General features: G+C 51.3%; 87 protein-coding genes across 87 annotated transcripts; 43 read left to right on the top strand and 44 right to left on the bottom strand.

Annotated features, from left to right (window-relative positions):
* Positions 1-9,407: 9,407 nt before the first annotated feature.
* Positions 9,408-10,913, bottom strand: Z517_03856 (uncharacterized protein; the record flags this gene model as incomplete). Its single annotated transcript, XM_013432960.1, has 4 exons — positions 9,408-10,367; positions 10,414-10,536; positions 10,582-10,717; positions 10,765-10,913. 4 exons carry the CDS (start codon positions 10,911-10,913, stop codon positions 9,408-9,410), a joined length of 1,368 nt encoding a protein of 455 aa, XP_013288414.1.
* A 1,266-nt stretch (positions 10,914-12,179) lies between these two features.
* Positions 12,180-14,473, top strand: Z517_03855 (uncharacterized protein; the record flags this gene model as incomplete). The annotated part of the gene is made up of 3 exons (XM_013432959.1): positions 12,180-12,287; positions 12,334-12,864; positions 12,926-14,473. 3 exons carry the CDS (start codon positions 12,180-12,182, stop codon positions 14,471-14,473), a joined length of 2,187 nt encoding a protein of 728 aa, XP_013288413.1.
* A 2,052-nt stretch (positions 14,474-16,525) lies between these two features.
* On the bottom strand, positions 16,526-17,278 carry Z517_03854 (uncharacterized protein; the record flags this gene model as incomplete). The annotated part of the gene is made up of 1 exon (XM_013432958.1): positions 16,526-17,278. The coding sequence occupies one exon, from the start codon at positions 17,276-17,278 to the stop codon at positions 16,526-16,528; it is 753 nt and encodes a 250-aa protein (XP_013288412.1).
* A 591-nt stretch (positions 17,279-17,869) lies between these two features.
* Z517_03853 (uncharacterized protein) lies at positions 17,870-20,948 on the top strand (the record flags this gene model as incomplete). Its single annotated transcript, XM_013432957.1, has 2 exons — positions 17,870-18,065; positions 18,121-20,948. The coding sequence occupies 2 exons, from the start codon at positions 17,870-17,872 to the stop codon at positions 20,946-20,948; spliced, it is 3,024 nt and encodes a 1,007-aa protein (XP_013288411.1).
* A 419-nt stretch (positions 20,949-21,367) lies between these two features.
* Z517_03852 (tRNA (guanine-N(7)-)-methyltransferase) lies at positions 21,368-22,367 on the top strand (the record flags this gene model as incomplete). Its single annotated transcript, XM_013432956.1, has 3 exons — positions 21,368-21,540; positions 21,592-21,773; positions 21,832-22,367. 3 exons carry the CDS (start codon positions 21,368-21,370, stop codon positions 22,365-22,367), a joined length of 891 nt encoding a protein of 296 aa, XP_013288410.1.
* Positions 22,368-22,481: 114 nt separating this feature from the next.
* On the bottom strand, positions 22,482-24,215 carry Z517_03851 (uncharacterized protein; the record flags this gene model as incomplete). The annotated part of the gene is made up of 3 exons (XM_013432955.1): positions 22,482-22,769; positions 22,818-23,153; positions 23,211-24,215. 3 exons carry the CDS (start codon positions 24,213-24,215, stop codon positions 22,482-22,484), a joined length of 1,629 nt encoding a protein of 542 aa, XP_013288409.1.
* Positions 24,216-25,363: 1,148 nt separating this feature from the next.
* Positions 25,364-25,915, top strand: Z517_03850 (uncharacterized protein; the record flags this gene model as incomplete). The annotated part of the gene is made up of 1 exon (XM_013432954.1): positions 25,364-25,915. The coding sequence occupies one exon, from the start codon at positions 25,364-25,366 to the stop codon at positions 25,913-25,915; it is 552 nt and encodes a 183-aa protein (XP_013288408.1).
* Positions 25,916-26,742: 827 nt separating this feature from the next.
* Positions 26,743-28,219, top strand: Z517_03849 (uncharacterized protein; the record flags this gene model as incomplete). Its single annotated transcript, XM_013432953.1, has 2 exons — positions 26,743-26,961; positions 27,026-28,219. The coding sequence occupies 2 exons, from the start codon at positions 26,743-26,745 to the stop codon at positions 28,217-28,219; spliced, it is 1,413 nt and encodes a 470-aa protein (XP_013288407.1).
* A 444-nt stretch (positions 28,220-28,663) lies between these two features.
* On the top strand, positions 28,664-29,635 carry Z517_03848 (uncharacterized protein; the record flags this gene model as incomplete). The annotated part of the gene is made up of 1 exon (XM_013432952.1): positions 28,664-29,635. One exon carries the CDS (start codon positions 28,664-28,666, stop codon positions 29,633-29,635), a length of 972 nt encoding a protein of 323 aa, XP_013288406.1.
* A 1,166-nt stretch (positions 29,636-30,801) lies between these two features.
* Z517_03847 (uncharacterized protein) lies at positions 30,802-34,275 on the bottom strand (the record flags this gene model as incomplete). Its single annotated transcript, XM_013432951.1, has 1 exon — positions 30,802-34,275. The coding sequence occupies one exon, from the start codon at positions 34,273-34,275 to the stop codon at positions 30,802-30,804; it is 3,474 nt and encodes a 1,157-aa protein (XP_013288405.1).
* A 2,145-nt stretch (positions 34,276-36,420) lies between these two features.
* Z517_03846 (uncharacterized protein) lies at positions 36,421-38,672 on the bottom strand (the record flags this gene model as incomplete). Its single annotated transcript, XM_013432950.1, has 3 exons — positions 36,421-37,823; positions 37,897-38,520; positions 38,570-38,672. The coding sequence occupies 3 exons, from the start codon at positions 38,670-38,672 to the stop codon at positions 36,421-36,423; spliced, it is 2,130 nt and encodes a 709-aa protein (XP_013288404.1).
* A 2,096-nt stretch (positions 38,673-40,768) lies between these two features.
* On the bottom strand, positions 40,769-43,477 carry Z517_03845 (uncharacterized protein; the record flags this gene model as incomplete). The annotated part of the gene is made up of 2 exons (XM_013432949.1): positions 40,769-43,176; positions 43,231-43,477. The coding sequence occupies 2 exons, from the start codon at positions 43,475-43,477 to the stop codon at positions 40,769-40,771; spliced, it is 2,655 nt and encodes an 884-aa protein (XP_013288403.1).
* A 539-nt stretch (positions 43,478-44,016) lies between these two features.
* On the top strand, positions 44,017-46,988 carry Z517_03844 (uncharacterized protein; the record flags this gene model as incomplete). Its single annotated transcript, XM_013432948.1, has 4 exons — positions 44,017-45,378; positions 45,426-45,597; positions 45,643-46,002; positions 46,048-46,988. 4 exons carry the CDS (start codon positions 44,017-44,019, stop codon positions 46,986-46,988), a joined length of 2,835 nt encoding a protein of 944 aa, XP_013288402.1.
* Positions 46,989-47,202: 214 nt separating this feature from the next.
* Positions 47,203-50,216, bottom strand: Z517_03843 (uncharacterized protein; the record flags this gene model as incomplete). The annotated part of the gene is made up of 4 exons (XM_013432947.1): positions 47,203-47,997; positions 48,049-48,195; positions 48,246-48,854; positions 50,136-50,216. 4 exons carry the CDS (start codon positions 50,214-50,216, stop codon positions 47,203-47,205), a joined length of 1,632 nt encoding a protein of 543 aa, XP_013288401.1.
* A 1,453-nt stretch (positions 50,217-51,669) lies between these two features.
* On the bottom strand, positions 51,670-52,146 carry Z517_03842 (uncharacterized protein; the record flags this gene model as incomplete). The annotated part of the gene is made up of 1 exon (XM_013432946.1): positions 51,670-52,146. The coding sequence occupies one exon, from the start codon at positions 52,144-52,146 to the stop codon at positions 51,670-51,672; it is 477 nt and encodes a 158-aa protein (XP_013288400.1).
* Positions 52,147-52,414: 268 nt separating this feature from the next.
* Z517_03841 (uncharacterized protein) lies at positions 52,415-53,553 on the bottom strand (the record flags this gene model as incomplete). The annotated part of the gene is made up of 3 exons (XM_013432945.1): positions 52,415-52,707; positions 52,755-53,256; positions 53,332-53,553. 3 exons carry the CDS (start codon positions 53,551-53,553, stop codon positions 52,415-52,417), a joined length of 1,017 nt encoding a protein of 338 aa, XP_013288399.1.
* Positions 53,554-53,946: 393 nt separating this feature from the next.
* Positions 53,947-55,512, top strand: Z517_03840 (uncharacterized protein; the record flags this gene model as incomplete). The annotated part of the gene is made up of 4 exons (XM_013432944.1): positions 53,947-54,868; positions 54,925-55,094; positions 55,146-55,367; positions 55,423-55,512. The coding sequence occupies 4 exons, from the start codon at positions 53,947-53,949 to the stop codon at positions 55,510-55,512; spliced, it is 1,404 nt and encodes a 467-aa protein (XP_013288398.1).
* A 1,066-nt stretch (positions 55,513-56,578) lies between these two features.
* On the top strand, positions 56,579-57,852 carry Z517_03839 (uncharacterized protein; the record flags this gene model as incomplete). The annotated part of the gene is made up of 2 exons (XM_013432943.1): positions 56,579-56,747; positions 56,798-57,852. The coding sequence occupies 2 exons, from the start codon at positions 56,579-56,581 to the stop codon at positions 57,850-57,852; spliced, it is 1,224 nt and encodes a 407-aa protein (XP_013288397.1).
* Positions 57,853-58,749: 897 nt separating this feature from the next.
* On the bottom strand, positions 58,750-59,824 carry Z517_03838 (uncharacterized protein; the record flags this gene model as incomplete). Its single annotated transcript, XM_013432942.1, has 2 exons — positions 58,750-59,294; positions 59,353-59,824. The coding sequence occupies 2 exons, from the start codon at positions 59,822-59,824 to the stop codon at positions 58,750-58,752; spliced, it is 1,017 nt and encodes a 338-aa protein (XP_013288396.1).
* Positions 59,825-61,385: 1,561 nt separating this feature from the next.
* On the bottom strand, positions 61,386-62,993 carry Z517_03837 (uncharacterized protein; the record flags this gene model as incomplete). The annotated part of the gene is made up of 1 exon (XM_013432941.1): positions 61,386-62,993. One exon carries the CDS (start codon positions 62,991-62,993, stop codon positions 61,386-61,388), a length of 1,608 nt encoding a protein of 535 aa, XP_013288395.1.
* Positions 62,994-64,375: 1,382 nt separating this feature from the next.
* Z517_03836 (gamma-glutamyltransferase) lies at positions 64,376-66,140 on the bottom strand (the record flags this gene model as incomplete). The annotated part of the gene is made up of 2 exons (XM_013432940.1): positions 64,376-65,663; positions 65,701-66,140. 2 exons carry the CDS (start codon positions 66,138-66,140, stop codon positions 64,376-64,378), a joined length of 1,728 nt encoding a protein of 575 aa, XP_013288394.1.
* A 753-nt stretch (positions 66,141-66,893) lies between these two features.
* Positions 66,894-68,716, bottom strand: Z517_03835 (uncharacterized protein; the record flags this gene model as incomplete). Its single annotated transcript, XM_013432939.1, has 3 exons — positions 66,894-67,320; positions 67,379-67,892; positions 67,978-68,716. 3 exons carry the CDS (start codon positions 68,714-68,716, stop codon positions 66,894-66,896), a joined length of 1,680 nt encoding a protein of 559 aa, XP_013288393.1.
* A 2,882-nt stretch (positions 68,717-71,598) lies between these two features.
* Positions 71,599-74,268, top strand: Z517_03834 (uncharacterized protein; the record flags this gene model as incomplete). The annotated part of the gene is made up of 1 exon (XM_013432938.1): positions 71,599-74,268. The coding sequence occupies one exon, from the start codon at positions 71,599-71,601 to the stop codon at positions 74,266-74,268; it is 2,670 nt and encodes an 889-aa protein (XP_013288392.1).
* An 818-nt stretch (positions 74,269-75,086) lies between these two features.
* Positions 75,087-75,792, top strand: Z517_03833 (uncharacterized protein; the record flags this gene model as incomplete). Its single annotated transcript, XM_013432937.1, has 3 exons — positions 75,087-75,309; positions 75,399-75,445; positions 75,565-75,792. The coding sequence occupies 3 exons, from the start codon at positions 75,087-75,089 to the stop codon at positions 75,790-75,792; spliced, it is 498 nt and encodes a 165-aa protein (XP_013288391.1).
* Positions 75,793-76,100: 308 nt separating this feature from the next.
* Z517_03832 (methionine-tRNA ligase) lies at positions 76,101-78,043 on the top strand (the record flags this gene model as incomplete). Its single annotated transcript, XM_013432936.1, has 3 exons — positions 76,101-76,320; positions 76,372-77,678; positions 77,735-78,043. 3 exons carry the CDS (start codon positions 76,101-76,103, stop codon positions 78,041-78,043), a joined length of 1,836 nt encoding a protein of 611 aa, XP_013288390.1.
* A 1,412-nt stretch (positions 78,044-79,455) lies between these two features.
* Z517_03831 (uncharacterized protein) lies at positions 79,456-81,705 on the bottom strand (the record flags this gene model as incomplete). Its single annotated transcript, XM_013432935.1, has 1 exon — positions 79,456-81,705. One exon carries the CDS (start codon positions 81,703-81,705, stop codon positions 79,456-79,458), a length of 2,250 nt encoding a protein of 749 aa, XP_013288389.1.
* An 856-nt stretch (positions 81,706-82,561) lies between these two features.
* Z517_03830 (uncharacterized protein) lies at positions 82,562-86,599 on the top strand (the record flags this gene model as incomplete). Its single annotated transcript, XM_013432934.1, has 2 exons — positions 82,562-84,153; positions 84,205-86,599. 2 exons carry the CDS (start codon positions 82,562-82,564, stop codon positions 86,597-86,599), a joined length of 3,987 nt encoding a protein of 1,328 aa, XP_013288388.1.
* A 1,151-nt stretch (positions 86,600-87,750) lies between these two features.
* On the top strand, positions 87,751-88,508 carry Z517_03829 (peptidyl-prolyl cis-trans isomerase B; the record flags this gene model as incomplete). The annotated part of the gene is made up of 3 exons (XM_013432933.1): positions 87,751-87,939; positions 88,009-88,274; positions 88,337-88,508. 3 exons carry the CDS (start codon positions 87,751-87,753, stop codon positions 88,506-88,508), a joined length of 627 nt encoding a protein of 208 aa, XP_013288387.1.
* An 89-nt stretch (positions 88,509-88,597) lies between these two features.
* Z517_03828 (uncharacterized protein) lies at positions 88,598-88,855 on the top strand (the record flags this gene model as incomplete). Its single annotated transcript, XM_013432932.1, has 1 exon — positions 88,598-88,855. One exon carries the CDS (start codon positions 88,598-88,600, stop codon positions 88,853-88,855), a length of 258 nt encoding a protein of 85 aa, XP_013288386.1.
* An 806-nt stretch (positions 88,856-89,661) lies between these two features.
* Positions 89,662-91,935, top strand: Z517_03827 (ATP-dependent RNA helicase ded1; the record flags this gene model as incomplete). Its single annotated transcript, XM_013432931.1, has 4 exons — positions 89,662-89,885; positions 89,937-91,273; positions 91,360-91,764; positions 91,817-91,935. 4 exons carry the CDS (start codon positions 89,662-89,664, stop codon positions 91,933-91,935), a joined length of 2,085 nt encoding a protein of 694 aa, XP_013288385.1.
* A 1,789-nt stretch (positions 91,936-93,724) lies between these two features.
* On the top strand, positions 93,725-95,237 carry Z517_03826 (uncharacterized protein; the record flags this gene model as incomplete). The annotated part of the gene is made up of 5 exons (XM_013432930.1): positions 93,725-93,868; positions 93,940-94,023; positions 94,106-94,194; positions 94,310-94,460; positions 94,545-95,237. The coding sequence occupies 5 exons, from the start codon at positions 93,725-93,727 to the stop codon at positions 95,235-95,237; spliced, it is 1,161 nt and encodes a 386-aa protein (XP_013288384.1).
* A 1,193-nt stretch (positions 95,238-96,430) lies between these two features.
* Positions 96,431-96,979, top strand: Z517_03825 (uncharacterized protein; the record flags this gene model as incomplete). The annotated part of the gene is made up of 1 exon (XM_013432929.1): positions 96,431-96,979. One exon carries the CDS (start codon positions 96,431-96,433, stop codon positions 96,977-96,979), a length of 549 nt encoding a protein of 182 aa, XP_013288383.1.
* Positions 96,980-97,103: 124 nt separating this feature from the next.
* On the bottom strand, positions 97,104-97,769 carry Z517_03824 (uncharacterized protein; the record flags this gene model as incomplete). Its single annotated transcript, XM_013432928.1, has 1 exon — positions 97,104-97,769. The coding sequence occupies one exon, from the start codon at positions 97,767-97,769 to the stop codon at positions 97,104-97,106; it is 666 nt and encodes a 221-aa protein (XP_013288382.1).
* Positions 97,770-98,544: 775 nt separating this feature from the next.
* Z517_03823 (branched-chain amino acid aminotransferase) lies at positions 98,545-99,792 on the top strand (the record flags this gene model as incomplete). The annotated part of the gene is made up of 2 exons (XM_013432927.1): positions 98,545-98,581; positions 98,690-99,792. 2 exons carry the CDS (start codon positions 98,545-98,547, stop codon positions 99,790-99,792), a joined length of 1,140 nt encoding a protein of 379 aa, XP_013288381.1.
* A 371-nt stretch (positions 99,793-100,163) lies between these two features.
* Z517_03822 (uncharacterized protein) lies at positions 100,164-101,462 on the bottom strand (the record flags this gene model as incomplete). The annotated part of the gene is made up of 1 exon (XM_013432926.1): positions 100,164-101,462. The coding sequence occupies one exon, from the start codon at positions 101,460-101,462 to the stop codon at positions 100,164-100,166; it is 1,299 nt and encodes a 432-aa protein (XP_013288380.1).
* Positions 101,463-102,170: 708 nt separating this feature from the next.
* On the top strand, positions 102,171-102,720 carry Z517_03821 (uncharacterized protein; the record flags this gene model as incomplete). Its single annotated transcript, XM_013432925.1, has 2 exons — positions 102,171-102,505; positions 102,558-102,720. The coding sequence occupies 2 exons, from the start codon at positions 102,171-102,173 to the stop codon at positions 102,718-102,720; spliced, it is 498 nt and encodes a 165-aa protein (XP_013288379.1).
* Positions 102,721-102,871: 151 nt separating this feature from the next.
* Positions 102,872-103,599, bottom strand: Z517_03820 (uncharacterized protein; the record flags this gene model as incomplete). The annotated part of the gene is made up of 2 exons (XM_013432924.1): positions 102,872-103,357; positions 103,417-103,599. The coding sequence occupies 2 exons, from the start codon at positions 103,597-103,599 to the stop codon at positions 102,872-102,874; spliced, it is 669 nt and encodes a 222-aa protein (XP_013288378.1).
* A 975-nt stretch (positions 103,600-104,574) lies between these two features.
* Z517_03819 (uncharacterized protein) lies at positions 104,575-105,321 on the bottom strand (the record flags this gene model as incomplete). The annotated part of the gene is made up of 2 exons (XM_013432923.1): positions 104,575-105,183; positions 105,274-105,321. The coding sequence occupies 2 exons, from the start codon at positions 105,319-105,321 to the stop codon at positions 104,575-104,577; spliced, it is 657 nt and encodes a 218-aa protein (XP_013288377.1).
* A 620-nt stretch (positions 105,322-105,941) lies between these two features.
* Z517_03818 (60S ribosomal protein L11) lies at positions 105,942-106,527 on the top strand (the record flags this gene model as incomplete). Its single annotated transcript, XM_013432922.1, has 2 exons — positions 105,942-106,092; positions 106,151-106,527. 2 exons carry the CDS (start codon positions 105,942-105,944, stop codon positions 106,525-106,527), a joined length of 528 nt encoding a protein of 175 aa, XP_013288376.1.
* An 861-nt stretch (positions 106,528-107,388) lies between these two features.
* Positions 107,389-108,932, bottom strand: Z517_03817 (uncharacterized protein; the record flags this gene model as incomplete). Its single annotated transcript, XM_013432921.1, has 2 exons — positions 107,389-108,738; positions 108,792-108,932. 2 exons carry the CDS (start codon positions 108,930-108,932, stop codon positions 107,389-107,391), a joined length of 1,491 nt encoding a protein of 496 aa, XP_013288375.1.
* A 1,145-nt stretch (positions 108,933-110,077) lies between these two features.
* Positions 110,078-111,460, top strand: Z517_03816 (uncharacterized protein; the record flags this gene model as incomplete). The annotated part of the gene is made up of 2 exons (XM_013432920.1): positions 110,078-110,164; positions 110,216-111,460. 2 exons carry the CDS (start codon positions 110,078-110,080, stop codon positions 111,458-111,460), a joined length of 1,332 nt encoding a protein of 443 aa, XP_013288374.1.
* Positions 111,461-111,997: 537 nt separating this feature from the next.
* Positions 111,998-114,401, bottom strand: Z517_03815 (eukaryotic translation initiation factor 3 subunit B; the record flags this gene model as incomplete). The annotated part of the gene is made up of 4 exons (XM_013432919.1): positions 111,998-112,417; positions 112,490-114,035; positions 114,085-114,230; positions 114,279-114,401. The coding sequence occupies 4 exons, from the start codon at positions 114,399-114,401 to the stop codon at positions 111,998-112,000; spliced, it is 2,235 nt and encodes a 744-aa protein (XP_013288373.1).
* Positions 114,402-114,930: 529 nt separating this feature from the next.
* Z517_03814 (uncharacterized protein) lies at positions 114,931-115,955 on the top strand (the record flags this gene model as incomplete). Its single annotated transcript, XM_013432918.1, has 5 exons — positions 114,931-114,937; positions 114,987-115,123; positions 115,175-115,618; positions 115,669-115,722; positions 115,770-115,955. The coding sequence occupies 5 exons, from the start codon at positions 114,931-114,933 to the stop codon at positions 115,953-115,955; spliced, it is 828 nt and encodes a 275-aa protein (XP_013288372.1).
* Positions 115,956-116,744: 789 nt separating this feature from the next.
* Z517_03813 (uncharacterized protein) lies at positions 116,745-119,270 on the top strand (the record flags this gene model as incomplete). The annotated part of the gene is made up of 2 exons (XM_013432917.1): positions 116,745-117,248; positions 117,300-119,270. 2 exons carry the CDS (start codon positions 116,745-116,747, stop codon positions 119,268-119,270), a joined length of 2,475 nt encoding a protein of 824 aa, XP_013288371.1.
* Positions 119,271-119,705: 435 nt separating this feature from the next.
* Z517_03812 (uncharacterized protein) lies at positions 119,706-122,326 on the bottom strand (the record flags this gene model as incomplete). The annotated part of the gene is made up of 5 exons (XM_013432916.1): positions 119,706-120,665; positions 120,711-120,779; positions 120,835-120,861; positions 120,917-121,786; positions 121,856-122,326. The coding sequence occupies 5 exons, from the start codon at positions 122,324-122,326 to the stop codon at positions 119,706-119,708; spliced, it is 2,397 nt and encodes a 798-aa protein (XP_013288370.1).
* Positions 122,327-123,856: 1,530 nt separating this feature from the next.
* Z517_03811 (uncharacterized protein) lies at positions 123,857-125,857 on the top strand (the record flags this gene model as incomplete). The annotated part of the gene is made up of 7 exons (XM_013432915.1): positions 123,857-124,006; positions 124,057-124,318; positions 124,426-124,521; positions 124,571-124,806; positions 124,842-125,181; positions 125,254-125,472; positions 125,616-125,857. The coding sequence occupies 7 exons, from the start codon at positions 123,857-123,859 to the stop codon at positions 125,855-125,857; spliced, it is 1,545 nt and encodes a 514-aa protein (XP_013288369.1).
* A 1,011-nt stretch (positions 125,858-126,868) lies between these two features.
* On the bottom strand, positions 126,869-127,424 carry Z517_03810 (uncharacterized protein; the record flags this gene model as incomplete). Its single annotated transcript, XM_013432914.1, has 2 exons — positions 126,869-127,315; positions 127,380-127,424. 2 exons carry the CDS (start codon positions 127,422-127,424, stop codon positions 126,869-126,871), a joined length of 492 nt encoding a protein of 163 aa, XP_013288368.1.
* A 1,526-nt stretch (positions 127,425-128,950) lies between these two features.
* Z517_03809 (uncharacterized protein) lies at positions 128,951-134,782 on the bottom strand (the record flags this gene model as incomplete). Its single annotated transcript, XM_013432913.1, has 1 exon — positions 128,951-134,782. One exon carries the CDS (start codon positions 134,780-134,782, stop codon positions 128,951-128,953), a length of 5,832 nt encoding a protein of 1,943 aa, XP_013288367.1.
* A 1,738-nt stretch (positions 134,783-136,520) lies between these two features.
* Z517_03808 (uncharacterized protein) lies at positions 136,521-139,947 on the top strand (the record flags this gene model as incomplete). The annotated part of the gene is made up of 2 exons (XM_013432912.1): positions 136,521-136,910; positions 136,969-139,947. 2 exons carry the CDS (start codon positions 136,521-136,523, stop codon positions 139,945-139,947), a joined length of 3,369 nt encoding a protein of 1,122 aa, XP_013288366.1.
* A 1,556-nt stretch (positions 139,948-141,503) lies between these two features.
* On the top strand, positions 141,504-143,750 carry Z517_03807 (uncharacterized protein; the record flags this gene model as incomplete). Its single annotated transcript, XM_013432911.1, has 1 exon — positions 141,504-143,750. One exon carries the CDS (start codon positions 141,504-141,506, stop codon positions 143,748-143,750), a length of 2,247 nt encoding a protein of 748 aa, XP_013288365.1.
* A 1,039-nt stretch (positions 143,751-144,789) lies between these two features.
* Positions 144,790-146,522, bottom strand: Z517_03806 (uncharacterized protein; the record flags this gene model as incomplete). The annotated part of the gene is made up of 2 exons (XM_013432910.1): positions 144,790-144,968; positions 145,160-146,522. The coding sequence occupies 2 exons, from the start codon at positions 146,520-146,522 to the stop codon at positions 144,790-144,792; spliced, it is 1,542 nt and encodes a 513-aa protein (XP_013288364.1).
* Positions 146,523-148,146: 1,624 nt separating this feature from the next.
* Z517_03805 (uncharacterized protein) lies at positions 148,147-149,037 on the top strand (the record flags this gene model as incomplete). The annotated part of the gene is made up of 1 exon (XM_013432909.1): positions 148,147-149,037. The coding sequence occupies one exon, from the start codon at positions 148,147-148,149 to the stop codon at positions 149,035-149,037; it is 891 nt and encodes a 296-aa protein (XP_013288363.1).
* Positions 149,038-149,331: 294 nt separating this feature from the next.
* On the bottom strand, positions 149,332-150,162 carry Z517_03804 (uncharacterized protein; the record flags this gene model as incomplete). The annotated part of the gene is made up of 1 exon (XM_013432908.1): positions 149,332-150,162. The coding sequence occupies one exon, from the start codon at positions 150,160-150,162 to the stop codon at positions 149,332-149,334; it is 831 nt and encodes a 276-aa protein (XP_013288362.1).
* Positions 150,163-151,626: 1,464 nt separating this feature from the next.
* Z517_03803 (uncharacterized protein) lies at positions 151,627-152,720 on the top strand (the record flags this gene model as incomplete). The annotated part of the gene is made up of 2 exons (XM_013432907.1): positions 151,627-151,660; positions 151,729-152,720. 2 exons carry the CDS (start codon positions 151,627-151,629, stop codon positions 152,718-152,720), a joined length of 1,026 nt encoding a protein of 341 aa, XP_013288361.1.
* Positions 152,721-152,975: 255 nt separating this feature from the next.
* Z517_03802 (uncharacterized protein) lies at positions 152,976-155,855 on the bottom strand (the record flags this gene model as incomplete). The annotated part of the gene is made up of 2 exons (XM_013432906.1): positions 152,976-155,692; positions 155,747-155,855. 2 exons carry the CDS (start codon positions 155,853-155,855, stop codon positions 152,976-152,978), a joined length of 2,826 nt encoding a protein of 941 aa, XP_013288360.1.
* A 436-nt stretch (positions 155,856-156,291) lies between these two features.
* On the bottom strand, positions 156,292-157,897 carry Z517_03801 (uncharacterized protein; the record flags this gene model as incomplete). The annotated part of the gene is made up of 4 exons (XM_013432905.1): positions 156,292-156,350; positions 156,444-157,471; positions 157,523-157,602; positions 157,670-157,897. 4 exons carry the CDS (start codon positions 157,895-157,897, stop codon positions 156,292-156,294), a joined length of 1,395 nt encoding a protein of 464 aa, XP_013288359.1.
* Positions 157,898-161,539: 3,642 nt separating this feature from the next.
* Z517_03800 (uncharacterized protein) lies at positions 161,540-162,089 on the bottom strand (the record flags this gene model as incomplete). The annotated part of the gene is made up of 3 exons (XM_013432904.1): positions 161,540-161,706; positions 161,765-161,971; positions 162,041-162,089. The coding sequence occupies 3 exons, from the start codon at positions 162,087-162,089 to the stop codon at positions 161,540-161,542; spliced, it is 423 nt and encodes a 140-aa protein (XP_013288358.1).
* Positions 162,090-164,329: 2,240 nt separating this feature from the next.
* Z517_03799 (glycogen debranching enzyme) lies at positions 164,330-171,204 on the top strand (the record flags this gene model as incomplete). Its single annotated transcript, XM_013432903.1, has 4 exons — positions 164,330-168,928; positions 169,854-169,911; positions 170,027-170,929; positions 171,011-171,204. The coding sequence occupies 4 exons, from the start codon at positions 164,330-164,332 to the stop codon at positions 171,202-171,204; spliced, it is 5,754 nt and encodes a 1,917-aa protein (XP_013288357.1).
* A 1,964-nt stretch (positions 171,205-173,168) lies between these two features.
* Z517_03798 (uncharacterized protein) lies at positions 173,169-174,033 on the bottom strand (the record flags this gene model as incomplete). The annotated part of the gene is made up of 2 exons (XM_013432902.1): positions 173,169-173,894; positions 173,968-174,033. 2 exons carry the CDS (start codon positions 174,031-174,033, stop codon positions 173,169-173,171), a joined length of 792 nt encoding a protein of 263 aa, XP_013288356.1.
* Positions 174,034-174,723: 690 nt separating this feature from the next.
* Z517_03797 (uncharacterized protein) lies at positions 174,724-176,283 on the bottom strand (the record flags this gene model as incomplete). Its single annotated transcript, XM_013432901.1, has 1 exon — positions 174,724-176,283. One exon carries the CDS (start codon positions 176,281-176,283, stop codon positions 174,724-174,726), a length of 1,560 nt encoding a protein of 519 aa, XP_013288355.1.
* Positions 176,284-176,999: 716 nt separating this feature from the next.
* Z517_03796 (uncharacterized protein) lies at positions 177,000-178,996 on the bottom strand (the record flags this gene model as incomplete). The annotated part of the gene is made up of 3 exons (XM_013432900.1): positions 177,000-178,180; positions 178,238-178,466; positions 178,520-178,996. The coding sequence occupies 3 exons, from the start codon at positions 178,994-178,996 to the stop codon at positions 177,000-177,002; spliced, it is 1,887 nt and encodes a 628-aa protein (XP_013288354.1).
* A 1,207-nt stretch (positions 178,997-180,203) lies between these two features.
* Positions 180,204-181,355, top strand: Z517_03795 (uncharacterized protein; the record flags this gene model as incomplete). Its single annotated transcript, XM_013432899.1, has 1 exon — positions 180,204-181,355. One exon carries the CDS (start codon positions 180,204-180,206, stop codon positions 181,353-181,355), a length of 1,152 nt encoding a protein of 383 aa, XP_013288353.1.
* Positions 181,356-181,740: 385 nt separating this feature from the next.
* Z517_03794 (uncharacterized protein) lies at positions 181,741-183,294 on the top strand (the record flags this gene model as incomplete). The annotated part of the gene is made up of 1 exon (XM_013432898.1): positions 181,741-183,294. The coding sequence occupies one exon, from the start codon at positions 181,741-181,743 to the stop codon at positions 183,292-183,294; it is 1,554 nt and encodes a 517-aa protein (XP_013288352.1).
* A 1,349-nt stretch (positions 183,295-184,643) lies between these two features.
* Z517_03793 (uncharacterized protein) lies at positions 184,644-185,441 on the bottom strand (the record flags this gene model as incomplete). The annotated part of the gene is made up of 3 exons (XM_013432897.1): positions 184,644-185,033; positions 185,096-185,340; positions 185,399-185,441. The coding sequence occupies 3 exons, from the start codon at positions 185,439-185,441 to the stop codon at positions 184,644-184,646; spliced, it is 678 nt and encodes a 225-aa protein (XP_013288351.1).
* A 1,007-nt stretch (positions 185,442-186,448) lies between these two features.
* On the bottom strand, positions 186,449-187,237 carry Z517_03792 (uncharacterized protein; the record flags this gene model as incomplete). The annotated part of the gene is made up of 1 exon (XM_013432896.1): positions 186,449-187,237. The coding sequence occupies one exon, from the start codon at positions 187,235-187,237 to the stop codon at positions 186,449-186,451; it is 789 nt and encodes a 262-aa protein (XP_013288350.1).
* A 669-nt stretch (positions 187,238-187,906) lies between these two features.
* Positions 187,907-188,974, bottom strand: Z517_03791 (uncharacterized protein; the record flags this gene model as incomplete). Its single annotated transcript, XM_013432895.1, has 2 exons — positions 187,907-188,059; positions 188,117-188,974. The coding sequence occupies 2 exons, from the start codon at positions 188,972-188,974 to the stop codon at positions 187,907-187,909; spliced, it is 1,011 nt and encodes a 336-aa protein (XP_013288349.1).
* Positions 188,975-189,520: 546 nt separating this feature from the next.
* Positions 189,521-191,221, top strand: Z517_03790 (uncharacterized protein; the record flags this gene model as incomplete). Its single annotated transcript, XM_013432894.1, has 4 exons — positions 189,521-189,981; positions 190,038-190,399; positions 190,449-190,824; positions 190,885-191,221. The coding sequence occupies 4 exons, from the start codon at positions 189,521-189,523 to the stop codon at positions 191,219-191,221; spliced, it is 1,536 nt and encodes a 511-aa protein (XP_013288348.1).
* Positions 191,222-191,691: 470 nt separating this feature from the next.
* Z517_03789 (uncharacterized protein) lies at positions 191,692-193,488 on the bottom strand (the record flags this gene model as incomplete). The annotated part of the gene is made up of 1 exon (XM_013432893.1): positions 191,692-193,488. One exon carries the CDS (start codon positions 193,486-193,488, stop codon positions 191,692-191,694), a length of 1,797 nt encoding a protein of 598 aa, XP_013288347.1.
* Positions 193,489-194,472: 984 nt separating this feature from the next.
* Positions 194,473-195,811, top strand: Z517_03788 (uncharacterized protein; the record flags this gene model as incomplete). Its single annotated transcript, XM_013432892.1, has 2 exons — positions 194,473-194,555; positions 194,602-195,811. 2 exons carry the CDS (start codon positions 194,473-194,475, stop codon positions 195,809-195,811), a joined length of 1,293 nt encoding a protein of 430 aa, XP_013288346.1.
* Positions 195,812-196,259: 448 nt separating this feature from the next.
* Z517_03787 (uncharacterized protein) lies at positions 196,260-197,927 on the top strand (the record flags this gene model as incomplete). Its single annotated transcript, XM_013432891.1, has 1 exon — positions 196,260-197,927. The coding sequence occupies one exon, from the start codon at positions 196,260-196,262 to the stop codon at positions 197,925-197,927; it is 1,668 nt and encodes a 555-aa protein (XP_013288345.1).
* A 654-nt stretch (positions 197,928-198,581) lies between these two features.
* Positions 198,582-199,638, top strand: Z517_03786 (uncharacterized protein; the record flags this gene model as incomplete). The annotated part of the gene is made up of 3 exons (XM_013432890.1): positions 198,582-198,676; positions 198,744-199,438; positions 199,502-199,638. 3 exons carry the CDS (start codon positions 198,582-198,584, stop codon positions 199,636-199,638), a joined length of 927 nt encoding a protein of 308 aa, XP_013288344.1.
* Positions 199,639-200,398: 760 nt separating this feature from the next.
* On the bottom strand, positions 200,399-201,732 carry Z517_03785 (uncharacterized protein; the record flags this gene model as incomplete). Its single annotated transcript, XM_013432889.1, has 4 exons — positions 200,399-201,260; positions 201,358-201,527; positions 201,609-201,649; positions 201,708-201,732. The coding sequence occupies 4 exons, from the start codon at positions 201,730-201,732 to the stop codon at positions 200,399-200,401; spliced, it is 1,098 nt and encodes a 365-aa protein (XP_013288343.1).
* Positions 201,733-202,100: 368 nt separating this feature from the next.
* On the bottom strand, positions 202,101-204,114 carry Z517_03784 (uncharacterized protein; the record flags this gene model as incomplete). The annotated part of the gene is made up of 3 exons (XM_013432888.1): positions 202,101-203,862; positions 203,914-204,006; positions 204,062-204,114. 3 exons carry the CDS (start codon positions 204,112-204,114, stop codon positions 202,101-202,103), a joined length of 1,908 nt encoding a protein of 635 aa, XP_013288342.1.
* A 1,523-nt stretch (positions 204,115-205,637) lies between these two features.
* On the top strand, positions 205,638-206,900 carry Z517_03783 (uncharacterized protein; the record flags this gene model as incomplete). The annotated part of the gene is made up of 1 exon (XM_013432887.1): positions 205,638-206,900. One exon carries the CDS (start codon positions 205,638-205,640, stop codon positions 206,898-206,900), a length of 1,263 nt encoding a protein of 420 aa, XP_013288341.1.
* Positions 206,901-207,774: 874 nt separating this feature from the next.
* Z517_03782 (uncharacterized protein) lies at positions 207,775-208,851 on the top strand (the record flags this gene model as incomplete). Its single annotated transcript, XM_013432886.1, has 1 exon — positions 207,775-208,851. The coding sequence occupies one exon, from the start codon at positions 207,775-207,777 to the stop codon at positions 208,849-208,851; it is 1,077 nt and encodes a 358-aa protein (XP_013288340.1).
* Positions 208,852-209,923: 1,072 nt separating this feature from the next.
* Positions 209,924-211,589, top strand: Z517_03781 (uncharacterized protein; the record flags this gene model as incomplete). Its single annotated transcript, XM_013432885.1, has 2 exons — positions 209,924-211,247; positions 211,447-211,589. 2 exons carry the CDS (start codon positions 209,924-209,926, stop codon positions 211,587-211,589), a joined length of 1,467 nt encoding a protein of 488 aa, XP_013288339.1.
* Positions 211,590-212,335: 746 nt separating this feature from the next.
* On the bottom strand, positions 212,336-212,749 carry Z517_03780 (uncharacterized protein; the record flags this gene model as incomplete). The annotated part of the gene is made up of 3 exons (XM_013432884.1): positions 212,336-212,480; positions 212,604-212,686; positions 212,744-212,749. The coding sequence occupies 3 exons, from the start codon at positions 212,747-212,749 to the stop codon at positions 212,336-212,338; spliced, it is 234 nt and encodes a 77-aa protein (XP_013288338.1).
* Positions 212,750-213,662: 913 nt separating this feature from the next.
* Positions 213,663-215,566, top strand: Z517_03779 (pyruvate kinase; the record flags this gene model as incomplete). Its single annotated transcript, XM_013432883.1, has 7 exons — positions 213,663-213,780; positions 213,848-213,892; positions 213,952-213,998; positions 214,048-214,128; positions 214,180-214,301; positions 214,351-215,184; positions 215,239-215,566. The coding sequence occupies 7 exons, from the start codon at positions 213,663-213,665 to the stop codon at positions 215,564-215,566; spliced, it is 1,575 nt and encodes a 524-aa protein (XP_013288337.1).
* Positions 215,567-216,684: 1,118 nt separating this feature from the next.
* Positions 216,685-219,667, top strand: Z517_03778 (uncharacterized protein; the record flags this gene model as incomplete). Its single annotated transcript, XM_013432882.1, has 3 exons — positions 216,685-216,912; positions 216,975-218,412; positions 218,463-219,667. The coding sequence occupies 3 exons, from the start codon at positions 216,685-216,687 to the stop codon at positions 219,665-219,667; spliced, it is 2,871 nt and encodes a 956-aa protein (XP_013288336.1).
* An 895-nt stretch (positions 219,668-220,562) lies between these two features.
* Z517_03777 (uncharacterized protein) lies at positions 220,563-222,830 on the bottom strand (the record flags this gene model as incomplete). The annotated part of the gene is made up of 1 exon (XM_013432881.1): positions 220,563-222,830. One exon carries the CDS (start codon positions 222,828-222,830, stop codon positions 220,563-220,565), a length of 2,268 nt encoding a protein of 755 aa, XP_013288335.1.
* Positions 222,831-224,043: 1,213 nt separating this feature from the next.
* Z517_03776 (uncharacterized protein) lies at positions 224,044-226,202 on the top strand (the record flags this gene model as incomplete). Its single annotated transcript, XM_013432880.1, has 5 exons — positions 224,044-224,412; positions 224,479-225,395; positions 225,460-225,705; positions 225,822-226,035; positions 226,125-226,202. 5 exons carry the CDS (start codon positions 224,044-224,046, stop codon positions 226,200-226,202), a joined length of 1,824 nt encoding a protein of 607 aa, XP_013288334.1.
* Positions 226,203-227,304: 1,102 nt separating this feature from the next.
* On the bottom strand, positions 227,305-228,870 carry Z517_03775 (uncharacterized protein; the record flags this gene model as incomplete). Its single annotated transcript, XM_013432879.1, has 5 exons — positions 227,305-228,016; positions 228,111-228,175; positions 228,232-228,373; positions 228,555-228,637; positions 228,763-228,870. 5 exons carry the CDS (start codon positions 228,868-228,870, stop codon positions 227,305-227,307), a joined length of 1,110 nt encoding a protein of 369 aa, XP_013288333.1.
* Positions 228,871-229,568: 698 nt separating this feature from the next.
* Positions 229,569-232,121, bottom strand: Z517_03774 (uncharacterized protein; the record flags this gene model as incomplete). Its single annotated transcript, XM_013432878.1, has 6 exons — positions 229,569-230,058; positions 230,384-230,512; positions 230,596-230,754; positions 230,812-230,941; positions 231,008-231,762; positions 231,832-232,121. The coding sequence occupies 6 exons, from the start codon at positions 232,119-232,121 to the stop codon at positions 229,569-229,571; spliced, it is 1,953 nt and encodes a 650-aa protein (XP_013288332.1).
* Positions 232,122-232,701: 580 nt separating this feature from the next.
* On the bottom strand, positions 232,702-234,933 carry Z517_03773 (uncharacterized protein; the record flags this gene model as incomplete). The annotated part of the gene is made up of 1 exon (XM_013432877.1): positions 232,702-234,933. One exon carries the CDS (start codon positions 234,931-234,933, stop codon positions 232,702-232,704), a length of 2,232 nt encoding a protein of 743 aa, XP_013288331.1.
* Positions 234,934-235,846: 913 nt separating this feature from the next.
* Positions 235,847-237,486, bottom strand: Z517_03772 (uncharacterized protein; the record flags this gene model as incomplete). The annotated part of the gene is made up of 4 exons (XM_013432876.1): positions 235,847-235,995; positions 236,051-237,154; positions 237,210-237,273; positions 237,331-237,486. 4 exons carry the CDS (start codon positions 237,484-237,486, stop codon positions 235,847-235,849), a joined length of 1,473 nt encoding a protein of 490 aa, XP_013288330.1.
* Positions 237,487-237,784: 298 nt separating this feature from the next.
* Positions 237,785-238,645, bottom strand: Z517_03771 (uncharacterized protein; the record flags this gene model as incomplete). Its single annotated transcript, XM_013432875.1, has 1 exon — positions 237,785-238,645. One exon carries the CDS (start codon positions 238,643-238,645, stop codon positions 237,785-237,787), a length of 861 nt encoding a protein of 286 aa, XP_013288329.1.
* A 1,743-nt stretch (positions 238,646-240,388) lies between these two features.
* Positions 240,389-241,435, top strand: Z517_03770 (uncharacterized protein; the record flags this gene model as incomplete). Its single annotated transcript, XM_013432874.1, has 1 exon — positions 240,389-241,435. The coding sequence occupies one exon, from the start codon at positions 240,389-240,391 to the stop codon at positions 241,433-241,435; it is 1,047 nt and encodes a 348-aa protein (XP_013288328.1).
* Positions 241,436-243,236: the final 1,801 nt, after the last annotated feature.

Below are 243,236 nucleotides of genomic sequence, written 5' to 3'. Positions count from 1 at the left end.
ACGGTAAATAGTGCTCTATCTAGGCCGTTTAGTCCGGTATGTCTACGCGCCACCTCTTTTTCCTTCATGGAAAGCATTGACGGTAAATAGTGCTCCATCCAGGCCGTTTGGTCCGGTGTGTCTACGAAAGCATTGACGGTACCTTTTCAGCGTCTCTTAGCCTGGCGGACTCTCCTCTGAGTACCTTTTCAGCGTCTCTTAGCCCCGCGAACTCTCGTCTGAGTACCTTTTCAGCGTCTCTTAGCCTCGCGAACTCTCGTCTGAGTACCTTTTCAGCGTCTCTTAGCCTCGCGAACTCTCGCCTGAGTACCTTTTCAGCGTCTCTTAGCCTCGCGAACTCTCGTCTGAGTACCTTTTCAGCGTCTCTTAGCCTCGCGAATTCTCGTAGCGCCTTTACTTTTAAGGTCGCGGTAATGTCGAACTTGATTTTACGGAGAGTATGATATTTCTTCTCTGTGGATACTAAGGTAGATGTAAAATGGATCCGTTAACTAAGATAACGGTTGGATCCATTCTATATCTACCTTAGTATTTAACCCTAGGGCTTAATATTCGAGTATGATCTCCTGGAATACTTCGTATGTGAACCGGCTCGAATGAATCTTCTTTCGAATCTCGTTTAGTTTTCGAAGGTTATACGTTACCCCTGCTTCTTTTTAGCGATCTTATTGTTATTGACTGCCTACTTCTTCATGGCGTAGTAGTGTTTAGGCTTATCTAGTTTCGATACCTTATAATGAAAGGGCTGTAGCCTTCGGTCCCCCGGTTTAAGGTATATACCCTCGAATATACTATACGGGATTTCATGGAGGCGCGTAACCGTTATCGACGTATAGATCGCTCTCTACGCTAATACCATTAACTCGCCTATATTACGGAAAGGGAGGTTCGGGGCGACGTTATAGGCTCTGAGTAACGCCTTAGCGTAGCGAGTCTGAGGTTCCTATACCCCTCCTCTTAAGCGTAAGGGCCTAAGCCCTAAGTAACGCCTCAGCGTAGCGAGTCTGAGGTTCCTACACCTCCTCCTCTTGAGCGCGAGGGTATGGGCTCTAAGTAACGCCTTAGCGTAGCGAGTCTAAGGTTCCTACACCTCCTCCTCTTGAGCGCGAGGGCCTAGGTAAGTATTTCGACGAGCGATAGTGATAGGGACACCCGGGGATTTCCTAGTGTATGTGATAGAGGTATCTAAATCTCTTTAGACGGTTTAATAATGGGCGCGTAAATGCGAAAATAGGTGTCGACTTAGTTTTCTCGGAGGGCGAGGAAGTTACGGCATGTTAATTTTTACTGGTATACTTTCTCTCCGTACGGCTATAGCTACGTCTATTCGCGCTGTTCGGTTTTCTCTTTTAGGTAGGTTTCTTAGGTATCTCGTTAAGGTTAGGGAGGGTAGTAAGTTCTCCTAATCTTTTTTATTAGTTTATCTAAGTATTAAAGTTAAGTATAGTTACCGTATATATCTCGGTATGTACTTAGTATAGTATTGATATTGTAGGTTTAGTATCGCGGAGCGTTCATTATTCGAATACCTAGATATCCTGCGTTTACCTATATACTCATTCATTTTGTTAAAGAGATTAGGGTGTAGAATGGATCCATTCTATAGCTAGGGTTGATAATGCTGTATAATATATCGAGTCCGCTGTTCGAATGTAGATCGAGTACGGGAGGGTGCGTGGTAAATGAAATGGGGAGCTACCTAGAGCGCGCTTAGAGGGGGTTACGCTGTAAATAAACTAATGGGTGAATTATCACGCTGTAAGCGGACTAATGGATGAATTGTCACGCTGTAAGCGAACCAATGGGTGAATTATCACGCTGTAAGCGGACCAATAGATGAATTGTCACGCTGTAAGCGAACCAATGGATGAATTGTCACGCTGGCTAGACTAGGCTACTTTAGTATTTAGTGCAGATAATGCTTGGCGGTATACGCTTCAACGCCTCGAGATAGGGTATTTTCAGACTTCGATATCTTAATAACGCGACTAGCTATAGAGATAGGGAGACCTACGTTAGATAGAGGAAGAAAAATAATATATAAATACCTATAATAAAAGAAAAATATCTAACGGAGAACGTTAACCTTAAGGAGTAGAAGAAGGATAGATTTTCCCGATCCTCGACTCGTCTTTTCCGACTAAGAGTCCTAACCATTATATTTCGAAAAAACCGAGGTAAAGGTCCTTCGTACTACGGGTAACGGTAGTAAGTAGCTATATTTAATTTTTTCGAGCTAAAGCGCTCGAGGCTAGGTATATAGGTTAGAGTAGACTTAGATTACATTTTTTGAGGGACGCCTATACGAAATTTTATAAAGGTAAAGGTACTTCTAAATTCCCGACTTAAGGGTCGAAAACTCCGACTAAAGAGTCGAAAAATGGAATGAGCTCCGAAAAAAAAGACTACTCCTTAGAAAAAAGAGACTATACCCTTAAAAAAAACGAGGCTTCTTAAGTCTCGTTAAAGTTAAGTTTAACGAGACCTAGTAACCCTCGAAAAAAACGAGGCTAGCCTCGTACGGTCGGGGGTGGAGTTCTAAGTCCCTACGTGATAAAACCTTAAATCGGTCTATAACTAAGTATATAACGCTATATAGTTTCCGCTCTAATTTCACGACCCTTACTTCGATTACTCTATAAATTAAGGTATAGATAGAACTAGAGTTTCTCTATCGATCGAGCGTAAAAAATGAACTTCGAAAATTTCTAGTTCGCGAGATATACTATGTTTTTCTTTCTATCGTTAAACTCGAGTAGGGTTACGACTATAATAGTAAAACTAGACTAAGGAGCTAGAAAATAAGAGTATATACTAGTATAATACGACTAGCGGATCGTAAAAACCGAAAAAACGAGCGAATTTCACGATGGGTACTAAGAGTTATTTAACTTTCTATTTCCTTAGTACCCATCGTATAAAAAATCTTAGTATCTTTCGATAGGTACCATCGAGTAGGGTAGTAGTAATATAGGAAGACTATCGAATAATACTATAGAAGAAAACTATCGAGGAAGGATGTCGAGGAAGGTAGTTAAGGAAGGTAGTCGAGGAAGGGTATCGAGGAAGGATATTAGATATCATTTAAGGCTATCGATAGCCTTAAATAGAAGATAGTCGAAGAAACTATCGAGGATAGATATAAAATAGTATTTGATCTTATAAATCGCCTTATATAGTCCCCTTACTAATACTAATACTATATCTTCTACTTTTAAATATCTACTTTAGTAAGGTCTAGTAACTCTTTTATAATATAGTATATTAGTTCAAGAAGGGTATAAGTTTTACGATAAGCGATATATAGCTATAAGAGGGAGGAAGGAGGTATTCGATTCGGCGGTATATATAGTTAATACGGGATAGATAGGTCGATTACCGTACGGGTTATTTCGTTAGGAGGCATCGTAAATAGAACGAGTAGAATGAATAGTACTACCCCGAGCTCGATACTACCTAACGAGACGATAGAGACCTCTTTCTCTCTCGATGGATATCCCCTCCCTCCGGTAGGGGGGGTTCCTCCCGTATCGTTTGATGTCGGGATAGCTAATAGAACTGGGCGCAGCGAATCGCGACCGCCATCGCGTTACTTATATTCTCCCCCTAGATCTAGAGGTAGTACTACTTACCGAGCTATTATTAATAGGCCGGGATATCACGGTACCGCCCGTAAAATCCCGTCAACTAGATCTCCTAGAACGTTACCGGACTCACTATCATCGATAAGAGAAGCGGCGCTATTACCCCTGGCTATGGATACGCCTTCTTAATATCCTCGCCCGTCGCGTAGAGTGCCTAACTGACCTAGCATCGGTAACAGCTATACGTCTCCGCCCGGAACCGGACGCCGTCCCGAAATCGCTCTACCGATGACCTGAGGTACGGCGCCGGCCTCGATGGACAGTCCCGCGTACCGTACGGCGACTATCGCACCCCGCCGCCGTTAAGCCAGTACTACGTATACCCGATCGCCATCTCGGAGAGCGATTATTCGAGCGATTACCGCTCGACCTCCTCGTATCGGGTACGCTCCCGGATCGCTAGCGCGCCTTCGCTATAACGGTTATACCGCGCCTAATCGGCGTCGTCCGTATATAACCTCGCGAGATCGCTTCCGTCGAGATATACGCTAAGAACCCGCCGGCGACACCCGGTACTAATAATATAGCGGAGCATCACTCCGTACTCGATACCGAGCTCACCGGGGGGGTGCCGGAGCGGGAGCTCGGCCGCCTACTTAGTAACTAAGATAATCGAGTCTACTATCTCTCCCGCGCGCCCTCTACGGCTACTCTCTTAGGTAAAGTTAACGACGCTCTACGGGACGTCTACGTGGAGAATGAATACGATGCCGGCGATGTCGATACCGGTACCGAGGGCGGACGTCGCTACGATGATGTCCCTATACTAGAGCTATCGCTATATCCGCTCCTCGCGATCCGGCACCCGGAAGTGGTAGTAGAGATACTGAAGTTCCTCCGCGAGCCGTTTATACTGGATGATCGATTTAGAGTATACTACCCCCTTCTACTTTTACGCCATTAAATGTCTCTACCGCCGTACGTAGATCGCTACCGCCGCGTCGATAATGGTCCCCGCTCGATATATCTATACGTAGTAGCGGTATCGGGGTCGAATAGTAGATGTACGAATAACGCGAGTAGTCTAGACCGCTATACTGTTTTCTAGCTTAACGATGCGCCGGGGCGGTAATGTCGCCGTCAGTAAGTAAATCGGATATAATAGCTTACGAACCCGCCGAACCGCGTTAAGTTTCTTCCGCTAGTAGCTGTCGGTAAACGTAGTGTAGTACTCGTCTACGAAAATACGTCGAAGGAGCCCATACTCGACGAGTATCCGAGCCTAGTTTATAAAGTCCCCTCGCTCGACTATATCGGTACTAACTACGATAACGCGGGCGGGATTAGTCTCCTCCGCCTTCTACTCGAAGTAATTAAGCTAGGCTTATCGGAAACGCGCTACGACGTTATCGATTAGTATACGAAATGGCGCGATAAAGATCGTGACTCCGTTACGTTCGAGTACGACGGGGAGTATAGCGAGGAGTGTCTTCCTACCCCCCGTAGGGAGTATAATAGTAACGGGAGTCTCCCCCTATAAGATAGCTAAAACTCCTTCTTCCTACTCCCGCGAGGTGAATTAGATAGGGCCATCCCCGAGAAGACGGTATATAGCCCGGTCGATGGCCGTAGAGTCAGGTATAGAATCGGTTAATATTATAGTCGAAGTACCGTCGACGGTGTCGAATAACGCTCGCTATCGTAGTAACGGCGCGGAGACTTCCTATAAATCACGTATAGGTCGCTTAAGTCGCCCGTAGCGGGGAAGAGCGACGGCGGGGGGGCGAGAGAGACCGTAGCGGTCGGGAACTAAATCGCGGGCGTGACTGGCGAGCCCTAAGAATTAATGCTAACCTTCGCTAAGCGGTCGAAATGTCTCGATGGAACGGACGGTTAAATACTTTATAATGTCGGATGGCACCCCGTAGCGGCTCGCGCCTATAGTCTCGCTACGCCCGCTCTATAGCTCGAGTCCGTCCTCGTACTCTTACTCGGGCTCTTCGATCTCGCTAAGGTTATCTTTATAATCGGCCGCGAACTTAGGTTCTACTATTATACGCCCGATACTAATTACTATATAGCGAAAGTTAAGTATATTAAATCGATATCCGAGCCCGAGTGCCGTCTCTCGCTTAATGATTCGAGTAAGTTACTTAGTCTCCTACGGTCTCTACTCGCCGTACTAGAGATAGTCGCTAATCTCTTAGTTCTAGGTCCTTTTCAATACGTATTCTTGAAATGGCTAGATATAGACGAGATAGATAACTATTAGCTATCTAATCCGCTACGGTAAGAATCGGGGGATGACCTTCGGTATATCGAAGAGCGCCTAGGACTTATAGTACCGTATGATAATAAAGATACTCCCGTCGGCGATGTAGATATTACGATCCTAGAGTGCCCCGTTACGAAAACGAAGCGATAAAATCTCGGATCTACGTCTAACTTACCTATATGTCGAATGTATACTAAACAACAGTCGCTCGAGAAAGACGACGGTATCGGATAGATATGTACGTACTTGACGGAGCTTCTACGCGCCGGTACGACGCTGGAGAGACCGTTTACCTTTTAATGCGAGCATCCGTATCATTATGTATTCTCGGCCGCCGGTAAATCCATTACGCTCCCGAGTTAAGAACGATATCCCGCGCCGTATAAATGTTAAGTTATCTTTAATGGTATCGAGATTAATCGTAAATCGCTACTAACGATCTCGAACCTATATAAGCTTTTCCTAGAGTAGTATCTTAGCCCGCTTAATATTCTCCCGGACTATAGCGCGGAATACCGTTATCGTGATAGCGAGCCCGTAGAAAAATATAGTCTACTTATCCTTAGACTAGATGATACTACCGGCGTTACTAGTATTTAATGCGATATATTTACCGTACGCGAGTAAGTTAATTAGTTCGCTTATAGGTATCCCGGTACCGTCCGCTAGATAATACGTACGCTACCGAAGAAACCTCTATCGTAATATAGGCTACTTAAGTTACTTAACTCGACCGCAGCCGGGAAATAAGATCTCCGCCCTAAGTATACGAACGTCCTATATTAAACCGGTAATTATATATAAGAAGTCTACCGCCTAGCGAAGACGTCGGTTCTCCTCGTCGATACTTAATACTACCGTAAAATGAATAAGCCCGCTCTTAAACTTTTCCCCGCCGACCTCTTAGAAAATAAAACTAGTAATAAGCCCTTATATAGCCTTAATCCTAGTATCGTCTAAAATTTCCTTATTAGAAGATATATAAGTATAGCATTTTTCAACCCAGTCTCGTTATCGATCATCCTATAGAAATAACTCTCGTACGTCCTTTATTAGATTAACCTCTATAGTAGCGGTAGCGGTTATTATATTACTCTCCCGAATCGAAGTCGATAGGGTATCTATATCGTTAAAGTCGTTACGATTATAGTCGTCGTCGTCGTCGTCGTTATAATTATCATTAGTATCCGTTAATTCGTTATCGTTATAACTATTATGATCCTAGGGATCTCGGTTTATTAATCGAAATGTCGAAGTATAGTTAGGAATACGATATAACGCTATACCGTCTCCGATATCCTTCTCGCTCTTAACCCTAAACTACTAGTATACTTTATCGGCCTTCTAGATACGGAAAATATAGTATACGAAACGGCGAAAGTAGTTCTAATAACGATCCTCGCTCTCGGGGTTTTAGAGCCGCCTAAATGGCCGTAGAGAAATCGTAGTAGCTTATTTACTACGGAGCTATCGTCGTAGCTCCTAGTCGAGCGTATCGATACCGCTAGTAGCCTAACGGGCGAAGAGATTAAATACCTATACTACCTCGATAAGAAAGCTTTCGTCGCGGTCGAGAAGCCGAGTCGCGTAGGCGAGATACTTTAAGTTACGCCCTTAAAAGTATTATACCTACTAGGTACGACTATACTACCCGGTTCGGTCTTACTTAAGTAAGTCCTTATCTATCTCTTATATATAAGCCTCGTACTCGTCGTCTATAGCCTAGGCATCGGCTAGAAGCTCCTTTAGCCTCCCCTCCGCCTATCGTAATGGTAGTAGCGTCCCGGGTTAGGGGACTTAACTAGTAGCCGGTCTACTAGCGCGGTCTATAGACTTACGAGTAGTCCGTACGCTAGAAGCGCTATAGGAGTATATAGCGACCGGGGTATTATCGGGTACGCGGACTTTAAAGTATTAACGTTTACCTTCGGCGGTAAACTACGTTTACGCGAAGATATAGGTCTAAAACGTCGGCTACTATAAAGCTCGCTAAAGATACTGCTCCCGGGTATACCGCTCGATACTCTTAATATACGCGCTAATAAAATGATATCCGGACTACTAATAGCGAAGTGCGGATACGGGTAGAGCTAGTCCGGGGATGGGAGCGGAGTATACTAGGGGAGTACGAACGCCGCTCTACGAGACGACTATCTAGTACCGATGCCGGTAGCTAATCTACTTCCGTTATAGTAGTAGAATCTCTTCGTACTCTACGCGAAGATACCGTTTAACGTTAGTAACGGCGTAGCCGTAGCGGATGTAGATAAAGATAAGATATATCTTATTAAAGAGAATAAAGTCTTCGACTACTACGGGCGCCTCAGCCATTGTACGTAGTAGTAGCGGTACCGTAGAGTCGTAATAAGATGACGATATATAGTACGTACGAACGGTATACCGCTATATTACAGCTATACCCTTAATCTCGCTAAACTAGCTAACTACATACTATATTCGTCTAGCTAACGAGCTTAGGGTTAGGCCCTAACCTAATTAGCCTACTTAGTATCTAAACGCGTACACTACCTAGTAGGAGAGAGCTTACCCTAATAACTTTACCGTTCTACTACGCGATATACTACTACTATATAATATACGCCGATCGATCGGCCGCGACGAGATAAGTATATTAGTACCGATTTTACTTCTATTACCGCGATGGCGGAATTAGTAAGTCGAAAGAATATAGCGACGGAATATAGCGATACCTTAGTACGACCGCGCCGCCGGATTAGCTAGCCTTACCCAGCCTCGCGAGGAATCCTACGACGTTCCCGGGTCCTCTCGGATAGGGCTAGTTAAGTATAGTAGGACGTTAACGCTTTAATAGTTAATAGTAAGTAATAATAATATCTCCTTTACGCTTTATACTAACTCTAGATAAATAATAAGGATAGTATTAATAAGTAGTTAAGGAGAGGGAAGGTAGAAAAGAGAGGGAGAAGAAGGTAAGAAGGAGAACTAAAGTTAATTTATAAAGCCTAATTATTCTATCTTCTAGAGGACGCTTTAGCTAAATCTTCCGGACTATCGTCTCGTAGTCTAAGAGATAGTACTTAACCTATAAGAGGTCTATCCTCTAGAGGACGCTTTAGCTAGAACTCTTAGACGGTATCTTATAGTCCGAGAGATTAGACTTAACCTATAAGAGGTCTATCCCCTAGGGGACGCTTTAGCTAGAGCTCTTAGATAGTATCTATCCTCTAGGGGACGCTTTAGCTAGAACTCTTAGATAGTATCTCGTAGTCCGAGAGATAGGACTTACCCTAAGAGGTCTATCCCCTAGGGGACGCTTCTTATCGTAGTAAGTAAGCTACTACGGACCGGAGGTTCCCTCCTATCCGGTTATTTCGGGGAAATTTCTGGCCCTAACCTGACATCCCTAGGCCGTTTTTTCCCTATAGTATTATCGTTTGTACACTTACGTAGTCCCACCTACACTTCCCTCCTGAATTAGGTAGGGAGTGTATAGCTCCTTAGGTGATTGTCTGTGATAGTAGCTCTAACACTATATTGGCATAATGTCCGCAGTCTTCATTTGTTCCTTACTTCTCCAGAGCCTTTTCCTTAAGGTAACTGTCGAAATTAAGTACCGACTTCCCGAGAACCAGCGCGCTTTCCGCACAGTCCTCTTGAGACGTCCATTCCTTTGGAGAGTGGCTGATACCATCTTTAGCCCGGGCAAATACCATGGCAGTTGGACATAGTAATGTTGTCATCGTTGAGTCATGGCCTGTTCCAGTTCGAGAAGCAATGCCCTTGTCACCGCACGCAAGTCTGACGCAATCAATTGCTTCAGGCCAGAAGTTGCCGGGCAAGAGATGCACGGTTCGATCGGTTTCAACTTCGAGCCCGTGCAGGGAAGCAATACTTTTCACCCGTTCCATGATGGACGTTCCCATGGCTTCCAATCCCTCAGCTTCTTTATGCATCAAGCAAAATGTGATCTTCGTCTTCGACTGGATGTTACAAGCTCCCCATGGACGGCTATGAATGCCAGTCACGGTACTGGCACCATTCTTTTCATATGCGAGCTTTTCCAGCTCACAAATGAGTTTGGCTGCACCGGTCAGAGCGTCTCGCCTACCATACATGGGGTAGGTATTGGCATGGCCATTTTCTCCGTGGAAGACGACATCGTACCAAGTCATTCCCTGCCAACCTTCAACCCATCCAACAGGCTTACCCGCCTTCTCCAGGTCTGTGGACTGTTCGCAGTGGATTTCAAAGTGCGCTGAGATGGGGAACTCTTGGAATGTATTTGGTCCATCACCGATGTAACCAATCTTCTTCAATTCGCTGCCCATGGTCAATTCCGATGCGTCGTTCGAGGCTGCTGCATGGGCTTGTTCCACAGTGGAGCGACCGGCATAGACGATAGATGATCCAAGCAAAGGAAAGAATCGTGCTCCTTCTTCGTTCGTCCAGTTGATGAGAACTATCGGAGCTCTGGTCTTGATACCCTGCTCCTTGAAGCTTCGAATAACTTCCAAGGCTCCGAGAACCTGATAGATGTTAGAGACTCGGAGTAGATGGACTGGGATGTCTTACTCCAAGAGGACCATCAAATCTTCCACCCGTTGCGACTGTGTCCAAATGACTTCCCATAGCGATAGGGGGGATGCTGTTGTCCTCTCCATCGAAAACCCCGAATTGAGTACCGGTAGCATTGACCTGATTTCTGTAAGCCAAACCCATTTCGAAATCATGAACACTAACTTTGTAATCGGCTCCAAGTTCAATAAGTTGATCTTTGAACCAGTCGCGGACCTTCTTGTCATTCTCATCCGCACAAAGTCGAGTAACACCGCCCGGAGAGGGTGCACTCCACTGAGCGGTGTAGTGAATGTCGCGCCTGGTAGCTGTGTCAGTCAGGTTCCTTTTGCATCTCTTCTATCTTACCATAATCGATCGCTGTTGACGGAGAGCTTGTCTGCCAGAGGGGAAGGTTTGACGGTCGCATATAGGCGAGAGCCAGTCAGGGTCAATGAAGAAACCTTCTTGATAGTATAAGCTCTACGGAGTGAGTAGGTGATTGTATGGCTGAACATCTTGGATGAAGTAGGGCTGCGAAGGCGAGCTGAGAGTGACAATCGGCCAGAGTGTCCTTGCGACTAGACAAGTTCACTGTCCTTTATTTCAGACAATAGGCAGCTCTATAGCCGACCTTACATTCCTGGATGCCTTCAGACCTATTCAGTCGCGTATAACTTACTTCAATCTGTTGGCCTTATCTCTCTTATCGTTCAATCCCCACGATAGAGCTCCACAAGAGCCCCAGCTTAGGTGTTTCAGGCCCTCCTGCTCAAAGAAGGAATCACTCGGAGCTGGGCGCTACTACGGTGAGCTAGATTTCCTAGAGGTGGAAAGTGAGAAGCCAATAGACATGCCTTATCCGTTTTCATAAGAGGGTCTGATGGAGCAGGGGGCTCGCGTATATCCGTTACCTTTCTGGGCTGTATAATAGGCTTTCGGAAGATCTGCAAAATATGTAGGCGTAGTATCCAATGATGGCTGATGATCTGCGCGCCATAGGCCTGACCTAATCTCAACAGGTGGATTTAGGTTCAAGTTTAGCCACTTAGGGTTAAGGTCATTTACCTCCACTTGATTACACCTTGTTCCCCATGTAAGAAACATCTCAGGCAACGAAACAACATAGCGCGATATGACTTCTCTCCGAGTGGATCTCATAGCCTGCATCATCCTAGAATCTGGATCTAGTAACGGCCATTGGCTATTCATTATGGGAGCTCGTGGTGCCCTACCCGTTCAGCAATCCGGAATGATCAGCGGCCTCAATATCTTTACAATTTTCCTATGAGAACATTTGCACCATAATCAGTCTCGCTATCGAAGAGATAACGCCTGCTCGGTGTCAGCTACCATATTGACGAACAACTGAGTCAGCCGTACTACAATCTACTTAGCTCTCAAGGGATCAGCAGGGCATTCAGTAGGGCACATGAAGAAGACGTTCTCATTCTCTTCAAAGATGTTTCCAACAGACATGATAAGGCACCATCAATCTGATTTTACGTCCCCCATGCGGAGATAAGTGTCAAAGGCTTTCACCTTTGTGCCACCCGCGGCCTGATAGCATCATGGAGTAGCACCTGAGACTGATATCCTCTTTCAAGCCAGCGAATTATCAGGGAGTTACTTATCATTGTCGAGGCTCCATACTATTGTTATTCCAGGAACTATTTTCGTCATGTGATTATGTATCAGAATGCTCCATATAAGTCTTCTTCGACTTGATTCATTGCATTTTGAAATCAAACCTCGTCCAGACTGACTACTCAGTATCTATCACTATGTCCAGCGCTATCCAACCCATCCTTCCGCAAAGTGCCGGATATGGAGTCGTCATCGGAATTGGATTCTTCTTTGCCTTCGTTATGGCAGGTGTCTCATACCTTCAGGTACGTAAAACAGTTTTGACGCTGATCTTATACTAAGTATCTGCAGAACCGGTACACCAAATATTCCACCAAGATGAGCGAAGAATTCAACACAGCCAGTCGAAGTGTCAAACCTGGACTCATTGCCAGTGGAGTAGTTTCCGCTTGGACCTGGGCGGCCACATTACTTCAGTCCAGTACTGTCACCTACGAATATGGGGTCTCTGGCCCTTTCTGGTATGCAGCAGGGGCAACAGTGCAAATCTTCATGTTTTCGGTACTCGCATGCAAGTTGAAACAAAACGCGCCACGTTGTCACACATTCCTGGAGATTATATACTATCGATACGGAAAGCTTACCCATATAATCTTCATCTGTTTTGCATTGATGACCAACATCCTTGTGGCATCACAATTACTGTTGGGAGGAAGTGCAGTTGTCACTTCCTTGACAGGAATGAATGTCTATGCAGCTGTCTTTCTCATTCCTCTTGGAGTATGTGTGTATGTTGTCCTCGGTGGACTTCGAGCAACATTCCTTTGCGACTATTCTCATACAATCATTGTTATGGTCGTCATCTTATACTTTATGTTCAGCGTGAGTCCCCCCCCCCCCCCTCCTTTAGCAGACTCTAGATCAAGCTGACGAGGATTGGTAGGTATATACTTCTAATGATCTGATCGGCTCGCCTGGGAAGATGTATGACCTGCTCGTTCATGCAGGAAACGTACGACCCGTTGCAGGAAACCAGAATGGATCATATCTCACCCTGAAATCAAACTATGGCTTGATATTCGGAGTTATACAGCTCTGCTCCGGCATGGGTACAGTTTTTCTCGATCAAGGCTACTGGCAAAGGGCTATCGCCAGCCGTCCAACTACCGCGGTCCGAGGCTACATCATGGGTGGTTTCGCTTGGTATGCAATTCCGTTTGGGTTTGCCACGACTCTTGGTCTTGCTGCAGTGGCTCTCACGGACAACCCAGCCTATCCTACCTATCCACACAAGATGACTTCATCTCAGATATCGTCTGGACTGTCCGCTCCCTTCGGCGCTGCAGCTTTACTCGGGAAGCACGGTGCTGTTGGTCTGCTTATCACACTGTTCATGGCCGTAACATCCTCATCATCCTCGGAACTGATTGCCACATCATCAATTCTGACGTTTGATGTCTACAAGGTGTATATCAAGCCGAATGCCACCCCCAAAGATCTCATCTTCGTGTCGCATGTGATGATCTGCTTCTTTGGCCTGGTCATGGCAGCATTTGCCTGTATCTGGAACGCTATTGGCATCGACCTTGGATGGCTTTTCCTTGTCATGGGACTGCTCATTGGCGGTGCAGTCTTCCCTGCTGCATTTGCCGTGACATGGAAAGGCCAAACTCGCGCTGGAGCCATCGCTGGCGCTCTTTGCGGTCTTACAGCTGGACTGACTGCGTGGCTGGTTGAAGCAAAAGTCCATTATGGAGAGCTCAGCGTTGCTAGTACTGGAGGCTCATATCCGACCCTTGCAGGCAACATGGCAGGAGTCCTCACCGGCCTCATTGTTACATGTGTAGTATCCTGGGTCAAACCGGATGATTTTGACTGGGCAATCACACGTGATATCAATGCCAAAACATCTCTGTATGGCAATGTCGTACCGGCACAAAACGTCCAAGACATGATGACTGATGATGCTGCAACTGGAATCCCTGAAACGAAAACAAGTGAAGCACCAAAGGACGAGCCGTCAAATCCAAATCACAACGCCGAACTTCCGACTGTCATTGACGAAGAGAAAGAAGAAGCCGAAGATGCTGCATTCCTTGACAACCCGAAATCACTCCAACGCACTTACTATATGGCTCTGATACTCGCTACAGTTCTTTCAGTCAGCATGGACTTCATCATTCCGATTCCGATGTTCTTGAGTCATTACATCTACACTAAAGGGTTCTTTACATTCTATGTCGCTGTCAGCTTCATCTGGGTGTTTTGTGCCCTTGGGATCTGTGGAGTTCTACCCATATGGGAGACTCGAACATTCTGGCGTGAGTTCTTCGTTGAGATATCCAGTCGAAGGAAGACGGTTGATGGCGTGGTCGCTGGCGAATCCAAGCATTCTCGATCTTCAGAGAATGCCATAGGAGGTCAAGGACCAATGGAACAAAAGGAGATAAGGTCGGACGTCAAAGGACTAAGTCCAGAGGACTCTGCATGAGTTAACGAACAGAACCATGCACCCAGGGGGAAACAGAATTCTGTCCCCACTATTAGGGTATTCTGCCCGGATTTCCTGCTTCACTGGGGACGGAATTCTGAAGGCCCCTGGGTGCCACGCTGGATCACAATTAGTGATGTAAATTCAAGGAGTTGATAGAAGTTGAAATCCTCCATTGTCATGATGTAAAGAATTGAAGCTGGTAGATCTGCTCTGCAAAATTCTTCAATGGTTGACCGCGCCTTCACTCGACCACTCTAGTGCTTCTCTCTTCCTCGCTCTCTTTGAAATCTTATCTTCGTTTCGGACTTTTTTCCGATTCTGTGTTGATCTCTCGTCAGTTTAAGGAGCATGTACTGTATATCTCTCATCAATAGAATAGCTTTAGTTACCCTTTCAGCTTAGCTGCCGGGCGTCATAAATTGTGTGTGTGTGTGTGTGTGTGTGTGTATTTCTCCCTATGCTGTATAATGTATTTAACAGCTAGCTAAGTTTTTCTAATCCCTCCGAGGCCATGAAGAATAACACCCGAACAAGGATTGTATTTGCGTAACAAACGGCGCATCTCGGGAAACTTATTCTCTCCAGTAACGACTTGTACAGCTTCGGAAACGGCTAAGAGGTTGAGCCCGGTAACCGAGAACACTAGGGTGTTATGATCAATACCTGCACATAGTACTAGAGAATCACCAGTAACTCGAGTAGGAAGTAATATAGCAGCGCTACCAACTGGTGAGTTATTGTGTAAAGCAGCCACTCCGCTCGGGAGAAGACTGGGTCCGGCTTTTCTCGCCTATCATTCACCATAACGGTCGATATCTACTTAGTACGAGCATAGGTAATGGAGTTATGTACGACCTTCCCCGCAAAAGGTGGAAAGTGGTACTCCGTACTGCTTAACTAGAAAGCCCGCTGTTACGTCTTTCACCACATTAATACAACCCATTGGGCCCAATAGGACAAGGTTAAAAGATTAAAAGACAGAGCAGTTCACTAATATTAGCATCGCCATACACCAGGGAGTCATACATCTTCTACACATTGATGCACTCTTAATTATATAAGCACATGGTGAGCTTAGGCTTTTGACCATGACAGATTAATTCTACTGGTAGGCTGTAGCGGTTACCATGTATTGTTGAGTACGGTACAAGGCGGTCCGACAGTAAGCGATGATACTAATGGAGGGGCATCTATCAGCTAATATAAAAACAGTCAGACTCGAGAATTGAACCCCCCCTCAAATCAAACTTCACTTCACCCTTGGTCACGTCCACTGCACATTATTGACCCATCTATCTCAGAGGCCATTACTTCTTGTCTCAGGACTACACCTCACTTCTCAGAAGCTACACTATGTCTCACTCAGGTTGTCCCAAATGTGGAGCGTCAATATCTTCGGGGAGCAAGACTTGTGGATCTTGTGGAGCGGTACGTCTTCCTTCTGCTCTTTCTTCCCTGTCTCTCTTTTTATGCCACCATTCTGTTACGGAAGTTTTGCCACACCTAGCGGGATGTGTAGGATGCTAGCTTTTCTGTCCCTTGACTTTTCCCTGGGTTAGAGACACTCGGGCGGGTGGAAATAGTCTCGAGAACGTTGCTGCAAGAAGGACTGGCGCTAGAAAGGCAGCCATCGCCTCATAATCTGCTTGATATGGATAGATCAAAGTCAGTCGTCCATCTTTAGCAGAGGGCGCATGGTCATCGAAATTTCAGCAGTGAAGGAAAGACATTTGCTAACGAAACTGCTTGCATTTGGTAGAGTTGCCCACGTTGAAGAAGTGGTACAACGTGACGTTATATCAAGGACGCTAGGATCGGAGCCAAATCAATATTTAGGAGAGATCTGAGGAGGTTACGATCAGAGGATCAATAATCAGCCACGGTTGAAGGGGTTTATGGGGTCGCGCAAAGAGCTGGACTCGTCTACTTCCAGAAGTCGATCTTTTATGCTACAACCTCACACAGCTCAGTACCCATGCTTGCTGAAATATTCTCACGCGGTTTTTTGTGTGACAACCGGACCAGTCGATCGGCAGATCACGATGCCTATCACTCTGGAATGACCTTTTCAAAAAATGCCAGCATATCTCTCAACTCGGCCGAACTAGTGGAATGTCCCATGCCCTGGTATAAATGCTCCTCGACATTGTCCTTACCAACCCATTTGACCAGTTCTTCCTTACCTTGCACGAAGAATTTTGAAGGGACCAACATGTCCATTGTCCCGTGGACGTAAAACCATTTTTTGTTGTCCTTGTTGTCATTTTCGTCCTTGTTCTTTCGCTCATTTCTCAGCTCCGCTATTCGGTCCCGTAGGGGCAAATACCCAGACAAGCAGAGCATTCCGGCGACTTTGTCCTTGAGTCTTCCCGTCAAACCCCAGACCAGGCTCACTGCGCAACCCTGACTGAATCCACCGACGACAATCCTCTCTGGAGGTGTGCCACCCTTGATCTCTTGCTCGACAAGTCGGTCAATCATATCCACGCTCTTCATAATTCCAGCCTCGTCGTCTAGGGCATCCTCCACGTCTTCATGGCCGGGGACGCGAGGCTTCAGCGCATTGGGCAGGGCTTTGGGGATGTACCATGCTCGAGCCATGGCTTCGTGGTTGTGCGGCGCATTCGGAAGGACCCATTTCAAGTACTGCATCTTGTTGTAGAACTGAAACTGTTGGGCAAGACCCAATGGGAGGCCTTCGGCGTCGTCCCCATAACCGTGGAGAAAGATGAACGTTGCAGGACGGGCGGTAGAAGTAGAGTCGGCTGTAGGTGGGACAATGTATGGTGGTTTCTCAGACATGATGGTGTTTGTCTCCCACTATCGTTTCATGACCTGCTGTAGACAAAGCTTCCTCTAGTTATCAGGATCGAGACAGAGACAGGGCCTCTAAGGTAGTGAAAGGGGATGGAGGAAAGGATACCAATTCCTTCGCGGTAGGATTTTCAGCTACAGCGGCCTCCAATGAGGGAATCGAGTGGATCGTATCCCATGATGAAGACAGGCCTCACGATGGCAAAGCATGCGGCCCAGAAACTCCAAGAACTCAAGCAAGCAAAGAAGATCCATAATGTCGGACAAACGCAGTGCCATTTGGGATCAGGTCCGAAGTACCGTCTCCGTAAACCAGTAGCACTGCGCGGGGAGCCGGCGGGATGGAATTAATGATCCCCTTCCCTTTCGAGGTGGATTTGCCTGAGTTCGCAAACGGAGCTTGAAAAACTCGCCGTAGGAGACATTCTGTATTCTGTGGAGTGTTCAGTGCAATAGCGCAATCTTCACACAAGGATGTGGGGGGGAACTTTTGACAATTTCAAGTAGCCTTCGGTATTTCGAGCTCGCACCCTTCCTTCGCCCTTCATTTCTAGCGTTCGCGGACACGAGGCAGCCGAGATGAAAAGTCTCAAGCGAAGCCTCGCCGCCGATCCAAATGCTGGCAATATTTCCAGCAAAGTCTTTATTCGGTCGACCAAGAGCGGTCGAGTCCAGAAAGTCGTGAGAGAACAGTATCTGAGAACAGACATTCCCTGTTCGTCGCAATTGTGTACTGATTGCGCTTCCACCGCCGCGCCCAACGCCAATGGAGTTGGTATGTGCTCATCTTCCTACATGATACAACCTTCATGTACTGACAGGAACATCAGTCCCCAAGTTTGTCCTATCGAAGCGACCCACCGGCACCAAAACCTTTACCCGCGGCCACTACCTGGTTCCCGATACCAATGTCTTGCTCAGCGCAATGGACCTCCTTGAAGCACCAGCTCACTTTCACGACGTCATTGTATTGCAGACGGTTCTGGAAGAGTTGAAGAATAGGAGTCTTCCTCTTTACAACAGGTTGATGGCGTTGGTCCAAAGTGATGACAAACGTTTCTATCTTTTCTTCAACGAGTTCCGTCTGGAGACCGCGATACGACGTGAGAGTGGCGAGTCTATCAATGACCGGAACGATCGTGCTGTGAGAAGAGCGGCGCAATGGTACACTGACCATCTATCGAAAGTGACCAAGAAAGCCCCAACAATCGTCGTCCTCACCAATGATCAGGAGAATAGAAGAAAGGCACAAGCAGGGAATGTGACAGCCCTATCACTCCGGGAATATGTCGAGGGTTTAGATGATGCCGATCGATTACTCGACATGGTTAGCCAAGGTGCCGATGCTCAAGAAGTCCGTGCTGCCCAGGGGCAGCTCTTCTATCCAGAGTATTACTCCATGTCAAGGACGATGACAGGAATCAAGGCTGGAACTTTACATCAAGGGGTCTTCAATGTTTCTCCTTACAACTACTTGGAAGGAACAGTGAAAGTCCCCGCATTTGACAAGCCATTACTGGTTCTTGGAAGGGAGAGCAGTAATCGATCTATATCTGGCGATGTCGTCGTGGTTGAGATTCTGCCAAAATACCAATGGAAAGCCCCTTCGACTCAAATCCTTGACGAGGAAACGATCAATGAAAATGACAATCCGGACGACGAGGAACAAGAGGAGACCGTGGTTACGGAGAATGAGAGACGTGCCCTCCAGGAAGAGGTTCGCCGTGCACACATTGCTGGTGCAGAGACAAAGGCTCAACCAACCTGTAAAGTAGTCGGAGTTGTCAAAAGAAATTGGAGACAGCTGGTTGGAACCATCGACACGGCGTCTGGTGGCACATCTGGAAACAGACAGACCACCGTCTTTTTGATTCCAATGGACAAGCGCATTCCTAAAATTCGAATTCGAACACGTCAGGTCGATGAGTTGATAGGCAAGCGGATTCTTGCAACGATTGATTCATGGGATCGAGACAGCAGGTATCCAATTGGGCACTATATTCGCTCCCTCGGAGAACTAGAGACCAAGGATGCCGAGACTGAGGCGTTGCTTCTCGAGTATGACGTCCAGTACCGACCATTTCCAAAGACGGTTTTGGACTGTCTGCCTACAGAGGGCCACTCCTGGAAGGTCCCGTCTGCTTTGTCAGATCCCGGCTGGCAGGGTCGTCAAGATCTCCGACATCTATTTGTGTGCTCGATCGACCCTCCTGGATGTCAGGACATCGATGACGCCCTCCATGCAAGAAAGCTTTCGAATGGAAACTTTGAAGTGGGCGTTCATATTGCAGATGTTTCCCATTTTGTCAAACCTAATAATGCGATGGACGCTGAGGCTTCCGCTCGGGGTACAACCGTCTACCTGGTCGATAAGAGGATTGATATGTTGCCTATGTTGCTCGGGACGGATCTGTGCTCTCTGAAACCCCATGTGGAAAGATACGCATTCTCCACCATATGGGAGATCACACCAGATGCCGAGGTGGTAACATCTTCATTCACCAAATCTGTGATTTTGTCCAAGGAGGGCTTCTCCTATGAACAAGCTCAGAAACGCATTGACGACCCAAGTGCAACGGATGAGCTGACCCAAGGCATGCGGGTCTTGTTGTCGCTCTCCCAAAAGCTTCGTCAGAAGAGGATGGACGCTGGAGCGTTGAACCTGTCCAGCCCTGAAGTCAGAATTGAAGCAGACAGCGAATCTTCGGATTCTCTTGCCGATGTGAAGGCCAAGGCGAGTTTGGCCACTAACTCTCTGGTCGAAGAATTTATGCTTCTTGCCAACATCACGGTTGCAAGGAAGATCCAGTCGGTCTTCCCTCAAACTGCTTTGCTGCGACGACATGCGATACCCCCAGCCTCGAATTTTTCAGACCTCAGTGAGCAGTTGAAGAAGATGCGTGGGTTTGAACTGGACGTGTCGAGTTCAAGGGCACTTGCAGATTCATTGGATCTTTGTGTTGATCCTAAGCATCCATTCTTCAACACCTTGATTCGAATCATGGCCACACGATGCATGACGTCGGCTGAATACTTCTGCAGCGGATCACACGCAGAACCCGAATACCGACATTATGGTCTCGCTAGTGAGATCTACACCCATTTTACAAGCCCCATTCGCCGGTATGCTGATCTGCTTGTCCACCGTCAGTTGGCGTATGCAATTGGATATGATGGCCAAGGAAGCGAAGTCGTCGACTTTGACCTTCGAAACAAGGGCAAGTTGGAGCGAGTCTGTCAGAATCTCAATTTCCGCCATCGAAATGCTCAACTAGCAGGCCGCGCCAGTATCGAGTACTACGTCGGGCAGGCACTCAAAGCACGAGCTGAGAAATCACCAAAAGCTGCCATCGATGTCGACGGGTATGTGATGCGAGTGTTTGAAAACGGTATGGTGGTCTTCGTGCCGCAATTCGGCATCGAAGGACTAGTTCGACTTGAGGATTTCCACTTGAATTCCGCCGAGGCCTCCAAACGTGAAAGTAAGTTTGACGGAGACTCGTACCGGCTCACGGTCTTCGAGAAGGGCCACGAACAAGATGGGGTCACAGTTGAGCTGTTTCAGCAACTAAAGGTTCGGGTGAGCTCGGAAGAGAGGAGTGGTGCAAGAGACAAGGGAAAGAGAAGAGTCCGAATGGTGGTTCTACCGGCGAGATGAGAAGTAAGATAGGTACCTCCGCACCCGCCTTTGAGCGGCGGCAGGGTGCATGTTGCTCCTTATCGCCTCGATAACTTAACTATTCAGTAGCAGAATAACCATAGCACCACTGGTCGCGGGAAACTGGTTCACGTTGTGCCTTTCTTGACCAACGTGATCTGCTATGCCTGAGCCATTGACAGACCAAACAATAAGAAAAATAAGAATACTATTACTCTACCTTTTAGCATCCAGTATCACATCCCTTGTGTGTGAACCACTTCTACGAGTATCAAAAATGAAAAATGGATGGGGCATTGCCAAGCCTTTGACTAATTGACCTCCCCATGTATTTGCAGCAGATCTTCAACACTCGACCATGAGACTGTTGTTCTGTCATCGCTAACACGGAGATTGTGTCTCATTGCCATTGACAAATCATGACAGGTCCCGCGAACAAACGGCAGAAACGCGAAGATTACAAGAGAGCCCAAGAAAGCTTGCGGGCTAGAAGCGATAGCGCTACAGGGAGCGGCAAGATCGAACTGCCCAAGAAAAAGTTCTATCGACAGCGCGCGCACGCAAATCCCTTTTCGGACCATGCCTTGACATAGTAAGTGCCTGGTCTCGCTTGACTGGGTCGCAAGACTGATTTTCTTTCAAGTCCTACCAGTCCTGCCGATATGGACTGGACTCGCCATTACCCTGCTTTCGCAATCGGCCAGACGCCAGATGGCAAACACGGCAGCGCGATGACCAGGAAAGTGGAGGTTGCGGATATCGGCTGCGGATTCGGTGGGCTTCTGGTAGCTTTGGCACCTTTGTTACAAGAGACCTTGATGCTTGGTCCGCACTCTCCATGTCTTGAATTCCGTCTATTTTGCTCATTGAGAAAACTCACTAGGCATGGAGTTGCGGAGTCAAGTCACCGACTACGTAGTCGACCGAATAGCTGCCCTACGCGCTCAGAACCAGCCTCTGTCCGGCACAAGTGACGGCAGAGTTGGACTCTACCAGAATATTTCGGCTCTTCGCACAAACACCATGAAGTTTCTTCCAAACTACTTCCACAGCGCCCAGCTGTCCAAGATATTCCTCTGCTTCCCAGATCCGCACTTCAAACAGCGGAAGCACAAGGCTCGGATTGTTTCTGCTCAGCTCAACGCCGAGTACGCGTTCGTCACAAAGCCCGGTGGTCTAGTGTATACCATTACGGATGTTGAAGAGCTTCATCACTGGATGGTCAAGCACTTTGATGGTGAGGAGGCCGGTGATGCAAGGGACTTGTGGAAGAGAGTATCGCAGGATGATCTGGACGCAGACCCTTGCGTCAAGATCATGAGCGAAGAAACGGAAGAATCTAAGAAAGTCACGAGGAATGGTGGAAGGAAGTTCGTCGCTGTGTTCCAAAGGAAGGAAGACCCGGAATGGCCAGAGTGATTCTCGACATCAGAATCAGTCTCGGACAATGCTACAAGGTCTTGACGGTTACTTTGTGACCACGAACCAATGAAATTGTCTAGACTGTGCTGAAAGAAAAAAACAAAATCAAGGTTACGGCACCACCTTCTTATCCTGCTCTCCGGACAACGTATCGTCACTGGCTCTGGCTTGGTTACTCTCTTCTGGAGCCATGCCCACAATCTCCCCAGCCTTCAGAGCATCAAGGTCAATCTGTGGACCCGAGTAGTTCTTTCTGCCATCAACGAACCATTGGATGGTGGAAACAATCAGGACAATGGCAAAAGCTGCTATGCAGTAATTCATGTTGCTTCCGGTCACAGGCAACTCTGGTGGGAACATGAAAAGGACGGTCGTGAGTATCACATAGGCAATTCCAACCTGTCATGTCGTTAGAGATTAGGACCGTTGAATTCTCGACAAGCTTACCAAGTTGCACGTCCAGCCGAGCCAAGTTGGCAGTACAAACGGACGAGATGCCGGCAGCATTTTTCGACCCTGGAGACAATTGATTGCAGGTGGGATGGCATAAGTGACTCCCAAAGCCACCACTGAAGCGGATACAATGGCGTTAAAAGCACTGCTTGATCCAAGAAATATGCAGCCGAATATAATGACCAAAATGAGAGTCAACCATAGCGCATTCAGGGGGACTTGAAGTCTTCCGTGCACTCTGGCGAAGAAGCGCGAGGCCGGCAATCCCCCATCTCTAGCGAAGGCGTACACCATTCGGCTGCTGGTCGTCATGATGCTCACTGCGGCAAACTTGGCCGAATGTTAGCCATTTCAATGACGTTGACGGATTGATTCTGATGCACTTACCAGCAAGCATACGAGGGGAAACATCAATAGACAGACCGATCCGGCTTTATTCGAAGTTGCATCGTAGAATATTTGCAACATCGGCCCCGCCGAAGAGCTGATAACGTCGTCCACGTTTTTGGAGACGAATAAAAGAACGCTCAGGTAAATGAAGCCGGTCAAAACGCCAATCAATACACAGCCAATCATGATCCGAGGACCCAGCACAGTAGGATTTCCCACCTCTTCTATGCAGTGAGCGACTGCGTCAAATCCTGTCAATCCCAGACCACCTTGTAAGAGACCTAACAGCCAAGCGAGGCCATTCGGCCAACCCGTTTCATTGATGAATGTTCGGTACACGAAGTCTCCACCCTGGTAATTTGGAGATGAGCATGCAAGGATCGTGATGGAAATCACCACCCAGCCTGTAATGGACCAGATCAAGGCAGCCTTGTTGACGAGGGGAAGTAGTCGCGTTATGAACGCATTCACCATGAAGGCGAAAACATTATATCCAATGTAGATCAAGAACTGGTGCCAACGGTGCGGCTCATAAGACGGCGTCGTGAGCGAAATGATGCCAAGGATGAGCTGACTTCCCAACAGTCCGGCGGTGGCTGTTAAAGCCACCCAACCTGCCGTATTGATCCAACCGGTGATCCAGGAGAGCAAAGGAACCCAGCGCTTCCAGCTGATGACAGCGACCCAATGGTACTGACCTCCCGCAGTAGGGTACGCTGATAGAAATTCAGCCAGAGAGGCGGCGAGGCATAAATTACAAATGCCGGCAACAACAAGGCCCCAGATGACAGAGTCGGGGCCTCCACTAGGCAGAGCCAGCGACATACTTGCACCCAAGGCTGTCCATGAGTTGAGGATGGCAAAAGCCAGTCCCAACATGGACAGAAAGGAGAAATTGCGTTGCAATTCCTGCTTCACACCCATTCCCGCCAGCATGGCAGCATCTTCTTGGATACTGGTCCTCCTCCGCGGAGTCCTTGACTGTCGACGTACATCAGCCATGGTGATTGTGGTGCAAGTGTTTCGAGGTGGAGGTTGGTGGTGTTGAAGAGACCCGAAAGGTGGAGGAGCGGGCGGCGCGAGGGGATTTTGAGTAGAGCAGGAGGAGGAGGTCGAAGGGCGTGCATGATTTCAATCAACTCATAAGCATGTACGTCAGCGCCGGCGACCTAATCAGCGAGTTCCAGTTCTCGACGCACCAGGAAAACGATCAGGGTCTTCGCCCATCCACCACGCAGACAAGCTAAAAAGGCTGGGGAACGGACATGATCGACCTTTGACTAGAAAGAGAAACTCGAAGCATTGAGTGGAGGATAGATGGTCCGCACAAACCAGGAGATAGTGGATCGTAAGAGTAGCATCGTGGCATCATAGCTCTGAGCCGCAGTGGTGGGAGGCTAGTAGTAGATATGAAGTAAAAGAAACCGACGAGGACCGGTAGCGCCAGGAGGGCAAAAAGCTTGACTCCAGCAAGCCCTTAGCCAAGTTCAACCCCAGATTCGCCTCCAAGCGCCACTGATGTCACGCCCTGTACTCGGTAGGGATTGCCACTGCCTAAAACAATAAGCCCGTCCGCGCCTTCACTTATCCAACAAGCCAACCCTGACCTTCACCTGCGACAAGAAGGAACAGCTTAATCATTTCCCTTGGAAGGAGGAGTAGAAGCTGATAGGCAGTCTCGGCGGTCAAAGGCCCAAGAGCCCCCAAGGCGCAGTCAGACATGGGTCGACGTTATCGGATTATTCACTCAGCCTTATCACCAGCCAGCCAACGTCAGCCTCGTTATTCGCTACTGCCCCCTGATCTCCGTCCACCACTTGGGAAGAACATGGAGACAGGATAGATGTAGGACCGTGTCTCTCGCATATCCGCGTCTCCTCGTCCGTTGACTGTAATCTCATGGCCATAAAGAAACCTGAACAAAGATGCAGATTGTTTTATCATGAAGCAAAGGAGCGATTCTAAAATTGACTCGTGCCAACAAAGGGACCCAAGATGGGAATTCATTGTCCAAGGTATGTTGTGCCCAGTCTCCCGAAAGTACAAGAAATCCATCTTGGTCGGGAGACGATTACATATGATGCCCATCAAGATTATCTTCCCACCTGTATTCCGGACATTGCTTTCTTGTTGGTCGATGCCACCACAGCATGTGCGAAATACACACCATCTACCGCCTTTGCGGACATGCCAAAATCAAAACCATCGTGCAATGCACAGACATGGTGGACAAAATTTTGGCCAGCAATGTGACTACCAACATCCATCAAATTTGTGATAACCATATCAACGACAACTTGCATATGTTTCCTGACATTTGCCAAAAATGCAAATCGACCGGGGTCATTGGGGACTTTATGGAGCATCCAGGTGTCAAGCTTGAAGTTGTGAGGGCTTGGGTTCAGGGCAAGCGAAATCACTCGACGCTCGACCAGGATACCGAAGCATCCGCCGGCCCCGATGAGACCGACAGATCGCAAACCAACCAAGACATTGTTTGCAAGGATAACGGCAGCATTCCAACCACAGGTACTACTGCTATGTCAGATACGTCGACCATGAGAAGTCGAGCTTCAAGTTCAACCACGAATGAATCAGCACCAGATGTGACTCAAATCAAGTTGCGGGTGGCAGCCTTGAGGGCGAGAACGGAGCGCTTCCTCATCGAGATGCGAGGCCAGAACCCTCCAACCCTGGGCTAGTTGTTGCATGAGTTGTCTGTGTTGAATTTGTGTTGAAGATCTGAAATGTTCGAATTCGGTGAGCACAATACCATTGATTTACTATTCCGTCGTCAAATAATAGTGGCTTTCGCAACAAATAAAAAAAAGGCGGAGAGACTCGCGATGATAGCATGTCGAAAACGGCAGCATCGACAAGTGGGATGATGAATAAAACAGCATGTCCGAGACATTAGAGGGCAGGAACAATCCACGGAATGTAGTTGGGATGTTCTCAAGGGGTAGGCTGTACGAGAGGTCTGGAGAGAGCTGGGCTGACCGAGGGCCGAAGAGGTTTCAAAATACCATGGCAATTGCCTATATTTCACAAGATATATGATTGTAGATCCTGAACTACAGGCTAATATTGTTTGTGGTGCATTGCGACGGAGATAAATTCGTACGCCGGCAGCACGCGTTAGTCGTAGAGCTTCGCTCCGAGTATTCAGAGGTATCGTACCTTTGCGTACCTATCAATGTCCGGCACGGCTTGGTACGGAGTAGTCAAGTGTTGGCTGTCAACCAAGCTTCCACGGCACCCTTGACCGGAAAAGCTTGTAGTTCGACCAGCGGCTCTAGAGGGCGAAACAGGGAATCGGTTGGTTCAATGTCGTCATTGAAGCAGGGGCGCCACTAACGCCTTTGATCCCATCAGATTTGCTCCATATATCAACAAGCATCACCTGGCCAGTTCTCCTTCGATAGGCATCATATCACTTCTCTAACGGTGTAGAGCTGCAAGTCCAACAGACCAGCTGTGTCCCTGAATTCGTTGGCTCACCCTTTGAATCCTCTCGAACAGCACCGCGATGGTCGGCAAACGAACTCTTAATACAACTAAGAACAAACCAGATGACCATCGGAGAAAGGCGGACCTGGAATGTGGCCACAATAATAGACGTTTCTCTGGTTTCAAAGATGCTGTCGATTATGTTTTGGATCGCCGAACCACAGCTGTCTTGAAGGAGCAGTTGCGGGAAGGCGTAGATAGAGGGGCGTTCGAGAAGGCCAGAAAAAGTGACGAAGAGGTGAGTAAGCAGGCTACGTGCCCATCACAAGGTTTTGCGAGGTTAACACAGATCGGCCGTCCAGTTGAAAAAAGTCAAAAACAAAAAGGTCCGCAAATTCTACGAAAAACAAAATGCTACCTTGAATGACTGGGCCGAGGTGGACACGATAGTGCTGGCGATGGCTGACGAGGTGATGGAGAGCATGAACACCGACGCCGATCACGACGGGATCCGAGAAAGGGAAGGCAGACTGCAGCATGTCGAGGAGCATATCGACTACCTTTTGCCGGATGACGTGCGGAAGAGAAGGCAAAAGGCCGATCGAAACGCCCGGTGGGCTATCAACATTAATGTCATCGCCAATATTATTCTCCTCGTTGCCAAGGGCATAGCCGCGCTCAAGTCCTCATCTCTGTCGTTGATTGCCTCCCTCGTTGACTCGGCGCTGGATCTGCTGTGCACAGCCATTGTATGGACGACAAACAAACTGGTGTCTTGGAGGTTGTCAGCACTTACGAGGAAGTTCCCGGTCGGTCGGCGGAGGCTGGAGCCCATTGGCATCCTGGTATTTTCCATCATCATGGTTATCTCGTTCCTTCAAATTCTGCAAGAGTCTGTTGAGAAATTGCTCCCACATGGTAACCACGACATTGCCACATTACCCGCACTGGCGATCGCTTCTATGGCGGGGACCATTGGGATCAAAGGCCTGATTGGTCTGGGATGTATGAGGATCAAGACCACCCAGGTGCAGGCGCTGGCACAGGATTGTAAGACAGATGTGTATTTTAATACGCTTTCGTTGCTCTTCCCTTTGATCGGCAAACAGGCGGGCATCTGGTGGTTGGATCCGCTCGGTGCAGCACTGCTTTCCTTGTACATCATTTACGACTGGGCAGACACTTGCGTCGAAAATGTCAGCAGACTTTGTGGCCTTGCAGTGGACGAGACGCTGCAGAAGAAGTTAATCTATCTGGCCTACCGCTTCAGGAACGTGGTGTCCGGATTCAAGTCAGTGATTGCGTACCACGCTGGAGATGGTGTGTGGGCAGAGTTCGATATTTTGTTGGACGAGAGCACACCATTGAGGCGCACGCACGACATTGCCGAGACTTTGCAGTACTGTTGTGAGGCACTGACTGAGGTTGATAGAGCTTTTGTGACCACAGACTGTAAGTGTTCCATGAGACTAGGTCTACCCATGGCTGATAGCGACCAGATTCTGCGCAAAACCCTGGTGGACATTCTCAGGATTTGGTATAACTCGGACGAATAGAGCAAGACCTGGGTATTGTACTAAAGGGGGGATTGATCCGCCGCAAGACTTGTTGCTAGATAAGTGACGGGCGTTTCATAGTGGTTGCTTCGCGCTGGTGAGAATAGGACCTTTCGAAGAAGCATATAAATCTTTGAACCTTGGGGTGAATATATTGCGTTCAGACTTCGAAGACAAACCCCGAATTGAAACCAGGGGTTGTGTTTGATATTGATGCGAGAAACCAGAACCATGATGTGGACATGCTTGACATGCTGACATGGTCGTAAACAACTGTGGGGGAATTACATAACACCTGACTTGACACCCCAATTCTTCCCCTCGCCACTAGGAAACCATCAACAACAACCTCTGAGTTGCACGAGGTAATTTAGGTATTTTACCAGTGTCCTCAATCGATTCGTCGACAAACTCCTTTACAAATCACAACCTCCAGTGCCGAAAATGCCTCCCGCGAAGGTGTCCCGTGTCTCCAGCGACGGAGGCGTCAAGAAAACCACTCCTGTGAAATCCAAGCCGAAAGCGCCCGTCCCAACCCGACCCCGGAAGAGTGAAGCATCGAGATCACAATATTGTGAGAAAGAGGAAACACGCCGCAGCTATGATTATGGAATGTACGCCTCTGCGATGGACCGATCAGACTGTGCCCCTGGAAAGAAGAGCACCTCCGCCGCATCTAAGGAAAAGAAAGGCGAACAGGTCGACGAGAAGCGATTGCGCAGATATAGAAGCAAGCCCCCGGCTTCCTTCCTCGTGAAGCTCGAGCGAGCCCAGAACCAACGCATGATTGTGCTCGGTCGCAATCGAGAGGGGAGAGCAGGGGTTCCGTCGGAAGATATCGACATAGTCGGTTCGACCGGCAACATCTACACCGTCACCGTCAGCCACCTGCCCGCCTGCACCTGTCCTGACTCGCTAAAAGGCAACGAATGCAAACACAAGGTCTATGCTCTAAACACCGTCCTTAAGGCGCCTCTGCATCTCCAGTACCAGCTCGCCTTGCTGACATCAGAGTTGGAAGAAATCTTTGCCCATGCGCCTCCAATTCCTACCGATCTTTGTCGGAACGCGAAGGGCAACCGCAAGCCTACTGATGGAGAGTGTCCGATCTGCTACATGGAACTCGACGAGGGACACAACGAGCTGGTCTGGTGTAAGGCGCAATGTGGGCACAACATACACAAATCATGTTTTGATCAGTGGGTCAAATGTCAAGCGGGAAAGGGTGTCCGTTGCGTCTACTGTCGGACACCCTGGGAGGTGGACATCTCGGACGTTAATGCCATCAAAAGGACTGGCGAATATACCGAAGACGGCTACGTCAATGTTGCTACCCACTTTGACATGTCCACCGCCAGAGAATACTCGAGCTATTACCAGCCTTGGGTGCGAAGCAGATTTGGGCAATGGCGGTGACCGGTTCCTCCTGCGATACACTGTCAAGCTGCCAGCCTAGTTGCTTGACTACCGTGAGGTGGATAGAGTTACTTCCCAAAATACTGATCTGGCCCCAAAGCCGAACCTCAACCCAACCGAGTGTTCGCGAAGGATACAAATTGTTGTGATATGTTTTTCGGTCTTCTCTCCACTAACTTGCACAGGGAACAGATATCCGCGGAATCCCCTGGCCTTGGAGTGATGTACAGTCCATAAACAGGGGTAAAAATATATCTCATGTGACTGATTTGGTCACTCGGCGACTAGCCCATTGGGGTTGCACAAGGGAAAGGGGGGGCGGTTGCGAGGTCTCGATGGCAAGGCTTTGCCATCGAGTAAAACTTTTTGCGATTGCATCCATCCCCGGGGTCTTGGACCTCTCAGATGGCTGAAGAACGACCATCAAGCCACTGTTGTCCGGTGGAGGGGTCACGGGGATGGCGTCCTTCCCCATCTGGGATCCGATCACTGCTCATATACATACATCACTTACCGCTTATATACCCTTGTACCATCATTTCATACTGAGAGTGCTATTGCCCTGTAGCACGAGGACAATGGTAGAGGGAGGCTATGATCCCACACTATGCGAACCACTACACCAAAGGTGATACTGCTGTACATAGCAGGCAATAGTCAAAATAAGGTGGTGTTGTGGTGATACATGCACAAGGGGTTATTTGCTGTCTGTCCTCTCTGACCGTGGAAAAGGACCACCAGTCAAAGGATACATTACTGTATAGAAGAAACAAAGCCCAGCTTTCCATAATACGTACATTTCGCGCCCGAGCTGACGAATTATAAGGCCTGGCTTCAAGAAAGAACGACGCATGTGATATGATACGCCCTCATTAAGCGAACAAATACCAGGATTCGGCGACCCACCACCGAGCCCAAACACTGACAAATATCCAGTGGAGCAAAAGGCAAGGAAGTATCATCACCCTCACGGCCCCAAATCCGACACCTCGCATGCGAAACCAACATTCCACGCTAGCAAGCAACATAGTAAAAACAAGAACAAAAGACCGACAACCGGTGGGGTATCATAAGTTCATGACAATCCTGGGAGGTATGAAACACAAATCATAATAACGTCGTTTCTGGAGCTCGGGCTCTGTGTCGAGCTTCAGGGAGGTCTTTGATCAACTAGACACCGACACCGACTTTTCTTTGGTGCCTAGGTGTGCCCATGTAAAGAAGTCGAACCTTTCCCTGTCTTTTCCCGTCCCGGTCTCGGGATTCGGACTTCTGCTGGATTCTCTAGGCTCCAGGATTAATGAACGTCGGTAGTGAAGCTGAAAACTTTTGTCCCCTGCGGACCTGACTCGAATAAGTTGGTCTTGCATCCATGTCTGGAGCTCGGAGACTTCAGCCAAGCGATAAGGAATTTGGAACTTTTGCAACTCAGATATGATTTTCGCCGTCTTCATATGCTTGTCCAGATTAATGACTGAGGCTTCACCACTATCTGTCGACAGTGGCCTTGTAGAGGGGTTGGCTGAGTCAACCATGGTAAGGTCTGTCAAGTAAACACCGATGAAAGGGAGACAGGGTGGGAGTTGGGATTGTATACGCTGACGTAGAACAGCATAGTTTCGTGCGACATCGACAATCTTGCACATCTCGTCGAAAATTGTTTTCGTCTTTTGAGGTACGCATTCCCACGTCTTCTTCATTCTTTTGATGTTGGTCGAATCCAAGGCGCAGACGATCGCCATGACAGTGTCAAAGTTGCGCAGGTCCAAGCATTTGTTCGCAATCTTCACCCACTGTTTGACAATGGCGGCTCGCTTTTTGGGTTCTTCGAGTTGGAGAACGGAATCGGAGACGAGATTTGAGATGTCGGTGGACAGAGTCGACATGGCGCGCACATTAACGGCGAGAGAACTGCTGCGTTTGGTCCATTCCGTCCCAAGAAGCTCTTCAGGAAGAATTGAGCAAAAGATTTTGGAAGTCTTTAACGTGATCTGACGTGCAAGTTCAAGGGGGTCAAAATCGAGGATGGAAACTGATGGGCCGCCCATTTTCCAAGCTCTCAGCGCAGTGAGTTGGCTCTTGGAGATGACGGGATTCGGCAAAGGGGTGCTCGGGTCAACATAGGCTGCTGTGGATGTGCTGGTCTTTCCTATGGCGGACAGTACTCTCGGGACGATCGGCGCATGACTGGTGGCAACTTTTTCTGCCAGTTCGAGGATTCTCTTGCCGGCCATTGGCAACACACCAACAAGTGATTGCCTTGCAAAGCCGACAATGACCGGGAGGGCAGTGTCATCACAATCATGTCGCCAGTGAGACTCCATCCACCCTTTGAAGACATTATATACGCGGAGTCGGACAGGGCTTGCGATGCGCAAGTTGTCACCCACGTATTCGAAGCGATAGATTAGGGCACGAGCAAAGGCGACTGGAGTCGCAAACAAGCGGAAAGTGAGATAGATGGTGGTTACAAAAGACACATCTGGAGCCGAGTCGGGGGCGGTTAGCCTCTCCACCAAGGCATTCAGCGTGCCGCCGACAATTATGCCTTCTCGATTAAAGACAAGCTCCTGGGAATAGGTGTGAACGAGAATTTCAGCTTCAGCATCTTCTTCATCGTCAAGAGACTCGCGGCCGCCAGCGTCATGTGATGGCCTCGAAACAGGCACCTTTAGCGGGTGACCAGGATCTTCCTGGACCGAGGTGACCCGAGTCGACGCTGAGGATAGGTTGCTGGGATTTGACCGTCGTTCAATGCGTTCGAAGCTACTGTCACTGCTTGTACTTCCTCCAACTGCGCCGAGGCCGGATTTGCGATGGTGTCTGACATCTGTGGACCGGTTGGAGACTGGGGAGCTTGCAGAGGTCTTCTGATGAGTCAAAGAGGAGGATGGCAGTGGTGAGGAACGAATGATCTCTGCCACCACATCGTCTTTCGGTGTAGGAGGAACGCTACCGGAGGCGGAGGAAGGAGATTCAGCCGTAGCCAGGGAGAGAGGAGGAGTTAAGAGGCCTTGATTGATGACGATGCGAGGGCGCTCCTCTAATCTATCTGCGGCTTTGGCTGTGGCCGATGTCACCGCAGAAGAAGTTGTTAGACGGTTCGAGGGTTGGGGTTCGAAGGTTGCTGGCTCTGGTGTGCTGGAGCCACCCGAATTTCGTCCCAAGAGGTAGCTCAAATTCTCGATCTCAAAATCTCCTATTTCTTCCAGCGTCGCTTTGGTTCTGGTGACACAGCGGCCGGCCGCACTGACGCAGGCTGTGGCGGCCTGTACCAGACTGTGTGCCTCGTCAGGCGAATAAATCAGATCGTCGTCCATTGAACGAATGGGCTTGAAAACCTGACGAGCAGCATGGACCAGTTCCGTGATCGCGTCGTACATGGAATCTTTAGCTTGAACTAGAGGTCGAGAGGTACTGTAGTCGCGGTCAATGACCGTCTCGACAACCGCAAACAACTGTCGACAGGCTCGAACAGCGTTTTGAGTGGTTAGCAACAGCTCAGAGGATGACCGGGATTGCATGTGAGAGCCCAGAAACGAGGCCAGAACAGTCAAGAATTCGTCATAGGAGCGATTGAGGAATTCGGATATGAGGTTGGAATTCTTTTGGCTCGTGCCACGAGTGTAAGACATGCGATGTGTGATGGATGAGTGTCGGCGCATATGGTTGGGATGATTACCTGTGGAACTGCGGCTGCTATGCTTTGACAATACAGGTGTGCCTGAAGGTTTCATTTTGGCAGATGATGAGGCTTGACGTCGGACAGGAACTTGTGATTTGGTCGAGTGCTGGGATTGCATAACTGCGACAGATTCCGAGGAAGAGTCGGGTGGGCTTGTGGCAGCCCCTGGTGACGCATCGGCTTGCTCGGTCCAGACGTCGTAAAACAAGACCGCACGAGTGACAATTCGGAACGCTTTTAAGAGCATGTCATCCAGCCGGATATCGAGGGTATCCTTGCTGGCGGCATGGCCCACGACTACTTGCTGCAGTTCCTTTGCGGCACGCACAAGCAGAGCGAGATCAGAGAGAAGGTTTTTACGCGTCCGGCGGATGGCATCGTGCTTTTTGACCAGGGAACAGTCTCGGGTTAGACAACTGGAGCGTTCCAGCAAGGCGCGAACGCCCGCGACAAGACCTCTCATATAGTCCTGGTTGCGGAAAAGACCTAGGTTTGAATCGCTCGCGCAGCGCACAAGATCCCAGAATTCGGTCAAAGCCTTGAGAAGAGGTCGCATCGCCGCATAGTCGTACCCCTCACAATAGTTTGTCGGTAGCCACCCGCGGGCTCCTGTCTCCAGCAGTGTACCATCCGCCCAGCCATTGATATGCACCGAGTGTACTAGAATGATATCCCCAGCACTGAGCGGTAGTGTAACAGTGGTGGAGGAGTGGGGAGAGGACGGCTGGAAAGGATAAAGAGCTCGTAAGTAGTTGTGGAATCTCGCACGGGACGTCATATCGTCGAGGGATTCTATAGAGCTCGGTCGGGGATTCGTGGTGATCAGCCCCGTGTCTTCCATTTTTCGAGAGGGGCCACGGTTTCCTTCTTCGTCGTCGTCATCGTCATCGTCGTCACTATTCTTGCGAATCCGTAGCGGCGCGACATAGATAGCAGAAGGTTGAGGCTCGCGCATTTTGTTGCAAGGTCTGTCAAAGGTCGCGGATCACATGGTCCAGTATCGAAGCACCTGCGCCTCACAAAAGGCCATTTCTCTCACAATCAGCAGTAGGCGGACCAGGGAACCAACAGGATGAGGAGACGGCCGAGGAGGCAAAGAGATAACAGGTTCGAATGATGTGTCCAAGGGGAGGCAAAGGGGGGGAACGAGTAAAAGGCGTCAAGACGAGACGAGGGGGGGTTCCAATTCGTCTGCAAGGGCCAGGAGGTGGCAGCTGTGCGTCACAACAAGTACTTGTACACAGCAGGGGTGCTAGAAATCAAACGACGAGGCAATGGATCAGCTTCGTGGTGGACAACAACAAAGAGAGATTGGGTAAAGAATGAACTGGATGTACTCGTTATGGAGCACCAAATCGATAAACTCTGTGGAGGACTGACCGACAATGAAAGGGTTTGTTGATGCTGGAAGGAAGTCACTGGAGCAAGGCAGACGAACTGGGTATCTGCACATACCTGATAGGTGCCCCGTACTCCGTGCTTCCCCTTCCCTTCAAGCCTAGGTAATCGTACTTGTACCGAGTCGACATCCACCTAACGGGCCGCTAAAAGACGCAGGAAAAAAAACCACCCCAAGTACGCCGGCACGCCACCAAACCACTGTGAAAAACCTCCCAGACTTTTTGTTCTGGGGTCCCACCTTTATCATCTGGGCCAAGTGCATTCTAGGCCTCTGGAGTGCTTCGACCCTTGTTTACGTATAAATTATAACTCGTTGCATGGCATCAGCATGACTCTGCTATCAAAACCGAGGCCTTACCTACTCGTCCTCGTATCTTTTCAAGGTCACAAAAACGCAAAATACTCAGATCTTCGGCCCCACGTAATCTTGCCTGTGCGCTTTCATAACCAATCTCAGAAGCCAATCTGAGTGACTTGGGCCCCCTCAATTCCCCCCAAGCCCTCCAGCCAGCCGCAGCGCCAATCGAGCAGAACCTTTGAGCGGTTGCGCCGTGGGCCGAAGGGGCTAGAGGTTTTTATCCTACCCAGATTCGTGAAAGCTGGCGGGTCGATGATCTTCTCTGGCTGGCTCTCTACCTGGGAAATGTGTCAGAGCTATACCGAGTACGCTGCTACGACGGCTGGGATAGATGCTCGGAAAATGACTTTCAGAACCCAGAATAATATCAAACTCGCTGGGTTACAGACTTGCCAGCAGCATTCTGAATAACAGGAAGTTAGAAATTACGAGGTAGTTGCCAAACGACGGTTGCTCCGTAAGCCGGGTAGACAGTTTGAAGGCTCGTGTGGTCTCTTCACCATGGTCCTTTTCTGTCTATCGTAGAACTTCGACTCGACTGATAGCGTCTGTGATGGGATAAATCCTAGGTTGGGGAAATGCAAGCAGCGCTAACATGGAATAAGGACGCCGAAAATGGGGGATCGTTGCATCCTCTCACTGTACCTCGTAGCGCTTCACCTATCGGCCTGGTGAGCCGTGCCCCGCCTTCTCATCATGAGCAAACAATTCTCGTTATTTTACGGTCCGTTGAGGGGTACTACTCAAGCGACGGATTCCCTAACCGGTTTGTTTTGGCACTCATCAAGGTTCTGTTTGGGCGGGACGCCAGACGCTTGTGACACGCCCGCACGCCTTAATCGTTCAATAAAGCCAAAATCTTGCTGGCCATGGTGCTTGTCAAGCGACTCAACACGGCGAGTCTTATGGGTCATCCAATTTGGTCTGCCGCAGCTCAAAGTCGACCAAAGGCTTTTTCTCGAGAGATCGGATCGCAGTCACTCTCAAGACATCAGCACCAGAAGATAAACCCCAAACGTGCTTGTTTGCGCAGTCCGCTTGTGTACGTGTACTTGGGATCCCTGACTGCATAACAGAGTGGCAGTGACTGGCTACTAAAAGTTGCGGGTAAACCCAACCTAAGGCCGATATTTGTGCCTGCGAATGGTATTACATAACGCCTTCCGATCCGCTGCCTCGAGTCCTGGGTTCATGTACTCGGTACTCGGTACTCGTACCTCATACCTCATACCTCATCCCCATAATGCCAGTAAACCCTTCCCAAACGAAAACCCCCATCTCGCAGTGTGAAAAAAAAGAGCGCGCCACTTCCGCACCAACTGCAACCTACCAAACCATCATCTAGTGTGGAAGTGGATCGATGACCTGAGCCGGCGGCGCCCGAAGTATCTGATTTGTTCTCAATGACTCGCGAACCAGCACTCCCGGTTCGACCGTGGCACCTTCATCAATCTTGACGCCTGGATAGATGATGGCTTTGGCGCCGATAATGACCCCGGCTGCAATGAGCACATCGTTTGCGATCCAGAGACCCTTGGTGCCCTTGCGATTGACGAGATCCTTGTTGTGGTCGCTGGTCAAGATGGTGACGCCGGGCCCGATGATGGTGCGAGGCCCGATCTCAATCGCACCAGCATCGTCAAAGTTACAACCCTTGCCAACGTAGACATCGTCGTGAATTCGGAGGTTATAGCCATAGGTGCAAGTGAAAGGCGTCTCGATCTTAACCCCAATCCCAAGATAGCCTTTGCCGTGAAACTGTGAAGGAAATCGATGCGTCGTATCCTGGCTAGGATCGAGCACCTTCATCAACAGATTGCGGACCTCCTGCTCCCCTATCCCGCTATCTAGTTGGCACGCCGCGTTATAGCGCTGCAGGGCCCGCTCACAACGTTGACGCTCATAGACCAATGTCGGGTCCATGTGGATATAGTTGACCGACCTCAACATCTTGGATTTCTCCACGTCTTCTTGGCCGGATACCTTGAAGCTGGTGCTGGAGGATGTCATTCGAGTATGACTCGGAACGCTAGCATGAGCTGGTGGAGGGCCCGGTGGAGGAGGGCCATATGTATGCCCATACGACGCTGGCTGTTGTGGCTGGTGCCACTGTAACTGCTGTTGAGGCGGGCCCGCTGGCGGTTGATGAGCGACGCTAGGACCTACAGGCTGGGGCGCTGCATGTTGAGGAACAAAGTGCTGTTGATGGTGTGGTCCCAGCGGAGCTTGGTTCGAAGGCGCGGGCGGCGGCGGTGGCGGCGGTGCGGGAGGGGCATGTGATGGAGGGTATCCGGCACTTTGAGGTGGCACGCGCGACATTTCTCGCGGGTTTGCACTTGGATGTAATTCTGATCGACTCAAATCCGACAGTGGAGGGAGATGCTCTGAGGTATAAGAACTTTGACCTTGCGCGGGCGGCCAGGGGTTATGCTGGTTGGGACGAAGTGGTCGGGTCGCTGGCTCATTGCGTTGTGGACTCAGCTCATACGTCGCGGGGTGTTGTCCTTCACTACCACCGACCGTACTTGGTCGCGACTGAACACTGTCCTGACGTTTGAGAGGATTGCTCGTGCCGGGAGTTTCCATGTGAGGTCCCTGATAAGGTGATGCTTCAGACACGTCACCAGGACCATCCCTGGACTGTAATGGAATCGGGCCTCTATTGAGTGTGGGCTTGGGCGGATTCGCCCGCCTGTTCAGGTTGTAGCCTTTACAGCTGAAACCACCTCGAAGACAGTTGTTACCTGGAAAAAGGACAAAGTGTTAGTGGGCGGAGAGAAAAATGAAATTCCACGTTCAAGAAATGACCAGGCTCACAATATGGCTGGCCTTCATCACATTTCTTCTTCCGTTGTCGGCACGTCATGCATCCGGTCTTTGTTCTGTTGGAGAAATTACGTTTCCTTTTTGGCGCGACCGTTGATGCGCCCGTTGCTGACTCGGGATGACCATACTGGTCGTGATTAAGTTGGCCATTGGGTCGAGGTTGATAGTCCGAGCCCCAATGTGAGGGCTGTGCCTCCGTTCCATTGGCTTCTTGCTGTAACGTTTCCCCGTGATGCGACTCGGAGGTGCTGGGCCGACGGCCATTGACGGAGCTGGCAGGTTGTGCACGCTTCTCTGCATGCCACGTATGACCATTCTGGTTTGCATCATTCTGAAAGTATGCAGATGTGGCATTGTGATCAGCACTTCCTAGGACACGCAATGCCCGGTTGGCCATGTGTTGTGGTTCAGGGCCCTCCCGGGGGCTATACTCATACCGCCGCCGTTCAAGATAAGGCTCGTCGTCACCAGACCCGGACCGCTTCCGCCTATGGCCCGCGCGTTCCTGGCTATGCGGGGGTGGATACGTGCCGCTCGAACTTCTAGGTACAGGCTCGTCCCTGAGAAGGTGGTCTGGTGGAGATGAGTGTCGACTATCTAGCGAGGCATCGCTTTCTGGGTTACGGTCAATATGGACAGATGCTTGAAGGGCATGATGACAGACCGTTGCTCGAGGCGCGATTGACTGCCACAAACCCCCGTGAACTGGCATCTGGGCTTGACGCCACGTCATTCTCGGAAGCATTCTGGCTCGCAGGAGGAGCCATCGTCACGAGTCAAACACTGGGCTTGATGTCTTCAGAAAAGCGAGTCGGCCGGTCCCAGCGTTACCGTGGTCTATAAGTTTTCCTGGAAGGACTTAGTCTCCTTTTGCGTGCCGACTCCTGAACACAGTCGAGACAAGAGCCTCAAAAAGGGATGTGTGAATCCAGGGAACGTGGGCGCTTGCCCTGGGAGGACCCCCTTTCGGGTGGGATAAGGAGAATGACTTTTCGAAAGAGCGGATTCGCCAGCAGGAATTTTGACACTCCTGAAATGAGCGAGATAGCAGCGAGACGCGCGGCGAGAAGAGACCTGAACGGAGTGTGGGCGCTTATGATCTGTCACAACCTGAGGGAAGGTAAGCGCCCAGGACGCTCACAAACCGGACACCAGGAGAATCACGCGCTTAATCGTAGTTCTGAATATTGCAAAGGCGAGAATTGTGAAAAGAGAAGCGACACGGGAGATCCTCAGGTCGAAAAGGAGGAAGGTCGAGTGAGAACAGCCAGCTCTGAGGAAGCTCCCTGTATAGAATAATGTTGGTATTGAAATGTTTGCTTGGGAGTTTGTCGATTTGCAGGTAAGCGGCAGCCGCGAGAAGCGCACGTGGAGCCGGGAACAGTGACAAAACACGATGATTTGGCTGCGGGATAGCTTTGGCTGTGCGTAGTAAGCGGAGGGAGCCGCCCTTCGTCGTAGTAGCAAGATTTGGAGGTCCTGCGGCAGAGCAGAAGAGGACGGAGGCAGTCAATCGTGCAAAAAGCTCTGAAAAGTGTCCCCAAAGCCCCAACTTAAAGCTGTCTGCAAGGAGGAGAAGAAGGGGAAGAGGGCGAAGAGGCCTAAGCACATCCTTCCCACTTTTTGCAATTGATGCTTGACAGCTGCGTGAGGAACGAGAGACACAGGACGCAGGAGGACGAAGGTGGGCGAGGCAGCAGCGTGTTTGGTCGGGGAGACTTCCACAACGCTAGACAAGGGGCTTCGAAATCCACCGGGCGCTTGGAAAAGGCGCTTGCCGGCTGCCACCCAGCTCACCTAGCTACCGCATCGTTCTTGCAGCTGCCCTTCTGCACGCTGACTGGCCACCCAGAGAATTGCTGTCGCCTTTAGCGTTTCCAAGGGGCCGCGGGCCACCGGAAAAGCAGGCGGCAGTTGTCTGAGAAAGGATCTTCGTGCGGTGTGTTGAGACAGGGTGAGCACTGAGCAGAGTTCATTTTTATTCCCCGTCAGCAAACAATCGTGTCCAATCTTCATCATGAATCACCACCCCCAAATGACCGCCCTCTGAAGCAAAGCACTCTGGTGAGCTTTATTTCCCCTTCCCCTCCACCGTCCTTCAAGTGAGTGTGGACACGAGTCACCTGGCTGACCAAGTATGCAGCCGTGTGCTTCGAGTGCATTATGGGCCGTCCTCTCCGGTGCCCTTTTCCTCACCCTCTGTCTCCGTCCCCCGCTCTTTCTCGTATCGACCCCAGCGCAGTCCTCGTGATTGACAGTCCTTTGTGCCGTTTCAAGAACGGGGCTAGCACGACATTTTGCCTCCCTGGTCCGAAGGCTGCCCGCCCGTCACAGCTGCATGGTTCCAAATGCGAAGCAAGGGCTGACCTTGAATCATCAAGGGCCAAAAGGGGCCTGGAGCTTTGAGCTTGGATGCATGTGATGGAGGTCCGTCGAGGGCAACGATTGGACGCTTGATCTCAAATCTGAGCTCGAGTGACGCCCGCCAGCAAAGCCGCTCGTCAAAAATGCCGCCTCAACCAACATCCTCCGGGGCCCCCCTACTTGTACACAGTCACCTTGGATCCCGCCTGCATTGTTCTCCTATTGGCCACGGCAGTGTGACGACGGATCATGCATGCGTCTTGACCTCCTTGCATTTGCGTTTCTGGCGGGATTGTTTCCAAAGTCACTCCGCGCTTGCGTTTGGCCTAGCCGACTCAGCCGCTCGTCACTTGGGCCGCCAGTTGCGACGGAGTGGAGAAAAATACTGCCTCTGACACAAAAGACAAGTGGGTAGGTGAGACAGCTGGCTGCAGACGGCCAATTACAGATGCGAACATGCTCATAATCTGTACGTAATGATTTCTACCGTCCAAGACGCCTACTTGACCCAACCTCTCCAGGCGTCGCCAAATCCAAGCGCGACGGTGCTGGGATCTGCATCCATGCCGAAGCCACAAAAATCTCCACCAAGTTCTGCCAGGATTGTTAACGTGGGCCGGCCGTGAGCACATTGGAAAGGTAAGGTGCACTGAGATAGTCTCTGCACAAGTTCGTGGCATTGCCTCTTGTCCAAATGATCGTTGAACATGACCGCAGTGCGGCAGGATCGAGACTTGAGCATCTCGATCATGCCTTTCGGGCAGTCCGCAAGGTTGGACCACCAACAAGGCTCGTCTGATTGTGGAGGACGGGGCAGCGGACTACAACGCCGCGCACGGCCTAACCAGATCTCGCTTCTCATGATGTCAGCCAAAAGCTTCGGGTCGGCGCGACAACGCTCAATAATGAGGGTCGGCAGAACAGTCACCTCCACTGTCCAGGAACGATGGCTGGGCGGATGTCGTGCCGTATGAGACCTCGTGCTTTCAGCAATGTGATATATCACACTCCATCGCCGAAAAAATCCCTTGTGATCTTCCAAAAGTCGCGCTTCCGTTTCGTCAACCTCGAAGACCAATGGTTTAGCAAGATTTGTGGAGATGCGCTTGCACAAGTCTTCACACAGCTTTTCAAATTTAATTCTTTCGTCAGCCGCATGCTGGTCAATAAGAACGAGGAGTCTCCGCTGTTTCCTCCCGGCAAAATATGGGTCGCCGGTATCTCGAACAGCGAGAATGGCAAGGATAAACTTTCGATCAACCTGCTGGACAATACTGGCGCTTGACAAAGAACCTTTCGTGACGATCCGTGAGTCTAGAACAGTATTGTCCTGTCCTCTGGCAACGATCACTTTTCCAGACAACCCCGGACCCCGTTCGGATATGATGCAGGCAATCGGAGCGTCAGATTGGTGACGATAGCCTGCCGGCAGATAGTGCCGTAAATTGACGAGAGGCTTCGCGCTGTCATTGTTACCAGGGAGTTCTGGGCCTTGTATTCGCGTTAAACTCCCGCGGTTTCGATATGAAAGTGCTGCGTCTCCATCTGCCGGAGGTATTACAGCACCTGTCCGAGGGTGGACATAAGTGGCCTGACCACCGCGCCAGCTGATCCAAGGAACACCATCGAAAGTTTCGTCAAAACCTTCGAAATCACTTTGGGTCTCGCGGGTTGCGTCCTCAGGGTCCGACTCTTTGCGACTAGGGTCAACAGATAAGCGACCTTCTTTGGTGACCTCCAGAGATGAACAAGAGTGATCATCTGAATTTCTCAAGCCCAAGCCATAGCGGAAATCCTCTGGTGAGGGACGAGCACTCTTGACGCGACGCCAGTGACTTAGATACCTAGCCTCAGTTGCAAGTTTCGAGGGTTTGTTGGCAGGTTCTCCAACCAGTTGTTGGCAAGGGCCAATTCCACGGTTATGTCGACGACGCACCCTTTTCGATGCATTGCGTTCGGCACAGGCTGAAAATCCATGCATATTTAGAAAATTAGAGATTAACGATTCGATCGCTCTTGTCAAATGATCAAGGACGGGGAGCATATCCGACATAGGCTGGCCCAAGGCGAGGTTGGTCGACAATTCCCGAGTTCTCGGCTCAATTTGAATGTAGAACATAGGCCATTTATCCACGGGCTTTGGCAGCTTGTTGGTTTCACCAGATCTGTCAACGGAATCTTGGTCTTCGATTGCCATGCCCTTCGCATTGTGGTGAAAGTCCTGGGAGCCGAAGGTCGACTCCTGGTAAAGCCGATCAATACCATCAAATACACATTTGATTCCGCCCTCTCTTTGAATTGGAGACTTTCCAATGGAAATGTACTGAGCTGACTTATTTGGCGATCGTTCGACAGAGATGGCAGCACGAATACGGAAATGCTTCGTGCGAGCGGATGCTGAGCGCCATTTTGTGATGTCGACAGAATTCACCAGCCTGGCCTGAAATAGTATTGATACTGTCGACTCTAGTGAGAATTGCCCTTCCCTCAAGTCCGGTGAACGGAAATGAACACTATGTTGTCTTGCGCCTTTGGTGGAGAATCGCACTTCGATCGCACGAGACTGTGCAAGCAGGTATCCAGCGAGCATTTCCTTCACCCGGTTGAATGCTTTTTCTGTCTCGGTCGAGGAAGCATAGAGCTGTGACAGGTGTTTGGCGCGGGCTGGCATATCGCTGAAAAGATCGTGGACAGTAATGGCCGTGCCTTTCCGCATCATACCAACATCTTGTTTGTCGAGCCGTAACTGGCGACATACAGCATTCCCACGATACAAGATCAACCGATTCGCAAAGACTTCCGATCGATGCTCGGAGGCTATCGATAACAGAGACAGGTGCGACAGGTTTGACAAGAAGCGGCCATAACAACCGTATGTCGGAGGCGAATAATCCAGTTTTGAAGAACCTAAAGCACCACAGTCAGATTCTTGATCGGGATGGATATTGAGCTATCACATACAGTGAAGTCTGGCCAACTGGCCTTGCTCTGAAAATTCCACCTCTTGAATCCCGATCCCGTTATCACATATCCAAATGTAGCCTTTCGAGAATTCCACTTCAATCACCACCGACGAGGCATCGGCGTCCAAAGCATTTCTGAACAGCCCCTCGATGACATGCTCGGAGGATGTGATATCGGAAGATGATGAGACTTTTGTAGAAATATCAGCAGGGAGAAGACTGATTCGTGGGCAACCTTCAGCCATTACTGGTAGCTGGTGGTCGAAAGATCGGAGTGCCTGGTGGTGCGACACATGAAAAGCTGGACTTCATGGAGGTTGCCACTGCGCGAGGTACAAGCGGAAAAAATGGGTCACCGGGAGCAACATCTCCTCCAGAGCGCCTGCGCTTCTAGCTGAGGAGCGTCACAAACAGTGCAGACTCCATCGGTTGAGAAAGGTCAATGGTGGTGGTCATCACATTGCCGGTCCACGATGTGAGACTGCGCAGGCTTCGGAATGTTTGCAATGTTTGCACTGTATGACGAGTTTGCAGAATTCAGCAATTAGTGCACCAAAATGGATCTAACCACCACAAGTCAGTAGCATTCACCCCATATTCCTTTTACGTGTTCTCAACTACAGGGCCACAGAGTATAGTAGCTGAGTCTACCAGGGTTTTAGGGCTATGTGTAACCTTAAAACCAGGATATCAACGAGAATATTCGCCCTTACCAAAGGAAGAAAAGTGGCCCAGAGCAAAAATCCCAGCCCAAGATTCTAGAGCACAAGGCTCCCACAATAACATGACGGTCTCGAAGTGGCTCACTCTGACTCGTCAATGCCTGCTTCGTCGAATCTCTGTGCAAGACTTCGGCAACTTGCTGCGGAACCATGACGGTGAAATCGATGGCAAGCGATTATTTGGGGCCCTGGTTGAATGTCGGGAATCTTTCTGCCAGCCAGGAGATCCTCTCGTCTCACTTTATATCGACTACATTGCAACCGCTGGAGTTATCGTCATATCCGACGCACTGGTTATCCTCACAAAACGTTGGAATGCAACAAGGTCCCCAGCCACACAAGGTGCACTTGCATGCTACAATGACACCCTGCAAGATTTGACCATGGTGATTGTCTCCCCAAAGTTCAAGACCGGGGCAGCTGAAGCACGCCTAGCTCTACAGATCTCGTCAAGATGGCTTTCTACTTTGGCACGACAAGCATCACGAGGAGATTCTGAGCCACCAGGAATGGAGCTCAGCAGCACCATCGAATTGCTCGCCTTCCTCATGGCATCTATGACCGCAACTGACGCTGGACTCGAATCTTTATCCATTGCCAAGAGCCTGGAGCAAAAGGAGAAATACGTGGCTGTCGACAACTTACGCACTCTAGTGAAACAGGCCTTTGAGCTCTGCTTGCCATTATATTCTACGCTCTCTTCTCAGCTCATGGAGCGGATAAACACAGTCTTGAAACATATTAACCTCCTGGATGATGGCTCGGCGCAGCCTGGCAATGCCCCTGCCCCTGCTTCCGAGATTCAAGCGCTTCAATTTCAAGTCTCTATCGCAGATAGCCAGTTGGTGGCTTCCAAAGCTGGCACAATGCTTTACCTAGAAAGTCTTCTCTTTGCAGGCTCAACTATCGACGATGGAGGGACAGTGCATTGGCTTTCAGCGCGCCATCAGAATGATTACCAGTCAATGTTCATCGACGTCTTTACGTCCTCCTTTTCCATTCTCAAAGCCCAGACCATTACTCCTGGCAGAACTTTATGCATGCAGCAGTGTCAGATTTTCATTCAGAACAAACTTCCAGCACTTCTGTCAATGATATCAGCCTCTTCATTCAACAGTTTCAATACCGAACGAGCCATGACCGACTCATGGCATCAAGTGGTGTCTTTACTTTCGTCACAAGACCTTATTTTGACGGGCGCTAGGCTGCTGCACGTCTGTACTTTGCATCACTTGCTCCCGGCACAAACCGCAGTACAGCTCGTTGGAAACGAGGATACTTTGAAAGGACTGAGCAAGGGCTTGTATGCTAAGGATGACCTCGTGGCACAAGTCCACGCAAATCCTACGAGAGGACCCAAACTTGTTGAGGAATTGACCCGCAGCGATGGAAGTGCAGGCTTCATCAGTCAAGCGGTTGTTGAGGTCTGTAAGCCGTCTTATTGAGGAGAAGTTCCCCTAACAACTCCTAGATCGTGCATAATTACTGTCAAAACAAGGAAACACAATGTCTCAAAGATCTCGCCAATGCTATACTTCGGAGACCTACTACGATCAATTGCATTGCTCTATTCGTTCGTCCTGACTATTTTCTCGGACCACTTTGTGGGCTCTTGGACGAGTGGCGATGGGATGAAATACATGGTAAGTAACAAACCCCCGAGATAGTTGCCCGCTAACTGAAGAAAGGAGAGGCACAACCGGTGTACGATGATTTTGGGGCCATCTTTCTTCTGATTTTGGTAAGCAGGGAGCGACTAGGGTTGTCAAACTCAAGCTTGGGTATACGAAAGAAGGATGGATTCCTAGCTCGATATCTAGAGCATGAGCATAACGAAGAGAGCCTAGAGAACCTCTCTGAAGAAAGGAAACTGCATTTGGGAAATTGGATCAACGCTCTTTACTTGGCTGAAGGCCTCAGCGATGAACTGTTCACAAACTGCAGTCCCCACGACTTCTACCTCTTGATTCCCACTCTCCTCCGACAATCGATGACGGCTCACCAGCAGGGAAAGCTAACTCATGACTCTTTACAAGCCGGCTTGGATTGTAAGTACCAACCAGTGTCAGGGCGACCCAGCTCACAAAATCCAGATCTCCTTGAGCCTTTCTTGCTCCCTTCCCTGATATCGGCGATGGATTGGGTCGCAGAGGTTTTCCAGCATGAGCGCATGGTTGCTGGAAAGGTGTTGGAAGCTCTAATCAAACCACCAGGGTCGTTGGAGTCTCGGGATATCCACCACACTATATTGACATTGTGTGCGCCGAGGCTGAAGTTGCGCCTGAAGACTATTGGAGCACAAGATAGCGACGTCGACTCCATTCTCAAGACCCTGGACCAGTGTCCGGACTTTTCGTTCGTCTCGGAGCGAGAACGAGAGACACCGAATCCAGGGACCCTCAACATTATACAACATTGCCTGGCAAATCTAATTACTTCCACAACTGCCTTGGACATTGGGGAGGCCCCTCCTTTTGAGGACATTTCTGCCCTCGTGAGCCGAGCCGTGGAAGTTCACGGACCCCAGACGACCCTGCGGGCAATCGTTGGGGTGCTTCTACAACTGAGCGACAGTCACGTATTCCTTTATGCTCTTGATGCACTCACAACCGCAGTTTGTATGGCTGGAAACGGGCTTCGCGACGCCTTGCGCTTACAATACCACGACCTGGGGAATCTCTTGAAGAGCGGGGAAACTCTCGCTGCTGAAGGGGTGGTCCGTCTATATCGGCAAGTTGAAACATACACGAATCTTCTTGCTGTGCCGGACATGGGCTTAGACTCGTTCAACTTTTCCCAGCAACTTACAAATATGGATACGGCCGACCCCAATCTCGACGCTGCTACTGCGGTGTCGGGCGGAATGGACCTGCAGACAGATCAGGGCCAAGCTGACGGAATTGATCAGGTACTGGATGAAGTCGCCGCGATGGGAAACCTAGACTCCAACGATGCAGACATGAGCTTTGATGCTCTCTATGACCTTCAGGGAAATGATATGGATCTCAATGACTTGGATTTGGACATGTTCTGAATGACCCTCAGCTGCAGACATGTGAAACTTGAGTTTCTATCTTGCTGTTACGGCTGAAATGTGGAGACATCTGATCTCTTCAAGATGCAATTGGTCACGGGCTTGGCGCAAGGAGCAAATGTGGGAAGAAAATTTGTATTGAACCGTTCTACACAGTCCAGCATGTTTGAGCATCGACTTTTATTCCCAGTTCAAGGCTGAGAAGATCCATTTTTCAGTATACACTAAACTCCGCCCGAACGCGCTGCAGAGCTAAAAACATGGCCTCTTTCTGCCCTGGCCCAAGGCATCTCAAAGTGATCAGATAAGACAAAGGTGCTTGCACTTGTAACGCGCTGGGGATGTCAATGCCGCGCTGCTCAGTAGACGCCCCGTCACTGACCACTGCAGTCGGGGTATTACGGGCCAGGCCGTTTCTGTCCACGTCTCCAAAGGCAAAAGCCAGGGTGCCAAGAAAGTCGCCGATTGTCTCCTGTATCACCTTGGTGTGGGTGGTGACCAATTCAGAGATGTCTTCCGCCAAATTTCCATCGTCGTAACGTGGATGGTTGCTCCCAAGACTACCGATGGCGTCGAGTAGAGCTGCGTGCAGACAGATCTTTGCGACAAAATACCGGTTCCAGTGGAAGAAAGCCTCCCATGACCCGAAGCAGTGCAGCCTGAAGAGAGTTCCCGTTGTCCACGGTGTGCGAGGAAGGTATCGGTGCGGTGTGTCGATCAACACCTTTCGAGGAAGCCAGTCGAAAATGTCGCACCATCCGCTGACCTTGTCCTCGAGTCTGGCTGCAGCTCTCAAGTAGGAGCTCACAGTTTGGAATTTATTGACAGACGCATTCTGTGGCATCAGCAGGAAATTCTTGATACGGGCTCGCAGTTTGGAGACACCGTGGAAAAAGCTCCTCAGTCTCAAGGATGCCGTTGGAATTGTGGAAGTGGCCTGGGGTAATTGTGATTCCAGCATCAGATATTCTGGTGACGGCTCCTCGCTGGCGAACAGAGGCTTCCAATGCTGAAACAAGTCAGCGCTCAGCATCCCCAAGCTCTTTCCAGGCGCCCATACCATGGCCGAAAGAAGAGTGTGATATAGGTGACGACCCTCGGGGCGGCTAAACTGTTCATCACCGCGTAAACGCAGAAGCATTAGAGTCCCGTCGACGTGCGTTTGATGGGCCGAGCCTCCGTGTGGTCCATTGACACTAGCCAGAAGCTGCTCAATGTTAGAAAGATCGACAAGGGGGATGGGCTGAGCAACCCTACCTCTCTGATGCCGAGCAACCAAACTGCGACCAGAGTCTCGTCCTTTAAACATTGTTCAGGATCTGCTAGGGCAGCAGTCACGCTAGATACTGCCCGCGCATACTCGGCTTCGATGATAGAGTGCATGTCGACAGTCGGTGATCGGTTGGCCAGATTAATTGCGGCAACTGATCGCATGGCCGCATATAGATAAGAATCTCGCCCTGAGCTGGAGAGTATTTTGGGCAGGAACGTGAATGCATGGTTCCCATATAGCACCCGAGAGTTGGCATCAAGTTGTGTGAGGGAGTAACAAACTGCCTGTTCAGTCACATCGCCGGACAGACTGTTCACGGGGCGTAGTCTCTGAGTTGCGCGAGAAAATGAGTGGATGATCGAGTCACTGTTCGCAGAATCGCTGTCGTCGCCCTCGGTCGAAGTGGAGCTGGCACGATAACGCGCTATTTGTGTGAGGTTCTCGGATGACGACGATTTCAGGCTTGGGCTGTCTCCTGGTTTGGAGGATACAAAGACAGCGGTTCGAATAAAGCCATAGCCTGGTTCTCGATATCCGGGACAGGGTTTCTTAAGTCGGGCACAGTTGCGGCATCCGGGGCGTCCTTCGTCGCACTAGAACGATCATCAGTCAGCACAAGGAAGGTTTTTCCAGAAACCCGGGGCGCGGCGTGGCCGACCTTGACCCTCCGTTTGCGACACAGAAAACACCCTGTGCTTGGACGACCAATGTTGCCCATCCGGAATGGCGGGAGGGAGAACCCGTGAATGAGAGGATGATTTGGGGAATGTGGGCTGCGAGGTTGGTTTTACGATGCGAGATGCATGTTCCACTACCAGGTTGGTGCTTGCTATCACAGAGTCGAGGAGGCAACTGATTGTTCTGGTTGTTTCGAATTGACTGCTTGTTCAGCGGTGTCCTTTGGATATTTAACTTGACCGCGCTTGGGTGGGTTGGGTCATTGACTCGAAATCCCGTGCACTTAGATAAGTCTTGACCGTGCCAAACTTGTTCTCAGTCAGGGGAACGGCTGTCTGGAATGTTGCGTCGCATCTTTCTCCGTGGGCCAGGCTGTGAGATGGGGGCGCAAGCAGGCGACTTTGTCAGGGCTGTTGTAACCACAATGCAGTGCCTGAGCCTTGGGCGCTTCGAACATGAGGATGGAGAGTTTTCTCTAGGATATTGGAGAGCCTCGTCGCATGCCGCTTCAGCAGTGATAACGGCCGTATGCACGTCGCATGGCTAGCCGGAGCTGGATTAGCAAAAACTGGAGAACGGCCAATACCTGTGGTGAGGTCCCTGAGAAGCGCTCGACTGGCGCTCGACTGCCACGTGTGGGCGAGGGATGTTATTTTGGACCCTGCTTGAAGCGAGGGCATGCCAGTGGTTGTGATGGTGAGAGAAAAAGCTTGCTCTGCCCACGGATGCCATGGTCGAAGGATGGTAGCAGCACCAGCTGATGAAATGATGCAACAACAAGGGTAACGGCAAGCGAACCTGTCACAGTCTCTGCTGGATTTTCTCGCTTCAACTGTTTGCCCAGAATTGGCACCGGCATGGTCAGTGCTTAGCCCCTTTCGTCTCCCTCGAACTGCCTCTTTCTGTTGAGGGTACCACCACAGTAGCTCCTTTGGGAGTCTCTCTCTGGTTACCGAGTCTCTCTCTCTCTCCCTCTCGCGTGTCCCATGCAGATCGAGTCAGTGCTCTCGCACACCTCTCCGTCTCCCTCCTCTCTCCTCTCTGTCCCGTCTTGCGATCGCCCCGCAATTTAGCCCAAATATCCGGAGAAGCTTGGTCAGGTTGGTTACTCATGACGCACCGCCTGGTGTCGCTCTTCTACTGGATCGCCACCTTGTTGTTTCTGTTTTTGGCCCTCTGGTCCCGCGTATCCTTACCCGCTTTGTCACATGGATCCCCATGGGTTTCGGCTCAGCTGAACCACAGCCGACTCTCCAAAATTTTCTCTTCTCGGACATGGTGGCATGATGGTGTTTCCTCTTCATCACAGACCTGATGTTGCAATTTCTATGACGTGTATGGAGGAGGAAGAGAAAGAAAAAATTTCTGTTTCAGCCCAGCTAAAGCGTTGGTCGAATAACGACCTGTGGTTTCAACTTTTCCAAGGAAGCTTTCCCACGCGTCCTGACACAGCCTTGATGCTACTACAGAGATTCATGCATCAGAGTGGCATCTTCTCTTATCGACCCGACCGGTTAAATTGAAGGTGCTTGAGAATGACAGGTTACCGGAGTTGAAGCAACGCATATTCGGTGGAATGCCCTACCTACCGCATGCTTCCTCCACGCCGTCTAAAGAATCTGCGCCACAACTCGTCAGCCTCAATACGAAGAACTTTTGCATTGACTGAGTCATTGACGAACCATTGTCCGCCATGATGCTGCTGAGAATGTGAGACCGATTAATTAGGATAGTCCAGGCTCAATTGCGAAAGAGGCTATTAGAGAGGAGAGAGGCTCACTCAGTCAAGACATCAGTTGTCCCTTTGAATGGCCGCTGCCAGCGCTGAATTTAGGTCCAGCGCCAATCCCACAGATCAATTCGACCTGGAGTCACCCTTGGTTCTTGATGTCTCATTTTCGTCATTCCACTCAAAAAACGGTGGAAAGCATTGCCACAGCTGGACTCGATCGAGTGACCGCTTCTACGTCAATCCGTGTCAACGGCATTCCGAATCACAAGAACTTAGGTTTGTGGCTCTGTCGGAGTCTCTTCGTCCTCGCCACTTTGAATTTGAACCTTACAGATGCTATTACTTTCGATGGCCACCGGGTCAAAAGACAGCAGCCGAACGGACGCAAAACCTATTACATCTATGTATGGGTTAATCTTACTCCGCCACGCTATGGCCTTGCCTACGCTCAAAATCGAGCACTATTTCTCACGTCCAAAGACATGTTGTGTTTGAAGAAGGACCAAGATGAAATGCTCATGGGAAAGGTCTATTCGAGCTGCGACCGGCGTCTATTGACAGCGAGTGGAAAACAAAGAATGTAACGTCCAAGTAAGTGACTTGAGCCCTGGGTCGCCTCAGAGCTGGGTTCCCCACATTTTCTGCCGTTATGAAATGAAATGAGAGGTAGAAATGCGCACAAATATTTGACCAGCTGCTTGTGTCTCTGACAACGTATAAGTCCCATACCGCGAGCACGGCACCTCACCCTCGATAGACAGCGCCCCCCCCCCCCCCCCCCCCCCCCCTCCCCCGGGTCGTCACGGCATTGATATCTTCATTGGCATCTAACGACCTCTCTTCTGAAGCATGTTTGGCCATCGTCAGCTTCCGTATTGGAGATCCTCTATCCAGGCAGCAATCTGATTCAACATGGACAGATTTGTACTGGGTATTTGCCCCTCTGCTTCTTCAACCATGCGGGATTTCTTTCTGGATATTGTGCTTTAAAGTTAATCCTAGCGAGCAGTATTCGTGCTGTTTTCCTCCGCTATGTTCCGGGCAGCTCTCCGGAACAGTACTCGGGCGTTCTCAACCTTTTTGCTGTCGACAAATTCAAGTATGTGCTGGATTTTGTCGCCCGTCTGATTGAAGGTGAAGACAAAAATATATTCTCCCTCATAGCTCCAGTCAACCGTCGAGTCTTTATCCTTTGCTTGCTCGCGGAACGTTGTTTCACTTGTTGCCCAAACGGTGACGAGGTTACCTCCTTCATAAATCTTCTTGGGGGTGACAGGAATTGCTAAAATGAATTCCTTCAGAGACAAGAGGTGTGCTCCGAAGTCATGGTTTGACATGTTCGGACGGACCCCTAATGTTGCAGGAGCGATGGTATGGACGCAATCTGCCGTTCTGAGAGCAAGATTTGCCTCGAGGTCGAGGTCCTTGAACGTGTCCAAGAATGCAATGGCAATGCTGCGTTGAGTGGAAGTCATATTGACTTAGATGATGACTGTCAAAGTCTACGGCACAGATCCTCTGGACATCGGGTTTACAAGGAAGTGCTGGGTGTATATATGAGGAGTTCCCTAACTCCGCTTTCGACCTAACTCCGGCCTTTCACTTTGCACGTATTGCTACTGCGATATGGAGAGAACAAAATCCTGCGGCAGAGGAGGGAAGATATATAGTGTTTGGGACTTTACGATTCAGCATGCCTCTAACTGCTGTATGGGATAATGGAACAAGCAAAGAATTGTGCTGCTACAACACGAACTGCGTGCCGACGGTCGACGGGGCTAGCCTCCCAGGCAACACCCTTTCTATTTCATACTTGACTCTCCACCCGGAGCAGTGTCCCGGCATCAGGACGCTAGGGTTCAAAGCCTTCAAGTCTGCAACTGTGTCCTTGATGTATGCTTCGTTTGGTCCGACAAGATGATATCCACCAACGACGGCAAATAGTGGAAGGGCACCGCCAGCCAGCTGCACAGCATTTTTGGCAACATTCACCACTCCTGCGTGGCTACATCCAGTGAAAACCACAATTCCCTTTCCTAGGGTTGTGTCAGCGTCGACCCGGACGAGCAGGAGGACTCGTTACCTTTCACATTACACATCAGGAACCTTTCATCCAAAATCAGCTCGTCGCTTTCCCAACGAGAGCTATCTGAATTGAACCTCATGCCACGCTGAAAGCCTTTTTCATACGAGGTCACTCGAGGAATCTCCCCGGAGACAAGGAACATATCTTCGAGGATCGTGTGCGGTTGATTATTCTGTTCGATCGTAGCTCCAGCAGACTCGATTTCTTCGAACGTGGGATCCCTCTCCAGCGAGACTGGACCAGCCGGGCCCAAGAAGCCTCGATATGTTGGTCGATCTGGATGGAGGTCCACCGGAATGCCGCGGCTGCCTTTTGCATCATTTATCATGGAAATTGCTTTCAAAATGCCTCCGGAGTGGTCACGGTGCCAGTGAGACAAATGTATCCTATCGACCGAACGGAGATTTGCTCTCAACCTCTTCGCATTGAGTTCCCAGATGTGCTCTTCTGGGGCTGTATCAAACAGGACCGTATGCCGCTTGTGCCCTTTGACGGCAGTCTAGACCACACATCAGTACCGAATTTTGATCAGCAGCTAGTAGGAACCTCTGGTAGTCACACCCAGTCTGCTTACAATCATTAATGACAAGCCATGGGCCCCGCAGCAGATATTGTCCATGCGGATCTCGAAGTTTGAACCTCCCCTAGTTCCATCCTGAATCGGGGCTCTCAAAGCAACATCTGCCAGTTGTCCCGAGACCTTCAATTTTGGGTGCTGGTATGAGGATATTGGATCGACTTCGTTGTCGACGATGACTAAGATTTCAAGCGAGTCGATTTCGACGAGTGAAGCCATGATCACCAATCGACTTGAGAGACAGCTGCGACAAAGCAAGGAACCATTAGAAATAACGATGCAGCTTCCGAGAGACTGTTACGCCAAGTGGCAACAACACGAACTACACGAATCTGGCGAAGCTGCTTGGCATGGGCCGACCACAGTCTCGCCGATCACAGATAGACTGCTACGATTGGTAGACAAGACGGATCTGAGAGGCGTCCCGCCAAGTGGTGAGACACACTTGGATGTATTCGCAAGCTGCGGTTCTCAGGCAGCCAGCCCAGTGATGCCTGAGGATTGACAATATGACATGGACAGTTGCTATGATCGATAATCAATGTCCCTTCTTTATACGCAGGCCTGCCCACCTCAATGAGTCTCTTCTGTCAGGGCTAAAGAAAGATAGACATGGCCGATCCAAAGCTTGCCAGTCTACTGGCCTTTGTGTCCCCTTCTGATATCGTGACGCCCGAATCGTCTCATTATGAAGAGCAGTCAAAAACATGGGCTGTGCAGGCCAACAAGCACCCTCTAGCTGTTGTCTCTCCTAGGACGGTGGAAGCATTGAGCAGGATGATTGCATATGCAAATACCACGGACCTCGACATTGGCATCCGCTGCACTGGAATCGGGAACGCGACGAGCAAAGACGTGTTAATTTCACTATCAGCCTTCAAGGCGTTCTCATTCGACTCTGACAAAGAAACCATTACTTTTGGTGCAGGTCACTGCTGGGGCGAGATCGACGCGAAGCTCGAAGAAACTGCTCCGGGATACGCAGCCGTCAGTGCTCGGTGTACCTATGTTGGCGTTGGTGGATCAATTCTCCACGGCGGACAGAGCTGGCTGAGTTCAGAGTACGGCCTCGCTTGCGATCCTCAAAATCTGCTTGACGTTCAGGTTATCAAAGTGGATGGCAGCATCCTCTGGGCAAGTGGGGAACCAGACCTTCTTTGGGCTCTTCGCGGCGGCGGCGGAGGATTTGGAGTCGCCATCGCCTTCAAGATGCGAGTTTACAAGTATCCATCTTCAATCTTCTGTGGACAGATCATCTATCCACCGGCGGCTCTGAAGGATGTGGCGCGCGAAACTGCTGCTTTTGCTTCACGATGTGATGATGTAAAGATGGCTCTACATTTGTATTGCCTTGACATGACAGCAGGCACGTATGCGGGCCGGGAGGCAAACCCTGGACTGGCAATTTTTGCATACGACGCCAACGGACCCGAGCATGGTAGAAGTGGAGCGGGTTTCAAATGGGCCTTGGACATCCCGGGAGCCGTCGACCTCACCAAGACCCTCAACTTCCGAGGAGTGAACCAACAATTTGGTAGGGACAACCGAAACTCGTGAGAGTCGACAAGTCTCCTAGCTAACCTGGGATAGATGCGTCGAAAGCCCCATTCGGGAAGATTAATACCTGGGCGGCCGGCGTCACTGTTCCCTCTGTCGATGAGGGTTTGATACTCCGAGCTTGGAATTGGTATTTATCACTCTTGGAGGCTGATCCAAGACTGGTTATGGGCACTTATGTACTCACGGAAGTCATGCAAAAGGTAAGAATTACTCCAAGGGTTTCTTCCAAGATGCGTTCGTTAACTCCCAAGGCTGTCTATCAATCCGTTGGCTTCCCCAGCCTCGTCTCCGCCTGGCCTCATACAGCAAACCAACACAATCTTCAATTAGGCACGGGTGTCATTCCAGGCTCACCCGAAAGCGACGCTTTGGCACACAAAGCGTTAGCAGAAGCACCATTTGAGATACGTCCAGGTCATACGGGGGCCGACTATTTTCCTAACTTCCTAGAAGATTTTGTTGACCCGACGAAGGTATGGAGATGTATCGTTGAAGCCGTCAACACAGACTGACGCCCACCACCACTAGGTCTTTGGAGCCAACTGGAGTAAACTGGTGGAAATCAAGAAGAAGTATGATCCAAATAACAAGCTGGGCGGACCATTTATCGAGGAGTAATCCTCCTCTGACGATATTATGCAACTCTTGACTTGTAATTTTGACGCTGTGCCCAGGTGTTTCACTGCATAGAGAGTAGCCTAGATCAACGCTCATCCATCACTGGATTGATGGAAGATCTCGTTCAAAAGTATAAGACCATGCCGCAGTGAGGCCTTTCCCGGGGTCCTGACAACGCACACATCCCCCATCCCACCTCGTTGCGTCAATGTTTTGTCTTCATCTGTTCTCGAGTCAAATAGCGATTCGATTCCGGTTGCTATTGAGCAGCACGGGTCAGCGGAATGCCAGCGATCAGGTCGTTCGCGGAAGCCAGACAACAGTGCAAGAGGGCTCTATTTTCCTTTGTATGTCCCGTTTGCAGTCAGCTCTCGTCCCAAGCTCTTGTTGAACCCTTTTGTGTTCGCTCTTTTCAAGATTTCCTGACGTAGGTAGCCATGAATCCGTACCCAGTCCGGGCCAGGGCAGAGGTTCTCGACAGATTATTCGCCAGACTCGACTCGGTTGCCTGACCCTAGCGCAATCATGTCTCTGAGTTTGAGATGGACCGAGAGGGAGGAAGTACTTGTTGGAGAAATTGTATTCCGGGTATCTGTGGGCAACCTGGAGCTCGACACTCGAAACCCACAAATCCATCGTGGCATTCGATACATCATTCCTCTATCTCAGCTCGGACGTTTGCGTTCGCATCCTCCTGACACTAGGGATGGTGACAAGTGACAAAACCGTGACTTTGGCGCTTGGACCGAGTCCGGACCCAAAGAACTCACGACAGGCTCACGCAAGCGGAGTGACACGCAACCAGAAAGAAAAGAGGGACCCTGATTGTTTACTCGGCTCCATCACCCCACATTCCTTGGATCCTCGCTTGGTGCAGGAGGCATTCCGAATCTTTTTTTTGTCTGTCCGTTCGCAGACAAACACACTCCCTCTCGAGCTGGCTCTTAAGACCGAGGTCTTGACCTGGTTTCTCCTGTTCCACCCTACCGATTCTCCATTACTATCCTCTCACCCCAACCACATCGTTGCCCTTGTCGACAGCAGCCTTGTGAACACCGCAGACATCATGGCAGAGCCATCTAGCAAGGACCCGAAACTGGACTTGACGGATGAATTACGACAGGAGTTTCGTAAACTCGTGGAAGACGAATGGGCTTGGGAAACGCCTTTCGAGCGTTCCGACTATGACTGTGACGATGACGACGACGACGATAGCGAGACTTGTAAGACAGAAGGTAAATCTCAATCTAGAAAACTTCAGCAGACTTGACTCACACTAGCACAGAGCTCAGCCCATACGAGATCGCGGAGAAATCTTGGCCAAAATCCAAATTCGCCCTGTTCACAGACTGGGATGAGAATCCTGACGAGCCATATAGCACAAAGTTCCTAGCGAATGAGAGCACGGCCCAGTTCAAGGCTTCAAGGCTGACCCCAACAGACTTTTGCGAATTGATCAAGTCTCTCAATATCTGGGACCCGAAGCAGGTTCGTGACTTGAGAACGAAAACCAACCTCAAGTGTTACAACATGCCCCTAACCAAGGCCGGTAAGCCGGAGATCCCATTCCCGCTATTTAAGTATGGTCGAATGTATTTTTATATCGACCTGCGGCCATACGTCGAACCCGGGGGCCCTCTCGTCCCTAGAAGAATACGGAAGCCGAAAGGGAAAACTTCATCGAATCCATGCTGGGTCGAATATGAGCCTCCAATCACTATCCCACCTCATCTCCGAAGTTCAGGAGACACAGAATACAGCTCAAACTTACGCTATGGCCTGGCGATTGGAACAATAGCAGCCTCGATGGACGACGATATCGACAGAAACGACAGCAGGGCCAGCAAAGTACCATTTGACGTCTTGCTTCATCCTGCCGATAAAAGTTTTTGGATAGTCTTCAAAAACTTTGCGGTCTTGCCTTATTTTTTAGAGCAATCACACTTTGAAGAGGGGCCACAGGCGATAAAGAAGACACACCGTGGTTCTCTCTTGTGGGACTGGTGTGAAGCCGTGCAACCGGTCGCGGTTTGGCGCATGTCATTCTCTGACGTACAACACATCGCACAACGCCGCTCTTATTCCGGTGGATACATCAGCAAGGTCAATCCAGAGGTCGACGGAGATGAGAAGGACAGCCCTAGACCCCAGGTGATCGTGGACGCTCGTGATCCTTTTTGGAACTCATGGAGCTTGAAGCGGCCAATTCAATATTATGCTGGGGAAGCGGGATTAGAGGAGTATCGCGATGAACTTCTGAAGTCAGAGGTGTTAGCTCATGATGATTCGAATGATCCGCCGGCGGTTCAACCGGGACCAAGTGATTCATTAGCTAACTAGGTCCACAATGGTTCTCTTGTTTATTAGACGTGGGAGGCAAACGGAACGGACAGGGCTTATGGTCGTGTCCTGGTCTGGGTGGGTAATATCTGTCTCTAAGTGGTGGTCATGTATTCACAAAGCCTAATCGATCGAGCTAATGAGGTTTTTAGAGCGTATATTTACCCACTCCGCACCCCCAAAAATCGACTTGGGAAAACCTCCTCTTCGGAATGCACATGGGACCTGCCCATGGCACAAAACTGAACAGCCGAGCGATAGAAGAGGGAGGAAGGGTAGCCTTGAAGGGGGTGGTGATAAGAGGAAACACATGAGACGAAATATTGGATCACGTGATGACTGACGTCATGAGCTAGGTCTTTACAGGTTTAGCTAAATCTTCGTCGCGCCAAGCAATCACATATGAGAAAATGCCATCTATTGATGATCTAGATATGTACATATGATCAGACACCAGCGACTGACTACGGACTTCCCGTTGGGCCAATTGAAATGGCGGACAATGAGCTGCAATCTTCCCCTTCAGCCACTCTGGCCCTGTGCTTCCCTCCTATATTCTCTACCTCTCTATCTCTTATGCTGATTGGTCTCGTGGTCGATCATTTCACTCGAAACAATGCTCGACCCTCACTTCGTCACAGAAAATGAGAAAAGACCATCTTGATCTTGGGACGTGTCAGACTTCTGCCAGATTCGAGGATCTGCCCAGCGATCATGGCAAAGCGAATGGACATTCACATCATGTTGGCCATCGGCGAGAGATATCGCCGCGCACAACGATTCACATCAGATTGGACTGAGGCCACGGTACTGGACCAAGATGATCATCAAAGATGCTTCCGATCCCAATCTGGTCTCCATGCTGCTGATGGAGTTTTCGATAAACGACTCGATTCGTCAATCATCCTGCGCGTCCTCGGCCAGTTGTGAGACAAGGCGCAAATGGACGTCGTCTTCAGCACAGTTCTTGCCCCGATTAAACTTCCCTTTCTGGATTGCCTTTTCCACCTTTTCCTCCCCACCCCACCTATACACGTAAGAGCACTTGAGACACGGAGGACATCGAGTGAACATGCTCGTTCGACCATCAAAGCAAAGATGGTACGCTCTCAGCTGCTCCTCGTGTTCGAATGGTTCAAGGTTTTTGACGAGTTCATCCATTTTTTCCATGTTGCCCTTGGCCTTGCCCCAGGCGTCCTGAAACTCTATGGTTCGCTGCTGTAAATCATCCTCGTGGTCCGGAAGTCGGCCAAGTCGCATTTCGCTGAAGGTAGAGTCGACGACACAAAACGGCCACCATCGCGTTTTGCATTCCCCCCATATGACTTGCTCACCACTAATACATACCGCGATGATGGCAGGAAGACCTGTACCTGCCTGGTCGGGTATTTCATCGCACGGTCCCAGCACCAAGCATTGAAGTATTTCGCTTTCAACTTCACCTATACAATTTCAAGTCAGTAAGGGTTTGTTGAAACCAACAGCAGCAGTGGCTCTTACCAAGAGTTTTTGGAGCTGACTTGAAGGCCTGAAGCTCCATGTCAAGTATCAGCACTATTGGCGAGACGGTTGGAAGGTCCCATTTCTTTCTCCACAGCTTGAATCCCGGCTTGACGATTCGGATTTTTCTCCTCAGCGTTCTCAAGTCTATCCTCAGGTCCTCTAGTCTGGTTAACTCGCCTTGGAAGTCGATCCGACAAGGCTTTTTCCTCAATTGATTGGCCCAGAAGCTGAGGCCATCGTGGACAAAGCCGAGATAGTTCATGAGGAGACGAAATAACTCAGATTTGGCTTTTTGAGGCTTTTTCTGGGCCTTGATCAGATAATCGGCTATGACGATCGTGATCGAAGTTGCGGCTCTGGCAGTATCGACAAACTGCTGAGGCTGAGGCTTGGCTTTCTTGTTCTCGACCTTCTGCTGCTCGGTCATCCAGATGTCGCTAGGAAACAATGTTTTTGTTGAGTATCGCATTTTGTGCGATATGTGTTGGTGTTTCTTGGATTCAAAGTTGTGTATGAGAGGTAGATTTGAACGAAGCTTTTGGTTTGAGATAGCACCGAGGTACAACATCACAGGAAAGATTGCAAGGCTTTAAAGAACTGCAAAACGAGGTCCCTCAAGGCAGTTGCTTGAAATTGCCATGCCACAGTTCTTTGATATGAGTCGCCTTTACGGACAGAGACAGCGTGATGTGCTTTGCTCGTTGAGTCAATTGTGTTCACTGCTTGTCTACGGCTTTGTTGTATTGCCTCAGGGCGCATCTCAAATGCTCAAGGAACATTCTGACAATCCCAAACCTCAGATACCTGCAGCCTGCGTTGGAGACAAACACCAAGCACCCCAGGCCTAGTATTGCTATACATGCTATCCAGGTTTTGCATGTCGCTTTGTGCGAATGCGAGCCCATAGCTCAGCGGAGGCCGTGGAAGAAGCGAAGAGGAGAGCATTTCGGCTCGCTGGTTTACTCTCGGGCTGGCCGAAACATCGTTGGGCTAAAAAAGGAAAGTTACTACTGCCATGTGTGAAAGAGGCGGCCCGAGCATGAATCTTGGGATGCTCAGTGGGTGAGAAGCCAGGGGTTTAGAGAGGGGTGGTTATTCACTGTGGTGTTCTGAGGTCGACCCTGCCAAGAAGCAGGTATGGGAAAGTCCTTTGTTTATCGTCTTATTATTGTCCACAGGTCGCAGAGCAGACCACTCCAACTGACCCACCCCCATAGACCTGGACACAAAGCGAAACACCTCTTCATTGTTCACCCAAGACCACTCGCCCCTCTTCCACAGTCAAGGCGCTTCATATGCTGGCGATTCCTTGTCCCCAAGCACAGCGATAGTATCAACAGTTTGCGCCACTGCCTCTGGTCTGTGATTGTGACTCCATGTGTCTTTGTCAAACTTTGAAACCACCACCGCTCTCCTTCATGTCTTTCCGTATACTTCTCTTCTGCCCAGCATAAAGAAAAAAACACAAAGGGGCCTTGTTTCTACCCCCACCCCTCCCCTTTATTTTGGTTTCTACCACATCTGTTGCTACGAGCTATTAGGAGAGGAGTTGTCGGGCCCGCGGGAAGCAAATGAACGGTGCGCGGGAACCTCGAGACTACGAGTCAATAGGCCTTTATCTTATTTCTGTTTATCCCAAGACTGAGTGCTGAGTATTTTGCTTACGAGGTGTTGAGGATATCGCTAGCAAACCGTTGAGAAAGGACTATCTTGGTCAGGCAAGTCACACGAGGCTGTGACATGGTGGAGCCACTCACATCTAAGTCCACTTTTTAAACCTTCTTTGGCGATAAAATCTACATACGGCTTCGATACACGGTTTCGCTTCGCTAGATAGCCATACAGGAAAAAAAGCCTCTAACGAATCGAGAGGATATTTTTACCTTTGGCCTCGAGGTCTCTGGTAGTCTCAAACGAAAGTCTATTTAAACGTCTTTTGTCTCTATATGATGAATGCTAGATCAAAACGACCCACGCTCGCTTCCCTATATGCTTTGTTTTTGCCCCTGGAAAAAAAAAGATGCTCGAGGTCACAGTTTGACCGGGTATTTCTTCCGAATCGTCTCGCCATAGCGAAAGAAGAACCAACTCATCGGCGCCAGAGCGAGCGCGATGAATGCAAGCAGAGAATTGCCCCATCCCAGGCCCAGAGCCGCGTACATTTCGGGCCCCGCCAGGGGAAGGAAAGCGCCCATTAAACTTCTCAAAACGGTGTTGGCGGCGATGGCCGAGGCGGCGTGAATGTGGTATGCGTCGACGAGATATGTCTGCATTGGCATAAAGGTCGCGAGCAGACCGAATCCGACAAAAGACGTGCCAATGATGGGCATAATCCAATGGACCGCCTTGTCCGCGGACCATCCATACCAGAACAAGCCAATGGGAATGAGGAGACTGCCAGGGATGAGTGGTGGCAGCCTGTATTCGGGTTTCATTTCCCCCTTGGCCGACAACTTCTTAACGACCTTGTCTGACAGCGTCCCGAAAATGATCAGCCCAATCATGGAACCGATGCCAATTCCGAGAAAGCTCAGTCCAACCGTGCCTTGGTTAAAGTGGTATTGCCCTTCAAAGACAATGGTGAGCGTGGTGAAGAGAAGGTATAGGTAGCCATAGACCACTGCCATGTAGACAGACAGCAAGAGGACGATCGGCGAGAAGAGGAGCATCTTGGTGGGCCGCACAAGAGCACGGACGAAGAAGACGCGCATGGCGAGACCCTGGTCGAGCTTGGAGCGTAGATTGAGATTGCCCGTCTCCTTGCGGAGTCGTTTCGCCCGCTGCTCCAGGAGCGTGGGTTCGAAGGTCTCCCGCAGGAAGATGACCGAGACACACAACATGACGCCGCCAGCGATGGTGATGAGCCAAAAGATCCAGCGCCAGCCGGCGGCCTGGCCCAGATATCCGCCCGCTACAGGACCAATGACTGGGCCCATGAGCGGTCCCAGGGTGAACAAGGCCATCGCGCCACCTCTCTTCTCTTGGGCAATGAGATCTGCTATAGAGCCACCCCCAATGGTGATTGGGCAACTTCCCGCGATTCCTGCCAGAAGACGGAAAACCAACAACGACCCCATTCCGGGTGCCAAAGCACACGCCATCGTCCAGATGACGAACGTAAAGTTGCTGACATGGTAGACGAGGAGCCTTCCCCATATTTCGCTGCACGGGGCAATGAATAGGGGACCCAAGGCGTAGCCCAGGATGTAAATGGAGACAATGAAACTACCGATGGTGTTGTTGGATGAGTGGAATTCTTTCATGATCAAGGGTGTGGCTGGGGCGACCATCGACGAGGCCAGAGGTGTCAGGAAGGTGACGGAAGATATGATGGCCACGTTGGACCATTTCTTCCTGTTCGTCCAGTTGATGGCTTTCTCCGGGTCATTTGGGCCGTCCCAATCGACGATATTTGGATCGTGGTCGACGGTGACGGCGGGCGGGCCCTTCTCGTCGGCATCCTGAGTCGGATCGATGACCGGGATGCCGTGTTCGACATCGGGATCGAGCGGCTGTGGATTTGGTTCTTCTAGGTCCTTTTCCGAGAGGGTGGATGAATGGCTGGGGGTGTTTGCTTCTTCGTCGGCTTCGAGATGCTTGTCGTGCGAAGCAACCGGATCGGGCGACTTGGCCGCCATGCGATCTGGTAATCCATTTGGCGTCGGTCAGTATACAGAAAACGTCTAAAAAGAACAAAGGCGAAGCATCTGGGAATATTTATCTCGATGGGATGGACTTTTGTTTTCGGAAAAATCTTACATGTTTATCTCAGGTGGTTTACGGGTTTGTGGGGGCGAAGATCCCCAGAAATCATCAAATCAAAACTCGGTTAAAGGGCAGGATCCAGCTTCAAAACAAAAATACAATGGTCCACGGTAGATAACACTCGTACAAAGGAAGAACAAGGGGAAAAGTCCAAGGAGAGACAAGCAGATATCGATCTACCACAGGACAGCATCTCCGCGATCTCGGAAATGCCCAGCAAGCTATGTATTTAATGAGCGGTTCACGCCTCTTTGGACCGCTTATCAAAAAAGGTCGCTGTAGATTCCCCCTCCCCACTGTTCGGCAAGGCCAGTATCCGTGTGGAGGAGATGGCGTTCATAGTCGTGCTTAACTCCGGGTTAGCCATAAACAGCAGCTCTGCTTATATACAGCCGAATTCGTGTATAGAACGAGAAAAATGAATGAGCAATGTCCTGTGCCTCTGATTGACTACCTTGGGATTTTGGATATCGCTTGTCTCTTGGATAGAAGACTAAAGAGTCTCGGGTGGGTTGGTGTATCAGGGCCTCGGTGTGCCCCAGATCGTTATACACAGGGCACCAAAGCCACACGATCAAAGTTAATTTGTGCACCGAACACAAAGAAAAGTTATGCCAAATGATTGGTGATGGGGGGCCTCGGGCTGCAAGACACTACCTACTGGTGTAACTGGCGCAATTTGAAGACTACAGACTAGTCAAGTCCTCCGCTTCTCCAAATTGCCTAATACATGGAGAGTCCGCGGCAATTGCGGCACATTTCTCCACTGTAGCTGAGAGGACGAGTCAAGACCGTACAAGATACCTCGCACATTGTGGTGGTATAGCTCTCTATTGAGTGCGCAGCAATTTTTCGATTGCTACACTCGATATATGCGAGCCACGCGTCCAATCTATATTCCATTTGAACGACTTGCTCGGCCAACTTGTTCATATTGCCAAACCTGCACTATTTTTCTGCCGGGGTTCTGCATATTGTCAGTGATGAAATTCCTGGTGCCGGCGTGAATAAGGATGAGCAGAGGGGAGCTTCTGCAGTTAGTGGCGCAAGCTGTGGGGAAACTTACCGCCTGCTGCTTCAAACGTGCCATTGGGTAGACGGCGGATGCTCTAGGTTGGTGTTAGTATGGACAACGGTTGTAGGGGGAACAGGCCTGTCCTGTGATATGATTCCAGGCGGGTAACTTACTTGAGCTGAGCTCTGGCCGGGTGCAATCTGCAACCATGATCGTGTCAGCCTTATTCGAGGTGAACGCCTAGGTGGAAGAACGGGCGTTTCTTCCAGGGCTGGAAGAGTCACTCACAAAGGAAATGTTGTGGCCTCTCGACTTCATGAATGCCACTGTCTCGTTGTCGTACGCGTACTCAAACGTCACCTGGTTTGGAATGAGTTGATCGTGAAGGCGAGGCTGCGCCAGCGCCTGTGGAGCTGTCATGTTCTGGTCAAGCACGTGGACCAGACTCTGAATTGTGGCTGTGATGATCCTTGATCCTCCTGCCGCGCCGGTAACATAGTAAAGCGTTCCGTTGCCATACTCAACGATAGTGGGTGAAATGGACGACAGTGGTCTCTTCCCCGGTCGCACATAATTGGACGGACTTGGAACATATCCAAAGGCATTCGACGATCCGGGAATGGAAAAGTCGTTCATTTCGTTGTTCATGATCACTCCCGTCTCGGGGACCAGAACCTGCGACCCAAATAACAAGTTGATTGTCGTCGTTAGAGAGATGGCCATCCCAGAGGCATCTGCCGTAACAATATGAGAAGTGCCTGGGGTTTCCAGGGATTCAATCCCAGCTGGATCATACGCCGAGACATTCAACGTGCGAAGGTCTGAAATTTTGCTCCGAATATCGCGTGCTGTCGCGTCAGACAGCATTTCATCCTGATACGCCGACAGATTGTGCACAAAGGATGGATCACCAAGACTGGTTCTCTCCCCATATCCAAACCTGATTGCTTCGTCCAATCGGTGCGTGCTCAGATTGACCGTTCCAGCATGAAAGAAATCGGGATACAGTTCTAGGGTCTTGAGCACCGAGAGGGCGACCTCTCCCGAACTGGGGGCACTGCAGCTGAATAAACGATATCCTCGATACGTGATGTTGGCGGTTTGCCGAACGGCGACGGTGTAGTTGTGGAGGTCCTCGAGTGTCATGGTTCCGTTTGCCGCTTGCACCGCTGCAATGGTAGCCTCGGCGATTGGGCCACGGTAAAACGCATCAGGGCCTTGCTGAGCAATAGTTTCGAGCGTGTCGGCATACCTCTTCCGTGTTATTGTGTCTCCAGCTCCGAGCAAGGTGCCGTTGGGTGCGAAATCGATGGCCCAGTTTGGATCGTCGACGAGGAAATTGGGCACTGCGGCGGAAGCCATTCCCGATTCCATATAACGCACCAAGTCCTCGCTGACCGTCCAGCCATATCTAGCCGTCTTTATGGCGCCTTGCATTACCTGCGTCCAGGGAAGTTTCCCGTAATTTTGATGCAAATGAGCCAGGCCCCTGACTTCTCCTGGAACTCCGCTGTCGACCACCATGAGTCTGAAAGCATCTCTCGTGGATCGACAGAAGCACGTACCTCGCCAAACCCCCGAAAATGCTTGCGTTGGTGTTGTTGTTGTACATGTCCTGAAAAGCAGCAGCAGGGGCTGTTTCTCGAAAATCTATCACTTCGTAGCTCCCGTTTGAACTGCGGACGATCATGAACCCGCCACCACCGATGCCACTATGATACATGCCGATAACTCCGGTGCAAAAGACAGTGCCAACGAGCTTGGAAATTGTCACCCTGGAGTCTTTCGAGTCGTTGTTAGGGAGCTCACTTACCGCATCTGCAGCATTGCCGCCATTTCGGAGCAGATCAATTCCAATCTGGCTGCAAACACTGCTCTCGCTCGCTACAGCGCCCAAGGAGTCTGGCGCATACGGTTGTCGAATGTGAGGTAGGGGGTTGGCACCAGCCTGCTGTAGCAACGGCGGGACGACCAAAGCCCACGCCAGCTGCAATAGCGACAACATGATGAAGAGGTATCTTGACGCATGTAATGAGTGTGCAGAGTGCGAAGAAAGGAAAGCTCCGATAGAGAGTGACGAAGCCATCTTTATCTTTTCTTCTCCTTCTGGCGGGGTCCCAAGTAGGGAAGTCTCGTACGTCAATCCAGGAACAGGCACCTGGAACTGTGGATTGCCGGCTTCTGTCCCAGTCTAGGAGGTGATTGCAAGGCACGCGAGCGGCGAGCCCTTGCAAGACCAAGTTGGTGGTTGCGTGAATGACGCAAGAAACTTCCCGTCTTCCAGTCAATGGGCTCAGTTACTGTTACACTGCATAACCACCTCGAGGGGTCGATCGACAACCTCGATAAACTAGTCGGCGAGTGTAACCACTGACCAGTGCTGCCCAAAGACCACCACGTACAGTATACGCAAGAGAGAAAAGGGGGAGAGAGAGAGATCGGGAAAGGAATGAATTAGAGAATGTGTATCACCAAAAAAATGATTAACCAGGTATTATTATTACTGATTCGTCCACTCCTATCCTCATCTTCTCGCCCTCTCTCGCCCATTGTCCGGAATAAGAGACCGGCTTCTTGAAAGAGATAAACGAATCAAGATTTTGCCCATGCTACCGACCGCCGATCCGATTCCCGGCGGATTTACCCGCCCTTATCTGTGGATGGCTCTGTATACGACCTGTACAATACATGCTCCTGTGTGATGATGGTCTATCATTGGTGCTGATGATACTGGGTACAGAGTTCCCATCCCATCTCGCTACAGCTTGGATAACCTGGCTTCACCTTCACTAGAGCAGAGTCCTGTCTTGTGCGTTGCCAGCTGCTTCCGCAAGAGTTTGAAGGTCGCGTTTCTCGGCAGGGATGTCACCTCCCAGACGTGTCCCCTCAACTTCTTGTATCCTGCAACCTGCCCATCGACCGTTTGCTGAATGTCCTTGAGCGCTTGAATCTTGTCTTCTCGCTCCTTGGCGTGTTCTCTGAGCACGACGTACGCCGTGGGCAACTCGGTCATCTTAGTCTGATCCCACACTCCTCCCACCGCAGCATCCAGAACGGCAGGGTGAGAGAGCATGTACGCCTCCAGCTCAGTCGGAGACACCTGGAAGCCATTGTATTTGATCAACTCCTTTGTCCGGCCCACAACCTGTAGATGGCCTTCTGGGGAAATGGTACACACGTCGCCCCTTGAGGTTACCGTTAGCTTCTGTCCAAATACGACTCAAGGGAGAATGTTGAACATACGTATTGTACCATCCATCTCGATCAAAGGCGGTCTCGTTGGCAGCAGGATTGTCGACATACCCTGCCGTCATATTGGGTCCTTTCAACCACAACTCACCCGGCCCTCCTTCAGGGGCATCTGGGCCGTTTTCAAGACGCAACGATGCCAGAATATTGGGCAACAGCGTGCCACTCTTCCCCAGAGGCATGGCATCTCTAATCTTCTGCCACGTCACGTACGGAGCGGCCTCTGTCATGCCGTAAAGCGCTACAGTCTTCCATTTGCCACGTCTCAGGAACTCTTGATAATCATCTTGACTGAGAGGAAGTGGACCGCAAGTCATGTGCCTGATGGTGGAAAAGTCATATCTTGAGACCAGATCAGTGGTTGCTATGGTCAACGCAGTCGTTGGCGACACCTGTGCCGCTGTGGCTCTCGTCCGTTGGATGGTTTTGGCATACAACTCAATCTCAAAGGATTCCATTATAATGTGCAGCATGCCGGTCCATGGTCCAAGGAACAAAGGTATCGTTGCTAGCCCCTCGCTGTCAGTAGAGATCGGAGATCGTGCAGAGCTGAGGGCAGGAAGGGGTTCTAATCAGCCCATGGCAAAACTCACTATTAGCGATATGCACAAATGGCGTATACGATACAATCTTCTCGTCCGGGGACCAATGATCCGGATCGTGTGCCCACATTTGTAAAACGTTGGCTATGTAATTGTAGTGCGAAAGCCCGACTCCTTTGGGATTGCCCGTAGTGCCTGATGAGAGGTGTATCGATGCCAGCCTCTTCCTAGTATCCAAATAATGAGGTACAGACAACTCCTCAGACGCCAGGAGATCTGGATGGAGGTGTCGGAATCCCTTGGTCGGTGCACCGATGGCAGTCAAGACTTCTAGATCCTTCAATTCAGGGCATTTGTCTTTGGCAAGTTTGATAGCCTCTTTCACCGTTGCCCAAACCTTGGAATATACTATCAAAAATTTCGGCTTGGATACTGTTAGAGCATGAGCAATCTCGCCCGGCTTCAGCAAATGATTTATGGGGCAAAAGACGCCCCCGAGCCACAGAACTGCATGGACAACTTCGATGTACGCAACACTGTTTGGTAGGACAACGGCCCATCGACTTTGATCACCCGGACTGTACTGTTGTGTCAGGCCTTTGGCAAGTCTTCCAGCATTCGAACGTAGCTGACCTATAGTTAGGGTGCGATTTTCTACATCGTCCTGCGCGATGACTTGGTCAGAGGGTAGAGGAGGAGATCGAGCGCTGCGATGGAGGAGTTCTGTCAAGCTGAGGTCCTCGGGCACGGCAACGTCGCGATCTTTCGATCTGTATATCTTGGTTGCCATTGTTTTCTGAAATGACGCCGTTCTCACGGGAGAGATCCAGTCTTTGTAGGGCGCAGGGCGGGTGGCCTCCAGGACATGGCTGCCTCATCGATAGAGACAGATAAAGAGGTAAAGTGTTCGAGTCGAAACGCACGAGTTGGCGAGTACTTGGCAAGCTCTTGCAGTCGATCACTCACACAGGACCTCGGAAAGACTGGTTTTACTCCTGCTGGCTCACCCATTAAACAGAACTATCAAAGCTGGGGCCCCGCAGAAAACAGAGACAACCCCTCACAAATTCACACTTCACCTCGGTTCTTCCAACGGTTGGTTACTTGGATCCTTTGGCCCATGACCACCGTACCGATGTTCGGAGACGGGTATAGCTCCCAGTTTACATTTGAAGGCAGATAAATCCGGCACCAGGAACGGATATTAACATCAGTCATGAATGGCAAGCGAGACGGCGAGGCGCTATGTATGTGTTGTGCGCTCCGTCCTTAAGAAGTACAAAGCCCCCACGCCTCCCTTTCATCGTACACATACATCAGCCGGCGATTGCCCGAACGTTGCGGCGTGCGTTGCGCGTGGCCTAAGAGCCGGTTACACTCTCAAGGAGAGTCATTCCTGAGGACGCACAGTAGCAGAGTACCAAGAGTACTTGATATGGATCGACAATTCCAGCACACCCCGAGCAAGGGCTTCGGGAGACGTGATTTCTGTTGTACAAGTGCCGCAAGTGTCGAGTCAACCGCATACTGGACTTGGTGCTTCTGCCACCTTTCACACCCCTCCCTCGTTCTCCGCATCTTTTCTGAACCATGTTAATAGTCCTGCTCAAAAACTTATTCCTCATTGACATAGAGTACAACTCTGAAAATCGTGACGCAGACCATTACCAATTTTTGTCCATTGAATCTCTCAAACTTTTAATCCAACTTCCTCTTTGGGCATATGACCCAGCCTCTGGAGTATTAAGCTTGAAGAACTCTGCTCTTGCCCACATGTACCCAATACTCGTAAATCTGTTGATAATGGGGCAGGCAAGGTCAAAAAGGGGTTCTAGTCAGGGTCCTGATTGTTCCCTGATCTGCCGGAGAATTCTTGGATGTCGCTGTGACTTTCTGATTGGCGATGGTCCAATGGAGCTGCTGAGAAGCGAACCAGTGCCATGGTTGCCGACTTAACCGGAGCCAAAAGCCGTGATGATGTCAATAGGGGTGGGACAGACCGGCGGTGGATAGCCTAGAACTTTTGATGGACATGAGATTTACCGCATCCATAGTAGGTGGCATTTTTAAGCATATCAGCTCTTGACCCAACCCCTTGCGGACCTTCCAGATCTGACCTGCTCAAGGGGTCTCTGTAAGTCAGCGATCTCATTCTGTCTGCTCAATCAAGGCGGAAACAGTGTGGAGATCAGATCTGCCGGAGTCCTGTGCACGGGGGTGATTGTTTTTAATTCTGTCTGGGAAAGAATTCTGACGTGTCTGTTGTTCGGCAAGGGCAGTTCGGGGTGCTCGGTCCCTTGTACTCGTCCTCTGTGACTAGCACGACTACGTTAAGGTCCAATCAAATAGGACTGATGGCGTATCTGCAGGGCAGTGGGTAGCCGCAGGAGAGTCTTTCCAAGGCCTAGACCGTGGCTGCGACTAGGTTTGTCCAACGACATGTCTCCATCTCCATTCTTTTTTCTCTTGTGCTCACACTCTGACAAAACGCTCACTTAGGACAACCCAGGGCTTTTGCTGACGCCCGCGAAAGGTTCTTAGCGGAGGGATCAATGCCACTGGCGTCATGCCACATGCGGTCTGCAGTAACTTAGTCTGTGGTTTGTATTATTAACTTCCACATTTTCGCATACCCGCGCCAAACGGGGTCCTTCCTGGCATAGGAGCATCTCTGGGCCAAGTGTCCTCCAAGGTGTCTTGCCCATGTGGCTCCCTCCCCTTCAGAATCAGGGCATGTGTCTCAATGGCATATAGCATCCCAGCAGGATTTGTCCGAACTGCATGTGAGCTGAAAGCTGAGCTCCTGGCGCAGATGGGGCGGTCGTCCAGTCTGCCTCGGCCACTTGAATGTGTACTTGTGGGTATTGGACAGGCCCGGTGTGCCCTGTGTACGAGTATTAGGTACGAGGTACAAAAACCTACTTGTAGGTAAATAAAGTTGAGAGCAGACAAAAGTCAAAAAAGATTTGGTACGATTTCCCTGTGACGAAGAAGTTTGTGGCACCGGTGGCACGTAGTAGTTTGGCCAAAGAAATTCTTCAGAAACTCTGACCAAGGCTCCAAGCACTGACGGCCTTCGTCTACCGTATTCCACACTCCCTGTCCGCTTCTCCAGAACATAATGCAACTCTACCCTAATCAAGAATCCCGCTGCACGGTCTCACTTTGATTGCGCACCTACCTGGGGACGGAGACTCGTATTTCGTCTTGGGACAGCCTACGCCCTCACCCTCCAGCTGCCCTTTCCGTGACCCGTCTCCGATCCTTGACTTACCAGCACCAGTGCCAGCACTCCTCGACTATTCTACCTATTTTCACCAAATTCCTTCGACTTCTCTCAATCTCTCCTCCCCCTCTTAGACAACAAGTCCCTCTACCCTACGGCCCTCTATCCTTCGCGCCCCGTTTACCAGAAAGATAGCCAGGAACACGCCTGCAGCCCAGTATCGGACCTGCGTTGCGACAAGTCGTTGCCTGCTCCACGATCCTTATCTTGGACCTGGCTACATCATCGTTCGACCTACGACGAATGAAGCCTTTGGCAACATCGAATTGCATTCGCAACAGAAGGCTCGCGACCGGCAGACTCTACGAATGTCTATGAGAACAAATATACCCCTAAGACATCAGAGCCAGGTGTTTCGAAGTGGACGATAACACCAAATGGCAGTGATGGCTGAACCACCTGATCCTAGGCCGTCTCTGCCGCTCATTGAACGGCAATCATTATGCCTCCCTAGCGTTGAGCCCGGTGTGCCAGCCCAACACGGAGAAGATGGATTTCTTCAGAACCTCGCAAGGCATTTCCCATCTCCTGAGAACAATGCCCTCGAGAAATTGGTGCAGCTAAAGCGAGAACTCAAAATGGCGGACACCGAATCATTCTGGAAAAAGCTGATGGAGGGCATGACGGAGATTTGCCATGCGCAGTACGGATTTGTTGCAAAGCGGATACTGTCAGACGACCACCATTCGGCGGTAGAAATGCCCCCGTTTGGCGAGTCAGGCTCATGTCTTCTGGGTGTTGCTTTCTATTACAACGACGGCGACAAGCAGAAAGCCATGCATCGTGACTATAAGTATCTTGCTTGGGGTTCGCCCTGTGCCTACATGAAGCACGACAAAGTCTTCCTGATTCCGGAGCACATGAGTTCGTTCATTACTCATAATCCTAATGCCCTTCCTTTCCCTGCAGAAGGCTACATTGGGATCCCCTTGTTTGCAGAAGGGAAGTGCTTTGCCCATTTCGGTATGATGTGGACACAAGAAGGTCTTGACCGGCGCGAGACTACCTGGAGTTACACGGAACTCCTGCTGCATTCGTTGGAGGACATGATCGTCGAGCGTCTTTTGAGCGGCCAGGGGTTTGTAAAGCCTCGGAATCGAAGTACCAACACAGCCAGGCTGACCCATGTCATCCCGCGTGAAGCCGTCACCCCTGGGACCCAGTCCCTCAAGCCATATGCGAAAAGCCTGTCTCATGAATTAAGGACGCCAATGCAAGGGGTAGTGGGAATGCTGGACGTTATGCACGCAACGGTACAGGAACAGATTGAGGGTGTCTCGGATATCTCTCTGCGCCAGGTGTTTCGGGGTCTACGAGAGAATATCGAGACCATCCAAGACAGTGCGAAACGAGCCGTTGAGGCTGCTGATAATGTCGTCCATGCCTACGACATGAATATGCAAATTCCCGATACTCCCTCGAATGAAAACGAATCCCCAGCAGCCACATCCACGGGTTACTTTGATTACAAACCTCCTAGGCTGATTGAAGGGAGTGATATCCATTTCAATCCCTACAAGCGCCGCCGAAGCAGTCCGACATCCTGGCAATTCGGTAACGCCACTAAGATGCGACAACTTGGATCATCACATCGTGTTGACGTCTCTCCTAAGAGTAACACAGGCAAGTTCCCAACCCCGCAGACGCTCTCTTCAGATGAACGCGTCCCCACGATCATCACTCCCGTACAGGATTGCAACACACCTGGGGATCTGCTTACACCTTCAACCAAGCTATCGTCGACAGAAAGTGACCCGTTACCAACACCAGGGTTGAAACACTGTCGGATTCGAACTTTGATACCCTTGGTAATCTACGACTCTTTACGTGTCGGAGGCAGGCCCGATTCGGCTATAGGAGAACCCACTGACTTGGGCGAAAGAATCGTGGTGAGGTCGCGCTCATCAAATGGCCATATTTCCCAGAAAATCATCGAATGGTCAGTGGCTGCAGATGTGCCCGAGACTATATTTGCAGACGAACGCGACCTGACCAAATTGGTATCGGCTGTGCTGCTGAACGCCATCAAGTTCACAGAGCAGGGCAGCATTACTTTGCATGCCCGACTATCAAAGACGCATCGATTCTTGATTATCAAGTGCAAGGATACCGGCGATGGGATTCCAGAAGACTTTCAACCCGAGTTATTCAAACCATTCTCGCGAGAAGACGACTCGTTGACCAGGTCCAAGGAAGGCCTCGGCCTTGGTCTTTTAGTCGCCAAAGGACTGGCTCGTCGTCTTGGCGGCGACATCGTCCTCGTGGCTTCAGAGGTGTCGGGCCCAAACAAAGGTTCTGAGTTCGAGATTAAGGTTCCTTTTGAGCCTAACGAGAGCACGACAAGTCGTTCTGGCACCCCTGGTAGTAGGACCCCAGAAGGCTCAAAGAGTGTCTCCCAACCAGCTACTACACTGGCACCTCCAGATTCGTCGCCCAACGCCCACAAGCATTCTCGACCCTCAAGAATAACAATGCCGTCGACTGAAGAATATAGCTCCCGTGGACCACGGACTCCAGCCCGGATTAGTCCCCTCAAGAAGGACACGTACGACCGGCAGTTGGCACAGAAGCATCCTCTGACATTCTTGGTTGCGGAAGATAATAAAATCAACCGTAAATTGCTGGTGAATATGCTCGGCAAGCTGGGCTACAAGGATGTGCACGAAGCGTTTGATGGGAAGGAGGCAGTGAGGATTATGCGGGAAATACACAATAAGGGACGAAGTTGCGGAAAATCGTACGGGAAACGATCCAACAAAAAGGTCGATGTTGTCTTGATGGACCTCTGGATGCCCGAAATGGATGGTTACCAAGCAACCGAGCATATATTGGAGATGTTCCAACATCCACAAGGCGAGGATGGATCCGACTGTGGCGGCATGACTCCTCCCATCGTCTTAGCTGTCAGTGCCGATGTCACTGACGAGGCCATTGACCGGGCGACAAAGACTGGGATGGAAGGGTTCATGACGAAGCCGTACAAGTTGGCTGACTTACAGAAACTGATTGTTGAATTCTGCGTTCGAAGCGAAGGCGTTGTTTCTACCTCGGGTTGATAGAGGAGGTTTTGAAACTGGAATGAGTGTGTGTCAGATCTCCCCTGGTAGAGGTCAAGTCTTTCCTTCGGTGATCTTGTATATATTTTATAAGATGCGTTATATGTCACGAGATACATGACGAGATGGTTAGAAACAATGTGATACCCATTAATGACCGAATTTTAAGAGTCTGGAATTCGAGACATGGACCGCACAAGTACAAGTCAATTGATGTATGGCCGTCTTCGCACGACGGACTTGCGCTGTAGCTGTAGTCTCAAGATGTATGAAATGGACGTGAGTGATTGACTACGAGTGGGACTTGGAAACGGTGTTGTTTGTTGTTCGCATTGGCCAATCAAGACACTTCATCTATTACTACATATTAACTTCTCTGCTTCTCCAGGCACCATCCAAGAAACTAGAATCATTCACCACTCTCTGCTGTATACATACACATCCTCAAACACGGCATAAGACCTCCCTTTTGTAGACTCCTGAAGTCTGTCTGGATGTTTGACACGCCTCCCACGCTTGACAGACTATACTACTGGGCTCGCCACCTCCAGTAAGATCTCGAGAAAGAAGTCGAAGATGCCTACTCCCTTGGACAAAGCAATGCAATCTCGTGTATGTGCTACCTCATCACCTACTCAATCCTCTGACTCAATGGCTTGACGCTTGAATTTGTCACTGTCTTGATGTTGCACTCGAGTCCTGGTGACTTGCAGTGCCCCAACTGATATAGTCACCAGAATCTATTCTTCGGTTTGCATTCCCTACTTCTACTGTCTGGATTCTGATCTCAGGGATCTTAATTTGCCTTGTAACCCTGGATGACTCCTTATAAGGCCAACGGAACCGCCAAAATTGCTGTCGCCAGCTCCCTGTGTCCTTTACAAATCCCCAACCCGCACAGCACCTCATTCGACCCAAAGCGAGGAATGGCGCCTGACTTTTACTATCTCTTCCTAGGCTTTGCGGGATTAGTGACTCTGGCATCACTATGGAATATGTGGGGTGGAGATATATTCCCTGCCGAGGGTGATCCTACGGGTGGTATGGTCCTGTCCTGCTTCCTAACAGCGTCTTTGGTGGCTGGCTTGAATATCATAGCGCCAAGATATTGAGCTAATCGACGCACACAGATCCGGAATACTGGACCGAAACAGAGTTGAGGCGGTGGCTGAAGCTGGTAAGTCAGCGGTTGCACTCTGAATGCTTTGCCGCTTGATCAGCCTGCAAAAGGTCAATCGCGGCGAGACTGACACTCATGTTCAAGAGGAATTTAGCGCCTGACACCAAAATGACCAGGTCAGAGCTTTTGGAACGAGTCAAGGCGAATATGAGACCGCAGACGACTTCTTTGAACGCCGAGCGACGGGGCTGACGGGCAACATGATGAAGACCGCAAATGAAACTGACATTTCATGGACAGATGGAAAGGTATTGCATGGATTATATTTCAAGATTAAAGGACCGGGGGCTGCAGGTGGGAGTGATTTAAAGGTGATTTCGAATGTGAATGAACATATGCTCTAGTCCGAATGTTGTTCTCCATTTCTCCGCGATTATCTGTACTTGTATTGGAATGAATGCATGGAATAGAGGCAGAGAGGCTACCTGGCCAATGTCGCCACTCCGCCACCTAGAGAGGCTGCGAGGCTCAGCCTCGCCGCCTTGCCGTCGATCGGGGACTCCAAATAGTGATGCGGAGAAAACTGCAAATGTTGATCACCCATGCTGTAGCTTCCGAAAACTAATTATTGGAGCGAATGAATACGTGGGCCTGCACATGTTGACCCAACTCTCGTGCGCGCATCTAGCTCTTGAACTCTCCCCACCCCAGCATGCTCGCTCTCGAGCGCAACGCTCGTAGTTTCTTCCTCCAATGTCGAGCTTCTGCGCGATGTCAACCATGGCGACCGGTTCTGCCTCGTGGAAATTCTCAACGGCGCACCCTCGCAGCAGCGATTGAACCAGAAAGCTCTACAAATGCTTATGCTCATGCTCTGGCAGGGAAACCTTACTATGTGACAACGCCCATATTCTACGTCAATTCAGGCATGTGTTGATCGTCTTTCGCTTCAGATGGCAGCTGACTGACTTTACACGTTGCAGCACCCCATGTCGGCCACCTCTACACGTTGGTCCTCGCCGATGTTCTCAAACGCTGGGCGAAGCTTCGCGGTGATACGAGGGCGACCCTCCTAACCGGAACCGATGAACATGGAATGAAGGTGCAAAAGGCTGCTCAAAAGGCAAACACCGATGTTAAGCTGTTCTGCGATCATCACGCCGAGCAGTTCAAGGCATTATGTGACGCAGCCAACATCGACTACGACCGTTTCATCCGAACCACGGACGAGGACCATAAGGATGTTGTCAGATATGTCTGGGAAGAGCTGAATCGCGCGGGATTTATCTACGAAGCCAAGCACGAGGGCTGGTACTCGGTCAGCGACGAGACTTTTTATCCCTCAACTCAAGTCCACAAAGTCCTCGATCCGTCAACAGGTATAACGAAGATTGTCTCCATCGAGACCGGGAAAGATGTCGAATGGACTTCGGAGATGAATTACCATTTCAGGCTGTCCGAGTTTCAGGCTCCGTTGCTAAAGTACTACGAGAACCATGCAGGCGCTATTGTCCCAAAGCAGCGCATGGCCTTCATCATGGACGAGATTCGAAGTGGACTCAAAGATCTGTCTGTTTCCAGACCTTCATCGCGGTTGACTTGGGGAATTCAGGTTCCGGGTGACGAGAGCCAGACCATCTACGTTTGGCTCGATGCATTATTCAATTACTTGACCATGACGGGATATCCGTTCGTCAACAGAAATGACGCCAACATGATGTGGCCCCCGAATTGTCAAGTCATCGGCAAAGACATCATCCGTTTTCACACCATTTACTGGCCTGCTTTCCTCATGGCTTTGAATCTTCCTGTGGCGGATAGATTCCTGACCCATGCTCATTGGACGATGAACAACGAAAAAATGTCAAAGTCGGCCGGCAACGGGGTCAATCCGTTCTACGCCATGGACCGATTTGGAGTGGACTGTATCCGTTTCTTCATGGCACACAACGGAGGTATTGTTGACGATGCCACGTACGACAACTCATTCATTGAAGAGACGTACAATCACTTACTAAGAGGTGGACTCGGCAATCTCATTCATCGCGTCTACAAGAGCAAGCACTTCGATGTCCGTGGGGCTGTGAAATTGGTCAAAGAGGACGAAAATTTCTCAAAGTTCATCACTCGAGACCAATGGAGCGCCAGTGACATGGAGATGAAGGCCATTCATGCCAACCTACGAGGTCACCATGCCAGACTATGCTCTGTGAGAGAAATCGCGGACAACCACATGAAGGAACCGGATCCACGGAAAGCTGTACAGTCAATCTGTGAGCTGATCGGGGAGGTAAGACATAATTTCACATGTTACGGTTGAAGTCGCAGAGCTGACCAATTTCGCAGACAAACAAGCTCTTCCACAATTCTGAAGTCTGGAAGTTGATCAAGAGTACAGATCCCGAAACAAGGCGTATAGCGAACTACATCCTTTTTACCAGCGCGGACTCTATCCGAGTCATGGCTATTCTTCTCCAACCGTTTATGCCTCAAAGAATGAAAGCCGCCCTGGATTTGATGGAAGTCGACGAATCACGGCGGACGTTTGACGACGCGGTTTTCGGTGCTGATTTCACGTATGGTCCTCCAGCGCTAGGACCTGATGCAAAGGCATCGACTGAAGTCGTCTTCCCAATGCTCTTGTCTGTTCATTGAGAGAGACAAAACAGTGCCATGAAAAGTCACAGCGTTGAACATTATGATGCACCTATCCACTGTCCATTCTGAAGTTGAGCCTGACCAACCCCCTCCATCTTTATCAAACCGGGACTCATATCAGCGGTTCATCCCGTGGATTGTCCTGACCACAAGCGCAATTCTCGACAGCTATCCCTAACGACGCGGAAAGTCCCACGCAAGTCCACCCGGATCCGAATATCCCTTCGCCCTGAAAGCCCGGCTGGACGAGGAGCCTGAGTCCCCCAACTCGATTTTGACTTATCGTACCTGCATCAGCGTTAGCGGAATCTGCCCTCACGAAAAGGACTTGGTTCGAGTTGCGTCAACGTGGTATTTTGCGCCGTGCAAGATACCCACCCTATCTATGTATGTACCTTGAGACTGCCGCGCAGCTTTACACTTATCAGCTGCTCCCTGGGCTGGACACCTGATCCACGTCTTGTTCAATCTTTGGATATCAGAAATGGATTTTTTTTTGGCCCGAGCTAGGCAGCAGGGACACCACCACCTGGATCTGGGACGTCTCGTGTTTGGGGGGGAGGGGGGGGGGGGGGGAAGGACCAACTCTTTTCTGCTTATTGCTGGGTTTTTTTACCACGCAGTCTTTATTCATTTTTTTCTTCTTTTGGTTATTATGCCGTCAGTTTACCCACCCACTGCACTATAGGACATCCGCATTTCTTTTCGTCGGCTGTGTGGGAAATGCTGGCTTCGCACCTGTCTCTGCCACCAGAGTGCGGGACCCTATCTGTCGACAGCCAAGATGGACCCAACATATACATACTGGTCAGGTCCCAAGGACGACTCTGGGATCGAAAACGAGGGCTGTTGAGTCAAGATCTGTGCGGCTGTCAAGACTCATGTATCGTGTAAAATAATACAGAAATACAGCGTCTACCTTTGGCTATGCCTAGTGGGTAGTGATCTGGTGGTTGACACTGAGGCAATTGGATTTAGATAGCGAGGAAGCAAAGATATAAGTTATCTGCTTCGAGTTCGGGGTCCACGGCATGCATCCCATTCGATGGCCCATCAAATCAACTATATACAGATAAGAACCTAGGATGTTTCTCTCCTAACTCTGGTCACGCTAGTTTCATGGTTCCCCAAGCCTTACTGAGTCATGTTCTCACCAAGGAGATAGTGTCGAGTCGAGCATGGGATTCTCATGGCTGTGAAACATGGCCTCGCTCAAATCTTGATGGATGGGGAACCGGGATTCCCAGATATCCGGAGGTCGAGTTCCAAACCTCCTCATTGAACCCAAAAGCGGTCGACATTGAATGTCTATCGCTCTTCAGGGCTGTGGCGGCATTCTCCTTACATCGTACACTTGTCCTCGCCACCTAATACCTTTAGACATGGAGTCGTCCGCTTCCATCGGTGCGTCACGAGTCGCAATACCCGGGAGACTTACCACCGCTGCTCCCTGCCCATTGCTGGATTGTTAAAATCGTCGTATACACACAACTCGCCAATCCAAATACAAACATCAAATAATCAAGCCATTTCTGCAACTTGGTCGTTGCCACAGCCTTGAGATGTAACAAAGGAGGGTAGCAATATACCAGGGGTATGCATGCGAAGCTCCCAACCAAGGCCACAAACTTGTCCAAGTCGCCAGCCCCACCCCATGCAATGAGCGCACATACGGCGACCAGGAAGAAGCGAAAGATATTTTTCTGCCACTTAATGTAAGGATTGTATTTGCCCGAGCGAGTGAATAGTTCGTTTTCCATGATACGGATGGCAGGGAACAACTGTAGCGGTGTGCTCAGGAGGATAGCCAGGGAGTACAGGAATTGTACAGCGTTGACCATTTTACTGTCTTGAGGCAGGTTGAGGATGACAACTGTTTTGGTTTTCGAGCCATACGCAGCGTACGAAAGCGCGCCGATGGAGGTGAAAAGGATGGTGATGATGACCATGACAGTAGCCAGGACGCCAGGGAAATCTTGTGGTCGTTTCATTGATTCCTGAATTGGGATAATCAGCCCGACACCTTCAAAGGTGAAGATAGCGGTACCGATGAAAAGTGTCCAGGTTGACGGGTTGAACATAGTGATATCCGAAGGTCCTCTGTTATCGACAATGGTGGCAATGTCATAGTAGTACAGGTAGATGAGGCCCACGAGGATGAAGGCGTCAGCGATGAGAGCCGTGAATCCTAGTTTTCCAATATCTCTGATCAAGCTGAGAGGCAAAAATATGACCAGTTGCATCAAAACCATGAACTTGATGTCGATGAAAGTCCTGCACTTGGAGACCGCAAGAACAAATGCCTGTAGATTCTCCGAAGTGAAGACGGTGTAAGCCGACACAAAACCGATTTGGCTAAGAACAATGGAGAACAGTATCATGGCTCTCATCCACTTTCCATAGAGAATGCCGCCAATATCGCCGAATGAAGCCTCGACCTTGTTCCTTGTACTGATGAGCAAGATAAAACAATGGTAGCTCAGAGCAGCAACACCAAGCAAGACAAGGGAGGAAAATAACATGCCACCGTTGAGGAAAGCCCTCGGTAGGAAGAGAACTCCCGTGCCAACAAAAGATTTCAAGAGCAATAGAGATGCGTTGAAACTGCTGCCCGTTCCTGTCGGCGGACGCTCCCTATGTCGCCTCCGCCGTAGTCCGCCAGGCGTAAGCAGGGCACTATCCTCCATAGGCTCTCGATCGCTGCCCTCATCGTAGGCATCTGACGAGAAATACTCATCTGGCTCGAGGACCTCGTCATCTTCCTCCAAGTCTTCACCCGCAAAGTGTCCGTATAGCGTTAAAAACTCCAGAAAATTATTCGTAAACAGCCTGGGCCGAACATCACTTGTAGACGGGTCTTGACCATGTGCTGCAGGGGACCCTTTCCAGCCTCGACCGGAAGGAGTAGGACTCTCGGCGGCTCTGCGCAGAAAGTTTCTGCGGAATCCGCCAGGCACCCGAATGTTTTGTATGTCCAAGGTGTCACTTTCAGGCTCTGGTCTCGGCATAGTGAAGCTTTTGCTCCTCTGCGCCTTGCCAGGCTGGTTTCCCTCCTGCTCTTCTGCCCATCGATACACAGCACGGGTCATATCCCCACCTTGTAACCGGAGACTGGAAAACTCGCCAGAATCCGAACCAGTCGCTGGCTCGTTCAAATCTAATCGGAGAGGTCTACCCCTCGATAAGCCTTGGTCTGGCTGCACCAAGTGTCTTTTCACCACTTCGGGGTCCTCCGTTGGGCCTGGACTCCCAGCCACTTCACGAGGAGTGAAAGAGCCATAGTTGCTCCTCGGTAATCTGTCGTGGCTCCCCAGTCCTGCGGAGGCGTTCAATAGTGGCTGTCTCGGGGAAGGATCGTTTGCAGGAACAGGTGGTGTACGACTTCCGGGAGGAGATCGATTCCCTGTATCGGCGAGAGCTGTGGAGAGGGCTGACCGACCTGGGCCTGGCAACGACCCAGATTGATCAAGTTTGGGCAGGGCAGAGTCGTTGCTGTCAGCGGCGATCTGTTGCGGAGTCGGAACCTGGGGTATAGGAGGCGTGTTAAGGCGATGGGAGGGCACAGGGGAGGACAATCGTGCTATCGATGCATTTCGCGAATGCGAACTACGTCCCGCGGGACTGCTTGAGCGTATATCCACGGGACTGGTTCTAGACATTGTCGACGATATTGAGACCTTGTTGAGTTGAAGGTAGAGTTAGGAGCCTTGAACACCACGACATATGTAGTATCGAACGGCTTGCCCAATAATCCGGATATCAAAGATATAGCATGTGATCGGTACGAATGATCAGGGAACAAGTGCTTGTGATGCGCTCGTGGCAAAGAAATAATGGAAAGTCCCTTTTTCGCCTACGATGTAACTGGTCAGCATGATGCGAGCGGCGAAAATTCCCTGGCGACTGCGCTGCACGGGGGTCGCCTCGGCGTGGTTTGCTTCTGCGGTCAAGGGGCATCATGCCGACAATAGGCGCTGGTCCAATAATCGCGGTTTGACTACGTCGCCCAAGTCCACAAGTTCTCGTAGGCGCAACTCCCCACTTCTGATGCTCAAGGCCAACCCCCACGTCTCCCACCCACCCAGCGAGGCTAGAGGTGCAAAATTCCCCTTTTGAACCTCCCCTCAACATCCGTCCATAGGGGTCCCTGTACCCCGTACAAACATCCAGCTTCATCTCCCCTTGTTCTCCTGCGTAACAACTCTGTATTACACTCTCATCTTCTATCAGAAGCTGAATACTGCATCCATCTTCACCGTGCCTCTTTCGTCCGGATGGATTTGACGAGCCAGCTTCGTTTCAGTACAAGTGACGAGGACGGCTGATATCATCCATCAAGGACTCCCTCACCCCCGTGGTCGAAATACCAGTAAAAACCGGAAGCCTTTCGACGAACATCCAGAACCCTTCACTTTATTACCTTCCAACGTTACTGCTCTAGTCTACTATCCCCCTCAACCAAGCAAAAGGATGCATTGATTATGGATCGACATCCACAAACGACCCTGAACAATCATGGCCAGCACAGGAGGACAAAAAGGCTGGTCAGACTTCGGTCTAGGGCGAGGCTCTGTAGCTCGACGCGGTCCAACTTTCCTAACGCGCACAGCTACTGATGAGGCTGCTCAATTGCTGCGGAGGTCATCATTCCCGGCCACTCCAGAAGAACACCGTCCTGCATCAGCCCACGATGCCTCAGTACATACTCTATCAAGACCAGCGACAGCCCAGTCTTCTGTGTCTGTTCCACCGCTTGCTCCGGTAGACACAGTTGCTTCCTCCAAAGTTTATGGGACTTTTGACGGCCCCCCAGACTCACCAGATGACACCCAACTGCCAGACCCAATATCGGCGGTTCAGAACTCGTCAGGACATTCATTGGGAGCGTATATCCGTGCCATACCAAGCAAGGTCGAGAAGTCATTTTTACACCATGATAGCGTGCCTCCGCGCCCGGCCGGCGGTTCAGAAAAACTGGGCACCCTCTCAGGTGTCTTCGTCCCTACGAGTCTGAACGTCCTAAGCATCCTCATGTTCATCCGCTTCGGTTTTATACTTGGCCAGAGCGGTGTCATAGGCATGTTTGCCATGTTGGTCGCGGCGTATACCATCAACCTGGTTACGACGATGTCCCTTTCGGCAGTAGCCTCTAACGGCACGGTCAGAGGAGGAGGAGCTTACTACTTGATCTCCAGGTCTCTGGGTCCCGAATTTGGTGGAGCAATCGGCTTGGTTTCATATCTTGGCTTTGTTTTTAACACAGGAATGAATGCAGTTGCTCTAGTCGACTGTCTAACCTACAATTTTGGCGCTGAGTCTGGAAATTGGGCCAACGATCTTCCTGAAGGCCAGTGGTGGAAGTACCTTTGGAGCACTTTAGTTGTGGTACTATGTGTCGCTATCTGTATGGCCGGAAGTGCCATTTTTGCGCGCGCGAGCAATGGCCTGCTTTTCATTCTACTCCTGGCAACGTTTAGTGTTCCTTTCTCAGCCATCATTCGATCACCTTTCCAAACCAAGAAGCAGTTTCTGCAGTTTACTGGCCTCCGACTAGAAACTCTGAAGGAGAACCTGCTGCCTCACTTCACCAAGGGGGCAGCAGGCAGCGAGCTAAAGGGCAAAGAGAACTATCAAGATATGTTTGGTATCTTGTTCCCTGCAACCGGAGGCATTCTCGCGGGCGCAAGCATGTCAGGCGATTTGAAGAATCCGAGTGTGTCCATTCCGCGCGGTACACTGGGTGGATTGGCCTTGACCTTCGTCGCATATACTTTGGTGATTGTAGCCATGGCTGCAAGCATCACCCGGGAATCCTTCTATCGAAATGTCAACGTCGTGCAGGACGCGAGCATATCGGGGGTATTGATTCTTGCTGGAGAATTGGCAACGACATTCTTTTCCGTATTGATGGGTATTATCGGACCAGCAAAGCAACTTCAAGCCATTGCCAGAGACCGAGTTGTTCCCGGCCTCTCCATATTCGGGCAGGGGACGATGAAGAAGGACGAGCCCATCTATGCCATCCTTTGCACGTTCGCCGTCACTCAGCTGGTGCTTCTTCTCGACATCAACCAAATTGCTTCTCTGATAACCATGACTTACCTCATGTTAGTGTTGCCCCAGAGTGGTATGAAAGTGGCACTGATGGTATCTTGCAGGACCTTTTTCGCGCTGAACGTTGCCACGTTCCTTCTAAAGATTGGATCCGCTCCGAACTTTCGACCTTCGTTTTCATACTTCAACTGGTGGACAGCAGCCTCCGGGGCACTTCTCAGCGTCGGAAGCATGTTCTTTGTTGATGGGATTTCAGCCTCTGGTTCGGTTTGCCTTCTCCTCATCCTCATCATCATGATCCACTACACAACTCCGCCAAAACCCTGGGGCTCGATTTCAGAAGTCCTTATCTACCACCAGGTTCGGAAGTATCTCCTGAGACTCAAGACTGAGCATGTCAAATTCTGGCGCCCGCAAATCCTTCTACTGGTCAATGATCCAAGAAGGAGTTACAAACTCATCCACTTCTGCAACTCGCTAAAGAAGGGGGCCTTGTTCATCATTGGCCATGTGATTGTTACTCAAAACTTTGGCGCCTCTGTGCCGGAAGCACGCCGTCAGCAAGCAGCTTGGAACAAGTTTATCGACATGTCCAAGATCAAAGCTTTTGTAAACGTGGCAATCTCGCCTTCAATTGAATGGGGAGTGCGGAACGTCTTTCTCTCCGCTGGATTAGGCGGCATGCGCCCGAATATTGTTGTCCTCGGCTTCTACAATCTACAACAGTTCAGATCAGAGCAACCTCTGGTCGACGTGCCAAGTCCGCCCCCTGAACGGAAAGCCGGATCGATCAGACGCCGTCGTACGAGCAGGAGCCAGGTCCGTGGCGAATTGCCTACCGATGTGTGTTTTGTGGAAAAAAGAACAGATATTCAGAGCTACGTCATGGTGTTGGAAGATATGATCCTGAAGCTGCGGACCAATGTTGCAATCGCAATAGGTTTTGGCGATTTGGAACTCCCCAAGGCGAAAGAAAGTGTCACAAAGAAATACATAGATCTGTGGCCCATCCAGATGTCAGCAGAACTGACGTCTGAGACGGATGGTCAGCCGCAGAATGTCACAACCACCAACTTTGACACATATACTCTTATCCTGCAACTTGGATGTATTCTCAACACTGTGCCATCGTGGAAACGATCTTACAATCTGCGAGTCGCGGTCTTCGTTGAATACGAGGCTGATGTGGAAGAGGAACGAGCTCGAGTCATGTCGCTTTTAGCGAATTTACGCATCAGGGCTCAGGTTCTTGTGTTCTGGCTGGCCTGTGGCGCGATCAAGACTTACAATTGCATTGTCAATGGCCAAGATGTCGATGAAGAGACGCAAGAGCAAGTCAACAAGGTCCTGGAGGATGAGGCATGGTGGCAAGAACTTCTCAAACTCCGGGGCAAGTCTAGATCTGGCGATGTTAGTGCCGTCGATGCCCTTTCGATGGCCGACGACTTTGTATGGCCAAGCTCGTCTCTGCCGAGCAGAAGAGATGGCGCTTTCATTCGGATTGATGGTCTGCGCAGGATATTGACGCATCCAAGAAAGAGATCGTCGTTTGGCAATTTATCGAGTCTTGGAGTGAGTCTTTCTATGAGAACCTCGCGCATCGACGACGACATGCTCAGCCGACACGCCTCTCACCCAAGTGACTCTGAACGTTCTGAATCCGAGGACGATGACGAAGAGGATGGTGAGCGGGATGAGACTTCCGATGATGAAGAATCGGATGCCAGTTTATCAGAAGAAGGCGGAGATCAGATGCACGAGTCACCAGGGAGTCTGAGGTCTACCCTCAAAATTAAATCTCCCTCCTCCAAGAAGAGCAGTCGGGCGAGCTCAAAAAAATCGGCACGCAAAAGGCAAAGGGACAAAAACTCGAGGATGGAACGCTCAATGACAGCCGAGCCAGAACTGCAGTTTGGTGAGGACGTTTCCCCTTCAGGTGAAGAGGATGTTGGTCGAGGCCGTAGTCCCACCGCATCGGGTACTGGCATACCGTCGCTCTCAGGGAGTCTAGAAGTGACGACCTCGCCACAAAGGTCTCGAGCAGCCTCGCCAAATTTTACATCCAAGCCTGTCCCTTTAACTAAAGTGGCTAGTGATGAGGGTGCCGGTCCCTCAATCATGTTCGCCGACCATCCGCATCCACGGCGGCAAAAGGCAGAAGATGTCATCCCTGGGGGACGATCGATTTACCAGCGGACAAGGGAGGACAGCAATGCTCCCCAACCGTCCGCATCGGGCTTTCCAACAGCAGCCTCAATTCCATTGTCCTTTAACGACTTACCAAGTCGAGCTCAACATTTGATCTTGAATGAACTAATATCACAGAATAGCGATGACACGGCCGTCATCTTCACCACATTGCCGGCACCAGTCGAAGGAACATATCGCAGTGAGACGGATAGTCTTGGGTATATCAGTGATTTGGAAGTGTTGGCTGGCGGATTACCGCCGACCTTGCTGGTACATAGTAACAGCATGACTGTCACTACGAATTTATGAGAGTCAACGATATATTTGTGGTCGGGACAACGTCCTCTAGAAACCCTATCTTTCTTTGAAGACCGGTATAGAGCATCAATATCTTAATTCAAAGTTCCCCTGAGACGTTTACCGTCTGTCAAGGTTTCGGGCAGTATGATCACCTGGGTTCCGCTCATCTGTTGCTGAAGCGAGCGCAATTGAACTAGGTCTTCAATCATCCGTAGTCCCAAGCTTCAAACCAGCCCAGTACTTGAAGCTTTAAAATACATGGCTTCCAGACCGTCCTCATGGTCGCGTGGACCGCGGAGGCTGTCTGTATGATATGCCTCGCGAGCACTTCCCCCCATTTATGTGTCCCATGCGCATGGGTGGTTTTGGTACAAAACAACAAGGGCCCCGTCTAATACCGCTCCGCCTTGTTAAGCTTCCTTGCCGTTTTGATCTGACTCCTTGTATTCTGCCCCCTTACTGGCAGATTCATCGCGTGTCTACGTCCCCGGTATGTCCCAGTGTCCCTCAGTCTCGTTATATCTTGCTGCACTTGCCGTCTCAAGTGATTTTCGATCTTCATGGAGTCAAGGTGAGCAGTTAGGTCGAGGACTTGGTTCTGCGAGAGCTCGCCGACTTTGATGGTGTTATGTAGGTGAAAGCGCGACATGATGCGGGCGCGGGTGGCAGGGCCGATGCCGAAGAATGTCTCGAGTGATCTCTGGAACAGAAATTAAGCGGACTGTGTTGCGGGAGTAAAGCTTCGAACAGTGACGAGACATACCCATACAAAACGGTGTTCTGGGAAATTGACCCCCAAGATGAAGACCTGGTAGACGTCTAGTCAGTACTGTTTCTAAGGGAAATGAACTTAGAGAGATATACCATCTCTGCTCCTCCACTCCCGCCTTTGATTCCGGCGTTGTCTAGGATGGTGGCTTGATTTTCCTGATTCTCTCACAATCAGATGGGATTTTGTGGTCGAAAAAGTTGCGCGACAGTTCAGCCTTGCCGCCGCTTTTAACTTGGGGTATTCTGGGTGCCATGCCCCATTGGAAAGGGTTGTCTGAAACATCCATTCTTGTCATCGGTCAGCTACCGCACTTTCAACCTATTGCCCCTTCTTTCTCTTAAGTCCCAATTCCCTCTCAGTCAAGTCTCATAGTTCGATGTGGCTCGAAATGGCTAATATCCAGCGAATTGTCATTTCGCTGATGGTCATTTTGACCGCTACCTTCCTGTTCATGGGACAGACAGCACAGGCGGCCAAGGGCCCAAAGATCACGCACAAGGTCTACTTCGACATTGAGCACGATGGCCAACCGCTGGGTCGGATTGTTATGGGTCTCTACGGCAAGACCGTTCCCAAGGTAATCCTACCTCTAAAGCCCCTATATCTTCTGAGAGCTGCCAGCTAACCACTCACTCTTCATCCCTAGACCGCAGAGAACTTCCGAGCACTAGCCACTGGCGAAAAGGGTTTCGGTTATGAAGGATCAACCTTCCACCGTGTTATCAAACAATTCATGATTCAGGGCGGTGATTTCACAAGAGGAGACGGTACTGGCGGCAAGTCAATTTATGGTGATAAGTTTGAAGATGAGAACTTCAAGTTGAAGCACACCAAGAAGGGCCTGTTGAGCATGGCCAATGCGGGCAAGAACACAAACGGGTCACAGTTCTTCATTACTACCGTTGTCACAAGGTATATTTGCCCCTGAGCGGCTGCATGTTCCAGATCAGATGTCATTGGCTAACAGTGTTTAGTTGGCTTGATGGGCGTCATGTCGTATTTGGGGAAGTGCTCGAGGGCTACGATGTTGTCGAGCAAATTGAAAATGTACCCAAGGGCTCCGGGGACCGCCCAGCCAAGCCAGTCAAGATCGTTAAGAGCGGAGAGCTGCCTGTGCCGCCCGAAGGTATTCATAACGAACTTTAAGATTTGAGGGCAGGTACTGCTCTCGGATTACTATTAGTATCTGAACAAGGGCTAAAACTCATCTGACAGAACAACCTATCTACTCGAACATGCATCCTGAGTATATGAATGACGATGATGGAGAGGATGAACTTGGGACAAACCCACCACCAGTGGAGGATGAAACTGAAGCACTGCCCAAAGAATTGCCTGCGAGTGAGGAATTGTTTAGTCCTGTGGAAGGGCTAGTGACACAAGCATACATGCAGAAAGCAGCGCTCTTTCTTTTCATCATGCTGGTTGTTTTGGTCATAGTCAAGCGGCGCAGATCCCCAGCCCACAAGTCGGATGATAAAAGCATGGCGTAAGTAAACGCTGTAGAGCATAACAGTTTGCTGTTTGGTTTCCGTTGTCTCCTTTTCTGCAAGCTTCACGCTTGATGTCTCTTCTATGAAGGTAGATTATCGATGGGTACGAGCACCCCATGTGAAGTGCCATCAAACCTACGACGTTACGCCCCTTGGTGGCAATTGCGGCGCACAAATACGGCATAGTCTCGCTCTTGGCGAACTGCGTTTTTATTCCCATTGTCCAGTAGCTTCTAGCCTGGCCGATCGGGCCCATGTAATGATCACCTGCTCGCCGCTCCCTAAAATTTTTAGGCTGCGCTTTCAAGACTTTTTCATCCTTCAAAACCTCATTTCATCAACCTCCTCTCATCCACACAACAACGACAACCGACAATTCTACAGTCCTTCTTGTTTCTGTCTTTCGTTTTCACTTTCGGATAGACTTGGAGAGGCGTTTTGTGTCTCTCATTCTATCTGCCGGACACGAAAGACCAAGCAATCATCAGCGATTGAATCCTTAGACGCCTCGATAACCTCACTTCACTTTTCGAGCAGCGACTATCACAACTACCTCTTTTCTTCATTCAGTCAGCATATTCCAGACGTGGACTACCTGTCTGATCTTATTCTATCCGTGAGTTTCACTCTACTCGCCCACCGTCGTCAAAGTCCAAATCCCTTCACACGTCCTCCTGCCCTTGCAGGCGTCCGAATTCCTTGTGGAATTTTCTCAGAGATCATTCAACTACTTATAACAAAAGTCCTTTGAATCTCAGCTGACTCTTTCATTCTCAGTACATCCCAAAATCACTCGATCATCGAAAATGGCTGATTCCCTGAACATGAACGGTCTCACTCTGAACGAATCCAAGCATGCTCCCGGCAATCCCATCCAGGCTCGTGCGTACATCCCTCCTCATCTTCGTGGCCAGAGCAATCGTGGTCCCCCTGTCATGGGTATGGACGGGGCCGGTCCTGCACCAGCACCGACACCTGCGCCTAATGGCGAAACTCAAGGATTGAATGGAAGTGCCTGGGCTACCAACACGTATGTCAATCAAAACTCTCCAAACATATCAGGTTCACTTACAAGCCCTAGTCAAAGCAATGGCAGCTGGGCGGCTGCTCCCGACTTCAAACCTGGTCCTGGTGGTGCCCCCGCTCCTCAACCAAATGGCTGGGGTGCCGGTCACGCTCCTCGTCCCTTCAACCCGAACGCCTATGGTGCTCCTGGTGGCGGTCATAGCGGTGGTGGTCACAGTGGATATGGCGGAAACTATGGTGGCAACGCTGCTCGCGGTTCAGGAGACGGTCAATGGAGAGATGGTCAACACATTGCTGGCCCCCCCAACCCGAAAATTGAACGTGAACTGTTTGGCACTCCCAACGACCCGACAAAAGCTCACACTGGAATCAACTTTGCCAACTATGACGACATCCCTGTTGAGGCTAGTGGCCACGATGTCCCGGAACCGGTCAATGCCTTCACCAACCCTCCTCTTGATGACCACCTTTTGGGCAACATCAAGCTCGCACGATACACTACCCCAACGCCTGTACAGAAGTACTCAATCCCCATTGTGATGGGTGGGCGAGACCTGATGGCTTGTGCCCAGACTGGTTCTGGCAAGACTGGTGGTTTCTTATTCCCTATCCTGTCACAGGCGTTCCAGAACGGCCCCTCTGCCACGCCTGCCAGTGGTGGTGGCTTCCGCCAACGAAAGGCTTTCCCGACGTCTCTGATCTTGGCTCCCACCCGCGAACTAGTCTCGCAGATCTACGATGAAGCACGAAAATTCTCTTACCGTTCCTGGGTCAGACCCTGCGTGGTTTATGGTGGTGCCGACATTGGAACCCAACTTCGCTCTATTGAACGAGGTTGTGACTTGCTTGTTGCTACCCCAGGTCGTCTCGTCGACCTCATAGAGCGAGGTCGCATCTCCCTGGCAAACATCAAGTACTTGGTTCTCGATGAGGCTGATCGTATGCTTGACATGGGTTTCGAGCCCCAAATTCGTCGCATTGTGGAGGGTGAGGATATGCCTTCGGTCCAAAACCGCCAGACTCTCATGTTTTCTGCCACTTTCCCCCGCGACATTCAAATGTTGGCCAGAGACTTCCTCAAAGACTACGTCTTCCTGTCAGTTGGTCGAGTGGGCTCGACATCCGAGAACATCACGCAGAAGGTTGAATACGTCGAAGACAACGACAAGCGTTCCGTCTTGCTCGACATCCTCCACACTCACCGAAATGGTCTTACTTTGATCTTCGTTGAGACTAAACGAATGGCCGATACTTTGTCCGACTTCTTGATCAACCAAGGCTTTCCAGCTACTGCAATCCATGGCGATCGTACGCAGCGTGAGCGTGAGAGGGCCCTCGAGTTCTTCCGAAATGGCAGGTGCCCAATCATGGTTGCTACAGCTGTTGCTGCTCGTAAGTACTACCCAGCTCTCACAATATTGACTTTGAAGTCACATTCCCTTGAAGCATTTACTGACCATAATCCTTCACTACACTAGGTGGACTCGATATTCCAAATGTTATGCATGTCATCAACTACGACCTGCCGACTGACATTGACGACTATGTTCATCGAATTGGTCGTACCGGTCGTGCTGGCAACACCGGTCTGTCGACTGCTTTCTTCAATCGCGGCAACCGAGGCATTGTCCGTGATCTCATTGAGCTTCTCAAAGAGGCAAACCAAGAACTCCCCAGCTTCTTGGAGAACATAGCGCGTGAGAGCTCTGGTTTCGGCGGTGGTCGCGGAGGACGTGGTCGCGGTGGTGCGGGCCGTGGTGCTTCCGCCACACGTGACATGCGTCGTGTGGGCGGTGGTATGGGCGGCGGTCCTCCTTCCTACAGCGGCGGCTACGGTGGTAGTAACTACGGCGGCAGCAGTGGTGGTGGTGGTGGCAGTGGTGGTAAGTTCTGACAAGAGTTGTTCTTTCTTGGATCATGCACTAACAAACTCAGGTTACTCCGGCGGGGCACCCTATGGTGGTGGGGCCTATGGTGGCGGATACAGCGGCGGCAGCAGTGGAGGAGGGTATGGCAACCCAGGAGGTGCCACAGGCCCTTCTTCTTGGTGGTAAACGGTTAATGGCGTTTTGTGGTGGATCGACTTTTCCATCTCTTCTCGGCACGGGGATTTTCCTTTTTACTTGAACATTCACGCTCTCGAACAGTGACCGGGTGTTGCCCTCAAAGCGAATGGGCATACTCCTTCAGCACGGACTTGCTTCTTCGGTGATGACGACCACGGCCACGGCATTTTCTTTTCGAGACGACTGTTTATTATCGGGCACAGCATGATACACTGATAGATAGCGTTGGCTTTTTTTTCCTTTTCCGGATCGATTTCCAGATACCCCTCGGCATGTCGAACTGCCTCATGTGAACAGAGGGAACGGACGATACGTGCAGACGAATACCAGACTCACACCACGGCGTCGTTTTGAAACGAAAGAGAGTGCGACGGCGCAAAACTCGAAGCTTGAGAGAATGGAATGACGAGACTCCATCAGTAGGCTCTGATATGAAATGGGGGCCATGGGGCGGGAAGGACAGATCCTTCGAGCCTTTTGACGAGATTCGTTTTTCACCAAAAAGAACCAAAAGTTATTTTGCGGGGTTTCTCTCTCTTTCGACATCCTGTGGGACATGATGACTTCAATAGACTTTTTCGACATGGACATGACACCAAAATCCAGTACGAGCTTTTTATGGGGCGGAGGTGGACAGGAAAAGCCTGGGAATCAACGGGAAAACAAATGGATGGGGATATTCTGCCACGGCAAATGGAGGGAGAAGAATAATATTGCGAAAGACCATCTGTGCATCTTCCCGGAGTTTTTCTTTCTGCCCAGACACTCACCACGCTGGAGAGCTTGTGCTTTGATGATGACGGAGCTTGGTTGATACGAGACCCAGAGGGAAAAAGGTCTTCGCTGGCTGTTGTTAGATCAGGCTCGCCAGGCCACTATTGCACTTTGTTATCCCAAATACAAAACAATCATGGAATGCATTGCGCCCATAATCGTGGTCCATTGATGTTGTTCGTTTGCCTCTCCTCTCTATCCCCTTCCACCTTTTTCTGCTCGGGAAGAGATATTTCCAAGTAGCGATTCCTCGGTACTGAAGTTTATACGAGGTTAAGATCTAGATTGTCTGGGTTGGTGGTTGCAAGGGAATCATCCCGACTGCGTCGGTCTGATTGTCTGTTTCTTATCTCCTGTTAATTCCACCGTTTCTCCTGTATATGTACACACCTCAATGCTAGCACTGGATTTGGCCGTCTTCGGCCGACCATGGACCAACCCCAAAGTGAAGGCCACACGCTTCACATCTGGTAAGGCCGGGTGGGCATCGATCGATCAGCAGGAGTGCTTGGTGCGAGATTACCTCGGCAGGAAGCCTTGACTTCACTTAGTTTTTGTCTTACGAATGGCTTGTCGGAATGAACGACCTCGGGAGTCTAAAGCACACACATCTTTTTCACTCGGGCAGACATGGAGATAGTGCCTGTGTATGTCCAGGAACGGTCAGTGGCATGCAGATAGATGGCGTCCAAAGGGAAACCCTCCGCAACACCCCACTCACCAAAAGGAGCAATGGAGCAGAGGTACGACAAGGCAATATGGAGCAACTGACCACTAGCAGCTTCGTACAGCGAGCACTGCTATTGGATTGCAGGTCATTCTCTCGCCTTTTCTTTTGTCACAGCATGAACGCTGACCAGCACTATAAGAACAACTGGGCTTGCCCTTTTCTTTAGCACGGCTTATTCAATCAATCAATCAACCCTCCCAAAAAGCAAGGCTGTGAAATTCTTCCTTCTCTCGACAGACATCTCAGAGAAAGAAAGACGACAAAGTTGTGGCAATGTCGGACATCAATGACCTGTTTGCTCCCGCTCCCGAACCGCCCACCGAGCTGGGTCGGTATCGAGTTCTCTCTCCCACCGCCGGCGTCAGAGTGTCTCCCTTGTGTTTGGGTGCCATGTCCCTTGGGGACGCCTGGACCAAGGTTCGTCTTCCTGTCTACCTATTGTAACAGAGAGAGGCGGGCATTGAACCAGGAGCTAACGAGACTTTTAGGGCATGGGCAGCATGAATAAAGAACAATCCTTCAAACTCCTCGACGCCTTTTTTGAGGCCGGTGGGAACTTTATCGACACTGCTGTACGTTCACGCTTTGTCCTGAAAAGTCCCTTGTGAACCTTGTTGGATTGACTGAGGATCTGCCTTCCTTTTCTCTTGTTAGAACAACTATCAAAACGAACAATCCGAAAAGTGGCTTGGTGAATGGATGGCGGAAAAGAAGAACCGGGATCTCATGGTGATTGCTACCAAGTATGTCTGTCGTAAAAAGTTGCCCCCTTCGCCTCTTTTCGTGCTTGTCCCATACACGCACCATCTCTCACAACGCGCGACTTCAACTTGCTGATACCTACTCTGTGGTAAAAAGGTACACCACACCCTACCGAAGCTGGGAGCTCGGCAAGGGCAAGACGGTCAACTACTCCGGGAACCACAAGAAGAGTCTGCACCTCTCGGTCAGGGATTCTCTTGCAAAGCTCCAGACCGATTACGTTGACATTTTGTACCTTCATTGGTGGGTAAGTCATTGTCCCTACATTCAATCTCTAATCTATTTTCTTTACCTGCAGCCGAACCCCCGAGACTGACAATAAACCCACTAGGATTGGACCACGTCTATCGAAGAAGTCATGGACAGCCTCCACACCCTCGTGCAGTCGGGCAAAGTCCTCTACCTGGGCGTCTCGGACACGCCGGCGTGGGTCGTCGCGGCAGCCAATACGTACGCGCGCGCCCAAGGAAAGACACCGTTTAGCGTGTACCAGGGCCGGTGGAACGTGATGGAGCGCGACTTTGAGCGCGACATCATCCCCATGGCGCGGCACTTTGGGATGGCGCTGGCGCCCTGGGACGTGCTGGGCGGGGGCAAGTTCCAGAGCAAGAAACAGCTCGAGGAGCGCCAGAAGCAGGGCGAGGGCCTCCGCACCATCTTCGGCGCCGTCGGGCAGACGCCGCAGCAGGAAAAGATCTCGGCCGCGCTCGACAAGGTCGCCCAGGAGCACGGCATCGAGTCGCTCGCCGCCATCGCCCTCGCCTACGTCATGCAGAAGACGGTCAACGTCTTCCCCATCGTCGGCGGGCGCAAGGTCGAGCACCTCCAGGCAAACATCAAGGCCCTCTCTATCAAGTTGACCGACGAGCAGATCCGCTTCCTCGAGAGCCAGACCACCTTCGACCTGGGCTTCCCCACGAACTTCCTGGGAGAATCGCCCAGGGCCTCGGGGAAGACGCCCTGGACTTTGGCCGCGAGTGCCTCACTGGCCTGGAACACTCCCGAGAAGCCTGCGGGGCCTTAGATGGCAAGGAAACGAGAGTACTTACAGAGCACGTATGCGCCAAGTAGAAGTCTTTAACGGTCGTCGGATGCAAGGCTAAGACAGAAGTCACAAGAACAAGGAGAAGGACCGAGATTAAAAGGGTAGCAATGGTGTGTCTAGATCCCAATAAAATGGGGGAAAGATAGGGCCTCGTGGGAAGGGAGAGAAACATCATAAAAAGAAAAAAGGTAGAGTCAGACAGCCTTTTCACAGCTCATAGAAGAGTCTTGATAAATTATTGCTCTTGTTAATTCTCACATCGTCTCTCGCCACTTGTCCGGACATTGAGATCGGACATAATTTAGTCCGATAGACTGAGGCTGATTGGATGGTGAACGACAAGATATAGTGTATATATTGTGTGTGTGAGAGAGAGAGAGAGAGAGAGAGAGTGTGTGTGTGTGTGTGAGTGAGTGAGTGAGTGAGTGAGATACGCAGCCTGATAAAGGGTTCGAACCCCTTAGTGACCACACACATACATACCCGAGGACCCGATCAACGAAGAAACAGTCTCCTTGTCTCTTCGGCGTGGCCCCAGACCGAGTTCTGGAGGGTTCTTTACAGAGTCGCGCTGTGGAGGAAGATATTGGTGACATCGGGATCAATTCTGTAAGCTGGTATTGGAGTTCAATCTTGCGCTTCGAATGTAAATGCCGCATGGGCTCGAAGCTTGACTGGTATTGCCGCATGTATTTGCTCTGCATTGGTCTTCGGAACCCATGGGTTGTTGTCTGGGCCCAAATCATGCGCAGCCAGCTTTGTTCCGGGTTGTCTTTCTTTGTCCTGGCGCTTGATGTTTGACTCGCTGGGCAGGATCGTCAAGGAGTTTGCAAGATAAGTACAGAATAGACCGTCGTCAGACAAAGAACGGACAAGGCGTATTGTCGATGTTGTTGCTAATTTTGACATAACGCCATGGATTCTTTCTTCATTCCCTCAGCAGGACACCCGACCAAAATGAGAAAAGGCCCTATCCTTCCGTGTCAATGCTTCAAGCCGTGGCTGCCCAGACAGTGCCTTGCCGCGGTGTTTGCTCCCACAAGCAAACATCCCGTTGATTGTGCTGAGAAATCCAAGGCTTGCTGGAGGTTGGATAAAAAGGCGACAGAATTCCAGCTGAATTAGTTTCCCATCAAGCGTACAACTCCCCAAATGTTTCCGACTCAGCGACAATGTGCACCACGAAACGATACCTGTTCCTCTGCTCGCACCCCGCTACACATCGCTTCCGCGACACCGTGTGCAATTCTCCCAGCGTTCGTGGCTGTCAAGTCCGAGATTACAACGTCTTCCTCGCAGATCCGTGCCAAAAGTGCAGCAGCCGCGGCATGCCGTCAGTTCACACGGCTTTCGGCGGATGTCAAGAATCTAGCACTGACGACATTTGGTACATCCCCAGCAGATGCTTCATCGACGTCGGATTTCGCACGTTGAGCCCTTTTAGTGAAGAAGACGCCTCAGAACCTCCAACACCGACTTCGCCGTCCACCAGACAATCGATCGATGACGGTCCTCTGGGATCACCACAGACTCCCACCAAGCTCAAGACCTGCGACCCAAACATTTGCAGAAGGCTCCTCCGTCGATTGACAATGAGGATACTTAGTCCCTGTTGTGCTAGGGAGACTCAGTATGGTGGATATGAAGCCACAAGGGTTGAAGGACGTGACAACCGTGTCAACGGAGTCATTAGAGACAGTCTCTGCGAGTCATCGGTCTGACAGACGTCGTCACAGGAACTGAGGAAGACGCAGACGAGTGCAGTCTCCCTCATTGACCTGGTAGCGGTGGTCACGGAGGATAATGTGTCCATGCCTTGGTAGCCCAATGTACAAAGTATTGTTTTCAACCGCCTCTTGTTTCTCCCTCAACCTCAATCTCAACGGGTTCCTGTCTCGCACCAGCCCCTTGGGTGGCTATGGCCTCACTCTTCGCTCCGGCTTTGGCCATCTCTTCCTTCTCATCGTCTGCACAACCGCAGTCATAGAAATCTCCGATGTTGGCACAGTCAAAGATAGGTTTGCCTTTTCTTTCATTCACCACGTTATGCACAAAGCACGCCCAGGCTGCCGCACTCGACCGTGAAGATGTCTGTGGAGGGTACTTCTTGAGGATTTGCTGGAAATGTTCTGCACATTCGCCGCATGGGTACAGTCGGGCGAAGAGGTACACATAGCTCTTGAGCGCGTCGCTCTCGTCTTGCGTCGGCTTGTCCGGAAACCGTGCCATGGTAGTATGAAGAACTTTCCAGGCTGCGCGGCCCAGTTCTGCTTTCAGGGTTTCATTGCCAAGCTTGCCCATAACATGGTCGCCATGTAAGGTCTCCGGCGTGGCTGTTACAGTAGGGATTTCGGCCATGTCTTGTGGTAGTTGTTTGGACGAGTGCTGGAAGCGATCGGCGTGGGACAGAGCGGTCAGGGGCCGGTCGTGGTCACGAGTCCAGATGATGTACCATACAAAGAGGGCGATGGCGGACAGCAACACCATGGCAGGGGGAGGTGCTCGAGGCATGGTGGATGTTGAAGGGGAGTGATGACAGATAGAACTTCGGTCCCAAAAAACAAGCCAACAATGGACAGAGAGGTGAGGAAAAGAGGACGACGCTGAAGCTGATGCAAGGGAAGCAGATTCTACTATACAGAAAATATAGGACTCAGCACAAGTAGTCAAAGAAAGGAAGTTAGCGTAGGGGGGAAACTCAGGTGATGATAGGTATGATGGCTGGTATTTCACCGTGATTTGTCCTCGTGTTTCCTTGATCCTCATTCCACGAGCTGGTGAAATCCGGGGTTCAGCCACTGGTGCCACCCTGTGCCACCCTCGTCTCCTCAGTCTAAAGCAGCAGCTGGTGCCAGCAAAATTTGCGATATGCACCAAAAACGAAAGACTGGCGCTCCGATCTCGCTCACTCCAAAACAAGTATTACCTGAGTGGAAGGCAGAGAATCTAGAAGAGTTGTAGTTAACAGGTCGTCTCACTCTTTGAATTGCCACACCACACCACACCACACCATCAGACTGAAACATCTCCGGAGATCTGCTTATTGGCTTGGACTTTACAACTTGGACTCCGGGAACCTACGGGGGTGGGAAAAAGATTTTTATATTTGTCCCCCCCAAAAGCCACAGTGCCGGCTCATCTTTGTGACTCTGATCTGACTTAAGACTGCCCACTCTCACGCTCAACCTTGACTTTCAGCCGACCAATTTTACCGTCGAGGTAGTCACCACCACAAGGCGAATAACAGCACATCCAGAGTCTCTCCTTACACTCTCTACAATCAAACATGGCTCCTTTTCCCCCTCCACCAGTAAGCACAATTGGTAGGCGTCCTGCACCCTCCCTTTATTTTCTCTTGAGGCGGGCACAATGGAGCGCACAGAATTCTGCGCACAAACTCTGCAGGAAACCTTGCTGACGATATCGTCCAGACTGGAGCAATGTCGGCTTCAAAGTTCGCGAGGTCAATGGACATATTGAATCCACCTTCCGCTATTCCTCGCCCAAGCCAGAATGGAGCAAACCTCGTTTTGTGACCTCGCCTCACTTATCGATTCATGGCATGGCCCCCGGCTTGAACTACGGTGTCCAGTGCTACGAGGGCATGAAAGCCTTCCGACAGCCAGATGGGTCCATCTCTATCTTCCGTCCCGACCAGAATGCTCTCCGCATGCAACGCTCTGCCGAATTCATTTCTGTTCCTCCCGTGCCAGAGGACCATTTCGTAGAATGTGTGAATCTGGCTGTGGCGCTGAATGCTGAGTTTGTACCCCCTCACGAGACCGGCGCGGCAATGTATATCCGTCCGTTGTTGTTCGGTTCTAGCGCCCAGCTCGGCCTGAACCCTCCGGATGAGTATACCTTTGTGGTGTTTGTGATGCCCACAGGCGTGTACCACGGTGTGCATGCTGTGGACGCGCTGATCCTCGAAGATTTCGACCGTGCGGCCCCAGAGGGCACGGGCAGTGCAAAGGTGGGCGGCAACTACGCCCCCGTGTTGCGGCATAGCGAGAAGGCACGTTCTCAAGGGTTCGGTATCACTCTGCACTTGGATAGCAAGACACGGAGCGAGATCGACGAGTTCTCCACTTCGGGCTTCTTGGGCGTGCGGAAGGACGGGGACAAGACGACGATTGTGGTGCCTGACTCTAAAAATGTCATCAAGTCCGTGACATCAGAATCCGCCTGCCAAATCGCCAAAGACCTGTTTGGCTACAATGTGGAGAGACGTCGGATCGACTACAGCGAGCTCCCTCAATTCACAGAAATCATGGCCGCTGGCACCGCTGCGAGTTTGGTGCCTATCAAGAGCATCACCATGAAATCCAAGGGTGATAAATTCGAATATCCGGTCAACGAGAACCTAGATCCTGGTCCAGTTTGTGCACAGTTGTTGAGCACGTTAAAGGGCATTCAAATGGGCAAGGTCAAGGATCAGTTTGGCTGGAATATGAAAGTCACGGAGCCGCCCAAGGAGTTTCTCAAGGCAGCGACAAATGGTGGCGTTCACGGCGGTGTGGATGAATTACCGTAAGCCGAGATGATAACCGCTCCCGTGCTGGACATCAACGACAAAGTCAATGGAAGATTGGGAAACGCGCTCCAGTTGGAGGGCAAAGTACAGTAGAAATGCGCTTGCCCAAGCAACAAAAGCCCGTCTCTAAAATCAAATAGTTCCAAAAGCACTCTCTGTATAGACTTCCCACCATCCATAGTACCGAACAAGTTGTTCCCTTCCGAACAAGTTGGCGCCGTTCCCGGTTAGATATTCGTGCGTTGGCAACTCCGGGTCCTTACAATATCTTTCAAGGGGGTATCAATATCATGAATCGTCGAGTGTCGTAAAGGTTGCCAGGAACATGCTATGCCCTGTGCCTCCGACGAGGACTGACCGAAGCATCGTGTTCACTCCGGTACGGGCAATTGAAAATCCTCATCGTCCAATCTTGCGTTTTCGAAAGGGAAGAAGTCGGTTCCAAATAGGTCATCTGCGAGATCACTAGCCCCATCCTGAACCAAATCTTGCTCCAGCAGCTCGAATTGCTTCAGTCTGAACCACATGTCACTTTCCTCAGGGGGTGACCCATAAAGGTCGCGGAAGTCGCGTGGGTGAATCGATGCCTGCGAGAGCTTGCCGGGTTTCGAGGCTGAGGTAAGTCCGTTTCTCTCGGTTTCAGCACCTCTGGGAATTATGGAGGGAACCTTCTTTGCTTTGGGAAACCCAATCGTGTTCTTAGAAATGGCAGTATGGGTGCTGCGAGATGACGAAAAGCGCCGTGGCAGAGTAGAATGTTTGCCTCTCGTGACGGGAAGAACTTGTCTCTTCTTCTGTTCCGATACCTGCGTGGTTTTTCTGATAGCAGCAGGTAGGTGTAATTGTGAGCCAGAGAGCGCCGCGGCCGCAGACCTCGCTTGCATGGTATCAACTCTTGAGAGGTCTCGTCGTTTCTTTGGTCCTGCTGCAATCATGGCGTCGACCTGTGCGTCCAACTTGCTAAGTGTAGGAAATACAGGCTTGGCCATGTCCTCAAGGCTCTTTTTCATTCGATCTGCATCGAATTGGTGCCAGTCCTCCTTTTCCCTGTTAGAGCGTATCGACATTCCATTTTCATCTTTCGGGGAATCGTAGGGATAGACCACTCCGTATCCTGCTCTCAGCTCCTCTGTAAGAAGAGCATCTTCTTCAAATTCGATTGGGGGATCCGGTAGCTCTTCTGGTGGCGGTGGCGCGTATCCAAAATCGGGCTCTTGTTCTTGCGCAGGTCTTTTCAACAAAGACTCGCTCTCCACTGATTCGGAAAGAGAGACTGCGATCTTAGACTTTCCTGATCGACGAGCTGTGGATTGTTTCTGGCCAGTGCCAGGACGCTTTGTCATCAGAGGAGCAGGAGCAGGTGTCTGAAATGCTTGAGCTTTCGCGTTGGTTGTCTTGATTCCAAGGGGAGCTCGGTTGCGTGGAAGCAAAGGTGTAACAGATGTACTCTTGTCTAACTTGGTTGGCACATCCTTCTCCATCGGCTTCTGTCCATTGAACCGGACCGGTAGGTTTTCGTCATTCTTCGCTGGTCGAAAAGGAGTCTTCAGGTTTCCTGGTGTCTTTGGATTTACCATCCGCGCGCTTTGGTTCAATGGCTTGCCAGCAGCTGTGGTCTGCTGGGCGTGGATGAGGTTTTCTTGGTCTCGTGAGGCTAGAATGCTTGCCATGGCTGATATGATGTCGAATCGTCCAGATAGTTGTAATTATTGTCTGCGCTCGAAATCTAGGGCGCGAGGGATTGTTGGGGATTGATTCATGGGGGAGAAACGCGGACAAGGTCGAATTGTTGACGCGGTTGCCCTGAGCAACGCGTTCCGGGAGGCTCCTGGCGGTGTTCGGTCGAACCGTTAGAGCATGAGACCGGCCTAGAGCGCAAACAGTGAGGGCTGAAGCCCATGCAGCCTCACCCCTAGAACGCAAATGTCATTGGCTTGATCATCGAATGACTTCCCCTCTATCCCCCCAGCTGACTCTTAGCGAATAATGCATCAGTGACCGCCAGTTGAGCCTTCCCTTACGAACAAGATCATTTATCTTTGATTCCAGCCAACGTACACCTGCTCTCCCCCATTCGACTTTCTGCCAGACCCCGAATTCACGACCTCTACAACGGAAATTCACCATGGATCGGATCAAGGAGGTAGGTACCTATCACCTCTGCTGCACCTGTAACCTTCCCCTCGTGCTCCTGCCAGGCAGCAAGTAATTCATTCGGGCCTGCCTTCTGCCACAGCGTATTCAATCGATTGCCCTACCACCTGGCTACTGCAGTCATTTTCACAATATCACGAACCATCCTTTGTCCCACGTCCCCCAGGACCCAGACTATCCCGCACCCTCCTCACACATCCAGCACCATCCTCGACCCGCCCACCATGTCGGCCGTGTTCGCTAATTTCCAACAGAAAATGAACTCCCTCCGCATTGAGGCGGACGAGAACGCAGCCAAAGCAGAGGAGCTCAAGCAGAAAGTCAAATCTCTTGAACAAGACAACCTCCAAAAAGAACAAGAGATCACTTCCCTCAATCACCGTAACCAACTCCTGGAAGCCGAAGTTGAGAAACTCGAACAAGGCATAAAGGAGGCAAAGGCACTTGCCGGCGAGTCGGCACAACATAGCAACGAGACTGAGTCTCTCCAGCGGAAACTCCAAGTTCTCGAGGAGGAAGCCGAGCAGGCCGACAAGACCCTCAGGGAGACTAACGAGAAGTATGCGTAGCCATGCTCGACACAGTACTTCCTGCTAATAAACCCATCCCAGGCTCCGGCAAACCGATGTCAAAGCTGGCCACTTCGAGCGCAAGGTCCAAGCGTTGGAGCAAGCACGCGACGAGTGGGAGAACAAGTACGAGGACATGGCCAAAAAGTATGCGGATTTGCAGAAGGAGCTACAAGAACTGGAGCAAAGCATGGGCAATATCTAAAGTGTGCGAGATACCTGGTGTTGGCCACCGTGTTTGGCATGTGCGTGGAGCACAATGCATAGATCACCGTACCTACGATACCATGGGCATTTGATAAAGGGCACACCCGAAGGCGAGCGTTGAAAGTCTTGAATGAGAATCCAGAATACCATTATCGTTGATCACTCCTGCGATCTCGAGCCTGTTTCCGATTTCTGGCCTTTTCCTTTGATCGTGTCTCTTTCCTTTCCGCCTTGCTCTCATATCGAAAATTTCTCTTCTTTCGCTTCTTAATGTCCTTTTGCCGGCCTGTTGTCCATCGGCTTTTCTGCTTATTGTCCAGACCACTTCCCAAACCTTCAAGAGAATCTCCAATGAATTGCTGGGAACGCTGGTCCTGGTTCTGTTCCACCTTGGACAGTCCTTCTTTGGAAACATCCATCGCCTCAACAGTCACTGTGGTGTACTTCTCTTCATCGATATATTCCGTCTCGTGACGTAGCGGAACGGGTTCCGAATCTGAAATACCGCTCCATTCTTCTTCTGAGCTCTGTTCACTCTCCTCCTCATCTTCCTCGTCATGATCAGACGGCGGTCTCAACAAAGCGTTGACTTCCTGCACGTGTCTTTCAAGGTCGGCTCTCCGCTGTTCTCGCAGCTGGTAGACCGTCAGCACCGCAAAAAAATATAAACGGTTCGATAAAGAGGAAAGCTCACCTTCTTCCGTTCCTCGATCCTTTCTGCTCTTGCTCTCCGCTCGGCGGCCTCCTGTGCCTGCTTTGCCCTCTGCAACTTGCGCTTGTGGAATCCAGTCAGGAAATCGTAGCGCGCAGTCGTGTCAAATTTGATTTCTTCGATAACAGTGGGCTCTACCCGTCGACGCTTCGTTGGCGGAGGCATTGCATGCGCGTAGAGATGCCTCTTGATATTACTTTTTCATACCTGTGCCGAGTACTTGCAAAAAGTCACAGCCTCGCTGGCCCAGGAAATCGTCGCCAAACATGTCAAATCTGCCAAGGGTTGACCGGCTCAGAAACCGCCGACAAGGCTCGAAGAAAAGCTGAGGGGATCACCCGCTACGCGTGTGACTTTTGTCTCTACCTGTTGTATTAGAGAATGCGACGTGCCAGGGGCCACTTCATAAAGCATCCTCGATAGCCCAACCTGGCTAATCGACAATGTTCTAGGAGATTACCAGCGCGTGGTATATGTGGATGCAGGTTGCTATGGTAGAAAGGGGTGAAGCTCCACAAAAAGTATGCTATCAATGTATGATTACTTTGTCTTGTGGTAAAGCATGCAGTGCACACATCTCTTCTTTTAGAGCGGGAAGATAGGTTTCGTCTGCTTCTACCATTTCATCGCTTTCTTCTGTGAAGGCTGTGAATGCTCCCTCTTGGGAACTGTCGCAAATAAAACCCCATTTTCCGCAAGCAAGCTGCCCAGTAGCTGCTCTCGGATTTGGCATAAGTCGTGATCTTTGACGGAGTGATCTGCTCTGGGACAGATCCTCGCTTTTCTCGTTCCTGATTCATGCTCGTAATCGTCAATTTAGGAATTTGCATCTTGCCTGCTATTTTCAAACTCAGTGTGTGGTGTGAGGTGTCCAATCACATAATCTCAACGGGTTGCAGCCTGGCATGTTGCTAACACCAACGTATGTAACTGTCGGGACCACAAAGATACCGAACATTCCGCATTTTGCCGGGTTTATTGCAGACCTTCTCTGTGCAGAAAAGGCGATGAGCACCTTTCATACCTCGAGTCCAAGCAACTTGAAACGGCAAAGCGGCCCAATTATCTCTTGGTTCTTTAACCATGGACGGACGTAGGATCGCTTCCAACCCTTTGATGCTCTGGGTTGCACAGCCATATTCACCTTCCTCCGAATCCTGGGGGGGGGAAACCCCTTCCAGGGCCTGGTGGTCCGCCTTGAAAGCCCGGAGGCATACCTGCTGGCGGGCCACCGGGCGGTCCTCCAAACCCAGGGGGAGGTGCACCGAAGCCGGGAGGAGGTCCTCCTGGTGGTCCAGGTAGTCCACCTCTTCCAGCTCCAGCGAATCCAGGGGGTGGTGCTCCGCCTGGAAATCCTGCTGGTGGTTGCGGCGGGAATCCAAACGCTCCAGGTGGCACTCCCCCCGGAGGAGGCGGTCCACCCATCCCCACGCCTGCTACAGGACCGCTCAACCCCACAGGAAGACCTCTGCCAGCCGGTCTCGAGATACCTGTACCAGCCTGAAGTGTTGCTGGGGCTCCTCCTGGAGCAGATTGCCCCAATCTAGCGCTGGGATCGGATGGAGGAGGTCCTTCAACGGAACAGCTCACGATATTCGTTCCTCTCAGAATCACAAGGCCCAAGGTTCGTTTCTCTTCGGTCTCGACACTCGCAGCTGCAGAGCCCGGGACAGCTGGCGCGGAGGATTTGGCTTGCTTGCGTTTAACTTTGCGGAATTCTTCGGTGTCTGCGAGGACGAGGTTCATGTGCTGTTGCCAAAGATAGAATATCAGCAACTCAATCGCGCTTTGGGATAGGGTCAAGGGGAGTCCAATGTGGCTTCCAGGCGCAGAACTTACTTTATCAAATGCAAGCATTTGACCAGTCATTTGACGGCCATCGTTCATGGTCACGCGCATGCGGTAGTTGATCTTGTTCACTCTAGTCAGAAAGGGTGCTTCTTAAAGCAACAGTGGGACAGGTCGGGTATACCAAGTTTTGCTACACACGGATTAGCCATCGCCCAGAAAAGGAGAAACAATGCTGTCAATAGTTACCATCTTCCCCTGCCTGTTCGCCATCTTGCCTAACGATGCGCACGAATGCGACTTCGCCTTCGTTCAGCGTCGACGTACAGATTGCCTCGCTTGTGCCTCAAAAATAGGATCCGTGCGAAGTTTAGAGCCGCAGCCCAACTGCACGTGCCAGACGATGGCTGTAGCACTTCTGCAGAAGAAGAAGTGAAGCAGGCTCGAACTGGTTGTATCTTTATGTGGCTCTTTATACGAGTAGTTGATCCTGGTTGCCCTGGTCGCGAGACTTCGAAAATTGGTGCCGCAGCTCCAAATCCAGTCTAGTTCAGCTTTCTTGTCCTTGGCAGTGCCAAGCCACAACCCCGGACGCACCAACGCAGAATTTCGAACACCCGTCAATTGGATCCTCTTGCTTTTTCTCAACTACCTGCACCACAAACCCCTCGACATTTGTACTCTGTCGCAATCGTTAACACCACCATTTTCTGACAAAAATGGCGGAAGGCAACGACAAGAGCTCAAACCCCATGCGGGATCTGCGCATCGACAAGCTGGTGCTGAACATTTCCGTCGGAGAGTCTGGTGATCGTCTCACCCGTGCTGCAAAGGTGTTGGAACAACTGTCGGGTCAAACTCCTGTCTACAGTATGCTTCGTATTCCCGGTCGCACTTCTCTACCCTCGTGCTGACACAATCTGTCCAGGCAAAGCGCGTTACACTGTTCGTTCTTTCGGTATCCGCCGTAACGAAAAGATCGCCGTCCATGTCACCGTCCGCGGGCCTAAAGCCGAAGAAATCCTCGAACGCGGCCTGAAAGTCAAGGAATACGAACTCAGGAAGAAGAACTTCAGCGAGACCGGGAACTTCGGGTTCGGTATCTCGGAGCACATTGATCTGGGGATCAAGTACGATCCGGCGATCGGGATTTACGGAATGGATTTCTACTGCTGCATGGGCAGACCCGGTGCCAGAGTTGCTCGGAGACGACGCTGCAAGAGCAAGGTTGGACGCAGCCACCAAGTTTCCAAGGATGATTCGATCAAGTGGTTCAAGACGAGATTCGAGGGGATTGTGCGGTAGAGGACTAGTGAGAGAAAGCGTATTGGCCAGCTACTCAAGAGTCCAAAAAATGGTCAAGCTGAGGTGGAGATATGCTCTGTCTCACAGAGGCAAGGAGTATCCGAGTCCTCACCCGCCGTCGTTACACATGGAGCAGACGGCTGGAGCCGGCTGTTAACATCATCCAGCCTGGAAAATGTGACCCTCTCTGATGTGGAATCAACAGGTCCAACCAGACCCGACAGTATCAAAGACAAAACTCCCGAACAGCTTTACACGAAGGGGCTTGGTTCAACTTACTTCATAGCATTCCTGGAATGAGAAAGATTCATCATCAATATCTCGTGACACTCCTCTCTTGTCAGCTTTTCAACCATATCTAATCACCTTGGAAGGCGTCCATCTCAAGTTTGAGAGATCTCTTCTCAAGACACTAATGTTTCCTGTCGCGTCCCCCTGTGAGCTCATTGCCTGTCGGTTTGGTGTGATATAATGTTCCCGAAATAACGCACGCTTGCCACGTACACAAAGAGAGACGTAATGCTAACGAGTCAAAACTCGGACAAAAGCAAGAAATGAAACTTAGCACTGAATCGACACAAAGGGTGTGATATTGCTTCATTACAAGAAAGCCAGTGTTCAAATCGAAGAGCAGGGCTCGGTTAATTGCTCCTCTCAACCATCCTGAGTCAGATAGTCAAGAAAGATACCCCAGCGCCGTGCTATATGCGTTGTAACACATATTGTAAGACATCCCCATCATAAATTTCATGATCATGTTTTGAACGACAGATCCTTGTTGCCCAATCCTAACAGACCTGTCCAAAGCACACTACCCTCCTTTCATGTATAGCATACTTTATTTTGAAGAGCAACCATGTGTTACACCCTTGATTGCTCAGATCCTGTCGTTACCTCAGGCGAGTGCGAGACCGACGTGGGTCCATTATTGGGAACAGGCGCGGCTTGGGCATCTGGCGACACAGGTGTATTAGGCTCCGTGGCTCCAGACACACTGATCCTAGGAAGATTGAGCTGGGGGAGTCGAGGAGCAATGCTTGCATTTGTAGGGCCTCTTGACAGAACGCCCGCAGCTCGACTGGCGTTGCTTGCTGCGCGACGAGCGACGGCAGCTTCGTATGAAGGAGCGTCACCCCACTCCAGAAACTCGTAGTCGGGCGGCCGACCTTCATCGCCAATGTCTGAAGGTAGTGGAATGCGTGATTCCCCAATGTCGTCTGATCCAGTGCTTTCATCAGGCGTGAATCTGTTGGCAGTCGGTGAAGAGTTGGACGTACCGCCGCTTTGGGGCTCGTCACTTTGGCGTCGATTGCTGTCGTCCGGAATGGTTGATCCAGGTGTTTGCTGAGGTTCCATATCAGACCCCATTGTTGACACACTGACCGCACTGATCGAACGCTCTCGGCTATGCGTTGATGTAGCATCAGAAAGGAGACGGAGCCGTCCCTCGGTCTCGCCCATCGGGGCTGCTCCACTCAACAGCCCACCTCGCTCAGAATCATTGCTGTTTGCTCGGATCCGGGTACCGTCATGGCGTACTTCTCCCAGCGAAGCATATGCGACGCTTGAGACCCTTCGTTCCCGTCCGCGAGACTGATGTTCAGCAATTAAAGTGGCAGCAGAGACACTCACGCCGCCATTGACGGAGGTAGTACTCTCATTCGCACGCTGGCGAGATTCTCGCCTCAACTGCTCTAATCGAGCTGTGTCTCCTCTCTCGCGAGCTTCTCGTCGTTCCCGTCTGCGTTCCTCCCGTTCCGCAATTTCGCGGCGGCGTGCAACTCGGATTTGGTATAATGATTCCATCTGGTCTTCACGACGTGTTTCTTCCTCGTCCGCCGTCTCCGGGAATTCAACCACTGTGTCCATACCACCTCTTTCACCTTCCCGCCCGATTACTTGTTCGCTGTCTTTTGGCGTTCTTGAATAAGCCGGGAGTGTTATGACGCTGCGCACACTGGTGTTGCGATCGACTCCTGCCCCAGCTCCTGCCCCGTCACCGATCTCATTGCCATTGTAAGCTGTGTTTGTGGATGAAAGATCTCGGTTGCGGACGGCCTTGTATTTTCCGCCGGGTTGCCAGCTCTGCCATTTGCTCTTCAAAAATTTCGTGGGAATGTATTTGGGCCTCTTGCCCTGTACTCTCCACCTCCGCAGCATTGTGTAAAAGATCACACATGCAATGAGGAAGAGAACGACACCAGCAACGATCTGAAGCCATCAGAACTTGTTTTCGCAGTGAAAGGTTTATAATGAATACTTACGCCTACTATAACAGCACTCCCACCCGTCCCTCCGCCTCCGCCCCCACCGCCTCCATCGTTCGGTGGTCCCTGTCTCGAGTATAATCGATTCGAACGCATATTGCGTTTGTCCAGCCCTTGTATAGGTATTGTGACCGCCATGGCAGCGACTAGTGGCAGGCAAAATCGGAGTTTGTGGATGTTGTCGTGGAAGCTTCGTTATCGTGACATCTGATCAAGGTGGTAAAGTTGGATACAGGATTCGTAATATGGCAGATTCGTACAAGCTGTCAAGCGGAGATTTTTCTCATAGAGAGATTTGTGACTGGTGGTACAACAATGACTGCAGAGACTCGGATCCAGAGACAATTGATTCGGGCATAGGTATGCCTACAAGTACACGAAGTTTGTGGTAAGACTTGCTGAAGTTTCTTAGCAGTGCCAGTGGGCGGCCTCGAGGAACCTTTGCAGTTGGCAGAATCAGGTGTAGAAAAGTAGCGCATGCCGTCAGCCTCCAGCGGCGGAGGTTAGTACAGGTTTATCCATCTCCACCCAGGGCCTGGCAAGGGCGGATTGGTCCGGCTTCACCCCAGGGCCAGCAGTGGGCCACAGTAGCTTGGATAGGCGGTAGGTTGTGGCTCGTCGGGGCCTGTGAAGGCTAAGAGATGCTGAGACACACAGCCAGGCTCCGCCCACCAGCACTGGCAGTGTTCGCGTAATCCCCCGTCCAGCCAAAGACGCTTCCGTTCTACGGGGTTGTATCGAGTACAAGTAAACTGTCCATGCGAGAAGCCTCGCAGAATCAAACCTCAAGTACTATACCTGTGGGTATAACAACACTGGGATTTTTGTCAAAAATCTGAAGGTCATCATGGGGAATTTGTTACATCGAGTTCCGCTTAGTGACGAGTCGGCTCCAGTGGACCATCTCACTCGAGGTCACCTTTCCCCGCAATGATGTACCTATTGCATATCTCCCTATACAGAACCTTGAGAAAATTGTTTTATCAGGGGCAAATTATAATCTACAGCGTTGGACCATGTTTACTGCTCGCCGCCAAACGTATGGAAATAGCAAGGCTGTCAATCGACGCTGAATCGTAGCGACGAGGCTGAAACTACGATAAACAGCATAACGGGCGTCGGTTATGTTGCCTGTTTTAGATGATCTGCCCTTTCCCTTTCCAGAACTGCCACAACAAACACAAATCTCGACGCACATGGCTTTCTGCTCTCAAAGGCTCGACTCTCCAAATCTATCCTCGATTGATCCAGTATCTTAATCTCGACATTCCACACAATTAGCAATGGCTCCTTCGAGGTTTGATCACGGCACAATGAATACAAACTATAGCAGCATTCATTCTCACGAGGCTTTCATTGGGGACTACCAGGTAGGCGACCTGCATTGTATATTTGGTTAGAACGTCCTAATCTTTCTTCAGGTCATGTACACTCCTGGTTCAACCTCTCCACAGTTCGATCGTGTCAAGAAGTCTACTCGCTTCAGTCGCGCCGCTTCGTCCAAATCCCAGAACCCCAGCCAGTCCTTCATGCTGCCCGCTAACATACCCAACACCTCTCAAATCATGCCGGACCACGGTTCTCTGCCTAATGTCCAGATCAAATACACCATTCCGGCCGATGAGAAACAGATTGTGGCGTCTTTGCGCACCCTCCAACGTGATCTCAATGAAGCAATGCAAACCATAAACTCGCTCACCCGTGAACGCGACGACGCCCTCCTTGAGCTTAGATTGCTCCGAACTGCCTCCAAAAAACAGAACACGACGGCAAAGAAGAGCAAGACGGCCGCACGCGTTGAGGAAGAACTGTTTGATATAAGCAGATCTATGTCGACCCCACCTAGATCTCCTGTTCGACGGACTTCTATGAAAGACACTGCTGCAGACTCTAAAGATCCGCCAAAGACTACTAACTCGGATGACGCCCGAGTGCTCTCTCCTGGTATCAACCGAGCAATATCCCCAATCTCAGAAATGCGGCCGACGACCAAGATAGATGGAATCGCTAAGAGCAAGTCACATTCCTATCAGCGACCCACTGTCCATGACACAGAAAACAGCGTCATTGAAGACCCCACTGCCGCGTCAAATACCTCACGCCGACGCCGTCGCCCATCCCTCGATGAAAACATGACTTCGGCATACATCTTGCCCGACATCACAGTGAGCCAACCCGTGAGGCCGACAAGAGTCCAAGTTTCACAAGAGGCCCAAAGCGTTCTGCATCGTCATGGTGACCCTGAACATATCGGTAATTGTACCGTGTGTCAACGACTCACGGCAAGAAGACCAAAACAAGTTACCCACGCCACACGTTCAACGTCTGTCGCCGCCGCCGAAAAGACTGATTTCACGGCACAAATTACCCAGCTAATGAAGAACGCAATGCTAGAGGAACCAACCCTACGTCCGAAGATCAACCCATGGCATGCGCTTGCCAATGTCAAGAAACTTCTGATGGACCAATTCGAAGAGGCAAAAGCCAAGCATGCTCAGGCATGGGAGAAGTACGATGCTATTGAGGCACCTTTGAACAGCAAGAAGCATGCTGCTGTAAGCCAAGATTTGTTCTACTGGTCCAAAAAGATGGAAGAATGCCGCATCAACTTGGATCAGCTGAGAGACGTGGAGGAGGGAATGAAGGAGCAAGAAAATGGGATATGAACACCGTTGCCAGAAATTGACAGAGCTGGCAAATTGGAGTTGTGGATGTACCTCACGAGAGCATGATGATAAGAGAGCCAATATTTTGGCAAGACTATGCTGTGCGAATATGTCAAAGAATTGCTTCTTGGTTCTATGGATTTGCTTGCTGGTATTGGAAAAGCCAAGACTTTGCAAATCCTCATTTGGGAATGGTGTTGGGATGGTTAATGATTCGCTTGACACAACGACTGTGCATACGAATTTCGGACTCTGGGACAGGTTAGGAAGCCTTGTTTTCCGTTGCAGACGTGAATTGAATTGGAAATTCTGTTTCCCGTGGTTGAGCAGCCCTTCTGAAAGCTCTTTTCCAATGCGTAGTAGGAATACGTGTCGCGAATGATTAAGTCTCCATAAGAATCTATCATTCACATTTTGTTATTCAGTTCCATGATCAATGATGCGAAAACCACCCAATACAAGTAATCTTGTATTTGCTTTCGATCTGAAGTAGCAAGAAAGACCGTCATCTCAACCACCTGGTGAGACGCTCTTTTACTACACAACCTCCTCTGTTTCCTCAATCACCTCCTCGACCACTTCCTCCACAACCTTTTCGCCCTCTTCTTCGAGACTTCTGGTCTTTTGAAGAGCCAGCTCCTCGTCGGGATCCTTTAGGCCGAGCTCTTCTCTCTCCTGCCTCAACAACTCCTTCTCCCTCGCCACCCAGCTATACCACTCCATGTACAGCCTCCTCCTTGCGTCTATGACCGCCTGGTTTGCTCCTTCTTCCATCTCCTTGTCCAACTCGTCAAATTCTTTCGAGTATTCGCGCAGGTTGCGGCGGATCGTGCGCTGTTCTTCTTTGCTAAGGAGGGTAGGCGGCCGAGGCCGCCAGATCAGTTGCTTGAACTTCTCCGTGGGGTGTTCGGAGAGAGGGGCGCCGTAAAAGGTCCATAGACGCCAGCCGTTTTCCATCTAGTCGTCGTCATATTAGAATTCAGAACGCGGCTTTTGTACTTTGCCAACGGATGAGGTGGGATCTCTTACCTGGTGAGTCCACATACTAGCACTCGTCGTGACATATCTACCCGTGGGATCCCAGTCCACATCCGTCATACCATAGTGATCCTCACTATTCATCAGCATGAGGTTCGCATTTAGATTGGCCGCAACGTCCTGCTCAGTCTTTTCGCCCTCGTAGTCCAGGTCATAAAAGTCGATGTCGGAATGCTGTTGCACGCTGACTGTGGCAACGACTACGAATCGACCTTTTGGTGACCAGTAGATTCCATTGGAGTTTTTCTTATCGTACGTGCGTACAAGCTTGAACGCTCCCGTCCCGGGGCCTTTTATTTTCTCCGGGGCAAAGAACGAGACAGATGTCTTGGGAAGGACGTTGCTACCAGCGACTGCTTCGCCTGCGGTTATCAACACGAACCTATCGCCCTTAGGTTCCCATGCGAAATTGATGACAGTATCCTTGAGAGAGTCGACCACTTCGACCGGAACACCCTTTTCTCGGATTCGGAATATCTCAAGATTCGTCGCATTAGATTTCTTGGACTTTGAGTGGCGATCCACTTTGACACAAATGAACTTTCCTTCCGACTGCCAGTGAAGTTTTGCATCGGTGACATTGAAGAGGTTCCGGGTTCTCACAATCTCCTTCGAAGGAACGGACATCAACGCAACCTTCGCCGGGTTGGATCCTATCTCCGGGGTCCAAAAGCAGAGGAGTGATTCATATGTCTTGATACCCTCCCGTTGGGTTGTGGAGGGAGCCCATTCAAAATCCATGATTCCTTCGGCCTTGACGGATGTCTTATCCAAGAGATTCATTCTGGGAAGTTCGTAGATGGAGATACTCTCATGAGGCTTCATCCTCGCGACGTACTTTTCATCGGCAGACCATTTAAATGCTGGCCACTGAACTTTTGCTTTTGGCGGGATTGCTGCCGCATCCGCGCCTGGGGGAGGCGTAAGATCGTGCGCGACAAAGGATCGAAGTGGTTTACCCGTCGTGATGTCCCAGACGACGATGTGCTTGCCTTCTTCGTCAATGGAAAGAGGCCCTTTGCCCTCTTCGACGGTGATGGGCTGATTCGACCATGTTGTCAAGTATGATTCTCCGGGCGAGAACTCGATCAAGCTGACAAAAGGATGCGGGAATTGTCTGATTCTCTTGAAAGATGGACCACCCCATAATTGAACACCTTGCTGATGGATAGAAGCAAGATACGTCCCGTGGGGTGACCAAGAAACGAAAAGTTGTGTCCAGTGTTTGCGGTCGACGATGGGCTCAGGTGGTTCCTTCTTATTGTTCCAGAAAACCCCCACGTTATCACCGCGGAACATGACGAATTGGTCTCGAGCTTGGGGATCAAAGAGCCATGACCTGAGATGTTCACGATCTGCAAACGGTTCGATCTCCGGTGGGACATATTCTTCATCTATCCGTCCTTCTCTGCCGTATTTTTCAATGTCTGTGAGCTTGTTAACTGCTAGAGTGTGTCTTTTGTCCAGGGCTGTTCCGTGGAGTTGTTTGGTGGCTGCGATGGCTTGTTCAGGTGTTTGATACTCGACAAAGGCAAAGCTGTGAGATCATCAGCGGGCTATACACAATTCAGAGATAGGAGGCGCACCCTTCGGACATTCCCTGGTCATTCATGGGCATGAATACCGACTCCTCGCCATCTTTTATGCGTCCAACGGAGTTGAGCCTCTTGAGCAAGAACTTGATGAGTTTGGATCTTTGCTCTTGATTCACGATCGGAAGGCCATCGATGACCTATCTTGTCAGTCTGATTTTGCGAATTTTTGTTGTAAGGGTACGTACGACAAAAGTATCGAGGCCTTCTTCCATGCGCACATCATATCGTTCTTTCAGGTCACTGAAGTCGATATTGTCTACTTCATCTTCGAAGTCGTGGTCAGAGAGCTGGTCAAATCCTGGAGCCATGACTGTTGTATCACCTTTTCGCGGGCAGGCGAACTGAAGATGGATGTTGTCGACGCACAGCAACAATTGCACAAGGCGCAACAACTGGCACGAAACTTGAAGTGGGAGATCTCGAATTGTGGATATCGCCAAGATTTCGTTGTCACGTGCAGGGCTTTAGTCATGTGCCCTCGCGCAGGCAATCCCGCATCTTCACCTCTTCAACTTCACAAGCCACCAACAATACCGAGTACACCTTGTCTATGTTTATACTGGGGTCATCACTGTGATTAATCTTTCTGCCCGTTGCTCACTGATGCGCATCCTCTAAACTTCTATTTATTGTGCTGTCTCTTGCACTTTGGTTTAGTTAGCGGTGGCTGAGCGCAACTCTGGGGGTATTGATGCACCTTGGTCGGGGTGGAGGGAGCGGATGGCGCATGACTTGACTCTGATCGTGGCCTGACCATATCCATCCTCTACATTCGCTACCTTTGTTTTCTGTCCGCTTGATCTAACATCGACCTCATCTCTTCCTTATTGAGTCGTCATGTCGTGTGAGTTGTTCTAGAATCACACAGATTCGATCTCACTAATCATTACCAGTGCCGCCAGAGGTCCGCGCGCGGTATACCACCATCATTGATTCGATCCTCGAAAGTGCGGATCTCACGACCATCACAACCAAGAAAATCCGGCAGGGGATACAGGATCAAGTCGAATACGACATTACACCGCAGAAGGTGGGTGCAGGTGCAGCACGCGGACAACATCCATAAACTGACAGTACGTAGAATGCGATCAGGGACTTGATCGGCGAGAGATTCGATCTCATCAATGAAAAGAGAAATGGCGAGACCACTGTGATCCCATCTGTCGAGACAGCCGAAGTAGTCGAACCTTTCGCTCAGACTAATGGTGTCCACCATTCTTCCGCACAATCCTCGAGCTCGCCAACCAAAAGAGAGGCAGAGAGTGAAGATATTTCGGATGTTATAGATGCACAACCTCCGAAGAAAAAGCAGAAATCTGTCATCGACGCAGATGCCGCATACGCTGCTCGTCTACAGGCCGAAGAAGACAAACTGGCGCGGCCCACTCGTGGTGGAGGGAACCGAAAGACAGCTCCTGTCAAGAAGAAGAAATGGTCGAAGAAGGACCGAGTGACTGGATCGGATGACTCGGACATCGATGGAGAGGAGCGCAAACAGAAACCCAAACGAGACACTGGTTTCCACGTACGTTATGGAGATATAATAGGGGTTGTACAAACACTAAGCAGACGCAGAAACCACTCAACCTTTCACAAGCACTGTCGAATCTATTCGACGGAGCAACGCAGGTGAGCATCTGGTTGCCGTACGATATGAGAATGCTAATCGCAAATAGCTGTCACGGCCGGAGACTACCAAACGCATATGGGCGTACATCAAAGCGAACGAACTTCAAGATCCCAGCGACAAGCGCTACATCATTTGCGATGCGAGGATGCGAGACGTTTTCAAGCAAGATAAGGTCCACATGTTCACCATGACCAAGTTGATCTCGCAGCAAATGTACAACCCTGATGAATGAAGACTTGATGGCACTTTTGGAAACATCATTTGGGCAAGGCTCAGGACATCAAGACTCCAACATTGCGTTGTTCCTCTGGAATTTATGAGCCAATTTGAGCGGCACACAGGATTTGGAGTGACGTTGGGCGTTCTGGTCCGTGTAGGGACGATTCGGTTTAGGACGGGTCAAAATCTCCAGAAGAGGTCGCATTTACTTACATTTTCAGTTATGAACGTAGGCCACGGTGGCCGACTGATGAAAGCCGATATGGGAATATCAGATAGAACGATTGAGCTGAGAGTTGACGGCATTCTAGCTCGTAACTCCGCATTTTGGAACTGGCAGTCAGGAGGGGCCAGCCTCGCTGACTAAAGCACTCCACAAACCTCTCGCTGCTTTCCCGCAATTTCGAGAGACATGCAAAGCGAATGACTCAGTGTGACTCGACAACGAACTGACCTATGCAGAATGAGGGAGACCAGCTCGTGATTTCCAGGTGGTTCTCTGTGACCAACCCTTAGTTTAACCCGTTTTGAGCGGTGCCTCCAAAGGATTTACCATACAAGTAAAGCGGTCAAAGAATGTGGCTTGATTGGTTGGTTCCTGAATGTTTGACTCCCTCCGGTCCTGACATAATTAACAACCAATTGTCACTACCCCACTCTTGTTCTCTCGAATTATTTTGGAGGCCAAATAGCTTGATGTTGGTCGCCGAAGATATTATTCCACGCAACGCAATCCACCGACCCTTACAGGGACTCCGTTCTGCGACGCCTCATAGCACCCTTGAAACCCACGCACGTTAACATGTCGAACTCCGCGACTGCCACCGAAGGAACCCCCTCCCCACGAGGAGCCCGCAGAGACGGGGGCAATCGCTCCAGTCAGCGCAATCGTGCTGGATCCTACGATCGGGACTCATTTGATAACCGAGGGAGAGGGGCTGGAAATCGAGGTTCTAGAGGTTCAAGAGGAGGCAGAGGAAGGGCTAGGGGACGTGGAAGAGACGCCACATCTTCAACACCACTATCTCTAAAATCTGCAGCAGACACGACGTCTGGGAGACCGCCCGGAGGCGGCTTCGGTGGTCGCCTGTCCGAAGCTGCCTCACAACTTGAAGGCGATTCAAGTGAACCTCATCCTCAAGAGAATGACAATGAATCTGGACCCGCAGAAGAAGGGGAGTTGTGCTTCATCTGCGCCAGTCCTATCGAGCATGTCTCTATTGCTCCGTGCAACCATCAAACATGTCACATTTGCTCCTTGAGGCTGAGGGCACTTTATAAGACACGAGCTTGTGCACACTGCAGAGTACGTCCTCCTTTGGCATGAACATCAAGCAGCAAACTGACCAGTGTGCAGACGGAGGCACCTTTTGTAATCTTTACCGACAATGCAGAGAAACGTTACGAGGACTTCAAAGATGCTGAATTTGCCAAGATCGACGACAATTTGGGAATCAAATACGAAAAAGATATCATCCTGGAAGACACCATACTGTTGCTTCGATATAACTGTCCAGATAAAGATTGTGATGTTGCGTGCCTAGGATGGCCGGATCTGCACCGTCATGTCAGGAGCAAGCATGGAAAGGTAATGTGTGATTTATGCACGAGAAACAAGAAAGTTTTCACCCATGAACACGACTTGTTCACGTTTGGCGAGTTGCGCAAGCACGAGAAGTTCGGCGACGATAACCCGGGAGCTGTCGACCAGTCTGGCTTTAAAGGACATCCTGAATGCGGTTTTTGCAAGCAACGATTCTATGGAGATGATGAACTTTATACTCACTGTCGAGAGAAACATGAGAGGTGTCACATTTGTGATAGACGGAACGGCGGGAGGAATCCGCAGTACTACCTCAACTACCAAGAACTCGAAAAACATTTTGCGGCGGACCATTTTGTCTGTCTTGATGCCGAATGTCAAGCCAACAAGACAAACGTCTTCGAGTCCGAAATGGACCTCAAGGCGCATCAGCTCGCCGAACACCCAAATGGACTTTCTAAGGATGCTCGTAGGGATGCTCGTCTTGTCGATCTGTCCGGTTTTGCTCTTCGAGAGCCCTACCAACCAGCTCGAAGAGGAGATCGAGCAAATCGCGGCACTGGAAGGGGTCGAGATCCAAATGCCGAACCACTACCAATATCAAGCGCTCAGCCACTTGGTCGTGCAGAGCTGGCCTATCAACGTCAACTGGCGATTCAAAGCTCTCAATCTGTCTCGAGCAGGAATTTTGGCGGCCAATTAACACAGACCACTCCCGTCACTCGCCGTCCGCCAGCGTCTCCACAACCGCCTTCATCATTACCCACTGTCGAGAATCTCAGCGTCGAAGATAGGTCCACACCAGCTCCAGCCCTTACTCCTCAAGAACAAGCACGAGCTTTACGACACCAAGCAGTAACTGACCGCGCCACTTCGCTTCTTAAGAACGATAAGACGAAGCTGTCACAGTTTCGGACCCATGTCTCGGCCTACCGCAGCGGCACTAGCTCTGCGAACAACCTCATTGATTCATTCTTCTCTCTGTTCGACTGTCCAAGTTCAGAACTGGGCAAGCTCGTCCGCGAGCTAGCAGATCTGTATGAAGATGAAACAAGGCGCCAGGATCTACTGCAGGCGTGGAATAACTGGCGCAGTATCAATGAAGATTACCCCAGCCTCCCCGGCCCAAGTGGCACTCTCCCAGGCGTCTCGACCGGGCCCGTAACTTCTGGCCGAAGGGTGTTAACATTAAAGAAAAGCACGGCCCAGTCCTCCCGCTCAGCGGTGTCAAGACAAGGTTCTTGGGGCAATGCCATAGCTCCGGGAATAAGTCAAGAACCATTTCCTGCCTTATCACGGGCAGCAGAGAAGAGCGCTCCGCGTGCTGGTACATCTCGAGCAACTCCTCCCGCGTGGACCACTACCTCCGCGTCCACAGCTACCACCACTACTCCAAGCGTCGTACGCCCGGGAGTACCAACGACAGCGTCCACGCTCCGTCAGAACACAAACACACGTAACCTCGCTCCTCCCCGACCCACAGAGGACGCCTTCCCCTCGTTGCCTGCTGCACCGAAACCAAACACTATGATGGCCGGCTTCAACACGCGGGGTTCAGTGAGATGGTTCGGGTCAGCTCCCGGATCAGGCACCACTACGCCGGTGAATCCTTGGGGAAACGGAGGGCTCGCGCCCACACCAGCACAAGCACAGGCATCTGGAGCTGCCAGTGCAGGTCGCCCGGAAGGAATCGGCGACAACATCGACGGTGGTGAAGGGGCTTCATCAGGGAGAAGAAAAGGAAAAAAGGGAAAAAAGGGAGAGACGTTATTTCATTTTGGATAGAAATCGTCAAAGAAAGCCCGAGGTAACAGGTTGATGAAGCAAAACGTCGCTGGCACGGCACGAGTTGTGGACCACCTTTCCGCATCAGGGGAAAGTGAGACAGAACACCAGGCACTTTGCTCACTGGTTTTTGTGATCGCCCAGGCGGAGTAGTGGAACACACTGGACGATTGTCAAGTCACCAAGGGAAATTCGTGGCGACAATATGAACAAATGAGAATGTATGTTCCATCTCAAGGCAGTACAAGCACGAGCGTCATATTGCAGGAACGAGATTCAAGGTTGAAATCCAGCTCTCACCCCAATCCTGTGTTCTTTGTTGTCTCAGCTGGCGCTTGGCTACCTGCATGTTCAGTCTGTAGCTCTAGCACAAGTGGATAGTTGATTGCATGTTTCTGTGTCAGTCCCTTGGTTCTTCGCCCAGTCAGCGGCCTTTCAATGACCCATCGCCTCGCCCTTGACGTACGGGGCGCACGTATAATCAACATCGTACTGAAGGTTGCCATTCCAGAACTCCCCGTCTCTCTCCAACTGATCCATTATTCTGATGGCACTCTTGACATCGGTGAATTCGATCGATACACAGCCATCTGGTGTGTAGCTGTACTCGACGACGTGTTGAGCATAAGGTGGCTTGATCTTGTATGGAATCATGTTGTAGGTGTATTCGTCTATGTTGCTGATGAGGATGATTCGGGATGCAGCAGCCTTGCCAAAAATCTTTCGTTCAAGCTCATCGTTTCGGGGATAGGTTGGATCTGTGGGCATCCAGCAGCGAACAGCAACTCCCTTTATCTTGAACCACTTCGAGTCAGTGGCTTCGCCTGGCACAGCTTCTTGATGTTTGATCATGTTGTGTGCAGATTCCTCATGATTGAAGACGACTCGAGCAGTCATGAAGGTTGTGACTTTACCGATGGGTGGAAATAGTTGGATGGACTCCAGGGAACCACCCTTGACAATACTCAGCACCTCCGGCAAGGTACTCGCGACTGGAATCTCGTCGATCATTACAGTGCGATAAGCGTCTGAGGTCCCAGCTGCGTCCTCGGGAAGGTAACGCACTGGATGGTCCATGAACGGGCTGTTTTGGCGCCAGGAAATCCCACATTCTCCGAGGGCTTGCCACTTTTTTTGCTCACTTTCAAAGACAGGATTGTCTCTGTTGATCAACCATTTCGGCTCCCCGCGAAGGTTGTCACCGACCTGTACCGTGATGCGACATTGTGACTGAGCTGCGGCAGGAGAAACCACCTTGTTGGCTAGCTGATCATCGTGATCACCAGTGAGAGACGACGATGGGCGAAGCGTGACATAGGACTCATTATTCGAGGGCTTACTTGGTGAGCCCTGAAGCAGGAACGCCTCACCCTTTGTTAGGCTTACACCGTTTGACTATGGACGGTTAGTAACTCTTGACGGTAGTAATATTGAACAGACCTTTTCCTCCAGGACCTGCGCCTTTGGATCAGGAGGTTTTTGCCCGTACTTTGCAATGAATGCCGCAGGCTGAGTCGTGAGTTAGTGTAAGCTTCCTACTCAAGATCAGCGACACGAGACTCACCAGCTCAAGGACGGGGTTTTGCGCAGTCTGCCATTATCAGTTGACACTCATCGAGGACGCTTGCATCTCACATCTCACTTACTAGAAGGCGAACTTGATTTATGCTGACCGTTGTAGCTTTCAGTTGTCGTTGAATATCATCTGAAGCGTTAACGGTGGTTTCCTCCTTTGATGCCTGCATGTTGCGCTTCGCTTCAACTTCTTCCTTCTCCATGACTTCTCCGACTGACTCTGGGGAGATATCGATGAGCTTGGCGATACCAGGACGACGTCTGGCAGGAGTCGCTGGGGGATTGCCGTCTTCTCCGTTGTCCTCAATCGAGAAGTGCTTGCGAAGAGTGCGCCGTAAAATAGAATCGGCAGAGTCGTCAAAAGTTGGCTTTTTCAGCAGGTCCAGATTGTAGAGCTGCGCATCATCAACGACATCGCCAGACGGAGGGACAGTCACATCAACAGCGTTCTCCTTGGCTGACACACAATTTCCGGAACGTTCTTCTCCTGCATGTTGTTCCATTTCTTTGCGCCCATGTCGACCCTTGGCGGCGTCTTTGACCTTCTGATATTCACGGTAAAACTCCCTTAAAGCTACCTCCTCGTCCTCCTCCGATGTCTCGGTCTTTTGCCGTTCCTTGGTAGTATCTCCATTACCCTTACTTGCGTTGTATTTGATTATGGCTCCTAGGGTGTTGATCGTGGTTGTCATGCTCGCAATCTGTCGTCTGCTTTTCTCGAGCTCATCTTCCACCTCAACGCGCTGCTTAATCTGTTCGACCAAAGCTGCTTTGGTCACATTGTGAGCTTGCTGTTCATTTGTGAGGGCCACAAATAACGTTTGACTGAAAGAAGTTGAGTCGGATGGGTTCTGGCTGGCGAACACCCCTGCTGCTGTGAACGTGGTGGATGTCGGATCCATCACTGGATTTGGACCCTGGGATGACAGCACTTCTGAGAACTGCACACAATCAGCAAAATTAAGACAAAGACAGCCAGGTCCTGAATACAACTCTGAATACACACTTACGTTCAAGCTGTTATTTTGTTGGTGTCGCCTCACGGTTGCACCAGGTTCCTGCTGTAACTGAATAACGGAGAGCTTCTTTGTCGGGCTTGCAGCACCCTCGACAGCAGAACGCAGAGCTGCAGGGCCAAGCCGCAGACGGGAGTCGCCAAGGTCGGGCTGGATGTGTTTGTTAAAGAAGTTTGCATCGGCCAGAGAGGATGTTGGGAGTGAAACAAACTTTCCAGGTGACGTGTCAGTGAAGGCATTGGGTTTGTCCGTTGAAGAGTCTGCCGCAAGAGGTGCTGCACCATGATACAGCCTCCGGCAAAGCTGCTGTTCAAGGTAGACCTTTGCTGAGTGGGTGAGGTTCGAAATATTGCTGACAGGATCGACAGGAGTGAACTTGAAGCTGCCCAGCTGCGACTGGTTGAGGTCTTGACGCTCCATTGGTGGATACTTGAAAAGCCGCTCAATTGTCTTGTTCAGGGCCATGGCAAGCTGCTGCTATGAAAGCGAAGACGAAGCACATGAGATGAGGAAAAAGAAGAGGATCGAGGGATAACACTCAACCCGATGAAGCCAGCATCTAGGCGAGCAGGTGCTGAGCACCAACCGGCAAGGTTCGAGAAATGTTGAGCGAACAGCGGAAAGAGCAGCCTTGTCCGCACAGCTTCATTATGTACTGCACCACCAAAAAAAAACTCTTGTCAACAAGAAGTCTTCACTTACCAGTACCTCCTCCCGCCCATCGAGGATAGTTTGAGTGATCTCCTTGCATCGAAAAACCCTCTGGCATCATCTCCTTTCTCAAAGCCACGTTTCGTCAAATTTCGTCAATTCAAGCCATGCCACTCGGTTGGAGCCATGGGGCATGAGGCTTCAGAACATCACCCTTCCTACTGCTTCCCAGCATTTGCAAGTGTATTGAGCCCGGTTGCCGCATTTGCTGCTCACAGCGAATCTGGCAGGGAAATATCAATGTCCTCGTAGATTGAACCCAACGAACTATCGCCTGCACCGGAAGCTCCCTCGTCTGCGAAACCAAAGCTAAAGGGAACCTCATACCCGAGAGACCAACCAAGCAGCTCATGAGCCAGCCTTCACGGGGTGACAGTGTCAAAAAGACAAGAGATGGTGGTGCAAATAAGATCGGGATTCTTCTCCAGAGACCGATGCTCAGATGTTCTGGAACTTGCGGTAAAGAACACCGGTTGCCCGTGTCCACAAATGCCGATGGTTTCACAAGACTTGCATGAGAAGATCAGGCGACGTGACACTGGGCCACCCTCCCGTTCAACCGAAAGTCGCTGAAGCACATGAGATCACCCCCTCGAGCGAATCATCTGTTCCACAACTGTCCATCTTCCGCCTAAATGGTTAAGCGGAGCGAGAGGTTACAAGCATCAGAGTCGCAGCGGCCTTGTTGCCCTGCAATGAATGTGGCAACATCGAGGGCGCTGACAAGCCCACATCGTCCACCCGGCGAATGACCGTTGGACTCCCGCCTTGCCTTGGCTGACAACATCCACCAGTCGCGGGGAGCTTCTTAAGCTTAGAAGCCAGTGAGTGCTTCATTCAGTATCTTCTAGCGCGTCTTGGGCGCGGGAAGCTTAGAATGACCTTGATGCTGTTTATCCCACGATCGACGTCAATGGCTGGTTCACATTTGGTTGGGTATCCACACAACGATCAACGCATATCCATCATCCACGTTCTTTTCCACCACGAGTCAACTGCTCCCAGCCGTCAATCACGGAACTAGAACCCCATGAGGAAGGACATCATGATGATTGCATCTCTCCTCTTTCTGAACCAGGATATCTACCCCGGACCGCCCCCTGCGGGTTGTCCATCGGTAAGCGGTCGCCCTCCGTTGCTCCAGATTAAAAATATCCTTTGGTACAATCTGTGCGACCCGACCTTCCCTTTCCTTTGGCATTTTGGACAAAATCGTCTATATATACCGTGTATCTGTTCCCGTCGTCTTCCTCCACACCAAGTTTCTGTTTGCAGCTCACGACCATGGAAAAAACCGATCCCAAGGTCTCCGATTCCGACGATGCTCGTTCTCCTTCAGAGAATGAGAAACATGTCGAAAGCGGTGTTCCCGTTGATGTCATCGCCGTGCCAGATCCAGATGAAGGTCTGAGTGAAGAAGAGCGAAAGCGTATTGTATGCAATAAATGATCCTGCCGACTGACAGATGAACTGATAGTCTAAAGGACCGTAAACTGCTCTGGAAACTCGACATCCAGCTAATCCCATGGCTTTGCTTACTCTACCTGATTTCCTTCTTGGATCGAACCAATATTGGAAACGCCAAGATCGACGGGCTTCAAGAAGACTTGGACCTGACCAACAACGAATACAATGATACCTTGACCATCTTCTTCATCTCGTATTCGCTGTTCGAGCCTCTGACACAGATTTTGTTGAAACGATTCCGGCCCTCTATTTTCCTCCCTACTATCATGATTCTATGGGGTAAGTAGGCTGGATCTAGGCAAAGATTCATTGTCTCCATTGTCTCCGTTGTCTTTCGGGGGTCCGTTCCAATTTGAGCCCTACTGATCAAAATTCTCAATCTCCAGGTATCTGTATGACCACAATGGGTCTCGTTCACAACTTTTCCGGTCTCATGGCAGCGCGATGGTTCCTCGGGTTAACTGAAGCTGGCCTTTTCCCTGGTAAACCAAATGCTCGAGTTGCTCAAGATTCTCTCTGACCTCACAACAGGCGTCAATTACTACCTATCCTGTTGGTACAAGCGCTCTGAGTTCGGTATTCGAGCGGCCGTCTTCTTCTCGGCGGCAGCCCTCGCTGGTTCATTTGGCGGCTTGTTAGCTGCAGCTATTGTCCAGATGGATGGCGTCGGAGGCAAGCCGGGCTGGGCATGGATCTTTATCCTTGAAGGTCTTGCAACGATCATCGTTGCTGGACTGTCATATTTCATGGCAAGTTTCATGGCGTCAGTCTAAGGAGGACGCTCACAGCTGATACATTGTAGGTCCACGACTTCCCCGACGAAGCCAAATTTCTCAGCGACGATGATCGGCGTCGAGTGATCCGGCGCCTAAAACTTGACAAACAATCCAGCGCCGAGCATGAAGAATTCAAGATGCAGTATTTCTGGGCCGCGACCAAAGACTGGAAGACCTGGACTGGTGCCCTTATATACATGGGCTGTGACGGCGCGCTCTATGCATTTTCTCTCTTTCTGCCCACAATTATTCAGCAAATGGGTTACAAGAGTATACACGCGCAATTGCTTAGCGTTCCACCTTATGCTGTGGCCGCGGTGGTTACGATTACTGTCGGGTTTGTTGCGGATCGGACCGGGAAGAGAGGTTTGTCTCCTTTTTTCCTACTGTCTGTGTCCATTCTCCACTGAGAGGCCCTTTCGCTGACGCTACAATCAGGCTACTGCAATATGGTCATGTCCTTGTTCGGCATAGTAGGTTTCGCCATGCTTCTGGGCTCGGGAGTACCGCACGTTCAATACGCGGGCACTTTCTTGGGCGCTATGGGAATATACCCGTGCATTCCGAATACGATCACTTGGACGGCGAACAACGTCGAAGGGGTATACAAACGAGGAATTGCCTTGGGATTCGTAATTGGATGGGGTAACCTGAACGGTATGTGAAATGGCATCCCCGCCAATTTCCCTCTGCACATTGGATCCTCTGTCTCCCTCTACAGAGGTATCCCAGAGCGTTCCTATCTCGCCCCACAGTATTGAGAGTTGCTTCAAGGTACAAATTCTGACAACGTTGGATAGGAATTATGTCTAGCAACGTCTACCGTGCAGAAGACAAGCCGCGATTCAAGCCAGGCCACGCCGTGGTTCTCGTCTACGAAGCTCTCTTTCTTCTAGGCGGCAGCATCCTTCAGCATATCCTATTGAGAAGAGAGAATGCCAAGCGCAGGGCGGGCGAAAGAGATGTGTGGATACAGGGCAAGAACGAGGAGGAGATTGATAAGTTAGGGGACCTGAGGCCAGATTTCATCTACACTCTTTAAAAGCACAGGCGGAGCCGGTTGAGGTAACAGAGGGGTTTTGATGAGAACTTTGCGGGGTAGCAAGAAGAGGGCAACTTCGAGTGTCGTGTGAGCAGGAGGGACACCAGTACACCATTTGTTGCGAGCGAAGATTTGGATCAGCGAAGGATACTATCCAGAGGACCATCCGAGCGCGATTCGGGTTCTGCTCCAGGAGGGTAAACGGAACAAACTGTGCCAGGGCAGGTATTGCCATGACAAGCAACCACAAAGCGAGTACCAGCAATCTCCAGCATGTAGTTAAGAATAGCATTTCCGTGCTCGGAACCCGTTTTTTAGTTCTCTCACGTTGCGCCCGGCGGAACGGCTCTATTGGTGGTGCAACGGGATGTGCTTTAGCTAGGAAACCCTTCTGCGGCACGCAAGTATGCACCTATGTACATAGATAGCACGAACCGCCATGGCTTATTCAGGAAACTCGATCTTGTTGTTCTTAAGAGAGTGGCGGAACCGGAACGGGCCGCATGATCCAGCCAGCCTTGCCCATCAATGTGCGATCAACACCCATTCTGGGCACTACACTCCATCTCTCATCTCCATTGCGCCACAGGTCGGTCACCACAACAATCCACGGCATGGACACGATTCTCTCTCTCTCTCTCTCTCTATCGAGTAGGTGGTTCATGACAACGTGATAGTCTTTCCTTCTTGCTGCGGACGGTTGCAAAACACAATCTGCAAGGTCCCGAGTTTGTTTTGTCGGCACTGTTTCAACCAATCATTACATCACTTCGTAGTCGTCTCTTCGTGCCATGTGAACCCGTATCAGGACCAATTCGTGGGTTCGTTGCTCTTTGATCTCACGCGTGGTGAATCTATGCGGGGTGGTGACTTGGACTTTCGGCCTGGGTGAGGGGAGTTGCTGATGCTGCAACAAGTTGTTAGCCATCAGCTTCCCCATATCTGGCCCAGGTGTAATGGTGTAAGGTGGAATCACACTTGACAAGGCACAAGGCAGAACATGGCTAGGACTTACGATCTTCTTCTCTCGCCCTCTCTGCGGAACTCCTCGATGATGGATAGCATCTCCTTCCTGCCGGCCGAAGCATCAACCCTTCTGTCACCCAGACTCATGCTAACCTTCGCATCTGTTCTGACCATCAGAAGTCTCTTGAGAAGTAGATGCCTCATGTTAAGACAGACAAACACCCCACAATCGCTCGAGTTATCCTGCAAGGGCGAGTCGGTCAATTGGATGAACCGAAGAGGTTTGTTGATCAATCGAGAGAGCTTTTGGGTAACGTAGTGCGCCTCATGCTGGTTGCCGGGGGGCATGCTGTCATAATGGAAGGCGACGCCATCGACAATGGAGACCAACAGCAGTGACCAATGAGTGCCGCCTTCAGCAATGGAGGCTGAGTGGTTGTCGTTGATGGGGAGGAAGATATGTGAGACGTTGGTGAAGTCGGGGAGAGCGTCCTAGAAGGCAGTTCAGCATGATGAAAGAGACCGCAAGGAGATGAAAGGCCAACGGTAGAAATACCTTGATCGTCCGAGGATCTGGGGTCTGCATGAGCATGAAGGACATGGTGGGGCGGAGGAGGACAATATGCGAATGTTTGTAGTGAGTGAGGTACTCTCGCTCCAGATACCTTGTAGGGAATGCTCGTTAGGTCTTATATCTCTCTCAGGTGAAGTGTGGAATGTGCCTACTCTTCCCAAAATGAGATGACCTGTACAGATACCAAAGTCGTCAGCCTGACCAGCCTCAGTATCGTTGTGAGGGATATCATCATACATTGTCCGTCAACCAGTCATTCTTCAACACTGATATGTCTTCTCTTGTCACTGTATCCTCTCTCTGTCTCAGTATAATGTTCTCTGCCATGGAAAACCCCTGTCGGGGACAGGTTTGGGGACGAAGGGATACCGACATCGGACATCGTAGTCTGTTTGACTAGGGTCAGCATGGAATATGTGAGGGAGATCGGAATTCACCCACAGCTCAAGTACGCATCTTCAGGGGCAAGCTTCATGTTAAAAAGGTGTCAGTCAGCTCATACAACCACTACTCGCTGTGACGCTTTTGAGGAGCGGCAACGACATGCTGCCATGGTGGGGGTTGAGACCGCGCACGAGTGCGAAGCAGGATGTCTTTGTCTGTGCACCTACCGATCTGCCAAATGCTCGGCTCATTCGCCCTCCAAATGGATGGAGATCAGGCATCGTGGTCGACCTTTCGGTTGTCTGCGCAAGGCGTACCAAGGAGCGAATAAAGGTCGTGCGAGAAGAGTGAGACTGCAGAGGCGGAATGGATGAGAGCTTCGCCGCGCTCACCAGTCAGTGCCAGCTTGATGATGGTTCATACTGAAGCCAAGGCAGGGACAAATAAAAGGGTCTATATAGTGACTCCAACAAAGGCCTTGCGCATTGAGCGCCTCTCGCGGTCAAAATGTTTGTTCAGCGACGAGGAGTGTAGCCCCGTTCCACCACCTTCTGCACAGTCCCTTGTAGACGTGTGTGCAGATTGGTTATACGTCACCTCCGACTGCACAGCCACCACAGCCTCAACCTCGCAGGCTCCCGCACCCAAAAAATCCAGCCCATGCTCATACGTCGTTTACGAAGAGTTCATACAGTCTATTTGGGACGGAGCAAGCAGGCTGTCGGCATCTTTCAAACTGTGCTTTTCATATTCTCTCTTCGGTGCAGAGCGTGTCCAACTCCAAGGTTCCCTCAACCCTGGCAACCACAGCTGCCTTCCATCAAGTCATGGCCTATTTTCCGGTAATACTGTACAATTGCTCCCCGCCTTTTTGCTTTTGTGGTACATGTGAACACCGACCGCCCCTTGGAACCGCTCGAACGCTAGAAAGACAAACAAACTAGAAGAAAGAAAAGCCCATCCTTGACCCAGGCCAAAACCGGAACTCGTCAAGCCACGCCCCGTATCTGTTAAAATACACAAGCATGTTCTTATAGAGGTCGCAGATGGTCTCTCATGAGGCATGAATACCGGCCTGCATGCATTGAGTGAATGATCCATGTATGCTCTGAGTCGCTTTATCCAAGATCCTGCCCTGAGATAGAAAACTGTATACCTCCATCACCATTTCATGTCGCCAATTTCGCGAAATGTTTGTTCCAGATCCAGCCAATCTCTCTCGTGGGATCGTCTTGATTGATCGCCAACCACAGTTCTCCGTGTTCGGCAATGATGTCAAATATCTCCCCAATCACATATGTGAGGTAGCGAAATCCGCCTTGTTGTCGTGAGCGGTCGATGTTGAACTCGTAGACACTAGCCGCGGTGAATAGGACGCCAGGCTCTCGGCGTGGCTCTGGATCCACAGGTGCTGTCTCTGTTTCCGGCTCCGGGTACTCTTCCATGGGCATTGCGGAAGAGAACACACTGGCTCCACTTGTGACTGGTAGATGAGGTTGTGACTGACTTGGCCCTGGAGTTGCGGAGTAGAATGTAGATGACGATGCATGTCGTACCGCCATGGGAGACTCAGTCAACAATTCACCAAGTGATGGAGATGGAGCTTCAAAGCTCAACCGGGGAGCCGGTTGGGCGCTGTCTACGGAGAGTCCTGGACTAGTCCCTGGTCGAGATATATTCGTGCTGTTGACGGTATGAAGAGACGCAGATACACCACGACTTCCTGCCTCGGGTGTTTTTGGAATTCGACCAGATGCAGCTGAGCCGGTCCGAATGCGCCCATTTGCAAATGTGGAGGAACTCCATTCCGTGTGGTCGTCACTTTGAGAACTCATCGGTCCCCCACTGTTCCGGTGATAGTAGTCCTTCAATGGCACCGGGGGTATCTCTTCGGAAGTTGACACAGACCGCTTCGGTGCGCTGTTCCATGACGGTTGACGGGGGGACTCATCGCCCATCAAGGTTGACCCTGGCGTTAAGAACGAAACCATGTTCACGGCCTCTGCCAGCAATGACCCATTGCAGATGCTCAGGGACAATGCAGTGGCTTCTTGGAAATCAAAGTCTTCTTGCCAGTCTTTGACAATATCGGCCTTTTCCAGTTTGTCCAAGGGTATCTCCATTGCAGCCGAGAACTTTTGCCGGCACATTGCCAACCAATTCAGATGCAGCTGAACAAGATTGGCCTGACAAGTGTGAACAAGATCAGCCGTTGATCGGAGAAGTCGCTTCATTCTCTCTTTTGCTTCGAGGTTCAGAGCCTCCCACTGCTCCATGCGCTCAGTCATCTTCTTATCGATCTTTTCTCCTCTGTCTTTCTTGTTTTTGAATTGATTATAGTCCAGAAGTCGCTTGTCCCGCTTTTGAATCAGTCCTTTAGAATCTGACCTAAACCTGTCAAGCATTGTGGCTGTCTTTTCCATGGGCTGGACAACACGCCTTGTGACTTGCTCATTGTGGTCGGGAAGTGCAATTGAATTGACGCCACGAACGACAATAGCAAATTGTCGAAGTTTGCTCTCGGCTTGTGCGTGGTTCGTGTGCCCAACATCGACCCATGCCTCAGCAGCGGCTGCTAACTCACACAGGCGATTGACCCACTTGGTAATCTCTTCAATATAGCCTTGGCAATCCTTGGTGACCAAGAAAAGATGTGCAATGTTGTTATCATAGCTGATCTTGAGTTTGGTATACTCTGGATCTTCGTGCATTTCATTGATGCCCACGTGTTGCCTTAGCTTTTCTGCGCGTCGACCAAACGCCTTAGTCAAACCATTCCGTACATCAGACTCTTTCCGCTTGCGGTTGAGTACCTGATCGACAAGCTCGGTATGTTTCTTGACTTCGTTGATCCGCACATTGACCTCGGTCACCTCAGCTACTGCTCTTCGGATGCATTCAACGTCGGGATGAGCATTGGGGGTTGCATCTAGCAGCTGATTGAGTAAGAGGGGATACTTGGTGATACGCTGTATTGGTTTGACAAGAAGTGCGTCCAAACTCCAAGCGTTGGTGATGTCGCTTGAATTCTCGCTGCATTCTTTGAGCCATTCTCGTACAGCGGCCGACGACTGCAGTGCCTCCAACCTCTTGTTAGCAGCATGTCGAGTTCGAATGTAATCGGTATATACTTTCTCCATATCGTTCATCGACGCTTCAAACGCAGTGCCCACCCGTGTAAGCTCGTCTCGCTCAAAGTCGGTCAGCTCACCAGTACCATCAATAGATGCTGCAGAGCTTTGTACTGTGGAGGCACGGTTACCGTCTTTTCGTCGATCAGATCTTTCCATGATGTAAGCCGGTCTGACAACCTGCTTCAGATAGGCGAGAAAATCTTTGGAAAACTGTTGTACCAGATCTACATTGCCAAATATAATCTTGATATCCTCTTCATTCATGGCAGCAATTGCAGTTTGTTTATAGATATCGCAGAGGACTCTCATGTCTCTTTCGTATGTATACTCGGTATCCACCAGCTCTTTGAGAACGTGTCTTCTTTGTTTCAGGCGACGTTGCTCGGGACTTTGCTCTTCCATAGATGGCCTGTTATCGTTGGAGATGGTATGTATCGTCTGTTGGTCTATACTTGATCTGGTAGACATCTGAGATAATGCTGTGAGCGGCCGAGCCGGTGGAGCCGTTTGAGGCATGGCTGGTCTTATACCAGTGGGGGCAGACCAGGCAGTCTGTTCAACAGTAGGCAGTTTTGTCACTGGAGGAGGTGGTGGAGAGTGGGATGGAGGGCGTGGAATATGATTCCTTTCAACCGAAACCGGTAGAAAACCGTCTGGCGCCTGCTCAAGTTGGTTTTCCTCGACACCTTGATGACTTTCGGTCGTTGACATTCCAGATCCCGCTTCAGTAGGCGTTTCGTGAGCCAGAGCAGATGGCTGCCTTTCTTCAGTCGGTGATTTCAGAGCAAACTGCATCCAATCACCGACTGATGGCGACGTCTCGGCCCAGTCTTCTGCACTATCCAAACTGGATTTGTATCGATGATGAGTTCGATAGCTCGAAGGTGGTAAGGAGGGTGGCGGTGGGGTGACATGGCTCGAAGCGTGAATATCTGGAGAGTCAGTGGGATTCTCATCCCGCTCTTCAGTCGTGTCATGGCCAGCATACGGGTTTGCTTCGACGTGAAAAGACTCGGCTGATTGCGGACGTGAAGATTCGAGTTGGTTCCACTGACGAGTGTACTCTTCAAGTTCTTCCAGACATAACCGCTGCACTTTCTCCTCATCGACATTCTCTGCGCTAGCTAAATCTGGGGAGGTTTGTATGATGCGATGATAAATATCATCCACGAGTTGCTGATCGACCACCCCCGACGACGTTTGTTGTTGGAGAACTTTGTTCACTATTGTATAAGCGTCGCTTGCATGGTGCTCTCCATTCGAGCCATCTTCAACACTGAGATGATCTGACACTGAGTGTGAATGCTCCACATGAGTGATCTCTTCTTCATGTTGGTTCTCTCGTGATCGAACGACGGGAGCAGGTTCCTCACCTGCCTCAGATTCAAATATGTCTTCTATGGATGATGTCCACGAGTTCCTTCCGTCGCTTTGCGGGTCTGTGTGCTCCAACTGGGGCATCGATACTAGGTGTGCATAACCTTTTTCTACAGCCTCATCGTCGTCGAGGTAGGTCGTTTCGCGAAGCATCAGATGAACAGATACCTGATCGGCGTGATCGGAAGCCCCCCCAGACGCTTGAGAAGCGGAGGATAGGGGCGAGGTAGACTCCCGACTCCGAAGCGCACTGATTTGGCTGTAAAGGGATTGAGGTTGCCCAGGAGTCTGGAGTCGCGAGGAATCCGTTTGCGGCTCAGCATCAATCATGGTGGCTTCAGTGGCCACAGTGCCCTCTGTGATCGCCGATTGAGGCTCGTGATCGTCACGTGTAGGTTGTAAGTGTGTGTTCAGGCTAAAAGGAATAGTGCTGAAGCCAGCCTCAGCATGACCAAGCGTAGGCGAGTCTACCTCAACGCATGAAGACTGTATGTTTCCTTCAACAACCTTTAAGGCGGTTTGGGTAAATGCCCGTTGATCCCGTGCACCCTCTTCATTGCCACTGTAGAATGCGTGCTCCTCGGCCGTTTCTATAGGAGCTTCGTTCACAACGACAGCAGGAATCTCAAGTGTTTCTTGACGTTGGTCGGATCCATCAGAATCATCGAAGGAAGGTGTCATACTGTCTACACGGCTGATTGAATTGTCAAGATTCTCTGTGTTTCCACCTTTCAAATCTTGTCCTTCTCGAGACCGGCTCAAAGCCTGAGTGATTTTAAGTCGGCGAGCCTTCAGATCGATATCACTCAGTTCTGGCGGCCTCTGTCGTCTGAAAGCTTTACTGTCACTTTGTTGTTTGGCCATGGTCTGGAATTTTTCTGCCATCTTTGCACGAGACGCTGCGGTCGTGGCAGATGACACGGGTAGTCTCGGTCTCGAGCTTCTGAGGGGCGGGGAGACCTTCGGCGGAGGGGCGATGATATTCGCCCGAAGAGAAGGACTCTTTTCACCATTTGCCGTGGCAGTAAGGCGTCCACGGTTATTGGGGCTTTTTATTTGCACCGGAGATCGTGGCTGTCGCTTGGGGCTGTCCTGCTGTCGCTCTCCTGACGGAGAATGCCTTGTTTCATTCGGTCCCGTTTCTAGAGCCCGAAAAGGGAGCTGCTGGTGGGGGATAACAGCGGGACGGCTTGTGGGCGAAATCGCTGCAGAGTCCGATGCAATACGTTGGTGCCTTGTGCTTAAAGGAATCCGTGATTGTGCATTCGACTTCGAGGATGATTCTGCCGCGTGTCTATTACTGCTACCCTGAGGTCGGGAAGACGGCGTTTGATCTCCTCGCAAGAAAGCCTTGGACGGTGGTCCAGAAATATCGCTATTTGCTCGCCGGTGTGAAGGTCGGGATTGGGAATGGCCTTTATAAGCAGTGACAGAAGTGGGGGAGTGCATGGCCGGAGGTGCGATTGGAGGTGCTGCTGGTTGAGTATGGCCGCGGCTCGTTGAAAACATCGGGTTAGGGCTATGCATTGGCGATCCTTCCGAGCCTCGTCGCCGACGAGCATTGTAAATGCCGTAGCCTAGTGCAGCAGGAAGATTGGCTGCAGAGGAGGGAACCTCACCAAACAACAATTGCCGCCCAGTGGCCGGGACTTCGGGATTGCTGGCTACTTGACTCAATCCACTGGCCGAGGATGTATCTCTCGAGTGAGTAGACTTCTCATTCGCACCGGATCTGAATCCGAGTGCACTCCCTGCCCTCCTTGAAGTCTCCGAGACTCTTGATGACGGTCGCTTGACTTGAGGGTGATAAGAATGGGAGGTCTCCACAGAGCCATATGGCATTGGGCTTGCGGTTCTCGAGGCGGGTCGGGATACTTGCTGCGTGGGCAATGGTGGAACATCGTCAGGCGAAGCATCAAACCGAGCCACCAGGTCTTTGAAGGAAGCCTTTCTTGACTTCAGTGTATTGGGTACTGGTCCAGAAGATTTGGTGTGCCTGCCATCGTACGTACCATTAGGCAAAGTCTGGGTATTTAAGGATAATTTTCGAACACCACTTGAGCCCCTGGCCATCCTGTCGTCAGTGCTGAAGCTGGATTTTCGAGCCGTGACGGGTGGCTCTTCTGCTCGTTCAATTGGGTCTGGTCGTATGGCTTCCTGGTGCAAGGCGACAAGTGATGAGTGTGCAAAGGGATCCTGATACTGGCGGTAAAAATCATGTGGGTCATTCTGGATATCCTCATTGCGAACAGAATCCAGCCTTGAGGCCGATCCTGAAGGGTTGGAGAGGGATGACGTCCTAGAACGCTGGATCGCAGGTTGCGATGGGGAGTATGCTGTGGATGGGAGATAGACCAGTGATCGGTTAGGTGACTGGAGTTGTGAGCCGGTATTTCTGATCTGATCTGGCAAGTTTGTCTGCGACTGAGAAGATTGACGCCGGTGGTGAGCTGCGTAGTAGTTGCTCTGATTCGACACCGCTGAAGGCATGTTGAGAAGGCCCAAGTCAGGGAGAGACCTTCCTTCTTGGACGGTGATGGTGAGTACTACGGCGCGGAGGCATGACCCAGGCCAGACATGGTCAATTTATTGCAACCTTCTCTTTTGCTCTTCGTCTTGTCGCTAAGGTGTATTCCAACGATTCCTCCTCTTGTGCAAGGCCTCCTCCACAGACACAGGTCGTTCAATGATCCTTCACCCGAGTGTTCAGGAGGCGGAACAGCCTCCGTATTTACCGATACTTTCACCAGGGAGTCTCTGGGCTCAGTCGATAGGAAGAAATCGTCAACTATCTTGGTGGCTAGGAGGCGACGACAAGTCGTGGTGGATTGTTTGTGGTCGTTTCTTGTTCGGTTGACCGCCGGGAACGGGGTGCGCAGGGACGTCTAACGTCTTGATTGCTGCTCCAACAAGGTCCGAGAGATGTCACGATCGCCCTCAGGTAGACTAGGAATACGACAAGAATCAATACAAGAGGAAAGTCTATGTTGGAGTGAACAGAGATGGCATGATCAGGCTGCGGTCCACGGTCACGCAAGAGATATGATGGTACCAGTTGATGGAGGTTTGTGAATGTGCCAACTAACATCGGCCCAGCAAGCGCGGCAGAGAGTCACTGGCGGCGTGGGCGGGTCACTTAAAGTTCCTGTGCTCACTAGATGCGGGCGGTCCAGACAAACTACAGAGGCTCAAGGCGTGTGGACACCTAAAGCTCCGGGGGTTCAATAAGGTATCCAAGCATTGGTCAGTGGATAGGCGACGGTTTAGCGATAACAGACTACGGAGTACCTGAATCGTGAGCACCTCCTACAAGCCTCTACCCGTAAATCTCCCGCAAACTGATTCACATTGTTTGTCAAATGCCGGACATGGAAAGCAACAACAAAAGGATGGACCGATGAGTGCTCATTCCTAACCCTGGCCTATCCCACGACAATAGCATTGTCTTGAACCCTCTGTCATGTACGAGGTACAGAATAAACCTCTGGGGATACATCTATTTAGGCGGGACGATCGCTAGATAAACTATAGTTCCCTCCGCTCACCGTTCACCGGATTCTCCATTTTTACCACTGCACACTTACTATCCCCATTCGGTTGTCAAACGTGGTAGTACCTTGAATGTGCCTAGCACTGTCATGATCTTTCAGGGCCTCCGCACACCTTCAGCGTCTATCTTCAGTCAGACACACACTCTTGCGAGTTTTCTTCTCGGTCGGGGCAGAAAAACATATCTGAAAAGCGCAATCTGCGGCACACTCACGCAGCCCAATCATTTCCTGCTTGCTTGCCTGCGACGAGTCTATCCAACCTTTCCCAACACTATCTTTTTCGCCAGCCCGTCTGCAATCATGGTACGCGTTGATTTGACCTGGTTTAGACTTCTTTACACCAGCTGACCAATACACAGAAAGTCGCAGCACGTTGATTGTTGATTGTTTCTAACGCACAGAGATGCCGGGACCCTGTCGCGTGGGTGCTGAACGAGAAACAAACAGCGCCTCCATTCCTCCACCCCTCTTACCAAGCAGTGCATATTAATTTCCTCGAGGAACGTTGAATCTTACATAGACCGGGATGATTCTTGTTGAAGAGAAAGTATATTGGATTCCCTCGCTAGAACGCGGAGAAAGGCTCATCCTGGGAAAAACGCGTCGATCTAGCAATTATCCTAGCTCGCTAAGTTCTCTACAACAGTCGCGTCTCACCCATGTCAATAATCGCGCTCATGGCCAGAAAACGAAAATGCTTAGAAACCGCATCCAATCGTCCTACCAAGCAACAGAAAGCGGCCAATCATGGGTCCGTTGGCCCGCATCACATTTCGTCCTCTGTACACCATGCTGTGCTGTCAGCCTACTATCCGAGGGTTTGCACGCTGCGGAGTTATCTTCTGGGAGCCTTACCTGCCACGTCACGTACTCGAAGAGAGAAGCTCGCAACATTTGGAAAGAATGACGCTGTTGACCTACTCGACAACTCTCTGGTGGGTGTGCTCAAGAACACGTCAACATCTGTTAAGCAGTCGCGGAAAACCGACTTTGCTACGTTCACTCAAAGCCAGTCCCGGGTAACTGGTGCCGATACTGGCCGCGCACAACCATGTTCTATAGACGAGGTAAGACATACACGCGGGTTTTGTAGTTGCCTTTATTGGTCCTGATTGATTGTTCCAGGTTGTGGACTTTGTCATTTGGTCGCTGTTCAGAAGCAATTTCGGGAAGAAGGCTCGGCCTCAACACATTCTTTGCCACGGACTCCAGAGAGGCAGATCTCCTCTGGATCATGAATATCGGCATGGAGGACCGGCACCTATTTTGCCTGGTATCATCCGAAGACATCCCAATGAAAATATAGACATTCTAAAATCGTCGGCTTGGTCAGATGTCCTCTCTTTGCTGGGAGTAGACGGTGAAATCATCCTTTCAAGTTTGCTCCTGGACTGTGGTGTCTTTACACCCATAACAAGTGGAAAAGACAATTATTTCCAATTGAGCGGTATCCCAATCTCGGAGCTGCCTCGGATTGAGCATTCTACTGAAGGGAAAGATGTTTCGCGTGCGAGAAGGAATATTCGACACTCGAAACTCGGCGACATCCGTTTCGTCAGAAACCGCATGTTCTATGCTCGATCGTTCTCCAGTGCTGTTGGCAAGGTCAAAGGCGGACTTCATCATACGCATATTCTGCAAAGATTGACAAATGCTGCGGAACAACACCAGGCAGTCCATCTCTTGAAGTATGTCTTTCCACGTCAGTTCGGTCTGCACAATGCTTTCACGTCAGTGGTTCACTCGAGCGAAACCGTGCATCGGTTCAAGGACTACACAGTCCGCGAACAGGAGATAGCCAGGCAGCAAAAACGACCGTTAAATTGGGCTCCGCGTCGCCTTCGGGGAGAGCCAATGCAGCTCGTCCAGAAAATTCACAAAAATCACAGATCATGTTCTTACAGCCAGCTTTTGAGGCATTACTGCCCTCTTTCCTTCTCTGAATACGCCTCCTCTTTCCGTCAAAGCGACGAGGCACCTCCGGCTTCAGGCTCTGAAAACTTCATCACACAGGTCAACCTGTCCGGGTTGCCACGAACAGAGATGGACAGTGCTTGCAACAGCAACTATGCAGATTCTTCCTTTTTACCGCATTCAACTCCTTTGGCGAGAGTCTCGGCATTCTGCCGCTCGGTCATCTGTCATCTGCTACCACGCGATACATTTGGCAGCGGTCCGAGGGGTCAGCAGAACCATCAACTCATGATGAACAGGATCGACGAATTTGTTCGAATGCGCCGCTTTGAATCCATGAGCCTGCATGAGACTGTCCAGGGAATCAATGTGAGATCTATTTCATGGCTATCAGGCCCAAAATGTCTGGAGCAGAGGATCTCCAGGTTTGATTTCGTTAAGCGCCTAGAGGTCTTCCACGAATTTGTCTACTATGTTTTTGATTCTTTGCTCATACCTATCATTCGAGCTCATTTCTACGTTACCGAAAGTTCAGCCCATCGACATCGGTTATTCTACTTCCGACAAGACATATGGCGCAAACTCTCGGAGCCCACTCTTGCAACGTTGAGACTGAGCATGTACGCACCAACCAGACCCGCTGAAGCTCGACTCAAGCTACAATCTCGAGCATTGGGATACAGCCATCTGCGACTGCTGCCAAAAGACCAAGGTGCCCGACCTATAATGAACTTGAGGCGGAGGCAACCAAAGTTGGGCGGTGGCACAAGACTTCTTGGAGACAGCATCAACACCCAACTGGCGCCTATCTTCCAAGTGCTCAACTTTGAACGAGGGCGTAATCCTACACCACTAGGCTCTGCTTTGTTATCCGTTGGTGACATCTATGAAAAGCTGACCTATTTCAAGAGGGTACTCCGCCCGGAGTCGACTCTGTTCTTTGTTAAGGTCGACATCAAATCGTGCTTTGACACCATTCCTCAGCAGCCACTACTGCAGATTGCAAGCTCCCTGCTTAAAGAAACCTCATATCGAACAACTAAACACCTTGAGATCAAATCGACGAATACGGGTCAGCGCACTGGTCATGGAGGCCTGAGACGGCGTTTCGCGGGCGTTGCCCGCCCAACTGATACACGCGCGGTGCTTTCGGAAGCATCAGTGTCCAGTATGGCCTCTGGGAAATGTCACGTGGTTTTTGCGGACACAGGGAACAACAGAATATGGGGTCGGGATTCGTTGCTGAAGCTTCTTCAAAATCATGTGTGCGACAGTATGATTAAGATTGGCAAAAAGTACATGAAACAAATTGAGGGCATCCCCCAAGGATCCATCCTCAGCAGCCTTCTTTGCAGCTACTTTTACGGTGCGTTCGAGCTGAACGAGTTAGGCTTCCTGGTACCGGAGTCGTGCTTGTTGCTGCGGCTCATCGACGATTTTCTGCTTATCACGACGGATGACAACCTTGGTCGACGATTTCTAGAGGTCATGGTAAGTGGTGACCAGCATTACGGAATCCAGGTCAATGCCGAAAAGTCCCTGGTCAATTTTGACGTGATGATCAACGGTCAGAAAGTGCCGCGGGTACACGGCAGCAACTTCTTCCCGTACTGTGGCTTGGGTATCCATATGAAGACGTTGGAGGTGAAGAAAGACAGAGAAAAGAAAGACGGCTTTATCGGCAATGCTTTGACGGTCGAGAGCGGTTTGAGACCCGGAACGACTTTGAAACGGAGAATCCTGTCATCTCTAAAACTGCAGATGCATTCCATGTTACTGGATATGTCACTGAACAGCCGAAGCCAAGTGATCTCAACGTTGCTGGGCAATTTTACCGAGTCAGCAATGAAGATGCACCAATACGTTTCGGGATTGGCAACAAAGAGACGACCGTCGCAGAAGTTCCTCGGTGACATGATAGAAGATCTCATCTCGGCGGGACACAAGATTTGTTGCCAGAAGAATGGCAGTCGTACGCATGTCAGACACATCACCCGGCGGCAAATGTGTTGGATCGCCGCAGCCGCTTTTGAAAGGGTTCTAGAGCGCAAACAGAGCCAGTACAAGGATCTGCTCGTCTGGTTGAGATCGCTGCGAGAAGGCACACAGAAAGGGATGAACATGGAAGAAGCGGCCATTGCAGAGCATTTACGAGAAAACAAGCGAGCGTTTAGCAGATATGTATATTGATACGTTGATTGCAAATATGCAGGCAGTGGTGGCAGTAGCCAGATAGATTAGGGCATCCACTAATGCGATGGACCTGGCGTGCCTTGGTGACAGCACTGGAATGCCATGTGTGGTGGTTTGGAGTCTCGAGTCTGGAGTCTGGACTCGTTACGCCATCTCGATTTGCTCTTACCAGCACCAGCACCAGCCACCTCAGATTTACACAGTAGTAAAAACACCCGCCTACCGCAGTCAACAACCTCAACTTCACTTCAATCCATCTTTCTGCATACTCGTTTTGACTTAAAATCTCCGTACTCGGTACTCGGTACTTCCGCCTCCCTTACATCGTACCCCATACGACTGTTGTCGCGCCTCGCCACTTGTTCTCTCGCTGATTTACGTCTAGCGGCGCTACGAGTGCTTGCTCACTGCCTACTCTTACAATAATAGGGATAACCGAAGAACACGGCTACGCTTAGCAGATCGGGATCCAGATCTCAGACACACCCGCATTGATCGTCGTGAAACACCCACACTGCCTCAGCATCGGATCCCCGATCCTTGAACCCCCTGCGATTTGCGGAATCCTTCGAGCCGGCCAAATCCTGCGTAACCTTTTGAGCAAAAGCCACGAGTCTCGAGCGTGACGCCTGTCCCACCTGCGGCGCCTCTCCTGGGGACATGAAACACACCCGAAAACCTCATCTTGACGACTGACATTTGGAAAAGAAAGAGAGAAAAAAAATTCATTTAATATACGCTCGATATCCGCTTGGGGCCTGCACGGCACAAGCTTGTCGTCAATAATTGCATCAGGACTCTCCGAACATCCACAAGTGCGACGGCCCATCCAACCAAGCAGTGGATCATGACGGACACTTGCTAATCCTTGAAACCTCCCCAATCGATGCACGCCAATCCACAACCAAAACCTGCCAGCCACCCTTGGGATTCCACCAACTTTCCCACTCTTTGTGGCGGCCGCAGCGTCGGTGCTACAGTTCTCCGGCAAGGCCACCCCTGGTCGGACTCTTGACAGCCAGTCAATTCAGATGGAGGAGCCCCTAACTCGGCCAGTTCTACCCCATGTTTGGCATAGTCTCCTGGCTGGAGCCCTGCCACCGTCATGTCCATCCTTCCCAAGGTCAGCACCTTGCGCAATCCCACCAATCGTTCCAACACCCTTACCAGGGGCTGGACTAAAGGCACCATTGGGAAGTATCCCAGTTGTTTGCGATCAAGCTTCGACGTTCAAGTTGGCGGATCTTGGAATTGTCGAGCTCAACCGTGAGTATAGTCTCTGGCATGCGTCGGCATTCGTTCCTTCAGAGCCAGCACATCGTCGACACGCAGGTATAACATTGTTTGAACAACAACAACTCATCGTCAACACTTCTCGTTCCTCGGAAATTAACCTCGCCCCGCTAAATGCACAACTTCTCGAAACCTCTTCAGGAAACGCCCACAGTACTTGCTACCACCTCCATGATTTCTCTTTGAAGTCAGCGCAAGGCTCAGACCTTGAAATTCGCTCGCTTACTGCCTTATCGAACGCACATAATATCCTTACTGCGATGTCCACGACCGCTACCAGTGCCCCAGGTTCACCCCCCGACCTGTCGGGCTCTCGATCCTCTAAATCCTCCTCTTATTCCTCCACCTTTTCCAGTCCCGACGGCTTGGAGGCAGACATAATCAACTTCGAGGATATTGGTTTGGAGGACGACAAACATGTACCCCCCAGATATTTTCATTCTCGCGACGTCTCAATGCAGTCCGTAGGCTCTCAACACGAACTGATGAAGATGAAAGACGCGGGCCCGGGGGAGAAGAGGCCTACACTTCCACAAATACAGACTCAAGTCTCATTACCAGGGTCTAAGCACGACTCTGCACCGCCACGAGCGGCTGGCTCGAGAGTGGCAGCATTCAAGCGCGGATTCACTAGCCCGGAGGCATTCTATGCTTCCAGCATGAGAACCAGATCATCTTCCCCCCCAGAACGAAGGAATATCGCATCCTTCTCAACCCCCTCGCTCAGTGCGGGCGGTCTTCAACCTATCCCTCAATCTCCGGCGCACTCGCTGGGACTGCAAGCTAGGCGTGCCTCGTGGCAACCCCAGAGGAAAACCGTCAAAGAATTGGAGGCAGAATACCATGATTCCGACGACGAGCTTCCTGAGGACGCAAGTTTGTGGAATGTCCCCGTGTCGCCTCACGCTGCAGGACAAAGGTCGCATCGCTCCAGCTTTCGTGGAAGCCCGGAGAGAGACCCGCCAGCTCCAAGTCCGCGCCCTATACCCCTAGAACATGCGAGAACGGTCCCGGAAGTGCCTCCACGGCCCGGACGCCACCCACAGAGCCTACCAAAGAGCAGAGTCCCACCAAGGTCGGTTTCACTCACACCCACGACGTCAAACCCGTCGTCCCCGCGGAAGGCTGGTCATGCTCTTGCCGGCAGAACAAAGTCGTGGAACATCGCAATGGCCGACTTGAGTGAGGAGGCAAGAATCATTTCAGAGGCGTTGGAATATCATGCTGAGGCGAAAGAACAAGAGCGGCTTGAAAGAGCGGTTCGAGCAGGTTCGTCAAGAGGCAGCCCCGAAACCTCGATGGACCGCGGTTCGAGGACCTCATCCATTCAGCTTCCTCCAGTTCAGAAGAGTGCGTTGGATTTTATGCCGATTTCCAAGGAGAAGGAGGCCATTCTGTCACGAACACGACCATCCTGGTTGCCGCCAAAAGATCCAAAGGAGGAGAGGCGGCATCTGAAAGAATACCAACGAATGATGGCGGCATCAATTGAAGCCGAAAAGAAACGTCGAACAAAGCTGCAGGTCCAGCAATGCGAAAAGGATGATACGAGGGAGTCTTTGAACCGCATCTGGCATTATTACGTCGACGAGACAACAGACATCACGTCCATCGATAAACGAGTCAATGATCTATGCTGGCGCGGAGTCAGTCCGAATCTTCGCGGAAAGGTTTGGCAAAGAGCCGTGGGAAATTCTCTTGGACTCACTGTCCAGAGCTATGAGAAAGCCTTACAACGAGCAAAGGAAATCAAAAAGCGAAGTGGTGGTCAGCTTGGCCGAGACGAGAAGAGTATGGAAAGATGGTTTGTCGATATCGAACGAGATGCTGAGACGGCATTTCCTGAACTCAACCTATTCCAAAGGCACGCACCACTCTGGCAGGATCTCATCGATGTTTGCGAGGCGTATGCGTGTTACCGGAGCGATGTGGGGTACATTTATGGGATTCAACTTATTGCCGCATTACTGCTATTACAGCTATCAACCCCAGCAGACGCCTTTATCCTTCTTGCCAATTGTCTTAACCGTTCTGTACCATTGGCATTTCAAACCGATGACACCACTACTACCAATCGCACTTATAATCATGCTGTGTCGACTCTGGGAATCAAGTTTCCACGTCTGTACGAATATTTGTTTGGGTCCGTCGAGCAAGGAGGTCTGGGTTTCCGCGGCGAGGAAGTTTTTGAACCGATGCTCCGGACAATCTTTTCAAACGGCCTGGATGTCGACCGCCTCAGTCGGATCTGGGATATATGGATTTTTGAGGGCGACCGGACACTGGTCAATGCGGCTGTGGCTATCCTGGGCAGTCTCCAGCAGCAACTCTTCGACATTCAGGGCGATACGGACTTGAAAAGACGCAACATTCAGGAAATGTTGGGATGGGGTCCGTTCAATCGTCTTCCTCAGTCGGGACACTGGAACCTACAGTCGGTCGGAGATGAGGACAAGTTTGTCGAAGAAGTGCGCCTTGCGGGAACACTCGACTACACCGGCAGATAAATATTAATGACGACAGTGTACACAAGTTTGTACAGATGAACATTCACAAGCATCTTCGACGGAAAGAGAGGTGCTTTGATTCTGAGGTATTCATTTAATCAACGACGGCCTGAACCATGACGATTTCTCATTCAGAGGATTGGAAGAATTTTCTTGGACAGATTGGTATCTTTGGATTGACGCCGCTGTTGCTGTGGGCTCTAATGATTCAACACGGCTGAGAAGATAGATGGTGCACATGTTTTTGAAGGCTGTGCACCTTTATAATTGCAAAGAAATCTATTCCTCCACTGCCAACTTGTCCCGTTCATAGAACCATGATAGCTATTGTGCTGTTGAAGCGGACACTAGCCAAGTATCACCCGTCGTGGAACGGAATGCTTGACATCCCACCATCTCTCTATTGCCTTCTACTACGCTTCATTTCGCTCTTGTAACCACCCGTGACAGTCTCAGTGAAGAGAACCAGTCTTCGACCGTCCATCGGTTGGGGGAAACGCGCGGATAGATAGATATCCGAGTCAGATCGATGCCCTGCAATGCGCACCAAGTAGTGAATAAAACAAGAGAGTATTTGTTACGTGCGTGGACGGGTCCAATCAATACAAGGTCTGTGTAAGATCTATGTATCCCTTTTTTTTGTTTTCCTCGTCCTGATTAGTCATTACTCCTCACTCCTGTACGAGGAAGGTATGTACTTTCTGGGCTTAAGTTCGACGAGTGAAGCGGGTAAACCGAGTAAAAACACTTTCTTGAGCTTTCTCTATCTATCGATCACTTGATCGACTCAGCATTCCATATATCGCCCTCCCTCCCTTACATATCGCTTGCCGGAAAGTTGGAAAAGTGAAAAAAAAAAAAACAAAAAAAACAAAAAAAAAAGTCACGAAATGTACACGGTACATGGTACATGGTCGCGCTGTATCTGCGTCTGCGTCTGCGTCTGCATCCTTGTATGATTTGTAGTCAGTCGTCTTATAGCCCTTTGATGTATGATTGTCCCTGCAGTCCACGGGTGGACGAGGAATTGTCTTTGTTTCTAAAGCCTCGCCTTCAACCCCTTAACCCAAGCTTCGCCGTATTCCGAGTCATCCCCTGAGACCAACCGATCCGGAAGCTCCAACTCCAACACTTTTGTGTTCACGTACGACGGGTTCAATTGGTCGAGGGACGTCACGCCCATGCAGCGCATGGTCGTCTCGATTTCTTCAGATAAGACTGCGGGGGGGAAATATGTGGTCAGCCTCAGAGCATTCGTCTTTCAACCGGGCTCATCTGCCCAAGGACACTTGAAAAGGGTCGTAGATATGATGAAGTCAGAGCAGGGTGAAAACGACCAGCACTGACTTAGAATAGTGGAAGGGGGGTCACTCATGGGATGAAAATAGAATGAACGGGCGAATACTTACGTTGGATCACCCTGGCCACACCCTCGTCACCCATGGCAACAGAGTACATGAACGAGCGTCCCAAGCCCACTCCCCTCGCCCCGAGGCACAAAGCTTTGATCACATCTGCGCCCCTGCGGATTCCTCCGTCCAAGTAGACTTCGGCTTTCTTCAGCAACTCGGGGTAGAACTTCCGGATCTCGAGCAGGGTGCGGATGGACGAGGGTGCATCATCGCACTGTCGGCCTCCGTGGTTACTGAGATAGATAGCGTCAACGCCGTGTTCGAATACCGCGAGAGCGGCGTCTTCCGCTGTCTGGATGCCCTTGATCGCGATCGGACCGGCATCGTTCCTACCCTGGCGCCATGCATCGCGAATCCAATGCAAGTCATCCCAATTGAGGGTGGACGAGTGGTGACCCCTGAGTGGGGGGCTATTTTCGTCGTCCTCATTGGCCGGCTTATACCATTCTGTCAAAACAGAATTATCGCCGCTCGCAGTGGCCAGCTCTGCCCGGTAGCGTTCGTCCTCCTCGCGCTTGCCCACCACAGGCGTGTCGACGGTGATGACCAACGCCTTGTAGCCTAGATCCCTCGCCATACCAACTAGTTCGAGTGTTCGCTCCTTCTCGTGCGCAACGTACAGCTGGAACCACAGCGTGCCGCCATCCTCAGGCGAGAGGTTGCGAAACCGCACCTTCTTCTTCTCTTCGATCAAGCACTGCATCAGCTCGTCGTGCGGCACGGTCGAGTACGTGCTCGGGCAGTAGGGGATCCCTCTTCTGGCCGCACCTCTCGCTAGACACAGCTCACCATCCTCATGCACTAGCCTCGCCCGCGCGGCTGGGGCGATAAAGAACGGAAGGCGGAATTTGGTCCCTAGCATAACCCTGGTCATGTCCACCCTTCGGACGTTGCGCATTATCCGCGGTCGTAGGGTGACTTTCTTCCAGTCTTGCCGGTTGTTGGTGAGGGATCCGAGACTGTCCGCTGCAGAGTTGAAGTAGACAAAGGCGCTGTGAGAGATGATTCGCGTGGCGGCCTTTTCAACGTCGTCCAGGTTCACGCAGTGGGAGAGGGGGATTTGGGCCATCTGGTCAAGATCCCGAGTCACCTGGGGAGAAGACGGGCTCGATACAGTGGCCGGATCGACTGAACCCAGGTGCTTGTCCTTTGGTAGAGAGCGTTCAATTGTGCCGGGAGGATGAATGGGTTCATACATGGCCGTCGCATCCTTTCCGCCGTACTGCAACAGGATCTGTGAGCCGCCGGGATGGTGGTCTAGGTATCCGGTGACATCGTAGACCTTGCCCGAGACAATAACCCAGCATGAGTCGCGCGAAGCGTGTTGGGCGACTTCGTTGCCGTTGAGCAGTTTCGCCATTGTTTTGGTCTCTTGTTTCTGCACGTGGACGCAACGAGTGCAACAAACGCAGTGCGTGGCCCGGAGGATTCGACACTGCTCACTCTGAACCCAAGAATGGTGAGATGATCCGTAAGTCAAATAGTCTGTAGGTGAGATAGGGAAATGGACCGGTTTTATCAAGTCCACGGAGTACACGGAGTCTGCCAGATCGACCTAGGTCAGAGGATTATTATTGACAAGGGCAGTCATCCCGGCTGAGGGGGTTGGCCGGCAGTAATAATAGCTCCAAACCGAGGCGTCTGTAGGCGCGAGAAAGCTTCGTCGTTCCCCCCGCATTGCACACCACCAGTGGTACCGAGAAGAATGCCGTGGGTGTCCTAATAGGCAAATAAGACTATTGCTATTTGTCCTCCTCACTCCAATGCCCACTGGCTCGAGGCTGAGGTCCAAAGGGGTCCTCCGAAGGCACAGTGATCCGCCACCAGAGGGGCAGGAGTTTGGTTGCTTCCCATTCGCCAGCTGCCCGCATAGTATTCATCTTGATCGCCGCATGCCTTTGAAAGACTCTACCCAGTATCTATTCAATCCAAGCAGCTGGTGAGTTTCCAGTCCAATCGCTCTCGCCTTGTTGACAATCAAAAGTTTGAGACTGACATGGCCAAGAGGGTCTCTGACCAACCCTTGGATTGGTCCGTAACTCGGGAAAGAAGGTAACGACCTCGTCTTTAAGTACCCTCGGCAACTTGTGGACCAGGCTTGGCCTTTTCTCGAATGATTCTTTCAATTCTGCAACAGCGAGATATGAGTAATGATTGGGGGTTGTTGTAGGACGGACGCGTGACATGACAGACTGTGAGGTCATGTTAGCTCTCGAGATCAATCCCGGCCTGTCGTGTTGATTTGACGGTTGCCAGATTGTATTTGTGCCATTTTACTGAAATGGTCTGGAAGGTGATCAACGATGTTTGTGAATGGTATTGGTGACGGCGCAGGTGAGTGATAAGAAATTGACGATGAAATAAATGCATTTTGAGTTAGTAAGATTGCCGCAGTTTGTCCTCATCTCCATCCCCAGGTCACTCACATCCAGGGATTTCCACATCTATCCCAAAGAATTGGGAATGTCTCAGGGCATCGACTTCGTACAACCTCGAACTCGTACAACTCTATACCGATTTCGAGTAATAATGGAGGAGGTGGACCTGTCGATCCCGCTGGCCAGTTGCGACATCTGGGTCAGCCGCCTGCGTCGGCGCGTTCTCATTTGTTTATCTCCGCAATTCGACCGACTACGGTGGTGGCCTTGGACCTTGCTTTACCTCCTTTGCGTTCGTCTTCGCACGATGACCATATTCGAAATTTTGGCTGGTGCCTGAATCCCCTGTTGCTACTCTCCGAGCTGCTAAGAGTCCTTGTGCTAGTCGGCAGGGCGCAGTGCAACAATGGTGGGACGCTGGACAGGAAACTTCGGGCTGGTTTCGTATTTAATGCGAGCCATGTTCGCTCTCTTTTGATCCTTTGAGAGCTTTATCACGACGACGACGATATATCGGCCTCTCTGTTTGAAACTTTTCAGATCGACTTTCAGGATACTCTATTGTCTCTTCGCATTGATTGACCTTGTCAGATCTGCACTGTAACAATGGTCCATTTGATCTTGACTGGAGCCACGGGTCTTGTGGGAGCATCCGTTCTCTCGCACATTCTTTCCCTCCCGTCAACGAGTACACCCGCCATTCATAAACTATCAATCATCACTCGCTGTAGCTCAATCCCCTGGCTATCCACCACTCCTCCACCAGGGACGCCGGCCGTCAACAAACACACCCAGATCGAAGTCATCGAGCACAAAGATTTCACCTCATATCCACCGGACCTGTTGGAGAGACTGAAAGGTGCCGACGCTTGCATATGGGCCTTGGGCGTAAGCCAGAACGACGTGTCCAAGGAGCAGTATGTGACGATCACAAAGGACTATACCATGGAGGCGGCCAAGGCGTTTTCCTCGCTACGAAGATCGGCGTCGTCGTCCACTTCGGGGTCTCCTTCTGAAGACAAGCCTGACGGGAACAAAAAGTTCAAATTCATCTACGTTTCTGGCGAAGGCGCGACGCTGCATCCGCGACCCTGGACACCCCTCTTCGGCCGCGTCAAAGGCGACACGGAACATTCTCTGCTCCAGCTCTCCAAGACACCGCCCTACTCCAATCTCCTCTCAGTCTACTCGGTCCGCCCCGGCGCGGTGGACGGCCACAACCAGCCCTGGCTCTGGGAGCCGATCCTGAGGGAGAAGCGAACCGCCTTTCAGCGCTTTTACCTGGGGAAGGCGTTGGTCCCAATCCGAAGGGGTTTCCTCGGCGAGGGATTGCACACCCCGACCGAGGAACTGGGCCGCGTGTTGGTGGAAATGGCCGTTGGGGAGCAGCAGGGCCCGTTTGAAATTGGAGACGGCGTTGAGGAGGAAGGGGAAGGGCGGACGCTGGGGAACAAGAGGGTCAGGATGTTGGGTAGGGGGGAGGGATGGTGGAAATAATACATAGGAAAGACATCCAACAAAACCCCAGAACTAGGTGGATTAATAGGAGTAGTATTTTATGGCGTTTGGGGTAGTGTCTCTTGTATATCTGTGTCATATATACATCAAATTCACAGCTCATTTACCTCATCATTCAATCGTGACTCGACTCGACGTGCAAAAGCAACGCTCTGTACGTGTCTTTCAGATGGCTTTACGGAGACCGGGTCTGTGTCACCTCCCTTCTTATCTTGTGTGTCGGTGTAGGTTGGATATCGATCAAGGAGAAAAGGGTGACAGGAAACCCGCTGGCTAGGACATTCCCAGACCGAACAGCACGGCAGCCAGCGTGACACACACGGTGACAAGCAGGCCTCGCCGGTCTATTTCTACCGCCAGAGCCCCGATCGACTCACCGGTAGTGCTCGCCGTCGCCGCGGGCGGATTTGAAAACAAACTCGTCGTCGCAGTCGGCGTCCCTCCGGTTGCGCCAATCGTTGCGCTCAGCTCGTCGAACCCGCTGTCCCCGCCGCTCCGTTCAGCGCCAACGTTCGCCTTGAAGAACAGGTTGTTTTCCCCGACGACATTCCCCGGCGGCCAGTACTCGCACACCAAGTATATACCGTCCAGTCCATTCTTGCCGTCGCAGTCGGTCCACCCGCACCCGGTGGCCTGCGTGCTCTGCCATACCAACTGCGTGAAATGCCCCGTCGCCTCGGTGAAGCCGGTCGGGTCGGAGCTGGAGAAATTATACAGTGCCCGTTCATTGCCCCAAGCGTCCACGGCCGAGATAACGTCGGGGTATCCTCTGGCGAGATTCTCCCCGTACGGACCGTGCGAATGCGTCCAGACGCAGCCCTCGGAATAGCTCTGAGCGTACGACGCAAGTGTCTCGTTCCAATATATATATCCGGCCGAATGTTCGTAGCGGAAGAAGTTCGTAGAATTGAGAATCGACTCTCGGAAGGTGAGTGAGTCGGTATATTGGGGAGAAAGAGGCGTGGTCGAGGCGGCTGCAGTAAAGGTCTGAGTTATAGTTGTGCCAACCACTGTGACGGTAGCGGGATCCTGACATAAGACTTGGAGAGACAAGAGGGACAGGGAGCAGACGACGGTGGCGGGAAGGGAATGTAGAACAACCATGATAGAGGGGTTTGCAGGCAGGTTTTATCTTCTTTCAAGTCGGGGTTGTATATTCTTTTTCCTCCTTCTTTTTCTGCTTTTGAATTCTTTTCTTTCTTTACGCAATATAAGCTGGTCCCTTTCCTATAACAACATGATGTCGCAAATGTAGGGTATGTACAGTATAGTTGGCGCTTTGGTGATGCTGGTGGCCTCTTTGATGTTCTGCGCCCGAGTACGTTCGAAAGGTCTGAACGATTGACAAAACGAGAGATAACGTCGCAAAAAATCAAGAACAGCAAAGATACAGCGCAAAGGACAAGATGGTCAAGAGCCCAAGAACATGAGAGTCCACGCCATGACTGAGACGGCGCAAAGCAGGTAAGGGTTGTATATGTAATTGATGAGGCGGAGTCACCTTGGATTCCTTTCGAAGGAGGGCTATTCGGGGCCACTAGGCCAAAGGTGCGTGGGTGCCAGGTGTTTGGGAGAGCAGATGGTCGTGATAGAAGCTGTGGTGATGGAATGGCCTAGGCATTGATTGATCCATTGATCAGGTGGTCAGCAGTAACGTCATCTAGTGCTTGACCCAGCCTCCCCAGCGAGCCGATAGGCGCGTTTAACAGCTCGAGGGCCTCAAGACCCAAGGCACCTTGCCACTGAGATGTTGTTCTAGGCAGTCCCATGGCAGTCTCTAGTCGCCCAAGTGGAGGCGGCCACTAAATCGGACGCTGCACTGAGCGGATCTCCAAACGGCCGATGCCCGGAGCCTCAATATTAATAGATTTGGCAAACTCCATGTCTCATAATGTATGTATGAATGTACTTACCAGGTCCAACAAGGTGACCGGTCATGACAATAGCAAGACTTGCCTGTGAATGCTACGCCTTTGCTGCTCAACTACATTTGCAAACCATCTCGTCAGAATGTTCATGAGCCTGAACCCATTCTGTGTCCAGAGACATCAGCTGCCTGACCAGGTTGGTGACTACAAAGACCAAGGACGCATGAGACCCAAAAGACTCCAGGTAGGAGAAACAAAGACGAAAAGCAGGGCAAAAGCACACGGAGTTAAAATCGCCTGTGTGCTCTAGAAGGACTTCCGTATCGATGTATCGCCATCGACCTGCACGTTCCCGGGTCCGCCAGCGATAGCAAACTACACAAGTGACATGTCTTTGTTTTATTTTCTTACACCTTACGCACAATACACAGAACAAGAAGAAGAAAAAAAGTCCTTTTCTGTTTCAAAATCTCTCATTCACCTGCTTTTTCTGTCGGATGATAAGCTTACTATTGTTTTTTGTTTGTGGAAATCCAGAATTCACACCTTGCCACGCTCTTATTTGGAAATAGGACCACCAAACATTTCTCTTCTACTGATAACTTGGTGGATTCAGATATTTCTCATCGTGTCTGCCGTGATGGAATAGTCTGTCGCTCGAACGTCCAACAACACCCCAGCCGATGGTCAGTCAGAGCACATGGAATTCAGAGAGGAAAAATCGGACAGACCCGGTATGTTTGAGCAATGACAGAGTGATCGAAGATGAGATGCTGACATTCAATCTACAGTTGCGCCTTAGAAGGCACCAGGTGGAAAAGCCCTCCACAACGGTCTCAAGTTCTGAACACTTGGCCCAAGGGAGACGGTGACATTGGGACAGAACAGAGAGCGTCCCTCGACAGAGAAAGATTCCAATATTGGGGAAGACTTATTTCAAGAATCAAGTCACGCAAGATAGACTGGGCCATGATGTGTCCTCCACTCGTAGGTCCTGGCACGGCCGAAGAGCAGAACCTATCACCAACAACCACGAACGAATTCATGAACCCCAACGCGACCAAGATCCCTAGAGAATCTATCCTTGCTTTGTTTCCCACCGAGCAAGTATGGAGGAACGTGTCGACATCCGCTCGAGAGAGCTCTTGCTTCCACCGCAAAAGCGTCATCGCCCAAGTCCTGCACCTCAGCTGCCTCAAGAACTGCGTCGTGCCGGAACTGCTCCAGCGAGGCAACCTGCTCGTGCAAGGTGCATTCCCCTTCTCGGCCATGTCTCAGGACATCGTCGAGAATCAACACGCGTGGACCGCTTGGGCCGTCTCACTCGACGACACCATCGCCAATGTCCTCAAACAGATGACCTGGCTGGACCTCCTCGAGGAAGAATACGTGTCCGTCGACCCGCTGTGGATAAATTTCTGGCGTCTGCACCAAGAATGTGAGCAATCAACTTCTTCCCATCCTCCCAGCGCCTGCACCGACACTGAACAAACGACGCCACCCTCCACCTCCCTGCTTGACCTGGAAGAAATTTACACGGCATTGGCCCGGCATAACCGACGCAGACTGTTTTTGCAGATGAAGATGATGCAGGGCAGGGGCTGGACCGCGCGGCTGTTCGAGCAAGTACCTCCTTGGATCCATTGGGAAGAGGTCGTCCGGGACATATTGAGTGCTGGAATGAGAGAGCAGTTTCACCACCCTGGATTGGCAAGAGAGCAGGAAACCGGGTTTGTCGAGGAAATCGAGGAGGAAGAGGAGGAGGATGAAGAAGAGGGAGAATTTGAGTTGTGAAGTGGGATCCAGATACATAACCGTCCTTGTTTTGAGTGGCACTGACCATGGCAGGGCAATCAGGGATATGGGAATACAACACGGCAGAGGAGCGGGGAAAGCTGGTCTGATGGCTAGGGCGTCATATCACGCAGCAACGAAAGAGAGAGGGGAAGAGATGCATAGCAGCCCGCAATAAACCCCCTAAGTAGCAGACAGAAGTTCTCTCAGTGCATCTTTTCGAAACAGAATGGTGGTCGCGGATCATATTCCAATCTACATGACGAAGCAGCCATCTCCCTTAACTTTGCCCTCCACCCTCGCTCTCAGCGATAACCAGTCACTCCTTCTCTCTGCAAATTCCACGACCTCTTCGACGGAGAACACCCCCTTGTACCTCTCCTGGTCCGCAATGATGGTGCTCATCTCACTCACATCCCTGTCGCTGGTGCCTTGGATCAGGTAGATCTGCGCCAGGGACCTCAGTGCGGTGAAATAGCTGTTCAAGTCCTGATTCTTGAATGTCGCGATGAACTGCGAGTAGGCGCTGAGGTCGCTCAGCAGGTTCAAAGAGCCCGCGCACGAGATCCGTTGGCGTTTGATGTGTTTTGTCAGCGTGGTGAAGAGCCGCAGTCCGACTTCCGTCGTGAAGACGTCGAGGAGAGTCTTTTCAGTTGCCCCTGTGAGCATGCCGGTATGGTGCGAGACAAGCTTGATCACGCGCGATGCAGTCGCTGTGGGCCTCCCTGAGAAGTCCAACACGGGCATCGGACTCGCTATACTTGATGGTCTGCCCATGCCACCGTTCAATATAGACGCCATTGTGGTTGGATGATGCGTGGCATTTCCATCTTGCATGCCGAGTTCTGGATAGAAATCCGTGGGTAATTGCGTAGTGGCGCAGATATACTCAACCTCGTCCATCAGCACATCAATACCTTTGCCCAACCCGGCAGCAACACTCTCGTCGAGCATAGCCTCAAATTTGCGCTTCTCTTTGACGTTAATATCCAAGAAATCGTCCCGCTTAGAGATGCGCATGCGCACCAACTCGGACTCATAGAAAACGTCGAGCATTTGCTGGATGAGGTCGCCTACATTGACGAGCTCAAGAAAAGTGGCGAGGGGCGCAACCTGAATAGTTGCGGCGGAGTCATCGTCGGAGTTGGTATTCGTCTCGCGAGCCGAGTAATGCGAGAGGTGATCAATGGCCTTGTCAAACCCGGTCTTGACGTGCCGAATCCCCACGGTTTGTACAAGCAAGATAAAGATTGCCGAACACTGTGCGCGGGCCGATTCACCGGCTTCACCTCCTAGCGCGATGAATTGCGCAGCACGGTCTAGGGAAGACTTGGCGGCATGAACGAGGTTGAGAGCAACCTCAATGGAAAACAACGACCTGATATTCTCCAGCTTGGAGTTCATTAGAGCAGCCTTGGCTGCCAGTTCGTCGGTCGGGGCTTCTTGAGGAAGGGCCGGAGTCACGGTTCGCCGACCGGACTGGGTAGGAGTGGCAGGTCTCGGAAAAGTCGCAGCATCCGTATCGTGGTGCTTTGGATTTGTCTTGTGAGCGGAGGAGCCGGTGAACACGGGCAGGATGTTAACCGGCATCATGAGCACTTGCTTAAAAGATGACATGAAGTCTTTCTTGTCGGCCTGCCGGTTCACATTAGACATTAAAAAGCTCTCCGTCGAGGCCGCCTGTTCAGACAAGGCTCGATCCCATTGCTCGACTTCGGAATCTGCTTTGTGGCGAAAGAAAGCCAGTTCTTCGGCAAGATATGTTTCGAGATGAGGCGCAAAAATCTCGGTTCCAACGGCATTACACCGCGCAATAATTGATTCATCAACGTCTCCGGGCAGAGCGACATGTTCGATGAATTGCCTGATCGCCTGGAACGTTCCCGATATGATCCGGAGGTATATCGAGGTTCCCCGAGTTCGAGCATCTTCGAACAATGTCGACAGGAAAGGTGAGAGGATCTCCTTGGCTACCTCTTCAAGGAGAAGAAGAGAGACTTCTTGGGCGTTTGGGAAGACAGCTTGAACGATGCCATTCTCCTGCATGAAGGAATTGCTTAGTCGTTCAAAGTATGCTTGAACCCTTTCCAGGGACAGCTCGCCGTACCCCAGAGAGTAGTCAATGCAATCTGACACGGAGCCAAGATCAGCTCTTTGATTGATCATGTTGTTGTCGTGCAAGAACAGATCGATACCGCTTTTCCCTCCATTGAGAATATGCATCACCCGTGCATACTGGCGCATTCTGCCATGGATATCTTTGAACTCGTAACCTTTCCGGAACTCCAAGAGAGCTGCAGTATCGAACATACCGACAGCTTCCGAGATTTGTCGGTCCCTCTCGCCCGACCCAGGCGAGAAGTCGCTGGCAGAGAATTTCTGCACATTTGCCAGTAGTTGAGCTTGCTGGTCTGGAAGAGAGAAATCTCTGAATATGCGGCTTTCCATCGGGTTGGAAGCAGAGAGCAAATCGGTGTAGTATGGCGCTAGAACCTTGTAGATCTTTCCATACTCCTGTCTAGCCCTGCCTCTAATGGACTTGACCTTTGAGAAGGCTGACAATGGTGCGTCGTGGTCGACAGGTAGCCCTGTAGAGGCCGCAGTTCGCGGGCTCGAAATCTCCGCCACGTCAAACCCATCCGCTGCCGTCGATCGAACCGGTAAGGGCGACAGGAGGTTCGTTTGACGAGATTGAACGACGGAGGACGCATCCATGTCGAACAAAACCTCTGGTCTTCCCTTGCCGTTCACCAAGTTGCGATCTGTTGTGCTCCGCCTTTGTCTCGGAGTCGTGGGTGATTTTGGGGGCTCTGCTCTTCTTCTCGCTTCAGCGTCATTCCAACATCCCATTGCCCTCAGCCGTTTGACCCATCGTGCGTCGTCATATATCATTTCATGCATCCGGCGCGACACTCGAGCGAATCGAAGTAAATCAGGTACCGTGAGATGGTCCATCACAACCACCATAACCTCTAGAATAATTTAGCCTATACCGGAGAGCGATTCGAAGTAGAGTAAGACTGCACCTGCTGGAAGGACCGGTTTGGATATCAACATGTCGGCCATCTTCAAGGATGCCAGCGGATCCCTCCGTGGCACCTTGTTCAGGGCCGCCAGCTTCTTGGGTTTTGACATGACCAAAAGACCTTTTAGTGGCTGCGTAGCAGGAGGGGATGGTGGAGGGCAGATGCGATTCCTTTTGCCCTAGTGTCTCATCTCTTCGTAAGGCCCATCGCCGCTGAGACGATGGAAGCGTTGACAAAGTCACCCGTAGCTGAGTGACGGTCAGGACGCTTCGAGGTTGCTATAAAGCAAGGAGAGAGACCCCGGTGCAAGGAAGACGCGTGAAGTGGTGTTTGCGGACGATTCTCAGGGTCAATTAATGCTGCTGTTCTCGGTACGTGTTGGCCGATTGGTGAGAATCGCAAGGCTGAGCCTCGCATCCCACACAAACTCAACCAGTCGAGTTTTCAGGTCTCGGGAGGACTGTATGTCGGCAACGAATACATACCGACTATTCTTTCAGTGCGGGCAATGAAATATATTGTGCAATGAACCAGCTTTATGAACGCTATGCACCATTTTTGATGGAACTGTGAAGAGCCTCCCAGAACAGCCTCTCAACGTAGGCTGTCGCACAACAGTGAGAAATATTCTGTTCCTCCCGAGTTTTTTTTCCCCGCCCCTTATCTCTCCGATTCCACTCTCCGATTCCTCTCTCACCGCAATACGAATTGTATCGCACCCAAGTTGTAGGCGCGATCTGGCTGGACGTTCCTGTGCTGGGAAATCTTGCGTTTTCACACCGGCTCATCAAATCCGTCCTCTCCCTCATATTCGCCATCTCCGTTTGCGCCGTCACCATCATCTTCACTCCTTTTCTTGCCTTCTGTCCATCTCTCCGAATGGGTATTTTGATCCCTTGGTCGGCGAAGATTCGACTTAGATGCGTGGTCTCGACGACCCCAGGGAACTTTTTCGCACTGAAGACTTTGAATGGCAACGTGAACGACGAGGCCAGGCAGGGTGCTTCCTGATAAAGCTCGTTTGAAGCAGGATCGTTGTCATCGTCATCCTCCATGATAAGCTTGGCCAAGCAAAACAAGGTACACTTTAAGCGAAACCAGCCCTCCGTACGAACACTCAGATCCTGAAAGATAAAGTAAAGTCCCACTTCCTTGTTCTCATCGTCCAATCTTTGGACACTGGTATGACACTGGCCGATGAGATTCTTGGAAGGTTCACCTCTGACGGGGTTCAGAGGGCCCATATCTTGCGAGGATCGCGAGGAGCGCAGTGGGGGACCTGGCTGAGGAATCGAGTCGTGAGCGGAGGCTCGGTGATGCAAAGGGTTGTCATAGCCATTCTGGCGACGACCATTGTAGGGCGTGTCGCCGTTGTGGCTGTTGCTGTGGTTGCCGTAAATTTTGTTGTTGTAGGGGTACGACGGATCGCGTTGTTCAAACGAGTCATTGTTGTAGGTGGAGGAGGCAGACGTGGGCGCGCTTGTCGGCGTCGACGTGGAGCTAGCATCTCTAGCACCACGCCAATTGGGGAGATTCGTAACGTCGTAAGGGCGGAGTGACTGGGTCCCGCGCAAACCAGTGGAAGTTACTGGAGGATAAGGAGCTGTGATAGTCGACGAGATGGATGGGGATGTTGTATTGTTTCTGACACAGTTGTCTTCGTGGCTGCCATGCACATCCCACAAATCAACACCGAGGATAAACTTTGACAGATCGACAACTTTGCTGTCTCTGGGTCAGCAGGCATACAAAGAAAGGTCCAGTCGAATCACTCACCTGTAATCGATCTCTTGATGAGTCTCTGGATCAAAGACGTGGAGTTTGACTATCAGAGGTGGTGTGATAGGACGACGATCCTGTAGGCAAGGAGGAAATGCTCAGCTTCCACCAATATTAATACACCGCCAGATATCTGATCATTACCTTGTCACCAAACCCACACATACGAGCACGCTTGGGCTGTTGAATGACCTCTACCGCGAACCCGTATTTCCCCCAGATCCTGGAAGTTGGAGGAATTTCTGGCAGGCCATAGAACGATTCGTCATCCGTGGTGCTGCTATGGCTGGGACTTGGGGGCGGCATGTTGCTGCTGCCACCATTGCCGTTGCTGTTCATCAAGGCATTCATGTTGTTATTCGTCAAAGGCATTTTGTTGCTTGGAGCCATCTGGCTTGCCGAGTGATATGGGGAATAGGGAGGTATCGGGGGAATTTGGAGAGGCGCTGGGGCTGGAGCAGGATGCTGGAGGGAATGAGCATGAGCTCTAGGAGGAAAGTTATGCTGATCTGTTGGATACATGTCCAAGAGAGCTGCTGAATGATGGGGGTAAGGGTGAATCAGAGAGACACATATATATCGGCAAAATCCAGATAGTGGATCAGAGGTCCTCGCGTGGCCGAGTCGAGTGAACCTTCCAAAACCCAGTGGCAATCCAGTAAAGACAGGAGCGATGAAGGCCCGAGGAAAAGCAAACTCTAGAAGCCAGCGGCAACTGAATTGGCAAGCTGTCCAGCTTCTGGACAGAAGAAGACAGATTCAACCGTCCAAAACTCTAACACTCGACTCTTTCCCTGAGCACTTAAAAACTGATCCAGGTACCTGAAAGACAGGGAACCCAAACAGGACGTCTGGCCAAGGTGGGACAGGAAGTTAGAAGCGTCGCGAACCAGGCAAAAATGTTGAGGTGACACAGATTGCCGGAGGACGAGGCAGCTTCAGGTGTACAGATATCAACCCTCGAGGGCCGCGAGGTGGGAGGTGGAGTATACCAACCCGAGAGCTTGAGTTATTGCTTGTCTGCGGTATATCGTGGTCGCAGGTCCAGTGACGAAAAACTCTGTGGGCGAAGATCCAACAGTCAGTCCAGGTTAGTATCGAGACCGATAGTAACCACGCTGAACCAGGATGGCGAAGGTCTAACACGGCGAGATGAGGGCTTGGGCAAAGCGTGTAACGCAGCGAGGACGTTTGTGGGGCCGGAGAACAAGCTGTGGTCATATAACAGGGAGAAGGTGACTTTGCTGATAGTCTAGCTATTATTGTGGTCGGCGTCGTGGTCGTGGTGCTGGTAGTGGTAGTGGAGGTTCGAGACACGGGATCTCTTGGTATAAGATTTTGCTCCTCCAAGTACGATAAGAGATTTTTCGATCGTCCGAGCTAAGCCAGTTGTACCAATGTATAGACGCTAGAATCTTTGGTTCGGCGAGGAAACCAGTGTTTCTCTCAGGACTCTGGACAGGGTGTCGCAGTAAAGATTGGTGACATGGCGTGATTGTGGTAAGACTTCAGATACTGATGATAAATCCGGGTAGTGATCAGTGGTTACTGATGGCACAACTTGTACGTCGAAGTCAAAGTATTTGAACCAGACATTGGGATCAGGAAGCGAGAGAGAATGGTCGAGTCAGAGCCAGAAGGAGAACAGGGGGAACAATGGCCCAGAATCCTCAGCAACCCGTGGTCGAACTGCTCGATACAAAGGCCAGAGGTCAGAGGTCAATGGTAGCGCAGGTTGGAGGGATCAAGGTAAGAATCGGAGCCAATGATACATTTCTAGCCACAGAAACAAGACGAGGACCAGACATTAGATCCTGAATATCTCCTTGAATAGAATGATACAGACCAAGAGACTCTGAGACTGCATTGTACTGCACTAAATGGATGGATGGCTCAGTCATATACATACAAAAAGAAAAGAGTCCCACACGCAAGAGGCAGGAGGATCAAATCACAGACGCAAGCTCATTCGACAGGATGCCCCCCCCAGCTCCCTTTCCTTCGGCTAAAGCTGATAAACTAACTGAAGAGAAATGGATAGAGGGGAGGGGGGGTGGAGGGGGCAAGGGGGGGAACATCGGGTGGGTTTGTGATTTAGTAAGAAAAGGTTCAAGCATTCGGCCATTAGGTCAAGTGTGGGAGCCGTACAAGTACAAAAGTAGATGTAGTGGATGGAGTAGAGGTGGTAGAGTCTAGTAGGGGGACCGGGGGGAAAGAGCAAAGCGACCCTCAGGCGAGGATCGGTCGCTCTTAGTTGCAGTCACCCAGAGAGTCTGAGAGTCTCTTTGGACAATGGCCCATGTTGGCCACTTCTCCCCGGTGCCCCCAGTAGTGAAGAAAGAGAAAACACCATCATCATGAGGAGAACCTTGAACACAGCCACTTGCAGTCTCTTATCCAGGCCCAAGTAGCCGGATCAGTCTGAGATCGACCTATCGCTTGAAGCACGAGCAGAAGTTGTTTTCAACGTTTTGACGGGCACCTAGCGAATAGCTCTGGGATCTCCCAACAATGCAGGCGGATGCGCATCCGACAGGTTTGACCAAGATGGCTAGCAGTTAGCTACATATATGTACGAGGAGGGAGGCAGGTAGGTACAGTAGCTGCCTCTCGAAGGCAACCGGTTACCCACCTACCTAGGTACTTAGCAACCTAGCCAAAAGGTAGGGTTTACATATCCACCACCCCTGACATACATAGATGTTCATGATCTGGCACTCTTCTGGCCTGTACCTGGTACAAGGAGGTGGTGTTTGGGGAGTTTGCTGCAGGTGCTAGGCTATCTACTAGGTATATGCTACCTAGATACATACCTAGGTAGGTACCTAAGGTACTTGGGTAGGTCGATAGGCTATATCCCGTGTACTTGGATCAAGTACCTCGTACATACATGTAGGTACTTGTAGTTGATTCCAATCCCCACCTTGTTTGTCATCTGTTCTCAATTCTTCTTGCCACCCTCTTCACCTGTACAGACCTTCGGGGCTCGCGGCAAACACACCCAAGTCGTCGATCCTGCACATCTGCCGCAATTTAGTCCCAACTAGATCCTCCCTCCCCCTTACTCCCCCAAACTTCCGCCCCCGTATTTGTTTGTCCCTCTACATGAATAGCATAGTTTGCCAAAAGCCCACAAGTCAAGGATAAACCAAAAAAAATAAAAATAAAATAAAATAAAATGATAACCACCCAACAATCCTAAACTCCACCAACGCCAGTCGCAGCTTTCGGCGGATGGCAAGTCATTGTCAAGAGCCTTCCACACCTCTTCTAGATCTTGTTCACGCGAATGCTCCCAATCCTACCGCCGGTGCCGCTACTCTTGGTATGAGGTCAGTGGCGGGTGCCTCGTGTGACACGTCACTTTTTCTCTCGGGTCGCCCGTCGCGCAACCCGAATCAAGGCGTCAAAGGGCCGTGCAGAGCAAGGTCCACGAGGTTGACATGGCTACCTCGTACTGCTGGAGCTGCTTCGATGATGGGTCTGACGCTGTGTGACCATGGAATTGGTGCGCGTTTTTCGTTTGTTGTCTGTTGGCATGTGCAGCTCGCCGGGATACTTGTCTATGAGCACGAGGTACCCCGTACGAGCACGAGGTACAAACACTTGCCGCTCCACTTTGCAGCCCAGCAACATCCCTCCTGGCGTTTTTTTGGGCAAGTAATAGTACAACAACTAAGGCGTCCCAGGAGTCTTGACATGAGACCAGTCTCTCCAATAGCAATGTACTTGTATTCCAGAGTTCTCTCGCTGGTGCAGCCTCGCACGCCCTTGCAGAACCGTGACCGAAGTTTGAACCAATCAATATTCGTGTAGCATTCAACTTGCCGCCCTCATGGCGTTAGCACTATCATTATAGACCAAGTAGACGGAAAGAACAGGAACAAATGCATCCTCAAAACCATCGACCTTCCATGCCCTGCCAATAAAACACACCACATGCATCTGAACGCTCCCATGAACCAGAATTCTTGTCGCACCGTGGAAAACTTGCGCATTCTCGTGTCTGTCTGATCATTTATCATCGCTATGACTGCCGGTCAAGGTTTCCTTTGTCTTCTCGGCTAGTGAGCGGATAGTGCTGCGTTCTTTGTTGAAGGAGTCGGATCGCACTTTCTCGTTGTGTGCGCGAGCTTTGCGTTGTTCTTCCTCGGTGGGCTTGTACAGGTTGGCGGCACCACCTGCAGATCAAATATTAGCTTGACATAGTTCGTGACTCAACACTTAGTCCATGCATACCTCTGCCGGTGTGGTGGACGCCCTCCGGAATTGTAATTGCGGGTACATCGACATCTTGGGCGCGGCGGGCTTCCTCTGGGTGTTCAAAGTCGTTCTTGGCCATGTTGCCAGTCCCGCCTCGTCCGGTGGTGTACGTCTTGGATTTTAAAGAAGGAGTGGTCTGAGGCTCGAAAGACGGCGAGTGTTTAGTCTTGGTGGTGACGTTGCCTGATGAACAAAGTTAGACAAGGCTGATTCGCAAAAGGCCAACTGCGGGTTGCTGGAGCATGTACTGACCGGCGCCACCACGGCCATAGGTGACAGTTGCGTTGGCGTGGTTGGTCATGTTGTCTTTTGGTTGCAATAGAATGGACTTCAAGAATATGGTAGAAGAAGACTTTTCTTCCCACAGGAGTAGGTTGTGTCACAGGTCGAGATCTAAGTACGGTGATGCCCCTGGAGCGCTGTGAAGAGGCAGAAAGGGTTTTAAGAGGAAGACTGTAGAATACGAGTAAAATGAGTCTGCGAATGTAGGGTATTGTTCTAAGTCTGCAAAGATTGGGACGAATGGATTTTAGAAGTGAAGGTTGGCTACAAACAGTGTACTCTGCCCCGGATTCCCTACGACTTACATCACAATAAGTAGCATTGACGCGACATCCGAGGCTTGCATCATCAGGGCTCTGAATTTGACCAGAAAAATTCTCTGGCGACACGTGCGGAGAGAAAAAAGAAGCCTTTCATAAACACGACTGTCAAACTTGCCTGGAGGAGGACGAGGACCAAAACTAGACGTAATAGAAACAGCCTCATTGCGTAGAACTTGCGGCTAAGAAGGCTGGGCATTGAATCAGCGTTCTTGTCCTCCCCTCTTCGCCGTTCTCCAGACCTTCCACTCCTCGGGGTTCGGCTCCATCAAGGCTGTCCTTCTCACTCAATTCCACTGCTAGAAAAATCCCTTAACGTGCACGCGCACACGCCTCAGGCTCGAATTGCCCTTTGCAGATGCCTCCAAGACCGCGGTAAATTCAACTCTTCAGCCGACTTGATGTAACAGCGACAGGCTAGCACCAGCTTCCCCAGATTCCCCCTCGATCTGCAAGTGATGATGTCGATTGCCGCTGTTCCTATCACACCATCTCCAAGCCCGCCTATCCTCGCTAGCGAGCGAAGGAAAACAATGACCTCTTTCAAGCGGCGATAATAGCTCTGTTGCCATCGCATCGATCATCGTGGCGTCCATCATCTGCCGGGTTGTCCATCTGTCTGCCCGCCAAGCGAGAACAGAATTTTCTCTGAAAAGCTGCCCGCAGGAGGACCTTCTTCGACCACGGTTCACGGCGGTGTCCACAGTAGTACAGGATATACGATGTACGAGAGAGTGGTTCTGATCCACTACCGTCCGCACATAACCATGAGAGCGTAAAATATTGAAATTTTCCAACATGGTCTTACCACAAGTTCCAATCCCAATTCCCCCAACACGCAGGCAATTGGCCGCAAGCACAGCATCGGCGGATGTTATTGCCAGAAGAACGGACACCGGAACAACAATCGTTGACACCGTCTTTGGTGTACGCCAGCACGGCGCGTACCTCTCGCAACGATGATGTCCAAGGGCAGAAAAGAATATCCTACCTACTCTCTAAAATCCAATAGTACCAATGATTCTGGGAGTCGGTCTGTGGGTATGCAATCGGAAGATCAAGGCAGCAGTAGCCAAGTCGCATTCCCTGGATCTTGGGTTTGATCTGGTCGAAGCGGTCAAGAATCGGGTTCAGTACCTCCGCTCGGTTGATCTACTGGGACTCCGTGCCGGGTCCTGAAACGAGGGCGCGAGGGTGTGCCCTGAATGATGATGGCCAGTCTGTCCTTGAAGCCCATCCCGCGTTCCACAACTTTGGCACTCCAAATCAGCCACTGACGCCACGAGAACGTGCAATGGTACACATGAGTTAGTTGCGAGGGTGAGGCGGACCTTACGCTTAACGATAAGCACCCGCTACTAGGCGTCATTTAGGCGTAGTCCCCCCTAGAAATCCTGCTTTGCTCCCCCACCATTCGCCGGGTACACTGGCATTTTCTCCGTTAAACCTGAGAGTGGGATGCAGGAACGTGTCTGAGAATTGAACTTTTCCATCTCAAATCGTCCATTCATCACTTGTCCACCACTCAGCAGCACCCGTCGAGGTGTTGACACCAACACAGGACAAACGTGGCTTCCAAGGTGGCGGGGGTCGAGTAGTAGCTGCTCTTGCTCCCGCTTTCTGCTTAGTACGCTGCTCAGCGTGGCATAATAATGAGGTTTACACACCACCATCATCGCAGTATTTCTTCCTCCTCACCTGCTTGGTGAGCTATCATTGCCTGAAGGGCTTCTCATCTCTTACCTTTGTATTGATACCACAATTCAGTCTCTCGAATAGATTCCTATCTTCTTGACAGGATCGTGACTAGCCTTCACCTCCGGTTCGTGCAACATTCAGCTTTGCCAGTTAAGCAGTAGCTATCGGACAATGATATAGAAAAGTCACGCAAGGGCAGCCCTTCTGAAGTTTCGCTTCGCACCCTCATCGAGCCGGCGACATGCCTCCCAAAACCCATCAGAGCACCCGTCAGGTGTACCTCTTGCCGCTCACTGATGCTGGAGCTCCGGATGTTCCCAACGAGTACATCTACTTGCCTGCGCCGACCGAGCCTGCGTACTACCTGCGATTTGCCATTGAAGGGACCAGCTCGATATGCCGGCAAGGAAGTCTCTGGGTCAATTTTCCCTTAAAGGGTCAACCGTTCGACCGTAAGCGCTATCACGAATTCAAGCTGCACCCAGACTTCAATCGAACGCTTGAGATCGACATCCCCATCACTTCCGCCGGCGCGTTCTCATTTTATACAACCTACAGCCCATTGCCAGAGTTTGCTACAGGCGACGTCGAGTCTCCTGAGCCTACACGTACTCCCACATACTATGTCGACATTGAGCCGAGCCTGCGCCTTGGTGGCAGCTGTCTGCCCCTCGATGCCCTGGGAATTTTCTCCGTGGTTTCCAAGTTCATGGGCAATTACCCTGGGGACTGGAAGAAGCATCTGAGGGGGATTAGTGCAAGAGGCTACAACATGGTCCACTTTACACCACTACAACAAAGGGGAGAGTCAAACTCGCCGTATAGCTTGTACGACCAGTTGGCGTTTGACGCGGATCTCTTCCCCGGCGGTGAAGATGATGTCGCCCGAATGGTCAAATCCATGGAAGAGGAACACGAACTATTGGGCCTGACTGATGTTGTCTTCAATCATACTGCCAACAACAGCAAATGGCTCGAGGAACACCCTGAGGCTGGTTACAGTGTGGAAACTGCTCCCTGGTTGGAATCGGCGCTCGATGTTGACAATGCTCTCCTCGAGTACAGCAACAATCTCACATCTCTCGGTCTCCCCACTGTCTTCAACAGTACCAGCGATCTGGACCTGGTTGTGGCGGGCATAAACGAGCATGTTATTCACAAGATCCGGCTCTGGGAATACTTCGTCTGCGATGTCAAGTCAGACACTCAGGCTGTGACTGAAGCATGGAAAAAAGGCGCAGTCAAATTACCTCCTGAGGGTTTCGAGAATGCGATAGGTGGTGGTCTTGACTCTCTCAAATCGTGGTCTCTCTCTCAAAAGGCGGCATTCATCCTCGACAAAGGTATGCTGGACAGTCTACGCGTTGATGGCCAGTATTCGCGTCTTCGGATTGATGGACGATTTTCGCGCAAAGTCGACCCTGGGGTTGGCGCTGCCATTCTTACCACTCTGTTTGGACGGTACAAAGACGGAGCGGACACCAAGCCGGCAGAGGAAGAGATCACGGCAATTATCAATGAGCTCAACCTTCCTTTCTACAAGGAGTTTGATGCCGACTGTGCTGCAATTTTAGACCAGACGAAGGGAAGGCTGCAATACACAAGAATGGACTCGCATGGCCCAAGACTCGGTCCCATCACCAAAGAAAATCCCCTGATAGAGACTTATTTCGCTCGGCTCCCGCAAAACAAGACAACAGCTAAACATGACCCGAAGGCGCTGTCACTGGCGGTCAACGGGTGGATTTGGGCAGCCGATGCCATGAAAGACAATGCAGGTCCTGATTGGAGACCATATCTAAGAAGAGAACTCATTCCGTGGAGTGACTGTGTCAAGCTGAGATACGGCAAAGGCCCCGAAGACAACCCTTATCTGTGGGAGCATATGACAAAGTATGTCCGATTGATGGCCAAATACTTTACAGCTTTCCGGATCGATAATTGCCACTCGACTCCAATCCACGTTGCCGAATACCTTCTAGACGAGGCGAGAAAAGTGCAGCCGAACTTGGCAGTGTTCGCTGAGCTCTTCACTGGCAATGAGCAAATGGATTACGTTTTTGTCAAGCGGCTTGGACTGAGTGCCTTGATTCGAGAAGCTATGCAAGCTTGGAGCACACAAGAATTGAGCAGGGTTGTCCACCGGCATTGTGGTCGACCAATTGGCAGCTTTGAACTCAACGTGCCCTCCAGTCTACATAACAAGCTCGAAAACGGCTCTGTCAATGGCGATGGCCCACAAACTCGTGAGGTAGTCAAACATATCAGAGAATCCCCGGTACATGCTCTATTCATGGATTGTACCCATGATAACGAAATGCCCGCTCAGAAGAGAGATGCCAGGGACACGTTACCTACAGCTGCACTTGTAAATATGTGCGGTTGTGCAACAGGCAGCGTCATGGGCTTCGATGAAATCTACCCAAAGCTTGTCGATCTTGTGAATGAGAATCGCAGATACGCATCCATCAGCTCTGAGGGCGAAGTCCATACTGGTGCTGGCGAGGGAGGAATAGCGGGCGTCAAGAAGCTCATGAACCATATCCACACCATGATGGGCAAGGATGGGTATGATGAGACCTTCCTTCACCATGAGGGCGAGCTCATCACTCTCCATAGAGTGCATCCGGACTCGCGAAAAGGATATTTCCTGATAGCTCATACTGCTTTCCCTGGCTTCGGCAACGGAAATGGCGGCATGAGTCCTGTACACCTTGCTGGAACCAAAGTCCGTCCTCTCGGTGCATGGGTGCTGGAAGTTGACCAAAGCGAGCAAGCCAAAAAAGAGGCGCTAGGCGACAAAGAATACCTTGTTGGTCTACCCTCTCGCGTGAGAAATATCAAAGGCAGCACAATTCATACCGAAAATGGTGACACTACCATCACTATTGCCGACTTCTTTCCCCCCGGATCGATTGCACTTTTCGAGACCTGGGTTCCATCTGCCGAGCACTCCCTTGGTCTTGGAGCCTTCATCTCCAGCGGGACTGATGAAGCGTTCGGCGAGCTCGATCTTATCGATCTTAATTTTGTTCTCTATCGATGCGAGGCAGAGGAAAGGGATACCAGTGACGGACAAGACGGGGTATATAACGTTCCCAATCATGGCCCACTGGTCTATGCAGGCCTTCAAGGCTGGTGGAGCGTTTTGGAACCCATTGTCCGTCGGAACGATCTGGGCCACCCTCTCTGCAACCACCTTCGACAAGGACAGTGGGCTCTAGATTTCCTGGTTGGACGGATGGAGAGAATAGCCAAGAAAGAGGAGTATACTCGACTACAAAAGCCTGCACAATGGCTGAAGGAACGATTCGACGCAGTACGGGTCATTCCAAGCTTTCTTCTGCCGCGTTATTTTGCTTTGATCCTACAGACAGCGTATGATGCGGCTTTCAAGAGAGCTATTGAGCTGATGAGCCCAAACATTCAACATGGTCAAAACTTTTTACAGAGTCTGGCTGTGGTGAGCATTCAACAGACAGGATATGTCAAATCTGCGTCACTGTGGCCAGACAAAAGTGTGCCATCGCTCGCTGCTGGATTGCCTCACTTTTCTGTATCATGGGCTCGATGCTGGGGTCGTGATGTTTTCATCTCTCTTCGCGGTCTATATCTGTGTACCGGTCGGTTTGCGGAAGCCAAAGAGCATATCAAGGCGTTTGGAAGTGTCTTGAAACATGGCATGATACCCAACCTGTTGAGCAGCGGCGCCGCCCCAAGATACAACTCTCGAGACTCGCCATGGTTCTTCTTACAAAATATCCAAGATTATACCAAGATTGCACCAGATGGACTGTCTATTCTGCAGGAAAAGGTTCCTCGTCGGTTCTTACCGTACGATGACACGTGGTTCCCTTGGGATGATCCGCGAGCATATTCGAAAGAATCCACTGTTCAAGAGATCATCCAAGAGATCTTACAACGACACGCATCCGGGTTGTCTTTTCGAGAACATAATGCTGGGCCTCAGCTGGACATGCAGATGCGACCGGAAGGTTTCCAAATCGAGGTCCATGTCGATTGGAAAACTGGCATCATTTTCGGAGGCAGTCAGTGGAACTGCGGAACGTGGATGGACAAAATGGGCGAGAGTGAACGAGCTGGCAGCAAAGGCGTTCCTGGCACACCTCGAGACGGGGCTGCCGTTGAGATTACAGGACTTCTATACAGTGCGCTGAGATGGGTTGGCCATCTCCACGAGGCAGGGAACTATCCATGGTCAGGTGTTGAAACTGACTCCGGCGAGAAGATCTCCTTCATTGAGTGGGCTGACCGTATTCGAGCCAATTTCGAAAAATGCTATTGGATTCCTGTGAATCCGAAAGATGACATTGACGACGATGTGGACCCAAAGATTATCAACCGGAGGGGGATCTATAAAGATCTCTACAAGTCTGGAAAAGAGTACGAGGATTATCAGTTGCGACCGAACTTCCCAATTGCCATGGTGGTCGCTCCAGATCTCTTCACTCCAGAACGAGCGCTGCATGCGCTGAAAGTGGCGGACGACGTGCTTCGCGGTCCTACCGGAATGGCGACGCTGGACCCTTCTGACTTGAACTACCGGCCATATTACAACAACTCGGAAGACTCGACGGATTTTGCAACATCCAAAGGGAGAAATTATCATCAGGGGCCCGAATGGTTATGGCCCACAGGCTTCTTCTTGCGCGCGTTACTCTACTTTGATCTGAAGCGCCGGACGGACTCTGCGGGGAGAATGGAGTCGTACCAGCAGGTCACAAGACGACTCGAAGGATGCAAGCAAGCGATTAAGGATAGTCCCTGGAAGGGATTGACAGAGTTAACGAACAAAAATGGGTCATTCTGCGCGGATTCGGTAAGTTTCGCAAAGCCTGAGAAACATGATGAGAATAATATACTGATATTTTGGACGTTAGTCACCCACTCAAGCATGGTCAGCAGGATGCTTGATCGATCTGTTCCGCGATGCATCGTCCTTAGCGCTGGCAACCAATGGATTTTGAAGAAGCACATTGACGGCCAGGGGAAAATTTAGCGAGATGGAAGAAAGGAGGACAATGATGGGCTGTAGCACCGTCTTTGAAAACCTCAGAAGAAAACCGCTACACACACTTCGAACCCAGAGAATGCGTGAGGCTAGAGAAGCATAGAGTGCGACAGGTAGAGACTATACTGTTAGAGTGTAGAGACACGGAAAGGAGGTGAAGCAACGTTACCCACGAATCAATCCTGGATGAGTCCAGGAGGAATATTAATACTTGTGCAGACTTTCTCATCCATCGCATAGTTTGAGGTCCTGGGATAATATACTATTTGTATGGGCAAGACGAGGTATGTTGCACGTCTCGATGGCAAGGTTGTGTGGCTGGGCCAGGTTGGAGGTGACAGCCTTGTGGCTTGAAATGGGGCGATGGGAAGATGGAAGACGGCCCTATCGGCGAAGACCTGAATAATGCGTCATGTCATGCAAGGCACATGAAAAAAAGAGGTCGAGACTCCAAAGACGCCCCTCGATCTCTCCACGGAAACTTTTTTTTAGACCACAGTGACCGCCTCCGCAGTTTTCTTCTCTTCATTCTACGATCATTCTACTTGACAATCTCGGTGATTCTGCTGGCCATTGGCTTCCTGTCAATCTCTTCAACACTTCTACCAATCTATCCTGTCGACGTACAAGACCAATAGCCATGGCTGTGAGTTTCTGCGCCTCCTACCGACTCCATTTCTGCGGGGTCTCGCATGTGGAAGACAACTTGACTCATATATGATCGCTTCTTCAGTCGTACTACATCACCAACCCCAACGTCGGCAACAAGGAGTCTACCGAAGACTGGCGAAGTGAGTATCCACCTCTCTCCTCTTGTCATTTCACCTTTCGGTTGGTCGTCGAAAACCAAACCGCACAATTTGAAACCTCGGGATCAAACTGACCCATGCCTATGAGGAACTTCAGTCAGAGGCTACAACCCCCTCACCCCTCCAGATCTGCTCCAGCATGAAATCCCCCAGACTCCTGCCAGCAAGTCCACGGTGCTTGCAGGTCGCTCCGACTGTGTCTCCGTGGTCCAAGACAGGGATCCCCTGCGCCGCCTCCTCGTGATTGTCGGCCCCTGCAGCATCCATGACCCCGTCTCGGCGCTCGAATACTGCGATCGTCTGCTCAAGATGAAGGAGAAATACAAAGACGAACTAGTCATTGTGATGAGGTCCTACTTGGAGAAGCCGCGCACGACGGTCGGGTGGAAGGGTTTGATTAACGACCCGGAGATCGACGGCAGTTTCCTGATCAACAAAGGATTGAGATTGTCGAGGCAGTTGTTTGTCGATTTGACGTCGAAAGGGATGCCGATTGCCAGCGAGATGCTGGATACTATTTCCCCCCAGTTTCTGGCCGATCTGCTCTCGATCGGGGCCGTAGGTGCCAGGACAACGGAGAGCCAGCTACACCGAGAGCTCGCGTCCGGTTTGAGTTTCCCCGTGGGCTTCAAAAACGGTACAGACGGCACACTCGGTGTGGCGATTGATGCAATCGGCGCGGTGAAACATCCTCATCACTTCCTGTCCGTGACCAAACCTGGTGTGGTGGCGATTGTTGGCACCGTGGGGAACGAGGACTGCTTTGTCATCCTGAGGGGCGGCACCACCGGGACAAATTACGACGCCACGTCGATAAAGAATGCCAAAGAGATGTTGCGCAAGAAGGGACTGAACGAGCGCGTCATGGTGGATTGCAGCCATGGGAACAGTGAGAAGCAGCACAAGAACCAGCCCAAGGTCGCAAAGGTGCTGGCAGACCAGATCGCTGCAGGCGAGGAGGCTATCATGGGGGTCATGATCGAGAGTCATATCAATGAAGGTAAGCATGAACGTCTTCGTTCCTCTTCCTCACGTCCTGCCATGTGGTTTTACGCCGTCATGCTTACATTTGGCTCTTTAGGAAACCAAAAAGTACCTCCGGAAGGCAAGGCCGGGCTGAAATACGGCGTCTCCATCACCGACGCCTGTATAGGTTGGGAAGACACCGAGACAGTGCTGGAAACTCTCGCCGATGCAGTCAGAAGACGACGAGACTTGCTGGGGAAGAAAGAGGTAAATGGGGCCGCGGGCCCGCAGCAGAATGGACATGCTTAAGATTTTCCACCATGGCTGCCCATCGGGCAACACTGGGGAGACCATCCACAGCGTGAGCTCAGGGCTGGAAGTTGGCGGATGGGTTCGGGACGAACAAAAACGAACAATGCCATGAATATCGACATCGACATCGTAGCAGCAGCAGCCAGCCGGAACCCGAACTGATCGCCATCTTCTCCCGCACCCACAGAGCCCGGAGTAACCGACCGACGGCTACGAGATTCCTGTTTTGAAGCATGTCGGCGAAACGACCGGTGTACAGCAAGGCGATAATGAGGGACATGACGGTGGCAGAGGCAGGGGTCTTCCTTCCCACGGGCGGGCGGATCAAGATCTAAAACTTCACGGGGGGGGACTCTTTTTTGTATCAATCATGTGCCGGAGTCACACGGATTTGGCGGATTGGGATGGATAGATACCACGGCTTCTTCCTTTGCTTGTTTGCATGCGTGCGTGCTTGCATACTCGTTAGATATCTCCATTCACATTTTCAGGAAAACAAAACCGGGGAAAGGGGGAATTAGGGATAATAAAAAGTTATGGGACGTGACATACCATACATGACATGTTCGAGTTCATTCCGGTGCCTTTGATGCCTACATCCATAGTATACAGGTCGGGGAGCGGTGCAATAGCCGGTGGGTGGTAAAGGGCGGAACACGAGTCAATCCATCAATACACTCCTATCAGTAAACTTCAATCTTGGAGTCAGAGTCAGTCAAAAAGTCGGATTTCAGAGTCTCCCATCCAGCGTTTACGAGTATATGACATTTCAAGTCTCGTCGTCTCTTTTACTTTGTCCGCACAGCACCGCAACACACCATACCGCACAGCCAATAAAAGACTGAACAACAACGAAATCTACATCGACATCGACAGACGAAGACGGAGACGAAGGAGGAGGAGGAGGAGAAAAGAGAGCCCAGAGCCCTGAGTTAATCAATATGGCCAAACCATACAAGTTCGAAATGTAAAATCTCTGTGGAAAAAAAGCGGCAGTGTATCAGGCATGCAGGCAGGGTCCCAGAGTTCCAAGTTAAATGGATCGAAAGACGCTCTGCACCCTGCACTCTGCACTCTGCCACCGCCACCTCTGTCTGACTGGTTTTCATCTTTGAAAACGAAATAAACCCCCCCTGTTCCGTCTCGGGGAGCGTCTAATATGGTAGAAGAGAATCGCAGTTTCAGGGCATTCATTCATCCTGGCATTAAATAAGGCTTTTTTTTTCTCCTGGGGCCAATTCGGGCTATTCGAGGAGAAAGGAAAGAGGATTGAGTTTGAGACAATACACAACCTGGAGAGAAAAAAAAACCGTGTTGACAGGTCGGTTGGCTGGTCTTGGAAAACATGACTGTAAGCTGGGAGCCTTTGTGCTTTGGGCAGGTCAGTCGTTCCGGACGAAAGAACAGCCAGTCACAAGAGCCTCTCGCGCGCCGTAGGTCGCCGTCTCTTTCGAAGGTTTCCCTCCTTTTATAGAGTTGGAAAGAAGGGAGGAAAGTCGAAGTAGAGACGGACCGGCGACCATTAGAAGACGCCATTGTGGTACAAAAAAAAGCAATTCGTCCATCTATTGCGACGCACGTCCAGCGCAGAGGAATGACGAATGCTGCCCGGCTCGGCAAATGAATGTGTATATCCCACTGTCTCGTCCTGCTAGGCTGCTATCAAAGCAGCAAAGGGCGGTAGACCATGGTTTTGGTAGGAGCCGATCCGGGAGAACTGAAAACACCGCAGGGCCCATCCTGGGGCCGACGGAAGGAAAATAGGCGTTCGAAATAAGAAGTGAAGAGAGTTTGATGTGTGAAAAAGTGGCTGAGCAGACAATCGATCGACTTGAAGAGAGCGCCTTTGCCATCTCGTCCGGGTTATTGTGGCCCTTGTGAGAGCGAGAGGAGTTTCAAGTGTCGTTGGTGAATCACCCGAAACTTCCGACTTCAGCGCCGCTGAGGACTCGAAGCCTCTATTATTCCTCTTGATCGTCATCAGCCATGGGCCCATGCCCACGATTCTGCCTCCATTGCTTCCATTGCTCATTGCTGCCAGGACCTTGGGGATGTTTGCCCTCGCCGGCATCGTGTTCATGGCCCATCCACTTGCCCTTTGCATGCTGGGAGTCAGAGTCACCATTGGCACCAGCAGGCGCAGCAGGATCACGCTTCTTGAATTCCTTGGGCAATAGATCCTGTTCCTTGACATTCGCGAGCGGACGAACGTTGGGGTTTCCCACCACAACATTCATAAATTTGCCACTGTTACCTTGTTGTTCCCACCAGTGGAACTTGGTGGCCTTAACAGCACGGCGACCGAGTTCCTGGACTTCTGGGTCGGGATGATCGAGTAGAGGGGTTAGGTCGACAGAGTCATCGTCATCTGGCATTGGCCCGTGTTGGCCCTTGCCTTTTCCCTGGCCCATGCCTTTCCACTTGTGTTCTCCATGGCCTTTGGGTTTACCGCCATGTTGGCCGTGATGTTGGCCTTGCGAGTCCCGCTTCTCGACGTCTGCTTCGTCGACGTAGTAAATTGGAATATCGACCGGAGGATCTTGGCTTCCCGTCACCGAGTCGTCGTTGGCTTGAGGAGACGGGAGAGCGCCGACCTGACTCAAAGTAAGGACCAGGAAGGCCGCCGCTGTTGCTGCTGTAAATTTCATTCCGATAGTGTCACAGACGGCTTGCAGGATGTCTGGTTGCTAAATTTGTTTCAGAATTTGAAGAGTTTATGATGGTATGGATATGGAAACCACGGCAAATCCATGCTTATACCTTGTAATGCGCCTCGAGTGCAACAGGCGGCCCTTTGACGTATCCGAGATAAAGAGAAATAGACATTGAAGCGCTGGGATACGGCCGCTGCGGGAGACATGACGAAGTAGGAGAAAGGAATCGCACCGAGGACAGTCCGGAAAGAGAGGTGAATAAGAATCGCAAGAGGGAAGACGCATCAAAGGAGCAACGCAAAGAAGTCTGTGATGCCAAGCTCAGGCTAGACTCAATATCGACTTGAATAGGCATCAGACCTGTAGGCTAAACCGGAAGTCTACTTGAATAGGACCGGATGGGTCATTGTGAGGCCGGATGTGTATATCAATAACCAGGACGGCGCTATACCATTTTCGGACAATCACAAGGCAGACTGCGTATTTCACCACCAGTTTCTGCTAGCATAGGTCGACCAAAGGCTGATGCTTGCTTACCCATGTGGCTGACATCGCTCAGTTCTCTCGATTGGAGTGCGGCAAGGCCCGAGGACTAGAAGTAGGAAAAATGAGAAAAGCCAGTAGGACCTCAAGTTTGTCCTTCTCAGCAGACCAAAAGTGTTCCGTCCGCACGCAAAGCAGGAACAGCAGTATCGAGGAACAGGAAGACGCCGAATATGGGACAATATCAATGACATTCGAATGCCAGCAGAAAATCAAATTGCTGTCAATACCAGGAACCGCTAAATCGCTGATAGGTGAAGTATCACAAATGAAACTGGGTCATTTTGAAATGAATCTGACCAAAATGGACTGTTCCCTTCTAATCCAGCTCGTCAATCTCACCGCTGGCCTGCTGCGCCGGCTCCACCGGCTCAGGAGCAGGTGGCTCCGTTTCGATACGGCCGTTCATCGGATCCTCCTTGACAACTTCCAGTGGCGAAGGGTGTGCTATATCGGGCAGAGTATTCGCATCAAGATCGGAGTAGTTCTCTTTGTTCTCTTCGACCATGGTAGGCGTTTCAACACGTGTTGCCTCCTGTGTCTTCTCCTTGACAGGCTGTCTAGCCTTGGTTGGAGCCACTGTTTTGTGCTTAGGTGGACTACTGACCTGCACCTTTTCGTGGACCTTTTGCGCACTACTTGCTGTAGGCCTCATCATTCTGGCCAGAAAACCCTCGTCTGGTCTCGCCGCGCTGACTCGAGACTTCGGTCTATCGTGGCCGTTCGTGAGTGATGTGCGGGAAGCCTTCTTTGCCAATGAAAACGTGCTGGCTGAGCTACTGGCCCGAGGCTGTCGTGTCGACGATGTAGGCGGTTTCTTTGCCACTGGCTTGCGTTCGGTCTCGGTTGGCGAGTGCTGTGCATCATGCTTCGCAGCTGTTGAAGCTGTAGTGGCGGTTGCCGCAGTGGGGAGTTTAACAGGTACGGTAGGGGCTTTTGTTTTGACTGTAGTGGGTGATCTGATAGCTTTAGGAGTCACAGGTGCCTGATCCTTTTTGCTCGACTTTGCACTAGTGTCTATCTTCGGTGGTGCTGATGCTTGCGGCTTTTCCGATTTCTCGGCGTGTAATCTTGCTGTTTCTCTAGCTCTTTGTGCTTCTTTCGCTGATTCCATCACACCCTTGATCTTGGCGGGTCCCCCTCTGATATTGAGCTTTGGCGAAGTTGGGGTGCGAGGGGAAGGCCTTGTCACAGTGGGTGATTTAGGAATAGGCTTGATGTTGATCTGTTGTCTCGTAGGTGGCGGCTTGACTGGCTGCGCATCTTTCGTGGTCTGGAGGGTAGTGGCCGGAGGTGGTCCTGGTACGATACCATCTTTTGCCTGCATTTTCTTGACCATTTCTGCCGCATTAGACTCGTTTCCTGGTTTTGACGGTGGTCGAGGGATTTTCTCCTGTATCCGACCAGACGAAATTGCCTCAGTCAGATGGGTTGCTTCCGTTGATGGTCTTGTAGGAGTGTTCTCTACAAAAGCAGATCCCTTCAGAATGGTACCCAATCCACCTTCAACTGTGCCATTAATTGGACCGGGTGCTGTTTGTGGATCTGGTTTGGCATCCTCTTTCTTTGCAGTGACGGCGAGCACTGGCGACTTTTCTGCATTCTCCGAGTCCTCAATCACATTCTCTTTAATCTCACCCATACTGCTCACTTCACTCGCCCTCCTCAGGCCTATCAGGGGCGCGCCTCCGTTCTCGTTGGGCCTTTCAACTGCAACGAAGCTTGCTCGGACCTTACTGACGGGTCTACTGTTGTTGGATATCTCGGAGGGATTTGGAGAGCGGCCTCGACTCGGGGGAGAGGTGGATTGATCGCCGGCTTTGTTCTCGAACATTGCCCGAAGGTTCTTGACTCCGCTGTTTCCAGAGTTGGTCGACATGGCTGCGGTTTCCATCAAAAAAATTAATTAGCACGCGAGCCCAAGGGAAGGAAATCCCCCGTTTGAAGAAGGGAAGAGCGACTCAGTCGACAAAGGAAACCCCAACCTCGGACGGGAATGCCAGGCGGTTGCATGGAGCAAATAATGGTGGTGAGCAGGACGCAGGTGGATCCGGGGTTTTTTTGAACAGGGGGTGTTTGGGCTCGGTTGTCTTCTCAATTGCTAGGCCATGACCCGAGACGCGTTTCGCCTCATATGCAACGCGGTGCCTCCGGCACAACGCTGCTCAGCTGCTGATGCTCAAATGATGGGCTCGGAAGGAGCAGAAACTAGGAAACTACTCACACACGGGTTTCTCCAGGTGCCCAATCGGTTCTGCCAGTTCTGGTGAGGTGTGATATCCACGGCGCCAGGTTGGGTGAAAGGGGCGCGGCTTGGGTGCAAATTCACCAAGACGTGTGTCCAGTTTCGACAGGCAACAAAGACACAGGTGACGGACGGTTCTTCCGTGTGCCTCTGGTGTTGCGGTTGTGCCCGTCACTCATGATCCGCAGTCATTAACATTCATATTATGATTATCTTAACACCGTCGCTACCTAGGCCTCTAATACTCCGTCAGATCTATTCACACCGTAATGCCGAGGGGCTTGCATGTGCCGTGCTGCGCTCAGCGGTATGTTTATCAAATTCCACACTCTCCACCCCGAACTTCATATTCAGACATCCATGACATCCGCCTCCCGCTCAATAACCGTGACGCTAACAGAACTCTTGGTGACCGTCTTGACCGGCTTTGCACTCACAAGGTAAACAAGCTTCTCTGTCCAGAAGTGCGATGCTATTGCCTGAAGAAGAGGCACGCTTCCGAATGCTGTGCCGGCGATAGGGAACAGCACGTAGTCGCACAAGGTGATGAGTGAGAATCTTTTGCGGTAAGAAAACTCATCAGCCAACTCCTCATACAGGCCAGCTTTCTTCATCTCCTTTTCCCTCGCCTCAATGCAAGCTTGGTGATATCCTTCATAGAAGATAACGAAGTAGATCGTCATCAATGCGAAACTGATACCGCGCAGGACTGAGGTGAGATCCATTACAGCCGTCAAAAGTCGACAAGAGGTGATCGGATATGGGAGCGCAGAGTATATGGCCGAGGCAAGCAGAACAAGGAACAGATGGATCGGTAAGAAGTGCGCTTCAAAAAGTCGACTGAAAAGGATCAGATTTCGCCAGGTGAATCTTCGAAGACTGGGGCCATGGAGGGCATGCTGGCTGAGTTTCAGGCATATCTCGACGTGACGAGGCCGGTTTGGTCGCTCAGAACCTGATGAGCTCCCTTTGCTTGAAGGAGAAGATGGGTTGTGAGTGACAAACTCCGGACCAATCTTGCACCACTGGCGAACAGCATATCCGGTGTCGAGACACCCCCACATATGCCGAAGACCTTGCGCGTATCGAGCTGAATGGTTTGCCAGCCAGCCGCGGATCCCAGCTCTTCCCGTTGTGACATTACACTGGCTCGCCGGACTCGGAATTGGCCTGATTTGCAAGCGGCCGTGTGTGGCAAAATAGCACTTCAACATCATGTGCATGTCTTCACCAATGGCTTCTGACCCAGTGTCCCACCCACCTGCCAGGCAAACAAGAGGAAGTGGGAGGGTATAAACTGCGGTTGGGATTGCAACGGTCGATCTGGTGGGTTTGCTGGTGAAACAAGAGAGCCCGGCCCCGGACCACATGAGGTCGGCGATGCGCACCATCTGGGGCACCAGGTGCGCATTGCGATCAAAAATAATGGGCGGCATGTACAGTGTCATATCGGTCAATCCTTGGTCTTTGCGGTTGCGGAGGTGGTGGATGAGGACTGTCTCAAAATATTGACCGAGGAGGTGAGTATCACCTAGCGGCGTGTCAGTATGGTTCTGTTGCATCTTTTCTTCGTCTCTGAATCACTGACTGTCCATAACTGTTACTAGCACGCTTGACCAGTCAGGGTTGTCCAGGTATTTTGCTTCTATCTGCCTTGCTGCCCAGCTGACATTACTGCTCTTCCCCGGGGCTTCGCCAGGCAGACCCGCCGGGTGAACAGTGTATTGCATCTCTCGAAACTTTCCCGTGAATAGTTGGATCAAATTTCGAGCCACGTTGACGCCGTTTGGATCTCGCTCCTCCATGGCCAAGAAGATCTGTGTCCCGGTCAGTCGTTTGTCTGCCCAAATCGTGCGAGATTCTCTCCAACGTCATATGAAGATTTGGCCAGAGTGTGACTGGCGAGAACCCTCAGTGAGGTCTCAAGTATCTCAATATCCTCTTTGTAGCTGGGCAAGACTACCGCCATCGTTACGACCCCTGGTCGCTTCGCTGTATCGTGCTGGGATTCAAGTCCCTGGTATTCGTCCCGAAGACCATTGCGGTGAGCAGCGTCGCTGAGAGTGATCTTCGACCGTAGGTGGGTGGCTTTGATTGCCCGTGTCGCGGCGTATGCGGAGGCACAGAGTCGTAGAGGGAACAGGAGGGCAAGGATGTGCAGAAGGACCGAGTACGAGATGAAGAGAGTCTGGGCAATGACAGGACTCGCGATATGTTTGAGAAACGGAGGGTAGAAGAAGGTAAGCCATTCTGTCTCGACAATCTTCAGGGCGGACTCGAGCAGGACTAGGAGGCCAAAGACTGACAAGCCAGGAATGCAGCGAATTGACCACCTGACAAAGCCCATGCTCGCAGTTTTTGGAGTTGGTCTGCAGCAGTCGGTCTCACACGATCTGCAGGGAGGAGGGAGGGGACAGTGGGAGGAGAGAGGGTGAAGCAGGTGACGACGAGGTAGTGGCCGATGCAGCTCTTAAGAATTAAGCTGAAGACAGACTCCTGGGCAGAGTGTTAGAGCCAGGAGAAGTCATGGCACATTTCAAGCCCCGATCCGCTGGTGTGCACTCATTTTCACTTTCTCCCAGCTTTCTACCACTCCGCGCCATTGATGGCCCCTTCTCGCTGTCTTGTCACACGCTTCTTCTTGTTTTCCCTTCCTGCAAAGGATATCCTGGCTGGCGGCATGACCAGTCTCGCAGTCAACCACCCCTGGCCACCAAAGCAGACATTGCCAGCTCGCATTTGGTTGCGAGCATCTCGTCCATTTGCCCATTTGGCAATTCTTATCGTGCTAGCGCCAGCAACGGCGAGTTCAGGTGATCCGCATCTAGGAGGTGAGCGAAGACGATAAAAATGTGTTGACGGCATGTATACCAAACAACGAGGCTCGTGGGCTTACCGTCACACTTACCTAACCAGTCATCTGAACCTTTCGCATGTGTGCAGTCTTGGTTCCACCAATCAACGCATTTCTGAATGCCAATCATCCTCCACGTGCATCTTTGGCCAGTCTCTCCGCGCTCAAGCAATTTTCCGGCGAAGCGAACGTGAAACCGGGTATTTCAGGGATTTGCAGTATCTTGGGATGTCTAGTGTCGATCTGTGTTGCGGGAGGAGAAGAAGAGGTGGAAAGTCATCCAAGGCACAACGCATTCAAATATAGGCATATCCCCCAGATTGCTTTTGATAATGCAACTGTCAGCGGATATTGAGGAACCGGCGCAGGCAGCCAATGATTGCAGACAAATGGCCGGAACCACGCGGCTTGTTGTGCCTGGCTTTCACAAACAGGCCCTGGAAAATGTGCCATCAGCCAGCAGCCGGGCGCAAATTGCTCGAGAACCCTATCTTGGAGGATCTGAGATACAATTTGGACGGCGTTGGAGATGGTCTGGTCAACTTGGCCAATGCATCATGCGCACAGCTACACGCTGCTAGCCAGCGGGGGCGGGCGCAGGCGCAGTTTGTGGAAACTTTTCAGAGCGCCACTGGTCCTAGTTTTTGTCACTTTGGTCGGCGTCTGGCTGATGATGCGGATCCTTTGGCGACGAGGAAGTATGCCTGCCAATCTGTCGCTTTATCCTGACGCCGAATTGATCAGAGGCAATGTCACTGTCCCTTTTCATCCCCGCGATCGCCTTTTCAGCCCTCCACTCAGCACTCGAGGCCGCGATATCGTCGACAGAGACGGCAAGCGAATCAAGCTCGTCTCAGTGAACTGGTACGGAGCCAGTGACATATACATGGTGCCCGGTGGCTTGGACATACAGAACCGAACCAAGATTTCTCGTACCATTCGGGAGTTGGGATTCAACAGCGTCCGGCTGCCGTATGCCGACGAGATCGTGCGCAAGAATCCCGTTGTTGAAGCTGAACTTTTGACAGCCAACCAAGACCTTGTTGGGTTGCGCGCTCTGGATGTCTATGCTGCTGTTGTCCGCACCCTGACCGAGACAGGTCTGGCTGTAATCATCAACAACCATATCACGCAGGCAAGATGGTGCTGTGATGGGTATCCGTGTGACATGGGATGGTCGAACAGTGACCTTGGACCTTTATGTCCTATCCGGCAGACCGAGGAAGACTGGATTCAAGATCTCATAACCGTGATGGAACCCCATATCGACAATCCTCTGGTGGTTGGCGTGGACCTGCGTAATGAGGTCCGTGGGTTTGCAGGCAGATTCCTGTGGGACTCCTGGGCATCCGCTGCCGAACACGCAGCAGAACGACTCCACCGACTTGAACCCAGATGGTTGATGATAGTGGAGGGCGTGCAGTCCGCCAACGACATCAGGGGTGCTCGAGATCGGCCCATTCGCCTGACGCAGCAGAACAGGTTGGTATACTCATCTCATGTGTATGGATGGTCAGGTTGGGGATCCTTGGTGCCTTACTGGTACCGCACGTACAAGTCCTTCGCCGAAGACATGGACAAGAACTGGGAGTACCTCCGTGAGACAGATACCGCTCCTGTCTGGGTGGGTGAGATCGGGGCTCCCAATTCCCCGTCAAGACGAGACTACCATTACTGGAAGAATCTCATGAAGTATTTGAGAAAGTGTGACGCCGATTTCGCCTACTGGGCAATCAATCCGCGCAAGCCGAAGAGTGATGCCACGGAGACGTATGGACTTTTGCAGGATGACTGGGAAACACCAGTCTACGACTACAGGCTGTTGGATATGGCTGCGCTGAGGCAGAAATAGGTGTGGTCTGTAAAGAACCAAGAATAGAGGCGATTGACTGAAGCCAAGTCCTTTATCACCTCCGATGTCATCTCAGGTACCAAGTACAATATATCAATCTCGCCATTGTAGATGGCAAATAGCTCTTTCGGGAGCTTCGGATGAAAGACGGATCAATATTGTTGCGCTGCCGCTATCGTTATCACTTGCTTCAGACTGCGGAGAAGACGTTGCTCCGTCCTCCGTGCATGAGATCAACGCTATCACACCTGGCTCTCTATCATGGGATGTCGGGGGTGACCTCAGTCTCTGGTATCCAGCGATGTAGATGAAAGGACAAGTTTTGCAGATTACTTCCTCTCCTCTACACTTTGCATAGGGCGAGTTCTTCTCGCTGTTCGTGGCGATGTCCAAGTCCGAGCTTGACCCTCTGCTGCCCCAGAACGAACCGGCGCCGGAGATCCAAGGCTACGGCTTTTCCAAGTACAGGGGATATGAGGGCATACAACTCGAGGATGAACACAAGTCGTCTCTAAGACAATGGAATGAAGAGTACCAACCCAACGAGGCGTACAGAGATTATTTGGGTGAAAGCGAGGAAGATGATGAAGCGCAGTCACTGTCGGTCGAATCCACCAAAGCGGCACTGAACAAGATTGCCTCGATTTTCTGCGTCGTGGTCTTCTTCGCCCTCGTCATAGCCTTCCTGAATCCCGATACTGGTGACCGGTGGCCCATCCCGACTCCAAGACCCGTGCCTGTGCCAAAACCCGACCAAACGATCGAGGAACGTGCGCTGGCCATCCTCACCCACACACCCTTGATTGACGGCCACAATGACCTCGCGATCTTCATCCGCGGGGCCTACAAAAACAAATTACACACCAAGGACTTCCGGGACAAGTTTGAGAATGGAGACATGGAGTTGAACGTCGACCTGCCACGGCTGCGGAAAGGACGAGTGGGCGGTGCATTTTGGAGCGCCTTTGTCGTGTGTCCGGAGAATGCCAGCGAGGATTTCTCAGACGAGCAGTATTCCAGTGCCGTAGCGCACACATTATCCCAGATCGACTTGATCCGTCGATTGCAGGGAGAATATACCGGCAATTTCACGTCGGCGACTTCGCCACTGGATGTGGCATTGTCGAATTTCCACAGCACGAGACGGTTGATATCTCCAATTAGTATCGAGGGCCTGCACCAGATCCCGCAATCTGCCCCGTTGTCCACGTTACGGTTGTACTACGCGCTGGGCGTGCGAGCGGCGACGCTCACCTGGAATTGTCACAATGCATTTGCGGATGCTGCGTTGATTTCATCGCGAAACGGCACGACAGTGGCACGTTACCATCGTGGAGGATTGACCTCGGCCGGCCGCGACGTGGTCCGCGAGATGAACCGTCTTGGGATGCTTGTCGACATCTCGCACACTTCATACTGGACGCAGAAGGCTGTGTTGAGCAACCAAAGTTCCGCAGCGCCCGTCATATACTCTCACTCCTCAGCTTTCGCGCTGTGTCCACACCCTCGGAATGTTCACGACGACATTCTGGACCTGGTCAAGGAGACCCAATCTCTGGTGATGATCAATTTCAGTCCCGGGTTCATCTCATGCTTGCCACCAGCAAACGAGAGCGTGTTGCCCGAGTTTTACGAGCAGAACAATACCTTGCATCAAGTGGCGAGACATGTCATGTATGTGGGCGAGAAGATTGGATATGATTATGTCGGGTTGGGCAGTGATTTTGACGGGATGGGCGAGCTGACTCCGAGAGGGTTGGAAGGGGTTGATAAGTATCCTGATCTGATTGCAGAGCTACTGCGGTTGGGTGTCAGCGATGAAGATGCCGCGAAGGTGGCCGGGGCAAACCTCATTAGAGTATGGAAGGCTGTGGAGCGAGTTGCAAGACGACTACAGCAGCAGACTCTGGAGGGCGAGGACGAAGTGAGCGGGTGGTAGGCTCGCCCGGCTCAAGTCGACACGAATAGGGAAGGGGAACGAGACATGGCACGCTTATGAGATCAGGCCCTACGCGCACAAGTCGGATGCTCACAAAGAAACCAGGAACCCTTGATAAGACCCCAGCCCCAAAAACAGAGAAAGGACTAAAAGCCATTGCAAGGCCATGGCCATGGGTGATTTGCGAATTCGAACCCTATGACCATGAGCAGGTCAGAGACCCAGCAAAAAAGGAAAACATGACTCTCTCTGGCGAGGAATTGCTATATTGCGTAAATTAGTGACCCGTTCTCTCCCATATTTCTTTTTTGTCAGGGGATTTCGACAGTACTTACAACCTCGGCCACCGGCGTGACAAGCCGGTATTCTACCACTAAACTACCAGAGACGCTGTGAGAGGGGTTACCTCTGAATTGTGGGAGAAATATGCGAAATTACAATTAATGAATGTTTTTGATCTCAAGAATGGAAAATAATAACATAAACGGGTGGGTGCGTGGGTGCGTGGGTGCGTGCATCGTGGTGGTGACGATGGTGGTGGTGGAGCCGGATGCGGAAATCAGCTAGGTGGGTAGGGATATCATAACGAGGTGGGAATCCTGAGTCAGCATCCAATCAGGATCCGAGGGTGTCCGTGGAGGTGGGATGCGAGAGAAGAGTGCACTCGAGATCAGAGGTAGGTAGGGTAGAGTAGAGTAGAGTAGAGTCCATAGGTCCATCCAGTTACCTGCTGGGGACTTGCGGCATGGCTCGAGCGTGATGCTTTTGGTTGTGATAGATATCTGAAGAAGGGAGTGAAGGGTGGCTGGGGGACATGGCGATTGGGTGCTCTGTACCTCGTAGATTGATGGTACTGTACACCACGATACATATCCCTGACCTGGGAAGTTAGGTTCTCCTGGTATCCGAGTTTCTCAGGCCAGCTTGGTCGGCCTGAACCTGGACATTGATTCTCATCTCAGATGCCACGAGGGAGTCGGAGAGCTTGGAAACGAGGTTAGGTTGGGTTGGTGGTAATGTCCCGAGTAGTAATTGGTGGGAGAAGCTTCGCCCCAAGGCTTGTCTAGATACGAGGTATACCTGCTCGCTGAGGTAACTCTGTAATATTGGATGTCGTATATTGTATATCTTATACTTGTAGACACTATACGGGAGATGGTATATCACTGCATATGGCGAAGGAGTCCTCAAATATGTTTACGAATGTAAAACTGAACAAAGACTGCGAGATCTAAACCTGGTGACCCATTCTCATTGTTCCAGAGCCATAAGAATGTACAACACTCAGTGGCGAACCGGTGGATTTTGTAGAGATCTATATCTCTTTGGGCAAGGCGATCTCGTATTATTCACAACCGCGCCTTGGCTTCCTCGGGCGGAATGATGCTCACGGGTTTGAACGGCACGGCGAGATGGTAAAACACCTGGTCCCACCGATCGTTTCCGAACCAGTCCCTCCGCTGGCCCTGCGAGTTGACGGCGACAATCCAGGGGGCCCCAAACGCCCCGGCCCCCATGGTCAGGTCGATGACCCGTTGCTTGTTCTCCGGAGACACGGCCTTCTTCATGATCTCCCGGATCTCCTCTTCGGGGAAGATACCTTCCAACGCTTTGACGATCCCTTCGGGTTTCGAGATGTTGATGCCCTTGCTCCAGTACGCGGTGCTGAAGGCGGGAAATGTGGCTTCGAACTTCTCCGGTGGGTAGTGGTCTTTGACCCATGTCGCCACACGGACTGCCTACTCACTCACGCGGTTAAGGGGTGGTTGCAATCCCTTTTTGGAGGGTGGGTAGAACTTACAAATAGAGAGAGGATGGGGAATTCCTTGGGGCGGACGACCTTGAGGCCGAGCAGCTCCCCAGTCAATTCCGAGTCTTGCTTTGCAAAGGCCTCCTTGGCTTTCGGGGTTGGGCTGAAAGGGTTGCCCGCGCCATCACGAGCGGCACCCAGGAAGAAAGGGATTATGTCGACAGAAACCCCGTATGCATTCAGGAGAGGCCGGTAGCGGATCGCATTGGTGAAGCCGAACCACGAGTAAGGAGATACTGGCGACAACGGGTGAGCTCTGGACAAAATGGCGAGTTGGTCCGGTGTCAGACATACCACAATCCACATAGATGGTCAGCTTTCCTCCTTCGGGACCCATCTTTCCACGCTGTTCCTCCCCGCAAGAAGTATTCTAATGTGATACGTAGGGGGACAGTGGTGTCCAATGAACGGATAGGAATGACACTAGAAACGCCGCGCGGGTGATTGGTTCGCTACCGCAGTCTCGAGGCTTGTCCTTTGTCGCGACAATATCGTGATAATGATCGATGATTTCTGATCAATCCATGCCACTCGGCAGAGCCAGAAGGGTTTGATTTAAGGAGCAGAGAAGGTTGTCAGATTCTGTCAGAGAGTAGGTAAAGGGAGGTTGGATCCTGGAGGAATTGATAGAAGAGACCATGGGGAAAGCCGAGGCTCCGCGGAGAGTCGCCACGACTGGCACGACTAATCAACAAATGTCGACACATACATACAACCACAGACAGTCAGCCTTCTCGATCCCTCTCTGAAGTCTCCTTCTTTCCTTTATTGTGGTGTGCTCTCGAAGCTCGGCTCTTCTGATACGCACGCAGAGCTTTTCTAATCCTCTCGAGACGACATGCGACAGCAATGGCGGTTGGCTTTGGCCGAGCAGGCAAACCAGGAGACGATGGCCTGGGCCTAGCCATAACCTGCATAGCAAAGTGATAGAGTTATGTATTGTATTGCAGGCAAGTTGTATGGAGGTAAGTCAGGTCATTACCAGAACACCATAATGTGGAGCAGAAGTATTGTGACTAGGCAAACAGGAATCAAGTCCGTCATACATTGATTGGATGTAGTTATGTATGTACCTCGTATGGACAGTCCATGGTTTTTCTCTTCCTGCCTGCCTGTCACCAACTATAGAAGCATGACACGACCTAGCCAAGGTATCATGGACCAAGCTTTGATTTGCCTCTGGTCATGAAATTACACTGAGAGCAATAACAAAATCCTTTGGAGTCCATTGTCGATTTCCATACCGAGAACGCCGTATGCTAGGAAAAAAAGAAGAAAAGGTCCGAAATGATGGCGATATTTTGACACAATTTTTTTTTCAATTCTTCCCACGTAACTCTACCCTCACAGCTTCGAAAACATATTCTCCTTCTGTGGCCGGGCGTCCAGCTCGTGGGTCCAGGCACTCCGCGGCTGCGTGTGCAGGAACCAGTACGTCTGGGCCAGATCGGCCGGCTTGACCAGGTGGCCGTCGACGTCGTCGAGCTTCTCGCCCTGGCCCGTGCGCTGCCACTGGCGCCGCGACCACTCGCCGATCAGTTTGCCGTCGACGGGGCTGTCGACGATAATGTGCGCGGCGTGGATCCCCTGCGCCTGGTACTCGCGCGTGATGATCTGGCACAGCGACCGTAGCCCGAACTTGCCCGGCGAGAAGCTGGCGAGGCCCGGGTTGCCGCGCAGGGCCCCCGTGGCCCCCGTAAACAGGATCGTGCCTCTGCCCGCGGCGAGCATGTCCGGGAGCACGCACTTGGTCGCCCAGAAGGCCCCGAACAGGTTGATCTTGGTGAAGTTTTCGAATTCCTCCGACGACGTGTCGAGGATGCTGCGCCCGTTGACCCGTCGCGCCCCGGCGTTGTAGACCAGCACCGCCACGGGGCCCAGCTCGTCGCGGATCCGCTGGAAGCTCGACAGCACCGAGGACTCCTGTCGCAGGTCCGTGATGTAGTAACGCGCCAATCCCTTGCCGTGGTCCGCGTCGATGCCCTGCGCCATTTTCTGTAGCTTGTCCTCAGTGCGTGCGAGTAGCGCCACGCAGAAGCCTTCAGCGACGAAGCGGCGAGCCACTGCTTCGCCGATGCCTGGGCCAGCGCCCACCACGGCGATGACGGGTTTCTTTTGCGCGTTCAGGGACATGGTGTGAAGTGATGGGTTGCTGGAGAAGTATTACTGCTGTGCTGGAATGATAGATAGAGGTGACAATCTTTTGTTTTCTTTTTCCCGGAGCTGAGACTGACTTTGTGTCAAGGTCAATGGCAAAACCCGAAGTGTGGGGGTGAACCGGATTAGAAGGAAGTTGATTTCAAGTGATCAAGTACAAAGGCATATTTTAAGGAAGAAACATGTCGTTGAAATGTCATCAATCCAAAGGATTTGGTGGTGTCGAGGTCGAGGTCGAGGTTGGGGCAAGGAATAAGTAATCACGAGCCTCGGCCTTCAAACAAACACCGTGGCCATCCGTGGGGGCCATACACATGATATAGTTCTGAGAAGATGCATATGGATGCCTCGAATCGGTATACATGCTGATTTTATCATCAGGGTAGTAAGCAGCAAATATCAATTTTGTCGTGCTTCGTACGTAGGACTACTTTGCTACTAGGTTGGGCTTCGTGTGAGACTCTACCATGGAGCACGAGAGCTGGGGTGGAGGCATTGAGAGTATGGAGATCTACCAAGACAAGAATCTATTCAGTATGCTAGTGTATGATGCTGTGAACGATGTGTCTAACTGGTGATTGGTGATTGCTCGCTCTCTTCCCTTTCTATAGAACAGTGTCTATCACGCGGTTCCCCTCGACCAGACTATAACTTGCTCCTGGAAGGTTGTTGCCGACTTGGGATCGACCTCGAAAGGTTGGATAAGACCTCCTCAGCCTCTCGTTCAATACGTGTAATGAGTTCGGCACACGTGGGAATGTCGTGGATCAAGCCCATCACTTGCCCAGCGTACCACACCTACAACAAGTTAGCAACAATTTCCTCTCAAGGTTGCGAGGAGCAGTGAAGACATACCCCGTGTTGAATGTCACCACCAGTAAGCACCTCTCGCCCTCGGGCACCGCTCACCACTGGAGCGACTTCAGCGAACTCTCCAGTCTTGCTCGTGGACTCGATTTCAATCGTCTTGGCCGTCATTTGGTTGCTATACATGCGGCTAGTGTTCTTCCACCGCCTCAGAATGAGCGTCGTCTGGTGTTCATCGCTTTTCACAATTGCTTGCTTGACGTTCAGGTGGATAGGTGCCTCAACCGTGCACATGAATCGAGTGCCCATGTTGATGCCCGCGGCGCCCAGACTGAGAGCTGCCATCAGGCCGTAACCATCTGCAAACCCGCCGGACGCGATGAACGGCGTGTCTCCAAGTTCCTGGCGAGCGCGACTGTTCAAGATCAGGGACGCGATGTCAGATTCTCCGACGTGGCCGGCGCATTCGAAACCGTCAATAGACAAGATGTCCACACCAAGTCGGATGGCCGCTTTGGCGTGTCTGATTGTCGTGGCTTTGTGGATCACGATGATACCAGCCTCCTTCAACTTCTTTATGACGGGGCCTGGGCTGTTGCCGGCCGTCTCGACAATCTTGACACCCTCATCGATGATTGCCTGGGTGAATGCTGGATAGTCGGGAGGATTGAGCGCGGGCAATAAAGTGATGTTGACGCCAAAAGGGTTCGGCGTCAACGACCGCGTCTTTCTGATCTCCTGTCGAAGGTGCTCTGGGTCAGGCTGCGTCAAGGCGTTGATGATCCCAAGTCCGCCGGCATTACTGACAGCGGCGGCGAGCTCTGCGTATGCTACCCATTGAAGACCACCTTGGACCACGGGAACCCTGATACCCAACTTACGCGTCAGGGGTGTGTTGAAAGCCATGATTTCAGTCTAGAGGCAGAAGAGTCCGATGAGTTTCTGGAGAGTGTGTGGGAATAGACCACACAGTTCTCTCCGCCCTCCACTGGCAATCTGTCCCAAACTCACAACCATAGCCCATATATTGTAATCAACCAGCGGGTCAATCTGGTGCATTTTGACCTTGTCCGAGGTACATCGTACTCAACAAACATCTGCGGCGCTGCCGTCAAAAACATGTGATACTACGGCAGTAAGCGTTCGTGCGTAAGACCATCAAAAGCCCCGTCAAGCATGGTGTCCAGATTGGGGCAATGTGTCGAGGGTTGTCCGTGGGTACCTGATTATTAAATGAGACACAGGGAGAGGTGAGATTGGTGTCTGAGAACTAAACCTCTTCTGCGACAAGTGTATCACTAATATATAAACCCAGATCCTAGCATCTGCCGAGGCGGATCCCCTATGTAAGCCACCGGCCAGACCTGAATTTTGTTAGAGCCCAAGCATTTCAGCTTCTGAAAACACCCGAGCCTTGGTCGAGAGGTTGCCACACGGGGTCAATCTTCCACCATGAGCCTCGAAATCTCCAGGGAGGAGGTGGCGCAGAACAACACCACCGACAGCTTGTGGTGTATCATCGACTCCAAGGTCTATGACTTGACCGACTTTGCCGACGCACATCCTGGTGGCTCGACTGTGTTCCAGCAAGTTGGAGGGCTTGATGCCACCGTCGACTTCTTCAATCTGCACAGGCTAGAAGTCCTCCAGAAATATGAGAAGTCACTATGCATAGGCACGGTGAAGGGCGAGACGCCACAGGTCATATATCCCCAGCCCGGGGATCTCAGCCTGGTGCCTTATGGAGAACCGACCTGGCTGTCACCACAATTCAAGAGTTCCTATTTCAAGGAGAGCCATCGGCGGCTGCAGCGGGCTATGCGAGTATGGGTTGAGACAGTCCTGGCCCCTGAGGCGCAAGAAAAGGAGAGCAGCGGAGCCAGGATATCCGACGCTACCATCGTGGAGATGGGGTATGTGTCGCATATGTCCCTAGTTTCTACCAAGATCTAATCGTGATGTTGCTCAGACGCCTTGGAATCAACGCTATGCGCATGGGGCCCGGGCCTCATCTCAAGGGTTTGACTTTGATGAATGGAGCAGTGACGCCAGAGGAATTCGACTATTTCCACGAGATGGTGATCAATCACGAGCTCTGTCGAACTGGGGGTCGGGCTTTCAACGATGGTAACTTGGGTGGCATGGTCATCAGCCTGCCGGCTGTATTGTATCATGCAAAACCCAATATTCGAAAGCGAGTTGCTGAAGAGTGCTTGTCAGGCAACAAGAAGATCTGTCTGGCCATATCTGAGGCGTTTGCTGGGTCAGACGTGGCTGGTATAAAGACCACTGCTGTCAAGAGCCCTGACGGTACACACTACATCGTCAACGGTAAGCCAACGTCTGTTGTTTGCATGTTTCCTCTGACACCTGGGATCAGGTACCAAGAAATGGATCACCAACGGCGTCTTCTGTGACTATTTCGTCACCGGCGTCAAGACCGAAAAGGGGTTCTCTGTGCTGCTTATCGAAAGACAGGAGGGTCTTGAGACCACCCAGATCAAGACAAGCTATTCCTCATCCGCCGGGACAGCATTTATCAAGTTGGACAATGTCAAAGTGCCCGTTGAGAACCTCCTCGGCGTCGAAGACCAGGGATTCAGGGTGATGATGACAAACTTCAACCATGAACGGTGGATGATCACGACATTCAGCATTCGAACAAGCCGGATAATCGTAGAGGATTGTATAAAGTGGGCAAACCAGCGGAGGGTGTTTGGGAAGAAGTTGATCGAGGAGCCGGTGATCAGACAAAAGTATGCGTGCTCTCCCTCTTCTTGCTTTCCACTCCTGCTAATATGCGATTTGCCTCTCAGACTGGCCAAAATGATCGCTTACGCAGAGGCCATCCAAAACTACCTCGAGAATATCACCTACCAAATGTGTAATATGTCCCAGGAAGAACAAAATCGACATTTGGCTGGCCCCATCGGGCTCTTCAAGATGTTTGCCACCCGTGCCGCTCATGAGATCGCCGACGAGGCCGTCAATGTCTTCGGAGGGCGTGGCATCACATCCACCGGCATGGGAAGGAATATCGAAATGTTTCATCGGACGTACAAGTTCGATGCCATTCTTGGAGGGACGGAGGAGATCCTGGGTGATCTTGGTGTAAGACAGGCGATGAAGTACATGCCGAAAGCGATGCTATGACCCTGGCTTCGTATGCTCTTAAGGACTATTGGATGTTCAACGAAGAGGTTCACACGGCCACCTGCAGAGCACCCCAATGCGCTGCGAGTGAAAAGAATTGATTTGCCATTTTGTGACCGTACCTTACTTTCGGAGTTGCGCCGTGGAAATGCGTGACCAGAACAGCGAGGGGATTTGGGAGGTTTCCGACATTCGGCTGATATTTCATCTTGGCCTGGCTGGCATCTAGTCTTCACTCTAGACACAATGTGCCATCATCAGTTGTAATTACTTGTTCCCTAGCAAGCAATGTGTCGAGCCTTGGCAGCCCCTTTTTCAACTCCTCAGCTCCAGCCTCGTCTAGTTTCTCACCAGAGCCAAGTACCTGCTCAGTCTCTCGAGGGATCTATACCTCACCGGCGCATTAAATGGTAAATTCCGGTAATGCTGTGACGATCGACAAAGTAGGTCAAAACTTGACACCTTGGAGTCTAGCAGATGATGAATGTCTGCTCTTCACGGCACTTGGCTGTACTTAGGTGGAGTGACTCTCCGCGCATAACACCATGCAAATAGGCCTCGCCTACAAGTTTGAAATACCCCTCGCGCTGTGTCCGCCGTAGGACGAAAGGCACCGTACCGCCAAAAAGGACGCAGCAGATGTCTCCGGGAGACGTGATCAGTGGTCCCAGACCGAAACGGCCCTTTTCGGTGAACATGAAGCTTCTACCTTCGCATACCAGCTTTATGTCGGTCGCATATTTCTCATAGTCTCCATCGGCGTGATCCCGTGGCATCCACCGAGGGAAGTCGTCCTGGTCTTGCAGCCCCTTCCAAAGCCTGTAGAAGGCGGCAAAGTCTTTGCAGTGCTGGTCAACGTCATCATTGGCGCTTCGGTATCTCGACAACCCAGCACAAAGTGTCAAGCTGAGGGCCGTAACTTTGTCGTCCGCATTGTAAGCTTGGCCATTCACCTCACCAAGGGCTTCAGCCATGATATCATCCAGCAGTCCGTACTGATGTCCAACAGCATGCCTCTCCATTGACAATCTTCCAAGATCCTCTAAATCCCGTTCGGTGAATCGATATGAACGTCTCACAACGTCAACGAGCATGCCTTTAACATGCAAGTCGTCCGCGTTTATCACGAGCTGACTTTCAGATCGCCCAGAAGCATTGTACCAGAAATCTGGGAAGACTCCGAAATTGCATGCTGTAAGCTCCACGTTGTGATAGAAGGGAAGCCAAGAAGGAACCACAAGGCTGCTCCAGGTTTCCTCGCTATGGTCCACTGGAGACAGGACACGAAGGCCATGGCTTCTTATCAGCATCTTTCCGAGCTCAAGATAGACGGCCTCATCGGTTTTGTTGTAGGCTGGTTGGACAATCAGCTTCTCGTCAGATTCAACATGAGCCAGTGGATGGCCTAGAAGGGCGTAAATGTGGTCCTTCTTCCACTGGCACGACAGCCACCGCGAATGGTTCATCAAACCTAGGAAAGTCTGGCTAGGATCCGGAGAGGTTTCTCGCCATTTGGGCGACCAATCCACCCAGTCTGTATGGACGGTCGCGAAAGAAACATTATATCTGAATTCAAGATGTGGTGCACATCTTGTCGTCCATACGGCGAGTCTCATTAAATCGCGGTAATCAAACTCCTCATTCCCGTATAGACAGACCGATTCTCGCGCCAATCCGACTTCTTGAATAACCCATGCTCTACTCCACCATGGCAAGTGATGAAATCTTGATAGAGTTTTCCATCTCGGATCATCAAGCGCAGGATCCTCTGCCAACAGAATGGGCATGTCATGCACGGACTTGTATTTCGAGATCATCGCAGCATACTCCATCACAAGAGAAGAAACGTTTCTTGCATCGCCGTACAGATCGTCCCCGAAATGCACAAGCACTCTTTTCGCACAGCTGTACACTTTACCCATGAAAGCAACTTGATGGCTTCGTTCTTCATCATGCCATTGGTTGATGCTTACAGCGTCGGCCCACAGGATTCGAGATCTGTCTGCGAATCGAACTCTCTTGAAGACTGCATTGAGGCTGATAGTGATAGCGTGAGGTCTCCCATTGCAAAGGACTGAAATTGTTTGAGTAGGGTCGCCCCAAACATAAGAGACAGCCTCGTAGTCAGGATGATGACCTAACTCGGCGATCAGAAGTCGAAGCGAGACAGGATCGTCCCCCACTCCTGGTTGAAGATCTATCAGCCTAACCACCTCGCCTTCGAGGAGCGGTAGATAGAGGGGATGTCTAGCGACTGGTCGAGCCATTAGCCGACGATTGCTCGTCTTTCCTTTAGGGATCAATGTCGACGATCACGGCAATTGAGAATGACAGACTCAATTACCAGAAGCAAAGCATCCTGGACAAACTCCGGGTTTGGATCGAAGCAGAGGCTCCTGGAAGATCGTGCAACTATCCAGATTAATTCGTATTCCACTTGCGCTGCCATTGTTCCACGTCTCAGTCGGATGCCTAACCGCTCTCAGAGTCCTCGCCAGTCGCAGATAATCAATAGGCGAGAGGTGTCCCCCTGTGTTTGCGCGGTGAGTTTCATCTTCCACTCGGCGGGCACGCAGTTCCTGTCTCCTATCGCAGTTAGCAATCAGCTCTCGTGAACGGTCGAATCAGACTTCGTCCTAAAGTCTCCTACAGCTCCCACGGGCAAAGGGCAGGCGTATATTGTCAGGGTTTACTGCATGATGACAATAGTGTGAAACTTGCATTGGGTCCGAATAGTTCTCGTTGTGCCTTTAGCGCAGGCGTCGCCAGTGTTTTCCCCTTATCGATAAGAAAGCGCGGGTGGTGCGGTGGTGTGGGGGACCTTCGGTGCTGCCGTAAGTGCCCATTCTGGACCCTTAGAGCCGAACTCCTTCATTTCTAGGCATTGAACTAGGCACCCACGACCCTGGAAAAGAAATCGTTGGCCTGGTGGAGCTTTCTCCTCTTCCCCCACTAGCGGGCAGGAAAAGATCAGCTGGACTCATAACTTCAATGAGCCTTTCCCATTATGACATGTTCCTGCGTCACGCGAGATGTTGAGTTGACCAACATTTTTGTCCAAAATCCTTTTGCATCCAGCCCACCACTCACCAAAATTCGCAGCGGGAACTGTTTTTGAAGACCCGTTGGTCACGATCATTCAGCACTGGATGCTGTTGCCCTTTCGATCGCCTTTATTTCTTCGTTTTCCTAGACTGCTTGCTTCCTCGCATCAACTCTCAGTTGTTCCTAGAAGCACCAACTCCGTCACAATGGACGGGCTTCGGGTGAAGATGTCCAGTCTAACTCCTTATGCGAAGAAGCACAAGGTCACTGTGATCGGTTCCGGAAATTGGTAATGACCGTGCTCTTACTTGTGGGAACTTTACTGACGCACATAGGGGATCGACTATCGCCAAACTTGTCGGTGAAAACACACTGGAACACCCGGAGCTATTCGAACGGGAGGTGCAGATGTGGGTTTATGAAGAGGAGGTTGAATTGGACAAGAAATCAAAACACTACGACGAGGCCTCTGAGTTCAGTAAAGGAAAACAGAAACTCTCGACTCTCATCAACGCCTTCCACGAGAATGTTAAATACCTTCCTGGGATTCCTTTGCCTCCCAATGTCGTCGCCAATCCTAGCCTGGTCGACTCGGTCAAGAACTCTACCATTCTGATTTTCAATCTTCCCCACCAATTTATTCTCAATCTATGCAAGCAACTCCGTGGCCATATCCTCCCGTTCGCTCGAGGCATCTCGTGCATCAAAGGTGTCAATGTTCACGAGTCCTCCATCAGCTTGTTTTCCGAGACTATTGGGGAGGAATTGGGAATATACTGTGGTGCCTTGTCTGGAGCAAATATCGCCAGTGAAGTGGCTCAAGAGAAGTTTAGTGAAACTACAGTGGCATACGATCCACCATTGATGGACTCGCAATCACCTACGCCCGCCACATCTCAAGGCCCTAGCCCAGCTTCGAGCCATGTTGACTTGACAAAACTGGTACACAAGGATGTCTCTGGCAAGCCATCGAAGGTCCAGCTCAAACCCCTTCCCGCCGAATATCACTCCATCGACCACGATACGTTGAAGAAACTGTTTCACCGTCGATACTTCCACGTGCGAGTAGTCTCTGATGTGGCCGGGGTATCACTGGGTGGTGCTTTGAAGAACGTTGTTGCGGTTGCTGCTGGCTGGGTTGACGGTTTGGGCTGGGGCGACAATGCCAAGGCTGCAGTAATGCGAATTGGCCTCCTGGAAATGAGAGAATTCGGAAACAGATTCTTCCCTCACACCATTCAATCTGACACTTTTACGGTTGAGTCGGCGGGCGTTGCAGATTTGATCACCTCCTGTTCGGGTGGCCGCAACTTTCGGTGTGCCAAAATGAGTATACAAGAGGGCAAATCGATCGAGGAGATCCAAGAAAGAGAACTCAACGGCCAGAAGCTGCAGGGAGCTCTGACAGCCCATGAAGTAAACAAATTCCTCAAGTACAAGGGAATAGAGAAGGACTTTCCTCTACTCACCGCTGTGTACAACATCCTGGAAGGCAAAGAGAAGGCCGAGCATCTCCCGGATTTGATCGAACCAGAAGACGAGTAAGTCCGACGCAACTATTTCTGCATGTGTTTTTCCTCAGCGAAATCGGGGAGTTTGTTTTGCCGAAAGTGGCAGAACTTTGTCCGGAAAGACCGGAGAAGTCTTGGTGTTGACCTACAAGTATGATATGATACCCAGCGACAGAAATGGATGGGTTGAGTGGTATGATCTATTGGCCTATGTATGAATATAGCCACCTTGGGGATAGACGAAGATTCCTTTAAAGGAAGTCAGTCAGTCGCCCAGGTGTCGGGTGATCCGATGCTTTAACGCGGCCAGGAACCAGACCAGAGCTTTGATCAATGAATACTCTTGTTTCATTTTGTCTGGTTGTATTCTTTTGTTTCCGCGGATTGTTGACTGAGGGATAGATAGGTCTATACCTCAGCCCAAGGCCGATCCTCCTCCGCCTCCACTTATTGCCCACGCTGCCGGGTCATCGGACTTAGACATGTCGAATCCCAGAGTCCTCATCACAGAAACACGATCAGAAGATGGACGTTACGAAGACCAAATCCGCTCTGCAACGTCGGAGGTGGAACCTCGTTCGTCTTTATCTGCTCTTCTCCCTGCGCCACCTCTTGCTTCCGGAAGATATAACCGCCAAATGCTAGTCCCTCAAGTTCGACTCCGAGGTCAAGAGTCTCTGCTAGCCTCCAAAGTCCTTATAATTGGACTAGGCGGCCTCGGTTCACCCGCGTCATTGTACCTTGCAGGGGCGGGAATCGGTACATTGGGCCTTATGGACGGCGACGCTGTGGAAATCAGCAATCTCCACCGTCAAATTGTCCACACGGAATCTGCTGCACGCCTGGGTCAAAGTAAAGTCCAATCCGCCGCCACGAGATGTCGAGAGCTGAACCCGGAGATCGTGTACGTCTGCCATGAAGAGTCGGCCAGCGCGAGCAACATCCTGGACATCGTGTCACAATATGACCTTGTGCTCGACTGTACCGATAATCCTGCAACGCGCTATTTGATCTCTGACGCCTGTGTGGTCTCAGGAAAAGTACTGGTTAGTGGAGCCGCGCAGAGAGGCGAGGGCATGCTGATTGTCCTCAATAACCCACCCACTTCTTATGAGGGGGACGAAAAGGGGCCGTGTTATCGCTGTGTTTTTCCTCGCCCACCGGCCCCGGAAACAGTACGAGGGTGTAGCGAAATAGGCATCCTTGGACCTGTGGTTGGGGTTATAGGGACTTTGATGGCTGGAGAGGCGATCAAGATAATCACGAGCGGCGGGCATATCCCACGTCAAACCAGGGCAGATCAATTTGCGAACGACACGAAAGCTTCCGTCGAGACGCCGACGCAGAAGAAACAACACACAATGCTCCTGTACAACACCTACGCCTCCGACCCACGAAGTATGTTCCGCACGATCGGTTTGCGAGGCCGCCGCAAGGATTGTGTCGCATGCGGCGATGACCAGACTCTAGCAACCAAAAATGTGACGAAAGTCTCGGCAGAGGTGATCTCACATGGCAGACTCGACTACCAGGCGTTTTGTGGCGTCTTCGAAGATGTTAAACTTCTCGACGAGGACAATAGGATTCACGCTGGAGACTTTCTCCGGAAGCAGGTCGAGGAGGAAACACAGCCAGACAGAAGTGGTAAGCAGCAAAGCAAGCCTATTGTGGTGGACGTTCGCGAAGAGCATGAATATGAGCTTGGTCCAAAGGTTCGGGGCAGCTTAAATATCCCAATCTCGCATATCCTGAGGCACGGAAGCGAAGCCTTTGGTGTCCTTGGGGTGAATCCGGGGGTTAGGCCCCCTCCCATGGGACCAGATGGAGGTATGATCGATCAGGAATCGCATATCCCTATGATTACGAGACATGACAGCTTCCCCACGAAGCCGAGTGGCCACTCCGATCAAATACCCCCAAGCCCAGCAAGAGAGGCACAAGACAGCGTAGGTGAAGAGCAGTATTCATCGGTATACTTTGTCTGCCAGCGCGGGAACGACAGCCAAATCGCAGCACAGAAACTGATAGAAAAAATCGAAGCTGATGCGGCAACAGAGCAAGAAGCCCTGCGGAAAAAGAAGTGGGGATGGATCGGAGATGTCAAGGGTGGTATTATCGCTATGGAAAGACACGCAAGGACCAGCATGTAGGTTGTCCTCGCAGACTCGACACGGTTTCCGATTCTTCAGACACTTGTACTTCTACTATCCCTATTTGTAAGAGTCAGTAATCTTGAATCACCAACACATGTGCTCGCAATGGATGGAAACGAAATGAATCTCAGAAGGGGAAAGAAAAAGGTATTCGCATTGACCCATAATTGGTCTCGACCAAAATAGTTGAATCAGCTAGAAGTTGTATCATCATACGATTGCTTTTGTTTGATGCTTTTCGAGTAGGAAGGTGCAGTCAGAGTTCGTTACATACCTAGAAACAAACAGAATCCCAGTAACGATGTTGATTAGTACCGAGGCAGAAAGGGTCAGCAGAATCATTATATTTGCCTGATCCAATATCAACAGACAGCTTTGAGGAGTTATCAAGTTGTAATGCAGATTGAAATGAGAGCGAAAGTTTGGAGTTGAGCTTTGATAGGAAAATTTATCTGGCCGTCTCAGCCTTATCGTCCGGCGCAAACATCACAAAACAGCCAAGATATGACTCTCTTCTATTGGCTATATCCATAGATGCGATCGGGGTATACGATGAAGCGGGAGAACCCCAGATGCATCATATCAAAGCTTCCCAGACCTGCCTGCGTTGACTGTTCAACACCGACAAATCCCCCAGCCAATTCCAGAGCCATGCGTCTCTTTCGGCAGTGCGCTTTGGCGCTGGCCGTTGAATGCGCCCATGGCTATCTCGATACTACGCCCTTCTTCATGTTCTCAACCTCCGAGTATGTTTACACCAATCCTTGAAGTTTAGGCACATATCAAACTGATCATTGTTCGCCGTACATATAGACTTCTAGCGACGACCTCACACATTCAGTCCGCACCCCTACTGACCTCGGACATCGCATTGACCCTCTCCTCGTGCCCTTCTGACTACTACATTCTTGTCTCGCAACCGGGAGTGTCCGCTAAAGACTACTCCAAATCCAGGAGATCTACACCCTTACTTGCAAAAGCGTTATCGCCTTCCCAGTCCCAAGGGTCGGCTGTCCGGAGTAGCTTGACTGTTCCGGACGTTTTCGGTCGTCTTGAAAGCTCTACATGGGTCGATGTCTTGAAAACCAAATGCGGCGTCTCGGTGGTTTCTATTGATGCTTCGAGAGAAGGAGGAGGTATTCCGACAAAGGAGTTATCCCCATCACCGCGGCTGCTCGAGCTTATCCTCCCAGCGCCATCTGCTGGCTCGAACAGAGCTAGTGACCTCTCTTCGAACGATGCATTCCTGGCCTCTGTGTTAGACCTGCTGCCAACTCAGAATTACACTGTTCTGTACACGACCAGCCGCTCACAGGACGGGATGCTGACTGCCCAAGAAGCGGATGGAAAAGAAGCCGCGGAATATGATATGGACTCGCAAATACAAGAGAGTATGCATCTCGATCTGAGGCGAGATCTTGGAGTGCATGCGGGGGCGAACACGGCTGGGAATAACCAGACCATGATTGAAGGGCCGTTGTTTGATAAGTATCAATTTTTCACTCCTGGTAGGTTGTCTCTTTTCTTACTGCTCATACCTGGCTCCATCATCTGCTGACATGTCGGCGTAGGCATCTTCATGGGCTACCTGGTCGGACTCCTCCTGTTATTGATCTTGTACGTGGCCGTTTCCGGCGTGGCCAGTTTGCAAGTCACCTACGCCGCGTTCGACAAAGAGCAAGGACAGCTCGCGACAAAGAAGCAGTAGATTGGGGATCGAATCATTGGCTTTTTGTACGTTGACGCATACGAATAGAGTACTGGTTCTCGAAAGGACTAGTTCCTGAAAGGTGTCGACGACAGTCACTCAGAAGGCGTTGCAACATACATTGAATGGGCTGGGGTGGGCGACTTTGAATGTGCAATTCAATATTTGATGCCCCGCGAACAGGTTGACTGGGAACTATGACCCGGGGGATTGTATAGGTATTAATGTCACACAAATTCATGAAGAGGTGCCAGCAACCTGATCCATTCGTTATGTGGCCTACTTGGTTCATTCTTTGCTTTCTGCCTGTATGGGCTCTACAAGTTCTATGAATCACTTCGTCCACCGGATGCCCAATGCTGGCAGGCACCAGACTTGGACGATGGAACATCGTGGTCCAATGGCACTTGATTTGACCGCAAAGCAGGTCGATATAGAAGAGGTTTCATAGAGCGACCTTCAAATGCACCTCTGTCGTTTGAACCTGAGCCTTTCTACAATTGGGGTTCCATTATCATGCGAGCTCTCTGCTTTTTGAAACCTTTGACATTTGAGACGCTTTTTGTCTTCTACTTGATCCTATGCTGCCTTATCCAGACAGGTGTCGAGTGTCGCCAACATCCCTCAAAGCTGTAAAACAAACATGGATGTCTGGGGATTGTTTCTCATATCGCCCGCAAATCTCGTCGGGTCTTTGAGCCGTAAATCTTTTCCATTTTACTTCTACCAGAATCTCTCCCAAGGGGGATGGTCAAGGGAGTTATAGTCGCTTGATAATGTCGTCCACGACCTCGGTCGTTGTCGCCTTGCCGCCGAGATCGGGAGAGACGAATTTGCCCTCTCCCAAAGACGCGTCCACGGCGTTGTACACCAGCTGCGCGGCTTCGGGCAGGTCCAAGAACTCCAGCATGACGCCCACGCTCCGGATGGTCGCTATCGGGTTGGCGATGCCCTTGCCCTCGATGTCCGGGGCCGATCCGTGGCAGGGTTCGCCGATGATGATGCCTTCACCGACGTTGGCGCTGGGCACGAGGCCGAGCGAGCCGACCAGCGCGGCGGCACCGTCGCTCAGGAGATCCCCGTACAGGTTGGGCGCGACGATGACGTCGTAGTACTGCGGTTGGAGGAACAGCTTGTACACCATGCTGTCGACGATCTGCTCCTCGATTTTCAGCGAGGAGAACTGCGGCTGAGAGAGACATTCGCGCGCCGTGGAGCGGAAGAGCCCGTCCGTCTGGGAGAGGACGTTGGATTTGTGCGTGATGGTGACCATGCCTTGCTTCTGCGCCGACGAACCCTGCTGTTGTTGTTCCCGCATCCGCTGCCGGCGCAGCGCGATCTCGCCCGCGATGTTCGCGATCCGCCAGCTCGCCTTGCTCGATATCCGTTTGATCGCTTCGGCGATCTCCCCGCCTTCCCCGTCGCTGTAGGTCTTCTCTTCCTTCACGTACAGGTCCTCGGTGTTTTCGCGCACGATGACCATGTCGATGGGGTGCGGGACGGGCGATTGGAAAGCCGGGGAGAGAGTCGTCTTACAGGGGCGGACGTTGGCGTAGAGGGAGAGTTTCTTGCGCAAGGCCACGATCGGAGACGTGTACCCTTGGACTTTTGTTGTAGGGGAGCTGTTTGGCAAGAAGAGCGCAATGGGTCAGTCGTCTGGTTTGTGACTGAAGCTTAGGCGTTCACAGAAATAGTCAAGCTGTAGGGGATATTGCTCACCTCACAGCCCCGAACAATGCACCGTCACATTCTTTCTGCAGTGTCTCTACCGTCTTGTCTGGCAGCGCAGTGCCAGTGCGCTTGAAGCACTCGAAGCCTGCATCGAGGTCGACAAAGGAGAACTTCAGGCCCAGCGACGAGGGGAGCGACTCGAGAATGCGTTTGCCGGCCTGAAAGCACGAGTATTAGGGCATGGACACTAACATGGCCGATGGCTGTGGGAAAGCTGGGAGACGGTTCAAGACTCGTACCGGAATGACTTCGCGCCCGATCCCGTCACCGGGGATGAGACCTGTTTGTTGACGCGCATGTCAGCGTGATGGTGTAGAATACCTGGTGAGTGACCATACCTATCCGCAAGGTTCGACCTGCCATATCTATAGCGAGATTTGCTTGAGTGAAGAAGGACCCTATTACTGCGCGAAGTGGAGGAGAAAATAATTGCTCGTTGGAGAAGCTCCAGCGCAAGGCTGAGCCCCCACAGCTCTCCGCTATCGGAACAACCTCAACCTCGTTGGGGAGACGAGCTTCCTTTGACAAGCCACATGTACGTGATAGGCTACTGACGTCCTCGCCATCATTTCAATATACATAATCACGGTCACGATTTTGTATACGCATTTAGTGCCCTGCCGAGCATGAGCCACAGCATCCAAAGTCACATCAATACACAATATACCAAAAATATAGCCCCAGAACCGTCAGTCGTCTTAGATTTAACCTCATGATGCATCGAATCAACGTCAACCATTTCTTCTTTCCAAAAGCAATGCCATGTTCTCCAACTGAGCATTGAACGACACGACCCTGTCCAAAATGCCTTGTCCCGAGACATTGCTGATCGATGTTGTAACGTCTCGGATGAGGAACTCAATACCTTCATCTTCGACATCTGAGTTTCTGTCCATCTCCTGCTCCACCCCCATGGCAGCTTCACTGAGCGTCCATTTTGCTCTTGTAGACTCTTCGCACTGCCAATGTCGTCGTCTGAGGGCGTCACATTTCAAGGCAACCTGTTCGCGCTCCCTCCTTAACTCGATGTACTCTGCTCGTAGAGCTGCTTTCTCCCGCTTAGACTTCCGAACACGGCCTTCCAGGTTGAAGCGATTCTCTACGGCCTCAGACATTGCAAACAATTCATCATCAAGGTCTTTTCCGAAGGCTTCGAGAGCGCTTCGCTTGTTGTTCAGCGATGTCCTTTTATTGGACTGCGTAACTTCAGCTATGCGGTCAATCGCGTTTGAAATTGTTTCTCGACAAATCTGGGCCAGCACGTCTACCACGTTGGGTTGAGCTCGATCGCTTGCCTGGAGTGCATCCCCCACTGGAGCTTCGTCGTCTTCGTGGATAGTCGGCAATATCGAGAAGCCAGTCAGCCGGTGCGTGAGAATAGGAAAGGTAGTCACGGTTTTGTCGCCTTTGGAGATTTCCGCTGGACTTTCTCGGGAGCTCTGTCGGCGAGTCTTTCTCTTGCCTTTCGTACTTGCAGCAGGCATTTCGACTTCAGGAGAGCTTTGTTCAATGTACGAGTCATCGTCCTCCTCTCCTTTGTCAGGTGTTTGTTCGCGATCAGAGGTTGTAGTTGCTGCTCTCATATTCCTTTTGCTCCCAAGTTTGCTATACTTGGTAATCCGATCTGCCAGAAGCTTAGCCCTAGGTAATGGAGTTTCCTCATCCGGCGTTTCAGAAGTAACAGCAGGCGACTGCTCCTTCGATGCATCCACAGCCTGACTGTGAGTAGACGAACGACGTCTCTTGCGCTTTAAGGTTAGGGACCTTCTTTTTTTCCGCTTTTGCTGCTTGGAAGAGCCGTGCTTGTCCAAATCTAGTGGTTTATCATCATGCAGTAATTGTTGACGCGTGTCATCAGCCTCTACGAGTAGGGCTTCAGAAGCAGATTCATCGATATCTTCCTCCTCAGCAGACAGCGCAAGCAGAATTCGTCCGCTTTTTGTGGTCTGTAGGCCCGAATCCTCACGGTTTGGCTTCGGGGTATTAGTGTTAGGCGTCTTGTTCTCCTTCTCGTGCTTAGGCTGTGGAACGAACAATGGGGATGTCTGAGGGTGTGCCTCTGCCTGGCTTATGGAGTGAGACACTTGGACGTCATTGTCCTCTGCAATCGTGAATGTTCGGATGGAACTTGTCCTCTTTGAAGCTCGTCTCGTGGGCGTCGGCTTAACGATCTCTGGTAGAGATTGTGGAGTCGGCGTAACAACGGCTGGGGATAATTTCCTTTTTTTGCTAGAGCGAGTGCTTGTTTCTCCATGTTCATCATTTATTTCTAGTGACTGCGGCTCAGGCGCAGGCGCTGAAGGTTGAGCGGAGTTCAGTCTGCTTGAATATCGTCTGGTCGTTCTTGTGGACGTCGATGATTGTCTATGTCTGGTCGGTGTATTTGATGGCTGGCGCGAAGTCGACCTTCGAGGCTGTGGTGTCTTCGTGTGCGTACGCTGGGCCGGAGTAGGAAAAGAAATACCAAAGTCGACATTGTCAATCTTGCGAGACCTGAGCAAGGCACGTTAGAGGCGTAGACCAGGTGGAGGACGACTATCATACCCGGCGCCCCTCTGTCGCATTTGTTGACGCTCCAGCCTACTGTCACCCAACCCAAAATTAATGCCAAAATCAGCAGTCGAAACAGCGCGCGATCTGGGATTGTCAGCGTCGAGTTCGCTTTGTGTAGTTTGAGCAGAAAGTAACGAACCCAGCACCTCGCTGCCGCATCAGCGCTCGATCTTGCCGGCTGTAAGAGGCCATGGTATTTGGTGGAGGTCATTGATACCTCGAGGGATCGTAGCGGTAACGTATATTCAATGATTATTGGCGAGGACAATAGGCATAGGCGGCGACGACGGCGACCATGAACCAGCACTCAAGCAGCTGGTCGCAGTCGATACAGATTGGTACCAAAGTGGGACGATCCGGTGGACGCGCAGACACGCGTCAAGGGCATCAACAAACACCCGTTGAGCCGATTAGCCAAATGGCTTGGCGGTCACAACCAGTACATCAACAACGCCATGTCTTATGCTCTCGTCTACCAACTGTCCTATGCGAGGCGACGGATTTTCCAGGTATCCCAGGCCACAGCACCCCGCTACAGGCATACCCATCCATTTGTTTCTAAGGTTCTCGCTTAATCTTGTCACCAAGTGGTACGCGTTTAGTTATGCTGCGAAGAAGTTGCAATATCACACCATGGCGTCCCAAAAGCCTATTAATAGTATTCGCATCGAAATCAGTCCATCATGCAGGCAGGTTCTGTAGTGCCCCTCCATGCGCAGGTCAAGCTGAACTTAGGAATCTCCATATATCTTCGGCTGGGTCATGAGAATGGTGATCGGATCCAACCAGCTGCTCAGGCTGCCAGTCAACGTCTCTTGGTTTTTTGCACCAAATCTAACGACAGCCTCCACACGACCCGCGTCTGGCTTATCACAATCAATCGTCTTTGTTGCCATGACATCTTTCCTAACATAATCTGCCCTCGAACCATAATCAAGATTGTTAAATCGGCGTTGGAACCACGAAGTGAAGATGTGTGGCGTTCTTCTTGATCGATTTCATCACTCACCAACGGCTTCTAGTTCGTAATGACTCTGAGTAATACAATTGTATACAGTGATGCCTTTTACAGAACCGACCGTAGGCTCTCGGTTCCTGTCCTTTCACCTGCCCCAGGTCCTTGTATATCCCAGTGATCCCCCTAGCTGATCGATTGAGGTCTTGGCGTTTTTTACTACAACCGGAATAGACTGTTGTCTCTCCTTTACGTACAAGTGGATATATGTAAATCATAGCGAAGGAGTACTTGTAGAGGTATGGGGTACACAATATCATATGTACAGCCCTCCACGTAATACTTTGTGCAATCCCTACCTGACGTGCCGTTGTCCCCAGCGGAGACTAGCCACTCGCGGCATACCCGGACTTTTCAAACACGGACCCAACGGTGGCGAAGCTCAATAGACGCGCCACCAGCGCCACATGATGCAGGTACCGGCCAACCGAACCACTCACATGTCTCAGACTAAGTCAGCCCCCCTGAGCATCCCCCACATGTGACGGTCGTATGGATATGTGAATGGAGTATGTGTAAATAACATGGCCAAAGCACTTTTCATCCCTTGACTGAATTTTCCTCTTCTGCACTCATATTCATTCTTTGAATTATCCTCAATTGTTCTTTGCTTGTGTACTTCAGTCATTCATTTTTAAATAGTATCTAAGACATTCTTTCCTCAGTATTTATTTGACACGCCCTCACAGACGCTCCCAACATGAAGAGCTCCCTCCTTGCTATTCTAGGTGGTGCGTCCACCGCCCTTGCCGCCGTCAAGGGGTACAACTATGCCTCTCAAGGTCAAACCTACGACTCGTTTCTGAGCCAATTCAAGACCGCCGCGTCCCTGGCTGGCACCAGTGACTTTACCAGTGCAAGATTGTATACAATGATTCAGGAAGGGACAACCGACACCCCAAGCTCTGCATTCCAGGCTGCCATTGATACCAAGACAACCCTTCTGTTGGGCCTGTGGGCATCCGTAGACCAGACGGCCTTCAACAACGAACTCAACGCTCTCAAATCAGCCATTTCCCAGTACGGTTCGGATTTTGCAGACCTTGTCGTTGGCATCTCGGTGGGAAGCGAGGACCTCTACCGCATCTCCCCCACTGGCATTGCCGCCAACAGCGGCATCGGTCAGTCCCCTGACGTTCTGGTCGACTACATCAGTCAGGTCCGCGACACCATCAAGGACACCTCTCTTGCCTCTGCGCCTGTTGGTCATGTTGACACCTGGAATGTCTATGTCAATGCCACCAATAACCCAGTCATCGACTCCTGCGATTTCCTGGGTCTCGATGAATACCCCTACTTCCAAACAACCGATGCCAACAGTATAGACAATAGTGGATTCCTTTTCTTCCAGGCCTACGACAAGGTCGCAGCCGTTGCCCAGGGGAAGCCGATCTGGATCACCGAGACTGGATACCCAGTGTCTGGACCCACCTCTAATCTCGCTGTCCCCGGCGCGGATGACGCCGCAGAATACTGGCAGCAGGTTGCGTGTGCCCTCGAAAACCGTGGCATCGATTTCTGGTGGTATATCCTCGCTGACGAGGGCGCCTCTCCATCGTTCGGCGTGAGTAGCAACGGTAAACCCCTTTACAACCTCGCCTGCAATTCCACAGCAGGCTACACATCTGCTTCATCAAGCGCATCGGCTACCTCTGGTTCTGGCAATGGCACTGCGACCTGGCACAACTCTGGTTTATCGACTTCCACAGCCACTGGCAGTGCTTCGGCCACAACAGGAGGTAGCAGCCCCAGCGGTGCTTCCGGGGCCACTGCAACTGGCTCTCTCATATCTGGTGCGACCGGGCAGGCTTCTGGCTCTGCTGGTGCAACCGCGACCGCAACTACCGCCGAGGAATCATCTAGTACTTCCGCTTCAACTTCCTTCACGGGAGCTGCTTCTAGGGCCGACGGATCCATGACAGGTCTAGCCATTGGCGCCCTCGCCGCTGCTTTGTTCTGGTAGACATCGTTCAACCGGACGGAAATACTCCCGTTTGACCGGTCTCGCAGCGAAATTACTGTTTCTCTTTCGACTCTGTTGTACATTTCGCATGTATTGTCGTCGACGGAGGTCTCGCAATCTGAGGTCTTGGGAGGCCTCTTACAAATCTTCATCGTTCTGGCGCCCGACTGGATTGTCTTTGTTCTCAAGCCGCATTTATAGTTAATCTCATGATTAACGGATCTCTTCCCCCAGTATCTACTCGCTCTTGCAGGGATGGCTCATGTACGAAATCTTTACCGAGGGTGATGTTAAAAATTCGGGCTACAGTCTCGAGCTCACAATCTGAGTGGGACATATATAAAAGTGATGGATAGGTTTTCGCAGTTTAAGGAATATATCAGACCAGGATATTACTAGGCATGGCTCGGTGATCAGGCTGAATTCAATAATAGACTTCCTAAAAGTATCTCTTTTCGTATTCATTGCACACTATGCGTGGCAGGTGTTTCGAAGGTGTTATCCATTTGATAGCACTTTTAGGTTGATTGACATGGAGCCCACTGAAGCGTACAGCTGGCCGCAAATTGGATATTGGCGCTTGCCAGAGAGCCAGATGCAGCTGTGGACGTGTACATAGGGGCGACTTCAAGCATAAGTTGGAGTAAAGGCAACACATCAAACGAGAAAACAACGACGATGCGACAAAGTTGGGGACTAACAAGGGGGATAATCTTGGCGCTGGGCTGCGGAGAAACAATTTTTGAAGTCTGACCCCAGCGAGCCAATAATCTCAATCGCATTTCTCTAACATGGCAACAGCGGTTGAGAGGTGGACTATGGACACCATTGTATCACATTCGATCTGAAAAGAGCAGGCGATTCCCTAGAAGAGATGGGCTGGTTCTGGGGTGGGAGAAACGCTCAAAATGATCCCGCAAAGGCCCTCGACGACGATCTCAAGCAGTTCTTGAAAGAGCAACAACCACGTCCATATGTCCCAGCTGAAGCTCCTGCGGAACCGTCAGAGCCACCACAAAACCTCGCTCCTAACTCGAAGCCCTCCGAGCAGACTGTTGCTGATGCGGCACAACCTCCTGAAGACAAGCCGCTGCCAAAAGAATCGCTGTTCCAGGATGGCAGATACAAGCACATCTGGAAGACCTACATCCCACAAGACGAGATCATTGCAGCTACGTCCACGCCTGTGGAGAGAGTACTTTCGGCAAGAAAAAACAGAAATCAGTCCATACACAAAGCCGCACTGGAGAACTGCGCCTTCGAGGAGGAAATGCAACAGATCTGCCTCAAGGGCGGCAATGTAACGGACAGAATACGCGGAAGAATGACCATGTGCCATGAAGAGACAAAGGCCTTCAACCGCTGCTATACACTGCAGGCCAAGTTTCTGCAAGCGCTGGGATATATGACCAACGCCGGTAGCTCTGCCGAGGACGAAGAGAAGATCCAAATGCACGCGGACAAGTTGTATCACAGAATGATGGACTACGAGGCGCAAGTGGACGAGGCAAAGCGGAACAACCAGCCCATCCCTCCCCTCTCATCGCTCTTCAACCCCAATCGACCTGCCCCAACACTGGAACAAATGGCATTGCCTAGAGCGATGGAGGACAAGATGAAAAAGCCCCTGCACGAATATCCTCCGCACGAGCGGGAGCTGGCCGCACGAGCAGCGCTTCAGGAAGCGAAGTTGACGGACCTATACGCCGAAGATCTTTTCAAGTACAGTGTCACGATGAACGAAGATCGGAAGAATCGACAAGTCTTTCTAACGAGAGTGTTTGGTGAGACTATCGGAAAATTTTTGATCCCTGATCCTCCCAAAGACCCGAACATCAAGCCTTACAGCATTGAACAGCTGGAGCGGGAGATCTGGAAGGAAGAAGACCGGCCGTCGTCGTTACCACATGCGCAGAAGCTGGAACCTGTCGAGACGAAATCTAGTGGCTGAGGGCCATTATGATGAGAGAAGAAGCGACTTGAAAAAGCCCTTCATCCAAAAAAATTTTCCCATGGATTCTGTGCCGAGAACAATGTCGCAGCGGATTTGAGTCCGGGACACCTTGGTCTTCAGAGCACGGTGGCGATGGCAATGGACTGTTGGGCATGTACCAGAAGTTTGGTCATGATGCACCATCAACCGTGCGCTCACTTTCCTGATGTCGCATTGAAGATGGATTGTCCGCACGATGGATGAAACAGAACGGCCCTTCGTCTCAGTCTCCATGATGCGAAAAACGGTGCCAACCGCACCGGTTGATGCTGGTCCAACAATAAGAGGCCTAGTACAATCAAGATCCAGCACTGAAGAGATGAGCACAAGCCATATCTTCGGGCGGAATCCATGGGAGAAGGAAGAACTATCGATGGATGTATTAGTTAGTGTTGTAAAGAATGCTTCGCTGGACTGGTTGATATCCATGTACTTGTAGGCGAGCTGCCGGTCACTGTAAGCAAGGGAGCTGCGGTTAATCCTCACGCAGCCTGTATAAGATCCCCTCTGAACAAGTCTCTTGACCATTTCTAGCTTCCACCTTGTATTTTCATCAAGACATGGCAAGCATGGGCGACCTGTCGATCATAGTGGGGCATCCCGTGCATGCGGCCTTCGACGGGTGGCTTGCTGGATTCTCACCTTCCTGATCAGTCAAGGCTTCGACTTCGCCATCGGCTGCATCTTCCAATCCAACTTCGACTCTTCAGATCGCGTGCTCGTCAGCTCGACTCTTGAGAGCCAAACGCGCCCAGAGCAGCAGAAGAAAAGCTGGGAATCGGTACAAAAAGGCGGGGTGAATGGAGGCAATCTTCAGGCGTTTGACTGTTTCTCCGAGAAAAATGTATGTTGGGTGACCGCATATGTGATGGTTAATTCCCCATCAACTACCGAGTCATTCACCTTTGTTCCTTCAATCTATCCATCAATGTCGATGAACCCATACTGAGCAGCATCACTGATTTCGCCATCAGACCTCTAGGGTCGTAGGACCGACCCCTCCGGAAGTTAGAGCAGGCAACACAGAAAAATGGAGTCCGACAATGCCACTTCCACGACAAGCACCAAGTCGGTAGGCCATCAGAAAGGAGCCCTGGTGCGACTCCCTTCGGAGATACTCTATCAAATTCTCTGCCATCTGCCATGCCAGTCACTTGTCTCGGTCTCTCGTAGCTGTCGTCGATTACGAGGGCTGGCCTCCAACGACTTTCTCTGGGCTAACCTCCTTCGCCCGAATATCCCAGCCCAAGACTTTCCCTCGGACCCGTATCCTTCATCATCCTTTCGCGATTTGTACATTACGCATCACCCCTACTGGTTTGTCCCTCGAAACAAGATATGGATCTCTGACGAACCGCATATCGGTCGCGTGATGATCTGCCGTTTCGACCCGCGGCGAGGCTGTATTGAGGGCTATCGACTGCTAGCCGAGAGGACTCCATCCATGGGTATCCTCTGGCCTTATGAACCTGGCGTGGTGATTCACAACTTTAATCCACGTGTACATCTCTGGCTGGACGACCCGATCCTCAAACTGCCACATGACATTGTTCCCTTCAATACTCGTCAGGGCTGGTGGGGAGCCGAGATCAAGATGACAGTTGGACGGCCTGGACATAACACATCCGCCTCATTCTTTCTGAGCAGAGACATTCCTCCACAGTTGCAGAACAAGTCCATGACTCTGTGGCCACCAAGTACAATTCCTAATATGCCTCGGGTGCGTGCCGCCAGCCTTGATAACTTCCGAGGATCGGGCCATAAGCCGCAGAAACACGATCAGATCTCGCAAACCACCTTTCGTTTGAGGCACTGGAGTCAATTCTCAACAGGCAGGGCACTCTTCGGGATCCGGATAGGCGAAGAAGTCTCTACGTGGAGCACCATCGACCCTGCGCTGTACACGCCGACGAAGGAAAAGCCTTACCAAGGTATTTTCGTGGGCGATTATGCAGGCCATGGTTGCGAATTCTTGCTGGTCATACAATCGGACAAAGGGCCCGAAATCCCTGAACATCGACCTACAGACGCCCATCTAAGAGGACTCATCGGGTTGCCTCCTGAGGGCGAGGAGGCCGAACCGGAAGCACCGGTGCTTGCTCAGCAAACAGCCGAACAACTATCTCAATACCAGCGCGACATGATGGCAATGCACGAAGACGAAGGCATATACAAGGGCTCCATCATGGCGGTCAAACTCACGGGAGATCCGCATGTCCCAAGGGGAGAGTACACCTTCGTGGCGGACGACATCGGCCCTGGCGGACTGATTAGAATCGCAGAGGAACATCCGTTCAGAGGCTCGAGGGTGGTGAAAAGTAAAGGCCATGTCGCCGCTAGGGGATTCCAGAATGGTGAGTTTTACAGAAATGGCAGCCCCTTACTTGTTCCTTCCAAAGACGGTGAATATATACATATCATAGCATTTGCTGTGAACAGCAGTACCCTGAATTCCTTGATCTTCCCTCTCCTCTCCTGGTCGTTGGCCGCGCGACCCAACCATTCTTACCAAGGCGGCTCAAGTGCTAATTCATCTTGATTGATTCGCTGCAGACGAGTACATTCCCTCTCAGCTCATCATGATTTCTCCCAACAAACTGGCTCAGTACTGGGTGCCTTACGGCCATATCTCCTTCTACCAGAGGATCGATCTCGACCGGCTGATCGACGCCACGTTTCGAGGGAACCACGAGTAACTACTAGGTTGCAGCAGACAAGACGAAGAGCCACTACCACAATGGACTTTGAGAGGAAATATGGGGTGATTCCACATACACGCAGCATAGAGTTGGTGCTAGATTAGCTATGTATTGTTCATATGATGCTGGACGACATGTGTGATTGCTTTTTCCCCCTTTACAGGTATGTATCACGATGGTTCTTTTTGGGTGGGTTGCAAATGGACGGGTAAAGGCCAGGTTGTTCACGGTCATTCGGTTTTGCAAATAAGACTCGAAAATATCTCGATCGATCTCATGGGTCGGGCAGGGAGTGCTCTGTAGACTTTCTAGAGCAATGTATTTCATTGACTTTTTCCCGCGCTGATATTTCGAAAGGGGTCTGGTTCAGCGGTAACGAGGTTGCTGTTCAACGGCATTTGGCTAAAGTCATCTGGCCAACTAGTATAGCGACAAAGAACTATTTTCTCCTACGCCCGGCCTAAAAGAGGAGTCGAGAGTGTCGCAAAACAGAATTCCCAAGGCAGTGTCCGCCCAAACAGACAGATATGCATTCCATCAGCGCGTGTCCCGTCCCTTCTCCATTGACGCCGGATTGTCATGCTATTCTCCGATTCTTAGAGCCTTCTTGTATAGTCTTATAAAGTCATCATTCCACCTCCTGCTTTTCATCTGCGAAGGGGGAAAAGGCTCCCCCCATGCGAAGCTTTTCGTATGGTGAGTGCATCGGCTCAGAAAAGCGTGATTTCGTGTTTTCATTGGCCTCATCGCCTCCGCTCGAACCAACTACTGCTGCCCATGAGGGCCACGCTCTGGTCCATCACCCATTCGCCCACGCCGAGATAACGGTCGACCCAGGTTTGGAGCTCTTTGCTTTCGCCGAGCGAGGAGGCCTTGACACTGGTTGGTCTGTTGTGTCAGATGTCAAGATATCAGGATCAGTGAGTTTTTGAAACATAGTAGAACGGAGGAATGAAAGGAAAGGAAAGAGAGCGCGGGAGAGAAAGGCTGAAAGATGTCGGCTGTACGTACGTGAGACCGGTGCTTCTCTTGATCCCCGCGAGAAAGGCGGAGATCAGGACGGCGTCAAAGGCGTAGTGGGTGAGGCGTCCGAGCTATGCATGTTGTCGGTCCGCAGATTCCAAGGTCTGACAGGGTTTGATGGGACTTACCACCATGGTGACTGAAATTGGAAGGATCTTGCTATGATATTGGGTAGAGTCTGGGCTGCAAGTGTGGGAGAAGACGGAAACCAAGCCTGCCTGTTTGTTCACATGTGATGTTCAAGAATAAGAAAACAAAAGGTGGAGGTCGAGATGCGCCCCGAGGTCACCTGCGCAGGCACCAGGTCCACCTAGACCACAAGCCAGCCACCTAGCAGATCGCGGATTAACATTGTTGCAGCCCCGTGAGTCGCTTATCTTATCTCTCTTTTAAGCTGTTGACTCCTGCCCCTCAATGGGCTCGAAGCTTTCAAGCTGGCGGCCCCTCTCTTTCAGCTTTCCGCAAGGTTTCAATGGGCCCCCAAGCGGACCTCCCCATCTATTCATGTCCGGCACCAACCATCTCAGTAGCCGCCCCCCATGCGCAGATGGTGAATTTCATTAGCCTATTGTTCGCCTGATACTTCCAGCGTGTGAGTGCTGTGTCACCCTGTCGTGCCATCATCAATCCCTGATAAGCGTGACGTGAGCTCCATTCTGATTCAACCCTTTGGGGCCCAGCTGGTTAGCTAGCCTGGCAAGCCTGGGTTGGATTCAACCATTGCTTCTGCGAGAGGGGGGCTGCCATTATTTTTTTTTGCTGAGCGGTGATACCTTCAACCGCAACATTCATTCTTTATTGAACCCTCCTAACCTCTTTCCTCCTCCCATAGCCCATTCACCTCCTGAGTTCGACTGTGAGTATCTTGTCTCTTCCGTGTAAATCCTTGGTGTCCTGCGTTTGACAGACGTTGGTGACTAACGGAGTCTTGACGGGCAGTCCTTCGGCGGCCGACCACCGCTCTTTTTGAGAGCCAAAGCCCGCGACCCTGCCTTCTCTTGCCCAACCCTCACCGCTTGAACTGTATACCCAGATCAATTGAACAAAATGGGTGACGCTTTGGATCATCTCGCCAACCGCACCAAGCTGGAATGGCAGTGCAACCTCAACATCGACTACTTGCCAAAGAAGAATCACCGGCGGACTAGTATCATCTGCACCATTGGTATGTTGTCCTGTAAAGAGCAGCAACAATGCGGACAATTGAAGCTAATTGTGATGTTCCATAACAGGTCCCAAGACCAATTCGGCTGAGAAGATTACTATGCTGAGGAAGGGTATGTGGAAAGAGAACCATTTCAAAAGGAGGCGCATGAATACTGAACTCAGATCACAGCTGGTCTCAATGTCGTCCGCATGAACTTTTCTCACGGCTCTTACGAGGTATACACTGCTTGTTAATGATGCGGCATCGATAGCTAATGCTCAACAGTACCACCAATCCGTCATTGACAACACCAGAAAGTCGGCAAAAGACTATCCAGGCCGCCCCGTTGCGATCGCCCTCGACACCGTGAGCAGAACCACAACTATTGACTAAAAGAATTTGGCTGACTTCTCAAAGAAAGGACCTGAGATCCGAACAGGAAACACTCCTGGAGACGCAGATATTCCCATCAAGGCTGGCCTTGAACTGAACATCACCACCGACGACAAATATCAGACCGCCAGCGACGACAAGAATCTGTAAGTTGAAAGCCTGCAAACTGCAGCAGCAAGACTAACTGGGCGCCAGGTATATCGACTACAAGAACATCACCAAAGTGATCGATGTTGGCAAGTTGATCTACGTCGACGATGGCATCCAATCGTTCGAGGTCACCAAGGTCATTGATGACAAGACCCTTCGTGTGCGAGCTCTCAACGACGGACAGATCTCCTCCCGAAAGGGGGTAAACCTCCCTGGGACGGATGTCGACCTTCCGCCTTTGTCCAAGAAGGATATTGCCGATTTGGAGTTTGGTGTCAAGAATGGAGTTGACATGATCTTTGCCTCTTTCATCCGACGAGGAGACGATATCAAGCACATTCGACGGGTTCTGGGTGACAAGGGCAAGGAGATTCAGATTATCGCGAAGATTGAGAACCAGCAAGGAATGAACAACTTTGACGAGATTCTCGCCGAGACCGATGGTGTCATGGTTGCCCGTGGTGACTTGGGTATTGAAATCCCGGCTGCGAAGGTGTTCATTGCTCAAAAGATGATGATCGCCAAATGTAACATGAAGGGCAAACCCGTTATTTGCGCGACACAGATGTTGGAGTCCATGACCAAGAATCCTCGACCTACCCGGGCCGAAGTTTCGGATGTGGCCAATGCTGTTCTCGATGGCGCCGACTGTGTGATGCTGTCTGGTGAAACCGCCAAAGGCGATTATCCTAAAGAAGCCGTCACCATGATGCACGAAACATGCCTGTTGGCCGAGGTTGCCATTCCCTACGCCAACTCATTTGATGAGTTGAGAACCAGCTGCCCTCGTCCCATTGAGACGGTGGAATCCATTGCGATTTCTGCTGTGGGTGCAAGCATGGAACTGAATGCCGGCGCGATCCTTGTATTGACAACCAGGTAAGTCTCTACCAGCTGTGGCCTCGGATTTTAGTGACTGACATATACAACAAGTGGTTCTTCTGCGCGACTGCTCTCGAAATACCGTCCGGTGTGCCCCATCATCATGGTTACGCGCAACGCCATTGCTTCGCGCTATGCTCACCTGTACCGTGGAGTGTATCCTTTCCTATTCCCTGAACCGAAGCCCGACTTCCGTGGAGTTGATTGGCAACAGGATGTGGACAAGCGATTGAAGTGGGGTATTGCTCAGGCAATCAAGCTCGGTGTTCTGGGCAAAGGCGACAGTGTGGTTTGCGTTCAGGGCTGGAGAGGTGGCCAAGGTCATACCAACACCATTCGTGTCGTGCCTGCGGAGGAAGACCTGGGCCTGAAAGACTGACTAACCGTCGATGACTTTTTCACCGCACCTGAGAGACAGATGCCAGTTATGTCGTCGTTTACTCCACCGCAGTCTCCAACGAGGGGAATGAGGCGCTTTTGAGCGAAATCTGGGACAACAATGCAAGCCGGGATTGCTGACTGGACAAGAAAGGAGAGAGAAAGGCAAAGAAAAAGGATTATTGTCCACCAGACTCATTATGCCTCAAGGCTCGGCAGGATTCCGTGTATGCATCGACTTTGAAGGGAAACTGAAGGATGGTTACTATCTTTTATGGACGACCGGTTCTATTATTCCTTACGAAAATGAAACATGAATGGCTCCCCAACATGCGCCTGGCACAAGTGATTCCAAGTGATGAGAAGCATTGGAAGTTTCTGGGGCCTGTAGGTCAGCAGCAGCTTATGGGCTGGTAGATGGATAGGGGGAAAGTACTGAGTACGATGGGGACGGTAAACGAAGTGCCATGGCCCTGTCCAGGAGGCGAAAAGCTTGACGTACTTTAAGCCATTCAGGAGAGCCTGACATGTGGCACTCCAGCCCCCATTTCGCCATTTCGGAGAGAAAGCGTTATAGGCGTTGCCTGGTTATGGACAAAGGCCTGGAAGGATCAGCTGGCGGATGCTCCAGTTGCACCTGGCGCACATGGCTCAGCCTATGGCACTCTTCCCTGCTCAACGATGTTTCAAAAGTAAGGCGGGTGCTATTCCTGGGGCCAGACTGCATCTTCAATTTCCGTTTCAGATTCAGCCTAACTGCACTGAATTTATTTGTAGTTGCTCAAACAACACGCTGGCCATGTCCCAGAGCTGTACTTGGATCTATCTATCTTCCCTTTCTTTCTCTATTCCACTCTTGCGAAAGTGACTAGGAGCGTGGGTTCTAAAGCGCGCTCGCTGTCACGTTGTACGAACCGCGTAACCGCACATTCCTACCAATCTGGCAGATCTCCGCACCTGCATCCAGCGGAACTGTCACCTGCGCTTTCGAGAGTCGGTTTTCGTGCGATTTTATTAGCATACAGCGACGCCTCTTCCTGTGCAAGCAATTGATTGGATTTGCTTGATCGTCTATCATCATAGATGGGATCCGAGAATCCTCCCGCCGGAAGGCCAAAGATGCCCGGCTTCACAGATTCGTTCTGGTCCACGGACTATGCAGGAGGTCTGGGGGTGCTCTTTCAGAAGCTTCAGCAGGGCGTGGTGGAGAACCAACAGGTGCTCACAATTGCGAGCATGAGGGCAGATGCGGAAGAAATGTACAGCGACCGTCTTGGAGATATCGCACCGACCATTGATCGAATGACTGGCGGGTTTGCAAGAGATGATGGCGCAAGTACGAGAAAGGTACGAGTCAACTTCGAGCTTGGATCCATCCAACATCATTGCTAACGCTTTCTCCTGTGTAGGCTTACGAAGGCGTCCGAGGCGAGATGGTCGAAGCCTCCAAAAACCATCGAAAAATCGCTGACAATATCCGCGAACTCGTGGTCAACCCCTTCTCGAGATGGTGTGATTCGCACGCTGCACGGATACAGAATTCGCAGGACGACCTGCAGGCTAAGATCAAGGCGCATGACAAGCAAGCAGAAGTGGTCAAGAAGCTAAGAAGCCAGTACTTCAACAAATGCAGATTGGTCGAAGATCTCGAGGAGGAGAATAAGATGGCATTTGCTGGGCCAGCGAAGGAGAGTCCCAAGCCACAAAGCCCCCCACCGCCAAAGATTGTCCTTCCAGAGGATGAAATCGACGAGTTACCTGTCGAGATCGGAGACGTCACATATCCGCCTGAAAAGCTGAAAGTGCTTCTTACCGACATGCTCGAGAAGATTCCCCTGGGTGAACACAAGGTTCCGATATTGGGTGTATATCAAAATGTGTCCGCTGGTACGGATATTACCGATTACATCCAGAAACACATGAACGCGTCGAGTGTCGGGTACGCAGAGAAGATTGGACAAGATTTGATTGATCGCGGATTCTTGCGCCTGATAGGAAACATGGGCAATACATTTGCCAATAGTTCACGAATGAAGTATCAGTGGAAGCCGCGGGCGTTCCAGCTCACCGGTGTACCAGAGAAGAGAAAGCCATTGAGCAGATCGACTACCGGTGCGTCGGCAGATGGAATCTTGGAGTCGCCAACAGTCGGTAACATCACCGAGACCCTGCAGAGCTGGAACCCTTTGAACAACCCATTCCCCAACGAGACGCCGGCGGAGCGGCTGAAGCGTGAGGCCCACGAGGCAGACGAGAAATACAAGGCAGCCGTTCGGAGACTTGACCTGCTGAGATGCAACCTTGAAGAATCGATGATGGACCATCTCAAATTCCTCGAGCGATGCGAAACAGATCGTCTGAAGGCCATCAAGTCTGTGATCCTGGACTTTTCGGGTGCTATCAGCAACAGTATCCCATCTTTCCAGAGCCAGGTTGATCATATGATGCTGTACCAGGAAACCATCCAGCCACTGGGAGACTTGCGATATCTGCTCGAGAACTACAGGACAGGTGCATTCATCCCCAAAGTCACACCTTACGAAAACTATTACGGAAGCGTGGATGATCAGACTTTTGGTGTTGACCTGGAGGCAAGAGCGAGAGCGGATCGAAAACGAGTGCCCATCATTGTCACTTCTATACTAACATTCCTCGATAACCATTACCCTGACCTAGAGGGAGACGAAGCCAGGCGGAATATCTGGCTGGTGGATGTCCCATTGGCAGCGACTCATCACCTACGAAACCAGGTCAATAATGGTGCTCCAGTGCCTCGGGAGGTTCTTGAGAAATATGAGATGCCCATCATTGCGAGTTTGCTGAAGTTGTACCTTCTTGAGTTACCAGGTCAGTCTATCCTAACATTTAGTAAAAGAATGACCACTGACTCTCGGCAGATTCGCTTGTCTCTTCTCAAGTGTACGAAATCATCAAGACGATCTACGCAACGACATCCGACGCAATCCCAAATCCCATCTCCACCGAGTCAGTTGACGCTTTGCCGAGAATCAAGGTCTTGCAATCTACCCTTGGCCAGCTTCGCCTCAATAATATTGCCACTCTCGACGCCATAACCACACATTTCACACGTTTGATTGACCTGACCTCAGCGGACGAAGCCTATGTTTCGGCACTTGCCACTGTCCTAGCTCCATGTATATTACGCCCACGGACCGAGAACTCCTTGACCCTGGAAGAGCGGCATGCGTATCGTCTAATCCGTGACCTGTTCGACCATAAAGAAGCCATCTTCGGTGAGCTCAAGCGGCAGTCGTCCACGCTGTCAGGATCAAACAGTCTATCCCACCGTCAACGTGCCGTCAGCACTACAGATGAAAGCTCTCGACGAGCAAATATGGAGGCTCGCGCACGGGCTATCACGGAACAGAGAGGGCAAAGGCAACGAGAAAAGTCGCCCGCGCCCACGAACCGACACAGGCGAGATAAGAGCACGGATGGGAGCGTGGGTCGGTTCCCCGTCGTGGCGAGCCCCAGACCCGATGGGAGTCATGGACGAAGCGTAAGCAGTGTGGGCTTGCCATCTGCTACGAAACGAGGCAGTCTCGAAGTCCCTGGAAGCAACGAGTCCTCGCCAATTCAGACACGGAATCAGAATGCAGTAGAGAGGAACGCAGCTACTCCGCCAACGGCACGAAACCTTGAGGGTCTGGTTTCAAGTACAGTCACCACCAACGGCCAAAGCCTCAGCCACGAGCATATGCTTTCTTCTCCAGATTCGATCACAAGCGCGAGCCTGAATCTACCTGGCACATTCAGCGGAGGAGGGCCGGGCCCGCACATTCCGCCACCACTAGACGATGATGATCATGATCAGGAATCCGACACCTCCCCGGTTCCTGCACCTACAAGCTCAAATGCTGGATCACGGCCGGGATCACTCAAGAGAGTCGCAGTGACAGGTGACCGCAAGCCAGTCGGTGTGTCGAGATCGGCAGTTTCAGGGAGCCTGAGCAGGCGACTTGGCAACTCGGGGGTTGGTAGTGGTGACATGAACGAGGATGCAGGCACAACCCATCCTGCAGCAAGCGGCCAGGCGCACGGCGTCCAGCTTGTTGACAAGGCTATGGATGACTTCTCCTAATCGAAATTATTAATAACGAGACAGCCACGTGTTGTATGAAGGGACTGGGACTTTGTCAGCGTATACTGGGAGTTTGTCCGGGATGGTCAGTTCAATGTAACGAGAACCAAGAGATTTTGTGCATCAGCTACGGAAGCAAGCCCTGGATGACATTCGGATTACTATGTTGTGGCGGCAAGGGGGGACGCTATATTATGGATGTTCCCTCCTTTCAGGTTCCAGTCATAGGGCAGAACGGACGAGAATTTCTTGATATGATGGACACGGCACTGAGGGAGGAACCTGGACAATGCAGACATATGATAGTAACGACTACATATCGAGCGAACGCCACCAATTCCTCTATCCCGTTCCCGCTACTAACAGCTACTATATATAAGCTGCTTGATCTCCTCTGTACAAGGACCAGATATTCTGTCTCCATTGTGGAACGTCTTTGTGGGACTGTGTCCTTGCCTATCAATATAAGGTCTGAGGGGATTTATTTGCCTTGCCCTTCTTTTGGCTAAGAGGTCAAACCACCTCTGCATTTCTCTCTCACATCGTCCATTCCGTGTAATGGTACCCCAAAAATAAAAGGAAAGACCCCGTCTGAGGAGGTGGTACATTAGGTATATCATCCCATAAACCAGAATCAGGACAAATCCAACCACATCGAATCCAATTCAATCAAGTTTGATGCTTCTCCCCCGTTTCTTTCCAAGAGATATTAATTGCGCTCAGGATGTCAAAAGGTGTCATTTGCTCCATCCTCACATGCAGCTGAAGAGTGGCAGCTCGACTCAAACACCATGTTCCGCTGCTTTGTTTGCTGTTGTCCCCATGTCCAGCATATCCATCACCAAGAAAAACATTCGCATACCAATCTCCAAAGCCCAAATGGAAAGAAAAGGCTTTACACCCTCATGTCAAGATGAGTATCAAAGTCGATCTCCTCGCCCTCGGAGCTCAAATCTGGGGTCATGACACCGTTTTGCTGCATATTTGCGTCGACATCATCTGCGACATCGTCGTCTTCGGCCTCGCTGAGAGAGTCCATGCCGATTCCACTGTCATACCGTCTCCTGCCTCGCTTCTTGAGGATGCCAGCTGCAGGGAATGCCGAAGCCGAGGCTGAAGGCAGCAGAATCGACGACGAGCGGTGGTGGCGACGGTGCTTTTTGCCCCGGGACAATTCGACGCTGCCCTGGACGTGATCGTCTGCGTGGTCGCTATCCGTGTCGTCGACCTGTGAGAATTCGGAGAATCGCACCACGCTGGCCGGCGTCATGGGTCCTTCGCCGCCGGGTATCTCGTCACTGCGCATGTCGTCGCTCTCCAATTCCCAGTTCGCGTGCCGCACCTTGGCACCCCGGATGTATTTCTTAATGTCTTTCTCAAATTGCATGTGGGTGCGGAGCTGGTCTTGATGATTGCGTCGGAGGATCTCTTCGTTCATGGCGCTTTCGTCTTTCCAGTTCGCTTCGAGTTGGGTGTTGATGTTCTTCAGTTTCTGCACCCGGGCATTCAGCGCCTCGACTTCGGCTTGGTGCTCGCGATCCGACACGCTGAGCTGGCTCTTGAGGTTCTCCAGCTGCTCCTTGGTGTCTTCCGAGTACTGGCGAGCCGCGGACAGGGCCGATTCGAGTTCGTTGATCTTTTTCAGTCGCTCGACGGCAGATTCTTCGGCCGCCCTCCGCCCGCGCGTCTCGGCTGCGACTTTGGCGTCCAGATCGGAGAGTTGCTGGGCGAATTCCGCCGTCGTCGCGGCTCTCACGTCCTGTAGTCGGGAAGCTTGTTCCGCTTCGACCAGCTCGAACAAGTCCTCCTGGCGTTTGACTTCTCGCCGCAATTTCTCCATGGCTGCAATGAGTCTTTGTTTGTTGGCTTCGTGCTCCGCAGCCTCGCGCTCGAGCGCCTGGGCTCGCATGCGCTGCTCGAGCATCTCCTCGGCGTTCTTGTCGATGGCGTCCTCTAGTTCTTTGATTCTATTGTTTGCTTTTTCCGCCGCAACCAGTGCATGGTCGAAATTGCCCCGCAAAGACCGCTGCTGTTCTCGCATCGACTTCAGCTCGGTCTCACGGTCACGCACTTGCCTGGCAATGGCTTTGAGTTTTGACAGCATTTCGGGCATGAGGCGAACATAATTCAAGGACATGACCGTTTCCCCGGGAACGGCCCGTTCGAGCTCGAACCGCATGTTGCGGAAGTGTGTCTTGATGCCGGCGATACATTCATTGGCATCGTCGCTGTCGCAGGGAAACCCGAGGGACTTGATTTCGGTGGTCAAGGTTTGCAGCGCCAGTTCGGCTTCCTCGGCTCGATTGATGGCGGCGTGGAGTTCCTTGGATATTTCTTGAGTGGGAATCTCAGGGCGGTGAGGGTTCGTCTGTGATGCGCTGAAAGAACGAGCAGGTGAGTCCGCAAAGTGTATGGTGCTCGTGAAAGAGCCCTGGCTCGATCGGAAGAGAGCTTGCTTTTCCTGTCGCGCAGACTCGAGCTCCAGTCCTACAGCGGCGTCATCCTCTACATCGGTGGTGTGGTTTTCGTTGCCGGCGGAGTCATCCTCATGGATATGGAAGCCCTCGTCTCCATCGCTGAAACGCGGTGAGCTGGTGCCGCCGGGTCCAAAATCGTCGTCGTTGGACCTCTGGGTCAATTCTGCCACTTCGGCTTCCAACTCGGTGATTCGCTGCTGGCTCCCGACCGGGTCACATTGCAGGAGAGAGACCTCACGGAGCTTCGAAGCTTCCAACGCGTCCTTGAGAGCTTGGAGTTCCTTGTTCTTCTGCTCGAGTCGGCGCTGCAGGTCGTCCTTGGACTTGTGCTCCGCGTGGTACCGATTCATCTCGTCGCTCAGGCCATGTCGCCGAATCCGTCTGGTGGTTCTGGCGTCGAGCACTTCGCGGAATGGGGTGAATTGGATCTCGTCGTGGTCCCTGTACCGGGTGATGGCCGGGGTGGACACTCTTCTGAGCTTGGGGGTTTTCAGGGAGGCCTTGCCCACGGCGGGAGTCAGACCGGTTGTTCCATGAGCGGGGAGTGGTTCAGAGAACCGGGCTCTCTTCTGAGGTCTCTTTCTGGAGGGCGTTATTGCCTGTGTCGGTTTGATGGGGGAGATGGCGTCGCTCGATCTCTTGGATCTGCGGACTTGAGCTGTCCCTGTCGAGTTGTTGTCGGCCATGAGGCTGCGTAGGTGAGATCATACGAGGATGATGAAAATAGCAACAGCAACAGACTCATCCAAATGCAATTGTTGGGAGAAAGAGAATACGACTTTTTGTAGAAGCAGGAGGATTTTTTACAGCTCGTGGTCGGAAAGGCGGTTGCATATACATAAACAAACGGGTGGCCGAAAGAGGCAGCGGACCAACATGTTTCCTAAAGCGGTCTAGTCCGTCCAACCGGCTGTAGCGGGTGCGCGCCAAGACGAGGCTGTCTAGCCCCAACGCGTGAAAGCGTGTTTCAACTTTGGCACGTATGTTTCCGCATTATTGGTTCTGGGCTGTCGTGGCTGCCTACGAGGTTCTGAGTACGGGGTGGGGGAGTGGGGGAGGGTCCATCTGTGAGCAACTACGAGGTGCTGAAAGACAACGACTCGCCGTCTCTCCGAGTGCCTCTCTCTGCCTGTACCGAGTAGAGATGCTCCTACAGCCGTTCACCCAGGGATACGAGACCCCGGCTGTCTGAGCCTCCTTCAGCGGGCTGCGGCGTGATTGCACGTGGCGAGAAGATTGAGGTCGTTGTTTCTCCTGCTGACAAAGGCGGAAATGTTTTCTTTTTGTTGGTTGGCCACCAAGACTTGATTCAGCCTTGTGGTCAAAGAAACCCTATTCCATCTTTGATCAAACACGTGACAAAGGTTTGAACAACTTGATTCGAGGTCGCTGAACTTCTGGTATCTTTGTGGAGGATCTTCTACTCTTGCGTCGGCCATGCATTGGCGATGATTGTGATGCTAACCCTCCCACCGGAAGTTATCACTTATGAAGCCGCCGGATGAAGAGGAACGGATACTCTTCACCACCTCAGAGGAGGACGACCGCGATAAAGCAGCAACCTATGGAAAAGAGTATGTCGCACTAGGGTGAATCACACATATGAGCTTATTCCACTGGTGGTATGATGCATGGTCAATGGGGATAAATGTGGCAAGACGTCCGGCAACGCGGCCCCGGATTCGGCGATTGATCTCCGCCAGAAAGGAGACGCTGTACTCGGTACACCAGTATATATACGCGGCTGTGTGCAATGGTCGGGCTTAAGCGAGCAGTGACGGTGGATTATTGCCAGCGATTCGGTCGTTCTTCGTCCCTTTTCATTGAGCTCAATCACACGCGTGTGCAGGACTTTGTCGTTTATCGGTTATCTTTGTCGCACGCTTCTCGCCGCTCGCAATGGCCATCACGCCCGGACAAGCCCCGCTTGAGGCAGATACTTCCGGCGACCAAGGCCAGCACGCCCATAGCAACGGTGTGAGTACAACAAATGGCGTTAGTACCCAGCCAGACTTGAATGGGGTCAAATCTGTGCCCCTGCCCCTTGAGAAGCCGTTGGCACAACAAGTCGAGCACAATCCCAAATGGGTGGTCATGGAAGACCACGTGCTCTGGAAACCGCAGAAGAAAGTCAAAGTGATCAGTATCGGGTGTGGTTTCAGCGGCTTGACCTTGGCCCACAAGATTCAACACAAGTACAAGCTCGATGACCGGATCGAGCATACTCTCTACGAGAAGAACAGTGATGTGGGAGGAACTTGGTTTGAAGTAAGTCGAACAGCTCCTCCCTCTCTTGTTTGATTGGCCTCGGGGAGTATTGACGACATCCCACAGAATCGGTACCCCGGTGTGCTGTGCGACGTTCCGGCCCATATCTACACGCTCTTGGATGTCCCCAACACCGAGTGGCCGGCATTCTACGCCACGGGAGGCGACATCGAGGACTATCTCCGGAAAATCACCAAGGAACACAATCTCGATCGGGACGTGGTCTACAACTCGAAGGTGACTTCGGCCATCTGGAACGAGGACGAGGGGCTCTGGCATGTGACGGTCCAGCAAGGGGACAAGACGATCCATGACACTTGTCAGATCCTGATCAACGGATCTGGAGTCCTCAATGCCTGGTCATGGCCGGACATCAAAGGCCTCTCGTCCTTCAAGGGCGATCTCCTGCATTCGGCCGACTATGCCGAGTGGGCCAAGAAGCCCGTGTTCGATGGGAAGCGTGTGGCAGTCATTGGGAACGGCTCCTCGGCCATCCAGATCGTCCCCGAGCTGGCCAATGTGGCTTCTCACCTCTACAACATTGTGCGCTCGCCCACTTGGATCTCCGCCCCGTTTGTGGAAGAGTTGTCGGGTGCCCCCGGGACCAATCCTCGGTACACGGAAGAACAGAAGGAGGCGTTCCGCAAGGACCCTCAGAAGCACACCAAATACAGACACGATCTGGCACACGCGTTCAACCACTTCTACGAAGCGCTGATCGAGGGCTCCGCGGCCAACCAGGAGGCTCAACGACGCACAAAAGCCCTGATGGAGTCGCGTATAGGTGATCGGCCCGAACTTGCGGAGCTCCTGATCCCCAAATGGAGTCTTGGATGCCGTCGTCTGACCCCCGGAAACGGGTATCTCGAAGCGATCTGTTCTCCCAAGGTCGATCTGGTCGTGGGGAATATTGACACGGTCACCGAAACGGGCATCACCATGCAGGACGGGAAGCAGCTGGAACTTGATGCCATCATTTGCGCGTACGTCACGACTTGTCCAATGGAAGAAATGAATCGTCTCGGCTAACTCGTGGTGTTTTTCAAGGACCGGGTTCGATGTCTCGTTCAAACCGAGGTGGGTTCAAGAAGGTCGCGATGGCCGATCGTTGGCCAAGGAATGGGAAGTCGACGCTCAAGGCTATCTCTCCCTCTGTGTCAGCGGTCAACCAAACTACTTTATCTACAACGGGCCGTGCGGTCCCGTCGGGCACGGCAGTTTATCTTCGGCCATTGATTGGGAGGCCGAATACATACTGAAATGGGTCAACAAGGTTGCGCAGGAGGGCATCAAGTGAGTATTTTGTCTGCTGCGGTTGTCGTCTTCTCTCCTCGCTCGATGGACTGTACAAGTGGGATTTCATCGCCGCAAAAGAAAAAAAAACTTTACTGAATACCCGCACAAAACAGATCGTTCAACGTCAAGCAAGACGTCCAGGACGAATGGAACATCTACGGCGACGAGGTCCTCAAGCGCACCGTCTGGACCAGCGGGTGCAAGAGCTGGTACAAGAACGACCTGGGCCGCATCTTTGCCCTGTATCCCGGCTCGATCCTGCATTTCAAGGATCTGATCGAAAACATCCGCGCCGAGGACTTTGACATAACCTATCAGAACAAAAAGGTATCTATCTCTCCATTCCCTTCACTCGTGTAGGGATTCGCCCCCATGTGTTCCACATGATGCTAACCATGATCGTCCTTGGGTTGCAGAACCGCTGGGGCTTTTGTGGCAATGGGTTTACTCAATTGGAAATCGACGGGGGAGATCTCGCGTACTATATCAAGTGATTGCATAAAATGTAAAAAGGGGCCAACATGAAAAAAAAAAGGGGGGGGGGGGGAGTAGTAAGGGGAGCATACAAAGCCTCTGGCCATGCACAACATTTGGCGAAGGAAGAAGGGAATGAAGGGATGAAAGAGTGGCTTAGCTACCACCAGACGGTTTACCGTGGCTGTTGAGCGTGTCGGCCAGTGTAGATTTCCTCTCTCTACGAGGAATAGGCAATGACACCGTCCTTCTGTCTGTACCTAGATTGATACCAATCACTCGACGTCGATGCAATAAATCCGATTCCGACCGTAACTACCTAGATACAGCAGAGACCGTGTACAACAGTGTTGCCTGTGTGCCTGTACAGCACCCAACCCGTGGTACCACCTCAATAACGCATCTCATAGACCGTATGTATGTGTGTGTGTGTGTGTGTGTGTGTGTGTGTGTGTGTGTGTTCATATCCCGACCTACACATCTCGATATGTACCTCGATTCCACAAGTCCCGCCAATCCCGCCCATTCCGCCATCCCACATCCCGCCACTCTGCCCAACGCGAATATCCCCCGCAGGACAACAATGTCCGCTCACTGAGATGCGCCTGGCGGAATTTATTTTGCGGAATTTTTGGCATCCCCCACTACACTACTCACTCCTCACTCCTCACTATTCACGAGTCTTCTCTCTACCGTGTCTACTTGGTTCGGAGCACCTGTCCCACTGCGGTGCCATACCATGGTACATGTCCATGCACGTGTTCTGGGTTGATCTGGGTTGATCTAGATCTCTTTTGGCCCCCTCGTGTTTCTGGTATAGTCTGGCCTGGTCTGATTTGGCCCCCTTTTTTATTTCGAGTTGGAGTTTACTTGTGCTTGTTCACCTGCGCCTGTACCTACGCGGCTGGGTGGCTGCGTGCCTGGCTAACCACCAGAAAAAGAAAAAGAAAAAGAAGAAGAAGAAGAAGAAGAAGAAGAAGAAGAAGAAGAAGAAGAAGAAGAAGAAGAAGAAGAAGAAGAAGAAGAAGAAGAAGGGGTAGTGTCTATTGTCTAGTATCCAGTGTTCCCTCCCAACGGCAAATCAGAACAAGGCAATAGCGTTAGGATGGCTACCCACCCCACCTATATTTGATAGAGGATCAGCAAAGAAAGCTCTGGTGAAAGAAAGACAGGGACAGGGATTTTTTCACCCTTGACATTTGCCGGACAACTGGTGAGGAAAAACTCCCACCGACGCGTCTTTTTGCACAGCTCGGCCAGGCCGTCGAGGTCCCACATCTCGCCGATGGGCACGCCCCAGAGCGGCAGGAGGAAGGAATGCAGGATCTCCTGACCCGGCTCGAGAGAGGGCGGCCAGGACTCGAACGTGGGCGAGTCGCTCGCCACGGCGCTGAAGTAGTTGTCGTGCAGGAACTCGACCACCTCCTCCCCGCAGCCCACCCCGGCAAAGGCCAGCTCGTGGAACCCTTTGGTCCGGTACGCCTGCCGCCCCGCCGCGTCGAGCTGGTTGTATCCCGCGGACCAGCCCGTACGCACGAGCAGGATGTCGCCGTACTTGAACTCGACGCCCTCGGCTTCGGCGCACGCGCGCAGCTCCGCCAGCGTGATTCTCCTGGCGGAGAGCGGATCGTACGATTCTTTCGTGAAGGAGTAGATGTCGAGAAGGACGGCGCGGCCAGCTAGGAAAAGAAAGGCCCCAGGAGTCAGTTTCATGATGGATCCGTCGATCTGACGCACGAGAAAGAGACCATGTGCTGTCATACGTACCGATGCCCTGTTTTCCCCATGCTTGGAGTCCGATTCTCGGTGAATTGACAATTTGCTCGCGAGTGGTCTGGGCCATGTGTCAGCACTGGTAGTGCTCGTCGTCGTCGTCGTCGTCGTCGTCAATTCGACCAGGACAAGCCATCAGAGTGCCCGATACATACATTGTTATACCAAACCCAAGATCCATTATGCGAGAAGCCGACCTGTCAAGTTTTGTGCGGATGCTCTGAGAGTCAGAAACCAGAATCTAAACAGCAACATATACGCAACAGGATCTCTCACATGCCGATACCCATCCCATTGCGATCCGCTCTGCGAGTTGAAATCGTACAGGTCGTCGTAGGAGGACTCGTTCAGCTGCTTCAGGCGGTGTTTGAAGGTTTCGCGGCCGAAGAAGGGGGGGTCTGGATAGTCGAGGGGGAAGCTGGAGGAGAGGAATGCCGTGAGTATACACATACAAACAGAGAAGAGGGGGAGGGAGGGAGATATCTCTGTTGTACACATGCAACATGTACCTAGGCCACAGACCACAAAATGCAGCCTCGGACAGCATTTCAATGGAGAAAAAGACACGGCACTGCATGTAACGATTAGAGAACACCTACTTCAAAGCGACCCTCTCGCCCGTGCGAATCAATCTGGCAGCATCCGCGACCCGCCGCGCCGTGAGCAGGTTCAATCGGCCCAACTGTACGCAGAGCGAGAATGCCACAGTACATGTCTCAGTCTCAATCTCGGTTCTCAATCGCAACCCGGGTCTTCTTGATTCAGGGAGCCACAAAGCACAAGTATTAACGAGCGACAGCGACAAACCTCGTCATTCTCGCCCCAGAACCACGCCGCGTGCTTGGGCGCTCCGGGGATTTGCTCCAGATCGGCGAGATTGGGAAAGTGATCCGAGTCAGGGTCGAAGGTAGGCATCTCGAGACAGATAGACGTGCAAGGGAAAAAGATAAAAATAGGCAAAGGAGTTCTCGGTGGCGGGGCGGGAGGACAGGTAAAACGAGCAGGGAGAAAGGAACAATAGATCAGTCTAAAGAAGACTTTCTACGAGCATGAGTTTCCAAGAAAATGGAGGAAGCGTTGTTTGTTCATTCATTCATATACTCGGTATTATATGTAATTAGTTATATAAATGAGGTATATATATACAATCCGTTTCTGGCTAGACCATGTTCCATATTATTGCTACTGAGCCAAAGTATCCACTTTTGCCACGGCCACATACCTACGCATACTCACTTTCCCCTGCTGAAATGTTCCGCTTCCACGAGCGGGCCCATCGTAGTGCGTTTCCAAGAGCTGCTCGCTCATTCGCCTCCCCAAGCTCGCCTGGTTCGCGTCCCAGCACTGACAACCTCGACCCCGCTATGATGTTTGGTGTCAGAAGATCACGCATGCATGCTTGTGGATCACGACACCCGCTCTGGCTGCCTCTGGTCGTCAAATCGTCAGAGCTTGGGGGGGTTCCTGAGCCCGGGTATGCCTGTGATTTCCAGGACACGGCTTTGCTACACAATACGTCCTGTGAACGTCGAAGAGGCTTGGAGGCCAGCCCAGGCACTGCCTCGCCCTCACCTCCTCACAAAGGATGATCGCCTGGAACCGAATAACATCGCTTATGAGAACAATGACGCTCCGAAGCCGTACAAAATGTCAAACTGAGCCGACGCCGGAAGGTACTCGTCATACGCAAAAGGGCTGTAGCTTGCGGCGAACTCGCCATTGTCGCCCGAAGAAAAGACCTGCGCTTGTTCGTCGTCGTCGGCGGCCATCAGGGGAGGGCCGCTTTGGGATTCTGTCGCCCCGACTAGAGCGGTTCCTATGGACCCATTGTCGTTGACGTTGACGTTGACGTTGAAATTGACGTTAATGTTAACATCCCAACCACGCCGGGCCCCGCTTGGACCTTGCCAGGAATCTTCCGTCGGTGTTGCGTGACCAGGGAACAGACAGCTGGTCCCTATCCGACACAACCTCATGATCAGCTGAATGGTCTGCCGGACCTTGCGCGCGACCGGGTAGGAGATTTGGAGCTCTTCCAGCGTCTTGACACAGGTCTTGAGACAGTTCAGCTGATGCCACGCCTCTGCCGTGAGGATCGTCGTTCTGCGATTTCCGCAATGAAGGTTGTCGCCGCAGTGGCAATGCTGAAAATCGCAATCCCACTCAGAGTCCTCGCGTCACCGTGCGTTCGGCGGTAGTCTTGGAGGATTTGTGTCATCTCGATCGCGTGGTGGATGCATGATGCCCGGAAATGGCCTTGTTTCGAGCCCGCGGGGAATTCAGCCATGTGGCGATGCAGCAGAATCACAACTGCACAGTATTTCATGCTATGGTCGACGACAAGACATACGGAGGTGAGTAATGGATCCAAGTCAATGTGAAAATAAAGTCCACCAAGAGACGAAGCGAGAAAATATCATGTACTTACTGAAGGACGGTGATTGCAGGTTGTTGCGTCTCGCGATGATAGTGAATCGACGGCTGGAGATGGGTGGACCAGAATCGAAGCCACTCGTCGAGTTCCGAGAGCGTTTCTAGCGTACATCGTTCCCCGTTTCTGAAGCCAGTCAGTGAGCGATGGGTCTTGCTTCTTGGGCCTTTCTGGACGAGGCCCCGAGTTCGCACCAAAACATGACTTACATTGTATCGCTAATGTGGCCCAGGATCTCCAAAAGAGTAGCCCACGCGTAAGCCATGTCCGTCTCCCACGATCGCTCCATTCGAGAGTATGCAGGGTCGCGGACACCCAAGTCCTTCAATGGAAAACAACAAGGCCGACCAAGATATACCGACCAGAGTCTGACAGATTAATTAGATTGCCATAGGGCTGATGAGGCATCGAGGGGTGGGAATTACCGATCAAAGACGATGCACGCCCAGAAGGTGTTCTGGCGAGCTTCGATATCCAGATCCGTCAAGGACGGGGAACTCAACTTGTTTGTGCCAAAGTGTAGTCCTAGGTCGATCGCTAGCCTACACGCGTTACCTGCGGACGGCAGAAGTCAGCAACGTCTGCGGCTGATGCCGGACGATATCCCGACTTGGTGCATACCTGTTATCAACCATCCTTTAGTGTCCAAACTGAGGGCACAGTAGCTCGTGGACAGGAGTAAGAGTGACTGTATGGTCGTGAGTTGAGGATGCATCAACTCTTCATCGAGATATTGTGTAGCGAGGGCAAGGAGAGGTGGTTGCTTCTCGTCCATACTGTCGTCGTGCGTGGACAGCGCCAGAGCTCGAATAGCCGGACGGTCGGAAATGCGAGCGGCGCTGGCAAAGATGCAGGTGAGAAGGGCCTTGCTCACGTATCGGGTCTGCCTCCTCTCCAGGTCGTGCAAGAATGCTCCTTTGTGGAAGACGCGTAAGACGTTGTCTTGATACTTCCAGTAAAGATTGAGAAGGTAGTCCTGGGTCTCCCGGTCGACCAGTTCTTGAAGCCTAGGATCATCACCGCCAAAGGGCGCACTGTAGGAATTATCCACCAAGGACGAAGACACGCTCTCGGTCAGGTGTAGACTAGATGTAGGTCCAAAAAAGCGGTACTGTCCTCCTCTGTCGCTGTTGAGTTTCCACTGTCGGCCGCACAGACGAGAAATGAGACTGTCCTCGGTGGCGCCGCTGCTTTCTGCTTCTGGAGGAGGCTTCGTGTTCGTCGAGACAGCGTCAGTGGGTGTTGGAGCAGTCAGCGCTTGACTGTCGGAGGTCTCTGTCCGTGAAGCAGCAACTAGCGATTGCGCCGCTGCAAGCGCATTCTGGAGAGCTTCGATACGGTCATAGAGTTCCTTGATGTGGCTTTTGGACGAAGGGCTTCGTGTATTAGATGGCCAGTCAGTCACTCTACTCCCGTCGGCCAGCTGCGAATTGCAGATTTCTTACAATTTTCGTTGGTCTCCCTGCGGCCACACACACGGGACACGGAGCTTCCTGCACGTTCGACAAGTCGGTGCATTGCCGTCACACTGCACAGAGATCAGCAAACACCCCCGGGCGAAGATGATTTCGTTCTCCAGACAGATCCCGACCTTTTTCTTTTTCGATCTGCATCTCAGGCATGCCAGAGCAACCGATCCACCGGAGGGCGATGCCGAGGGTGAGGGCGAAGGCGAGGGCGATGATGTTGAATGGCCTCGCTTGCGTCGCCGTGCGGGTTTCGCTTGTCTTTCCATGCTGGTAACTCTGGGATGTCTGGTTTGAGGCGGCACCGAAACTTGAATATTGAGCGAAGGGACGGCGGTGCTGGACGCTAGACACACATTGCCTGCATGACGAGTAAAGAAATGGTCGAGAGGCGGAAGATGGACCCTTGGGGAAAGATACCGACTTAATTGTAGGGATTGTTACAGGGACGGGGTTGGGAGAGAGCGAAGAGGGAAGCGGGACGCGGGGGTCATGGACGATATGTTGACCTTAACTAGTAACAACGGCTACGGTATGCCCACTGACTTCTCGCCATAGGCGCCCCCAGTGCACAGCGAGGCAGGTAGAAGGTGCCTACAATTAACAAGTGGGAAGAACCCGGGCCCAACTTCTGGGCGCCCCGTGGCCTTTCTGGCGCCCACTACACCTCATCCTTAAAGTGCGTCATGCATGTGTCCCAACTGTCATATCACCATATTCACAGCAAATGCATACTTTGACTCGTATAGGAATGCGGAATAATCGATCGACTGGTTAGCTCCTGAGATCGAGCACCCTAATACATGTACAAGAACCTACAACGTTGAATACACTCAATTCCCCTCATCGCTATGTCAAGGTCATGGGAATGGAGGAATAAGTCTGCCAGCCATGATGCAAATCATCACCAAAGCCGACAGGGTTCCAGTTTGGCAGCCCGAGATTCGCGAAGCCGGGAACCATGCCCTCAGCGTCGCCAACGCCACAGTCGGCGGCGAGATAGTCATTGTGGTGACTTGAAGCCAGGCCCTGATTGCGGTCTGAGGAGGACGGATTTAAAGCCATGCTGACCTCTCGGAAAGTGGGATTGTCTGGGGCAGCAGATCTTGGTCCTGGTCCCGATGCTTGCAAAGTCGGCGTCGGGATTACACTGGACAAAGCCTCCTGGCGAAGGACGGCCTGTCGACCTCGAGCGATGCGGACAGGTCCATCTAGCAGATGGAGAATCTGTCTTCCGGTATAGAACCCGGTGGAAATGTCATCGAGAGTCCGAAGTGTCCGTTCAAACAAGTCCACGATTGACAAACCATGTGCGGGTGGACCAGAGGCGTCGCTCGTGTCTTGGGCCGAAGTGACGCAAATCAACCCGAGGAGCGCTTCGGCGAGGTGTACCACATAGGTGTATCGCTCGGTACGCTTCCACTGGCTTGTTGATGACCACCCGAGCTCGACCGCAGTGATGATCTCGGCCGCAATCTGGACCACCTCCGTCCCCGTCTGGCTCCTGTGGTTGAGACTCAGCAACTCTTGCCGACGAATGCGAAGCCGCGAACTGCGGGCGAGGAGATAGAGACGCAGGCTCTGGTCCTGCACGAAGGCATGAAGTTCATCAGAGCCGCAGCCAGACCCCCATCGCGATGACGCGGACCATCGAAGATGGCCTGGTGCTTGCTGCGATAGCTGCAAGATCTTGTTGTCCAGCCGTGCAACCAGGTTCGAAGAAATTGGCTTACTGGCGCTGACATGGGAGTACAGTTCGTCCCACATCTCGGAGCACGACTTTGTCCGTTCGACACACTCAAGCAGATACGGGACGGGTGACGTCCTAGGAAGTTCGTACAGCGACGAACAGCCTGGATAGAGCATCCTGTCGTCCACGCACGCTGGTAGGCCCACGTCACAACTCGACAGAGGGAACAAGTCGGGTACAGCCAGTGCGTGAGCGATTTCCGAATTTAGACAATATAGACACCAGAAAGTGCGTTGACGATATGTTCTTCCGTAGAAGCCCAACGAGTCTTCTCCCCAGCCTTCGTCTCGGTGCAGTCCCATCGAGAAGCATAAGCGCACGGCGGCTCCTATCGTGGCGTACGCGGCGTTGAGTTTCAAGGTGTACAAATGGTACAAACTCTTGACAAGCATGGCCTGTATTGTGGTGAGGCTGGGTTTGTCCTGCCACGCGGCAAGATTCAGTAGTCTTTCTGCACGACAAACTTGTTGGTACCCCGGGACGGAATCGTCGTTCCCAGAAGACGTGTCAGAGGCCACCTGCGCCACTGCCATGATGAGATTGAGGAGGGCTGCAAACTCTTCCATGGCAAGCTCTCGGGATGCGTAATTGGAGTCGTTGGCCAGGAATGCGGCAAACATCGACCGCATATGGGTCTCGTTGACGCATGGATAGCTTGAATGGACGCTCGTGAAGTAGGTATCAAGACACTGGCTCATCTGATCCACCCCGTCGAGTCTCATCTGTGCCATGATTTCGTCTCCTTCGCTTCTTTCGGGGCCATGCTGAGGAGGACTCATCGTGGTCGTGATGGTGCGAGCGGGTGCTGCGTTGGGAGCTGGCGATTCCATCGAGATGAACCTGTCGTGTCGGGCACTGTAGTCCGACTCGAGAGCATCTTCCAGGGCCTCAAACTGGCCCAGAAATGAAAGGGTGCGCTTGGGTTCAGAACGTGCAAAAGTGTCGGGGCACGGTGCGTCGTGCATGACGCGAGAAGGTTTTGCTGACCGCTCGTAGGAGAACAGGTAGTGGGAATTGTCGTTGGAGCACGCTGAGTCGGTCGTCTTGTCAGTCCCTCCCACTTGCCTCGTAAGACTCGTGAGCTGGTGTTCAAGGAATTTACAGCGTTGCTCGAGCGCCTGGCTTTGAAGTCGCACTTCGATGTCACTGTCGACAGGCGAGGGGAGGCTCATCGAAGCCGAGATATTGACATTGGCCCGCGAGTCATCTTTACCACGCCGGCTCGAAGCGGCGGCCCTTTGCGCCGCCTTTGCTGGCCGACGACCTCGTGGCAGACGGATTCCAGAATAGGCACACTCAGTGGCGGACAGCCGACAGTTCTGACACGGCATCTCTCCAGAGCACTTCCTCTTGCGCCGTTGGCACGCTGCACATGCCTGTGCTGCATATTTGTCTCGAGCCTTGGTTGATGGTTCACTCGGACAAGTCATCCTGATCATTCCAGACGAATAATGTATACAATCAGCCGTCCCCGCGATCTGGGAATGTCACCGCTGTCACAACAGACGATGAACCTGTAGCTGTCGAATAGGGTGTGAGCATGGTGGAAGGTAAGGTATTGCTTGCATTCAGAGGGTTTCTGGAGTGCAAGTCCTGTGCTGGGAATTGGCGGAGGTCGATGGCCGCCTTCGAGCCGCTGCCTGCGCCACTCGTGCGGGATAGCGTGTTGGATCTGGGGCCCTTGACCCCATCTGGGGCATGGATCGATCATGATGGGAAGTCATCCACTTCCAGCCCTTCTTGGCATTGAATTCAACTCGGCGAGTCGGTTGGGGGTTAATTCAGGTTACACCGATCTCCAGAGGATGTGGCCACAGAGGCTCGTCGTCGAGCGCCGACCTCGTGGGAATTCAATCAACTTGGTATCCAGTTTGATGTGCGAGCGTGAAATCACGTGCGGCTACCATTCCAAATATGGTTAGAACATTATCATATGCCCAATGATGGTCTCACAAAATAGCCGAGGGTCCAATCCATGGTCCGTCATTGGCTTATCGTCCTGCCCACTTTGTTTGTGCCTCGCCTGAGCACCAGGAAACAAGTCCGTCCTGGAGTCAGTATATGCCGATTGAATATTTACAGTCAGTCAGTTGTAGTCTAGGGCCACTCGAGGCCGCACAAAAAAAACCAGTCTACATAACGATGCCTCTCAAACAGTCAATCCTGGTGTAACAATTTATTGGCGTGTACCCTGTTAACGCCTTTGCACTCGCGTCCAGCACTCGACGCTTGATGCTTTCTCCTTCACAATTTGGCGCGAGCGAGGTTGAAGTCTGCCACGTCAAGTGCAATCGATGTGTCCAAGTCGCGCGTGTTGACAAACCGTGAAGAGAGCTGATCAAGTGAAGTAACCCCTAGAAGCCTCATCGAAGTTTCCAATTCCTCGCTCAACACTGTATCAACGGGAGTTAGCAGAGATACAACCACATTTAGAGGGGAGTGTCTGACTCTGAATGACCTTGTATACCCCCTCGGTCCCGTAAGCACTCAGACCATACAAGAAGGGTCGACCGAGGCCTACTGCTCTTGCTCCTAGGCAGAGAGCTTTGAGTATGTCCCTGGAGCGCCTGACACCGCCGTCCAGAAGTACTTCGCATTTCGACAGTACCTCGGGGTATACCTGTCTGATTTCGAGCAAAGTCCTCAACGCCGACGGCGACGACTCCAACTGCCGCCCGCCATGATTGCTGAGGTAGATACTCTCGAGACCCATGTCGCATGCAATCTTTGCGTCCTCGGCCGTCAAAATGCCTTTGATGGATATCGGGCCCGTGTTGGCCCATTCCTCCTTGATCCACTGTAAATCGTCCCAGTTCAACGAGGACGAGTGAGCGCCCCGGAACACATAATCCTCGCTTTGCTCTGTTGGGGGAGGCCCCCACATTGGGACGTATGGCTCGTTGTTCTCGGCGGCTTCCCTCATCCGGTTCCTATCGTCGTCTTCGCGGATGCCCACGACCGGCGTGTCGACCGTGATGACCAAGGCTTTGAACCCCAGGGTTTTCGCTCGCCGGAGCTGTTCGATGGTGTCTTCCTTGGTCCTTCTGGCGTAGAGCTGGAAAAACAGACATCCGCCCTGCCGTTCCTGCTGTTCCTGCCGTAAGCACTGTGAAAGCTCCTCGTGCGACACCGAAGAAGCATTACTCGAGCAGTAGGGAATGTTGTAGCGTGCACTGCCTCGGACAAGACAGAGCTCGCCATCGGGGTGACCGAGCCGGGCCATGGCGGCCGGCGCGATAAAGAATGGAAGGTTGCTCTCAAATCCAAGGATAGTACGCTGCATGTTGACCCGTTTCACGTCCTTCAGAATCCTCGGGCGGAACAGTACCCGGCTCCAGTCGTCGAGGTTGTAACGCAGAGAATGGAGGTCCTCTGCCGCGGACGAAAAGTATGCCCACGCGCGTCGGGGCAGAACCCGCTTAGCGGCAATCTCGATATCGTTGAGATTGATACATGATTCGATGGGGATCACATCAACTTTGTCAGGTGCATTGGTAGAGGAGGCTGTGGTAACTTGAATCGTCGACGGGTCTATTCTTCCCAAGTGTTTATCTGTTGTAGTGTCAATCTACGCCGTCTTGTCTCCGTCCTTGAATAGATGGCTCACGCTGTGGTAGCTCTTTCTCAATTGTTCCGGGGGGATGAATCGGATTATATTCCTGGGTTGCATCCTGGAAAGTCGTCAGGGCAACAACTCAAAACCCGTAAAGCAACGGTCATATACGTACTTTGCCACCATACCGAAGAATAATACCCGCACCTCCCGGATGGCGGTCAAGAAACTCGGTCACATCGTAGACACAACCTTCAATAACCACCCAGCACGACTCGCGCGTGTTGTGTTGGGCTACCTCGTCTGCGCCTAAAAGTGCCGTGGGAGACATTATATCATCAACTCATCTAGCGAGTGTTCTGTCTGTCTGTCTGTCTGTGAAGGGATTCAGACACTCGCTGTAGGTCCGAAGGTGGTCGAAGTTGTAGGGAATTGAGCATTTGCGGAGTTGTGGGCCCGAGGATATATAGAAAGGGGAACCACACAGCACTATTCGTTCCGCGGGACATTTCTTGGAGGACATTCTCCGTTAGACACCGCCGGTAACCAGTCAAATGCAAAGACGCTGACTGGACAGTTTTAACAGGCCGACGGTCAAGACTAGGGTAGCACGATTAATTTGTCCAAGTCTATACCTCGGCTGACCGAACTCCACGGACACATTGACCCAAGTTCCTCTCCGCACCAGCAGCCAGGAAAAACATGTCTGTTCCCGAAAGAAGAAAACTAAAGCCCATTTCCGTCTTGCGTTTTGCGGCGGCCTCGCTCATGGCAACGGTGCCGACGGCTAAATTGAGCCGCCGCCCAATGCTCAGCACCTTTTCCAGGGCTTCAACGAAGACTGGTTCCTCCCCGTCTCCCCCTTGAAGCCCCAGGGACTGTCGAAGATCGAAGGAGCCGATGAAGCATCCCGTCACCCCTTTAACACTCAGGATTTCCTCTGCATGCCGGACACCTTCAGCCGACTCGATCATGAGGATGATAGCCAGCTGTGGAACCCGCTTTGTAAGGTATTTGGCCACGTCGGAGGTGCGGTCAGTGTCGGCAAATGGGGCCAGGAATGGGCCAAAGCTGCGCTGGCCGTGCGGAGGGTAGAGTGCGTGCTGGACCACGCGTTCAGCCTCTGCACCGTTGTTGATCATGGGTACGATGATGCCCGCGGCACCACAATCCAGGGCCCATTTCACCCATTCCACCCCGTGTGAAGGAGTGCGAATGATCGGGATACATTGACCAGCTGAAGCGGCCACCACTGCTTGAGTGATGGCGGTCGCCTTTTCCGGGCAAATAGGGGCGTGTTCCATGTCGATCAACACCCAGTCGAACCCGGATCGCGCAATGATCTGGCTGCACCAGACGTTGCCGCTGGCAAGGCCGCAGCCCGCCAGGACTTTCTTCTTCTGGATGAGACCAGATAATGTCTGGGGAGTCTCATTGCCGTCGCTGACGCCACTGCCGGTTGTCTGGCCTGAGCTAGTAGCGGAATACATTCTTGAGCTGCCGTCTCGACTTCACTCCCTTCGGTGGTCAGTTCCGAACCATCAATAAATAGTCCTGAACTGGTCTCTGCAGTGTATTGTGATACAATTCCAACTCGGCTCCAGGGCGTGAAAGTAGACCGAGAATATAAACAAAGGCTGACTGGCTTGTCGTCCACTTGTTGCAAGATCCCAGGACAATTGCCAATTATATGGTCGAGTAGGATTCCCCATATGGGGCCGTTGAGAAATGGTTGTCATCCGTCGACTCTAGACTCAGCTGATCCTACTACGGGGAAGGGGAAATCCTCGAGATATTTCCGCCGTAGAAGCGTCGAGCTCAGCGTCCTCGGTACATGGTTGTTATCTGGGGCTCCCAGCCAATGCAGCTGGCCATATTTGGAAAAAGATTATATTGACGACTTCACCGATGAAGGAATATGGCTGCCGCCCAAATTTGATGGATTGATGGAATCGGCCTGATATGGCCTATGGGGGTCTTGCTGCCTCTCAGGGCAGTTAAGTGAATGACATTGTCCACACATGAGACTCCACGTCCTCCATGACCATCCACATTCCTGACGCGGCCGGCATGACAGTCACATGCTTGAGATGTGGTATTCAAGGTATCCTTTCTGTGGGGACCCAGTCTCTATCTCGTCTCGGTCAATTCTCCAACGAGATCAGCTCGATCTTCGGTGTCCGTTTTCTCTCGTAAGCTTCCGTATCTAGACTATGCACAAACGTAGCGTCCTCTCTCTCTCTCTCTCTCTCTCTCTTAAGGCGTCGCGGCTCCGTTGTCCAGGTCTGCAGACTGAACTCGGCAACGTCTTCCATTCATGTCCGGCTAAGCTTTGAAGGAATCACTTCCGAGGTATGGGACGAGGGAGATGGTCTTAAAATTCCATCACTTACTCCGTCTTTTGGCGGCGGTTTTCCATACGTTGCCGACATCTCGCTGCTTGAATAGGGCCGCCTGTCCCACACTAAATCCAGGGACTGGCACCAGCCATCCAAGCTCTTGAGACAAGGCTGCGAAGTTTCTGAGACAGACATGGCTCACGGGGACTAGAACGTCTAGGGAGCAAGGACAGGGACATGGCTGGCTGCAAGTCCGTTTCAAGCTGAAAAAACCCTGATTGGTCTATGCGGAGGTATTGCGGGCGACCAGGCGGAATAAATGCCCCAGGTCCGGAATTTATAACTATCACAACGCTGGCCAGGACAATTTTTATTAAATTCTTCAATAACACAAGGCGCATTGCCACAGCAAACAAAGCGCTTGATCAAGTCCAGGCCATCTGGAGCTCCACTGCTCCAGCTGGTATGCACTTTACGGACTGAGAGTTTTTGGTTCTGGCAGAAAGTCCTCGTGTCAGGCCATTCAAGCAAAGCCACCGAACAGACAGTGTAGATCATGTGCGTCGGAATTTATACAAGGTCATACGAAACTGAATACCTCCCTCGATGCCCATGACTCCACCGGTTTGTTCCCAAGCAGGACCCTTCTTGACCTGGGGTCAGGCGATGGGAGAGGACGTCGCACCACGTCCACAGTCGCATGTCTTGGGATGGTGGCTGTGGGAGCCGCGAGAGCCGTGAGTCGTGAGTGCTGAGGAGAGATGTTACATTCACCTCCGGGTGTGATACATAAGACTAAGAGCTGGCCAAACACCTGTCGCCGACCTACCTGCTTTGGTACCAAACAATCTCCCACCCAGACCCTGTGGTACGTTCAACTTCAACTCAGCAAAGATGTCTGCATCCGCGCAGCAACTTCACTTCGAGCCCCTGCACCCGAGGTTCGTGGCCGAGGTGCATGGCATGGACTGGAGCAAGCCGATTCCCAACGAGACGATCGAGCAGCTCAAGAAAGGTATTGCAAAGTACGGGGTGTTGGTGTTCCGCAAGGCAAATCTGGACAACGAAGCGCACGTCGCATTCTCTCGACGCTTCGGCAACCTCGACTCGATGCCGCTGGTCCACGGGCGCGGACGCGGGCGGTTCCCACACCTCCCGGCTCTCTTTGACATCTCGAACCTGGACGAGAAGGGCGAGGTCGTGCAGACGACCAACCGAGTAGCGGCGCTGATGTCCAAGGGCAACGAGCTCTGGCACGCCGACATGCAATACCACCCTCATCGCGACAAGTACTCGTTCCTGCGCGCCGTCGAAATTCCTCCGCCGGGCTGTGGCGGCGAGACCGAGTTTGCCGACTCACGCACTGCCTACGAGACGCTGAGCCCAGCGATGAAGGAAAAAATCGACCACCTAGTGGCCGACTGCTCTCTGATCCACAACCGGCGGTTGGCCGCCCCTGAGCTGTACCGCGACGTCGATCCGTACGACTGGTCCGTCTCGCGCTGGAAAGCCGTCTATCCGCACGAAGATAGCGGACGCATGAATCTGTATGTGACGAGCTACGCCTACCGCTTCGACGGATACACCATCGCCGAGACGCAGAAGCTGGTGCAGGAACTGATCACCCACGGCACGCAGCCGGACAACGTCTTCAAGGTCAAGTGGGAGCAAAACGGCGACTTGGTCATGTGGGACAACACGGCCGTCTGGCACCGTGCGCTCGACGACTCCCAGTACAAGTTCAAGTATAAGCGGGACATGCGCCGCACGAATACATATGACGACGGGCCCTACGCCTTTGGCGAGAACGATCCTGCCAACGACTGGAAGGTTAATGTGCCACTGGATCCGTTCGAGGCGGAGAAGAAGAAGAAACTACAGGCTGACAACCACGGCGGCGCTGTGGCCGGTGCTGTCCCAGAGGTATCGGCCGCCGCATGACCGATGACTTTGGTCGCGAATCGAGGATCGAGGATCGTGGGTGGTCACAGCTCTAGCATCAACTGGTATACGAATAGGTAGTACAAGTGCGGGTGGGGCTTATCTTGTTCCACCTACGTCCCACCTATGATCGTATCAGATGTATATATAACTATATAACCCAGAATCGACTCAACACTCTTGAAAACATGATGCTCCATGGAGGCCTACATTAACCTTCGAGAAAGATTTCAAGGTTCTTTACCCCTCGCAGTCTGAATGCATGCCTGTGAGCAGTGATCAGCACTACCTAGACGTCCCTGTTTTGAACGAGAAAGGTATATCATCCATGTGCGTCGTTGTTGTCAGGGAGGTGTATAGTATATACTGGGCAAAGAAATTGTGGTTCTTATTGGCTGGGTTGATATGGCGCAACTTATTGGCTATTTTGGTGTTTTAGTCACGTGACTGTGACAATGAGAAAGGTCACGTGGCTGTGACATGAATTGGCCCTTTAACCCTCCGGTCTTTTTTGCATTCACTCTCTCGACTGGTCGCCTTGGTGAGGTCCTTTGACCCTTCTGACTACTTTGATGTCTTTGGAGAGAGATGACGCTCGAAGAAGAAGTCGATATTCCACCGTATCCCGTCTCTGGAAAAACAACAGGCAGACCTGGGAGTTGCTAATCCCGCATCCAGTTCCGATTATTCCGTCAAGGGGGTTGCTGAAATTCCGTCTTCGCTATTGCCTCGACTTGACCTTGCCAGCTAAGAACAACTCGTACAGCGCTGTGAAGAGCTTAGACAAGAGCTGGCAAGGTTGGCAAGTTAGTGACGAGGCTTTTGGGGGTCGGTCAAATCGACGCTCGCGGAGAGCCTGCCGACTCAAATGACCTGCACCAACGTGCGGCAGGCCCCGAAGATTGGCTTTGCGAGCGTGTACCTAAGCTCTCTGTGGATCAACCTGATTTTGCGGTTGGTAACGGCCATGTCCATGTCTCTACCAAATACAACTTCGCGGCCAGGCTGAGAAAGAGTGTTGTCAACCCGAGAGAATAGTCGACTGGGCTATATTCCTGGAGACGCTCAAGCCTTGTAACGGTGGGGATATCATTAATCAGGACCCTGCCCGCCTTCTAGACCTCGTGGATCGAAATCGCAGCCCCGGCCATTGGGACAGCCATACAGTTGTGTTTTCTCGTTGGGACTGCACCATGAGCTCTGTTGGGATGGTTGTTGCGGTTTTGACGAGAACTCGTCGTCGCATTTCCTGGTCCATCTTGTTGTTTCTAAACTGGAACCTCTCTCAGACCTTGAACTTTGGTACCTTTGGTACTTGCCGTGCATTTCTGGGGTAGTTGTTTTCCTGTCACCGAACAACGCGGCGTGAGGATGCCGTGGGCCATACACCCCAAAGTGGTTCAGCTCGCAAACTAATACAAGGCAGAGCCCCTGCATAGCCGAATCCACGAGGTGATTTGGCACCATCAATTGAATCTCCACAGTTCAATCCGCCACTCCCCCGCTGAATGTTATGTGTGGCCGACTTACAAGGACAAGTGTATACCTCGTATAAATCACGGTTCAGTCGGCTCAGCGAAAGCGAGGGAGGCCGGCCACGCTGCATGCAGCTTTTATTGCATCGAGTAGGGCCAGCTTTCACCACTAAACAAAACATCAATTGATATCTCTCATCCTACAGACACCCTCTGGCTGACTGATCATGGACTTACTCGACCTGCAAAATCCTGGGGGTTCTCTCCATCCCGGGCCGGCGTTCCAGACTTTGCAGACGAGCCCGATATCAGGACAAGGACAACAA

Source organism: Fonsecaea pedrosoi (assembly GCF_000835455.1).
Source record: "Fonsecaea pedrosoi CBS 271.37 unplaced genomic scaffold supercont1.2, whole genome shotgun sequence".
NCBI lineage: Eukaryota > Fungi > Ascomycota > Eurotiomycetes > Chaetothyriales > Herpotrichiellaceae > Fonsecaea > Fonsecaea pedrosoi.
Note: the sequence above shows the minus strand (reverse complement) of the source record. Positions and strands in the feature narration are given on the sequence as shown.